Source organism: Dasypus novemcinctus, chromosome 2, assembly GCF_030445035.2.
Source record: "Dasypus novemcinctus isolate mDasNov1 chromosome 2, mDasNov1.1.hap2, whole genome shotgun sequence".
NCBI classification, from domain to species: Eukaryota; Metazoa; Chordata; class Mammalia; order Cingulata; family Dasypodidae; genus Dasypus; species Dasypus novemcinctus.
In genome coordinates this window covers 40,203,189-40,491,546 of record NC_080674.1, presented here as the reverse complement: position 1 = coordinate 40,491,546, position 288,358 = coordinate 40,203,189, and the positions used below count along the sequence as shown (strand labels likewise).

At 37.3% G+C, this 288,358-nt stretch overlaps 2 protein-coding genes, 1 non-coding gene and 2 pseudogenes across 4 annotated transcripts; 4 read left to right on the top strand and 1 right to left on the bottom strand.

Annotated features, from left to right (window-relative positions):
* Nucleotides 1–5,918: 5,918 nt before the first annotated feature.
* On the top strand, nt 5,919–80,477 carry NUP155 (nucleoporin 155). Its single transcript, XM_004447209.4, has 35 exons — nt 5,919–6,541; nt 8,772–8,909; nt 11,543–11,639; nt 15,765–15,835; nt 21,185–21,277; nt 22,023–22,189; nt 23,309–23,414; nt 24,921–24,994; nt 26,061–26,152; nt 28,205–28,302; nt 28,736–28,888; nt 31,245–31,345; nt 33,195–33,365; nt 35,429–35,539; nt 37,202–37,296; nt 38,103–38,188; nt 38,707–38,769; nt 39,277–39,424; nt 41,374–41,440; nt 42,494–42,609; nt 54,937–55,034; nt 56,632–56,762; nt 59,403–59,594; nt 60,281–60,419; nt 61,110–61,245; nt 61,922–62,075; nt 62,265–62,369; nt 63,066–63,220; nt 63,746–63,875; nt 64,999–65,112; nt 65,798–65,918; nt 66,381–66,491; nt 72,764–72,900; nt 74,313–74,419; nt 75,028–80,477. Exons 1-35 carry the CDS (start codon nt 6,220–6,222, stop codon nt 75,164–75,166), a joined length of 4,338 nt encoding a protein of 1,445 aa, XP_004447266.2. The 5' UTR covers nt 5,919–6,219; the 3' UTR covers nt 75,167–80,477.
* Nucleotides 53,555–53,659, bottom strand: LOC111763289 (U6 spliceosomal RNA). Its single transcript, XR_002796178.1, has one exon. It is a non-coding gene; the product is annotated as a U6 spliceosomal RNA (small nuclear RNA).
* A 1,522-nt stretch (nt 80,478–81,999) lies between the features above and the next one.
* On the top strand, nt 82,000–84,697 carry LOC101427896 (N(6)-adenosine-methyltransferase non-catalytic subunit METTL14 pseudogene; annotated as a pseudogene).
* A 3,018-nt stretch (nt 84,698–87,715) lies between these two features.
* On the top strand, nt 87,716–89,661 carry LOC101427463 (RNA polymerase II elongation factor ELL2 pseudogene; annotated as a pseudogene).
* A 12,766-nt stretch (nt 89,662–102,427) lies between these two features.
* On the top strand, nt 102,428–276,835 carry CPLANE1 (ciliogenesis and planar polarity effector complex subunit 1). 2 transcript variants are annotated; one of them, XM_058307927.2, is made up of 54 exons: nt 102,428–102,591; nt 116,951–117,079; nt 118,157–118,292; nt 118,407–118,526; nt 118,920–119,152; nt 119,917–120,023; nt 122,288–122,444; nt 122,882–122,985; nt 124,101–124,283; nt 126,782–127,034; nt 127,224–127,379; nt 127,988–128,769; nt 129,272–129,480; nt 129,671–129,751; nt 132,220–132,384; nt 135,894–136,067; nt 142,899–143,127; nt 144,401–144,540; nt 156,789–157,006; nt 165,224–165,385; nt 166,982–167,120; nt 171,544–171,653; nt 171,810–171,968; nt 172,071–172,179; nt 189,834–190,134; nt 191,437–192,385; nt 194,394–194,542; nt 195,188–195,354; nt 201,499–201,572; nt 202,325–202,404; nt 203,443–203,520; nt 205,094–205,286; nt 210,622–210,915; nt 211,105–211,866; nt 213,575–213,741; nt 214,880–215,012; nt 215,871–215,925; nt 218,451–218,555; nt 220,740–220,811; nt 222,508–222,629; nt 222,944–223,169; nt 239,388–239,620; nt 239,871–239,958; nt 243,194–243,358; nt 248,293–248,323; nt 248,849–248,980; nt 257,079–257,244; nt 259,125–259,183; nt 259,632–259,799; nt 261,901–262,025; nt 270,225–270,314; nt 272,170–272,253; nt 274,997–275,073; nt 275,636–276,835. In XM_058307927.2, exons 2-54 carry the CDS (start codon nt 116,999–117,001, stop codon nt 275,795–275,797), a joined length of 9,714 nt encoding a protein of 3,237 aa, XP_058163910.1. In that variant the 5' UTR covers nt 102,428–102,591; nt 116,951–116,998; the 3' UTR covers nt 275,798–276,835. The 2 variants fall into 2 exon arrangements, with proteins under 2 accessions (XP_058163910.1, XP_058163906.1); XM_058307923.2 differs by having other exon boundaries at nt 274,997–275,175.
* Nucleotides 276,836–288,358: the final 11,523 nt, after the last annotated feature.

The following is a 288,358-nucleotide window of genomic DNA, read 5'->3' as shown; positions in this document are numbered from 1 at the left end:
CCTTTTCCCTTCTCCTTCTGGAACTCCTGGGACACATATTTTGTTGTGTTTCATGCTGTCATTCAACTCTTCAAGCCCTTGCTCAATTGTTTCCATTCTTTTCTCTCTCTGTTTTTTTCTCTCAATTTTAGTTGTTTTGTCTGCAGTATCACTTGTTCTTTCTTCTGTCATTTCAAGTCTGCTGTTGTATGCTCTAATGTGTTTTTGATCTAACCTATTATGTCTATCATTCCCATGAGCTCCATTACTTTTCTGTTCAGGATTTCAAATTTTTCTTTGTTCTCACTCAATGTCTTCTTTTTATCCCCCATTCTAATCCATATTTTATTTCTCCATCCTGAAGATCCTGGGATGGCGATATCCACTCCACCTCTAAATCAAAAGGGGTCTTAGATCCCACATGGCTGATGGATGGAATTCTCCTGCTTGCAGCTGTACTCTCTCAGCTTCCTGATGTAGTGGTTGACCACCCTAACTTTCCTGTTAGCTGACCTGGGTAGGTCCAGCAAAAGGTCCAGAAAACCAGAGAGTAGATGTTGCAACTCTGCTGAGGTTCAGGGCCCTCAATGTCTTTTTTTTATATATAATGTAGAACTTTTTTTTAAAAAGATTTATTTATTTATTTATTTCTCTCCCCTTCCCCCCACCCCACCCCGGTTGTCTGTTCTCTGTGTCTATTTGCTGCATCTTCTTCATCCGCTTCTGTTGTTGTCAGCAGCATGGGAATCTGTGTTTCTTTTTGTTGCGTCATCTTGTTGTGTCAGCTCTCTGTGTGTGTGGCACCATTCCTGGGCAGGCTGCACTTTCTTTCATGCTGGGCGGCTCTCCTTACGGGGTGCACTCCTTGCACGTGGGGCTCTCCTACACGGGGACACCCCTGCGTGGCACGGCACTCCTTGTGCACATGAGCACTGTGGATGGGCCAACTCCACATGGGTCAAGGAGGCTCCGGGTTTGAACCGCTGACCTCCCATGTGGTAGATGGATACCCTAACCACTGGGCCAAGTCTGCCGCCTCAGTGTCTTCTTGATGTCATTTATCTCTTTGACTATATTGTCTTTTAACTCATTAATTTGATTTCAGACTTTTGGGCCCATCTCCCTGATTAGTTCTCTCAAATTCTGTCTCTTCTGGGGCTTTGATATATTCCTTTTCTTAGGCCATGTCTTCTATTTTCTTAGAATGGCTCATAATTTTTTTATTAGGCTGTAGTTTACTCAGATGCTCAATTTCTTTCTCTTTTGTAGGGATTTAGTGGCAGGAGTCTGTGTGTTACCACTGCTCTTTGGTTCTTGGCTCAACCTGGATTGTTAGGATTGTCCTGCTCATTGCTCAAAACTGGGCACTGGACCCAGTAATTGGTTGTAAACTTGCTTCCTAGGGCCTTGGGGAGGGGGGCTATAGAGGCCGAAAAAAGCCGCTCTTAATTATTTTTAATTTTCTCATGTGCACTCTCTTGGTCTGCCAGCAGATGGTGCTCTTTGTCAGCTCTCAGTTCAATGCCTGGTCTGAGTGTACCTATTCCAACAGAGTGGATCTACCTGTTAAAGCTTCCTGTCTGTAGGCTAGGAGCCTTGCAATTCAAACTTTCTCTGAGACAGTTTTCTAGCCTTCTCTGGCAGCACCCCTCCCTTTTCCTGCCTAGGAAAAACTTCCACTCCCCTCTGATTCCTCTAAAATCCGAGCAGATTAGTAGAAGAAATTGGGGAGGTCTTATATCTTTAGCCCCTTACAGGCTGCCAAGGCAAACAATAGTGTGGCCCCACCCGGCCTGGAAGGGCTCCTGGGACCCAGCAGACCAAATTTATGAATCAAAAGCTGAGTCAGCCTTAAGCTGTGTCCCTCTCTGTCCCTTTTCCTGGGGCATCCTCAACAGTCAGTCCCAGCTAGAAGAAAGGGAGATTGTGAGGGTCTGATTTTTCCAGTCCTGCACCAGGACAAACCACTGTGTGGTTCCACCCAGCCTGGAAAAGCTGATGGGACACAACAGACCAAATTTGTGGGTCAGAGGCTGAGTCAGCTTAGACTGTGTCCCTCTCTCTCACCTTTCCTGGGGTGGCAGCCCCCTTTGTCTATAGCCATAAGCCCAGAGGCCAGAGAATTCTAAAGTGTCTTTAGTGTGGGGGATGGTACTGGCAGCAGCAGCAGATTGGTTTCAACTCACAGTTGTGTCTTCAAGATTTCCCTCCTTTGTCTCTCCTCTGGGCGGTGTCCAGCCTTTGCCTGGTGTCTTAAACACTAGAAGATATTTTTCTAGACTGTTTCAGCCTGTCTTCTAGCTATTTTTCTAGAAGGTAAGAGAGTCCTGTGTCTTTCTAGTCCACCATCTTCCCAGAAGAAGGAAATATCTTAAAGACCTTGTGGTAGGTGGTGGTTTCTTGGACCTTACACCCAAAGAATGCACAACAAAAGAAAAAATAGGTAATGGGTCCGCCTCTAAATTGAACACTTTTGCACCTCACAGGACTTTGTCAAAAGGATGTCCGATAAGCATTTAATATCCAGGATACATAAAAAGATGTTGCAACTTAACAATAAAAAGACAAACAACACAATTTAAAAATGGCCAAGAGGGGGACGTGGCTATGGCTCAATCGATTGGGCTCCCGTCCACCATATGGGAGGCCCTGGTTTTGCGTCCCAGGGCCTCCTTCTGAAGACAAGCTAGCCTGCACCTGTGGAGAGCAGATGGCCCACCTGTAGAGAGCTGGCACAGCAAGATGACACAACAAAGGGAGACAAGCAGACACAGAAGAACGCACAGTGAATGAACACAGATAGCAGATAGCAAGCAGCAAGGGGGAGAAATAAATTAAATTAAATTAAATTAAATACAAATTTTAAAAAATGGCCAAAAGGGAGCCGATATGGCTCAAGCAGTTGAGCACCTCTTTCCCACATGGTAAGTCTTGGGTTCAGCTCACAGTGCCTCCTAAAAACAAAAACAAAAAAAAACAAACTACAAGCAATCAAAGTAACCAACTCACGGGAGTCAATATGGCTCAGTGGTTGAATGCCAGCTTTCCACATGCAAGGTCCTGGTGCTACTAGATTTTATCTAGGTTCTTGACTATGCCACAGAAATGAATTTCAAGAGCACACTAGGTGAGTTAGGTCAGTAATTTATTCAGGTAGGGAGGGAAGAGAAATGGGAGAAAATAACAGATCAGGGGTCCCAGGTAGAGAGGAAGAGGGTGAAAAGGGATAAAGAGGGCTGATTTACAGACTACAATTCCCCATTATAGGTGATAATGCCCAGGTTTACTTGGTGGCCACATGGCAGAGGAAAAATGGCGAAAGCGGCACGCAGAGGGCAGGAACGGGTCCAGAGGCAAGAGAGCAGGGGGAGAGCATGCTTAGGCCTGGAGGTTTGCTTTTTAAACTATTAATTATTCCACCTCTTTGCTAATGGCAGGGGAGGGGCTCCAGCTGTTTGTTGTTTTGATTGATCACCCCACCCATCAATCCCCCAGTGAGGACCCAATGATAAAGTCCCTAGGGAACATCCTGGGTTTTTCCTTGCATCCAGAAGAAGTCTTTGTCTTGGATAGCAGAATCTTGGGGGTTACTGACGTCCACGTGGACTCTCTGCCAGGTTCCAGATCAGTCCATTAATTCCCTATCTTACTAGTCTGCTTCACTGGGTTCAGTCTACAGTCAAAAAAAAAAACCCTAACAAAAAAAACAATTTTTTTTTTTTTTAAAAAGGGCAAATGACTTTAATAGCCTTTTGTCCAAAGAAGAAATATGAATGGCAAAAAAACACATGAAAAAATGTTCACCATCACTAATGATTAGGGAAATGCAAATCAAACCTACAATGAGATATCATTTCACACCTATCAGAAGGACCACTATTAAAAAAAGAGAGAACTACAAGTTTTGGAGAGGATGTGGAGAGATAGGAACACTTATTCCCTGTTGGTGGGAATGCAGAATTGTACAGCCACTCTGGAATACCGTTCAGTGGTTTCTAACGAAGTTGTATCTAGATTTACCATATGACCCTGCAATACCTCTACTGGGTATATACCCAGAAGACCTGAGAGCAGTGATACAAACAGACATTTACACACCTACGTTCTTAGTGGTGTTATTCACAACTGCCAAATTTGGAAACAACGCTGGCATCCATCAACCAATGAATAAACTGTGGTTTAGTCACATGATGGACTCCCCCCATAACAACAATCTCCTCCATCATCATGAGATATTCATTGCATTTGGTGAATACATCTCAGAGCACCACTGCACCTCATTGTCAATGGTCCACATCATAGTCCACACTCTATCACGTTCCACCCAGTGGGCCATGGGAGGACATACAATGTCCGGTAACCGTCCCTACGCCATCACCCAGGACAACTCCAAGTCCCAAAAATGCCTCCACATCTCATCACTTCCTCCCATTCCTTACCCCCAGCAGCCACCATGGCCACTTTCTCCACACCAATGCCATACTTTCTTTGATTACTAATCACAATAGTTCATGAATAGATTATCAGTAAGTCCACTCTAATCCATACTCCATTCCTCCATCCTGTGGACCTTGGAATGGTTGTGTCCACTCCACATCTGTAACAAGAGGGGGCTTAGATTCCACATGGATGCTGGATGTAATCTTCCTGCTTTCAGTTGTAGGCGCTCTTGGCTCCACGGTGTGGTGATTGACCTTCTTCACCTCCATGTTGAAGCCATTATACACTTTAGATATATTGCACGGTATATAAATGTCAATAAAACTGCTTAATAAATAAGTGTGCAAGAATAGCCAGAAATAGCTGCTATATATGTACAGCAGGGGAAACAGATTGAGGGGTGAACATTTTACTTGTCTGTTTTTAGTTTATTATCATTATTATTGAAATAATGAAAATGCTCTAATAATGATTGAAATGATGAATCACAACTATGTGATTATACCAAATACCATTGATTGTACACTTTGGATGAATTGTATGCTTTTATTAATATGTATCAATAAAATTCCTTTGTTAAAAAAAAAGTAAATTTACAGCTGGAGACCAATCTGCCTATTTATACACCAAAAATTGCTAACTTAATTTTTCCTGGTATATTTGCTACGAGGTCTTAAGTTATGAATATGAGTCTACAACCGTTCAATATTCAGAAATTTAGGCAACTCCTTATTTGAAGGAGTAAAAGTAACTGAAGTGGCAAAAGACCAATTTTGAGCCACAATAAATAAAACTGATGAAGCTTACTTAAGTGACTTTCTTCTAAAGAGAATGCAGTTGCCTTCCAGATGAAATGAAGCCTGTCTTGCATTCCTCATTGCTCCTTTCTACTATCCTTGTATACAGAACAATTAGGGAAATTATGATGAGGCACTCTAACGGTTTTAGTCTGTCTCTGCACAAAGCACCTTGAGGATGCGGGAATGTTTTCTCAATTTGGTAGCCCAAGTAACAGGCACAATGTCGGATACAAACTAAGTATTCAGTATCTGTTGAAGGATTCGATGATTTATTGGGTGCCTACTTTATACCTATCCCTGCACTGTATGCGTGGTTGGAAAAGATGAATTAGAAACCCTCTCTGCAATAATGGTAAATAAAGGACGGCAGCACTTCCCCTGCACACAGCGAATGCTTCCTCAGACAAAATTAATTCTTCACGTTAACGGACCCAAACCAAACGGTGGGGATACAGAAATAGAAAAGCCTGATGACTTTTAATTTATACCGAAACCTACGGAGGAGGAAATAGCGAAGTTTTGTTTCATGTGTAACCTATTTCTGACAATAGCTACCAACTCCTAAACCCTCGCAGAAAAGAAAGAAGTTAATTGGAGCAGCAAGGAGATTGAGGCGCGCGTTTTAAAACAGTTACGGGATTCCAACTTATGAAGCTCGAGGCCAAGATCCAGCGCGCGCTAAAACGGACCCAACCCCGGACAGCCTTCGCCGCCCGCCGCACCTACCCAGCTCCCACCTACCCCGTCCCTGCTCCCTCCCCACCCCACCCTTTCCTGTCCCGTCTCTCTCCCTCCCCAGTTCCTTCCCTTTTCCCTACACTTCCCCCTCCGTTTTCTCCTACCCTCACCCCGTAACATTCTGTCCCCACTCCCATACAGTCTGCCGTCTCCAAAGAGACCCCCACTCCCGCGCTCCGCCACTGATAACCAGCATCCTAAATTGCTTTCTCTGTCCAGCCCTAAAACGGCATCTTCAAATTTCCTACCAGATGAACCGGAAATGCGTCATTTAGAAGCGCCGGAGCGCTTGTTTAGCGCGCGGGTCCTAAACCGCGGGTCTGAGCTTAGGTCTTGGGTTTTCTCTTATTTCTCCTCTTTTTTTAACTTTTTCCGTAAACTGGTGTTTCGAGCGGTTTCTGCCGTGTCTCAGGGTTTCGAGATGCCGTCTTTTGTGCTGGGCCCGGCAACACCGGCCCCAACGCCGGCCGCCGCAGCAGCCCTGCAGGAAGCTCTGGAAAATGCCGGGCGGCTCATCGACCGTCAGTTACAAGAAGACCGCATGTATCCGGACCTTTCCGAGCTGCTCCTGGTGTCTGCTCCAAGTGAGTGATCGGTGCCCTTCTAGTGTCCCTTCTTTTTCAGCCGAAAGGACCCCTACCTGACTCCCTAACTTGCTCCTTATTTTCAGTGATGGTTCCGGCGAAAGACATCCTGAGATTTAGGGGTTGTTTGCTGCATTTTTGAAGAGCGGGAAAGAGCCGACTTTCAATTTTTCCTATCCTCACTTTCCTCAGGGCAGACACTTTAGGGGACAAAAGTGAAGAGCAAACCAATTGAAGCAGAAAGACCCTGAATCTCAACCCTAATAAGGGCCTCACTGCTCCCAAATGTTTTTCGCTAAGGCTAGAAAAGAGAGCGTTTGAAGTCTTAGCTTTTTCTGATCCGAGACCGACCCTTGTTCATTCCTCTTTTTAATGTTTGAAAATTAAGTTCGAAATTTACCATGTTCCCTCAAAAAAAGGCTTTATTGTGTGTAGAATTAGTGCAATTTCAAATGCTGGGAGAATAAAGGAAGAGGGCGGGAGAGTCCTAGTGCCGATGGGCAGAAAGGGTGAAATAGTAGGTGTAAGGAGAAAGAAGTGACTGGAAAGCAGTTCATTTAACGATTTTAAATTGTGACCGGGCTCCTCAAGGCTTACGGAGATAATTAAGTTAGTGGGGAAAAAAAATAACCCTTTTGTGAATGAGATGGAAATTGTTGAAAAGGAGAGAGCATACGTAAGACAGGGAAGATTTTTGGTATTAAAAACCAAGATAATCTGCATTGTAAACTCAAATGACATCTCTGGCCGTTTATAAAAATCAGTAATTGTGTAGATTTGTAATCAAAGAGAAGATAGAAACAAAGTGAAGATAGTGTTTGTTCTTAGTACCTACTTACCAGTGGGCTTGTACTGTAACAACTGAGTGGCCTGTTACCAACTATCATCTTTAACAGCATTACTCCCTTGGGCTTAGTTTTGAAAGCAAGGTTTTCCTCATATCTGACCTTATTCTCCCTACCCACCTTTAAACATACTGCCCTCTTTATTGTAATCTTCTCCCCATCTTCTCCTCCCCCTTGCTCCAGTCCCACTAAACTTCACATGTTTTCCATAAGAAGGCATAAATCATTTTATATGTTCCTTTTATTGTTGCTGGAATTTTCTTTCTTATGTCTTTGCCTGACAGACTTGTTATTCTAGACCCCCTTACATATCACTTACTTTGTGAAACCTTTCTTAACCATTACCATCCTCACCAAAATTAATTCCATCTTTTGTGCTTCCCACTTCCTTTAACCATGTGCAAATATTCTGTTAAAATTATGTTTCCAGATTAACTGAAATGTCTAGGATTTGCTTCACAATAACTCATGGGGAAGGAGTGGATAGCAATACTAATGAAATGTGATTGGGCATGTATTGGTGATTGATGATTGGTGTATTCAGTGCATAGAGATTGATTATATTTTTCTCCGTACTTACATACATATTTAAAATTTCATAACACATTATTAAGTTGTTTTATATCCAGTTCCCCCCAACTCTTTTGTACTCTGGAGATCCTGACGAATTGGCTGGGATAAATCGGTCATCAGTCACCTTTAACAATTGCATTAGTCAGGACCAGAGAGGACAGACAGAGCAGAACAGGACAGCCTTCTCCTGCCTGCCCTTAGTGATCTGTGTCTTAGAGCAAGAGAAAAAGAGTACCCAAATGGGAACACTTTATAGACCAGTCTGTGGTTTTGTTCCCCAATAAAATATTGCTTAGGCAGTATAATTTGATTAAAGAACATTGGTAAAATTAGAGTAACGACTTGAGCAAGAATTCTAATGAAGAAAAGGCATAGCTTATTTTACTCTATAACTGTTTAAATGGGGGTGGGGGTGGAAAGAAGTTAGTTTTTTTCTCTCCATTAAAGATTTTGTTCGCCTCTAGTTGTTTTATCTGAAAATCCCAAGCAGTTTTATTTTCCCATTTGAAATTAGTAAAATAGAAAAAAACTAAATTATTGAACTGAATATTTTCTTTGTTATGGAATAAGGTGAAAGTTAACCTACTATTTGGGACTGAAATCTGTATCTGTTTTACCCTAAATGTGGAATTTCTCAAGTCTTTGTTGTGTCAGGCCAGAATTACTTTATTTTCTCTATACCTTTAGAACTACACGACTCACAATGTTTGGCAGTGTGTAATGCTTCTAAGGTATTATATATCAACTAGATATTACTAGTTGATGAGTAATAACTTGTTTTATTTTAAATGCTTTATTTTTTTGTTTTGTAGATAATCCCACTGTTTCTGGCATGTCAGATATGGATTATCCTCTACAAGGACCTGGTTTGCTGTCAGTACCCAACCTTCCAGAGATCAGTTCTATCCGAAGAGTTCCTCTCCCACCTGAACTTGTTGAGCAGTTTGGACGTATCCTAATACTTTGTGTTTAACTGTTTAGAAAATGTTGAAATTACTATTTTCATTATTATAATTGTTTTGTATTTAATTGGTATATATACATTTAAGGGTTTTGTTTAAAATATATTTAACTCCATGGGTTATTTGGAGTGTACTTAGAAAATTTTGTATAAAATTGTATTTTGAAAATTGAATTACGTTTTAATTGTTTCAAGATGTCTGGGAGAGTGAATTGTTTAAAATGAACTCTGAATTTTTTTGTAAGGAGGTACTGGGAATTTTTTTTAAAAGATTTATTTATTTATTTATTTATTTCCCCCACTCCGCCCCAGTTGTCTGTTCTCTGTGTCTATTTGCTGTGTCGTCTTCTTCGTCCACTTCTGTTGTCAGCTGCACAGGAATCTGTGTTTCTTTTTATTGCGTCTTGTGTCAGCTCTCCATGTGGGAGGCATCATTCTTAGGCAGGCTGCACTTTCTTTCACACTGGGCAGCTCCCCTTATGGGGCACAGTCCTTGTGCGTGGGGCTCCCCTACGTGAGGGACACCCCTGCGTGGCAGGGCACTCCTTGCACGCATCAGCACTGTGTATGGCCCAGCTCCATGTGGATCATGGAGGCCCGGGGTTTGAACCGTGGACCTCCCATATGGTAGACGGACGCCCTGACTACTGGGCCAAGTCCGCTTCCCAGTACTGGGAATTGAATCTAGGGCTTCCTATATGCTAAGCAGGCACTCAACCACTGAGCTGTAACTACTGAAGTTTTTAATGAATTATTATAAAGTGCTACTTTCCAATTAAGTATTACATGAGGATTTTTTTTTTTTTTTTTTTTGGTAAAGATTTATTTATTCCACATCCCTACCCCCCATTCCCCCTGTTGTCTGCTCTCTGTGTCCATTTGCTGGGTGGTGGTCTGTGTCTGCTTGTACTCTCATTAGGCAGCTCCGGGAACTGATCCTAGGACCTTCCAGAGTTGGAGAGAGGCAATTACTCTATTGAGCCACCTCATCTCCTTACTTCTGCTATGTCTTCTTCTTTTCTCTCCTCTGTGTCTCTTGTTACGTCATCTTGCTGTACCAGCTCTCTGCGTCGGCTGGTACTCCTGCGCGAGGTGGCTTTCCCCCAAGAAGCAGCATTCCCATGCAGGTGGCTCTCCTGTGTGGGGCTGCATTCCCACATGGGCCGGCACTCCGCATGGGTCAGTTCGCTGCGTGGGCCAGTACCCTCACCAGGAGGCCCTGGGCACCGAACCCTGGACCTTCTATATGATAGATGGGAACCCAGTTGGTTGAGTCACATTCATTTCCCTGAGAATATTTTTGCTACCACAGTTTCTCAGATCAAAGACTCATGTTTTCATTTTTGTTTTTTCCCCTATTTTGTCATTTTAAAACTGGAATGCAACACTAAAAATGTTCCAAACAAACAAAAAACTGCCACATTTCTTTTTTTTCTCCCAAAAAAGGTTGGTAGCATGCATTTTACACTTTCTAGCAACTTGGAATTGATGAAGTTTATAAGTGATTTCATTCCTCAGGATAACAATAAGAATTTTTATCTAAAAGTATGAGAAACTAGAATAGTAATGGCATCTTCCTAGACTGAGCAGCTAAAAAGTGTGGCATGCCCTATGAAAGCACCAAACTTAACAATTATTTGCAGTAAAACATTTATATTAATCTATAGCTCTCATAAAGAGATCATGATATTAAGTGAAAACTTTAATCTACGACTTTAAAAATATATATAAATATTTAAAGAACAAAGGGGTATTGTATTTCAATAGAGTGATTTAGAAAAAGAAAACATGGAAAATTTAGAAAAGTGCATATGCAATAAGTTGGAAAACTAGCAAAATCTATAAATAATATTTTCTCTAAGACTGTGTTTTTCTGAGCCTTTATAAAATTGTATCATTAGCTATAGAGTACAAATGCACTTTATCCCATACTCTACTCTTCCTTATCTTAATATTTTTCTTTAATCCTCTGATGATACTATGGAAGAGATATTTCTTTCAACTAGGGAGTGATTTTATTTTCATGATTGTTTCATTGTCTTATAATTATATAAAACAATTCTTTGTGTATTGTTCAATTGCACTATTTATAGAGGCCTACAATTGTCACCTGGCTATAACTTTAGCATACCATGTGCTTTTTTGTTACTCTTGCTCTAGTACAATTACAAAAAATGGTCTGGTTAGAAATGTTTGTTGTTGTTTTTTATTTTTTAAGACAGTGGTTGTTTTGAAGTTGTTTTTTCTGGGTTTTTTTCTGGAACATGGGAGGCAGGAGCTCAACCACTGAGCTGCACCGGCTTCCGAAAATAGTGTTTTAATCCCAGGTTCAGGGATGTTATTAGTCATCTGTATTCTTTTTTAGGTTGATAGTGGTAAGAACATGAACATTACATTTGTCCTTCAGAATACTTCTTAAGTGATTGGCATTATTTAGAAATTATAAGTATTTCTGTCATATATTATGACTTTCATTAAACTCATTGGAAATTAAGATATTTCATTTATCTTAATAAGGGAATGAATTATGATTTATAAGTATGCATTTTAAATCAAGCTTTTGAAACAAATTCAAGAAAGATGAGATGGAAATCTTTCTACCTTACATCCACACTACCTCAGATATGCAGTGTAATTGCATGATGGGTGTGTTCCCTCCAATCAGCAGAGCTTGGCTCACAATTGACAGTGACATATTTATGTGGAACTATGAAGATGGGTATGTATTTAAGGCTGGTTTGTTTTAGCATGTATTGAATTTAGATGATTTTTTTTTTTTTTAAGATTTATTTATTTATTTAATTTTCCCCCCTCCCCTGGTTGTCTGTTCTCTGTGTCTATTTGCTGCGTCTTGTTTCTTTGTCCGCTTCTGTTGTCGTCAGCGGCACAGGAAGTGTGGGCGGCGCCATTCCTGGGCAGGCTGCACTTTCTTTTCACGCTGGGCAGCTTTCCTCACAGGCGCACTCCTTGCGCGTGGGGCTCCCCCACGCGGGGGACACCCTTGCGTGGCACGACACTCCTTGTGCGCATCAGCACTGTGCATGGCCAGCTCCACACGGGTCAAGGAGGCCCGGGGTTTGAACCGCGGACCTCCCATATGGTAGACGGACGCCCTAACCACTGGGCCAAAGTCCGTTTCCCTAGATGATCTTTATAACATCTAGTGTTGTACTCATTACAAGCTGCTTGGTTTATCTTTCATTCATCTAATATTTGGATCAGTGCTTCCAATAAATATCAGTCACCTGAAAGTCTTGATAAAATGTGGCTTCTGATTCAGTAGTTGTGCATGAGACTTAGAATTCTGCATTTTTAACTTTCCCAGGAAAGCTGCTTATTTGGGTACCACTCTGAGTAGCAAGGGTCTAGGTCCCAAGCTTTTATCCTATAGTTTAGATAGTATATTAGTAACTCTTTGAGAGATGTTTTAATATTTTTTAAGGCCTTTGTTTTTCTTGTATTTCTGTGGTGTGGCAGTCTAACCGATAATTGAAGTGACTTAACAGTTTTGTTGTCATTCTATAGGCTTGACCTTGTGTGTAAATTAAAGGTGTACAGGAGTCTCAGTGAAGGCCCAGAGCACTATTCCTTAAATCATATTGATTTGGTAATCAACTTTTTGTCTGTTAGGAGATAGATTTTGTTTACTTTCACTTCTCTATCGTACTATGCTTAGGTGAGGTATAGCCTAACAATAGGAAGACCCATATAGTTAAGATGCTACTCTTGTCCCTGAGTAACGGATTTTATTATTGAATCAATATTGGCACTAAATATGAACTTATACTTGTGGCTTATATGAAACTATTTTTGTATGCTGATTTTTTTTAACTAACCTTCCATACCCTTTTTTTATTGTTGAAATGTTACACTTATCTTAATAGTCAAAATAGCAGTGACGTGTTTGTGATTATTCTTCATGTACTCTGAAGTTTAATCACAGTGCTCCAGCTTGTTTTGCCATAACATACTCACTTTTAGACTAAGGAATGAAATGTCTTTGTTTAATCATGTATGTCTTCAGGAAAACCCAATATAAAGAAAAATTAAAGAATTGATAAATATGAGAATTTTTTAAGATTTTTTTACTTTTTTTTTTTTTTTACATTTCCATTAACATCTAGCTTAGTTATTCATTTAACAAAAATTTATTGAGCTTATTATGTGTCAGTTACTATTCCTTCTCCAGGAATAGTAGTAAATAAGAAACACGTGGTCTGTGTCCAACTTCACTGCATTCAAACCAGAACTCATACAAAGGAAAATTATTTGAAGAATATGTTTATTGAAAAAAAAATCAAGGCTCACATACAAGGTATAACTCCACAAATTCAATTCTGCAAAAACTAGCTAGTGTTATTCAGTTATTGAATTAACTTTCAATTTTAAGTATTCCATCTGGATGAGAGAAACATAACCTTGTTTAATTTATTGTTCTCTAACTTCTGTCTTTTAAGTATGAGTGTCTTTGATAGGTGGAAGAGCCATCCTGTCTACATAACTTATTTTTTGTAATACTGGTATAGGAGAATGGGGCAACTTGGCCCACATAAGTTGCTATTAGGCCTTTTCCTTCTGTTTGCATAATCCTTTCAGAACAATCAGAAGCATTCTTCAAAGTCTCGATCACATGATCACATTCCCTCCCCCTTGGTACTTATCATTTGGTGTTCTCTGAACTTCTTGAATCTCTGGTTTGATATCTTTCATTATTTTTGGAAATTTTTCCAACCATTTCCAAATATTTGGTCTGCCCCATTCTTCTGGGATTTCAATTACACCTTTTTTTTTTTTTTTTAACCACTTACTTACTTACTTATTTATCCCACCCCTGTCGTTTTGCACTCACTGTCTGCTTTCTGTGTCCATTCACTGTGTGATCTTCAGTGTCTGCTTGTCTTCTCTTTAGACGGCACCAGGAACCAATCCTCGGTCCTTCCAGAGTGGGAGAGAGGTGCTCTGTCTCTTGTGCCACCTCAGGAACCTGCTTAGCCGTGTCTCTTAAAGTCTCTCCTCTGTGCCTTTTTTTGTTGTGTCATCTTGCTGCACTAGCTTTCCACTAGCACCAGCACTCGATGCAGGTCAGCACTCATGCAGCAGCCAGCACTCCTATGTGGGCCAACACTCCTGCACAGGCTAGCACTCTGCATGGGCCAGCTTACCACACAGGCCTGCTCGCCTTCACCAGGAAGTCCTGGAAATCAAACACTGGACCTCCTGTATGGTAGACAGGAGCCCAATCTCTTGAGCCACATCTGGTTCCCTCAAGTACACTTTTTTTTTCTTTAAGATTTATTTTATTTATTCCTTTCCCCTTCCCCCCTGTTGTCTACTGTGTCCATTCACTATGTGTTCTTCTGCGTCCTCTTGCATTATCCTGTGGCACTGGGAAACTGTCTTTTTTGTTGCATCATCTTGCTGCATCAGCTCTCTATGTGTGTAGCACCACTCCTGGGCAGGCTGCACTTTTTTCACGTGAGGCAGCTCTCCTTGCAGGGCATACTCCTTACTTGTGGGGGATCCCTGTGTGGGGACACCCCTGCGTGGCACAGCACTCCTGGTGCACGGCAGCAGCACTATGCATGGGCTAGCTCACCACACAGGTCAGTAGGCCATGGGGATTGAACCCTGGACCCTCCATATGGTAGACGGACACTCTTATCAGTTGAGCCATGTAATCTTCCCTCAATTACACTTTTGATAAACTGTTTGTTACTGTCCAACAGAGTTTAGATGTTCTGTTTTGTTTAATTTCCACTATTTTTTCCTATGAATTTGAATTTGGACAATTTCTGTTTACCTAACTTTAGGTTTATTTATTATTTCTTCAGCTATGTCAAGTCTACTGATAAGTCCTTTCAGATACTTCTATTTCCATCTGTTTGCTGAAATTCCTTACCTGTTCATGCATATTTCTATGTTTTCCCATATAGTCTTTATTATATTAATCTTAGTTATTTTGTTTCTGTCTGATAGTTCCAACACATACAGCATAGCTGAATCTGGTTCTGTTGATTGCTTTGTTTCTTTTTTTTTGCCTTCCTACTTGACATTTTTTTTTTTCTTGCTTTTTTGTGTGTCATAGTTTTTGGCTGAAAGCCAGGCAACCTGTGTAGGGAAGTAGAGGTTACAGTAAATAGTGAATATTCTTGGAAATGGGGACATGCTTTTTCTGTTGCTAGAGCCCAGCAAGTAGACCTTTATTGGGGAGGAGGAGGGCTAACTTTTCCAAATCAGGGCTTGGGTTGGGTTTGGGTTTTGTTGTTGCTGTGATTACCCTCACTGCATCACGGGCTTCAAATTCCTTTAGAATGACCTTGCCCATAGGAGTATAGGTGGGGTTACTAGAAATTTTTTCTTTTTTTTTTAAATTTTTTTAAAAGATTTATTTATTTATTTAATTTCCCCCCCTCCCCCGGTTGTCTGTTCTCTGTGTCTATTTGTTGCGTCTTGTTTCTTTGTCCGCTTCTGTTGTCGTCAGCAGCACGGGAAGAGATTTTTTCTTAATGTTTCTGTTTTACCCACAGTCCTAGACTTTCCTTCTGAGCCTGTTCTTCATAGAGGGTCTTCTCCATACTCTTGTCCCACCTCGAGTGGTAAATTACTGTTACTTGATACTTGGTGCAGGCTGGTGAAAGGGTGTTTCAAATGGGGAGCAGCTTTTCCTGTTGGCTTGGTCCATGACAAGCTTTGTTTCCATGGATCTCAGGACTGAAACCGATTTTGTTTTCTCTTTTATTTTTCATTATTTTCTGTTGCCTAAATTTATGTAACTGGTAAAAGTATCAAAGATAAAACCTCATTTTAAAAAATATTTAACATGTTTTTCTTCAACTGTTGACAGTGGAGACCTCGCCTATTTTGATGGACTTAGTGAGACTATTCTGGCTGTGGGGCTTGTGAAACCAAAAGCTGGTAAGCAATAAGTATATAAAAATGAAATTATTTTTGTATATATAGAGACTCCAAATGTTTTAGGACCGAACAATAACATATTTTAAGTAGATGAATTTCCTACTGAAGTTTTGTTAATAGTAAAACTGTCATAGTTTAAAGATGTTAAGATGTTAAGATGTTATAATTCTTCTATTTTATTTGGCTTTTTGCTACTCTTTCTTGATTTATCTAAAGGTTTTTACAGTATAATTTTTTTCATCAATTACTGAATTTAATGTGGACAATTACTGCATTTTTAAGTCTCCATAAGTCTATGGAAACAGGGATAGAGTGCAAAATAAATCTTGGAGAAGTCAAAAAAATTGTTTCAGCTTCATTATGCCAGATCTTTTATTAGAGATACTGGCAAGCAAAATTGATTGATTTAAATTTAAAATATATCCGTTGAATGTGCCTTACTACAAGAGCAAATAATAGAAAATATTCTGTTTTTTTGCAAGGCTTAAATAAAAAAATTTAAGGTCATAGCCCTCTAACAATTCCCAAAAGTACAAACATGCAGTTTTATGCACTATTTATTTAAATGCACTAGAAATGCATTTTTCCCTTACATAGACTCTAAAAGCAGTCTTTACCATGATGTAAGTATCTGTCTTGCTCTTAATTTAAAAGTTTATTCATATAAGAGTAAGTGGCTATTCTTGTTCCCCTATTATAATAAATACAAATTATCCATTTAAAATAAGTAGTAAAATGTCATCCTACTCGAATATAAATTTTGATGCAAAATTATAATTTTATCATAGTCTTTGATATGGCAGTAAAGATGCCATCTTTGATAAACAGTTATGACTTTTGCTGCTAACAAGTCCTGAAAATTCTGACTCTTAAAAATGTTACAGCTAATAAATGTCTATATCTTTATCTTGTGCAAGGAAATATTATTCAAGTTAAATGTCTTTTTGTCTAAATCATTTAAGCTTTTTTGCAAGAGCTTGCTTTATTGATGCTTTCTATGTAAGCAGGAAGATTAAGAATCCATGTTTCAGAATTATGATTGGGCAAAATACAAGAATTCCTTTATATTTTCTAGCATTTGAAGGTTTTTGCCTGGAGAGGAACTGACAAGGCTTAATCATACTTTTCAGCTCAAAGAAGCATTTCTCATTTTCTGAAAGAATCACAGTTATCCATCTTTAATCTCATCTTAGCCAAGATTTTGTCATTTTTTTTAGCTATATCCTTTATAGTGATTTTATCTTCAAGCATCGAAAGATTTACCTTATCTCTGTGACCCAGTAGAGCTACCAACTAAGTCCAAACATGTATAAACTACTCTTAGAATGGTCTTTCCTTTTCTCTCCAAAAAAAGTAAACCTCCTATCTAAAGTTTAGTCGCTACTTTTAGAAAGCCTGTGAAATTCTCAGTTGAGGAGCACTTCATATTTTCTTATTTCTGAACAAAACCTCTTGAAAAGGCACCAATTCAATGATCTATCTTTGCAGTTGAAGATGTCATTGGCCAAGTTTTAGTGCCAAAGCATGCTTTCGTAAAAAGCAAGGAGTTGGTGTTCTGTTGAATTTCTTCATTGAAAGCAGCACAAATAGATGTGTTACAAAGCATCATACATGTTCATATTTGTACAGAAGTACTAAACTTTGTGAAATTTTATTCAGCAGTGAAACTTTACCATATCAAAGAGCTGTACAATTATAGTGGATTCCAAGATGATTATAAAATGTGCACTTTATTAATTAGGAGAGTTGAGTAAGTTAAGAATGTCTTTATGAAAGAAATGACTTCTGATTCTGCCAACTCCTTTTTTAAAATATTTGAATAAATCAGGAGAGATCTTGAAAAACATGATGTCATTTGACAGAGGCACTACTTATACTTACGTTTATTTGCTCTAAATTATAAACCAGCTCCACCATTAATAAAATTCTTAATTCACTAAAGTTTCTATAATCAAAGTTGACTTCTTTGGTGTGTAGTATTCTGACCAAGTGCTTCAAGAGAAGACTTTTATTAAGGAAAATCTTAAGTTTTCATAAAATTTAAGCTTTTAAAATCAACTTATGAAAAATCATATGTATTTTGTGGTCATTAAGATAGAATTTATGTGTTTGGCTGTGTACATCAAACTGTGACTTTTGTGCCTCTTGATAATCATCAGTGAAAATAAAACTAATGATAATAGAAGCTTTGTTGTGTTTTCTATGACATTGAATAGCCTTAAGTAGGCCAAGTGTATACACACAAAGAAATATCTATAATCATAATGCTAAGGTATATTTCCTTTTTTTTTCCCTATCACTGAGTCACTACATTGGGATGTCATAATGATAGTTGTACATACATCTTTATTTTTTTTAAAGATTTATTTTTTATTTACTTCTTTCCCCTTCCCCCCTTCCCCCCAGTTGTCTGCTCTCTGTGTCCATTCGCTTTGTGTTCTTCTCTGACTGCTCCTATCCTTATCTGCGGCACTGGGAATCTGTTTCTTTTTGTTGCGTCATCTTGTTGTGTCAGCTCTCTGTGTGTGCAGCGCCATTCTTGGGTAGGCTGCACTTTCTTTTGTGCTGGGTAGCTCTCCTTATGGGGCGCGCTCCTTGCGCATGGGGCTCCCCTACGCGGAGGACACCCCTGCGTGGCACGGCACTCCTTGTGCGCATCAGCACTGCCCGTGGGCCAGCTCCGCACAGGTCAAGGAGGCCCAGGGTTTGAACCGTGGACCTTACATGTGGTAGGCGGACGCCCTTTCCATTGGGCCAAGTCCACTTCCCTGTATATAGCATCTTATACCATTCCACACTTTTTAAAGTTAAACAATAACTTAGCATAAAGTAATGTAAGGAAGTTTTTAAAAAGAATATTCAAAATAAACAGGAAAAAATGTTTGTACTTGGTTTAATGTCCTGTCTGAAACTCTTTAAGTTATCTGGTTTTGATACATAAATTCATTTGGGAAAGAATGCATTCTTTTTAAATAGGTGAGCGTTAATGTTTAAATTCCCCTCTAGATACTATCAAAGTACTAACATTTCCCCAGAAGATAATTATAAGCCTAAATTTTGATTTCTGTCACCTCATTTCTACAGTGAAATCTTTATATTTTAAAACTTAAACTTTTATAATGTAAAACTGATATTAAATGGCATTAAATACTGAATTGTTTCCTAAGGTGATTCTTTTCTACTGATATTATTTATTTTTTTATTTTTTTATTTTTTTATTGACTTTGTAATAATATTACATTAAAAATATATATGTGAGGTCCCATTCAACCCCACCCCCCCACCCCCCCTCTCCCCCCCCCAACAACACTCGTTCCCATCATCATGACACATCCATTGGATTTGGTAAGTACATCTTTGGGCACCTCTGCACCTCATAGACAATGGTTCACATCATGGCCCATACTCTCCTCCATTCCATCCAGTGGGCCCTGTGAGGATTTACAATGTCCGGTGATTACCTCTGAAGCACCATCCAGGGCAGCTCAATGTCCCAAAGACGCCTCCACCTCTCATCTCTTCCTGCCTTTCCCCATACCCATCGTCCACCATGTCCACTTTTCCCAATCCAATGCCACCTCTTCTATGTGGACATTGGATTGGTTGTGTCCATTGCACCTCTATGTCAAGAGGAGGCTCAGATTCCACATGGATGCTGGATGCAATACTCCCATTTTCAGTTGTAATCACTCTAGGCTCCATGGTGTGGTGGTTGTCCTTCTTCAACTCCATCTTAGCTGAGTGTGGTGAGTCCAACAGATCAGATTGTAGGTGCTGGAGTCTGTTGAGGCTCAGGACCTGGCTATCACATTGTCAGTCCAGAGATTCAAATCCCCTAAATATATCTTAAACCCCAACATTAACTGCACCTCCAGCACATCAGCATGAAAGTCTTATGAAGGGTCTACTGATATTATTTAAATGGTCACAGGTAATAATTTATTTTTGTCTATGAGAAAATTATGTATTATTTATTTTGAGAAATTTTTTTGGTATATGTGTATTTTTTTTTTTTAAAGATACATAGATCACACAAAATGTTGCATTAAAAAATATGAGGTTCCCATATACCCCACATTCCACCCACCCCACCCCATTCCTCTCACATCAGCAACCTCTTTCATCAGTCTGTCATATTCATTGCATTTGATGAATACATTTTGGAACACTGCTACACAGCATGGATTATAGTTTACATTATAGTTTACACTCTCTCCCAGTCCATTCAGTGGGTTATGCCAAACCTATAATATCCTGCATCTGTCCCTGTGATATCATTGAAGACAACTCCAAGTCCTGAAAATGCCCCCATATCACATCTCTTCTTCCCTCTCCCTGCCCTCAGCAACTCTCGTGGCCACTATCTCTGCCTTAGTGATACAGTCTCTTCCATTGCTAGAGTCATAATAATTCTGTAGTAGAATACTAGTAAATCCACTCTAATCCATATTTTATTCCTCCATCTTGAGGACCCTGGGATGGCGATGTCCACTCCACCTCTAAATCGAGAGGGGTCTTAGATCCCACATGACTGGTGGATGCGATTCTCCTGCTTGCAGTTGTAGACTCTTGGTTTATTCTGAGAAATTTTGAGTTAAAACAATTATGGGTACCATACAGGATTCCCATACATCACCCCACCAACAACACCTTACATTGTTGTGGCATATTTGGTACAAATGATAAAAGAACATCTTCATAATATTACTGCTATCTATAATCCATAGCTTATATTTGGTATTTTCCCCACAAATGATCCTATTCACACTATGTATTAGTATTGTATATTTGTTTTAGTTCGTGAGAGAACATTCTCATATTTGTACTGTTAACCACAGTCCATCATTCACCACAGGTTTTGCTGTGTTACATGGTCCCCTGCCTTTTACAGTCTACTCAAAGTATATACTCAGTGACTCAGTTTCATCACAGAGTTGTGATCATCAGTTCAGTCTATTTCAGAATGTTTTCATTACTTCAAAAGGAAAATTCCATACCCCTAAACCCTCTATTATTGACCCTCAGCATTGATAGAGTACCTTCTTTGCCATTGCTATAAAAATATTACAATATTACTGTTAATTATAGTCTATATGATATATTAATTATATATTTTCTATGTCTCACCATATTCTTAACACCTTGTAGAAAGATGAACATTCTTATATTTGTACTATTAACCCACTATTGTATATTTTTAAATATTATCAAAATTAGCTACACTGGATTAGGACTTTGCATATACCATTTAAATGTAGCTCATTTAAATGGTGAAACCATATTCTAATAATGCTTAAATACTGGTTGTTTTTCTGATAATAGTTTCTATCCCACATTTACTTACTTTAGGCATTTTTCAACCCCATGTACGACACCTCCTTGTTTTGGCAACCCCTGTGGATATAGTGATTCTTGGACTCAGCTATACTAATTTACAAACAGGTATGGTAACCTTCATGTTGTTGTTTTTTTTTAAATAAAAATATTTGGCCAATTTAATATAATTCAAACCCAGTATATTTCACTAAGTTAACTTTTGAGGGCATTATAGTAGAGTAATATCTCCCTACAGATTTGGGATCTTTTAGGCAGTTGCTTTACCAAAAGAGTATTTTGGATCTATTTAGCATGTTACTTTGTAGTTCTTAAATGTCCAAAATAAAGGGAAAGTTGTAGAAGAGAAATAATTGAACACTGATAAATAACATCATCAGTTTCTTTGTTTCTAAATTTTTAATGACCATTTTAACACATGAAACACTGAAATATAATGCAGTCTCCATTCTTTCCCTTAAAGTAAGAAGCCCACAATTTATTACAAGCATACTCCTTGATTTCTTTTGTATTCTGACTGTCTGTTTTGGATAAAATAATGTTGAATTTCAGTGACTCGTTTTTATGATTATTCCACATCCCAGGCTATTTTTCAAAATTTAATAATTTGTGTTTCTTATTTGATGTTTTACTATACAATATATTTATATAGCTTTATAATATATATTCCATAGGTTCTATTTGACTACAATTCTCAAATTGATTATTTCGCACTCTTTATACCAATCGAGTATGTCAATAAGAATTCAATAAAAAACACAATTTCTATAGATAATGCCAGAACTGTTTTAAACTTTAAAAAGCTGTTAAACTGATTTCTGTGTTCTTTCTTTAAAAATAATATTAAAAATAGGTTCTGGAGTTCTTAATGACAGTACATCTGGTGGAATGCAGTTGCTTCCAGATCCTTTATATTCTCTTCCTACTGATAATACTTACCTTTTAACAATAACTTCCACTGATAATGGCAGAATTTTCTTGGCTGGAAAGGACGGCTGTTTATATGAAGTAGCATACCAAGTAAGTATGGCATTTATAAACATTCTGTCTTCTTTTTAATGGAGTAAGATTTGGGTTTTGTTTTCTAATTATTTAAGCACATTAGTATATCCTTGATGGAAAATATCCAAACAAATAGTTAAAGCTGTAGTCCTCCATGATCTCACCATTCCCACAATTCCCAAAGTTCTTCCCATAAGTAAAGCCTTTATCAGTTCTGTATATATGTTTCTTAGCACGATATATACATTGATGAATGTTTTTATACACAGTACACTTTTGTGTATGTTTTCACTTGAATTGTTGCTTATACTTTGTTTTACAACTTGGTTTTCACTTTACCAATTGCCTTGAAAGTCTTTCCTTGTTAGTATCTATTTGATATATGTTATGTTTTGTGATTGCTACATAGTAGACCATAATATGATGTACATGGAGATTTAACAGTTCCTCTCTTAGTCAAGTTCTGGGTTGTTTTCAGTTTCTACCTTTTACAGATAATGCTATAATGTATTTTTTGCAGGTCTCCTTGTGCACATGTGTAAATATTTTCTATATAGAGACTTAGAATTGTAATTGCTGCATTATGGAGTATAAGCATTTGAAATTATATTTAATTCATTCATTCATATTGCCCTCTAAGAGGTTTCAACTGTTGGCAGCCATCTATATATAAATCTACCCTTATCACCGCCTCACCCCATACACACACTCTCTCTCTCAATGGCATTAATGTTATCAGGCATTAGTTTGGCCAATCTGATAGAGGGAAATTGGTTTTTCTTTGATTGCTCAGCTTGCTGTGCGGGCACTAGGCTCACCACATAGGCACTGGCTTACCACGCAGGCACTGGCTCACCACATGGGCATTCAGCTCGCCACATGGGCACTCGGCTCACCACGTGGGCACAGGCATGCTTTCTCTTCTTTTTTACCAGGAGGCCCCAGGGATTGAACCCGGGTCCTCCCATATGGTAGACAGAGGCCCTATCCTTGAGCCACACCCATTTCCCAGTACTTAACTTTTGAATAAAATATCTTGCTCTATCATCATGAGCATATCATGAAGGTCTGGGGATTCTTATAAACATAGTATATGGTAGTTGCTAAGAGAGTTATGACTTTTTTTTTTCTTTTAAGGCAGAAGCAGGCTGGTTTAGCCAGAGATGCAGGAAGATAAACCACTCAAAGAGCTCACTTTCTTTCCTTGTTCCTTCCTTACTACAGTTCACATTCTCAGAAGATGGTAAGTAGAAAACAATAAATTTTGTAAACAAAACATTTTTTACCTATCCTTGGCTAAACATTTTCTACAGAAATTCTCACTGTTGAATAGTTTCTCATATTAAATAATATTTTTTATATTCATGAGTTGTCTTAAAGGAAGAGATTATGTAGCATAGAGACAGTTGTGTTTTATTCTCAGGGTACTTATTTCCAGTAAATATAGCATCTTAGAAATTATGTCCAAAATAGCTGTAAATACTTAAGACTAAATTTGTGTGTATGTGAGTAAGAGAGAGAGAGAGAGAGAAACATTCAGGCATCTGACTCATGTTTTATCTAGTCTTTCACTGATTCCTAGTATAAGAGGAATGCATCTGAGTTTTGAATGCATTGAGAGATTTAGGCAGGGGAAATAATTTTAAAAATGCTTTGGCAAATGAAGATACATATACGTAAATAAATCTTAATGTGACCAATTTTTATTATTTCCCATTACACAATGACTTAATAAACTAAACTGGAAGCTTCTTGAAGGAAAGGACTAGATATAATTCATCTATGTATTCCTAGCTTATAGCAAATGTTCAGTAAACGTTGAATGAGAAGTAAGCTAGAGCTTGTTTTTGGTTTAAAATTCATGTAAAGGACTGAATAGCTTTTTTAATTTTCTCTTTTTTTATATACTTTTTTATTTTTATTTTTTTAAAGATTCTTAGATTACATAAATGTTACATTAAAAATGTAGGGAATTCCCATATGTTCTCAACCCCTCCCACACTTTCTCACATTAACAACATCCTTCAGTAGAGTGGTACATTTGTTACAACTGATGAAGACATTGGAGCATTGCCACTAAGTGTGGCTTATAGTTCACATTATAGTTTAAACTCTCTCCTACACAATTTTGTAAGTTACAGCAAGACATATTATGGCCTATATCTATCATTGCAACGTCATTCAGTTCCAATGTCCTGAAAATGCCCATTTTATACCTATTTTTCCCTCTCACTCCCCTCAGAATCTCCAGTGGCCACTGCCTCCACATCAGTGATAAAAGTTCTTCCATTGCTAGAATCACAATAGGTCTATAGTAGAGTAACAGTAAGTCATTTCTAACCTATTGTTCATTCTCTAATCCTGAGGTTTCTGGGATGGTGAAGTCCATTCTGCCTCTAATTGAGAGGGGGCTTAGATCCCATGGGGCAAATGGATGGAACTATCTTGCTTGCAGCTGTAGACCTCTCTGTTCCACGGGATAGTTATTGTCACTCACCATCTTGTTAGTCATCCTGTGTGAGTGCAGTAAACTTGAGATTAGGAGTTGCAACTTTATTGAGATTCAGGGCCCAACTGGCACATGGAAGCCCAAAGATTTTGAATAACTTTTTTTGTGGTGCTGCTCTTAATCCATAGTATTTCAACATCTGTTTTTTTTAAATGTGTTTATAAGTATTTTCTGTGTTTGAGTTGTTAATCTTTGTTGTTGTGTGCTTGTTTTTTGTTTGTTTGTTTTGCCTACTTTTAGATCCTATTGTTCAAATTGCAATTGATAATTCCAGGAATATTTTATATACACGATCTGAGAAAGGTGTAGTACAGGTGAGTATGAATATTATATTACTATTTAAAGGGGATGACAACAAATTCCTGTTATTAAGGAAGAAGATTCAGTTATTCTCAGGCTTCTCTTGTGGGTTTTTTTGTTTTTGTTCTTTTTTTTTTTTTTTTTTTTTTAAGATTTATTTTTATTTAATTCCCCTCCCCTCCCCCGGTTGTCTGTTTTCTGTGTCTTTTTGCTGCGTCTTGTTTCTTTGTCCGCTTCTGTTGTCGTCAGCGGCACGGGAAGTGTGGGTGGCGCCATTCCTCGGCAGGCTGCTCCCTCCTTCGCGCTGGGCGGCTCTCCTTATGGGTGCACTCCTTGCGCGTGGGGCTTCCCTACGCGGGGGACACCCCTGTGTAGCACGGCACTCCTTGCACACATCAGCACTGCACATGGGCCAGCTCCACACGGGTCAAGGAGGCCCGGGGCTTGAACCGGGGGCCTCCCATGTGGTAGACGGACGCCCTAATCACTGGGCCAAAGTCCGTTTCCCTGTTCTTTTTTTATTTCAACCTCCCCTCCCCCAGTTGTCTGCTGTCTATGTCCACTCACTGCGTGTTCCTCCGTGACTGCTTCCATCCCCATCAGAGGCACCAGGAATCTGTGTTTCTTATTGTTATGTCAGCTCTCCATGTGTGCGGTGCCATTCTTGGGTAGGCTGCACTTTCTTTCGCGCTGGGCGGCTCTCCTTCCGGGGCGCACTCCTTGCACATGGGGTTCCCCTGCACGGGTGACACCCCTGCATGGCACGGCACTCCTTGCGTGCATCAGCACAGCGCATGGGCCAGCTCCACACGGGTCAAGGGGGCCCTGGGCTTTGAACTGCAGACCTCCCATGTGGTAGACGGACGCCCTATCCATTGGGCTAAATCCACTTCCCTCTTGTGGTTTTTAACAGCTTCCCCAAACCACTTCTTAGGGTCACTTTTTATGAGCTCTCCAGTCTCTGCGTGTTTCAATGCCTGTTTGAAATACCGAAATTAAAGAATCCCTAAAAAGTCAAAGCTATTTAATAAAGCAAATAACAGTATATAATTGTGTTTGAGTACAATTTTTTATTCACAGGTGTATGACTTGGGCCAAGATGGACAAGGAATGAGCAGAGTTGCCTCTGTTTCACAGAATTCTATTGTCTCTGCTGCTGGGAACATTGCTAGGTAATATATAATTTATTTTCAGACATTTCATTTGCAGTCATCATTATACTGCTTATATACAGTATACTAAAATTATTCCCTACTCAAAAATATTTTATCTCTAAAAGGTAAGGAATGTTGAAGGAGTCCACCTCATAGATAATAGGTTATGTTTGAAACAGCCACTAGAGACTTCATTTTATTTAGCCAATATTCGTATCTTTGATGGTTTGCAACATAAGACAGGCAGGTTATGCAGTCTAAAATACAGCATGACGTGTGTTTTTCCTTGAATCTTTTAAGTTTAGGTGGTCTATTATAGGCATTACATACAGGTGTTGTAACTAGGAAGCTACATTTCTCTTATAGTTCCTGCTCTTATAATCTCTTATAGTTCCTGCTCTTATAATCCCCCCTCCCTTTTAACAGACCTATAGTACAAGTTTAGCTGATTTATAATTGATGTGAGTGCCTCTTGGGAACACCAGATTTTATAGTTGTATTGTCCTCATGCGTGAGGAAAGTCAAAATAAGGAATATTAAGATTTGCCTGAAGTCTTTCTTAATAAATGCTGGAACCTAATGTAGAAACTACATTTTTTCAGTACTTTTCAATGCTGTTTGCTTATATCCCTACTGACTTAGCTCCAGAAATTCTCTTCACATAACAAAGGACTCAGAATTTCAGATTTTATTGTCTGTGTGCCTGGGTCACTGCTAAGAATCAGGTATTCTGTGGAAAAGTGACATAGTCGTTGATTTTCTAAGACAAAAGAAATCTCAAAGCAGACAATCTAAACATTTCCATTTTCCTCCCCAACTTTTTTTTCTTTTAGAAATTTTTTTGAAATCCATGGAAAAATTAAAAGAACATTATGGTAAAAACTGATGTACCCTTATCTAAATTCACCTATTATTAATGTTTTACCTTATTTTGCTCCCTCACTTTCCTATTAGTCATTTGAAAGTAATTTACAGGCTTGCTTGCATTGTAAATTCCTCATTGTCTTCTAAGTCTTTTTTTTTTAAGATTTATTTATTCCCCCCCCATTTATCTGTTCTCTGTGTCTATTTGCTACATCTTCTTTTGTCCACTTCTCTTGTTGTAAGCGGCAGCATGGGAATCTGTGTTTCTTTTGGTTGCGTCATCTTGTTGTGTCAGTTCTCTGTGTGTGTGGCACCATTCCTGGGCAGGCTGCACTTTCTTTTGTGTTGGGCAGCTCTCCTTACTGTGTGCACTCCTTGCGTGTAGGGCTCCCCTATGCAGGGGACACCCCTTCGTGGCAGCACTCCTTGCGCGTGCATCAGCACTGCCCATGAGCCAGCTCCACACGGGTCACGGAGGCTCGGGGTTTGAATCGCGGACCTCCCATGTGGTAGACAGATGCCCTAATCACTGGGCCAAGTCCGCCGCCTCCTAAGTCTCTTACATAACCACTATGCCATTGTCAAACCTAAGAAAACTAATGATAATTCTGTAATGTTATCTGATATTTGTACAATCCATATTAAAATTACCGAATAATCTCAAATTTGCGGCTCATTTTCTTTCCACTTTTCTCCAGGATTGCAGCGCTCTTCAATTTACATTGGTTGTTAGTCTTTTAATGTAGATCAGCCCTCTCACCTTTTCTTTATCATAGTGTTGACATTTGGGAGTGAGGGTGAGGCAGAAGTATTGTTTGTAGATTAATTTGTCTTTTTTCTGTATAATTAGATTTACAGTAACCTTTTTTTAGCCAGTATTACTTAAGTGATGAAAACGTCTTACTGCATTATATCTGGAGTTATATAAAACCAGTTTGTTCCACTGTTGATCATTTGGTTAAGTTGATGTTCATCAAATCTCTCCATTAGAAAGGTTCATTTTTTGCCTTTTTAGTTAGTGGTAATCTTTACGGTGATATTTCATGCTCTGAGAAATCTCATTCCCTATTAAACATTCACTCAGTAGTTTTAGCCTCCTTTGATCTTTTTTGTAAAAGGGGTTACTCTTAACAATATTAATGTAAACAACACATGTTTTTGCTATACATTTTAAAAATACACTTTAGTTTTTCTCCTTTCTCTTAGGACCATAGATCGGTCAGTTTTTAAGCCAATTGTGCAAATAGCAGTGATTGAAAATTCTGAATCACTGGACTGTCAGTTATTGGCTGTCACACATGCAGGTATGGTGTTTTATTGATATATCCGCCGTTTCTGTTACAAATTTCTTTATCCTTTGATTTGGAAATATATGATTAGAAATATGTTTTTACTTCTATATCAATTATCAAACCATGTTAACAATTTATAAATTTAAGAATTTTGGAAATCGGAAGGTTTCTCCGGTTCTGTCTTCTTATGTTATAGATGTAAAACTAGGCCTGAAAGGTAAAGTAGCTTACGTTCAATGAATTGGAACTTGGATTCCCTTGGCCTGTACTTGCAAGTTCTTTCTACTGAAACGTGTTGAGTCTACATGGTGATTTAAAACCAGTCAGGAAACTAGTGTATGGCTTTAATAGAGTTCTTCGTTTCTACATGGATTTGATTCAGTAACACATGTACTTTAGGTCCTTTGTTGCCTATGATTGATAAATAATTTTATTCCTTCCTCAGGTATAAGGTTGTATTTCAGCACTTGTCCATTCAGACAGCCATTAGCACGGCCTAATACATTGACACTGGTTCACGTCCGCTTACCTCCTGGATTTTCAGCATCTTCAACAGTGGAAAAACCTTCAAAAGTTCATAAAGCTCTTTATAGTAAAGGTAAGTGTCTAAAATACTGTCAGATATGAGATTTGTTTCTTAAAACTGTTAGAAGGTATTTTTAAGGCATTTTGAGGCATTTGAAAATAACAAGTGTTCTAATAAAGATTAAAATATTTTACATCCAGATACTCTGTTTTTTAAATATTTTAAAATATATTTTCAGTTGGCTTATATATAAAAATTATAGTATGGCTAAAATATCAAAGCACTGTTTTGTTTTGTTTTTTGTTTTTTGTTTTTAATTTTTAAAATTTATTTCTCTCACACACACACCCCGCCCCAGTCGTCTGCTTTCTGTGTCCTTTCGCTGTGTGTTCTTCTGTGTCTGTCTGTATTCTTGTCAGCGGCACCCGGAATCTGTGTCTCTTTCTGTTGCGTCATCTTGCTGCATCAGCTCTCCGTGTATATGGCACCACTCCTGGCCAGGATGAACTTTCTTTTACGCTGGGTGGCTCTCCTTATGGAGGGCACTCCTTCCGCGTGGGGTTCTCCTACGCAGGGGACAGCCCTGTGTGGCACAGCACCCTTTGCATGCATCAGCACTGCAGTGTGCCATCTCCACACAGATCAAGGAGTTCCTGGGTTTGAACCGTAGATCTCCCATGTGGTAAGCAGACGCTCTATCCATTGAGCCAAGTCTGCTTCCATACTGTTTTGTTTTAATTTCAGTATATTACCAGCCTTGTATATAAATTCACTTGGTAATATCAGTATAATATCCATTCCAGTAGAATCTGAACTCTTTTCCTTCAGAATAGTTAGGAAGACTTGAGTGACTGCTAACACTATGACTGCTGTGGCAGTATTTTTATGAATACAGAGAGTTTTGAGTCTAAAAATACAGTCTTGATGACAAGTCTTTTGGATTCATAGTTAAATTAAAACAACAAAAAAAGATTGAATTCAAATTAAACATCAAAACCTTAAAAATCAGTACCTGTATGTGCTTTTTCCCATTGTGGAAAACATTTCCAAATCATTTGTTTTGTCTTTTAAAACCACAATGAGGTACCCACTTTATACTCACTAGGGTGGATATATTCAGACATTTTTTTATTTTTTTAATTTCTTTCAGTGGTGTTTATAGTTTGAATGTACAAGTCTTGCTCTTGTTTTTTAAATTTATTCATTTGTTAACTTTATTTCTAAGTATTTTTATTCTTTTTGAATTAAGTTATAAAACTAGAAAGTCATTGAAGAAAAATTATCTATGTTTTTAATTATGTGTACAATTCAGTCAAATTGCCAGTTTCTAAACTTCCATAAGCTAGAAACTAAGAAACATTTTCTGTCACTTTGATGTATATATAATCTACTCTCTTATTCACAAGCCAGTTAAATGTTCTGTGAATTATCATCCCATCAGCTGCAGCCATTCAGTGGGTTCAAGACTGATGTCAGTAAAGACAGTAGAAAGGAGGCAAGTTAGATGGTGGGGCTGGAATTGCGTACTGGAGAGTATATTTAAAATTCAAAGAGTAATATCACCTAGTTTTCCTGGTATACCGCTTTTATAGTACATTTATCTCTGCCATTTCACTAGCAACCTCATCATTTTTATTCATGGTATGTTTGAAATAACCAGTATATAAAATCTATTTCATTGAATTTAGATGCCATTGATTATAAGTCACATCATCATTTTATGTACTAATAATTTTTAAGTTGTTAATTGAATTAACCTGTTAACTGCAAGATATATTTTAACTTCAGAAATGTTAAAATGTGAAAAAAGGGAAACGGACTTTGGCCCAGTGGTTAGGGCGTCCGTCTACCACATGGGAGGTCCGCGGTTCAAGTCCCGGGCCTCCTTGACCCATGTGGAGCTGGCCCAAGCGCAGTGCTGATGCGTGCAAGGAGTGCCGTGCTACACAGGGGTGTCCCCCGCGTAGGGGAGCCCCACGCGCAAGGAGTGCACCCGTAAGGAGAGCCACCCAGCGCGAAGGAGGGAGCAGCCTGCTGAGGAATGGCGCCGCCCACACTTCCCGTGCCGCTGACGACAACAGAAGCGGACAAAGAAACAAGATGCAGCAAAAAGACACACAAAAAAATAAAAAACAGACAACCGGGGGAGGGGAGGGGAATTAAATAAATAAAATTTAAAAAAAAAAATGTGAAAAAAATAATTATTTACCTGAAAGAAATACAGTATAAGATCTGGAACATTTAATGCTTCTACATAACCAATAATTAGTAATTATATGTTCCTTTAGGAGATTTATTTTTTAATTATTTGTAACTTGTTTGCTTTTTGTGAATATGTATCTGTGATTAATAATTAATATTATTAAAGTTATTGGGATTGCGTACTATTTAATAGCATATAATAAAATTTTGTGATTTAAACTTTCAGGTATTCTACTGATGACAGCCTCAGAAAATGAAGATAATGACATTTTGTGGTGTATCAACCATGATACATTTCCTTTCCAAAAGCCAATGATGGAAACACAGGTAAGTTATCCTGAGAATTGTGACGATTTCTCTGTGAATCTGTGAATAATTTTAAGTGAAGAATCATATATTAAGGAACTTCTAATTTATTACTGCTTTCTTCTAATGATCATTTTATGGTTAGAAAGCATGTGGAAAAGAAGTATATTCTCTTACTCCTTTTTTTTCCCTCTCTCTGGTTAGAAATCATTGTGACAATCACTAAAAACATCTTTTAAAGAAAATATTGGGGAAACGGACTTGGCCCAGTGGTTAGGGCTTCCGTCTACCACATGGGAGGTCTGCGGTTCAAACCCCGGGCCTCCTTGACCTGTGTGGAGCTGGCCCATGTGCAGTGCCGATGCGGATGCGTGCAAAGAGTGCCCTGCCACACAGGGGTGTCCCCCACGTAGGGGAGCCCCACGCGCAAGGAGTGCGCCCCTAAGGAGAGCCGCCCAGTGCAAAAGAAAGTGCAGCCTGCCCAGGAATGGTGCTGCCCACACTTCCCGTGCCGATGACGACAACAGAAGCGGACAAAGAAGCAAGATGCAGCAAATAGACACAGAGAACAGACAACCGGGGAGGGGGGGAATTAAATAAAGAAATAAAGAAAGAAAAAGAGAGAGAGAGAGAGAGAAAGAAAATATTGGAAACCTTTTAGGATGTTTTTGTAACATACCTGAAAATAAGTATATCTTTTCTGAAATGATCTTTGTCCTATTTAAATATATTGCATTTTTCATAGTTTAATTATCGGCCATCCAATACAGTTAAGTCTTAGAATTTTATTCTAAAGATAACTTTAATTTGTGGTTTTGCCTACATTTTTAAGTTTTAATTTTTAAAAAACATTGTCAAACATACATTAAAATACAGGAAATGGTAAATTGAACCCCCTATATAAGAATTAACATTAATTTTTCCTGTCTTATTTAATTTCTCTTCCCTACATAAATGTTCACAAACATACAAACACAGTTGTATTTTAAGCACATACCAGACATATCATTTCATTTGTGTAATAATTGAGTTGCACCTTAAAAGATAAAGACTTTTAAAAAAACATAACCACCACATATATTGCATGGACTTTTATCAGATCCTAGTCACCCCTCCACAAAAAAAAAAAACCAGCTGTAAAAGATAATAGAACAGTAAGGGGAAATGCAGAAATTATATATCGGCTAGACATGTTTTATTAAGGAAATATTGTTAATGTTTAAGTTAAAATAGTGAAGTGGTTATGTTAGAAAACTTCCTTATTTTTAGAAGATGTATACAGAAGTATTGAGAGGTGACATGATGTTTGTAACTTACTTTCCTAGAGTTTAGCAAAGAGAGATTATATAGAAAGAAAACACATATGGCAAAATGCTAACAATTATTGAATCTAGGTATAGTGTATGTGAATATTTACTGTATGCTTTTCAGCATTCCTTTATGTTTGAAATTTTTTTAATAAAATATTTTAAAATACTAAACACTTTTAAAAAAGAGTATCTTAGCTTTGAAAGCAAATCTAACCTCAAAAGATGAGTGAAAACCTATGTCAGCAAATTTTAAGCACTGAAAGTATAACCACTAAACCTACTCACATAGATTAATATACTTTGAGAAGATGGCCAGCTTAGAAAGTAGCCAGTTTAGTTATTGAGAAAATTATAATTGTAATAAATAGTAACTACAATTTATTTTGAGGAAATTTTGCCTTTGTCTTCTAGTGTGAAAAAACTATTAGTAAAGGAGTTGATTAAAATGATAAAAGAATAGAAAATTAAATGCTGACTTTTAACAGTATTTCAGATTTCTGGAACGTTTTGCTTTATCTATCTTCAAAAAGTTCTATACACACTTTATTTCTTTTACATAGATGACAACCCGTGTTGATGGTCACTCCTGGGCTCTTTCTGCAATAGATGATTTGAGAGTGGATAAGATAATTACACCGTTAAATAAGGATCATGTTCCAGTAACTGATTCACCAGTTGTTGTGCAGCAGCACATGTTACCTCCAAAGAAATTTGTTCTCCTCTCAGCACAGGTATGCACGGACTCTTACAACAGAAACAAAAAGAAGAGAAGCAATCATTAATTTTTTATCAAGTGCTCTGCAGTTGTCACTTCATAGAGTCATTTACTTAGGTATTTATAAATGTTTACCCTTATTACATTCTTAAGGAGTAGTTTATAAATACAGAAAGAACTGAAAAGTAATGCACTCACAAAATTCAAAAGGTATAGTAGACATTATAATATAATACATACTATAATATAAAGTAAAAATTCCCTTCCAGTTTAGATCCCCTCCCATGTAACCAGTATTTTGTGTATCTTTCCAGGAATGTGTTACAGATACACAAATAATACAAATATCTTTTTAAACTAATGGTAGCATACTATTTACGTTGTTCTATTCCTTACTTTTTTTATACATAAATAGTATATTTTGTAGATCTCTCTGTATCAGCATATTAAATGCTTTGTTTTTTGTTTTGTTTTGTTTTTTACTTTTGAGAGGTATTCCTCTATGAATTTACTGTTTTTAACTTATTAATGGACCATCTTCTGCTATTGAAAATAATGATACCACCTTGTGCATTTATCATTTTCCATGTGTGTGGTAAAGCTGTAGAAATGCTTCTTTTTTAAAAATATATTTTCTATATAAACAATTTTATTGATACATACTAATAAAGCAAGCACAATATGCTATTAAGTGTGAACTCAACTATCCAAAATGTTTTCAGTGAACTGTCTGCTCCTAATCTATACAAACTTTTTTTTTTTATCATTTGTCTTTTGGGATTAATGTCATAGTTAAGAACCTTCCTCATTCTCCGATTTATAAAAGAATCCACCTATATTTCTTTGAGTACTTTTATGGTCTTATTTTGTCCTTAAAACCTTTGCTGTGTTTGGAATTTATCCTGGAATAAGGTATGAATATGGATCTAGTTTTTTTTTTCCCTAAATGGCTATATGTTGTGGCACCATGATTAATGAATAATCTAGCTTTAACCCATTGGCATAAGGGGTGGCTTTTTTTATCATATACTGAATTCCAGTATTTATTTAAACATATATCAGACCTTTCTATTTTGTTCCACCTATCTAACTCTCTATTCATGTGCTATTACCACACATAATATAAAGATTTATAATATGCTTCATGTCTGATAATAGGCTTTTTTTAAAATGGTAATTGAATTTAATCTGTTTCATAAGTTTACATGGGAGGCACCCCCAACACAATGTTAAATTCCCAGAGAAATCTTCTTGCACTGGTAATATGATAGCTCATAAGCAGAAATACATCTTTCACACAATGGTATAGTGAATAATTTTATTTTACACTGAGAAAACTCTCTTTACAGTTTCACAAAATTTCTTCACAGGTCATACAGGACATTGCTGGGTCAGGAGAGTTCTAAAGTGAAATTCAATAAGTGTGTATTTCTATCATTAGTCCAAACTAGGTCATGGCATATCCCTGTATCATTTGTGGGAGGCTTGACTTGATGGTAAGGAAGAACTGGAGGATGGCTCCTGGAGAGCAAACAAATTATCTTTTAAAACTACCTACCATTTTTTACCAATAAATTCAAGAAAAATGGATGATGGTGGTAGTGGTGATAATAATAATTGTAGTAATAATAATTATGACAATGATAATACCTAACATACATAATACATTCTATGTTCATGACATTCTTCCATTTGCTTTAGATACATTAATTCCTTAATCATAATAACACTGTGAGGTAGGTAATATCCCCTTTTTGCATATAAAGACACTAAAGTACAGTTTCAATGACCTACCCAGTGGACAGGTCATCTGGCTAATATGCTTCTTTTTTATTTTTGTTTTACTTTTTTTTGGTGGGGGAAGGTCCCAGTGTTTTCTTATTAAATATACTTTGTGTATATAGCCCTAGTATAGGTTGGGAGTTGAAAGGTAGATGGCTTTTTTACCAGTTTAATTTTTATTTTTGAAGTTCATTTTTGTTTCTTAGATTTTATTAAATAAGATAGCATCATCAGTCGCCACCAATGAAACTTAGTCAATCTGTTATTCATGTCCTTTCTTTCTTTTTTATGTCTTAGGGGAGTCTGATGTTTCATAAACTTAGACCTGTAGATCAGTTGAGGCACCTACTTGTGAGTAATGTGGGTGGAGATGGAGAAGAGATCGAAAGATTCTTTAAATTACATCAGGTAATTATTTATACTTGTTTTTAATGGGATGATATTTTTAACAGGGAAACAATGTGGAAAATAGTTACATTTATGTAAATTAGGATCACAATACTATAATAAATAATATACTGTTAATCTTACCAATCTGCCTGTCTTTACTTCTATCACTATGGATGTGCTGATATTCAGAAGCAGAATTAATATGTAAATTATCAGGTTAATAATAAACTCAGGCTTTTATTTTTGTATTTTCTCTTTTTTGGGAGGGGAAATTCTGACAAACTCATTGATTCATATAAGCACATGTTATAGGGATCACATATAAACATAATTCATAAATAGCTTGGAAGATAAGTATTTTTTGTGAATTGTTCAAAGTAGGAGAGAATTATGATCCAATATCTAGGCACAAGTGTCCAGCTGACCCTGGGATACCACTGAGGGATGAAGGAAACACCATAGAAAGATTGTAGTTCAAGACTCTGCTCTCCGGGTAAGGCTTTCCAAAATAGTAGGTATAAAAAATCTGCCACAAAGCATCCTGAGTCTGAAAATATTTAAGAATACAGATTATGTTTACTATTTGGAGAGGTTAAATGAAGAGTCTCCTGTAGTCTAGAAGGGTGAAAGCCTAAATGAACTTTGATACAATTTTAGTGGAATCTAGAGAGTGGACTCACACTCAAACACCATATCTTTTCACAATTTAATTAGCACTCCTCCCTCTATTGTTGTTAAAAAGTATGTTAGCAAGAGTCTAATGTTCCCATTGTCAGATAAATGTAGTTTTATTTGAAGCAGAAGACATTTATGAAGAGGTCCTTTTTTTTTTCTTAATTACCTAAGGAAAAAACTTGAGGCAATGGTGATAAGGACTTCGGTATTTTAAAGCCATAACTAGAAACAATAAGGTAAAATGGGGATTACTTTTTTAAAAAAAAACAAGAATATCAGACCAAAGTTAAGGTAAAACTCTGGATTCAAAACCCACATATTAGAAATCCCAGCTCCACCACCAGGGCAAAATCACATGAACACTCTGAGCTTCAGTTTCCTCTTATGTAAAATATGCGTTACATTGTCATAGTATGTGCTGTGAGGATTAATAAATGTTAAACTCTTAAAATAGTGCCTGGTACATGATAGGTATTCATTAAATGTTAGCTATTATTTTCTAAAATAGCAAGATAGAAATTGGAGGGCTAAACTAGAACTAAATTAGCATCTAAGTATGAAAAGAAGAGAGAAACCATCCTTTAATAATAATGCGTGACAAAAATTTAAACTAGTAGAGTTTGCTTCTTTTTAATACCAGTTGATTGCGTTCAGTCGGCAAATCTTTATTGAGCAGCAACTCTACGCTAGGCACAGATCTGAACAGTAGATACAGCAGTAAACAAAACTTCTTTTAAAATGTTTGTATTTAGGGAGCGGATGTGGTTGAAGCAGTTGAGCACCCACCTCCCACTTAGGAGTTCCTGGGTTCAGTTTCTGGTGCCTCCTGAAAAAAACAAAAACAAACAAGCAAATGAAAAAACCAACTCAGGGAAGCCAATGTGGCTTAGTGGTTCAGCAACAGCTTCCCATATACGAGGTCTCAGGTTCAATTCTTGGCCCCTAGTACCTCAAAAAAAAATTTTGTATTTAATTTTAAGAGAAGATTGGTTTTTTTTTAAACAGGAAGACCAGGCTTGTGCAACCTGTCTTATCCTTGCTTGCTCCACTGCTGCCTGTGATAGAGAAGTATCTGCATGGGCTACTCGGGCTTTCTTCAGGTATATGTCAGTTTTCTTCTGTACTTGGCCACTCTTTTTTAAAAAATTTATTTTATTTATTCCCACCCTCTTGTGGATTGATTGCTGTCTGCTCTCTGTGTCCATTCACTGCGCGTTCTTCTGTGTCTGCTTGTCTCCCTTTTGTTGCGTCATCTTGCTGCACCAGCTCTCCACAGGCATGGGCTATTAGCTCTCCATGGGCACAGGCCAGCTTGTCTTCACAAGGAGGTCCTGGGACACAAACCTAGGACCTCCCATACCCAGGACTTCCCATACAGTAGACGAGAACCCACTTGATTGAGCCACAGCCACTTCCTTGGCTACTTTTTTAAATAGTTGCATTGGCTAATGTGGTAGTAAAGCCTTGACAAACAATTGAAAGAACTACCTAGGAAGTTCCTAAAATTTATTTGCTAACGGATGATATCTAGAAATGGGATGCTAATGAGAGTATCTAGATTAGTAAAAATCCTAGTAGTAACTCATGCCTTATCCTTTCTTGAGATTCTCTTCTCCATCTTCTCCTATCTTTCTACCTCAGTTACCATCTTGTCTGTCATTTTTACTTCCTCAAACCCTATATAAATTCTGGTTTTTGTGTTTCATTGATATTGAGGAATACTCAAGTACTTTAAGGAAACTTGATTTCAAAGACATATTTTCATTTGGAAAATATTTAGCTAAAAATAAGTATTTGAAATGTGATTTTGTTAAAAAAATACTTCTGTCTAACTGTAATCTAGTGTGAAACTATCATACACTAATCATTAAGTAAATTCTATGCATTTCTGTTGTCATAAAAATAGGTACGGTGGTGAAGCTCAGATGAGATTTCCAGCCACTCTTCCCCCGAGTAATGTTGGTCCCATTTTGGGGTCTCCTGTCTATCCTAGTGAGTATGAAAAATATTAAAAATAAAACTGTTTCTAATACAGCTTGATTTTTAGAATTTTAACATATTTTAATGGATAAAGCTTTTTATGTTTTATTTACTATTACTGTATGGTTGTTTTTTCTTTTCTTTTATTAGAAAAGTTGCTACTGTATTTTTGGTGAATAATTTTATAGATATCTGACTTTTGAAGGTGATGATCTGTTAATACTGAGTCCTTGTCATGTACTAGGAAGCAAAATAACACATAACCAGTAGTATTTACGGAGCTTATTTCTTTATTATTCAAAGGAATAGATAAATGATTTAATAATAAGTAACTCCCGCATCAAAATTTTCCAACATGCAGATTGTTAGAAAGTTACTGGGCAATTGACTTGAGTTCCTAATTCTTCAATATATTGTGGGTGATGCCACACTTCACTCTTATGCTTAGAAACAGCCTCAATGTCGAATTTTTATCTATTCTATAAAATGGAAGCTTATTTTATACATGTTTATATTCTTTCTTTTTTTAGGTTCTCCTGTTCCTAGTGGTAGTCCATATCCAAATCCAACCTTTTTGGGAACACCATCTCATGGTACCTCTTTTCTTTGTTTTAGATTGCTAGTGCTCTCCTTTTTGGGTGAAAAGATAACAATGTGAGTTACTAATTCTTAGTGCTTAGAGTGAAACATTAACTTGACCTAGACCCTTGAAAAGAATGTTATATAATAGAAATGACATCTGAATAAGTATTGGCATTTGGCCATGAATACCTTTATTAGGAACTCCTTCTTTGATGTGCCCCGAAAGCATCTTATTTGAATATGAAGCTTTAATTGGGCCTTGAAATCACTCATTAGTAGGAATATTGATTTTAAGTTTTCTTTCCTTTTCATTCTGCATTGCATACTTGAAAGTCCATCCATGTACCCCATCCAAGTCTAAGTCTCTCTTCTTTTCAAGAAACTACAAATTAAATATTCCAGTATTTTTGTAAATATTCTTAATTAAGGGTCCAGATACAATGAACTTGGGTTATTGAGAACTCTGAATTTTCAAGGTTATATATTTAAAGATTTTCTATTTCTTGTCTGTGTACAAGGTTTACAGCCTCCTACCATGTCCACACCAGTGTATGCTGCAGGAAACCTGGCACCTCAGGCCACAAGTATGAGTTGTATGGCTGGACCAGAGATTGTATACTCTGGAAAACATAATGGTATTTGCATTTACTTTTCTCGAATCATGGGGTAAGTTTTCCTTGGAACTATTAGCTAATCCTCAACTCCTCGTACTTTGAGCAGTTGATTATTTTTAATTTTAAATTTGTGTCATTGTTTATTCCTATAAATTTTGCATTGAGTTTTAACTCACTTTTCCATTGATAAGATTGTTTATTATCTCTCAACCTCTCTATTATCTAATTAGCTCTATAAGTTTTATTACATATATGTTGCTTGAAAATATATCTTTATACTTATTAATATATGGCAAAAAAAACGACCCTGTAACTCAGTGAAATGTGTCAACAAGTCAGGTAGGTAGTTGTTTGTACTCAATCTTGCGTGTTACTTAGCTGTAAGATGGGAGGTAGCTCTCCTCATTTTTGCTGGATTCATACATATTTAGGGTCATGTTGTAAGCAGGTCTAGAGTGGCCTCAACTGGACCACTGGGCTATTCTGCATGGTCTCTTATCCAGCAGGCTAGACAGGGCTTATTCACTTTGATGAAGGCAGGGTTCCATGAGCTAGAGGGAAAACGTGTAAAGCCTCTTGATAACTGCTCACCTATTCTCAGAACTGGCATACTGGGAAGCAAATTGGGCTCAACTGATAGAGCATCCACCTACCATATAGGAGGTCTAGGGTTCAAACCCAGGGCCTCCTGACCTATGTGGTGAGCTGGCCCATGCGCAGTGCTGCTGCACACAAGGACTGCTGTGACATGCAGGGATGTCCTCCCGTAGGGGAGCCCCATGCACAAGGAGTGCACCCCTCAAGGAAAGCCACCCCGCATGAAAAAAGTGCAGTGTGCCCAGGAGTGGCACTACACATGCAGAAAGCTGGCACAGGTGATGACGCAACAAAGAGAGACACAGATTCCTGGTGCCACTGACAAAAATGCAAGCAGACACAGAAAAACAAACAGGGAATGGACACAGAGAGCAGACAACAGGGGCAGGGGGGAGGGGGGAGGGGGAGAGAAATAAATAAAAAATTAAATCTTTTTTTTTTTTTTAAAGATTTATTTATTTATTTAATTCCCCCCCCCCCTCCCCTGGTTATCTGTTCTTGGTGTCTATTTGCTGCGTCTTGTTTCTTTGTCCGCTTCTGTTGTCGTCAGCGGCATGGGAAGTGTGGGCGGCGCCATTCCTGGGCAGGCTGCGCTTTCTTTCACGCTGGGCGGCTTTCCTCACGGGCGCACTCCTTGCGCGTGGGGCTCCCCCACGCGGGGGACACCCCTGCGTGGCACGGCACTCCTTGCGCGCATCAGCGCTGCGCATGGCCAGCCCCACACGGGTCAAGGAGGCCCGGGGTTTGAACCGCGGGCCTTGAACCGCGGGCCTCCCATGTGGTAGACGGACGCCCTAACCACTGGGCCAAAGTCCGTTTCCCAAAAATTAAATCTTAAAAAAAAAAAGAGAACTGGCATACTACCATTTTTGTCCCTTTCTCTTTGTCAGAGGAAATTCTCAAGGCCTGCCTAAATTCAAAAGGTGGAGAAATAGACTCCACCTCTTTAAGGGATTAAAGACATAAAAGCCACATGGCAAAGTAGATAAGTATAGAGAGGGGTAAAGGACTACACCTTTCAGCAACTCTCCCTTACTATCCAATTATACCTGGTGTGTCTTTTTCTTAGGTTTGAGGTATATATTTTCATTGAATCATTTGTTTCAAAATGTTAAAAAAGTTCAGTGACTCTTTATAATATATGTTTTTCTTTTATAAGCTCTTTTCATTACCCAGAGCCTTTTTTTTTAGTAACATTTCATTTCCAAAATAACAGTTATATCAGGTTTGGAAATTTTCCTGTTTTCCATTCTTCTAGTTAACATTCTAAAATGTTAAGTAAAACCATTGCTAAGTTTTGAAAACTAAATAAACACATTAACTTCCTGTAGAGAGGTATTTACTATGTATTACAATTGTTTTTATTAATTTACAGCAAAATCATTAAAACATTTTTTGTTTCAGAAACATTTGGGATGCTAGTTTAGTTGTAGAGAGAGTGTTCAAGAGTGGTAACAGAGAGATCACTGCAGTAAGTGTGTATATCATTTCATTTATTTGTTTATAACCAGTTTATGGTATTAATGAATAACTACATTGTTTCCCATTTCCTGATGTTACAAACAAGATGCAATGTTTATTCTGTGTCTGTGATTGTGTGCCTGTCTAATAAACTGTCTATTGTCTGGGTTAAATCTCACTTATTAACAGTCTGATCATCAATAAATTTCTTAACATTTTGGAGCCTGTTACTTACTTGACTGAAAAATGAGAAGAATAGTATCTCTTGCATAAGGTTGTTGTAGGGTTGAATAGAGTCAGTCCTAATACGTAATATACTTCAAAGTTACTATATAATACTTCACCTTTTATGCACCAACATTCTGTGGACCCCGTACTAATTTCTATGCATTAGCAAACTTTCCAGACTGCTTTAGAAAACTTATCTTGTAGAAATCTGTTTTGTATTACCACAAATTCAAATATAAGTTTTTTAAAAAATCTGAAATGTGAATAAAGTGTATTTTAAGCTTTTTATTTCTTAAAGTTAAAAAAAAATACCAAATATCTTTTTACCTGTACTCTTTTGAAGTTCACACTTATAAGAGTAAGAACATATTATTCATCTGACATAGTAAAGGATCCGGTTTATATGAAGTTCAAGAATAGGCAAAACTAATCTGTAGTGATAGAAGTAGGAAAAGTGGTTACTTCAGACGTTGGATGGCTAAATGCCTGAAAGGAACCTTAAGGAATATTTTCAGGTGTTGGAAATATAAAATGTTTTGACCTGGGTGTAGGCTGTATACGTATGTAAAAAGTTATCAAGGTGTTTGCTTAAAGTCTGTGTATTTTACTGTCAGTACCTTATACCTCAATCAGAGGGAGAGACGTGTAGATATTTAGCCCTTTTTTTAGTCACTAAGTGTAAATTGATATAATAAAGAAATAACTTTAATGTTTATGAAGTTAGGGTGCCTCCAAATAAATTATATATATTCATTTATAGATAGGCAGAGGATGTGTTTTTATTATATAAACTCTACAGTGTTTTTAAACTTTTCAAATTCTTCCTTTCTTTCAGATTGAAAGTAGTGTACCCTCTCAACTGCTGGAGTCAGTGCTACAAGAACTGAAAGGTTTGCAAGAATTTTTGGACAGAAACTCCCAGTTTGCAGGGGGACCATTGGGAAATCCAAAGTAAGAATACAGAGGGTTCATTTTCTAAAAGTTTTCTTTTCATTGTTTTTTTTCCAGATTAATTCACATGCAAGAAAACTCACCCTTTTAAAAAAAAATTTAATCAAGTTTAGTCATAAATCACATTGGAGGACAGTTAACTAGAGCTCATAAAATAACGTGTTGATGCATTATTGAACTCATAGCCAGGCACACTGTAACTCAGGCCTGAATGAAGCTTACAGATCACAAAGTAGGCACATCACCGTCTTTTTTGCGCTTAGGTGGACTAGACAGTATTCAGCATTATGCTTAGGGACCTTTTTATTTTATTTTGATTCAACAATTATTTTATTTTCTGTATTTTACGAATATGTTTTGGCAAATTAATGTTTTTTTATTTTATTCTGATTCAACAATTATTTTATTTTCTGTATTTTACGAATATGTTTTGGCAAATTAATGTTTTTTAAACTTTTTAAAATTAGAGAATATATAAAAATACAGAAAAATCATGTAAAGAATACAACATTCCCCTCTCCTACCACCCCATTATTAACACTTTGCATTAGTGTGGTACATTTGTTATAATTCATGAAAGAACATTTTTATAATTGTACTATTAACTATATGCCATTGTCTAGAATAAGGTTCCCTGTTTATCTTCTAACAGTCCTATTTATCTTCTAGTTTTTATGCAGGTAACATAGATGGCATAAAATTTCTTCTCTTAACCATATTCACGTATCTAGTTCAGTGTTCTTAATTACACTTCCAATGTTGTGCCTACGTTGCCACCATCCATTTCCAAAACTTTACAATCCAACCCAAACAAATTTTGTACAAATTAAGCATTAACTACCTATTCCTTACCACTAACCCAGCTCCTGGTAACCTATATTCTAGATTCTCTATGAATTTGCTTATTCAGTCATTTTATATCAGATCATATAATATTTGTCTGTTTACATCTGGCTTATTTCACTCAACACAATGTCTTCAAGGTTCATCCATTTGGTCACATGCACCAGAACTTCGTTCCTTCTTAATGCTGTATAACACACCATTTTGTGTATCTACTGCATTGTGTATCTACATGTATTTATCCGTTCTTTAGTTGATAGTTCAGTTGCTTCCATCATTTGGTAATTGTGAATAGTGTCACTAAGAACATCAGTGTGTAACTATCCATTTGAATCCCTGCTTTCAATTCTTTTGGGTATATACCCAGTAGTGGGATTGCAGATCATATGGTAATTATATACTTACCTTTTGAATGAACTGCCAAAATGTTTTCCATAGCAGCTGTACCTTTCTACATTCCCACCAGTGATAAATAATTGTTTTTATTTCTCTGCATCCTCTCTAACACTTGTAATTTTCTGTATTTTTAATAGCTGCCATTTGAATGGGTGTGATCTGGTATCTCACTGTGGTTTTGATTTGCATTTCACTAATAGCTAATGATGTTGAGTATCTTTTTATGTGCTTTTTTACCATTTATCTACCCTCTTAGGAGAAATGCCTTTTAAAGTTTCTTGCCCATATTTTAATTGGGTTATCTTTTATTATTGAGTTATAGGATTTCTTTTTTTATTCTGGATAGTAAGCCCTATCAGCTATGTGGTTTCCAAATATTTTCTCCCATTGAGTAGGCTGTTTTGAATTTCAGTTTCATGATAGAGTCCTTTGATGCACAAGAGCTATTTTAATGAGGTTCCATTTATCTGTTTTTTCTTCTGTTGCTTCTGCTTTGGATATAAATTCTGAGAAACCATTGCCTAACACAAGATACTGAAGATGCATTTTCTGGGAGTTTTTACTTCTGGTTTTTATATTTAGGAGTTTTTACTTCTGGTTCTTATATTTAGGTCTTTGATCAGTCTGGAATCAATTTTGGCATATGGTATGATAGGGGTCCTACTTCATACTTTTGCATATAGATAGGCAATTCTTACAGCACCATTTGTTGAAGAGACTATTCTTTCCCAGTTGAGTGGATGTGACAACTTTGTCAAATATCAGTTTGCCATAAATGTGAGGATCTATTTCTGAATACTGAATTTTTATTCCATTGGTCTATATGAATATATATACTTATTCCAATATCATGTTTTGGCCACTGTAGCTTTATAATCAGCATTAAAATGAAGAAGGGTGAGTCCTCCAGCTTTGTTCTTTTTCAAGATGGTTTTGGCTGTTCAGGGCCCTGTCCCCTTTCAAATAAATTTGGTAATTGGCTTCTCTATTTCTGTGATGTAGGCTGTTGGAATTTTGATTGGGATTGTATTGAATATGTAACTCATTGTGGGCAGACTTGATATTTTAATATCTTACAATATATTTTTCCAATCCATGGGCATGGAATGTCCTTTCATTTATTTAGGTCTTCCTTGATTTCTAATTTTCCATGTATAAGTCCTTAACATACTTGGTTAAATTTATTCCTAGATATTTGATTATTTTAATTACTATTGTAAATGGAATTTTTTTCTAATTTCTTCTGCATGTGACTCTTTACTAGTGTATAGAAGCACTGATTCTTATGCATTGATCTTGTAGACTTTTTGGGACTGTTTACATATACAATCATGTCATCTACAAATAGTGAAAGTTTTTCTTCTTTCCGGTTTGGATTCCTTTTATTTCTTTTTCGTGCCTAATTGCTGGGGCTAGAACTTCAAATATAATAAAATATAAAATGATATAAAATTTTAAAACTTTCACCATTGAATATGATGTTGGCTGTAGGTTTTTCATATATGCCCTTTATCATGTTTAAGGAAGTTTCTTTCTTCCTATTTTTCTAAGGGTGTTTGTCAAGAAATGATGGATTTTTCTCAATTTCTGCTTCAATTGAGATGATCATGTGGTTTTTTCCCCTTCATTTTGTTAATGTGGTGTGTTACATTAATTGATTTTCTTATGTTTAACCACCCTGAATACCTGGGATAAAACCCACTTGATCATGGTGTATCATTCTTTTAATGTGGTATTGCATTTGATTTGCAAATATTTTGTTATGGATTTTTGCATCTATATTCATAAGAGAATTGGTTTGCAATTTTTCTCTAGTATCTTTATCTGGCTTTGGTATTAGGGTGATGTTGTCCTCATAGAATGAGTTAGGTATTCCTTCCTCTTCAATTTTTTTGGAAGAATTTGAGCAGTATTGATATTAATTCTTCTTAAAATGTTTGGTAGAATTCACCTATCAAGCCTCCTCAGCTTTTCCTTGTTGGGAGCTTTTGATGACTATTTCAGTCTCTTTACTTGGTCCATTTAGATCTTATATTTCTTCTAGATGCACTGTAGGTTGCTATGTGTTTCTGGGAATTTGTCCATTTCAACTAGGTTGTCTAATTTGTTGGCATTCAGTTGTTCATAGTATCCTTTTATGATCCTTTCTATTTCTTTGGGGTCAGTAGTAATACCCCTCCTCTCATTACTGATTTTCTTTGTCTTTTCTCTTTTTCAATTTGTCAGTCTGGCTAATGGTTTATTTCATAGAACCAACTTTTGATTTTTATCAAATTTATTGATCTTTTCATAGAATCAACTTGTGGCTTTGTCAATCCTCTATTGATTTTATATTCTCAACTTCATTTATTTCTGTTCTAATCTTTATTTCCTTCTGTATGCCTTGGGTTTAGTTTGTTGTTTTTTCTAGATCCTCTAGGTATGCACTTAGGTCTTTGATTATAGCTCTAGCTGCTTTTTTTTTTTTTTTAAACAAAATCAATATTGATACATAGTGGTAAAGCATAGGATTCATCCAAAGTATACAGTCAGCAGTATTCAGTATAGTCATATAGTTGTGCATTCATCACTTCAATCATTATTAGAGTGTTTTCATTATTTCCATAATAATAATAAAGAAAAAACAGACAGACAAGAAAATTCTCAACCTCTCAATCTCTCTCTGTTTCCTCTGCTGTACATAGCTGCTATTTCTGGATATTTTGCACAATTATTTATTTAAGTCATTTTACTGAGATATATTCACATACTATACAATCTGTTTTTAATATAAGCTCTTAGGGCTGTAAATTTCCCTCTTAACACTGCCATTGTTGCATCCCTTAAGTTTTGATATGCTGTATTGTCATTTTCATTAGTCTCAAAGTATTTACTGATTTCCCTTTTAATTCCTACTTTGACATACCTATTGAGTGTGTTACTTAATTTTATTTACTTACTAATTTCTATATTTGTGGATTTCCCAGTAGTCTGCCTGTTAATGTTTTCCAAGTTTGTTCCACTGTGACCAGAAAATATGCTTTGTGTAAAATTTAATGAGACTTGTTTTGTGACCAAATATGAAATCTGCTCTGGAGAATGATCCATGTGTATTTGAGAAGAAGTATGTCCTACTGATTTGGGGTGCAATGTTCTGTAGATGTCTGTTAGGTCTAGTTCATTTATCTTATTGCTCAAGTTCTCTGTTTCTTTTTTGATCATCTATCTAAATGTTCTGTCTATTGATGAGAGTAGTGTATTGAAATCTCCAACTATTATTGTAAGGGTCGCTATTTTTCCTTTCAGTTTTGCCGTGTTTGCCTCATCATGTATTTTGGAGCACCAGGGTTAGATACATAAGTATTTATGATTGTTCTTAATTTTTGGTGGATTAACCCTTTTATTTAATATGTAGTGTTTTTATTTGTTTATTGTAACCACTTTTGCCTTAAAGTCTTTTTGTATGATATTAATATAGATTCCAGCTCTTTTTTGGTTAGTTGCATGGACTATTTTTTTCCATCGTTTGACTTTGAACCTATTTGTCTCTTTGTGTCTAAGGTAAGTCTCTTATAAACAACATGGATCATGCATGTATTCTGTGTCTTTTGATTGGGAAGTTTAATCCATTAGCATGCAGTGTTGTTACTGAGGCAATACTTCAGCCATTTTGTCCTTTGGTTTTATATATGATATCTTAGTGGCAGGGTGAGGTGGGTTCTTTTTTCCTTTATTGCAATCTCCTATTCTTTCCTATATAGATTATCTGATTGATTCCTTTCTCATTTCTGTTTCTGTATATTTTTTCAATACTTTCTTTGAGGTTACCCAGGGTTTATATTACCCAACCGGCTTCTTTTAACTTATTAATTTGAAAAGATACAAATTCAGCTTCAATAGCATACACATATTCTTATCCCAGATAGATCCCTCTGTTTCCCCTGTTATGTTGTTTCTGTCCAACATTATCTTTTTATTATTTTTTTTTTGAGGTACAGGGACCAGGGATTAAACCCGGGACCTCATATGTGGGAAGCCAACGCTTAACCACTGAGCTCTTCTGCATTGGCTTTTTCATTTGTTTTGCTTGTTTGTTTTTGTTTTTTTCTAGGAGGCACCAGAAGCCAAACCCAGGACCTCCCATGTGGGAAGCAGGCACTTAACTGCTTGAACCACATCCATTCCCAACATTACCTTTTTATATTTTGCTTGGTCATTATCAGGAATTAGACCTTTTTCTTGTTCAATTTTATTCTGACTTTTATAGGAAATAAAGAACAGAACTGTATATCAAGGATACAGTACTATAAGGTTTTGCATTTACCCTTTTAGTTATCTTTACTGAAGATATTCATTTCTTCATACTACTCTAAGCCACTCTTCTGTCTTGTCCTTTCAATCTGAAGAACTCCATTTCTTAATTTTTATAGGGCAGATCTTTTGTTAACGAACCTTCTCAGTTTCTGTTTATCTTTGAATATTTTAAACTCTCTCATTTTGAAGTACAGTTCTGCCAGTTAAAGAATTTTGGCTGGCAATTTTTCCCTTTCAGTACCTTAAATGTCATATCACCATCTCTTTGCCTCCATCATTTCTTTATTATTTCTTTCTTTATTTACATATCTCCCCCCTCATTGTTTACACTTGCTGTCTGCTTGTCTTCTTTTTAGGAGGCACCAGGAACCAAACTCGGGATCTCCCGTGTGGTAGGCGGGTGCCCAACTGCTTGAGCCACATCCACTTCCCTCCATGGTTCTTGTGAGAATTTTGCCCTTAGTCTTATCCTTGTATCTGATGAACTGCATTTCTCTTGCTGCTGTCAGAATTCCCTCTTTATGTTTGGCATTTGACATTCTGATTGTTATGTGTCTCGGCATAGGTCATTGTGTTTCTTGAAGACATATATTTATGTATTTCATAAACAATAGGAAATTTTTTTAGATTGTAAAATTTAGTGGTTTTAGTATATTCAGAATGTTTTGTAATCATCTGTACTGTCTAATCCCAGAACATTTTCATCATCTTGAGAAGAAATTTCATACCCATTCGTTTTCCCCCAATCTCTGGCAGCCACTAGTCTACTTTCTGTTTCTGTGGATTTGCCTTTTTCTGGACATTCTATATAAATGAAAATACACTATATATGGCATGGTTCTTTACTTAGCATAATGTTTTCAGGGTTCAATCATGTCGTAGCATATATTAGTACTTGGTTTCATTTATCCATTCATCAGTTGATGGAGATTTGGAGTTTCCACATTTTAGCTATTCTGAATAATGCTGCTATGAACATTCCTTTTTTTTTTTGTAGATACACATTTAGCATGAACTTTTTTTGTTTTTTGGTTAAAGATTTATTTATTTATTTCACACACACACACCTGTTGTCTGCTCTCTCTGTCCATGCTCTGTGTGTTCTTCTGTGTCTGCTTGTATTCTAATTAGGTGGCGGCTCCGAGAACCAATCCTGGGACATTCCAGAGTTGGGGGAGGGATACTCATTCTCTTGTGCCACCTCAGTTCCCTGGTCTGCTACGTCTCTTACTGTCTTACCTCTGTGGGTTTTTTTGTTGCATCATCTTGCTGTGCCAGCTCTCTGCATGGGCCACCACTCTCCGTGGGCCAGCTCTCCACTTGGGCCAGCTCAATGAGGGGGCCATCTTGTCTTAACCAGGAGGCCCTGGGTATCGACCCTTGGACCTTCTATATGGTAGGCAGGAGCACAATTGCTTGAACATTTTTTAATTAGAAAAGTAATATGAGGTTTTTATAAAAATTATATCCCTCCCAAGGAGTGTTATTAATGATTTGAAATATGACATATAAAATTTTTAAGTATATATAAATATTTCTTTAAATGCAACACATCCACCATTTTATTTGTGAGCTGTTCACCCAAACTAAACATGTTACTGAACACTGTAATGAGCCTGTCTACTTATGAGAAGTGACACAGTTTTTAAATTGTTCTGCTTATAATACTTTTATAATTTAAAAAAACTTTCCTACTTCAAATATCTGGCTTTCTCAAGATTGAGTTTGTTAAAGCCAGATAAATGCTTGCTCCTTTTCTCTCTTTTTACCAACAGTAAAAGTAATGAATTTGTTTCTAGAATCCTTCGGAGATGATAAATGTGGTTTTTGGATTTTTTTCCCTGAACACAAGGTTCTTAAGATGCTTCTCTACATTTTCTTCTAGGAATTTTGTAGTTCTGGATCTTATCTTAAGTTCTTTAATCCATTTTAGTTAATTTTTTTATATGGGAGGCTAGCTTGCCTTTACAGGAGGCCCTGGGAATTTAACCCTGGACCTCCTGCATGGTAGACGGGAGCCCAGTCTCTTGAGCCACATCCACTTCACTTGTAGTTAGTTTTAAGATTGGAAAGTCTGAGTACTCCAACTTTGTTCTGATTTTTCAAGATGATTTTTGCTATCCAAGGCCTCTTACCCTTTCAGATAAATTTGATGTTTGGCTTTTCCATTTCTGCAAAGAAGGTTGTTGGGATTTTGATCAGAATTGCATTGAATCTGTAAATCATTTTGGGTAGAAATGACATCTTGACAACATTTAATCTTCTAATCCATGAATATGGAATGTCCTTCCATTTATTTGTAGTCTTTGGTTTTTTTAAGCACTTTTTAAATTTTCCATGTATATGTCCTTTACATACTTGGTTAAGTTTATTTGTAGTTATTTTACTCTTTCAGTTGCTATTGTAACTGGAATTTTTTTTCTTGATTTTTTCTGATTGTTCATTGTATATATAAACACTACTTAGTTTTGGAAGTTAATCTTGTATACTGGCACTTTGCTGAATTCATTTATGAGCTCTATGAACTTTATTGTGTATTTTTCAGGATTTTCTGCATTTAAGATCAAGTCATCAGCAAATAATGAAAGTTTCTACTGCTTCCCTTCCTTTGATGCCTTTTATTTCTTTTTCTTGCCTAATTGCTCTGGCAAGAACTTCCAGTACAATGTTAAAGAACTGTGGTGATAAGTAGGCATCTTTGTCTTGTTCTTGATCTTAGAGGGAAAGCATTCAGTCTTTCACCATTGAGTATGATGTTAGCTGTGGATTTTTGAGATATGCCCTTTATCATGTTTAAGGAAATTTCCTTACATTGCTAGTTTTCCATGTGTTTTTATGAAGAAGTGGAGCTAGATTTTGTCAAATGCCATATCTCCGTCAGTTGACATACGATATAGTTTTTTCCTCTTTACATTAATTCCATTAATGTAGTGTATTATATTCATTGATTTCCTTATATTGAACCACCCTGCATACCTGGGATAAATCCCACCTGATCATGGTGTACAGTTCTTTTAATGTGCTGTTGCATTTGGTTTGCTAGTATTTTACTGAAGATTTTTGCATCTGTATTCATTAGAAATTGATTTGTAATTTTCTTTTCTTATGGTATCTTTATCCATCTTTGGTATGTGGATGGTGTTGGCCTCTTAAAATGAGTTGGTAATGTTGTCTCCTCTTCTCTGTTCTGGAAGAATTTGACCAGGATTGGTGCATTCATTCTTCTTGGAATATTTAGTAGAATTTACCTGTGTAGCTATCTGGTCCTGGGCTTTTCTTTGTTGGGAGATTTTTCGTAACTGATTCAGTCTCTGTAACACTTTTTGGTTTGTTGAGTTCTGTTTCTCCTAGAGCCAGTGTAGGTTGTTTGTTTCTAGAAACATGTCCATTTTATCTGTATTTTCGAATTTGTTGGCATTCAAATGTTCATAATATCCTCTAATGATCCTTTTTTTTTCCTGTAGAGTCAGTAATAATGTCCCCCCTTTCTAATTTTAAATTTTGTATCTTTTTAGTCATAAGGTTTGTCAGTTTTATTGATCTTTTAAAAGAACCAACTTTCAGTTTTATTATTTCTCTCTACTGTTTTTTTATTCTCAATTTCATATATTCCTGCTCTAATCTTTGTTATTTCTTTCTTTCTGCTTGCTTTGGGCTTAGTTTGCTGTTCTTTTTCTATTTCCTCCAGTTATACAGTTAGGTTTTTGATTATAGCTATAGCCTCTTTTTTGATTATAGCTATATAGCCACTCATATAGGCTAAAATTATTAAATTTCCCACTGAGCACTGCCTTCACTACATCCTGTAAGTTTTCATATGTTGTGTTTTCATTTTCATTTACCTAAAGAATTTTACTGATTTCCCTTGTGATTTCTTTTTTGACTCCTTAAATATTTGAGTGTTTTGTTTATTTTCCATATATTTATTGATTTTCTAGTACTCTGTTATTGATTTCCAGCTTTATTCCACTGTGGGCAAGAAGATGCTTTGTATATTTTCAATACTTTTTAATTTATTGTGGCCTATTTGGTTATCCAACATATGATGTACCCCGGAAAATTTGCATATGAGAAAAATATGTATCCTGTTGTTTTGGAGTACAGTCTTCTGTATATGTCTGTAAAGTCTAGTTCATTTATCATAGTTTTCATGTTCGCTGTTTCTTATTGATCTTTTATCTGAATGTTCTAGCTATTGGTGAGAGTAGTGTAATTAATTATCCAACTATTATTGTAGAGGTATTTGTTTCTTCCTTCCATTTTTTTTTTTAATATATTTTTTTTATTTCCTCCCCTACCCCCATTCCCCACACTCCACTCATTGTCTGCTCTTTGTGTCCATTCACCATGTGTTCTTCTGTGTCCGTTTGCATTCTCATTAGGTGGCTCTGGGAACCAATCCTAGGACCTTCCAGAGTGGGAAAAAGGCAATTACTCCCTTGTGCCACCTCAGGTCCCTGTTCTACTATGTCTTATTTTTTCTCTGTGTCTCTTATGTCATCTTGCTGCACCAGCTCTCTGCGTCAGCCAGCACTCCTTCCCACGCCAGGCAGCATTCCCACACAGGGGGACACTCCTGCGCAGAGCCCGCGTTCCCACATGGGCCAGCACTCCATGTGGGCCAGCTCACTGTGTGGCCCAGCGTGCCCTCATCATGAGACCCTGGACACCGAACCCTGGACTTCCCATATGGGAGACAGGAGAGCCCAGTTGGTGGAGCCACATCCATTTCCCCCTTCCTTCAGTTTTGCCAGTGCATGCCCCATTAATCTGGGACATAATGGTTTGGAGTATAAATCTTTATGATTGTTATTTCTTCTTGGTGTCCTTTGTCTCTTTTAACAGCTTTTGACTTAACATCCATTTTGTCTAAAATTGATGTAGTTACCCTAGCTCTGTTTTGGTTTCTATTTGCATGGATTCTCTTTCCCCATCCTTTCATTTTCAATTTATTTTTGTCTCTGTGTCAAAGGTGAGTCCCTTGTAAACCAATATAGTTGGAGCGTGCTTTTTTTCAATTCTGCCAATCTTTGTCATTTGGGGAATTTAATCCATTAGTATTCAGTGTTATTTCTGTAGTGGCAGGATTTACTTCAGCAATTTTGTCCTTTATTTTTACATGTCATATCTTTTTTGTCTCTTTTCCTTTATTGTAGCTTCCTTTTGTGTAAGTTCTTTTGTCATGTTATCTGATGATCTCTTTCTCGTTTCCATTATGTATGCTTTTTTTTTTTTTATGGAGTTCCTGGGATTGAACTCAGGACCTCATACATGGTGCTCAACCATGAGCTACACCCACTCCCCATTTCTTTATACTTTTTATATTCTTTATTTGTGGTTACCCTGGCATTTCTATTACAATATCTAAGACTACAACCTTCTAATTTGAAAAGATACCAACTTCACTTTAATAAAAAATATGGAACTCTTCACAAATTTACATGTCATCCTTTCACAGTAGCCATTCTAATCTTCTCTATCTAGTTAAAATTCTAGTATATAATCTGCCAAAGTGATTTCAATTGTCACATACTTTTGAAATTGTAATCATAAATCATATGTTTTACTAAATTTTAGTTACTACACAAAATTTTCTCATAGAAGTTTATCGTTTCTTTCGTAGCATTCCTGAAGTTGCATTAACCAGTGAAAGGATCAGACTTTCCACCATGTACTCTAATTTGCTTATTTCTCTCAGTGGCCAGTATTTTTTTACAGCAGAATCTTTACTTTTAATTTCTGTCCTGAAGTTTCCTCATATGAAAAATGGAATTATTAATAATACTTCTCTGATAGAAATCATTGTTTTACATGAGCTTAATATCTCAGTGGTACAGGCAAAAGGCAAATGCTAAGTGAGAGGAAGTTATTATCCATTTATCTCAACAAAACTTGACTCATCAAAAGATGAAAATGCTTCAGATTTTAACTTGTTATCATTGATTTGTCAGTAATCATTTCACTAGTCTAAAGAGAAAAAATTATTTATTACTTGTTCTGGTACATTTATATGATATATCCAGAACTGGCAAATTTATGAAGACATAAAGTTGATTGGTTGCTGAAGGTGGTAGGGGTATGGAAGGGGAGAGAATGGGGATTGACTGCTAATTGGTTTGGGAAATGAAAATATTCTAAAATAAGATTTTGGTTGTGGTTGCACAATCCTGTATATGTATTATTTCTTATTTATGTTTCTTTTCCTTATTAGAGAAATTGTAGGTTTACAGAAAAATCATGCACAAAATACAGAGTTCCCATATACCACCCTGTTCTGTGAATTTATTTATTTTTTTTAAAGATTTATTTATTTATTTCTCTCCCCTCACCTGCCTGCCCCAGTTGTCTCTTCTCTGTGTCTATTTGCTGCATGTTTTTCTTTGTCCGCTTCTGTTGTTGTCAGCGGCACAGGAATCTGTGTTTCTTTTTGTCACATCATCTTGCTACGTCAGCTCTCTGTGTGTGCAGTGCCATTCTCTTTCGCGCTGGGCGGCTCTCCTTACGGGGCAAACTTCTTGCGCATGGGGTCCTCCTACGCGAGGGATACCCCTGTGTGGTACGGCATTCCTTGCGCGCATCAGCACTGCGTGTGGGCCAGCCCCACATGGGTCAAGGAGGCCTGGGGTTTGAATCGTGGACCTCCCATGTGGTAAGCGGACGCCCTAACCACTGGGCCAAGTCCGCTTCCCTGTGAATTTATTTTAAAGCATTGAATTGTACACTTTCACTGGTTGAATTGTATGTGTGTGAATTATATCTCACTAAAGAAAAACTCTTTGTGAATTTCTGTTTCAGTACTACTGCCAAAGTGCAGCAGAGGCTAATAGGATTCATGCGTCCTGAAAATGGAAATACCCAACAAATGCAACAGGAACTTCAGAGGAAGTTTCATGGTAAATTATTGTTTCAGATCAGTTAAATGTACATGACTCCATTATAGAGTTTCTATTAGTTGACTAGAAACAGTGGGCTTCTCAGTGAGATCTAGTTCGTATAATTACACAAACATCTTTTATTAAAGTACCATCAGTTTGATCGTGAAACAGGACAATAGGGATATTTGGGAACCACATAAGATAATGATAATCTAACCTTGTACTTTTTCATGTATTTCTATAATTCTTTCAGCCCATATATTTTTGCTCCTTCCCACATCAGAAAACATAATACACATCTTTTCATAGAGCTAAAACTGTGAACCAAATAATTTGGTTGTGGTTTTTGTCTATTACAAATATTAATGACTAAGGAGAGAGGAAAAGAAAGCTGAAAACTTAACATAATCTTTAGTTATTCAGCGTATGAACTTGATTAATTATAAATTTGAGTAAATTTTGCCTGCTATTCAATTTTTTTAAAGTTCCTTTGTCTCACATTATTACAAGTGTGTTCTGGCTGATAAAACTAGTCTAATTAAGACTCAGTCATTTACTTTTTTTTGAGATACCAGGGCCAGGGATTCGCTTATACCTGGGAAGCCAGTACTCGACCAGTGAGCCACAATGACTTCGCTGAGTCGGTTTTTTGTTTTTCTGTTTCCTTGTTTATAGTCATTTTTAAGAGGCACTGGGAACCAAACACAGGATTTCCTGGTGAAAAGCAGACACTCGACCACTTGAGTCACATCCACTGACAAATGTCCCTCAGCCATTTACTTTTGTCCCAGTCATCTTTCTTCCTTTCCTGCTGGTCCTAGTTTTCTGTCTACTATATTGTTACTTCCTCTTTTTTCAAAAACTTCTAATACTTTACTAAAATCTTAACCCTGACAATACGAAGTACTGGTGATGATTTGTGTAAACATGAACATTCAAATTGCTGGTAGTGCATACTGGAACAGCATTTTTTTACATTACAACCCAGATGTATAGTCACATTTACATTCAACTGAAACAAAGTTTCATGAAATAACTCTACATGTTTCACACTTTCTTTCCTTTTCTATTTGATTTTCTAGTAAAAAAAAAAAAAGCAAGCTGTATTGGATCTTAATTCAGGGTTTAAGAAAGTGTCCTAGAGAAACTTAACTGTTTTCTAGGAGTCCTTACGTAAGGATAGTTATTAAACATTGTTTCTACAGTAGAACATTGGAAATAATCTGTCCTTCAGGTGGAAAATGAACAAATGAAATCCTGTTATATTTACATGATGGAACACTCAGCCATTAAAATAAATATAGCATGTTGATATGTATCAGTGTGAATAAACTACAAAACATAACCAAGTGGAAAAAGCCAGTTGCAGAATGGTATAAATTATTAGAAACATATAATAGTTGTTGCTTTTTTATGTGAACACACACAAACATAAATAAATAGCAAAAGGATAAAAACATGAATACAACTCCTGGTTATGACTACCTATGTTGGTAGGAGGGAGAAAGAGGAACAAGGGGGACATAACTTTATCTAAAATGTTTTGTTTTAATTGAAATAAAGAAGCCAACTAATGCCCTTTCATAAAACGTCATTGGTTGTGTTTCGTTTTCAGAGGCTCAATTGAGTGAAAAAGTTTCACTTCAGGCAATCCAGCAATTAGTTCGAAAATCATACCAGGCTCTGTCGTTATGGAAACTTCTTTGTGAACATCAATTTACTATCATTGTAGGAGAACTTCAGAAGGTAGGATTTTTTTTTTTCTCTTAAGACCGTACTGTTAATACTTTGCCTAGTGGCCATCTTTTGAATGAGCAGTAATCTTACACTTGAATTTGGGAGCAAATTATTTTGGGAGACACTTAGGTTGTGATGATAAAGTTAGTATAGTATAGGAAAATTGTACAGAAATGTAGCAGTAATTTCAAGGAACTATTTTGTCAAAGCCACAAGTTTCTATAATGTATGAGAACTTTATAGTGGCATGTGAGCAAAGTCTTAGTTTACCAAAATCTTTGTTTGGGCTAGAAATTTCTTTGGGAATTTGCTGAAAGCAATATATTTTCACACCCTCAACAAAATGCATACAGGAATATATACAAAAAGTTTTGCATGTAATTTCAAGAAGTCCAGCAGCCTAAAACATCACTGCTTTAAAGAAAGATGTTTACCGTTGTTGGAAATGAGTGGATCATATTTCTTCTCTGTACTATCCTCATTTGAATCCTTTCTAAGGATAATGATAACTGGTATTAATTTAAATGTAAGGCATAACATTTGCATGGAATGTTTTCCTACCTTCTATTTAGTTGTGAACATCTTCAAATATACACAAAAGTAGAGCAAATACTACTATTAACCATCCTATAAATTCTAATCATTTTCAGTATTTTTAAGGTTTTGCCAAATTTAGTCTCTTTTTTCTCTTTGCTGAATTATTTCAAAGTAGATTCCTGACATGTAATTTTACTTTTGCATACTTTAGTCAGTATTTCTGTGGAAAGGTGGACATTTTCTTGAGTAACAATATTATCACACTTAGCAAAATTAATAGTAATTCTTTGGTAGCATCTAAAATTTAATCAATAATGACATTTGTCAGATTTTTACTCAAAATGTCTTTTTATATTGCTTTGATCAAATCAAGATCTAAGTAGTTGGTTCACTCATTGAATTTGGTTGTTTCTCTTAATCTAGAGCATCCTCCTTTCCTCTTTTTTTCCCCCTTGCTATTGCCTTGTCGAAATTGGTCATCACTCCTCTCAGATGTTTCACATTCTGACATCTTTTACTTTATTTGTATTGTCATTGAGCTTGTTCCTTTTCTGTATTGCCTGTGAAATGGAAGTTATATCTTAGAGGCTTGATTAGGTTCATAATCATTTCTTTGAGGAAGAATAAAATACTTCATAGGTAGTGGTGTGTGTTTCAGACAATGTCATATCAGGAGGTACACGATGTTTAGTTGTCCTACTTTTAGTGATATTAAGATTGATCCTGGATTCAGGAGGAGTGTCCAATCATTCCTTATAAAATTCTCCATCAGACGCTTGTACAGTTTTTATCATCCATTGATAAAAATTGCCTGAATCAGTGATTTCATTTAGGATTATGAAATGGTTCTGTTTATTCTTGGCACATTTATTAGCCACAATTCTATATAGTAAAAATAAAATTTCCCCCTGTCATTTAGGGCCATTTGATTACCCCGAAATGCTTAATTCTTTACTTTTAATTAGCACTTTTCAAAGTTAGGAATTGATTGTAGTGTCCAATGTGTTGTTTTGTTTTGTTTAGTTTTGTTTTTGTTTGTGATTGTTTCTTTTAAGCTTTTTAAAAGAGTCAAGCTGGGAAACGGACTTTGGCCCAGTGGTTAGGGCATCCGTCTACCATATGGGAGGTCCGCAGTTCAAACCCCGGGCCTCCTTGACCCGTGTGGAGCTGGCCATGCGCAGTGCTGATGCGTGCAAGGAGTGCCCTGCCACGCAAGGGTGTCCCCGCGTAGGGGAGCCCCATGCGCAAGGAGTGCGCCCGTGAGGAAAGCCGCCCAGCGCAAAAGAAAGTGCAGCCTGCCCAGGAATGGCGTCGCCCACACTTCCCGTGCTGCTGACGACAACAGAAGCGGACAAAGAAATAAGACGCAGCAAATAGACACCAAGAACAGACAACCAGGGGAGGGGGGAAATTAAATAAATAAATAAATAAATCTTTAAAAAAAAAAAAGAGTCAAGCTAATTTGTTTAATTATGAAAACCTTTTAATGTGCCATGTAGAAAAATAATTTTTAGTTTTATTGAACAAGGTATGTTTTTAACCCAGACATTTTCTGTGATTCATCTTCCAAGCTTCCATCTCTATATCACTAATCATTGTGTTGTCCAAGACATGCAAATTAAATATTAACCCCAAATTTGAATACTATTTGGATACTTACTGAAACTTAGAAAAATGATATAGCAGTCATATCACTAAATCGAATATTTAACTCAAGTGTAAATCACCTCAGTACTTTGGAACTGCATTTTAACAAGCAGATTTGTTAAACATGCAGAACAAAGTCAAATGTTATGGCCTTAAACAACAAATGATTGTTATTCCCTGTTTATAACAAAATAAGTCATAAGACCTGGGTCTTCTTGGGTTTTACTTTCCTCATTTGTGAAGTGATAGATTTGGATTAGACCTTCTATTGGTTATTTTTCAAGTTTATATGATTCTGTGTGAGTTTGCAAAAATTTTTTAGTATGTATAGTTTTAGTCTATTTTCTCTTTTGAATTATAGAGTCTGCTGATACATAGATTGATTATTAAAGAAATTTCATAATTTGTGAAAATGTAATTTTGCTGTTTTTTTATGGAAAAAAGCATTTTCTCTCACACCTCCAGGAATTTCAAGAGCAATTGAAGATCACCACTTTTAAAGATCTGGTAATCAGAGACAAAGAACTGACTGGGGCATTAATTTCTTCTCTTATCAACTGCTACATCAGAGATAATGCTGCTGTTGATGGCATAAGTTTACACTTACAGGATATTTGCCCACTTCTGTATAGCACTGATGATGCAGTTTGTTCAAAGGTATGATGCTTTTTCCTAGTTCTTTGATTCTTACAGGAGGTATCATGATATGATGAAATGAACTCTAGAATGGGAAACAGGAACCTACTTCTTTTACTTAATGTACAGTCTTCACGAGATCCGTTAATGTCTCCTGACTTCAGATTCCTCATCTGTAAAAGAAAGGGTTTGAATTCATGCTCTCTTAAAATCCATATGTACTCAAGTTTTTTGTAATAGTAAATTAGGCTTATGAATCTTTGATAGTATTTCTAGGGTGTATTAAAAAAAGACAAGGGTTAAACATGCTCCTCTCCTTAGAAATTAAGGAAAATCACTAAAACTTTAAATAAGTCTATAATGAATTAGAGTTAATGGGGCAATTTTTATTGATCCTTTCCTACAGGTGAAAATAAATAAATAAATCAATGTCACATGGACTGTCTGCTGACCAATAATGTATTGACTAGGCAAGAGATTTACCAGACAAAATTATGTTGCTTAACATATTTGTGAAAGGAATTAAGAATAGCTAGGATTTTTTTGGTCAAAAGCTTTTCTGCCTAAAATTAAGAAGAAGTAAGTTTGTAGAGTTTTTTTTTTTTAATGGTAATAAATCAGATATAAACATAGACTATAAATTATACTGTACGAATCATCTATCTGCTTGATTTTATATCTTCTTAAGTTCTTGTCATCTCTGCTAGGCAAATGAGCTGCTTCAGCGTTCCCGACAAGTTCAAAATAAGACTGAAAAGGAAAGAATGTTAAGGGAATCATTAAAGGAGTATCAAAAAATCAGCAATCAAGTAGACCTTTCCAATGTTTGTGCCCAGTATAGACAAGGTGAGAACCAAAATGTTCTTCATATCTTCTTAACTCAGGAAACAAATGACAGTGTGTGAATAAAAGAAGGAAATGATGAAAAGCATCTTCTTGGAGCAGAGTGCCAAGTGATGCGACATAGAAACTTCATTCTTTGTGTCTCAGCATTTGATGACTACAATGACCTCTACAGAAGCTATAATTCTTGTTTTACTTCTTGAAATACTTCACTTTTTAACACGGGAGTTTTAGTTCTAGTGTAATTAAGCTACTATATGTATAAAATTGCTTTCTGAGTTACATTTATTTCAAAATGCATAATTTTTTTTTGACTGATTTTTTCTTTAAAAATTCCTTTAAGTCATATCTAACATAATATATAGGCAATAAATGTTAGGGCAGGTATTATTTTGAATCCAAGGGTTTTTTTTCCCAACAAGTAACTGAAGCCGTCTTTTTTATCTCTTTTTAAATATGAAAAAAATTGTTTCCCAATAAAGAAAACACATTTAATAGCTGCCTTTTATGGGTATTAGGACTTTATTCTTTGGTGGATTCATTAGAAATATTTCTTATGAAAATTTCATCAGGATGACTAATGTGTAGTAGAGGTACAATAATCTTGATCAGTGTTTATATATACCAGCTAAGGAAGAGAGTATTCAGCTTACTAATAAGCCTTAAGTATTTGTCATTTTTCTTTCCCATTAGTGCGGTTTTACGAGGGTGTGGTGGAGCTCTCTCTTGCCGCTGCAGAGAAAAAAGACCTTCAGGGTCTTGGACTTCATTTCTATAAACATGGAGAGCCAGAAGAGGACATAGTAGGACTTCAGGCTTTCCAAGAAAGGCAAGTTACATTACCTTAGCAGATTGTCAGCTTTATGGATACAGACTTTTCTTTGTGTAGTTTTGATTGGTAGCATTAGGGAAATATTTCATATACAACCCTTAAAAAATTTAATTATGCTTTCACTTAAGAATCACTTCTTGTGTTATCAGAGAACATTGGGGTTTTAAATGTAAACCTAAAAATAAAAATGTTAGTGGGGTGAGAAGTTCTTAAGAACTTAAAAATGTTTTTGAACCTGTCTCTGATTTCTCTGAAACTTTTTTTTTAACGTTGTTTTTAAATAGAATCACTTCTTTGAAAACCAAATTGACTTTTTTTTCCCCTTTTCTGGTTCTGGGTGATGGTTAGTATTTTATTCTAAGGGGTGGTTGTTAAATGTTCAAAGGAGTAGAGACTGTTAATGGGGGAGAAATGTATGTTCAGAAAGGAAATATATAACCTAAGACAATTTTTTTTTGTTAATTCATTTAGGCTTTACCCATTATGTTTAACAAAACTCTTCTCAAAACCTCTTGGTCTTAAAAATTATGTGATTTGAATTGTTTTTAATACCAAATATATACATGTATTCTTCAAATAGCCTGCAAGTTCTATTATGTATTTAAATAAAATAAGGTAAACTAATTGTAGTGTAATTAAATAATGTAATTATTCCTTTTTCATTCCTTTTCAGATTAAACAGTTACAAGTGCATAACAGACACACTTCAAGAACTGGTAAATCAAAGTAAGGCTGCACCTCAGTCTCCCAGTGTACCCAAAAAACCTGGTCCTCCAGTGTTATCATCTGATCCCAATATGTTGAGTAATGAAGAAGCAGGGCATCATGTAAGGAGGATACTTTTCATTCTTAAGTACATTGTGTTTAGTTCTGTGTGGTAGTGGTGGTATAATCATCTTGGGAAAGGTAGTATCTCATCAAAGCACAATTTCAGGATTCTTGTTTTCTTAAGGTGTCATGATGCCCAGGAACAGAGCTTTTAACCATGCTAATTTGTACTGTTTTCTTTATTTTAGTTTGAACAAATGCTTAAATTGGCTCAGCGATCCAAAGATGAGCTCTTTAGTATTGCCCTTTATAATTGGCTAATTCAAGCTGACCTTGCAGATAAACTGCTACAGGTAAAAAAGTGAAATTTTTAAATATATTCTATGCCGTATAAATCAATGAGTTAAGCACATATAGACTACGAAATTGTTCCTCATCCTGTGCCTATCATTAGATATTAGTGTAAAACTAAATAATTCATTATCTTCCTGGTAGGCTATTGCTCTGATTTTCTTATTATTTAGAAGATGATTGGGATAGCTGATACTGTGGAGTGAAACTCAATGGATTATGAATTAGGAGGCCTGAATTATATCTTAGCTCTGTTAATTAATTTGCTTTGTGACCTCAAACTTGCCTTTTCATTACCCTAAGTCTAAGTGTTCCTCAGTCTCTAAAGGCAATATGTGGCATTTAATAATTTTAAGGAACCCGTTTGTGCTCAAGAGTTGAGAAATCAGTAAACATGTTCTCAATTTTATTTTCTTTTTGTTTGCTTATTTTTTTAATTTTTTTTTATTTGTTGTTTCAATGTTTATTAAAAGTTTCAGTATTGGTATATAAAAATCATCTTTATCACCCTAATGAATAGAACAAAATCATATATAATGAGAAAAATTGGCTTCTCTTTTATCTACTATTGATAGATTATAATCTACGTGTTGTTTCATAAAGTAAGATACACCTGTATTTCTCTTTAAAATTTATTTACTACATAAAGAACAAGTAAATGGTCAGAAAATGTTTCTGAATAAGTGTACAATTTGCAGATCGCTTCACCATTTCTGGAGCCACATCTGTCCCGAATGGCCAAAGTTGATCAAAACAAAGTCCGTTACATGGATTTACTCTGGAGATATTATGAGAAGAACAGAAGTTTTAGTAATGCAGCTCGTGTACTATCCAAATTGGCTGACATGCATAGGTATGGAAAATAATGATATTTTTATTGTGACCAATGATTGATATCTGAACTAGTTGTATCCAGATTTCAGAGATTAAATAACATTTCCCTCAGATTATATATATGTGAAATTTGTTATGCATTTACTTGAATTTGCCTAACGTACAGTTTTATTTTTTAATAATGTATGAAGTTACTAAAATAATACTCCTTAAGTTCTTCCTATTCAAACTATCTTCTAAATCCCTCTTACAGGAATCTCCTCAGCAATGTCACCCTGAGAATAGCTTCCTAAATTATAAATAGTAAACTACTTACAAACCCCTGTGTAAGTGTCATATTTGAGATTGGGCCCATTTCTTAAACTGTGTCCTTCTCAGCATTCCAGAAGTGCAGCTGTAGATATAAAGTAGTATTTCAAATTTTAATTTTTTCAAGTTTCAAATGGCCTTTTATGTTCATATGGAATAAAATAGTGATTGACATATTTGTGTCTTGGATCCTTAAGAATTCATATAACTAAAAATTAGGTTTTTTCCCCATTAGCACAGAAATTTCACTTCAGCAGCGCCTAGAGTATATTGCCCGAGCCATTCTTAGTGCCAAAAGTTCCACTGCCATTTCATCAATAGCTGCAGATGGTGAATTCCTTCATGAATTAGAAGAAAAAATGGAAGTAAGTGCCCACATTGAATGTATCCACATATTATTCCATGTTCCCTTACTCCCCTGATAAATAATGGGTCTTTAGCAGTCACTATTATTAATTCTAGGCTTTATTTTCATGGGTAGATATAACTTATTTTTTAATTTTATGGATTCAAGTACTTGGGTCATAAAGACATAGCTGAAATTTAAAAGTTGCATGCATTTCTTCTTTGTTTTTTTTTCTTTTTTTTTTTTTTCACATTTATTCCTGACCTGTCCTCCTTGTTTTGTGCTTGTTTGTCTGCTTTCCATGCCTATGCGTCTCCCTTTGTTGCGTTGTCTTGTCGCACCAGCTCTTCATAGTGTAGGTTGTCAGTTCTGCGCTGTGAGGGCCAGCTTGCCTGCACTAGGAGGGCCCAGAAATCGAACCCAAGGCCTCCTGTATGGTAGATGGGACACCAATCATTTGAGCCACTTCCATTTCCCTCCTTGCATTTCTAAAGGCTTTTTCCAACTATTCCAACACTAAGCTGACTACCTTGCATTCAGGTATTAAGATAGACTATACTGCCTTAACTAGGAGACCACAAAATGGGTAAGAGTTCACTTGCAGAACTTTCTCATTTACATGAATCCAGAGTGGGTATCCTTGATGGCAAGTGGCTTTCCTCCACATAGATGAATTAGGTCTTAAGTTTTTCAACTTTCTGGCTCTATCATTTCCTAAGGGCCTTATCTTAATTTTCAGTTAAAGGGAGGAAGGGAAAAAGGAGCGTATAAAAAGTACATTTACTCTTTTAAAATCCCCAGCCCATAATTGCCATCCTTTACTTTCACTCACATTCATTTGGAGAGAACTTAATCATGTAGCTATTCCTTCCTGAAGGGACTGCTGAGAAATATGGCATAGCAATTTGTCTACATTCATGGAATGAATGGATATGGGTGGGCAGAAAGAACTGTCTGCCACAGTACGCTTCCTGTGAAATCTACTATGATATGATGAAAGGTTGCTAGTCGGTTATGATAGAGATCTTTATTTTGTACATTATTTTTATTTTAACAAGGTTAAAGTGAGATCTAGGAGTAATACTAGTAACCTGTTCATCCATCGTAAAGAAATTGACTTCATTTTTTTCTGTTGAAACTAGGTTGCTAGGATCCAACTTCAGATACAAGAGACACTACAAAGACAGTATTCCCATCACTCTTCTGTACAGGATGCAATATCGCAGTTGGATTCTGAGCTAATGGACATAACTAAGGTAATAAAAAGCAAGTGAAATTCCTATAGTGGTCACGTAATATGTGGAAATATCTGTCTCTTTTATATTTTGTTTATTGTTTCATAAAAAAGATTAATCTGTCTCTACAAAACAAGATATACCACCTTTGGTGACACGTCACCAGGTTGACAAATTGCCACAGCTACATCAGAACCTAGAAAGGATTAAGCTGCTCTATCCAGGCCAGCAGCCATAAGAAAGCTATAAACCTTACGTGGAGGTTATAGAAGAACCTCTGCCAAGTAATTTATGGGCCTGGCTTCTTACCTCAAAAAAAGCCACTTATTTTTTGTAAACTCCCCAAGCCTGTCTCACTCTTTACCCTTTCTGAGTGATTCATTAATCATTTTTTCTTGTACCTGACTCCAAGTACCCTAAAGCTCCCTGAGATTTGTCAGTATTTCCATGACTCTTCAAACACCAATTTAGACAACACTAATTATAAAAGAAATATCATGGCAGGAACTCTGTCCCACCGAAAAAAAAAAAAAGGGCTCACATACTGAAATATATTTATGTATTTGAATGTATTAACTATTTTTAATTGAGAGTTATGGCCAGTTACACCATCATCTCAAGTTTATATCATATTTTAGAAACTTTAGATTAAAACTTGATATTTTTAACTTTCAAGGAGTGTTTCAATTGGTATTTTCTTCCACAGCTTTATGGGGAATTTGCTGATCCATTTAAACTTGCAGAGTGTAAACTTGCAATAATTCATTGTGCTGGTTATTCAGACCCTATATTGGTACAGACACTTTGGCAAGATATCATAGAGAAAGGTAAGTATTTGATTATAGGTATATTAACATAAATTCTTTAATGACTTGGTGTAGGCATGCAAGCTGCTAGTGGCTAATGTATCTAGGTTCCCTGAAAATTATGTATACCTAAGTAGAGGATAAGTATAAGAAACTAGGCTGTGGTGGAGAGTGATACTGGGGAGTTTGAACCCAGGGAATATTATAAGGACTCTCTCAGTAAAAAGGATGTGCGCCATTTTTGTGGTTCATTCTGTTTAATAAAGGATATTGGGACATTTCCCTCAAAATCACATAACCACTGCATTGGTAAGATGTGAGACTATATCAGACCCTCACAGAAACTCAGAATCTGCTAGTTTTTACTAATGTGGATATCAACAGTATGATATTTTGAAACTTGAAACAGAATGAAAATTGTCGGTGTAAACATTTCCTTTTAAAAATAATGTAGGGTTCTAATGACATGTTTCTTTCTTACAGAATTGAATGATAGTGTAACGATGAGCTCCCCAGATAGAATGCATGCTCTTAGTCTGAAGATTGTGCTTCTTGGTAAAATTTATGCTGGCACACCTCGCTTCTTTCCTTTAGGTAAGTAGTAGCCTTAGGTGTTGCCATGTTTTATTTTTTCTGTTTTAGATGGTTTTCTTTTCTCCTTTTTTTTTGAATCATACAGTATGTTGTACAATATATTTGGTTCATACTAATGCAGTCATACATTATTTGTCCTTTTGTGTCTGGCTTGCTTCACTCAACATAATGTCCTCCAGGTTCATCCATGTTATCATATGTTCCAATGTTCCACAACTTCACTTCTTGTTAAAGCTGCATACTATTCCATTGTGTGAATATATCACAGTTTATCCATTCATCTGTTGAAGGACACCTGGGTTGTTTCCAACTTTTGCATTTGTGAATAATATCACTATAAACATCAGTGTGCAGATTTCTGTTCGTGTCACTGCTCTCAGTTCTTCTGGGTATATATCCATGGTGGTATTGCAGGGTCAGGTGGTAACTCTATATTCAACTTCTTTAGGAACTGCCAAACAGTCCTCCACAGTGGTTCTACCATTCTGCATTCCCACCAACAGTGAATAAGTGTTCCTATCTCTCAATATCCTCTCCAACACTTGTAGTTCTCTGTCTTTTAAATAGTGGTCATTCAGATAGGCGTGAAATGATATCTCATTGTAGTTTTGATTTGCATTTCCCTAATCAGTGATGTTTGAGCATTTCTTAATGTGTGTTTTTCTTCTTTGGACAAATGTCTATTCAAGTCTTTTGCCCATTTTTAAATTGGGTTAATTTTGTTGTTGTTGTTGAGTTGTAACATCTCTTTATATATCCTGGATATTAAACTCTTATCAGACATGTGATTTCCAAATATTGTTCTGATGTATCTTTTGTGTGTAAGGACCAAGAAACCACCCCTTACTATAAGGTCTTGATAGTAGTTTTATGGCACTGGCTTTTATATTTAGTTCTTTGATCCATTTTGAGTTGATTCTTTTATAGGGAGTGAGATAGGGGTCCTCTTTCATTCTTTTGATTATAGATATCCAGTTGTCCCAGCACCATTTGTTGAAGAGACATTAACTTGGTAGGTTTGTCAAAAAACAGTTGACAGTATAGGGGTGGGTTTATTTCTGGGTTCTCAATTCTGTTCCACTGATCGATGTGTCTTATCTTTGCAGTACCATGCTGTTTTGACCACTTTAGCTTTGTAATATGTTTCAAGGTTTGACAGTGAAATTCCTCCCACATCACTCTTCTTTTTAGGAATGCTTTTGGCTATTTGGGTGCACTTTCCCTTTCAAATGAATTTGGTAATTTCCTTTTCTAAAAAAAGTAAGCTCTTGGTATTGCATTGAATCTATAAATCAGTTTGGATAAGGTTGACTTCATGACGATATTTATTCTTCTAATCCATGAACACAGAATGTCATTCCATTTGTTTAGGTCTTTTAAAATTTCTTTTAGCATTGTTTTATAGTTTTCTGCATATAGGGCCTGTATTTCTTTAGTTAAATTAATTCCTAGGTGTTTTAGTCTTTTTGTTGCTATTGAAAATGCAGTTTTTTCCCTGATTTCCTCCTCAGATTGCTCAATACTAGTGTACAAAAACATTACTAGTTTGTGTTGATCTTGTATCCTGCCACTTTGCTAAACTCATTTATTAGCTCATGTAGATTTGACATGGATACTTGAGGATTTTCTAAGTAGAGGATCATGTCATCTGCAAACAGTGAGAGTTTTACTTCCTTTTTTCCTATTTGGATGCCTTTAATTCTTTTTCTTGTCTAATTGCCCTAGTTAGAACATCTAGTACAGTACTGAATAACAGTGGTGAGAGTGAGCATCCTTGTCTTGTTCCCAATCTTAGAGGGAAAGCCTTCAACCTTTCCCCATTAAGTGGGATGTTGACTGTGAGTTTTTCATATATGCCCTTTACCATATTGAGGAATTTCCCTTCTATTCCCATCTTTTGAAGTGTTTTTATCAAAAAAGGATGCTGGATTTTGCCGAATGCCTTTTCTGCATCGATTATCATGTGTGTGTTTTTTCCTTCAGTTTGTTAATGTGTATTTATGTTGAACCAGCCTTGCATACCAGTAATAAATCCTACTTGGTTGTGATGTGTAAGTCTTTTGATATGCTGTCAGATTCGATTTGCAGGTATTTTGTTGTGAATTTTTGCATCTATATTCATGAGAGGGTATGGTCTGAAATTTTCTTTTAGTATATTTATCTGGCTTTGGTGTTAGGGTGATGTTGGCTTCATGAAATGTGTTGGGTAATTTTTCCTCCTCTTCAATATTTTGGAAGAGTTTAAACAGGATTAGTGTTAATTATTTTCTAAATGCTTGATAGAATTCACCTGTGAAGCCATCTGGTCCTGGAATTTTCTTTGCTGGAAGATTTTTGATGACTGATTCAATGTGATTGGTTTATTAAGTTCTTATATTTCTTGTAGCTTCATTGTAGGTTGTTTGTGCATTTCTAGGAATTCGTCCATTTCATCTAGGTTGTCTGGTTTGTTGACATATAGTTTCTCATAATATCCTTTTATGATTCTTTTTATTTCTATGGGGTCAGTTGTAACTTCCCCCTTTCATTTCTGATTGTATTTATTTGCATCTTACCTCTTTTTTTCTTTGTTAGGCTAGCAAGGAATTAGTCTATTTTATTGATCTTTTCAAAGAACCAGCTTTTAGTTTTGTTGATTTTCTCTATTGTTTTTTAGTTCTCAATTTCATTTATTTCTGTTCTAATCTTTATTATTTCCTTCCTTCTGCTTGCTTTGGGATTGGTTGCTGTTCTTTTTCTAGTTTCTCCAGTTGTTCAGTTAAATCTTTGTGTTTAGCTCTTTCCTTTTTTTAATATAGGCATTTAGTGCTATAAATTTCCCTCTCAAGACTGCCTTCATTGTATCACATAGTTGTTTTTTTAAAATATTTATTTATTTATTTTCTTTCTCTCCCCTTCCCCCCCCACCCCAGTTGTCTGTTCTCTGTGTCTATTTGCCCGTGTTCTTCTTTGTCCACTCCTGTTGTCAGCGGCACGGGAATCTGTGTTTCTTTTTGTTGTGTCATCTTGTGTCAGCTCTCCGTGTGGGTGGCGCCATTCTTAGGCAGGCTGCACTTTCTTTCGTGCTGGACGGCTCTCCTTACGGGGTGCACTCCTTGTACATGGGGCTCCCCTATGCAGGGACACCCCCACGTGGCAGGGCACTCCTTGTGTGCATCAGCACTGCATGTGGGGCAGCTCCACACAGGTCAGGGAGGCACGGGGTTTGAACTGCGGACCTCCCATGTGGTAGACAGATGCCCTAACCACTGGGCCAAGTCCGCTTCCCTCACATAGTTTTGAAATGTTGTATTCTTGTTTTCATTTCTCTCAACATATTTTCTGATTCCACTTGCAATTTCTTTCTTGACCCACTGATTATTTAGGAGTGTGCTTAGCTTCCACACCTTTGTGAATTTACTTTTTTCATGTCTATTATTGATTTCCAGTTTCATTCCGTTATGATCTGAGAAGGTACTGTGTATAATTTCATTCTTTTTGCATGTATTGAGTGCTGCATTGTGCCCTAACATGTGGTCTCTCCTGGAGAAAGATCCATGGGCACTTGAGAAGAACGTATAACCTGCTGAGCTTGGATACAGTGTTCTGTATAAGTCTTTTAGTTCTAACTCATTACTATTCATGTGGAGTATCTTTTTCCAACCTTTCACATACAGCCGGTTTGTATTCTTGGGTCTAAAGTGAGTTTCTTGTAAGCAGTATATGGATGGCTCATGTTTTTTTGTCCATTCTATCAGCCTGTATCTTTTGATTGGGGAGTTTAATCCATTCACATTCAATGATATTACTATAAATGTTCTGTTTACTTCATTTTGTTCTTTGGTTTTCATGTCATATCTTATTTTTATCTGTCTTTTTACTCTTTCCATTATCCATTCTATTGTTCTTTCTTCTATACTCTCCTCCAAGCCTGTCTCCTGTCATTTTCTTTCATGTTCTAAGGCTTCCTTTAATATTTCCTGCAAAGATGGATTCTTTTTTGCAAACAAACTCTCTTAGTTATCTTTTGTGAATATTTTATACTTACCTTCATATTTGGAGGACACTTTTGCTGGATAAAGAATTCTCGGCTGGCAGTTTTTCTCTTTCAGTATCCTAATTGTATCATACCACTATCTTCTTGCCACCATGGTTTCTGAAGAGAAATCTGTGTTCTCTTACTGGACATTCCTCTTATGTGATGGTTTGCTTCTCCCTTGCTGATCTGAGAATTTTCTCTCTGTCTTTGATATTTGACATTCTGAGTAGCATATGTCTTGGAATAGGTCTGTTTGGATTTATTCTGATTGGGGTAAGGTGTGTTTCTTGGATGTGTAATTTCATTTCTTTCATGAGAGTTGGGAAATGTTCAGCTATGATTTCTTCAAATAGTCTTTTTTTTTTTTTTTAAGATTTATTTTATTATCTTCACCCCCCCACCCCCCTCGCCCAAGGTGTCTGCTCTCTGTGTCCATTCACTGTGTGTTCTTCTGCGCCCGTTTACATTATCCGGCAGCACTGGGAAACTGCCTCTTTTTTTTGTTGTTGCATCATCTTGCCACGTCAGCTCTCCGTGTGTGTGGCGCCACTCCTAGGCAGGCTGTGCTTTTCCACATGGGGTGGCTCTCCTTGTATGGTGCACACCTTGTGTGTAGGACACCCACACAGCAGCACTGCACGTGGGCCAACTTACCACACGGTTCAGGAAGCACTGGGGATCAAATCCTGGACCCTCCATATGGTAGACTGATAGAAACTGATTCTCTATCGGTTGAGCCACATGTGCTTCCTCTTCAAATAGTCTTTCTGCCCCTTTTCCCTTCTCTTCTCTATCTAGAACTCCTGTGACACAAATGGATAAATAAAATTTATATATACTATAGTGGAATATTATTCAGGTGTAAAAGGGAATGAAATTCTGATACATCCTACAACATGGATAAATCTTGAATGCATCATATTGATTCTATTAAGCCAGACACAAAAGAAGAAATAACATACAATCTCACTTATATGAAACAAATATGCATACTCAGGAGTCGAAATTAGAATGTTGGTAACCAGGGTTGGGGGTACTAGATTGAAGGGTTAATGATTAATTGGTACAATGTTTGTGTTTAGAGTCATGGAAGAGGTTTTGTATTGGATGGTATTAATGGTAGCCCAACATTGTGAGTGTAATTAATGCCATTGAATCATGTACTTTAAAGTGATTAAAAATGGAAAATTTTATGTTGTATATATGTTACCACAATAAAAAAAAGTTTTTTTAATTGGAAAACATCATACCCTTACATCTTTCAGATGCAATATTAAAATCTGCACCCTTTCCTCACCATTCTAACAACCAGAAAATTGAAAAAAGAGAAAATGAAAGATCCAATGTGCACTTTAAAAATAAATATTAAGTATGTTTAACTTGGCACTTTTAATAGTTTAAAAAAAAAAAGCCACACACAATTCCTTTTGGGAGTTTGTCTTTTGGCTTAGATTATTAATTTTTGAGCCTAGTAAATTTTAGTGTGAAAGAGGCATTTCATTCCCTACCAGTCTCTCCATAGCAACATGTTCCACGGAACTTGAAACTGGATCAAAGTTTAGAGTTTTTATAATATTTACTGCCTCCTTAGGCTTCGAATGGTAAAGAATAGGAGAGTGCTAGGTTCAGTGGCAGTTTTTTGATTGATTACTTTCGCCTCTGATACTCACATTGGTCATTCTCAGTTATCAGATATCATAAATACAAATTTGATTGTTACAATTACAGTCTTATTTATGATAAGAAAGGTGAGAATGGGGGCCACACTTAGAACTATCAAAATCGCTATATAATTCTGGGTTTGGGTTCACTTAAAAAAAGACAATTTCTAAAATCAAAATGCAGTCATCTTTCTTTTATGAAAAGGATACTATATATCAAAATATTAAAATAACTTTATCAAAATATAACTCATATGCCATACAATTCACCCATTTAAAGTAGACAATTTAGTGGTTTTCACATATTCACAGTTTCGCAACCAACATCAAAATCTAATTTTAGAACATTTTTATCACCCCCAAAAAGAAACGCCATTTCCATTAGCAGTCTCCCCATTCTTTCCCACCCTCCAGCTCTAAGCAACTAGTAATCTACTTTTTGTCCCTATAGATTTGCCTACTATGATAAGAAAAAGAAAAAGAAAAAGTGGTCTTCAAAGGTTTCTCCCTGCAAACAACTCAGTTATGAATAAGGCCTACCTTTTAGTATAAAGAGTAAAAAATCCTAATTTCCTATGTTTTTCTCTCCCCAGATTTTATTGTGCAGTTTTTAGAGCAGCAAGTTTGTACTTTGAACTGGGATGTGGGCTTTGTAATACAGACAATGAATGAAATTGGAGTGCCATTACCTAGGCTACTAGAAGTATATGATCAGTTGTTCAAATCACGGGTAAGGAAAATATTAAGTAAAATTAAATTAATTTCTTCTGGGTCTAGGAGTGGAGTATTTCAATTGCTTGCTTATAAGTATCTCATTACTTATTCTAGTACAGTTGCAGCATAGATCTGCTTTATGTGTTGAGTGTTTTTTTTAAGAAATGATCATATATCAGAATTTAAAACTGATGAGAGTTCCTTTCCTATGTTAACATAAAAATGAAATGGTATCCTTTTTGAATATTAATTAATATAATTATGTATGTTTTACTTGAAATTCACCAAACCAAAATGAGGGCTAACCACATTACATTAAGAATCGTCATTTACTTTAAAAGAACAAAATAATAGTATATCTGTTTAGTTTAACATCATCTAAATTATCAGTGCTTAAAGATCATTCTTACCATATTGAAACTTAGAATATATTTTGTAATTTTGTAGTTTTTCTCCTTGGGAGAAAAAAGATCCAAATAAAATCTTGTTGAACTAATTGTGTCTTTTACAGTAGCATGATCAAAACATTCATATAATGCTTTACAAAGTACTTTTATGTGTTTATTTCATTTAAGCCTCACAATAAACCTTTTACAGTAATGATCAAGTTGTAGTATTCCATCTCATATTAGAACAAGAGCAGAGATACTAAATTGCTCAAGTCACACCGCTAATAACTGGTGATTCTTTGACTGCTAGTTTAGTCTCTTTATTTTATTAGATTAACTCTATATAGGGTCAAAGTAAAAGTAGTGTCACAGCACATAAGAGATGGAATTTTCTCTTTTCTCTTGTGTAACATCCAGATTCTTAAGCCCAGTAATTTATATGTTATAGAAGGTCAAGTCATATATCAAGTAGTCTTCCTGAATAATATCTAATGCAATTTCCACTGTCATTCAAATATTTACCATAACCAGGTATATAATTTAGTGGCAGTATGATATGTAATATTTTTATGTTTTTTGTTCTTTTTTTTGGAGGTACTTGGGATTGAACCTGGGACCTCATACATGTGAATCAGGCAGTCAACCGCTGAACTATGTAGACCCACTCCCTGTAATGCTTTTTTTTTTTCTTTTTTGAAGTACTGGGACAGAGCATTGAACCCAGGACCTCGTATGCAGGAAGCCGATGCTCAACCACTTAGCCACATCGGCTCCCCAGAGTTGTTGTTTTCTAGTTTGTTTGCTTGTTTGTTTTTTGTTTTCTTTTTAGGCACCAGGGATCAAAACTCGGACCTCCCGTGTGGGAAGTAGGTGCTCAACCCTTTGAGCCACATCCACTCCCCATGTAATGCTTTTAATAGCAGTAAATTTCACCTTGGACTCTGATAATTGCTTTCAAGCTAACATAAAATATTGAAAAAAATTAACTGATACAGCTTGCTTTACAACCTATGGTGTATATATGTTTATTTCTTTATAGGATCCATTCTGGAACAGAATGAAGAAGCCACTACATCTTCTGGATTGTATACATGTGTTATTGACAAGATATGTTGAGAATCCTAGCCAAGTTTTAAATTGTGAGAGGTAACTATAAATGAGAATTATAGCAAAAGTTTTTAATTGTTTCTAGGTAACAAATTTGGAGAAAATAGGGAGAATACAGGGATTATAAAGAAGTATAGGATATTTAAGCTCTTATGTATTTTAGCAATAACTATCTGAATGATGGTATCTGTCGGCATTATAAAATGTCAGGCTTTTTGTCCATTTGCAATGTTTGTCCTAAATCCTTTCTACTAGTAAGAGGATATACTTTATGAATTAGTTCTAAACTCTTGCTTTGTATTAGTGACCATGAACCAAGTCAGTTCTAATTAAGCCTTTTGATACTGTTGGCCATTTTAAGGGATATTTTTGTGAAAAAGTTAAAATTATTTAAATAACTTAATATTACTAGGAATAATCTCTCACCGCCTCCTCATTATAATAATCTTCAAATGGAGAATGGTGGTTTTGTGGTAATACACCTATCCACTAAGTTTCCTTTTTTGTTTTCCTTTATTTGCTATTAATCATGGGATCCCCTTGATTTTCTGTAGGGTTATAAGTAAGGATAACAGGAGTTGGTGGGAACCATAGGCTTAATGTTTCTAAATGTATATATAGTTAATCAGTTGCCTTTTCCTTTACAGAAGAAGATTTACAAATCTCTGCTTGGATGCTGTTTGTGGGTATCTCGTTGAGCTCCAGTCAATGAGCTCTTCAGTAGCAGTACAAGCCATCACAGGGAATTTTAAATGTCTTCAAGCTAAATTAGAACGGCTTCATTAGTTGTAATATATTTTCATTCATGTATTTTGGTCTGTAAAATAAAAGCTCAGCTGGGTCCACATATCAGGTGCTCTCAATCTTAAGAATTTTAATAGAAATGTGTTTTTAATAAGTGACTAGTATTTTCAAATAGTACATTTGCCAAATGAATTATTTTATATTAGTGCTACTTTGTTTTTTAATAATCAGGTTAGAAATAAGATTATTCTCTTAACCACGAGGATACAAATATTTGAAAACTCTTATTTTGAATATTTTACTCCTGGCAGAAATGAAAATCTTTTACTGTTTCAGCCATTTTTAAGTCTATATCATTCATTTTCAAGTTAGTCCAAGGTTATTGGTATCAAAAACTTACATAGGTAGGCTGAGCAGGTCCTTTTTCATAATTCTACCAGGGTCCTTAAATAGGCCAAAAAACACTATTTAATAGCAGTAAATTTCACCTTGGACTCTGATAATTGCTTTCAAGCTAACATAAAATGTTGAAAGATTTTTTTTTTAAAAAGGGGGAGTTTCATCCTCCAGTTATTGTCAAAGTTACAGGTCTTGATGATTTATACCTACCTTGTTGTTTTGATCAGGTGATAATCTTATAACTAATGTTCTGTGTCCTAAAAATATGCACAGGGAGGTAGGAGATATTATTTCCCCTTAATGTTGACTGTTCTGTGGCCTTGTGACTACTGATTGTGTTAAACTCAATGTGTAGTTTTCAAAATGTGTGCGCCAAGTAGCATATAGCCAAAGTAGCTACGTAGCGTGTGTGCAGTTTCCAAAGCATGTGCACCAAGTACCAGCCTCAGCAGCACCTGAGAATTTGTTAGAAATGCAACTTCTTGGTCTCCACACAAGATGTACTAAATCAAAAACTTGGTGAGTGAAGCCCAGCAATCTGTTTTGGTTTTGTTTTTTCTTTCACTTGTAAAAACTCACTTTTTATTGTCAAGATATTGCCATGTAAAATTGAACTGAGAAAATATTCTTTTGGTGCAAGACTAGGAAAGGAAAGAGAAAGGAAGGGAAGGGAAAACAGCTTTGTACTTTTGGCGTTTTTCTGATCTTCATTAATTCTTCCACATTTTTCTCTGAACATAAAATTTCATTGCTCCTTCAATAGCTCCAAATCTTCTGTCCTTGTTAGAAAATACCTGAAAATCTATGAATTTTCAAGCTGATTTTTCTCTGGGTTTGAAATTTGGACTATCTCTGACGACTGATAATAAAGATTTATGAACTGGTTAGTGAGATACTAAGAAAAGCAACAGACCTTGTGTATGAACCCTTGTCCTGTCATTTGAATACATTGTATTTGATCACATAGATCTTGGATAAAATGTCTAAATTTTCTTAATCTCAGTTTACTCATCTAAATAATGAAGATAATCATATCTTCCTTTCCTTATAAAGAGTTCCTGTGAACTTCCAACAACTTGTGTGCTTTTTTGTTTTGTTTGTTTTTGTTTGAGATGCCAGGGCCTGGGTATTGAACCCAGGGCCTTGTACATGGGAAGCTGGCACCCAACCATTGAGCCACCTTGGCTTCTCTGAGCTGTGTTTTTTGGTGTGTTGTGTTTTGGTGTGTTTTTTTTGGTCTTTTTTTGTATTTTGTTTTTGCTTATTTTTTGTATTTTTTTTTTAAGATTTATATTATTTATTTATCCTTCCCTCATTGTTTGCGCTCTCTGTCTGCTCGTCTTCTCTTTAAGAAACACTGGGAACCAAACCTGGTACCTCCCATGTGGGAGAGGTGCTTAATCACTTGAGCCACTTCAGCTCCCTGCTTTGTTTGTCTCTGTCTCTCCTCCTTGTTTCTCTTTGTCGCATCATCTTATTCCACCAGCTCACCATGGCTGCCCGTCATGCCAGCTTGCCTTCTCCAGGAGGCTCCAGGAACCAAACCAGGGACCTCCCATGTGGTAGGCAGAATTTCAATCACTTGAGCCACATCCGCTTCCCTGTTTGTTTTTGCTTCTTCAGGAGGCACCAGGAAACAAACATGGGACCTCCCATGTGGGAGGCTAACGCTTAACCGATTGAGCCACATCCACTCCCCAGTAATCTGTGTTTTGTGTGTGTATGTGTGTGTGTTTTTTGTTGTTTTTTTTTAATGTACCAGGGTTAGGATCAAACCTGGGACTTCACATGTGGGAAGCCAGTTCTCAACCACTGAGCCACTTTGCTCCCCTGAGTTGGGTTTTTAAGATTTTTTTATTTATTTATTCTCTCCTCCCCCCCCCCCCCCCATTGTCTGCTCTCTTTGTCCATTCACTGTGTGTTCTTCTGTGTCCACTTACATTCTTGTCAGGCAGCACTGAGCATCTATGTCTCTTTTTGTTGCATCATTTTGCTGCGTTAGCGCTCCGTGTGTATGTTGCTACTCCTCGGTAGGCTGTGCTTTTTTTTTGCACGGGGCAGCTCTCCTTGTGGGGCGCACTCCTTGCACGTGGGGCACCCCTACCTGGGGGACACCTTTGCATGGCTCAGCACTCCTTAGTGTGGCAGCACTGCACGTGGGCCAGCTCACCACATGGGTCAGGAGGCCCTGGGTTTGAACCCTGGACCTCATATATGGAAGGCAGATGCTCTATCAGTTGAGCCACATTCACTTCCCTGCTGTAGTTTTTTGTTTTGTTTTTCTTAAGGAGGCATCAGGAACTGAACCCGGGACCTCCCATGTGAAAAGGAGGTGCTCAACCATTTGAGCCACATCTACTCCCCAATTTGTTCTAACAAGCCCTCCAGGGAGATTCTGAGGCATGTCAAGTTTGAGAACTATTGTATTTAATTAGTCTTTAACAAAATTGGAGAAACTAAAGTAAATGCCACTAAGTTATGGCAACAATGAGGGAGGACAAAAGTTTGGAAATGCACTAACAAAAAACAGAAACATGGACTCTTTCCCTCTCTCTCTTTATGCTACCAAGAGTAATTTCTTTCTACCTTTTTTCAGTTATACATGTCTTGCAATTTTTAAAATAGATTTTGAAAATAGTTTTCCTCCCACTTTCATCTTTTTCCAAGATGCTTCTTCACATTTATTCTCTTAGAACTTAGCTACCTTTCTCCTATAATCTTCCAATGCATAATAAATATTTAGTAGAAAATAAAAACATCACAGGGTATCTCCACCACTCCTATTTTTCTGTTTTCATTTCTCAAAATTAGCTGTTTTGGATATAAAATGAATGTATGCCACATATTGTCAACTCTGTAAGTTTAAAATTCTGTGATCTCTACTTAAAGGGTTTGCTTAAATGTTATAATTTAGGTATATATCCTAGACATACATATTATTTAATTTTTGTTTTAAGCACATTTATATACAAGCACATTAATATGTTAAATATACTTTTACCTCACAATACTAAAATTATATGTTTAAAAGGACTGTAGACTAGCACTATTAAATGGTCTTTAAGAACCAGAAATCTGAACACTGTCCTTTTATTCCCATAGCATCTTTTGAGAAGGTTTCATTCCGCCAAACACAAAGCAGATATTTTCAGTATGCTTTGGAGGGTAAGATTCCTAAGAGTCAGTTGATTGAACCTTGAGTAGTATTGCTGTAGCACATTTATTCGCTGCATTATTGCATTTTTACTTGATGTTCATTCAACACATTATTTATTTATAATGACCATTAAACATATAGAGGCAATGAATAATAGAACATAGTCTATGAAATGGCACTTCATTGTAGGCAATGGGAAGTCACTGAATGTCTTGGTTGTGACATATTTGCTTTTTAGGTAGATCACTTTGATAATGGCAAATAGGGAAGAAGAGAAAAATCTATTTTAAGTAACTGCAGAACAAACTTGACTGAGATGCTTATGGGGTATGTCCAACATTCTTTGAGTTATATAACACAGCTAACTTGGTAATGATGTGTTCATTTGAACACCTGAGATATCCTTCCTCCACTTTGTATGTTTTATATTTAATTTCCATCTCAGATACTCTTTTCACAGATGTATACTCATTCTCTTCCTCGTGATAACTCTCCCATCTCTGTTTTTCTTCCTGTTCATGAGTTCAAATAACAATAGTGATAACAGTCATGTCAAGGAAGTGAAGAACTAGAATATTTAATCTCAAGATCTTGAAAGGGTTCATAGTTACCTTTCAGTCTCTCTCAATGTTCTCATTTAAATTCCCTTAATAATAAAACTAATTTTTTTAAGCACTGGTATCTTTTTAAGTTCTTTAATAAATCATTTAAACTTTTATTCTTTCATATAAATTAAAAGAAGCTAAATAAAAATTTTCAAATCTAAAATATGGTAAGAACTTAATATTTTTCAGTTTTGTAGTTTGTTTCAAATATACTAGAGTAGTTACAATACCATTATTTTTACTTTTTAATTTCAAGTAAAGTTTTTCACACACACAGCATTTTTTAAGTTAGAAGTTTTAGTCATGCTTTTTGCATTTTAATGATGAAATAGTCATCTGTAAGAAGTGAAGTGCTGCCTATGACAACATGGGTGAACCTTGAGTATATTATGTTGAGTGAAGCAAGCTAGACACAAAAGGACAAATATTGTATTTCACTAATGTGAACTAAAAATAATGAGCAAACTCATCAAGTTACTAGCTAGAATATTGGTCACCAGAAGATAGAATGAGGATAGAGAATGGGGAGCTGAGGCTCAATTTGTACATAATTTGTAATAAGATTGGTTGGAAATGTTTGGAAATGATATTTTATGGTGATTATAATTAGTAGCACTAATATATGGATATGATAGTGGTTGAGAGGGAAAGTTTAAGGTTGTGTATGTCACTATAAGGAAAGCTAGAGGATGTAACATGGGACCACAGCATAGTGAACCGTCTTGAGGACAATTATTGTGGTTAATAGAACAAATATAAGAATATTTTTCCTTGAAACGGAACAAATGCATTTTAATACTACAAAATAATAGTGTACAAAAGTAACCTAAAGCAAACGATGAACTCTAGGGAATAGTTATATATTAATTTTTCCCATCAATGGCTTAAAAAAAAAATGTGGAGTGATAGAAACCAGACATGAAGTACTACATATTGTTTGACTCCATCTTACCAGATGTAAATATAAATATAAAGATGGAATTAGATTAGCAGCTATGTACAGCAGGGGAAAGATAGAAGAATTAAGAAGTGACCTAAGGTAGGGTTTTGTGTTTTTTTAAGTAATGAAAATGCTCTAATTTTTATTGCAGGGATGACTGCACAATTCTGTGATTATACCAAAAGCCATTGTACACTTCAGATGGATTGTATGCTTTGTGAATGTTTCAATAAAATTGTGTTTTTAAAAAAATGGATGTAAACCTAAAAAAAAATGCATAAGATAAAATACAAAGGATTATCATGGAAACTATACTGAAATATAGCTATCAACATTTTTAATTTTTGTGGTATATGTGCTGCATTATTAGTACATCAAATAACAAGATCTAGCAGTGAAAAATATATGCACCCACCAGCAGAGCCCCAAAATATATGAAGCATATGCAGACAGGTTTGAAGGCAGAAGATGGTTCTACATTAATAGTAGGAGATTTAAATACACCACTTTCAGAAATGTACTGAACATCTAGACAGAATATCCATAAGGTAATAAAAGTCTTGAATAATACTGTAAACCAGATAGACCTAACGGACATATAGAACAGTTCACCTAACAGCTGCAGGACGCACATTCTTTTCTAATGCACATGGATCATTCTCCAGGGTAGACTGTATGTTAGACCACAAAACAAACCTCAATAAATTGAAAAAGACTACAGTGTACTTTCTCAGACTACAGTGGAATGAAGCTAGAGGCCAAAAACAGAAAATTCACAAATATGTAGAGATTAAACAACCACGGGTCAATGAAGAAATCACAAGGGAAATTAGGAAATACTTTGAGGCAAATTAAAAAAATATACCAAAATTATGAGATGTAGCCAAAGTAGTGAAAATTTATACCTCTAAATGTTTACATTTTTTTAAAAGTCATGATTTTTGACAAGTCAGTCCAGCCTTCCCAGCCAGGTCAAAACAGTATTCAACAAACGGAGAACTGGATATCCATGTCCAGAAGAAAGAAAGAAGAGCCCTATCTCCCACCTTATATAGAAATAAACTCAAAATGTTTCAAGGACCTACATATAAAAATGACAACAAACTAGAGGAAAATGTAGGAAAATATCTCAAAGATCTTGTGATAGGTGGCACTTGTACCTCACAGGACTTTGTCAAAAGCATGAAAATGTAGCTGACTCAATGGGAAAAAATATTTGGTAATCACATATCTGATAAGGGTTTAAATCCATCATACACAAAGAGATCATACAACTCAACAACAAAAAGACAAGCTACCTCATTTTAAAATGGGCAATAGGCATGAAAAGGCAATTATCCAAAGAAGAAATACAAATGACAAAACACATGAAAAAATGTTCACTAGCGATTAGGGAAATGCAAATCAAAACTACAATGAAATATTTCACACCTATTAGACTGGCCAGTATTAAAAACTCGGAAAATTGTAAATGTTGGAGAAGATGTGGAGAGAAAGGAATGCTTATTTTCACTATTGGTGGGCATGTAGAATGGTACAGCCATTGTGGAGGACTTTTTGGCAGTTCCTAAGGAAGTTGATTATAGATTTGCCACGTGACCCAGCAATACCATTGCTAGGTATATACTCAGAACTGAGAGCAGTGACACGAACAAACCCTGCACACCAATGTTCATAGCTGCATTATTCACAATTGCCAAAAGCTGGAAACAACCCAGGTATCCATCAACTGATTAATGGATGAACAAATTGTGGTGCATACACACCATGAAATATGCAGCGGTAAGAAGTGAAGTGAAGCTATGACAACATGGATGAACCTGTAATATGTTATTTTGAGTGAAGCAAGCCAGGCACAAAAGGACAAGTACTGTGTGACCGCGCTATTATGAACTAAATATATTGTGTATACTCATTCAGTTAATAATTAGAATATAGGTCATCAGAAAATCGAAGGAGGGCAGAGAATGGAAAGCTGAGGGTTAATCTGTGAAGAAGTGGTGAAAAGGTTGTAATCTTCAGAAGTGAATAGAAATTATTAAAGCATATGCTGTTTGTAACTGACAGACATGGATATGACAATGGTTGAAAGGGAAAGTCTAAGGTCATGTATATTACTAGAGTAGGAAAGATAAAAAGTGTAACATGGGACTGTATAAGATAGTAAAACCTCATGTAAAACACGAATAGGGGTGGTATTGCATACATGTCTTTTTACAAAATATAAATACAAATATACTATAGAAATGGAAAAAGAATAGCACCTGTGTACGGCAAAGGAAGCATAGAGAGATTGGGAGGTGATGAGTGTTGTTTATTATTTCTGTAATAATGAAAGTGCTCTAAGAATAAAGTGATGAATGCAGAAATATGTGATCACACGAAATACCAATGATTTTACACTGTGGATGGATTTATGTTTTATTTAGTATGTATCGATAAAACTGATTTGTTTAAAAAAAAAAAGTGAGGGATGAAGGGATAAAGGGATAACCACTCGCCAGAAACTCTTGGCAAATCTAGCGTTTCACCAGCTGGGAAGACTGAGCCCGTCTCACCCACACATTGCCAAGTTTTCGGTGTAGTGGAAAACAAGTGCTGGGACTTGGACAGCCCTTAAAGGAGAACCAGGAGCAGCAGTAACTATGGCGATAGCTCCTTGCGCATCATTTGGGAGCTTAAATTGCAGACAGCATTGGTGCTGTGTTAAATAGCAAAGATGAGCAGAGAGAAATTGCTGAAATGAGAAACCTGCAGGGCCTCCTATGATACCACTGCTCCAAATGTAAAATCTAAGTATCTGGATGAGAGATAGATGAAGACAAAATGGGAAAATATAAGGATGACGGGAAATGCAACAGGAGAAAAAGAATTTGCCATACAAAGAAGAGATTTACAAAGAGTCTAACTTTTTTTTTTTAAGAAACAGCTCAATGTATTATTTTTTTTTTTAAGGAGGTACCCAAGACCTCTTACATGGGAAGCGGGTGCTCAACCACTCAAGCTACATCCACTCCCTCTAGTACTTTTCTTTTTTTAAAGGTTTATTTATTTATTTCTCTCCCCTCCCCCATCCCCACCCCAGTTGTCTGTTCTCTGTGTCTATTTGTTGCGTCTTCTTTGTCTGCTTCTGTTGTTGTCAGGGACACGGGTATCTGTGTCTCTTTGTTGCATTATCTTCTTGTGTCAGCTCTCCATGTGTGTGGCACCATTCCTGGGCAGGCTGCACTTTCTTTCGCACCGGGCGGCTCTCCTTACGGGGCGCACTCCTTGCGCGTGGGGCTCCCCTGCGCGGGGGACACCCCTGCGTGGCAGGGCACTCCTTGCGCACATCAGCACTGCGCATGGGCCAGCTCCACATGGGTCAAGGAGGCTCGGGATTTGAACCGCGGACCTCCCATGTGGTAGGCGGACGCCCTAACCACTGGGCCAAGTCCGCCACCTCTAGTACTTTTCTTGAGGGGACACAGAGCTTAGATCCCCATAATGATTATTGTTAACATTTTGTAGACACATAGCCCTTAGAATTTTATCAGAGATGTAGGTTTAGCTGACAGATTTGAAGAATACCCTAAACTTAGGGAGCTCATCAGACTTAAGGATGTTAATAGCTAAGTCTAACACCCGTCCTGTGTACTTACAAGCAGATATAGAAGCGTTTGACCTCAGAGAATTAACACTCAAATTTGATGTGATTCTTCTGGAAATCCCTTTAGAAGAATATTACCAAGAGATTGGTATCCCTGCTAATGAAAAATGCTGGACTTGGGGTGATTATGAAGTTAGAAATTGATGAGATTGCAATACCTCAATCATTTCTTTTCCTCCAGTGTGGTTCCAGAGAAGGACTGGACCTTGAAAAAGTGTGTTTATGCAGTGGGGCTACACAAGATGTGAAATATTTGTTGGATTAAAACCAATAAAAACAATTCTGGGAAGACTAAGACTTTAGATTCAAAGACTGTCTTTCAAAGAACAAAGGAATACTGCCTTATGAGGCTCAAAGGAACTGTTAAACATAGCACAGACAGGGACTTCATTCATGCTAATGTTGATATTGACTTAATTATCAGAGAAGAACCAGAAATTGGCAATATAGAAAAACCTGTAGGAATATTTCATATAATTAAATATTTTTGCCTTGCTAGAAGACACCTTCATTTTTTGGAAGAGATAGTACAATTTGGCCAGGCTGGCTTACTGTTGGACCTTAGAAATAGCAACTACAATGCAGAAATGTATGCATCCTGTTTCAGCACCCCTAATTCCTATTTGACTGGATGTACAGAAGAAACTGAGAGACTTTGACTGAAGTCACCTCCTCCCAAATCTAAATCTGATTGAGAAGGTGGAGCTCCCTGGGGTGGAGAGAGAGGTAGAAGTTCTGCTGGTAATGGAGAAGAAATCAAGCTAACTTTCGAGGTGAAGGAGGTGGCTTTAAGGGTGGCCATGGAGGAGCACCCAGGGGGTGACTTTCCACCTCAATAATTTCTGAAAACACTGATCCTGTTACCACCCTTCTACTTTCTTAATTTCAGTTTGAATTTCAAATGGGAGACATATTTTAGAACTTAATTCCTTTTCCAGCTTGTACTTTGCTTTCGTTTCTCTAAACTGCAGGGGTATCTTAGCCAGCCTCCCTTGCAATTGTCACATATGCTGTCTAGTTTTGTCCCGGATAAATGAGCTCTTGTACCCTTTGTCATGTGCATGCAATTGAACAGAATGGAACAACACAAATACCTTCACCTTCTGAGACAGACTTGAGTTTATTCTGATATATTCCAACTAATCACAAAGGTTTTGCAAAAGACCCACTCTGTAGTGTCAATAGGAGGTGAGATGATGTATCCTGCCACTGCTGTCACAGCAAATGGGAAGCTGGTTGGGAGCCTTGATAGAATGGAGTTCTATCAAGATGGTAAACTTCTGTCTGAATTTTAACATTTTATTGAGGAAAAAACAAAGATAGATAACTTTTTTTTTTAATCTTAAACTCAGTGTATTAGTCAGCCAAAGGATTGCTGATGTAAAGTACCAGAAATTGGTTGTCATTTATAAAGGGTATGTATTTGGGGTAGAAGATTACAGTCACAAGGCCATAAACCATAAGGTACTTCCCTCACCAAAGTCTATTGCCATGTGTTGGAGCCAGATGGCTGCCAACATCTGCAAGTGTTCAGGCTTCCTCTTCCTCCTAAGGCTCCATGGTCCCAGCTCCTTCCTTTTTCAGCTGTAGGTTAGCATTAGGCTTGTCTCTCTCCCCAGAGCTCATTTCTTTCTGGGCTCAGCTGCTCTGCTCTCTTCACAAGGCCAGTTGTAAACTATTAGACAAATGGCTTTGTCTCTCTCCCTGGGAATCAATTCTTTCTGGGCTGCAGCTGTTCTTTCTACAAGGTCAACTGTAGACTATCAGACTCTCTCTCTTCCTGGAGCCTCTGCCATGTCAATGGAGCCATCTCTATTCCTTTGTGTTCTCCTGTGTGTTATTTCCCAGGCTTCAGCATCAAAACTCTCTCCTCTACTGTGTAGTTTTCTACGTCCTACTGATGTGGTCAAATCAAAACCCCAATCTTAATTTAATCAAGTAAAAATGAAACCTTTGAATCTAATACAATCTAAATACCCAGAGAACAGACCAGTTTACAAACACAATTCAGTATCTATTTTTGGAATTCATAAATACTCAGATATAATTTGAGTATTCTGGCAGACAAAACAAACAACAAGCAAACAAACAAAATCCCCAAAAACCTCATCATTATATTCTTAATTTTGTAGCTACAGATGACTATTGATCATGCTTTCTTAGAAGCAAATGCAAGGGCAAATAGCCAAGTGCTAGAATGATGGTGTGGACGCAAACTAAAAGTAACAGAAACAACAGCAAAGACACCTGGCTATCAGGTGCTTGGTTTAAACATTTTGAGGAATAAAGTACTCGCTGATGAGGAATTGACATATATCTTTCAACTTGTTATGGAGAAAGCTTAATGTGCTAACCAATTACAGAAATCTCTCAAGAATACAGCTTGGAAAATGGAACTGTAGTTGCCTTTTATTAAAACCATTTTGTGTGGTGTTTTTTTTAAGGCACTGGTTTTGCACATCAGTTTGTTGTGTAAGACTTTATGCTGTCATTTCTCTTTCTATTCTGTTACTCATATTTTAAATAAATTTGCTGAATTTTATGAATGAAGTGACATTCTTGATTTAAAAAAAGAAAGAGATCGTACCCTATTTGTCCCTTTGTGTCTTGCTTATTTCACTTAACATATTGTTAATGTTTATCCATGTTGTATCATGTATCAGAACCTTTCCTTTTTATACATGCATACTATTTCATTGTACGTAAATACCAAATTTTGCTTATCCATTAATCTGTTGATGGATGCTTGACTTGCTTCCATCTTTTGGCTATTGTGAATAATGCTGTTATGAATATCCATGTGCAAATAATGGTTTGAGTCCCTGATTTCAATTCTTTTTAGTAAATACTGAGAAGTGGGACGTATGGTCTACTGATTTTTGACAAGGGTGCCAAGCCCACTCAGTTGGGAATGGTGTTGAAAAACTGGATGTACATATGTAAAGGAATGAAGGTGGATCCCTACCTCACCATATGAAAAATCAACTCAAAATGGATCAAAGATGTAAACTCAAGAACCAGAACTATAAAACTCCTAGAAGAAAACATACACAGGGATCTTCAGGATGCTCTCAACAAGTGCTGGACTAATAGGATATCCACGTGGAAAAATATTAACCTTAACTCTTATCCCACAACATATACAAAAATTAACTTGACATACATCATAGACCTAAACATAAGATCTAAAACTATAAAACTTCCAGAAGAAAACTTTGGAGAAAAAAATCTTTAGTCAGATTTCTCAGGACACAAAAAACCCTAATTTAAAAAAGTTGATAAATAAGAGGGCATCAAAATTAAAAACATCTATTAAAAAAACCCACATTAACAAATTTTTTTTAAAAATCAAAGAAAATATTTGTAAAACATGGATATGATGAAAGACTATCTAGAATATATAAAACGTTATTATGACTCAATGAGATCGACAACCCCCACAAAAAATGTGGGGGGAATATTTGGATACCTTCCCAAAGACGATGTATGAATAGGGAAAAGCACATGAAAAGACACGCAACAGCATAGGGATATGCAAGTAAAAACTGTTATGAGATTCTATTACACACCCACAAGAGTGATTCAAAAAGTTGGCCATACATATCGGCAAGGATGTGAAACAACTGCAACTCATACATTATTAATCTGAACGCAAAATAGTACAGCCACTTTGGAAAACAGTTTTGCAGGCTCTTTACAGGTTAAACACAGACTCATCATGTTACCAAGCTATCCTTAGATATTTTCTCCCTGGTGTTTTACTCAAATGAAATAATAGCCCCGGGCTGGGCGCGGGGGGTGCGGATGGGGAGGCAACCGGAAGTCTGGCTGCGCGCAGTGTATGACGGTACGTCAGCAGCCAGATGGCTGTAGCGTGGGGGTTGCAGAAGCGGGGACAGCCGCGGGGTCGCGGAGCTCAGAGCCCTCGGAGCGGCGGCGAGGGCTCCCCGGGGAGCTTAAGGTGGCGGCGGGCCTGCTAGGGCAGGACAAGGTCACCGTGCTGTATGTGAAGCTCAACGAGACGGCGATCCGGCCCCTTGAGATCTACCAGAACCGCAAGAAACTTTTCGACCTTCACTTCAATTCCACGGGGTCCAAGGGCTTGTCAGAATTCCCAAAAATGATCCCCCAATAAAGTGCACAACTTTAACTTCTATTTGTCAAATGTGGGTAAACACAACCCTTAAGGCAGCCTTGACTACATCCCGCAAGCATTCTCCAGCTCAGGAGCCTCCCATCTCAATTGCCTGGGATTTATACCGGATTACAGTTTGTGTAACGACTCGTATCAGATGACACGCGAAAGAATGACCCAGGCTGAGGAGGAATCCCGCAACCCTAGCACAGAAGTTAAATCTGGTGGACCATATGTAGGGAAAAGAGTGCAAATTTGGAAAGCACCTCAAGCTGTTTCAGATGCCTTACCTGAGAGTAAAAGGTCAACTCCCATGAGCCCTGCAAATACAATTCGAAAGACACAGCAGCTGCAGTGTTACTCAGCGGCTATATAGGGACGGACTGATTTCACTCACTGGCACTGAAGGCCTACAAGAAACCTGAGCTGGTTGCTCGATTGCAGAAAGAAGGTGTAAATGAAAAATATAAGAACTGCCTCGGAGCAATTCTGCAACACGTAGCCAATCTGAATCCTAAGGACCTGTCATATACCTTAAAGGATTTGTTTTTAAAGATCTTCAGAGAGACTGGTCTGGATACAGACAGACGGTCATTGGAGTTGGTGCTCTCTAGAAAACTAAATCCATCTTGGAATACTGCTGGCACCAGCCATTTGGAATCTCCCAAATGTTCTAGTAGAGAGGCTGCATCTTCTCAGAAACTGCATTTGTATTAAGATTTCATTTATCCTTTAATAAATTTTAAAAGCCCAAATATCTCACCTGACAGGACAGCAACACTAAATGGTCACTTGATTCCCACCAGTGAAAAGTCTGCTGAAAGTCTCCCACTGCCCTGCGCATCCGCTGCCACCCCTGCCTCTCTACTGCTGTCTTCAACCCACCTCCCCCATTGCAAATCCTCCTCAGACTGTAAATTCTAACTCCAATTCCCCTAGCACTCCAGAAGGCGGGGACACTCAAGACCTACCTGTTGTTAGTTTTAGTCAAAATAGTATTATCTATTAGGACCAGCAAGATAAGTACACCTCTAGGACTTGTGTGGAATCCTTACCCCCTGATTCAGTTCTATTAAAGTGTCCAAAGCCTATGGAAGAAAACCATTCAATATCTCACAAAAAGTCCAAGAAGAAATCTAAAAATTACAGGGAAAAGGACCAAATAAAAAAGCATGACGTTGAGACCATGGAAGAAAAGAAGGAGGACCTGAAAAGAGAAGAGGAAATTGCCAAGCTAAATAACTCTGGTCCGAATTCCAATTCCAAGAGAGTTGCGGTACCTCCACAAAGGCTTCTTCAACAATTGAACTCTCACATTATTTGAAAAAATATATTGCTCTTGTCTCCTATGAGCAATGCCAGAATTACAAGGAGGACTTCAATGCTAAGTATGAGTACAGGGCCTTACTTACCAGAATGGAGTCTGTAGCTAGATTTATCAAACTGGATGCACAACTAAAATGCCTTTCTCTGAGCTCAAAGAATATCAGAATGTTTATGAAGAAGTTTTACAAGAATATCAGAAGATCAAGCAATCTAGTCCCAATTACCATGATGAAAAATATAGATGTGGATATCTTCTTAACAAGCTGGCTCACATCAAAAGACTCATAGGTGAATTTGACCAATAGCAAGCAGAGTCATGGCACTAGAACTCTGCTGGGACCTGAAGATGTGAATAAACTTAAGCTTATTTATTTAAAATTCCAAATGAGTTGCTCTAAGATTCTAAAAAGATAAAACTTTACTTGTTGGAAGTTTCAGTATTAGTAAACTTTAGTTCCTTTTTTTTTCCAATTTACTTTGCTGCCTTGCATTTTTAAAAAATATTTATTTTTATTTATTCCCCCCTCCTTGCCACCTGTGCTTGTTGTCCGCTCTCTGTGTCCATTCGCTGTGCGTTCTTCTGTGTCTGCTTGTCTTCTTTTCAGGAGGCACCGTGACCTGATCCTGGAACCTCCAATGTGGGAGAGAAGCATTCAATCACTTAAGCCACCTCAGCTCCCCAGTCTGCTGTGTCTCTGTCTCTCCTCTGCATCTTCCTTTGTTGCATCATCTTGCTGCATCAGCTCTGCGTGCATGGGCCACGTTGCCTTTACCAGGAGGCCCCGGGAATTGAACCATATGATAGATGGGAGCGCAATTGATTGAGCCACATTCCCTTCCTTGCATTTTTGAAGCTGCTTATTGTAGTCCTTTTTCTCCCCTTAAGATTCATGTTCGTCAATAAGAAATTTTTCAGGTAGATATTGGAGGTCTAGTATCTATAATTCGTATCATTGTTTTCCTCAAAAACTTGTGTTTTTTTATTAAAAATGATTTTCTTTTAGATATTGGGGACCCAGTTCCACATTTCAAAGTTGTGTGCATAAAAAAACAAAAACCAAAAAACAGTAATGTGCAAAGTGAAAAGCCTATATTCTGACCTTTCTTAATGCAAACTCTTTGCCTTAAATGGTAGAATATGTAGAAATTTGCACAAAATAAAAAAATTAAAGCATTGTTTTGGAGGGTTAAAACATAGAAAAGTGTTTGTGTATGTATATAGATAAATATACACATATGTATAGACAGGCTGACTTGATCTAGAACAATAAATCTGCCCTGCAAGTTAACCTCCCTATGGCAATGGTTGTCTTAAGGTGTTTGCTAGTTGTGTGCATATGTGGATAATCATTAGCTATACTGCTTCCCACTTTATGTAAGTAATGGGAAGCAGCACACTGTAGCCTATCAGCACCTGAAGCATGTGCTTGAGCTGTATATGTGTAGAGGTTGTGTGGATGTGAGCATGCATGGAGGGAAAGAAAGCTGCTACTCTTAGTGGCCAAATGCTTAGGTTATACAACTGATGAATGTTACTGTAGATTTGTTTTTTTTCCCCTGTCAAATTGTTACTTCTATTGTGAAAAACAAAAGTATTTCCATTTCAACAGTTTGTCAGCTTTATTAATGTTGGGCAAAATTGGGGCAAAATTATAAAATTAAATGTGTAGGTAACCTATTTATATACTGCTATAAAGTATTTTTTGAAGAGAAATATGCAAAGAAGTTATAATTTACATGAAATGTGTATTTAAGGATTTTTTTTTTCATCCTGGGTACCAGGAATATAAGAAAGAGCAGGTATATTTAACCATACCATACTGTGATTCATCAAACAGCACAAACTTTCATTTCATGGTGTGTATCTGTTGACTTTGATTTCAACTATCACTTATTTTATCAAGTGGGAACATAAGTTATATGGTCAAAAATGTAAGGATTTTGAACTACTGTTAATTCATTAGTTCATTTGTGTTGTCTTATTGTATTGTCTTTTCAAAGTGCTGCCAGTTGAGAAGGGAAGCATTATGTTTACAAATCTACTTTGAAACATTTGCCGAAATTTTGGTAGCATCTTTAATAAAGATGTTTGTCTCCAGCTTCCAAAAGGAAATTAATAACTTTTGGGTATCACTGTAAAATGAAATGTTGATATCTAAAAATCCTGAGAAGGGTGTAGATTATTTTCTTTTTGGAACACTAATTGGAAAAATTACATCATATAGTAGAAGTATGGAAAGTATACAAAAACTGAAACAAGATCCTTTGCACTACAACTCTGTAACATTACTTAACTGCAGGTGAAATTTAATATCTATGTAGCTTGGATCTCCTAGGGAATTCTGTTATTCGGAATTAAGATCCCTGGTGCTCTTCCTTTTACCTCAGAATTGGTACAATCATTATTAAATGTTAATTAATTTCAAAGTTTCAGTTGAAAAAGAAAAGGAAATTTAATCAGGGATAAATTTGCTCTTTACATTGCTATGGTGAAGTCTCCTGAGGGGTTTGTGTGTAGGTAATGAAATTATTGGTGTAATTTCTTGGACATCTTGGCTTCTTAATCAAAGATTGTTGCTATTTACTATGAGCAATGTTTCTCAAAAGCGGATGCTTGGACCACTTGCATCACCTGAATTAGAATCTCTGGGTACAAGGCCCAGATGTCTGCATTTTCACAAGTGTCCTCTAGGTGTCTTTTGCAAGCTCAAGTGTGAAAACCACTGACTTTGATGCAGCTCTAAACTTTAAAGTCTCTAAATCTTGAACTGAAGTTCAGTTATTTTTGCTTTTGTAAAAGCCCGTCCCTTTGAGGAGGTGCAAACCACATTTCCTCTCTGCATGATGTGGGGCATCCCCTCAGTTGTTTCACTGGCAACTCTTACTTTAGAACCTGTTTATTTACAAGCATACCTTCTGGTTGTTTCATTGTTAGCCCTTGAAGCTCCTACCCACCTACGTCAGCACATCTTCTGGTTTACAAGTTGGGTAACAATGGAATCTAGAAATGCTTTGTGGAAATACAGCATTGCCCACCCATAGACTTGACCATCTACCTGTAAAAGCCTTAATTTAGATGTTTGTCATATACATTGGGCAGATCCTTGCGAAATTGTGTCTTATCAGTTGCAAATTTTTGAGAGTTGAAAATCTCTGAATCTATTATTACTCAAGGCTACATCCCTTTTGAAGATGGGCATAAACCTATTAAAATGCTTACAATCATTATTCATCTCCTACTGCAAGATTTTTAGATTCTCTCAGATGGTTGCTGCAAGAATGGGTGGCCACTTAGTCTCAGTTATTCTGCAGTATTTAGGTTTTTTTTTTAAAGAGAAACTGTAAAACAGTAGTGTCAAGTTTAGAAAATGAATTGTGTTGTTTTATCGCCACCTTTCATTTAAGTAATTTGAAGCACTCTTGAAGAGTTTCACCAATATCCATAAATTTTCTCCAGATTGAATGAGCAGTTGATTTTAAACAAACTGGAAGAACATTAACTGGATGTGGTCTTGGTTTTTAAGTGGGGATTTTGTTTCATATGTTGTTAATTATGTATTTCCCTTGGAATAACTTAGATGGGTTAACATTCAACTTCTTAAGTAATGATGGATATTCAGTACTTGTTCTTTTAAAATTGTTGTGGTCGGTTTATATCATTGCCACATGCATTCATTATACAAGTTCATTATTTTCTTTCACCTCTGATTGATCTTGTAACCTTTACAGGAATTTTCTTTTCCCTTAAAGTGTTTCATCTTATCGTATAAAACAATTACCTAGGGAAGCAAATGTGGCTCAACTGATAGAGCATCCACCTACCAAATAGGAGGACCAGGGTTCAAACCCAGGGCATCCTGATCTGTGTGGTGAGCTGGGCCACATGCAAGGAGTGCCATGCCACACAGGAGAGCCCCATGTGAAGGAGTGCACCCTGCAAGGAGAGCTGCCCTGTGTGGGGAAAAAAAAATCACAGACTGCCCAGGAGTGGTGCCACATACACAAAGAGCCAACACAACAAGATGACACAACAAAAAGAGACACAGATTCCTGGAATGCAAGCAGACACAGAGAACACACAGCTAATGGACATGAAAGCAGGCAAGAGGGAGGTGTGTGGGGGTGGGGAGGTGGGAGAGGGAAGGGGAAAGAAATAAATAAAAAATAAATCTTTAATAAAAACACACACACAAACCCCCCCACAAATACCTACTTGCATATTGGAAGCAAGATTTTAAAATGAGATTAAGACACAGTAATTCATCAGTTCATACTCTCTACTTGATTGCCTTTCCCTTCCCATCAGAACATTCTTTGCTTGTAGAACTTGATGGAAACTCTTTAGCGAGTTCATTGTCTCTCTGGCAGTGCAAGTGTAGAGTCAGGTATGCTTGGCATATGCCTGTACTACTTTTAAAGTTCTTACAGTTTATTACTTTCCTAAGTGTTACTAAATCCTTTTCTTATGTGTACCAGATGGGAACATTTCGAAGAAGGATATTAACTGACACCATTAAAGGAAGGCAATAGAAGATATTATCAATGTTCTTTGTAACCTGAAAATTGAACAAGTCTGTGAGGCTTATTTCTAAATATTCTGAAGTGTTAAAGGGAAAAAAAACTATGCTGTTTTCTCAGTTGTTCCACCCAAACCATGTTAGGACTCTTGAAGGTAGTATGTCCCAGGTATTAATCAGTTGCTGCTATGTTCAGCAGCCATGGTAGCCCCTGTTGCTCTACACCAATTTCAGTTCAATAAAAATGTTAACTTTGAAAACAAAAGCAAAACCCCCACAAACCTATACTCAAAGAAAAACCTGAACAATACTCATAACAGCCAAAAACTGGAAACAACCAGAATCTCCATCAACATTTTAATAGATAATTAACTTCAGTATATTCATGCAAGGGAATAGGAGTACCATGTCACTATAAGCAACAATACAATGTTAAGTGAAAAAAATTAAGTAACAAAAGAATATATACAGTATGATTCATTTTTACGAAGTTTAAAAGCAGGTAAAAAAAAACCCTACCCTATATTGTTTAGATATGCATACATAGATGGCAAAATCATAAAGAACCCAAGGATATCATAAAAAGTTGCCTAATGGTTACCTCTAGGGTGGAGGGAGAGGGATAACCTTGGGAGAGTAGGAATGGGAGGAATGAGAGAATACAGTATATGTGTGCCTCCTGGGAAGTTAGTGATTTTCTCTTTTCTGTGCAGTATTTGCCTTAGTCGTTTTCTCCATATTTAAAAAACCCTACAGTTTTCATTTTCTGGGCTGCTCAAGCAAATACGATAAAATGGGTTGGGTTAAACAATAGGGATTTATTAGTTCATGATTTTGAGGTCAGCAAAATGTCCAAATCAGGGCATCATCAAGGCCATGCTTTCTCTCCAAAGACTGTGGTGTTGTGGGGTCAGCTGCCAGGGATACTTTGTTCTTAGTTTGTCCCATGGCAATAATGCACGTGGCGGCCTCTTCTGATCTCTCCATTCTCTTCAGGTTCCGTTGGATTTCAGCTCCTAAGGGCTCCCTCTGTGGCTTTCTCTCTGAATTTCACTCTGCTGAAAAAGGACTCATTGTAGGATTAAGATCCATTCTGACTGAGGTGGGGCACACCTTCTTAACCGCAGTAACCTTATCAAAATGTCCTACTTATATTGGGTCAAGACCCACAGGAATGGGTTAAATTTAAGGACAAGTTTTTCTGGTGTACATACAGCTTCAAACCACCACATTTACATATAAATGTTATTCTTACTTCTATGTTGTATACTACATTTCACAATAAAAAGTAGAAATAAAAAATTAGACATTCAGTGAGTGAATTATTATGAGTCATTATAAATAAAGCATTTAAACTTATAAGCTTTTTGAGGATGACTATGTCTTATTTCCCTTTGTATCTGTTTCCTAGCCTAACAAATGGTCTACAAGTAATAGGAGCATCATAAAATATTGCTGAATTGATTAAAACATATATTTGTCATGGAAAATAATTTGATAAGATATTTTTAAAGTATTAATGAATATTCTGTAAATAGAGACAAAAAGATATAACCATGTGAATTATTTCGCTTCTGAGTAGCAACTTAAATGCATATTAATGCATAAATTTCATGTGTTTAAAAACATAAAGACAATGTCCAGACTATAGCAACAACAATCTTTTAAAAGTAATAAAAATTTTGCAATTAAAATTAAAGTATCCATTGTTTTAACACATCACAATATTTTTGCCAGTGCATTCATCATACAAACAAATGCTGAAAAGAAATGACTACAGTCCATCCTGACACTATTTCCATTGATCATGTTAATGCAGTTGCTAGCAATTGTAATAACATATACAAAAAAGAATGTTGTAAATGTCACAGTGTGAAAGAATAAATAGAAATATAATTATCAAAATATTTCCTTATGAGACTTGATTACATATCTTGAAAAATCAAGCAAATCAGCAAAATAATTAGATAAAATGAGAAAATAACAGGGCTAGCAAAATTGTAGGCTTAACTTACTAAATAGTATTTCCATACTTAAAATTGAAATTACAGTGAAAATAATTATATACTTTGAGTCCTGTGTCAATTTCTGATCCAGTTAGCTGGGGTGAGGTGGCATGAGAGGACAGGGTTTGTACTATTAAAATGGCTGCTAAGGTCCATCTCTGCATGTGAGAGACACTCTGAGAGAGTGTCTGCTAAGCAAGCACCCAAAAGATGCCTTGTACTTACATTCTGCTACAATAAGGTTACTTTACATTTCCTGAATATGTCCAGAGGGAATCACTTATTCCATATGATGTGACAACTCAAAACGTTTTTCCACTTCTCTATCAAAATCCTACTCTTCCTTTAAAGTTGAATCTGTTTGGGAGTGGATAGAGGATCCTCTTTTTTGTAGTCAGCAGAGTTTTATTTTTGTTTAAATGGTAGCTTTTGATATACGACTTTTAATTTTTTTTGACTTTTTAAAAACAAAATTTTAATTGAAATATAATATCCAGAAAAATGTGCAAATTATAGATAGTAAATGATCTCAAAGTGAGCATACTTGCTCAATAACCACTCCAATGAAAACATAGAACGTTATCTTAAAGCATGTCTATTCTTTTCTATTTCCTGCCCTGCCAGGCAAGGGAGTGGGTCGGTCCTCGTCTTACTATTTGACCTATTCTTATTTTTCCTAAGTGGGTTGTCTTTTTCTTTCTGATAGGTTCTCCTGAATGTAAAAGTAATAATTCCAATTGCCATTTAAACAAGACGACAATTTAAGACCTTAAATTATAACATTACTGTTATGAAACAGTACCATTATACTCATCTAAAGATAAGGACCAAACAATGGCTTGACAGACTATCAGGGAATCCCTATACAATCTCTTGTCTATCAGGTTGCACAGTTGCTGTGGGTTCACATTCAAAAGTAGAGACCAGGAAGAAAAATCAGAGGAAAGTGCTCTACTATTGAGATTATTTACGGATCCATAGTGTTTGCCATGAGAAATAAAATCCTATATCTCTGATGACTCTGGCAATGCCAACTTATCATATAATTCAGTTTAATAGTTTGTATTAAATTGGAAGTCTGTTAATCAAAATATCTTCTGGTCATTGACTCATCGTCTGCCCAAGTATGTGACAAATTGTCCAACTGACAAGCAATGGTTGGCATATTGAAAATATATAATGACTGCATTCCAGGCATTAGCTAAAGTCTGGCATTAGCTATTATCATTGCAATCTTGCCTGATTTCTTAACAGACACTGTAAATTGCATAGTCAACATCTATCCCTCTTCTCTCCACCTACCAGAATCTTGATTTTATTTAGTTTTCCAACATATTTCAGATGGCCAAGTGATTGGAGAAGGGGGTAAAAGACTGATCCAATAGCCCCCTGCAGAGAGTGAATCCTGATTGGCCTAACTCGTTATGGTAGTTCCATTCCTGTTGCCTGTAATAGCTTTAGGCAGGGTAATGTGAGGGGAAAATCAACTGGGGGGTTTCAGGGAAAGTATTTACTGTTCTTAAGGTAGACACATACGAATAGGGATCTCTTCTCTTAGACGTTATTGAATTTGGAATTGCTACCAGCTGCAGTATGAAGCGATGAAAGCAGAGCCAAGAGAATTGCAGAGTAACAAATCAGGATCCCTGTTGTACTGGAGATACCAGGTTGAACCTGGAGCTAACCTACTGATAACCCCTTGAAATAATAAATACATAAAATAAATAAAATGAAATAATAAATCTCTTCATTGCTTAATTAGAATAAATAAGGTGAGCACAAGAAGATAAGGTTTAAAATATCACCATCCCAGGGACCATAAGATGGAGGAATAAAATATGGATTAAAGTGGACTTACTGGTATTCTACCATAGAACTATTGTTACTAGTAATGGAAGAAATTGTAGCCTTGATGTGGAGAAAGTGGCCATAGGTGTTGCTAAGGGCAGAGAGAAGGAAGAAGAGATGTGATATGGGGGGCATCTTCTGGACTTGGAGTTGTCCTAAATGATATTGCAGGGACACATGCTGGACTTTATGTATCCTGCCATAACCCACTGAATGTACTGGGGAGAGTGTAAGTAAACTACAATGTAAACTATCATCCATGTGGTGCAGCAGTGCCTCAAAATGTATTCACCAAATGCAATGAATGTGCCACAATGATGAAAGAGGTTGCTGATGTGGGAGGAGTGGAGGGTGGGGGTGGGATGTGGGGTATATGGGAACCTCATATTTTTTTAATGTAACTTTTTTTGTGATCTATGTATCTTCAAAAAATACAATAAAAATTATCATTGAATAAACAAGGAGATTCAATAAGACAATGCATCCTTCTTTTCTTTATTTCTTTTCTTCATTTTTGGGACAACTTCTCACTATCTTTTTGGTTGGAATTCAGGATGTTTCCTGGTTATAAAGGCCCACTTGCCAAGGCAAAGAATGGCATCCATATTCCAAAATAAGCATTCAAGATGTCTATGGCTAAGATATGCTGATTATGTGTATATGCAGTAACATTATTGGTTGTCCTCCTCATGTTAATTTACCCCTTAATAATTATAGTTGCTTGAAGAGGACTTCCCCCATCCCTACTTGCTTCAGGAATGGACTTTAATTGGCCTAAACCAATGAGCACAACTCCACTCAGCTTGTCACAGTGATTAGTTAAAAAATTTCTTTAAAACATCAATCTGTGTGAGCCAGTGTAGTTCAGCTTCCCACATACGGTCCTGGTTTCAAACCCTGACCCCGGAACCTTGAAAAAAAATTCAATCCTTGCATGGTTTTTCTTAGGTCACAGTAATTGACTGAAGGTGGATATGTGACATAAGTCAGTCCAATCCGAATGAAGCTAAGTTGGGAGAATTAGAAGAGCTTTCTTTTCTGGATGGTGGGGTTTGATAAGTATAAGATCTGGAACATTTGTTACCCTTTAGTTACCATTACAGAGATAATATTTTTCAAGAATATTGTGCAAAGTAATTTCATATCCTTGAAATATTGTTGCCTTGCAAGTTATATATATCAGTCAGGGTGCAATCAAAAGTGAAAAAAAGTATGTGTATTTTTACAGAGTTTTGACCTTATGCAAGCTGGCTTAAGCAGGATCTTTAGGGCCGTTGTCTTTCTGTCTCATGCTGCAGCTTGAAATTTATAGGACAGTCAGGCAGTAAGAGCACATGGTAGCAAAGTAGAGGAGAGCAAGGACAAACTGGAGGTGGTGAAAATGGACCAAAACCCATGTCAGTTCTTGTTGCTTCTGACCTTGGTGAAATTGGTGTCCTGCAGAAGCTGGAGCCCCTCCTCAGAGAGCAGAATACTTACACATAGGCAAGGAGTTAGAGACTTGGAAGGAGGAGCCCAGGGAAGGAAGAACAGCTGCAAGCCCTGCCACTGCCTCACAAAAACGAGGTTAATGAGTAAATAAATGACCATATGTGTAAGTTACAAAATGGCTGCTGCTTCACTTCTGCCCTTCAAAGCTTCCATAAGACTCTCTCTCCAGGCCCACGCTAATAGAAACATACAGGGAAGGGAATTCTGGAAAATGTAGTTCGACTTAACTAAGTTGACACATGACAAAGCCATTGCACTACACATTATCCACCTGTTGAATCAATGACATTCACCCCTTTATAGACTAGATGCCATCTAGAACAAAGGTCTGAAACATAATAGATGTTCAATAATTTTTATTTTAGCAAATTGTAGTCACTCCCTGTATTAGTCAGCCAAAGAGGTGCTGATGCAAAGTACCAGAAATCTGTTGGCTTTTATAATGGGTATTTATTTAGGGTAAAAGCTTACAGTTACAAGGCCCTAAAGAGTCCAATTCAAGGTGCTATAAGATGTACTTTCTCACCCAAAGTCTGTTGCAATGTTTTGAAGCAAGATGGAGGGCGATGTTACTGAGGGTTCAGCCTTCTTCTTTCCTCTTTTTAAAATTTTATTTTTATTCATTTATTTTAAAGATTTATTTTTATTTCTCTTCCCCCTCCCCCCTGTGTCTGCTCTCTGTGTCCATTTGCTGTGTGTTCTTCTGTGTCTGCTTGCATTATCATGTGGCACTGGGAAACTGTGTCTCTTTTTTGTTGTTGCATCATCTTGCTGTGTCAGCTCTCCATGAGTGCGGCGCCACTCCTGGGCGGGCTGCACTTTTTTCATGCAGGGTGGCTCTCCTTCAGAGGCACACTCCTTGCACATGGGGCTCCCCTACACGGGGCACCCCTGTATGGCACGGCACTCCTTGCGTGCAGCAGCACTGTGCGTGGGCCAGCTTACCACATGGGTCAGGAGACCCTGGGGATCGAACCCTGGACCCTCCATATGGTATGGCAGACACTCTTATCAGTTGAGCCACATCCGCTTCCCTTCTTCTTTCCTTTTAAGGCTCTGTGGTCCCAGCTTCTTCCAATCTCAGCCCTTAGGCTGGCATAGGGCTCATCTCTCTTCCTCTGGAGCTTGTTTCTTTTTGGGTTCAGCTACTCTGTCCTCTTCACAAGGTCAGCTATAAACTATTAGGCTTGGGAAGTGGATTGCATGCAAGGAGTGCCATGCAACGCTGAGGTGTCCCCCGCATAGGGGAGTCCCACACGCAAGGAGTGCGCCCCGTAAGGAGAGCCGCCCAGTGCGAAAAAGTGCAGCTTACACAGGAATGGCGCCACACACACGGAGACCTGACGCAGCAAGATGATGCAACAAAAAGAGACAGATTCCCGTGCCACTGACAAGAACACAAGCGGACAACACACAGCAAATGGACACAGAGAGCAGACACCTGGGGGGGGGAGTGGGGACCGGGAATGGGAGAGAGATAAAAAATAAATCTTGGGAAACGGACTTTGGCCCAGTGGTTAGGGCGTCCGTCTACCACATGGGAAGCCCGCGGTTCAAGCCCCGGGCCTCCTTGACCCGTGTGGAGCTGGCCCATGCGCAGTGCTGATGCACGCAAGGAGTGCCGCGCCATGCAGGGTGTACCCCGCGTAGGGGAGCCCCACGCGCAAGGAGTGCACCCATAAGGAGAGCTGCCCAGCGCGAAGGAGGGAGCAGCCTGCCGAGGAATGGCGCCGCCCACACTTCCCGTGCCGCTGACGACAACAGAAGCGGACAAAGAAACAAGAAACAAGACGCAGCAAAAAGACACAGAAAACAGACAACCGGGGGAGGGGAGGGGAATTAAATAAATAAAAATAAATCTTAAAAAAAAAAAATCTTAAAAAAAAAAACCCAAACTATTAGGTTCATCTCTCTTCCTGGGGTTGTAAGATCCTCTACCTACTTCTGTATTCTTGACTGAGCATTCATTGATATATCCCATCAAGGGGGCAGGGACTTAACCCTGTACACTCCAAAGAAGTGATCAAATCAAGGTCCTAATCTTGATTTTAAAAAGTAAAAGTGAAACCTCTGGATTTAATGCAATCAAAGAGGTATGAAATCCAGAGGAACAGACCAGTTTGCAAACATAATCAATATTTCTTTTTGGAATTCATAATATCAAACTGCCACACTCCCATTTAAAAAAAAAAAGAATAAAAAATGGTGGAACAGTCAACCCCGGAATTACAGCAATACCTCCAGGTCTGATGGCCACAAAGCAAAACCAGCCAGTTTTCCAGTGAGCACATTTTAAGACCTAGAAATGGAAACACTAAGAAGTGAGGAAATAGGTAAGGATATCTTCCTGAATTTTTCTATTTGAGATTTTTTTTGTGCTAACTCTACAAGATTCTTGATTTTAGGAGGACTTAAGCCACCTCAGTTCTATAACTTTTGGCATAATGGTGTTGCGCTGGCACCTCAGAATCAGGTACATGGAGACACAGATAATGTGGTTATGATACCGTGTGGGAAATCCTCTTTGCCTTGTATCCTTTGTTTACTAAAATAAGCTAATCTAATAGTTCTCTGAGAGGGCTGCGGTGATTTACTCAGCAGAACGTATCTAACCAAGGCTAACATGCAAAAAAGACTCCCCAAATCAGGCTACTAACAGACGTGTGAAGAGGTGGGCACGTAAGGAAACCGAGAGCACGCCACCTTCTACGGCATTCAAATTTAAGCTTCAGAAAAATGCTTTTCCAGGCCAAACATGGTCTTGGTCTGTCCTTTCGAGACCTCCTTACCAAGTCAGTCAGTTGGACTGGGACAAGGCGAAAGAGGCGAAAACCAAGATATAAACACGTTAATAGGATAGCAAGTACAGAAAACTGTGTTGTAAGATGCTTGCCTCGTCTGTGGAGGCAGAGTACCACCCTTTCGTTTTCGGGTTTGCGAAAGCCTCCACTAGGGAGACTTCGCCTGTCGTCAATTACGTGTAAGTCAGCTACTAAACGGTTCCCCTGAAAAGCCCTGCGAAGGAGACTCAAGACTCCCTGTGACTGAGGGTCGCAATGGCGGAGCCCGTGAACACAGAAGGACGGGCCAAACCTGAGGAGAGGGCGAGCGGGGCGGATGGGGCCCGCAGCCCCGAGGGCAGGCGGCCAGGGGGCTGGACCAGGAGAGACTAGGTGGAAGAGGAGGAGACTGGCTCGGCCCGGCCCGGGAGCCTCCCGCGCGCACCCCGCGCCGCTCGGAGCAGGCGCCTTGGCGCGGGCTGGCTCCCTCCCCTCCCCGCGCGGTCGCCAGGGCGCAGGCTCGCGTCGGGGCGGGCCGCGAGGCCGCCGCCGCCGCGCTGCTGTGTCGCCGCCGCGCTCGCGCTCTGCCCTCGACGGGCCTGGCCCTAGCGAAGGTAAAAGCCCCCAGATTCTTCCCGCTCCCAGCCCCAGGCCTCCGGTTCCCCCCGCCTTCAGGCACTTCCCTCCCCCTCCCCCCCACAGCCCCGAGCTTCCTCGCCGAGACGCCCCGCCGCCGTCGCCCTCCTCCTGGCGCCTCCGCCGTTGCCGATGCCCCCTCCTTGGCGCGTCCTTCTCGCGTCTGGGCCCTCCCCAGCCTCCCAGGGGTTCCGGACCCGCCGCGGCATCTTCAGGACTCGGGGCGTGGGGGAGGACGGGTGGGGGGGCCAGATCCCGGGCAGGGCCTCGGCTCCTGAGTCCCGAAAGCCGCGGTAGGCATCTTGGAGCGTCGGGACAGCCCACCCTGCCAGGCGTGCCCGCGGGACCCGGTCGACAACCTCAGGGGGGTCCTCCAGCGGGACTTGTCCCAAGTGGTCATGGAGAAACTCTTGTGTTTGACTTCGGTTGGTGATAAGTTCAGCACTGAGGAATCGACGCGATTTCTTTGATTTATTGGTGGGGGAAGCCGCAGAAGGACTTGGATAATTCTTTTGGAATTGCAGTCATCAATTCGTTTTAATAAAAGGGACTTTCTAGTTTTATAAACTTAACTTTTCCTTTCTTTTTTTAGCTTATTTGGGTTTAAGTTTATTTCCCTTTCTTCCACTAATGAATTGCACTTATTTAGTGATGTTTATTATCCATTGTCACTATTAGTGTTTTTAAGGCCAGTTAATATGTGACAGAAATAACATTTTGCTACATTACAGGAATTTTTTTTTTTAAGTTCTACAAGAGGGAAGACCATCAGATATTCTTGTAGGGCTTTCAAGTCTTGCGAGTTTAAAAACAACTCTTTACATTTTAATGGCAAAAGTTACAGATAATTATACATTTGGAATATTTTAAAGCAAATACCTGGCATCCTATCATTTCATCTGTAAATACTTAGGTATTTCTCATGTCTTGGAATGGTAAAGACTCTTCTTTTTTTAAACATAACATGATTAAAATTACCACATGACACCAAAATTAATGTTAATTCCTTAATATAACCTGACGGCCATGTTAATTTTTTCTTGACTATCTTTTTAAAATTTTTAAATAATTTCAAATTTACAGAAAAGTTGCAAGAATAACATGAAGAATTCTCATACCCTTTATCCAGATAGACTGGTTGTTTATATTTTGTCCAGTTTGCTTTATCCTTCTGACACACACACACATTTTCCTGAACTGTTTGAGGGTAGGTTGTGTACATCATGTCCCTTTACTTCTTCTTTTTTAAAATATATTTATTTATTTTTAAAAGATGCATAGATCACACAAAATGTTAAAAAATATAGGCGATTCCCATATGCTACACTCCCAACACCACCACTTTTCCAACATCAACAACTTCTTTCATTAGTGTGGTATATTTACTGCAATTGAATACATTTTGGAGCACTGCTGCACAGCATGGATTATCGTTTACATTGTAGTTTACACTCTCTCCCAGTCCATTCAGTGGGTTATGGCAGGATATATAATGGCCTGTACCTGTCCTTGCAATATCATTCAGGACAACTCTAATCTTGAAAATGCCCTCATGTTACACCTCTTTTTCCCTCTCCCTGCTTTCAGCAACTCCAGTGGCCACTGTCTCCACATCAATGATATAATATCTTCCGTTGCTAGAATCACAATAAATCTGTAGTAGAATACCAGTAAGTCCACTCTAGTCCATATTTTATTCCCCAATCCTGAGGACTCTGGGGTGGTGATAACCACTCCACCTCTTAATTGAGAGGAGACTTTGATCTCACATGGCTGAAGGATGGGACTCTCCTGCTTACATTTGTAGACTCTTTCAGTTCCTTGGTGTGGTGGTTGTCCATCCTAACCCCTTTACTTCTTTCTTAAAAATTTTTATTTATTCCTTTCCCCTCCCCTCCCACCCTGTTGTCTGCTCACTGTGTCCATTTGCTGTGTTCTCCTCTCTGTCCGCTTGCATTCTTGTCAGCGGCATCGGGAATCTGTGTCTCTTGGTTGTGTCATCTTGCTTTGTCAGCTCTCTGTGTCAGGGGTGCCACTCCTGGCAGGCTACGCTTTTTTTTTTTTTGCACGGGGCGGCTCTCCTTGATGGGCACACTCCTTGTGTGTGGGGCTCCCCTACATGGGGGACTCCCCTGCGTGGCATGGTACTCCTTGTGGGCATCAGCACTGTGCGTGGGCCAACTCACCACACAGGTCAGAAGGCCCTGAGTTTGAACCCTGGACCTCCTGTGTGGTAGGCGGGCACTCTATCAGTTGAGCCAAATCTGCTTCCCTTTTTTTTTTTTTTTAATTAATTTATTGAAGTGTATCACATCACACATAAATAAACATACATAAACAATAAGTATATAATAGTAGTTGTGAACTTATAAAACAAACATATAACATCATACGGACTCATAACTCACCCTACCACCAATAACTTGCATTGTTGTTAAACCTTTTTAACTAATAAAGAGCGTCGTGAAAATATTACTACTAACCAAAGTATTTTTTCCTCAACCCACCCTATTGTTATTACCTTTATATCATTTATGTATGAACATACATAAACAAGTGTATAGTAAAAGTTGTGAACTTACAAAGTAAACATGCATAACATCATACAGGGGTCCCACACAACTCTCCACGCACACCTTGCATTGTTGTGAGATGTTTGTTACAAATTATGAAAGAATATTGTCAAAATCATGCTACTAATCATTGTCCTTATCTTACATTTGGTGTGTTTTTCCCCCAAATCACCCTATTATTATTTTGTAAATATATTTTTTATGACAGAAGTCGTAAACTATAAAACAGTCAGCACATGTGCAGAATTCCCAAATATCACCTCCATCAACACACCACACTGTGGTGGAACATTTGCTACAGATAAGATAATATCATCTGATTGTTACCATGTCCATAGTATACATTTGGTTCATATTTTCCATACTGCCTCATTATCAACATAGGTCACTCCAGGGCATTTTTCCCGTGCTACTTCACATTCCCAATACCCTGCAATTGTGATATACATTTGCTGTAGCTCACAAAGGACACTGTTGCATCTGTACCATCAAACCACAGTTCTTATCCACCCCTTGCTTGACTGTGCTATTCAGCTCCTAGATTATTCTCTAGCATTCTGTCAACTGGCATTGACGTACCTAGACCTCCATTTTCAGTCACATCCCCATTTATAAACAGCTGTTACTCACTATGCATTACCATCCACTCTATACATTTGTACACTTTTACAGTAAAGCTAATTAAAACTTCTCCATACGTTAAACATCAGTTGTCCATCTCAGTCCTCCTCTTATCTCCTTTAAGAATCCACCACCTACCACCACCTTGAAGATATTTTCCAACAAATTCTTCTAGAAGTTTTATGGTTCTTGCTTTTATTTTTAGGTTTTTGATCCATTTTGAATTAATTTTTGGATAAGATGTAAGATAGGGGTCCTCTTTCCTTCTTTCAGCCATGGATATCTAATTCTTGAATGGACTTTTCTGCCTGAGCTGTGTGGGTTTGACAGGCTTGTCAAAAATCATTTGACCATACATGTGAGGGTCTGTTTCTGAACCATCAGTTTGGTTCCATTGGTCCATTGGTCTTTATGCCAGTACCATGCTGTTTTTACCACTATAGCTAGGTAATATGATTTAAAGTCTGGATATTAGGTTTGCTTTTCCTTTTTATGATGTTTCTGGCTATTCAGGACCCCTTCCCTTCCAAATAAATTTGATGATTATGTTTTAAATTTTTTTTTTTAATCTGGTGGAATTTTTATTGGGATTGCATTTGAGTAGAATTGACATCTTAATGATATTTAGTCTTCCAATCCACAAGCATGGAATGTTCTTCCAGTTATTTAGGCCTTTTTTGATTTCTTTTAACATCAAGTTGCAGTTTCCTGAATACGAATATTTTACATCATTGGTTAAGTTTATTCTTATTTGAGTTTTATCTGTCGTATTTTATTTTCACCACTCTTTTGACCCTTTTAGTTACTTTTATTGATCTAATCTTCATTTCTAGACTCTCTTCCAGGCTACTCTCTCCTGTCTTTTTCAGGCTCTAGCACACCCTTTAGTATTTCCTGAAAATCTGGTATTGTGCTTAGAAATTCTCTCAGTTTCTGTTTATCTGTAAATATTCTAATCTCGCCCTCATTTTTGAAAGACAGTCTTGCTGGATATAAAATTCTTGGCTGGAAAATTTTCTCTTGTAGTATCTTAAATATATCAGACCATTGTCTTCTTGCCCCCATGGTTTCTGGTGAGAAATCAGCACTTAATCTTATTGGGTATCCCTTATATGTTATGCATTGCTTTTCTCTTGCTGTTCTCAGAATTCTCTCTTTGTCTTTGGCATTTGACATTCTGATGAGTCAGTGTCTCGGAGCTGATCATTTGGATTTTTTGTATGGGTGTACCTTGTACTTCTTGGACTCAGATATCTATGTCCTTCAATAGGGTTGGGAAATTTTCTACCATTAATTCTTCAAATATTCCTTCTGCCCCTTTTCCCTTCTCTTCGCCTTCTGGGACACCCATGACACATATGTTTGCATGCCTTTTACTGTCATTTAGTTCCCTGAGACCTTGTTCAATTTTTTCCATTCTTTCTTCATCTGTTCTTTTTTTTTTTTTTTTAAGATTTATTTATTTTTAATTCCCCCCCCCTCCCCCGGTTGTCTGTTCTCTCTGTCTATTTGCTGTGTCTTGTTTCTTTGTCTGCCTCTGTTGTCGTCAGCAGCACGGGAAGTGTGGGTGGCGCCATTCCTGGGCAGGCTGCATTTTCTTTCACGCTGGGCGGCTCTCCTTATGGGGCGCACTTCTTGCGCGTGGGGCTCCCCTACGCGGGGGACACCCCTGCGTGGCATGGCACTCCTTGCGCGCATCAGTGCTGCACGTGAGCCAGCTCCACACGGGTCAAGGAGGCCCGGGGTTTGAACCACGGACCTCCCTGTGGTAGACAGACGCCCTAACCACTGGGCCAAGTCCGTTTCCCTGTTCTTTTTTATGTTCACTTTCAGAGGCCATTTCTTCAAGCTCACCGGTCCTTTCTTCTGCCTTCTCAAATCTGTTATTATAAGATTCCAGTTTTAAAAAATTTCATGTATTACACCTTTCATTCCCATAAGATCTGTTATTTTTCTGTGTATGCTTTGAAATTCTTCTTTGTGCTCATCCAGTGTCTTCTTAATATCCTTAATCTCTCTTTAGGCTTCTCATTGAATTTGTTAACGAAATTTGTTTGAACATCTATGATTAGTTGTCTTAACTCCTTTATGTCATCTGGGGGCATATCTTGTTCCTTTAACTGGGCCATACATAGCTTCCTGTTTCTTGGTGTGGATTATAATTTTTTGTTGGTGTCTTGGCATCTGGATTACTAGAGTATTTATTCTGGGTGCAGTTTTTCCTCTTTATTTTAGGGCTTTCTGCCCTTACTCCCTTGGTGGTTGTGCAGTAGGAGCCAAGGTTGTAATTGGTGCTATAAGCTGTGGAGGTTCAAGCTGCCCTCATTGCGCCAGGGACCAATGAAGCTTCTCCCAACTTTCTCCTTTGCCAGGGGTAGGGACAGAGTCACAGCTGTGTGAAATAATCCAAGTTGTCCAAGACTAGACTGTAGTAGGCCAGAGAGACTGATGAAGCTTCACCCCCCCTTTCTCCCCTGTCCGGGGTGGGGATGGAGCTGCAGGTATGGGCAGCAATCTATGCAGTGCGGGTTCAAGATGACCGCACTTGCCCCAGTAGACTTCCGGTTTTCAATCTGTGCCAATGAAAGGTACCCGCAGTTACCTGGATAGACTGGTGCACGGCCTGCCAGCCTTCTCCGTGCCAGAGGTGGGGCTGAAGCCTAGTTTAGGGCTGCAGGCTGATCTGAGTGAAAGAAACTGGTTCCTACTGTCACTGTGATCTTCGGTCAGCCCGGCTTCCCCTCATGCTGGGGGTGGAGCCAAAATGGCGGCCACTGGCCTCTTTCGGAATAGGGCAGATTCACACCCCAGCTGTTCCCAGGGTTATATCTTAGCCAGCCGAGTCTACCAGTCATTAGCTGAAATTGGCAGCCAACCATCTCCTCCCCTGTTTTTGGCAAATGGAGCTTCCAATTTCCAGCCACAGAATAGCTCCTGAGGTGGCTTGTACGGCCAGAGTAGAATGATCACTGGCCTTTGGGGCTTGGCTGGCAATTACCCAGAGAGGCTGGCGCAGGTCCCCACAGCTTTCTCCCTGCCAGAGGTGGCACTGGGGCCTTGGTTAGAGCTGCAATCTGATCTGGAAGTAAAGAAACTGGTCCCCCCCAGCACTGTGATTTTCAGTCCTTCCCTTCGTGCCTGGCACAGAGTTAACATGGCGGCTTCTGGCCTCTTTCTGACTTGGACAAGCTTAAACTTTAGCTGTTCTCAGGTTTATACTTTAGCCTGCTGAAATTACTCATCAGTAGCTGAAGTTGATGCCCAACTGTCTCTTCCTTTCCCGTTTTTGGGAAGCGGAGCTTTCAATTCCAGCCGCGGAACAGCTCCCGAGTAGGCTTGTGCCTCTGGTGGAGGATGAGCACTGGCCTCCGGGGTGTGGAGTGCTCTACTTACGAGTCTCCTCTGCAGATGGGCAGCCTCCTTCTTCCATTCCTTCAAGGGTGTTGCAGGATGCTCTTCTGGCCTCCTGGAGCCCCCAAACAGGTGCTTCAGCTAGCTCCAGAGAGCTCTGGGTGTTTGTTAGCTGCCTTGTAGCGGGAGCTGACTCTAGGAGTGCCTTACTCTGTTGCCATCCTGCTGGGAGTCTCTAACCCCCTTACTTCTTAATTCTCAATATGGTATTGCCAGTTGTCCCAGTGGTACCCTTTTATAGCAAATTTTCCTTGCTGGTACCTTATAAAGTTCAAGATACTGGTTTGCATTTGGTTGTTATGTCTTATTAATCTTTAATCTGAAACAACCCCTGAGCATTTGTTTGTCATGACGTTAACATTTTTAAGGAGTAGTGGTCCATTATTTTGTAGAAGTTCCCTCAATTTGTATTTGTCTCTTTGTGAATAGAGTCAGGATGCACATTTTGGCTGGAATACTATATAGGCATACCTTGGAGATATTGTGAATTCAGTTCTAGAACACAAGAAAGAATATCACAATAAAGTCATATGAATTTTGTGGTTTCCGAGTGCATATGAAAGTTATGTTTATACTATACTGTAGATAGAAGTATGTAATAGCATTATGTCTAAAAAAACCCAATGTACACACCTTAATTAAAAATACTTCATTGCTGAAAAATGCTCATATCTGAGCCTTCAGTGAGTCAGAATCTTTTTGCTGGTGGAGGGCCTTGCCTTGATGTTGATGGCTGCTGACAGCTCAGGGTGGTGGTTATTGAAGGTTGAGATGGATGTGGCAATTTCTTAAAATGACAACAATGAAGTTTCCCACATCAATTGACTCTTTATTTCACAAAAGATTTCTCTGTAGCATGTGATGCTGTTTGATAGCATTTTACCCACAGTAGAACTTCTTTCAAAATTGGAGTCAATTCTGTCAAGCCCTGCTGCTGCTTTATCAATTAAGTTTATGTAATATTCTAAATACTTCATTTTCATTTCAACAGTGTTCACAGCTTCTTCACCAGGTGTATTAGTCAGGCAAAGGGGTGCTAATGCAAAGTACCAGAAATTGTTGACTTTTATAAAGGGTATTTATTTTGGGTAAAAGCTTAGAGTTCCAAGGCCCTAGCAAACTCTGTTGCGTGTTAAAACAAGATGGTGAGCAATGTCTGCGAGGGTTCAGCTTTCCTCCTCCTTTTAAGATCCCATGTGTCCAGTTTCTTTTGATCTCAGCTATAGGCTGGAGGGCTTTTTTTCTTCCGGGCTCATCTGCTCTGGTCTCTTCAGGTCAGCTGAAACCATCAGGTTCATCCCTCTTTCCCGGGCCTCTGCTGTGTCTGTGGAGCTGTCTCTCTTCTAATGTGTTCTTCCTCTTGTATCTCCTTCTGTCTCCTTGACTGAGTGTCTGTTTATATAGCCCACCAAGGGGCCAGGGACTCAACTCCGAGTTGCCCTAATGATGTTGTCAAATCAAAGCCCTAATCTTGATTTAATAAAGTAAAAGTGAAACCTCTGATTTTAATACAATCAAAGGGGTATCACGCCCAGAGGAACAGACCAGTTTACAAAAATAATCAATATCTCATGTTGGAATTCATAAATAATGTCAAACTGCTACACTCCACGTTCTGAATTCCAAAAAGATATTGAAATATTTAAAATAAAAAAACCTTAAATCAGTAAAACGCTAAGTACAAAATCATGTTACGATCAGTGTATAGAAATACCGTTTGTCTTGGGGCAAAGTCCCATCTGGTTATAGACCTCTGAAACTTACAAAACAATTTATCTGCTTCCAGTATACAAAGGGACGGACAAAGATAAACATTTGCATTAGCATAAGGAGAATTTTGGAGGGAGACATGAGTCACTGGCCCCTGACATTTCCAAAAACCTGTGGAACATACTTTATATTAGGTTTCAAAGTCTGAGAGTCATTCTCATGATGATAGTTTCTTCTCCCTGGGGTCTAATGGAGACCCACCCTTTCCACTGTCTTGCCCAACAGCCATTTTCTTGGTTCCACCCTCATCAAGTATCTGGGTGGCGACCGAGCTCCAGATCTCTCCCTCCAAGAACATTGGGGTGATGGCCACATTTACCCAGTCTCTGGGATAGAGTCCCTTTGGTACAGTGAGGTGGAGGCAACATTCTTCCTAATCTCTGGCATACAGGCCCAACCCTCTCAGAACAATGAATTGGAGTCTGGGCCTTCCCTAATCTATGGGGGACAAGCCCACCCCTCTCAGACCTATGGGGTGTTGACCTCACTCTCTCCACCCCTTGGGGAGTGTGCTCCACCCTTTCTGTAGCCTGGTGCAGTGAAACTGTCCATGGACAGCGGGCTGGAACATCCACCCTCTTAAAATGCTGGGGCAAACTCACACTCTCTGTATACATGGGTGGGGTTCCTCTTTTGGCCCATGGAGATGTCTTAATTCCAGACCTCATCTTCCATTAGTTTTCCTCTTAAAGCAGTTTTCCCTTTCATCTCTCCCCTCCTTGTCCCTTTTAGTCCAGGTTGAAAGTGTTTTGTTCATACAGCTTTCTCAGAGAGCTTGTTGGTTTAGCTTGTAGGAAACAGGGGTCCAAGCCATCAAACAGTAAACCTTTCCACAAGTCTTTCTTAAATAACTGCATTTTCAACCCTGATTTGCAAGTTCTAAGTTTAGTTAATTTCTCAAATGAGGCACTAGAGTCTGGAGGCTTGATTTCCAGAGACTTGGAATTCCCCTATTTAGTTTCTGTTTTCTTTGAGCCCAACAATTCAGTTATCAGCTTATCTTTTACCTCTAACATTTTGCTATAAAATGCTAGGCTGCATTTTCCACATTTAGTTTGGAAATCTCCTTGGCTGAAGTGTCCAAGCTCATGGTTTTCAAATTCTGCCTTCCATACAAGATCAGGAGTCAATCTTGCTGAGTTCTCTGTGACTTTATTTTTTTTATTTTTTAGAATTTTTTTTTTAAAAGATGTATTTTTTATTTATTTCTCTCCTCTTCCCCCCTCCCCCCAGTTCACATCCAGAGAAGCGTGATGTTTGCCCCCCGTTGGTTAAAATGTTTTCCCTTTTCTCCACTGTATTAGTATTTTTTCTTGCTTAATAGGGAGATTGGTTATGTAAATACCTTGTTCTTCATCAGAAACCTCTCTCTTCTTGCCAAATTTAGCATCTTTTGATGATTTTTGTCTGAATCAGTTTTTACTATGATGATTGCAAAATGTTTTTTTTTTAATGAATGTACCAGGATTGAACCCAGGACCTTGTACATGGGAAGCAAGAACTCAACCACTGAGCTACATCCACTCCCCAATGAGAGTTGTTTTTTTCATTTGTTTGTTTTTGGGAGGTACTGGAGATCAAACCCAGGACCTTGTACATGGGAAGCAGGTGCCTAATCACTTGAGCTACATCTGCTCCCCTTAAGATGTTTTTTTTCTTAAAGATTTATTTTTTCTCTCCCCTCCCCCCATCCGCTCTCTGTGTCCATTCGCTGTTTGTGTTCTTCTGTGTCTGCTTGTCAGTGACACTGGAAATCTGTGTCTCTTTTTTGTTGCATCATCTTGCTGCGTAGGCTCTCCGTGTATGTGGCTCCACACCTGGGCAGGCTGTGCTTTTTTTATCACATGGGGTGGCTCTCCTTACGGGCACGTTCCTTGCACGTGGGGCTCCCCTATGCAGGGGACACCCGTGCATGGCACGGCACTCCTTGCATGCATCAGCACTGTGTGTGGGCCCGCTCACCACACAGGTCAGGAGGCCCTGGGTTTGAACCCTGGACCTCCCATGTGGTAGGTGGACACTATCAGTTGAGCCAAATCTGCTTCCCTCAAAATGTTTTTTAACTCTACTGCCATATCAGTTTGTGCTCATTTATTCTTTCTTTAGTAGGTTGTAACTCATTACTCATTTTATTCGTTCTGTGGGTACACTTTTATGCTGATTCCTGTTACTATTAGACATGCCTCCCTCATTTATTTACTTGTTTGGAACAAGATGTTCCAGGCCTGTCTGGTTCCTTCCCTATCCCAGCCCCGAAATCAGCTGTTTTTCCTAGGAATCCTGGTTCCTCTTGGTGAGGAATGGTATTAGAAATGAAGATTTGCACACTAAGCCTTATTGCTACTGAAGTATCATTGCTTCTAGGCCCTTTTTAGTGAACAAAACTAGAATCATGAGTTTTTATACTGATACCTCTAAATCTACTACATCCACTCAGGGTTCTTCCTGACTTTTCCCCACTTCATAATTGTATCCACTTTCTTTTACAGTGAGAATGCTGATTCCCATTTACTTTGGTATATACGCTCATTTGCACAATCACACGATACATACAAAATGGCTTCAGAATTTCTATACCCATCAGAGACCAAGAAAGGTCTTCATATATTACGTTTGGTTGTTATTTCTCTTAACTCTTAATATATAACAGTTTCCCATGGAAAGTGGTTGTGGCTTCACTGATAGAGCATCCGCCTACCATATGGAGGGTCCAGGGTTCGTAACCCAGGGCCTCCTGACCCATGTGGTGAGCTGGCCCACGTGCAGTGCTGCCGCATGCAAGGAGTGCTGTGCCATGCAGGGGTGTTCCCTGCATAGGGGTGCCCCACGCACAAGGAGTGCCCCCTGCAAGGAGAGCTGCCCTGCATGAAGAAAGTGCAGCCCTCCCAGGAGTGGCGCCACACACACGGAGAGGTGATGCAGCAATATCACGCAACAAAAAAAGCGACACAGTTTCCTGATGCTGCATGACAAGAATGCAAGCAGATACAGAAGAACACACAGTGAGTGGACACAGAGAGCAGACAATGAGGGGGAAAGGGGAGAGAAATAAATAAAAATAAATCTTTTAAAAACAAAAACAAAAACAAAGCTTCCCTTCTATTTATTTATTTACTTATTTGGAGGTACTGGGGATTGAGCCCAGGGCCTCATATGTGAGAGGCAGGTGGTCAACCACTGAGCCACATCCGTTCCCCTTTATTTATTTATTTATTAATTTTTAAAAAAGATTTATTTTTTATTTATTTCTCGCCCCTCTCCCCCTGCCCCTCCCCTCCAGTTGTCTACTCTCTGTGTCTATTTGCTGTGTGTTCTTCCATGACTGCTTCTATCCTTATCAGCGGCACCGGGAATCTGTGTTTCTTTTTGTTGTGTCATCTTGTGTCAGCTCTCCGTGTGTGCGGTGCCATTCTTGGGCAGGCTGCACTTTCTTTCGTGCTGGGTGGCTTTCCTTATGGGGCGCACTCCTTGCGTGTGGGGTTCCCCTACGTGGGGGACACTCCTGCATGGCAGGGCGCTCCTTGTGCGCATCAGCACTACGCATGGCCCAGCTCCACATGGGTCAAGGAGGCCTGGGGTTTAAACCACTGTGGTAGGCGGACATTCTATCCATTGGACCAAGTTTGCTTCCCTCTTTATTTTTTAATACCATTTATTTGTTGAAGAAACTGTGAAACTGTGGAATTCCTCACATTATAGATTTGGTTGATACTGGTGTATTTAAAATGCTCCTTCATTCTCTTTATTTCCTGTAAACTAATGGTTAGATTTAGAGATAGATTCAGATTCAGTTTTTAATTTTTTATGTTTGTAAGAATATTTCATATGTGGCTCTGTTTACTTTCTAGTAAAATACAATGTCTTATCAGGAAGAATATAATTTGTATTTTCTCATTGTTAGTAATGTTACTATTGATTAGTGGGTTCGGGGCATGTCAGTCCATCTACTTATAAAGTTCTCCATCTACTTTCACCTGATAGGTTTAGCAAACCACTGATACTGTTTATTAGATCAGTTATTTTATTAGGGGCTGCAAAATGATGCGTTTCTAGTTATATTATTTCTATTGCATTTGTTTAGCTTTTAAAATTTTTTGTTTTTAAAATTTTAATATATAATATTTCTATTGAATTTTAAAATTTTATAGTTATAAAAATAGTTTCAAAGGAAATTGTCATCCAGAATACCAGAATTCTGAGCAATTGGGAAGCATAAAATATCAGAATAGGTAGCATCTTAATAGGTCGTTGTGTGCTGCACTTGAGTAGTCTTTCTTTTAAAGGTTATTCTTAATATATTTTAAAAAGTCAGCTTTTTTTGTTAGAGATGGTATTAATCATACCAAACAAATTCAAAGTTTTTGTATTTCATAGACTAAATGTCATTAGTAAGATAGAACCTTTTTTTTTTTTCCGAAGGATGAGAAAATAAGGCTATGATTAAATATAGTCCAGGCCAATGACCACATCAATACTTCACAATTTTTAAAAGCTTTAAAAAGAAAATTAATTTGAAACAATCACAAATATACAGGGAAGTTGCAAGTATAGTACAAAGAACTCATGAACCATTTTAAAGTAAATTGAGAAATTGATGTCCCTTTACCCCTGAAATTATTTTAGAGTTCATATTCTATAAACAAGGGCATTCTCCTTCATAACTGCAGGACAGCTATTAAAATTGTAAAATAAACATTAGTACCTTGCAACTATCTAATCTTTAGTTTCTCTTCCTACTCATGTTTTGCCGGTTGTCCGATATTTTCCTTTATGCCAAAAAGATAAAGTTCGCAACTAGTCATTTGTTCAGTTGTCAGTTCTTCAGTTTGGGACCAGTCCTTCCTTGATTCTCATGACCTTGACATTTTGAAGGTTGCAGATCAGTGATTTGGTAGAATGTTCCTCAGTCTGGGTTTGTCTGGTATTTCCTTATGATTCAGTTCAGGTTATATATCTATAGCATATGTATCACAGAAGTGGTGCTATGTTCTCATTTCACCTAACAGGTGGCACATGGGTTCCATTTGTCACATTTCTGATGATGTTTACCATAACCACTTGATTAAAACGGAGTTTGCTCAGATTCTTCACTGTAAAGTTATTCTTTTTCCCTCTGTAATTTATAATTGGTATTTTATTGAAACCAATTCTCATAAAACATTCAATTTATTTATGTATCATTGTACAGATTCACAGTTTTCTATTATATTCCTTGGATTATTATATATTACTATAATTAATTTTGATGTTCAAAATATCCTCAGGTTGGACAATGAGATGCCATTCAGTATGGCTTCTGCATCTTCACCCTGCTTGGGCTCCAATAAACGCTAATACTGCTTAAACATCCTCTTTACCTTCCTTGAGCTCTGGGATCCTACATGGGACCATACTTCCATGATTATACTCTCCTTATCCTGCTCCAGATCTGACTCCCCATGCTGGACTACAGCCACCCATGTAACATCCTTTTCATCGTCCTTGGGCTCTGATACACTGTTCTTGGCCTCTGCTACAGCCTGCATGGGGGCTTGCCGGGCATCTCTCACTATCTGTTGTCTCAGGACTTTATTTTTTTTTTTTCTAACTTTTTATTGTAGTAAACATATAAACAATTTTAAATTTTCACATTTTAATCATTTTCTTTTTCTATTGGGCACTTAAAATTTGTTTAGTGCTTCTAAAGCAGTGCATTTTTTGTGTTATTTATTAATCATTTTCAAGTGCACAATTCAGTGGTATTAATTACCATTGTGCTACCATTACCAACATTCATTACTCAAACTTTCTCATCACCTCAAATAGAAACTCTGTACCCATTAAGCAATAATTCTTCCCCCTCCCCCACCTAGCTGTAGGTAACCAGTAATATACTTTCTATCTTTATGAATTTGCTTATTCTAGGAATTTCATATAAATGAGATCATATAATATTTGTCCTTGTTGTTGTTATAATTTACAGTTTCTCGTGACTTTTTTATAAATTGGTCAAGTGGTTATCTTGATAACCATGGAGATAAGATTAGAAGTTTTGACATCAACAAGCATCAGGCAGAAAAAACCCTGGCCACGAGTCTCCTGGTTGGGACAGGTAGGTTTTTATTTATTATATAATCCTGTTTGAATACATATTAATATGTATTTTGCCTCCAAGATCTAAAAATGTTAAATGGCTTTAAAGAAGGGTTGAGGTGGCATATATCAAAAGGGAACATTTAATCTCCAGAACTCCTCCCTATCAGCTGTCTGTGAAATATTTCCTCCCACTGTGGTTTCTATGAGTATGTTTTAAAGTGTCCCTTAGAGCTAGAATAGAAGAGATGCACCACAATACAATAACAATACAGAATGCCATTTAAAAGATATAGGAAAGATATCCTCACCTTAGGGAAATTGGGCAAACCTGTAAAATCCTTTTACAATTTATAATGACTATTAAAATAAAAAAATAAAACACTCATATTTCCTGGAGGAATTATACCATTAATTCACTTCTAGAACAGTTGCTGGGACTCACTTCCAAAATTTCTGATTTAGTAGACCTGGAGGGAAGTTGGAGAATTTGCATTTCTAATAGGTTCAAAGATGTTGCTGATGCTACTGGTTCAGGTGGCTGACCTTTGAAAACCACTGTCCTAGACTACATGAAAACAGGTTAATTCAAAACAACATTTTTCTAGATAATAAAAAATGATCAGAGTCAGAGGTTTATTAATTTTAGAATCCATTGTTTTTAATCTAATTAAATAATTTAAGAAGTTTCCTATACTGCTGTTAAAATTGATGAAATGAAACAGACAACTTTGACTAACAGAAATGGAAGGCACCTCCGTAATTTTATTTTATTTAAATTTTAAATTCTAAATTTTAAATTTTTAAAAAAAGCTATTTAGATTACATAAATGTTATATAATTTTATATTTCAAAGAAATTTAAATGCAACCATTAGATAATCTTACCTAGTAATTCTAAGAAGAGGTATTTTAAAATAGAATGGAAAATCTTTAGGTCTCTTTAGGGTAAAAGCCTTAATTAATGTTCACTTTATGATTTGTGGTATAAATGCATAATCTTTTAAAATGTCACTTTGTTTTCCTTTCTGAAATAATTTACTTAGACAGAAGATTGAGTTGACTTTTGGCACCTTCTGCCATATTTCTTCCCTTAGGAAAATGAAGCTGTTTTTCTTCTGGATGATAAATTCATAAATGAAATTAATTTGCTATCAGGAAGGACAAAGAAGAAAATTCCTAGTCTGCAGCCTTTGTTGAAGGATGTTATTACCTTAACAACATCCAATAATGGTAAAATAGTACTGATATTTTCAAATGAATATTTAACTGTACTTTTTAATAATTTGGGAAATAGATTATGGGAAGTAGTAGATTATAAGTATTGCATTTCTTTTTTGGAAACAGATGCCTGGTTGGCTGGAATACTCTCTACAGGGGAGATTTTTCTTTGGAACAAAGATCAGGATTGTTTGAAAACCATACAAGCACCTGAAGAAGCTAAGGAAATTATTAAACTTGCAGTAGGTGGGAATTTTTTTAATTTTAAAAATTGGTTTTACTTGATAAATAGGAAAAAAGGATGAAACATTTTGTTACTATTTTTGAAATGTATCTGTATATATTAATTTATATGTAACTATACTTATATACATATATGTACACGTATTTTTTTGGTGGTATTTGTAATATCTAGATTCAGCTTGTAGAAGAAAAGTCTGGGATCACTAACCTATCTGTTTAATGATGGGTTCCTAATAGTCTAATAATAAGTGCTTTATACATGTTACTAATATTTGCACTTTTAATTTATTGCCAGTGCCTTAGTTTTAACAACCTGATTGTTTCTTAGGTGCATTATGTGCTTTCTGGGGAGAATTCAGACATCAGAGGTTTTAATTACTTTTGTTTTTATTTTAGCAAACTCTTTGAGACTATACTTATATATGTCTGGAAATGGGAAAAGAGTTCTACTTACAACTTCTTCTGGATGCATATTTCTTTGGGAGTATTTGGAATGCAAGAATATCGTATCTTCTAAAAGCCCTTCACTTGGGGGCCAGTGGTCCCACATCATACCTGAAGAAGCAGTACTTTTGCCTTCCACTGAAGATAAAGAAGCTGTAGTGGATGCTATTTTTGTAAAAAATGAGGTAAATTCTAAATCGACAGGATGTTATAAAAGTTGCTGTTCTAATAACTCTTAGAACAGCATTAGCTGTGAAGTTATTTCACTGAATGTGTAAGATACAGCTATATCTTTCTAGTCATCATTAATTGTCAGTAATTGTGAATTATATGGAAAATATATTTTTATGTTTCTTGGTTATATTTTTTAGATGTTTTTCAAAAGTGTTTTGAATTTAGAGCTTCTTTTCTCTTTACCTGGCTTTAAAATATAACTTGTTTTTTAATTTAACAAGCTAGAAATAATGGTAGGAAGTAAGGTATTTAATTACCAAGAAATAAGTCATTCAGTAGTTAGAAAACATTTAAATGGCTTTATGTACTCTGGATGGACTGAGATTTTATTACCCAATCCACTTGTTAGAAACTGTATTTTGAAATTTTATTGTTCTACTCGTCCTCTCCATAAGAGTGGTGCTCTAAATAATATATAACTATAAAAGAAAAGAAAAATAAATATGTAAGAATATTTCCAATTATATCCACAGTGAATAGCAGTATTTTCTTATGGAAGTGAAATACAACCTGATTTCCCATTTGGGACATACTTCTGGCTCAGAATAAAAGTACTTAATCTTTAACTTAATGTTAAGAATAAAAACAAAACCAGAATTGCAATATTTTTTATTCATTTTATTTATGATGATAAAGATATTTATGTTATATATATCTTGACTTATTTTCTAATTAATTATATTAGTATGCTAAAGTATTTTAAATTTATCTACAGTTATTTGGAGACTGCTGCTTGTGTTCATTTACTTTTTATTCTGGGGAATGCCTGAAGTTAACATTTCTGGCAATTCGGTGGCATGAGAATGCATATACACCTGTAAGGTGAGGTAGATGTTCCTTCCTTCCTTAATTCCTATCCCTTTGAAAGTGCTATTAATGTTTGGCCCATATATACATAATAAGTTGATAAATGTTACTGTGAATTTCAGTTTTTGAGGTTTTACAAATCCTTTCTTCCCATAATTATTGCTCTATTTCTTCAGCTTTTATTTCTGATTGTTTAATCTAGAAGGTATTCTTTTTGTTTTGATTCTCTTCTTGGAAATGAGAACACGCAAAATATCAGGCAGTATGAAGCCATTCTGGTCTTAAGACTATAAAAATATATATTATGAAAAATCCAGTTGAAATTTAAAAGGAGTATAATTTATTTGAACTTAATCACTCTTGTACCTTTTATATGCATGAGTGCTTTTTAATTAAAAATAGCTTTATTGAAGAGTGGGTGTAGCTCAGTGGTTGAGCACCTGTTTTGCATGTACAAGGTCCCAGGTTCAATCCCTGATACCTCTTAAAAAAAAAGCTTTATTTTAAGAAGATCAATAAAATAGGGGAAAAAAAAGCATTAAATACATATAATGCTTTAGGGTAATTTAATAAAATATTGTCATTTTGGGTTGTTTTTGTGCTTATTTTCTTTATTTTTTTATCCTAAAAATATTTTATTGAGGTACAATTTACATAAAGTAAAATGAACAAATCTTAAAAGTACAACTAGATGGTTTTGATATGTACACCTCTGTAACCATCACTTAGAACAAATATAAAACATTGTGACCACCCCAAAAAGTTTCCTTTTCTGTATCTTTTTAATTCCTGTAAAAATGTTTGCTATTTTTGTGGAAATATGTGTATCTAAACCTTTAGTAGAAACAGGTGTACCTGGGAATGGCTAGGAAACATGGCACTAACTTTTTATTTTGACATACTTTCAAACTTACAAGACAAATACAAAAATAATACAGACTCCATACAGAGCACTGCAACATGTCCCTATCCCTCAGATATCCAGATTCACCAATTTTAACATTTTGCCACATTTTATCTATCTGTCCGTCTATCTGTCTGTTGGTCAGTCCATTTTCTGAATACTTGAGTATAGGTTGTATGCATCATGCTCCTTGAACAATTAATGCCTTCAGCTTTTATCTGTGAATGTCTTAATCTCTCCCTCATTTTTTTAAAGCAGTTTTTTTTAAGACGTATATTCACATGCCATACAATCCATCTAAAGTATACAATCAGTGGCTTTTAGTATGATCACAGAGTTGTGCATTCATCACCACAATTAATTTTAGAACATTTTCATTACTCCAAATAGAAAAATTCCAATCACTTTGAATCCCGCTATCCTTCCCCATCTGTACATGACCACTAATCTAATTCTGCCTCTATAAGTTTATTTATAATTTTATTTTATATATATGGAGTCAAACAATACATAGTACTTTGTGTCTGGCTTCTTTTACATAGCATAATTTTTAAAATTATTGTAATTTTTTTAAATTACAGAAGTTGTAAATTTATAGAAATCTCCTTTATTTTTTTCCTCTCCCTCTTTTTTTTAATCCTCCTCCCCTCCCCCCCGTGCCTTCTTTTGCATGCTGTCTGCTTTTTGTGTCCATTCGCTGTGCATTCTTTTGTGTCTATTTATTTATTTGATTTTCCCTCCCCCCTTGTGGCTTGCTTGCTGTCTTCTCTCTGTGTCCATTTGCTGTGCGCTCTTCTGTGTTTTTGCTTATCTCCCTTTTTTGTTGTGTCACCTTGCTGAGTCGACTCTCTGTGGAGCTTGCAGGCCGGGCAGCGCTCTGCGGCATCTGTGGGTGAGCCTGCCTTCACAAGCAGGTCCTTGGACATGAACCCAGGGCCTCCCATGTGGTAGACAGAAGCCCAAGTGATTGAGCCACAGCCACTTCCCTCTCCCTCATTTTTGAAAGGTGGTTTTGCTGAATATTCTTCGTTAGTAGTATACAGTTCTTCTTTTTTCACCAGGAGGCCTCAGGGATCGAACCCAGGTCCTCCCATATGGTAAGCAGAAGCTCTATCACTTGAGCCACATCCGCTTCCCAATAGACTTTTCTTGATTAGATGCTTACTCTAGTATTGCAGTCCTTTAACTCTTTTCTGGAGCTTTGAGAAAGATGTTTCTGTCAGTTTTTACTGATTATTTAAAGCTTCTGTTGGGGTATGGAGCCTAAAATTACCTCACTCCACCATCTTGTGATCCCTTTAATTTGTTATTAATGAGCTATTTATTGTAAAAGTTGCTGTGCTTCCTATTTTCACTTATGTCATTACTTTCTCAGCTCATTGCCATACCGTGTTCATTGGGCACAGCGAGACTGTTTTCTGTGCAGTCTAATTCCTAAATGTGAATCAGTTAAATCAAGAGGAGCTCTAATTTCTGCTTTTTCAAGAGATGGCCTTACCCTGGCAGTAGCTCTTAATCAGAGAGACCCAAAGGTCAGTAAATGTAGTCTATCTTGGAAAGTGGTATTATGAAAAAGAGTTTAGTTCGGTTTTGAGATGTTTTCCCCTGACGATCCTTTTTGTTTTTGAATACCATTTTATGTTCTCTAATTGGTATTTACTAATCTTACTTAACATTATGAATTGGTAAAGTTATCTAAATTATCTGGTGTAATTTTCGAAACTTGGTGTCAGTGTGAAGGGAAGAGATGAGGAAATGAGGAAAGAAGAGCAAGATGGTAACTAATGTTCTTAAGGAACAGGGTAAACAGGGGGAGGCTACTAAGTTGTCAGTTTTACCTTGCCATTTGCGAAAGAGCCCCTAGGTAATTTATTGCTATAATAGTAGGTGTCGGGGTGCCCAGAATTATAAGTAATGATAAAAGTAGGATCCTTTTAATAGTTTTGCTGTCTTTTCCCTCTCTTTCTAGGCAACTCAGGTATTATTTGTAAACACAATGAATTTTGTTACCCTCTGTGGTAGCCTTAAAGGATGTAGTAACAAGAATCCTGTGGTTCCAGCTACACTTATCAGGTAAGAACTCTCGTATTTCTCAATAGCGTTTTGTTTTTTCTTTTCCAATAGTTTAATACGTTTAAGCCTTAGATATTTCAATTACTATAATTTATATAGATAATACAACTTACCTTCAGCATTTGTGCTGGATAGGTTCTAAATATTGCTTTATATAAGGAAAACCTTAAATACTTTTAAAGGAGGTTCTGGTGGATGGAAGATACATGAACAAATTTTCTTTTCTCTTTAAATTTTTTCTGTGTTTTCTTAGGAGTAGTGAATTCATGATTGTGTAGAGAAATATTGCATTTATTTAGAGAGGCTGAAATGAAAAAGCCTGAATTGGGAAGACCACTATTTTTTCAGGGACGCTGGGTGTTTTAAACAAAGTTGGTATCCTCCGCTTTTGAGTCAGATACAACATAGGAGATGATTTTTGATGTCATATTAGCTACTTTCAGGATCTAGGTGGGATTGTAGAGTGGGAGAATTCCTCTTGAGGCCTTCTTCTTCTTTTTCTGAATGCTTCTCCATGCTGCTCTGTTAATTTACAAATTTTGAAGTCTATCCATCCCTGCTTCTTCGTTTTTCTTTCTTTCCCCAAAAGTTCCTTTCTAAAAGTTTTACTCTTTTCAGTTCATTGATCTTTTTGATGCAGGGTATCTTTCATTTTCATGAGGAGCAATATTTTTTCTCATAAAGTGTTATAATTACCAGATAGATAGTTTAGGAGTAGTAACAATGATGGCTTTGGAAATGGGAACATCTGCTGCTTAGTAGAACTCTACCAAGCTGCAGAGAGGGCAAGTATGGCATTACCCTTGAAATCTTTCAGTAGATGTTGAATGTAGACTCCAATAGGATTAAAATTCATTTCAATTAAAACATGAGTGACTAAATAAATAGTTCAACTCTTTTAGGTAGTTTTTTCATTTTTTGAGTTGCTTATTAATTCAAATAAATTTCCAGTATATTGTATAGAGTAGATGTTTAGAAAGTAAAATGTGTGACATGTATAAAATAATTGCCTACTATCCTACTCTTTTGCCCTGATTCCCGCTAGGTACAGCCCATTATAATTGTAAAAGATATTGTAGAGAGACCTTCTAAAATGTTGCCTCTTGCTTTTCTAGGTCCTACTGGGTGGGTGATATCAGTTGGACACATGATAGCCTTCTTCTGGGTTGCATGTTAAAACGTGGCTCCCTGATTTTATTGACCTGCCAGGGTGAATTGCTAACGTTAATTACATTTGGTTGCTCGATAGAATTTGGACCAGCAGAATTTATTCCTCTTCATCCACTGATAACATATAGGTGAGACATTTGAATTGTTTTAATTTGTTTATAGAACTTTCTTTCTTTTGGTATTACTTTTTTTTTTTTTATAATTTCATTTTCTGATTGTCTTATTCTTTCTTTGAGTCTGTCATCTCATGATCTGTTTTTATTTATATAATAATTTCTTCTATTTCTTTCTGTGGCTTAATCCTGCTGAAAACTTGACATTGAGACTATGTAAGTATAAGTTACTTAAATACTCAATAGCAGTAGAAAATTGATATTGTTTCATATAAAAATTTAAAGGATATGGCATTTTTTTATTAGAATAGCACTCAGGTAAATTAATAATTCAAAATTTGAGAAATGGATGTGGCTCAAGCAGTTGGGGCTCCTGTTTACCATATAGGAGGTCCAGGGTTTGATGCCTAGGGCCTCCATGTGAAGGCAGGCTGGCCCGTGTGGTGAACTGGCTTATGTGGAGTGCCAGCCCACGTGGGAGTGCCGGCCACCATGGTGCAGCAAGATGATGCAACAAGAGACACTGAGGAGAGACAATAAGAAACTTAGAAGAACAGGGAGCTGAAGTGGTGCAAGAGAACAATTGCCTCTCTGCCACTCTGGAAGGTCCCAGGATTGGTTCCCAGAGCCAACTAATGAGAATACAAGCAGACACAGAAGAACACACAGCAAATGGACACAGAGAACAGACAGTGGGGGCGGGGTGGGGGGAAAGAAAAAAAAAATCTTAAGAAAAATTCAAAATTAACATGGCACATGGATATATCCACTGGCCAGAGCCGAGATTCAAAGCATGTACTGCTGGCCAAATTCACTTAAGAGAACCCACTCTCTACCCCCACCCCCACAGTACCCTCCCACTTTCAAGGGAGGAAGATGTCTATTTTTCTTTCAGTTGACTGCAGTGAGCCATAGGTTTTATCCAGGCTGTCCATCTTGTAGGTGTGAGGTGGGTGCCGTTCCCATCTGCTGTGTAGGTTTATAACTCGTTGTCATTTAGGGTTCTTTGTCTCTCTGTCTCTTGCCCTTCTCTGAGTTGCCCATCACTGTTCTGGTCTGCTAACCCCCAAAGCCGGTCCCTCAGACAGCTTTTTCCCCTTTCTCCATTGTTTCTGTGAGAGAGTTGAGCCGTGCCTCTTGCTTTGATGCCATCTTCCTAGAAGTCAGTCATTATTTTTTAATGGTTCTATAGATTTCTTTAGTGTGGACATTCTATAAGTAACCAATTTTCTCTTGGCCATTTTACTAGTAAAATCTGTATTTGAATTATTTCTTAACCAAACAAAAATAACTGATTTTGATGATTTGTCTATCTTAATTATAAGCTCCCAGTTAATAAGTAGTAATATTGAGAAATCAGAAGCAAGTATACCATAATAACAATAAATAAGTACATTATTAAAAGCTCATCACATTTAGTTCCTTGTATCTTGCTGAATGGTAGCAAGGCCATTATTTTCCACATTTATGTCTCTGGTTCTCTAAGTATATTAAGTTATGCCATCTGTTAAGCCTTCTGTTATGCCTTCACTCATGCATGTCATGAGAGGAGTTGATGATTTGAATAGAAACCACAACATATACTTTCATAGTTTAAAAATATGCTAGTACTTCTACCATTGTAATTAACAGAGGGCATGATTGAAGGAGAGCAATCTTAAGAGAGGAGAAAAAGCCATACATCCTGGCTTATGCCTCTTGTCTCAGTGTAATCATTGGCAGTGTCCCTTTTCACTTTCAAAAGTGCTCTGGTTTGGATAATAAATTATGTAGTTACCCTACTTATGTTGTTCTATCTATTGCCCTCTGCTTTTCTTTTTGTTCACAGAAGCCAGTATATGCTATGCTTATGTCTTTTTCAATTCTAACTTTAAGGAATATGCTAAGTACTGACTAACATTTAGGAATTCCGATAGAAAAACATCTAATGCCAGTGATTATGGTCTTACTCCAGAAATCTGGGATTAAAAACAACTATTTGGGGATGATTAGAAGATTTGTAAGAACAAATAATGCTCCTCAATAAAAGATTAATTGCTCAAACAAATTCAATCTTATACTGAAAATTTTACTAAGTGCCATCCTCTCTAAATGCTCTTCTCAGTTTCATTTCTTTCTTTTCCTTATTAACAAGTATATTCATATAGCTCATACCTGTATTACTATTAGAATATTTAAATATATAGTAAGAAGGAAAGGTAACCATTTAACTCTAGCCATTTAATAGTAAAAATGAACTCTTCAGTTCTTTTCTGAAATAGTTTGTATATAAATTAAAAATAAAATAGAGTACTACAATTTAGGGGAAAAATTAAAAACGTATAAACCTCTGTATTATCTAGTCTGTTTTATTATGTTTTCCTGACAGATATATACACATTTAATTTTTTCCGTTGTTTCATTTGCTTACTTTATCATCACTGTCACATTTAGTTATTTTTCTTTGAAATAATGATTGTTTCCTTTGATTTTTTTCTTTTACTGATTATTGAATTTTGATGTTTATTTGCTAGACCACAGCAGTTTCCATTTCAAGATTCAAATAATTCTGTAGATTCATCAGCTTCTGATAATGACCTTATGAGACAGAGGTTTTCTATAAAAGCACACTCACGGTTACCCTATCTCATTATTTCTGATGGATACATGGTCACAACCCTTCGATTTCTTGATAAACTGTCTCCATCAATGTTCATGAGATCACTTCTACTTGATTCAACCCAGAGGCTTGAAAAAACATACCAAAATGTGATATTATCATCTAAGGTATAGTGTTTTTTGTTATCATTGGTAAATAACTTTTTAAACTTGGCTTCTTACTCTTTTTACATTTAAAACTTTAGTGACAATAATTCCTTTGGATTGTTTACAGTTGTCTATAGAATTTTTAATTGCTTGTAATACAATTACTGATACAGTTTTGTTCTTGGAAATCTTTTATCTTCCCTTTTTTAGCCCAGAGGCAAAGAGCTAACTTTGCGATCACTGGATTCCCTAAGGTCTAGTTTGTTAAAACACCAAGGAAATGAAAGTTCAGCTGAGTCTACTCTCCCCAAATTCTTGCAGGCAGAAGAAACAATGGAGCTAAATGAAAAAAGAGCAGATTTGCAGGTACTTAGAAGCAGTGCTTTATTTACTTTGAATAACAGTTATTTATTTGGAAGTGGACGTGGCTCAACTGATAGAGCATCCGTCTACCATATGGAGGGTCCAGGGTTCGATCCCCAGGGCCTCCTGACCTGTGTGGTAAGCTGGCTTGTGCGCAGTGCTGCTGCTGCACGCAAGGAGTACTGCCCCATGCAGGGGCGTCCCGGCATAAGGGTGCCCTATGTGCAAGGAGTGTGCCCTGCAAGGAGAGCTGCACCATGTGAAAAAAGTGCAGCCTGCCGAGAAGTGGCACTGCACACACGGAGAGCTGACGCAGCAAGATTATGCAACAAAAAAAAGATACAGTTTCCCAGTGCTTCTAAATAATGCAAGTGGATATAGAAAAACACACAGCGAATGGACACAGAGAGCAGGGGGGAAGGAGAGAGAAATAAATGAAATAAATCTTTAAAAAGCACAAACAAAAAAACCCCACAATTATTTAATGACTTTATTCTGAGAAACAAATTTTGTTTTTCTATTGTTAAAGAGAGGAGAAATTTGAGAATACCAGTGATTCTCCTTAACAGGTATTGTGTTTTTTAAGTATAATTTTTTTCCCTCATTTTTAGGATTTTGAAGCAGAAGACACAGATGAAGGCAGACACATTCCAAACAACTCATTTCCCTTTTGGAACCAAAAAGTTGATCCATTATTTAGTAGTCTCAAGGAGGGAAGATTGGAATTTGCATCTATGTTTGATACGATACATGCAAAGGATGAGACTGAGAAGATAGGTGATGATACAGATAAAACCATTTTAGAACTGCATTCCATCCAAAAAAATCTCCTTGCAGCATGGAATATAGGAATTTCAAAAAATGTGACAGAAAAAAATTTAATGTTAAATTACACCATAGTTTGTATCACTCATTTTTTCTACATTCTTCAATTTGTAAAATGTCCTTTCCTCAAACTTGATCTTATTTTAAGCAGGAATCCAAGACATAATGCATGGCTGCTTTGTATCTTTAACCTTTTTCATCAGTGTTTATCAATCCAGTATTGGGACATGAGATACAAACAAGATGTGGGACATTTGGTAAAGCTGACCTCATATACTATAAAGCTTTTGCTAACTCAGCTCCATCAGGGTCAGTTATTCTCAGATAAGCTTTTAGCCTGTTTTTATTTACTCAGAATGGTAGCTGACAGTTTAAATGGTATATATAATCTTCAACCAGAAGTTATTTCAACATCAACTGATGGAAGTAGAACAGCAGCTCAAGACTCACTGGTGGCACCCATATTTCAAATGTTTCAATTCAGTGGTTCTCCGGACACGTGGTCTTGGAATTCCTCCTTTAGGACACATCCTCAAGTATTAAATCTTGTTCAACAGCCAGGCCACAGGTATGATTAATTACTGAAATATTACACCATCAGTAGAGTAGATTTTTCTCCTTTCCTTAAAAATTGAAATGTAACTCATATACCATAAAGGTAACCATTTAAAAGTATACATGCAATTTAGTGGTTAATTCCTGGATATTTTCATTAGCCCAGAAAGAAATCCTATAGCCATTAGCCCTCATCATTATAGATTTTATACTATTTAAAGATATTTTAGGATTTATGCCAAATATTTTACAAATGTTTATTAGTCTTGGGCAACCATGATATTATCAAAATAGTTTATGTAAGCACTATAGAAAAATGACCACAAATGCATTTATGGAGAATTTTTTAATATAGTATACATTTTTTGGTCATTGGACATTGCACTATATTTAAAACTGATCAGTTTGCTTATGTTATTACATCAGTGAAGAATATACTAAAAAAAATCAGGAAGGGGCTATACTCATCCTTAGTCTGAAATTTGGTTTTGATGGTTATCTAATTTTATGTGCAGATTGATTGTTCTCTGGAGAGTATTGTACAAAAAAACTTTATGGTATCAGACACAACTAAGGCGAAGAGTTCCTAAGGGTGACAGACAATTAGCTGAAAAGATGACACAAGAAGCATCCATTGTCACAGACCTGTTATGCCATGTACAAGCTAACTTACAGACTGCTGGAGATCATTTGAATCAATCCTTAGATCTTAAATCTATAAATGGTCAGTACCTTATAAACTATTTCTAACTTAATGAATAAGCAATATAGTTAATTGGGCTTTGATTTTAATAATTGGTTACAGTTGTTTTTCAAATTAATTTCTGGCAAAGGTGTATCTGCTAATATTAAAGTAAATTTTTTATCAAGGAATATAATTAACTATGACTAATAATTGATTAAAAACTTTTTAGGTGAAGAATGTTTTCTATTAGGATCATATGAAAAGTCTGTTCAGCTGTGGAAGAAAGCTCTACAAGAAACCCAAGAGAATGGTAAGGTAGTGGTAACAAATAATACTTGCAGTAATATTGATAGGAACATATTTTAGCTTCCTGCAGAACTTAAAAATAGTTCTAGATTTCAGAGTACTCACATTTTCCATATATTCAGAATTCATATCATAGGCTCCTTGAATATCAGAAATAGTGATTTAAAATTATTCTTAGTCATGGAAGCTTAAGCACCAAGAATATTTTCAGTTATCTATAGATGAGGTTCTTTCTTTCCTTTTTTGGTTAGTTATGGAACCTGTAGTTGATTGTTGATAGAGGAAAAAATCAGGAAATTTATATCAGAAATAAAATAATGTATTTTTTTCTTCGGAGGGACTGCAAATCTCTATATGAGAAACTTGATATCAAATATTTTACTACTTTCTAGAGACTTAGAGAAACACAGAGTTAAGATTCTCTGTCCTTTAGTAGTTCAACTTTAAAGATTTCCTGTGAGTTAGACTTGTTGGACTAAGTGTGGGCTACCTGGACTTTTCTGATAAGTAATTAGAGGTGTGGCTTTTACAAACTGGTGATAGCTTTGATGATTTAGGACTGAGGGTGGGGCTGGTAAAATAGAAATTCTCAGGTCGGAGCTAGCCCTGGTTGTAACTGGTATCGGGTCCGATTTGGCCAATTACTAAAATTTGTTTTCTGACTGCAGTGATTTAGTATGTTTCATTCATTTGTTTATTTAACCAGTATTTATTGAGTGTGTGCAGTACAGTATTAGCATTCGGGATACCTGAAATAAAACAATTTTACCCTCAAATTGCCTGCAGTCTGGGAGAGAGTGAGATTATGTAAACACTAGAACTTTTCTCTTTATGTTGTGTGGTAGGGTACTAGGAGAGAACAGAAGAGCGTGTTGCACAATCTGAGTCTGGAAGAAAACCACCTAGAGCAATTGGCATTTAAAATTAAATAGAGACTGTTCATTTAATATAGTGGGACTGTGTCACGTAATGTCTATATGTAATATTGGAGATGGACAGGGAGAGCTAAGGCTGGAGAGATAGGGAATAGATGAGGAAGGAAGATCTTATATGCATTGCTTAGGAATTAAGTTTTTATTTTGAATGTAGTGGGTTCAGTTAAGATACTTTATGTAGCAAAGGGATCTCTTTAATTATTTAGAAAAATCACTGACCCAGTATGGCAAGTCATTTGCAGGAGTAGGGATGTGGAAATGTGGGTTTTACCTAGAAGCAAGGAAAGTAGTCAGATGAGAAGGCCCTGAACCAAAGTAATTTCAAGGGTAATGGACAACAGAGGTCACAGTTGATGGATGTTTAGTGGGTTTGATCAATTGGACTTGTGACTGAGTAGATGTAGGGAATGAAGTCTAATGTAGTTCTTAGTTTTGGGGATTGTCCAACTGGATGAAGAAGAGTGACATAGTGGCATAGGAAGTTATAGAAAAGGAAGTGTTTTTATAATGAGCTCCATTATGGATATTTCATTTAATTTCATTTCCAGCTGTTTCTATAAGGAATGGCTTCTAGTCATGGAGAATGAATGTTATAGTGACTTCAACAAGAAAGAAGTTTATTTCTTTTTCTTTCTTTTAAAAGGAAGCCAGAGACTGACAGTCCCTGGCTAATTTGGTATTTTCCTTTATTTCATCAAGACCCAGGCTCTTTTACTTTTTCTGCTGTCATCCTTAACGCATCACTTCCCATCTTAAGGCCATTACTTGGGCTAAAATGGCTGCTGAAGTGCCAGCTGTCACATTCTTATTCTAGGTAGCAGAAAGGAGGAAGAAGGGAAAGGTAGGAAGGGTTGCATCTCCCAGCTGAGTTAGCTCTCTTTAAGCAGTTTTTCTGGAAGTTTTACACAATATTAGCGCTTAGTTCAGAACTTAGCTACGTTTTCATATGGTCATATCTAGTGAGAAATTGTGATCTTTGTGATCTGGGTGCACTGTAAACCCCAAATAGAATCAGAGCTCTCTAACTCAGGAAGAATGGATAAGGGGCAGACACTCAGACTAAATAGTCTCTGTCCTAAATACCTTTCAGATATTTGAAGTTAGCTGTCATTGGATAGTTATTTCTTCTCCCTCATGAAGTCTCTTTGAGTACTTTTACTATATGTCTGGTTCCTTGAGGATTTTGTGGCATGCTCCCTTCTGTTTCATACTCTCTGCACTTCATTAGTGGACCTTAGTGCTGAGATGATGAGGATTTATAGTCCTCTTTGGATTAAACTTTAGTCATCCTAGGGCCTAATGAAAAGAAAGAAAATTGTTCAGAACGTAAAATGAAAAGAAGCAAAGTATTGCTGACCTGTTTTTTTTTCTTCACACTTTTACTGACGTATAAAAGTTACAGAAAAGTTCACGTATCATGAGTATACAGCTTGATGAATTTCCATGTATTGAACACGTCCATCTACTCGTACCCAGATCAAGAACCTAACCTTAATAACATGCTTTTAAATGGAAGCCTCATTATTTCCTGTTTTAGGAGGAAGAAGGACATGTTTTCTTCAGATGCGCTATTATCTTTCTCTCTTGTACTGCCACCTTTATAGCTATAATTTGAATGATGCTCAAGGATTGTGTGATTATCTAGTAAGAGAAATACTGAGATGGTCCCACTTACCTGTAAAACAAAATGGAGATTGTTCAGGTATGCTTTTTAAATATCAGTATGTTTAATCTTGCCAATTTGTATTTATAGGATTAGATATGAAATTGCTTATACATAAAGCTGATGGCCCTGCCTCTATGGTGACTAAGTTATATTATGTTGAATTTCAGACTCTCAGCTTCTCATAGCAGGGACCATGTCATTTTTATCTCTGGATCCCCATAGCTTAGCAACAATTTCCTGCTAAACTGATTTAGTTACTTCTCATAGTCACATTTGTTAAACAAAATATGATTGAGTGCCAGCTTTTCACATACGAGGTCCTGGGTTCAATCCCTGTACCTGGTACCTCAAATTAAAAATAAAAACAAAATATAAAGTAAAAAAGAAAAGAGCTGAAATCAAAGATCTAACTTGAAGAACTGGAGAAACTAGAAAAAGAACAGCAAACCGGTCCCAGAGCAAGCAGAAGGAAAGAAATAAAGATTAGAGGCGAAATAAGTGAAATTGAGAACAAAAAAACAATAGAGAAAATCTGTCTATCTGTCTGTCTATCTACCTACCTACCTATCTATCTATCTATAGGAAGTACAGGGGATTGAACCCGAGACCACCTACAACTGAAGTAGGCACTCAACCCCTGAGCTACACCTGTTTTAAATAATGCTGCAATGTACATAAATTTTTATGAGCATCATTAATAATTTCTTTATGATACATTCCTACAAATGAGGTTCCTAAGTCAAGGAGCATCCATAGTTTTAAGACTTGATTTCTCTTGTCATATTGTGTTGCCAAATTTCTGTGCATGAGTGAAGAATTACATATGACTCTTTAATTGACAGGTTATCCTTCATTTTTTTCCTGCAGTATTATTATTGCAGTATCTTTCCAGAGAAGTTGAATTTTTAGTAACATATTTGTTTTAACTTTTAATGAAAATTGATTAAAATATGTTAAGCTATCTCTCCTGTGTTAGGGATCCCTAAGACTACCCCCAGTTTCGATGATTCAAGGACTCTTAAGACTCACTCTATAGTTGTGATTTATTATGTCTGTGATTTATTATTATGAGAGAATGTAGTGCAAAACCAGCCACAAGGAAAGGGCACATGGGGACTTTTCTTTGTGGAGAGATATTTGGACTGATTCAATCTTTTTACATGTGATTGGTTTTTTCAGTTCTTATATTTCTTGTACAGTTAATGTAGGTTGTTTGTGCATTTCTAGGAATTTTTCCATTTCACCTAGGTTGTCTAGTTAGTTGGTATACAGTTTCTCATAATATCCTCTTATGATCCTTTTTTGGATCATATTTCTGTGAGGTCAGTTGTAACTCCCTCCTTTCATTTCTGATTGTATTTATATGCAGCTTCTTTTCTTTTTTTCTTTGTTAGTCTAGCTAGGAGGTTGTCAATTTCATTGATCTTCTCAAAGAACCAGCTTTTGGTTTTATTGATTTTCTCTATTTTTTTTCTCAATTGCACTTATTTTTGCTCTAATCTTGATTTCTTTCTTTCTGCTTGCTTTGGCATTGGTTTACTGTTCATTTTCTAGTTTCTCCAGTTGTTCAGTTAGATCTTTGATTTTAACCATCTCATCTCAAATCTCATCTCACCTCACCTCACCTCACCTCACCTCACCCTCACCCTCACCCTCACCCTCACCCTCTCTATCCTCCCATCCCCAAACCCTTGGATTGAACCTGGGACCTTGACTGTGGAAAGCTGGTACCCAACCACTGTATTAGTAGCCAAAAGGGGTGCTGATGCAAAGTACCAGAAATGTGTTGGCTTTTATAAAGCGTATTTATTTGGGGGTAAAAGCTTACAGTTACAAGGCCCTAGAGAGTTCAACTCAAGGTTACTTTCTCTCTTGCCATGTGGTGAAGCAAGATGGAGGGCGATGTCTGTGAGGGTTCAACCTTCCTCTTCCCCCTGAAGGCTCTGTGGGTCCAGCTGCTTCCTATTTCAGCTGTAGGCTGGCATGGGGCTCATCTCTCTTCCAGGGGCTTGTTTCTTCTAGGCTCAACTGCTCTCCTCTCTTTATCAAGGTCAGCTGTAAACTGTCAGGCGAACAGCTCATCTCTCTTCTCTGGTCCTCTGCCGTGTCTATGGAGCTGTCTCTCTTCCTCTCTGTATCTTCTCTGTTTATCTACTTCTGTGTTCTTGATTGAGCATTCATTTATATAGCCCACCATGGGAGCAGGGACTCAATCCTGCATGCACTAATGCCGTGGTTGAATCAAAACCCTAATCTTGATTTAATAAAGTAAAAGTGAAACCTCTGAATTTAATACAGTCAAAGGGGTATCATGCCCAGAGGAACAGACCAGCTTACAAACATAATCGATTTTTCTTTCTGGAATTCATAAATAATATCAAACTGCCACAACCACTGAGCCACATCGGTTACCCTCTTCTTTTTTAATATAGGCATTTAGGACTTTAAATTTTCCTCTCAAGACTGCCTTTGCTATATTCCGTAAGTTTTGATAAGTTTGTTGTTGTTTTCATTCGTCTCTGTATTTACTCACTTCACTTACAATTTCTTCTTTGATGCATTGATTGTTTAGGGGTGTGTTGTTCAGCCTTCACACATTTGAGAATTTTCCCTCTTTAACTAACAGTTTTGCTGTCGAGATTCTTTTCCTTTGCCCTTCTCTCTTCTGGGTGGTGTCCAGCCTTCCCCTAGTGTCCTAAACCTTAGAGCATTTCTTTTTTCCAGGCCATTTCTGCCTGTCCTCTAGCAATTTTTCTGGAAGAGGAAAGAGTCCCATGTCTTTTTAGTCTGCCATCTTCTATTATAGTTTTGATTCTCCAACAGGGATAATCTATATCCTCTGTTCCTGTGAGGGCATATTGGAATCACTCCAGAAATTCTGTTGTAAATCCTCCCACCTGGCTTTTTCCTTCCATCCTGTACATTCCCTTGCATAGAGTACCTTCAAAAAGAATTTTATGGTAGTGAACCATCTGTTTGTTTGTATTGTCTTATATATTTTTAGGAGCTACTGGGAGCTTGTACATGGGAAGCAGGGGCTCAGCCACTGAGCTACACCTGTTCCCATAGCCACCTGTTATTAATGGGAGTATATTTCTCAGATATAATCGTACAGAAAAAGGCATTAAGAATCACTGTTCTGGTGCTTTTCAGATTATCTTTGTAGTCAACCTCCTACCCCCTCCTTTGTAAAAAAACAAAACAAAACAGAAAGGGAAAATAAAAGTGAAATGTTAAGCTTGCAAGTCCATCATGGCTTTATTGTTTTGTATAGTTCCCTCCATATTTTTAAGTAAAACTGTTAAAGTCATGAATAGTTCCTATGTGTATATGCTCCTAATTATGAACTAATTATTTTTGTTCTTATTTTCTTCAAAAAGTATAGACACTCCAGTTATAAATTGGCTTATATAGGCCAAGGGTGTTCATCTCTGAAAAAAATTAATTATAATATTCTTTGTGTATAATGTTATGAACTTAAGTATTATTACATTTTAATGGTTTGATCAGACGCTCCTTTAGTCATTTGCTTTTATGTCCCTTAGTTCCTGAGAAGTCTTATTTTGAGTTTGGAATGCCTGGAAATGCTCACCCAGAGGCGGCAGTGAAGGTTATCCAGTCCATGGCACGTTTCATGGCTGCCTATTTCACCAATCAGCCGCTTTGCGTTCTGCCACCTCACAATGTGAATGTTCTTCCTCCACTTCATATTAAAACAGGTAACATACTAAACAAATACTTTTTTCATCTTTGTTTTTACACATAATATTTAAAATCATATTATATAGTGATTTATTATTTTGTGCAAATAAAACTGTTCTAGTTTAATACCTGACATGTAAGAGGTGCTCAGTGATTATTTCTGAATGAAGAGGATCTGAGAAAGTTAATTGCTTGGATTTGTTTTAATGAATATGGATTTTTCGTCACCAGTATTACGCAGATTGATATTTATAAAATTTCTATTTCTAAAGGTAAAAGGTTTAGAAGCAGATGTGTCTCAAGCTTTTGGGCTCACGTCTACCATATGGGCGGTCCAGGGTTTGATTCCCAGGGCTTTCTGGTGAAGGCAAGCTGGCCCATATGGCAAACTGGCCTGAGTGGAGAGCTAGCCCACACAGAGTGCTGGCCTGCCTTGAGTGCTGGCCCATGCAGAGAACTGGCGCAGCGAGATAATGCAAAAAAAAAAGAGAGACCCAGAGGAGAGTCAATAAGAGACACAGCAGACTGGGTTGCTGAGGTGGTGCAAAAAAAATTGAGTGCCTCTCTCCCAGGATCAGTTCCCCGTGCTGCCTAAAAAGAGAGGATAGGGAAGCAGATGTGGCTCAATGGGTAGAGCATCCGTCTACCACATGGGAGGTCCAAGGCTCAAACCCAGGGCCTCCTGACCCATGTGGTGAAGCTGGCCCATGCGTAGTGCTGATGTGCACAAGGAGTGCCGTGCTATACTGGGGTGTCCCCTGCATAGGGGAACCCCACATGCAAGGAGTATGCCCCGTAAGGAGAGCCACCCCATGCGAAAAAAAGTGCAGCCTGCCTAGGAGCGGGGCTGCACACGTGGAGAGCCAATGCAGCAAGATAAAGCAACAATAAGAGACACAGATTCCCAGTGCCACTGACAAGAATACAAGCGGATACAGAAGAACACACAGTGAATGGACACAGAGAGCAGACAACTAGGGGCGGGGGGAGAAGGGGAGAGAAAAAAAAACTTAAAAAAAAAAAAGGCAGGCATAGAAGAATACACAGTGAATGGACACAGAAAGCAGACAGCACAAAAAACAAGGCGGGGGGGATAAAAAATAAATCTTAAAAATAAAAGGGTTGCCCCCTTATATACAGAAATAAGAAAATTTAATACATTTTCTATATCTGCTAAATTTAGAGTTCAATTTTATTTGGGCCACTTAATTTTATAATTTTATTTGGACCATTTACTTTGCTTTAGGATTTCTTAGGTAGGGTCAATATAGCACCTCATCTGTGCTAAATAACTGCTCTGTCCTCAAGAAGATAAACATGCATTCAAATTTCTATGATACTCATTCTCACTTTTAATTTTTTTGCTTTCTTTTAATTTTTATTGAGTGCTTGCTATGTGCCAAGTAGTGTTCTAGGTTCTGGGACCATATTATGTTGTGCCATAAGAAATTAACAGCATGAAAATATTTGTAGTTTTTTTTTAAACATATGAAACAAATTTATCCAAACCGCAGTGAACAGAACAAAGTACCTATTCTCTCTGTTCTTTTGTGGAGTTTACATTCCAATAGATCAAAACAGAAAATTTAATAAATGAATATACAAACAAGAAAATATCAGATGGCAATAATTGTTACACATGGAATGATCTTAGGGTACTGTAATAAGTGACTGAGTGACTGTTTTGGATTGCTAATTTAGAGCTCTCTGAGGAGGTGACTTTTAAGTTGGACTTTTTTTCTTCCTTTTTTATGAGTATATACTTTATTTATTTTAGTGTGGTACATTCATTGCATTTGATGAATACATTTTGGAGCATTGCTCCACTGCATGGATTACACTGTCTCTAAACTGGACTTTTAATGACGGTAAAGAGCCAACCATGGACACATCAGGGCTTAGGGTAGTATAACATACGACATAGTCAGAAATATAATAGAGGTAGTAACAAGTGGTTAGCAAATTTCATCAACCATGGAACCTTGGATTTTGAACTATGTGTTAAAACTCTTATGATTGTCTCAGAATGTGGGTAGGGATGAAGGATTTTCCTCCGTGCGTTGGACCACTTCAATAGTGTTCTCTAGGGGTTCTTCAGGAGGTTCTGGGTTGCCAGAAAGCCATGTGTCGGAGGTAGGATCAAAAGGGAAATTCTCTTGTGATTCCTTTTTTAGTAGTTCCCTGCTTCCCTGGGGAAGAGAGTTGGTTCTGACTTGATAATTGGCTTCTTTTGGGGAGGTTGTGAAAGCAGAGAAACAGTTGTTTCAATTTCTTCCAGGATCTGGAACAATCCAATCTTACTCCACCATATCCTGTTCCCCCTGACTAGACCTCAGATTCTTTTTCTCCCTGAGAACAGCATGTGCTCTTTTCTCTGACCCTTATGCTTTCCTATGACTAAGACTCTCAAATGTATCCTGGTACTTGAAAATTTGTCTCTTTTTCTTGTCTTTGCTATCATACAATATTTACAGGATTTTTGCTGTTTGCTTATTATCTTTTTTTTTTTTAAAGATTTATTTTTATTTATTTAATTCCCCTCCCCTCCCCCGGTTGTCTGTTTTCTGTGTCTTTTTGCTGCGTCTTGTTTCTTTGTCCGCTTCTGTTGTCGTCAGCGGCACGGGAAGTGTGGGCGGCGCCATTCCTGGGCAGGCTGCTCCCTCCTTCGCGCTGGGCGGCTCTCCTTACAGGTGCACTCCTTGCGTGTGGGGCTCCCCTACGCGGGGGACACCCCTGTGTAGCACGGCACTCTTTGCGCGCATCAGCGCTGCACACGGGCTAGCCCCACACGGGTCAAGGAGGCCCGGGGCTTGAACCGCGGACCTCCCATGTGGTAGACGGACGCCCTAACCACTGGGCCAAAGTCCGTTTCCCTGCTTATTATCTTTATCTTTGAAGATTTCTTTACATACTTATGGAAAACTATTACATTCTAGAAAGAAAGGTGTTAGAATTATTCACTTGTTTCTGGACAGAAGCATAAACTTTCATAAAATCACAGAGATACTCTTTTTTAGTCCCCATACAAATATCTTCCTAGTGAGAGAAGAGGGTAGGGTAAAGCATTTTTATACTTTCTCTTCCTATGACCAAGACTGATTACTGAAAATTTAAGTATCTGAAACTTTGTGTATATCTGTTCTTTAGTCTCCCATTATCTTGAAAAATGTTAAAATCCACAGGTTTTGTGGTTAAATAGTACAAATATGAGAGTGTTTTTTCATGAACTATAATAAATATATAATACTAATACATGTTGTTAATAATGGAATGATTTGTGGGAAAAATACTCCAACTGTAAGCTATGGACTGTAAATAGTAATATTGTGACAGTGTTCTTTTATCATTTGTAACATATGTATCACAACAGTGTTAGGTGTTGGTGGTAGGGTGATGTATGGGAATGCTGTATGATATGTATACATATATTGTTCTTTAAAAATTTGAAATAATAAAAGAATAGTGATGGTTAAGAAAATTTTTAAAAATCATGGGAGGGGGAGGGAGTGGGGCATATGGGAATCCCTTATATTTTTTATGTAACATTCAGTAATCTACAGCTTCTTTAAAAAAAAAAAAACAAAACCCCAGTACATTCTGCCATTAGCTATGATAAAAATGATTCACATGCACATAGAATAATGTATTCTAAGTCAAACCTATTGACTTTTTAAATAATTTTTAATTATTAAATTAATTTAATTATTTTTCACTCATTAACAACATTCCTCATTAGTGTGGTATATTTGTTACAGTTGCTGAACATATGTTGAAGGAGTGCTATTAACTGTGGATTATAGTTTACATTATAGTTTACACTCTGTCCTGCACAATTTTGTAGGTTATGACAAAATACACAATGGCCTGTATCTGTCACTGCAGTGTCATGCAGGACAACTCCAGTGTCCCCAAAATGCTCCCATATTACACCTATTCTTCCCTCTCCCATCCCTCAGGTGGCCACTGCCTTTATACCAATGATAAGAGTTCTTCCATTGCTGGAATAATAGTAAGTATATAGTGGAACAATAATGTCTACTTCAGTTCATTCTGCAATCTTGAGGATTTTGGGATAGTGATGCCCACTCTGCTTCTAATTGAGTGGGTGCTTAGATCCCATGGAGCTGTATGGGACTTTCTTGCTTGGAGTTGCAGACACTCTCTGTTCCTTGGGATGGGCATTGTCCATCATCATCTTGTTGGTTGTCCTGTGTGAGTCCAGTGACCTGGGGAGTAGGCGAGAGTAGGTTGCAACTCTGCTGAAATTCAGGGCTCAACTGTCACATGGACAGATCAAAGGTTTAAATCTCTGGGAATATATTTATCAAGTATAGTGCTAATTATAGGTTCAAGAAAAAGGGACAGAAGAAACAGGCATAGAGAAACCTATAAATGAGTCTAACTCTTTACACTGGGGAGCATAAATTCCAAAGTAAGACCTGCTGACAAGGTGTTGAATTCCTGAGCTGTCTGCCCTACTTATAGTTTCTAGATATCTCTAGAGCCCTCAGGATCCCCACTATTTGAGGCACTGTTTGCTGGTGGCAGTCAATGAGATCCTGCTGAGACGTGCATAAGCATGATCTCTGGAATGACCTCCTAACTCACTCTGAAGTCTCTTAGCCATAAAAACTTATTTATATTTACCATTTCCCCCTTTTGGTGAAGGTCTTTCTCAAGATGCTTTGCTAGTTGGTGCTTGATAATAATCTCTTGGTGCCAGGGAAGCTCATCCCCAGGAGTCATGTGCCATGCTAGGGGTGGGGAGATGTGGGAAGTTAGTGCATTTATATGCTGAGTTTGGCTCAGAGATAGACCACGTTTGAACAACAAGGAAGCTTTCAGGAGGTAACTCTTAGGCAGTATATAATACTAGGCTGTGTTTCAATTTCACAAGAAAAGGTTCATAAAGTACAGTCATCAGTATCAAGGGTCTGGTGTAATGGTCCCTCTTCCTTCACTAGGTACTGTCCTTGCACTCGGGATACTTGCTGTCCTAACAGAGCATATAGCAGATTGTGTTGCTTGTTTGACATGATGTTTGCTGTATTAAAATAGTAAAATTTTCAAAAAATTAGATCTTTGATGATTTTTATTAGTACCTTGCTCATTTTAGTAAATAAAAAATAGGAAAATTTAGTCAGGTTCCTGGCTTTTTTGCTTATGCAGAATGAAACATCGAAAAGTATGACTAAGTTTTTTGTTTTTATCCAGACATGTTTGTCAGACCTAAACTGTTACTGTGTACTCTGGGTACATCCAGTGTAGGTCAGATGAGGATCTTACTATTTTATTTCAAGGAGCAGAAACCCACTTACCACTTATATTTAATTTTAAAGGAGTAAGTAAAAATCCTAGCAATCTATATTCTTTTATAATACTTCCATTATATTTTCAAATTACTTTTTTTTCCCTTTGAGGTACTGGGAACTATGGATTGAACCTGGGACCTAGTATGTGGGAAGCTGGCACTCAATCACTGAGCCACATTGGCTCACCTGCATTTCTTTTTTCACTTGATTTTGCATGTTTTTTTTTTTTTTCCAGGAGGCTATGGGAACCGAACCCAGGACCTCCCAAGTGGGAGGCAGGCACTCAACTGCTCCCTCAAATTGCTTTTCTGGGGAGTACTTTATTTATTAAAAAAAAATTATTTATCCCTCCCCCATTGGCTCTCTATGTCCATTTGCTGTGTGTTCTTCTGGGTCTGCTTTTATTCTCTTTAGGTGGCACTGGAAACTGATCCTGGGACCTCCTAGAGTAGGAGAGAAGTGCTCAATCTCTCGTGCCACCTCAGCTCCCTGGTCCACTGTGTCTCTTATTGTCTCTCCTCTGTGTCTCTTTGTTGCGCCATCTTTCTGCGCCAGCTCTGTGCAGGCCAGCACTCTGTGAGGGCCAGCTCTCTGCTCAGGCCAGTTTGCCACGTGGGCCAGCTTGCCTTCACCAGGAGGCCCTGGAAATGGAACCCTGGACTTTCCATATGGTAGATGGGAGCCCAATCACTTGAGCCACATCCTTTCCCTCAAGGGAGTACTTTAATAGGGAATGGTACAGAAGTTTGAGAGAAAGATGTTACTCCTTTGTATTAAATTCCTGACTAGAAACTTGTCATTGGGTCAGGATTATTATTATTATTATTATTTAAAGATTTATTTATTTAATTTATTTCTCTCCCCTTCCTACCCCCCGCCTCAGTTGTCTTTCTCTGCGTCTATTTGCTGTGTGTTCTTCTTTGTCTTGTTCTGTTGTTGTCAGTGGCATGGGAATCTGTGTTTCTTTTTGTTGCGTCATCTTGTCGTGTCAGCTCTCCGTGTGTGTGGTGCCATTCCTGGGCAGGCTGCACTTTCTTTCGCGCTGGGCGGCTCTCCTTACAGGGCGCACTCCTTGCGCGTGGGGCTCCCCTATGCAGGGGGCACCCCTGTGTGGCAGGGCACTCCTTATGCGCATCAGCACTGTGTATGGGCCAGCTCCACACGGGTCAAGGAGGCCCCGGTTTGAACCGCGGACCTCCCATGTGGTAGGCGGACGCCCTAACCACTGGGGCAAGTCCGCTTCCCTGGTCAGGATTATTGAAACTCACATTTTTCTACTTCCAATGAGCACTACTATATTGAGCACTTAATATGCTTGAGTATTATCTCAAATTAGTGTATCTCAAATTAGTGTTCTAGAATATATTAACAATTATTTTAAAAGCTCATTTCTTTACTGTTATGGTTTTGTATAGAAAATACTAAGTAATAACTTGAAATGATAACATTCTGTTTAATGAAGCATTCTAATAACTCCAAATTCTGAGATTTTGATATAGCTATATGTAATATTGACTTTCTCTAATTTACTCACAGAGCCGTCCCTTCGACTTATTCCTCTGGAACATTCTAAGGTGGCCACTGTTGTTAGAAGTCAGAATCTCTCTAACATTTGGACAGTTGAATATGCACTTGAAGTATTATTTATTGGTGGCCTGATTCCAGAAGCTGTATGGTTGGCGCATAAACTTGGAGACTGGAAGACATCTGTTTCAATTGGTTTGGGCTTCCAGCTGTTCTATAAACATGATAGTAATTTCATAAGGTGTGTGTTTTTAGGCCAATTTAAGTTAAATAGCTTAATTATAATATCTGAAAGGCAAATATATTCAGCATTTGTTTTGTTGCTGGTATTTACATAATATGTAGAATCCTTATTTCAGCACTGTCTGATATAACTTTCTTCAATAATGAAAATTTCTATATCTGTGCTGTCCAGTATGGTAGCCACTAGCTACACGTGACTATTGAGTACATGAAATGTGACTAGTACAATCAAGGAACTGAATTTTTTATTTAATTTTAATTAAATTTAAGTAACCACATACAGCTGGTAGTACTGTGTTGGACAGCTCCACAGCTTGCTTATTCATGTTAAGATATTCATTTAGAATGATTATGCTTCTAGTAATGCCTTTAAAGGACATAGAGCTTAAATGGGAGAGTTTGTTTATCTCATAGTGTTTTTTTTTAATAAAGATTTATTCCCCCCCTGACCCACCATGTGGGCCAGCTCTCTGCTTGGGCCAGCTCACTGGGCAGGCCAGCTTGCCTTCACCTTCTTCCATATGGTAGATGGGAGTCCAATCGCTTGAGCCACATTTGCTTCCCTATCTCATAGTTTTTGAGTTTTAGACTGATCTAACTAATCTCTGTATTGTAACTTTCTATATACTATGGGATTGCTACATTTGGTTTATTTTACAGTTAATATTTCAATATGTATTTATTGAGGAACTATATTTTTTGAGTACTAAGCCCTATGCCAGATATTTAGTAGGTATTAACTTAAATGGCACATAGTTTTTATGTTTAAGACACTTATAGTTTAATAGAGAAAATAGGGCAAACATCATTATGATTTACATAGTGTGGTAAGATAAGTGCCTGTGATACAATGGGGGAGTGATAATTATCAAGTGATAATACCAAGAGGGAAAGAGGAAATACTTTACACAGGAGCTGTCCTTTGAGATGGATATGAAGGGTAGATAACATCTTATAACTACTTCATCTCCACAAACTGAATACTAATAAGGAGAAGGAACATTTCTTTTTGAGCAAGGGCATGGGGTGGGAAAAAACAAGTTTTGGTTCATTTTGGATAGAGTAAGTATACAGAGCAGCAGTGGTTTTCGATAGAGTAAGTAAATAGGGCAATATTGGGGTCTTAATACCAAAATTTCATTGAACTTTTTCTTTTAAATGTAGGGTGAATTAAGTGAATTCCATTGTTTCTTAAAAGTTTGTATTGAGTTCTTGATGTGTTCTTTTAAAAAAGTTTTTTTTTAATTTTCCTTAATTTGATGTAATTTCAGGTCCAAGAAAATGGATCTGACTCTACCATTAAATATGACTCCAGCACAGATTTTCCAGGAAAAACTGCGGTGTTTTTTAGGCCATCCAACCTCTTTGGAAACAAACAATGAAACTGGCTCAAAGTACAAACAATTTACAGGTATGTTACCTATGTATGTATTGATTGACACATGTATTAGATTAATATAAATTATTTAGTTTACTAATATAAATTGATATTAGTTTATATAACTTTTATTGTATTTTAGATGCTTATAAATATCCAAAAATATATTAATACTTTGAATAAACTCAGCAAAATAAAAAATTTATTTTTTCTTAATCATGGAATTGTGTAATACTGATGCTGGCTCAAAACACAAGGGACAATAACTGTGAATTATTTTCCATACATATCTTTATTTTTTTTACTTTTTTTTTTATTCCCCTCGTGCAGCTTGCTTGCTGTCTGTTCTCTGTATCCATTTGCTGTGCATTATTCTGTGTGTCTGTATTTATTTATTTTATTTTATTTTTTAATTTATTTACCCCCCCCTTGCGGCTTGCTTGTTGTCTGTTCTTTGTGTCCATTTGCTGTGAGCTCTTCAGTGTTTTTTTTTTAAACTTGTCTCTCTTTTTGTTGCATCACCTTGCTGAGTCAGCTCTCCATGGCGGGCAGGCAGCACTCTGCAGTTAACTGCAGGCTGGCAGCTCTCTGTGGCGTGTGGGCGAGCCTGCTTTTACAAGGAGGCCCTGGGACACGAACCCAGGGCCTCCCATATAGTAGATGGGAGCCCAACTGATTGAGCCACAGCCGTTTTCCCATACATATCTTTGACATGTATATTTTTCTGCAGTAATAGAATCATTTACTTTTCAAAAAATTTTAAAAAATTAAAAAAAAAAATTTCTTCCCCACCCCCCCAGGACTGTTCTCTGTGTCTGTTTGCTGTGTGTTCTTCTTTGTCTGCTTCTGTTGTTGACAGTGGCATGGGAATCTGTGTTTCTTTTTGTTGCGTCATCTTGTGTCAGCTCTCCGTGTGTGCGGCGCCATTCCTGGGCAGGCTGAAGTTTCTTTCGCTCTGGGTGACTGTCCTTATGGGGCACACTCCTTGCACGTGGGGCTCCCCTACGCGGGGACACTCCTGCGTGGCAGGGCACTCCTTGAGCGCATAAGCGCTGCACGTGGGCCAGCTCCACATGGGTCAAGGATGCCCAGGGTTTGAACTGCGGACCTCCCATGTGGTAGACGGATGCCCTAACCACTGGGCCAAGAATCATTTACTTTTGCAGCAACAGAATCATAGAATATCAGAAACGGAAGGGTAGTTAGCAGTAATTTAGTCTAACTCTCACCTAGTGTATAAATCATAGAATTTTTTTTTAATTTGAAAAGTTCAGGATGGTATTAAAAATTTTATAAATAAATTAATATTATATGTATTATATAGATCTTCCCCAGAGCTCTGTAAAATTTATCTGTTTTACAGATAGAAAATTTGAGAAAAAAGTAATGAAGTAAGTTATTTAAAGTCATGTATTTAATAATAAGATCAGGACTACTGTGAGGCCACTTGTAGATGTTTTAGTGCTTTCACAGTAAAGAATGAGTCTTTAATTCAGGATCCCTAGAATTTAGTAATCCTATTGCTTTTTCTGGAAAGAATGTAGAATACTTGGAAATCTGACTATAAACTTTTCTACTTTAATTTTCTTTGCAACTCTTTTTAAAAATATATTCATTAATGAAAAGTTGGTTTTGAAAAAAGGAATAAAAAATCCCCATCCTGAACTTCCAGTTCTGGCAACATGGTGTTTTTGATGGCTTGAACCTTTTCACAGTAAATACATAGATAGGGATGGATTGTGGGAAGATGGCAGAGTAGCAAGCTTCAGGAATCAACCCCTTCACCAAAACAATTGTTAAATTGGCAGGAACTATCTAAATCAATTATTTTGGAACTCTGAAGTCTAGTGGAAAACTTGCAGCATCCAGGGAAGAGCTGGGTTAAGAGGCTGGTAAATTTCTAGCCTCTAAGGATGTCAGCTACCATCTGACATCCCTTAACCGAGTAGCAGGCATATGTGGGGACTGCAGCCCACATTGCAGCTATGTCTTGCTAATGCCAGGGTGGGCAATAAGCATCTTGTCCTCAGAAAATCAGGATATGTGGTCTTACTGCTCACTGCTTTTTTTTTTTTTTTTTAAGGTAGTACCAGGGATTGAACCCAGGATCTCATACATGGGAGGCAGGCATGCAACCACTGAGCTACATTCACTCCCCAATGAGAATTGTTTTTTTCTGTTTGTTTGTTGTTATTGTTTGTTTTTGGGAGGTACTGGGGATCAAACCTGGGACCTCGTACATGGGAAGCAGGTGCTCAACACTTGAGCTACATCCACGCTTTTAATCACTGCTTGTGATCTGTGCTTTTGATCACTGGGGGCCAGCATAGTAGGCAGCCATTATTTCAATCCCCACAAGCAAAATGTCTTAAAGAGGCTTTACTTTTTTTTCTTTCTTTTCCTTCTATGTTTGAGAGGTAAGCAGTTTGGAAAAGACATAAGCTAATAGCTTTACCCCTCAACAACAATAAAATAATCCCAGTAAACACAGAAGAATGGGAGAATTAGATTTCCAGAGTTACAACAATTTATTTTTCAGAATGTCTAGTTCTCAAAAAAATTACAGAATACACAGTCAGGTGAATGTGACCCATTCTCAGGAAAAAAAGGAATGTGACAGAAACTATCCCTGAGGAAGTTCATACGTTGGAATTCTTAGTCAAAGATGTTAAATCAATTGTCTTAAATATGTTCAGTGAGCTAAAGAGAACCATGGACAAAGACATAAAATGGGGAAGTGGATGTCGCTCAACTGATAGAGCGTCTGCCTGCCATATAGGAGGTCCACAGTTCAAACCCAGGGTTTCCTGACCCGTGTGGTGAGCCGGCCCATGCGCAGTGCTATCGCGCGCAAGGAGTGCCATGCCACACAGGGGTGTCTCCTGTGTAGGAGAGCCCCACGTGCAAGGAGCATGCCCTGCGAGGAAAGCTGCCCCATGTGAAAAAAGTGCAGCCCACCCAGGAGTGGCACCGCACACACAGAGAGCTGATGCAGCAAGATGATACAAGAAAAAGAGACAGATTCTCGGTGCCACCAAGAATGCAAGTGGACACAGAAGAATACATAGCGAATGGACACAAGAGAGCAGACAGCGGGGGATGGGGGGCAGAGGGGAGGAAAGGGAGAGAACTAAATAGAATTTTTTTTAAAAAAAGAAATAATATGAATTGTCAAAATGTTGTACGACCAAAACAAAGAATAGAAATTATAAAAAAGAACTGAACAAATTCTGCAGCTGTAAAGTACAGTAATTGAAATGACAGATTCACTAGAGTATTTCATCAGTGGATTTGAACAGGCAGAAGAAAGGAGTAAGCAAACTCAGAGTCAAGACAATTGAAATTATCTTGTATGAGGAGCAGGAAAAAAAGAGAACATTGAACAGAGACTGAGGGACATGTGGGACACTATCAAGTGACCAACATATGCATCATGGGATTTACAGAAGCACAACTGAGAAAGAAAGATACGGAAAAGGAAGACATAATGGCTGCAGACTTCCCAAATCTGATGAAAGACATGAATATACACATCTAAAAATCATGGAGGCTAGAAGACTGTGGGTGATATATTTAAAGTTCTTAAAGAAAAAGAACTGGCAACCAGTATTGTATATCTGGCAAAATTATCCTTCGAGAATAAAGAAGAAATCAGGACATTTACAGATAACAAAAGCTAAATGAGACCATTTCTATAAGGCCCACACTAGAAGAAAGGCTAAAGGGAGTCCTACAACCTGAAATAAAAGAATGCTTGACAGTAATTCAAAGGAATAAGAAGAAATAAAGCACACTAGTAAAGGTAACAACATAGGTAAGTATTAAATCCCATATTGTGCTTTTGCTTAGTAACTGCTTTTTCTACCCCCTTAAGACTTTAAAGTCAAATGTGTAAAAACAATAATTAAAATCTATGCTAATGGGCATACAATGTATAAAGATGTAATCTGAGACAATAACATTATAAAGGGAAGGGATGGAGATACACACATAGAAGTATAACTTTTGTATAACTGCTGAAACTTGTAAGTTGGTCTTACGCAAATTATGTGTCCTTATTTTAATTTTTTTTTAAGATTTATTTTTTATTTATTTTTCTTCCCTTCCCCGTCCTCCCCCCTGACCCCCACAGTTGTCTGCTCTCTGTGTCCATTTGCTGTGTGTTCTTCTGTGTCTGCTTATATTCTTGTCAGCGGAACCAGGAATCTGTGTCTCTTTGTTGCATCATCTTGCTGCGTCAGCTCTCCGTGTGTGTGGTGCCCCTCCCGGGCAGCCTGCACTTTTTTCACATTGGGCGGCTCTCCTTATGGAGTGCGTTCCTCACATGTGGGGCTCCTCTATGCAGGGGACTCCACTGCATGGCACGACACTCCTTGCACGCATCAGCACTGCGCATGGGCCAGTTCATCACACGGGTCAGGAGGCCTGGGTTTGAACCCTGGACCTCCCATGTGGTAGGTGGACACTCTATCCATTGAGCCAAATCTGCTTCCCTATTTTAAGATGTTAGTTGTAATCAGAAAGGTGGCCACTAAGAAAATAATTACAAAATATGGAAAAAAGGAAAGAGGGGCATCAAAATGGTACACTACAAGAAAATCAACCAAAATTTTAAAAAGGCAATAATGTAATTGAGGACCCAAACCGAACAAAAAAGCAAATAGTTAAATGCAGAAGTAAATTCTTCCTTATCAGTTATTAGTTTAAATATAAATGGATTAGGCAGTCCTATTAAAAGGCAGAGAAGGAAACGGACTTGGCCCAGTGGTTAAGGCGTCCGTCTACCACATGGGAAGTCCACGGTTCAAACCCCGGGCCTCCTTGACCCGTGTGGAGCTGGCCCATGAGCAGTGCTGATTTGTGCAAGGAGTGCCCTGCCACGCAGGGGTGTCCCCCGCGTAGGGGAGCCCCACGCTCAAGGAGTGCGCCCTGTAAGGAGAGCTGCCCAGCGTGAAAGGAAGTGCAGCCTACCCAGGAATGGCGCCGCCAACACTTTCCGTGCTGCTGACGACAACAGAAGCGGACAAAGAAACAAGATGCAGCAAAATAGACACAGAGAACAGACAACTGGGGGAGAGGGGGAATTAAATAAATTAATCTTTAAAAAAAAAAAAGGCAGAGAAAGGCAGAGTGAGTGGAAAAATATGATCTATCTATATGCCATCTCTTAGAAACTCTCTTTAGATGCAAAGACACAATGTAAACAGTAACCAGAAGAGAACAGGAATGGCTCTATTATTGTCAGACTAAATGGACTTTATCTCAAAAAAGTTTACAGGGGAGAAGGAAGGACATTATATATTCATAAAAGTTAAGTAATGCAAGAAAATATAACAGCTATAAACTTATACACACTTGACATCTATAAACATATATACTTAAAATAATTACATTTTAAAAATTGACAAATTGAAGGGAGAAATATACAGTTCTACAGTAATAGTTGGAGATTTCAGCACAACACTTTCAATAATGGATAAAATAACTAGACAGAAGATGAATAAGGAAATAGAGGACTTGAATGCTATAAACCAGTTACACCTAATGGACATTATATATAGATTTCTCTACCCAACAACAGCAGAATATGCATTCGTCTCACATTTTCATGGATCATTCTATAGTATAGACAATACTTTAGGCCACAAATCTTTTTTTAAAAAAAGATTTATTTTTAATTTATTTTCTCCCCTTCCCCCCAGTCCCAGTTGTCTGCGGTCTGTGTCCATTCACTGTGTGTTCTTCTGTGTCTGCTGCTATTCTTGTCAGTGGCACCAGGAATCTGTGTCTCTCCTTTTTGTTGCGTCATCTTTCTGCGTCAGCTCTCCATGTGTACAGCGCCACTCCTGGGTAGGCTGAACTTTCTTTCCCGCTGGGTGGCTCTCCTTAGGGGGCGCACTCCTTGCGCGTGGGGTTCCCCTACGCAGGGGACACCCCTGCGTGGCATGGCACTCCTTGTGCGCATCAGTGCTATGCATGGGCCAGATCCACACGGGTCAAGGAGGCCCTAGGTTTGAACTATGACCTCCCATGTGGTAGGCGGACTCTCTATCCATTGAGCCAAGTCTGTTTCCCCAAATCAAATCTTTATAAATGTAGAAAGATTGGATTCATACAACTTATTTTCTCTGACAAAATTGAAATGAAGCTAGAAATCAATAACAGAAGGGAAACTGGAAAATTTACAGATATGTAGAAATTAAATAATACGCTCTTAACCACTGTGTCAAAGAAGAAATCATGAGGGAAATTAGAAAATATTTAGAGATGAATGAAAACAATAACACAATATACCAAAACCTATATGATGCTGTGAAGACATTTCTCAGAAGGAAATTTATAACTGGAAATGCCTACTTTAGGAAAGAAGAAAGATCACAAAGCAATAGTCTAACTTTACACCTAGAAGAACTAAAAAAAGAGGAGCAAACAAACCCAAAGTTAGCAGAGGGAAGGAAATAGTAAATATTAGAACAGATAAATGAAATATGGAATAGGAAAACAATAAGGAGAATCAATGAAGCTAAAAGTTGGTTCTTTGAAAATATTAATAAAATCTAGAAACATTTTGCTAGACTTAAAAAGAAAAAAAGAGTACAACTAAAGTCAGGAAAGTAAATGGGGACATTACTACCAACCTTACAAAAATAAAAGAATTAGAAGAGAATACTTGGAGTAATTGTGTGCCACAAAATTAGAGAATCTAGATGAAATGGACAAATTCCTAAAAACATAAAAATTACCTAAACTGACTAAAGAAGAAATAGAAAATCTAAACAGACCAATAAGAAGTAGAGATTGAATCAGTAATAAAAAATCAATAAAGAAAAGTCCAGGACCAAATGGCTTCACTGATGAATTTATCAAGCATTCAAAGAGAAATTAGCACCAATTCTTCTCGAACTCTTCCAAAAAATAGAAGAGAGACCCTTCCTAACTCATTTGTAAGCCAGCATTACCCTGATACTAAAGCCATATAAAGGCAATAAAACAAAATAAAATTACAGACCAATCTTTTATTAATATAAATACAAAAAATATGTTTTATATATGAAATACAGATACCATCTCTTATTAATATAGATACTATATATATTGTATCTATATAAAATATAGATAACAAGACCATCTCTTATTATTATAGATAAAAAAATCTTCATTGTTGCAAAATACTGGCAAGCCAAATCTAACAGTATATTAAAAGGATTGGGAAGCGGACTTGGCCCAGTGGTTAGGGCGTCCGTCTACCACATGGGAAGTCCGCGGTTCAAACCCTGGGCCTCCTTGACCCGTGTGGAGCTGGCCCATGCGCAGTGCTGATGGGTGCAAGGAGTGCTGTGCAATGCAGGGGAGTCCCCCGCTTAGGGGAGCCCCAAGTGCGAGGAGTGCACCCTGTAAGGAGAGCCGCCCAGCGCTAAAGAAAGTGCAGCCTGCCCAAGAATGGTGCCGCACACACAGAGAGCTGACACAACAAGATGATGCAACAAAAAGAAACACAGATTCCTGGTGCTGCTGATAAGGATGGAAGCGGTCACAGAGAACATACAGCGAATGGACAGAGAGAGCAGACAACGCGGGGGGGGGGGGGGGAGAGGGAAGGAGGGATGGGGAGAGAAATAAAAAATAAATCTTAAAAAAAAAGGATTGTACACCATGACCAAGTGGGGTTCATTCCAGGAATGCAAGGGTGGTTGAACATAAGAAAATCAACCAGTGTAATATACCATAATAATAGAAAGAAGGAAAAAATCCACATCATTTCAATTGATTTAGAAAAGACATTCGACAAAATCCAAAATGTTTTCATGTTGGAAATAGAGAAGATCTTTCTCAACATAATAAAGGGAATTTAAGAAAAGCCCATAGTAAAGACACTCAGTGGCGAAAGCCTAAATGTTTCTCACTTAAGATCAGGAGCAAGAGAAAGATGACCACTGTTATTCAACCTTGTACTGGAAGTGTTAGCCAGTGCAATCAGACAAGAAAAAAAAAAAAGGCATCTAAACTGGCAAGGGAGACCAAAAAACTAACCCTACATAGAGAAAATCCCAAAGAATCTATTAGAAAGCTATTAGAACTGATTGATGAATTCGGCATAGTTGCAGGGTACAAGATCAACAGAAAAAATCAATTGTGTTTCTATACAACAGTGATAAGCAATTTGAAAATGAAATTTAAAAAAAACAATTCCATGTGCAAAAGTATCTAAAAGATTAAAATATCTAGGAATAAATTTAAGGAGGTAAAAGACTTATATACTGAAAATAACAAAATGTTACTGAAAGAAATTATGAAAACCTAAATAAATGACAAGACATCTGTGTTCACAGATTGAAAGATTTAATATTGTTAAGATGCCAATACTACCTAAAGCTATCTACATATTCATTGGAATCCCTGTCAAAATTCTAGCAACTTTTTTTACAGAAATGGAAAAGCCACTCATCCAATTCATATGGAATTGTAAAGAACCCTAAGTAGTCAAAATAGTTTTGAAAAAGAACAAAGTTGTCTGACTCACACTTCCCAATTTCAAAACTTACCACAAAGCTAAAGTAGTCAAATAGTGTGGTACTAGCATAAGGATAGACCTATGAACCAATGGAGTAGCATTGGGAGTCCAGAAATAACCCACTCATCTATGACTGGTTAATTTTTGACAAGGGTGTCAATTCCATTGAATGGGAAAAGACTGGTATCTTCAACAAATGGTGCAGTGACAATTGGAAATCGGCATGTAAAGGAATGAAATTGGGCCTGTCTCACACCATATACAAAAATTAATTCAAACTAAATCAAGGACCTAATTGTAAGAGCTGTTATAAAACTTTTAGAGGAAAACATGAGGATATATCTTTTTTTTTAATTCATTTTTAAAAAAATATTACATTAAAAAAATATGAGGTCCCCATTCACCCCCACCGCCCCCACCCCCACCACTCCCCCCACAGCAACACTCTCCCCCATCATCATGACACATCCATTGCACCTGGTGAGTATATCTCTGGGCATCGCTGCAGCTCATGGTGAATGGTCCACATCATAGCCCATACTCTGCCACGTTCCATCCAGTGGGCCATGGGAGGATCTACAATGTCTGGCAATTGTCCGTGCAGCACTACCCAGGACAACACCAAGTCCCGAAAATGCCCCCACATCTCATCTCCTTCTCCCATTCCCCGCACCTAGCAGCCACGATGGCCACTCTCTCCACACCAATGCACATTCTTTCGACTACTAACCACAATAGTTCATGAATAGAATATCATTAAGTCCACTCTAATCCTTACTGTATTCCTCCTTCCTGTGGACCTTGGGTTGGTTGAGGATATATCTTGAGGATCTTGAATTAGGAAGTGGATTCTTAGGTTTTACACCAAAAGTATGAACAAAAAGAGGAAAAATAAATTATTTCATCAATATTAAAAACTTTTGTGCATCAAAGGATATTTAGAAAGTAAAAAGGCAACAGAATGGGAGAAAATATTTGGAAATCATACATCTGAAAAAGTGTTTAGTATCCAGAATATATAAAGAACTCCTAATACTCAACAACAACAAAAAAACCCAATTTAAAAATAGGTGAAGGGTTTGAACAGACATTTCTATAAGAAAGATTTAAAATGTCCAATAAGTACATGAATAGATGCTCAACATCATTAGCCATTAGGGAAAGGCAAATCAAAACAATAATGAAATACCACTTCATACCCTTTAGGATAGCTCTTATTAAAAATGGAAAATAATAACATTGGCAAGGATGCAGAGCATTAGCAACCCTTGTAATTATTGGTGGGAGTGTAAAATGGTGCAGCTGCTGTGGAAACCATTTTGATGGTTCCTAAAAAAATTAAACATTACCATGTGACCCAGCAATTGCACTTCTAAGTACCTGTGCTTGAAAGAATTGAAAGCAGAGACTTGAAAAAATATTTGTTCAGATAGCATTATTCGAAGAGCCAAAAGGTGGAAGCAGCCCAAGTGTCCATCAACAGATGAATGTATAAAGAAAATGTGATGGATACATGCAATGGGATATAATTAAACCTTAAAAAGGAATGAAGTTCAAATACATGCTATAACATGGATGAACCTTGAGGATATCATGTTGAGTGAAATAAGCCAGACACAGAAGGGCAAGACTTGTATGCTTTCTCTTATATGAAATACTTAGAATAAGTGAGTTTATAAAGATGGAAAGTAGAGTAGTGCCTACCAGAGGCTAGGCACAAGGGGGAATGAGGAGTTATTGCTTAAAGGGTACATGTTTCTGTTTGGGATGATGAAAATATTCTGGAAATAGTAGTGAAAGTTATACAACATTGTCAGTGTATTTAATGACACAGAATTGTACACTTAAAAATGGTTAAAATGACTTTTATGTATATTTTACCACAGTAAAAAAATGAAAAAATCACTTAGATAATGTGTTTCTGGAAAAAATATTTTAAAACTCCTTTAAAGGCCGAGCTTTAAAAAACTAAGGGGAATTGCTAGAGGTCAGAAATGATGAAGAAATAAAAACTCAATGGATTCACTCTTCTTTATTTATTCAAGGGAAATGAAAACATATGTCCACACAATGATCTTTACATGAATGGTATGGCAACTTTTTCATGGCTAGCATAAAACTGGAAACTAGCCAAATGTCCATCAATTGTTGAATGCAAATTACAATGTATTTGTAGTAATAAATAATAAAGAGCAGCAAACTTATGATATGCATCGACATAGATAATTCACAGAACCATTGTACTAAATGTTAGAAGCCAGAAACAATGACTGGATACTGTATGATGTCATTTTGTCCCATATTATAAAAAGCAGAACTATAAGGACAGGAAACAGTTCAGTGGTTGCCTGGGTGGTAGTGGTAGGGGGGAAAGTTGGGGAATTGACCACAAAGGAACGTGAGTATTTTAGGGTGATGGAAATGCTCTTCGAGGGTGGTATAGATTTGTCAAAACTCATTGAATTATACATTTAAAAAGGATAAATTTTATTGTATTTAAGTTATGCCTCAGTAAATCTGACTTAAAAACAAAATCTCAGCAAATGGTTAAAGCATTACACTGGTTTAAGAAAGAATTAACACCATTGTGATTATACTAAAAGCCATTGATTATACACTTGGATAGACTAGCCAGAAAAAGCAGCTACATACAGTGGGGGAAGCATAGAGAGATTGAGAGGTGAGGAATTTTCTTGTTTGTTTGTTTATTATTATTATTGAAATAATGAAAATGGTCTAATAATGATGTGATGAATGCACAACTGTGTGATTATAGAAAATACCACTGATTGTACACTTTGGATGAATTGTATGCTTTATTAATGTGTATCAATAAAATTGGTTTTAAAAAAACAAAAAGAAAGTATTAGTTAAGTGGAAGATGGCTGAAGTAAATAAAAATATTTGTAGAGATAAAGAGTTGGAAGACACAAAAGAGAAAAATTTCATAGAAGAAAGAAAGACACAACATATGTTTAATAGGAATTCCAGTATATCTACACCAAATTCTGGATAGTGGCTACCTCTGGGTAGAGAGGAAGTAGAATATGCTTGGTACACCAGGGATTTCCGCTATTTCTGAAATATTTTATTTTAAAAATCTAAATTCCATATAGCAAGATGTTAATATTTGACAAGGCTGGAAAGTGAGTTCGTTATGTTATAGTCTATAGTTAAATATTCTGCTTAAAATATTTCGTAACTGGAAAAAGAAACCCTTTCTCTCTGCAGTTTGCCATCTAGCATATGTCTATATTTATATAGATATTCATATAGCTGTAGTTATACTAAAGTACTATTTTTTCATTTTTCTGTTTCCTTAGCTTCAGTAATAATTTGTATTAACTTTAATTATTATTATGGTATTGTCATGCACTATTAAGAAAAAGAAAAGGATTATTCTTCCCACTGCTTTGACATAATTTTGTGAGTTACTTTGGTGTTTTGTTATTCTTTTTTTCCCATTAATATTTTAAAAGTTTTTATTTTCAGAACTGCATTCCAAGAATATTTTTATTACAGAGTTGTTATAATATTTTGTATAATTTTGGAAAAAGTCTCATGTTCTGATAATCAGTAATTTACAATCTAATCTTAAGGTAACAGAATAGTTTATAAATTTCTGTCTATAAGTTTGGGTGTTTGGCATGTCAACAAGTATGTTCATTCTTGTTGATCAACTTTTTCTGCTTTGAAATTTTATCCTGTTATATAGAATGTGAAGTATAATGTACATTTTAACGATTTTACCTAATTTTGTATTTGATAGATCCCATTGAGGAGGAAGATGCAAATCTGCTCTTTGGTTCAGTGCAAGAAGTACTGAAAGCAGCAGTTATGGCTGATGCAGATATTCTTTCAGAGACATTTCAGCTTCTGATAGACTCTGCCAAGGACTTCAGTAAGAGACTATGGGGCTTAGTGCCCGTAAGCTTCTATCTTCCAGCTCCTCCATTATATTGTCCTCAGCCAGCTATTCTTAGTGAGGTAAATTTAGCATATTAAAGTTTTAATTAACTTAACGTTGATTTCATTACAAATGTTTAAATAATCAACTTGATAATAACCATCAAGGTAGACATGCAAGCCCTAAAGACAAATTGTGGATCCTAGCCAGCTCTGCTCTTTATTAAGTGTAGTCTTTGTAATATACTGAACTCTCAGCTCGTTTCTTTTTTTTTTTTTCTAACCTTTATTTTATTTATTTATTTCTCCCCCCATATCGTTGTTTGCGCTTGCATTCTTTATTTGTTTTGTGCTCTCTGTGTCTCCTTGTCTTCTTTTTAGGAGTCGCTAGGAACTGAACCTGGGACCTCCATGTGGAAGGGATTTTTTAAAAAAAGAATTTGTTTATGGTTAGAGATAAAATAACATAAGTCAGAATTTAGACCATCTATTATTTCAGTCTTTTATTCACCTCATTCCTTTTGCCTCTTTTGAAAGACTTCTTTTGATTTTCTTTTCTTCTTCACTGTTCAATTGCTAGTTCTGTCTTAGAAATTGTAGTACTGTTTTCCTCTTAGGAATTTCTCCTCTGCTCTTCCTGGAAATCAAAATGATAAATTTAAATGATTAAATGATTTAGTGTGTTATTTTAAATTATTTACATATGGATTATTCAGTATTTGATTAATATTCTTAAGTGGTTCTGGTATCATTTTGTTACATTCTACTTTTTAAATATTTGCAACTTCTGTCTGTATCTAGTTTTTTCTTTACTCTCATTTGTTATATTTAGAATTTTTTTTAAGTTTTTTTAAAAATTATTTATTTATTTTTAAAAATTACATTAAAAAAATATGAGGTCCCATTCAACCCCACCGCCCCCACCCCCCGCTCCCCCCACAGCAACACTCTCTCCCATCATCGTGACACATCTATTGCACCTGGTTTTTTAAGTTTTTATTTATTTCTCTCTCCTTCCCCCCTCCCATTGTCTGCTCTCTATGTCCATTCACTGTGTGTTCTTCTGTGTCTGCTTGCATTCTTGTTAGTGGCACCAGGAATTTGTGTCTCTTTTTGTTGCATCATCTTGCTGCATCAGCTCTCCATGTGTGCGGCACCATTCCTGGGCACGCTGCGCTTTTTTCGCGCAGGGTGGCTCTCCTTGCAGGAGCACACTCCTTGTGTGTGGGGCTCCCTTATGCGGGGAAACCCATGTTTGGCATGGCACTCCTTGCATACATCAGCACTGCGCATGGGCCCACTCACCACATGGGTCAGGACACCCTGGGTTTGAACCCTGGGCCTCCCATATGGCAGGTGGATGCTCTTTCAGTTGAGCCAAATCTGCTTCCCAAGAACTGTTTTGATAGGCAAACATATTTCACGTTTTTAAAAAAATATATATTTGCTTCTTTTTCTTAGTCTTTTTTTTAAAAGATTTTATTTATTCCCCCCCCCCACAGTTGTCTGCTCTCTGTGTCCATTCACTGTGTGTTCTTCTGTGACTGCTTCTAGCCTTATCAGCGGCACTGGGAATCTGTGTTTCTTTTTGTTGCGTCATCTTGTTGTGTCAGCTCTCCGTGTGTGGCGCCATTCTTGGGCAGGCTGCACTTTCTTTTCCGCTGGGTGGCGCTCCTTATGGGGTGCACTCCCTGAGCATGGGGCTCCCCTACGTGGGGGATACCCCTGCATGGCATGGCACTCCTTGCGTGCATCAGCACAGCGCATGGGCCAGCTCCACACGGGTCAAGGAGGCCCAGAGTTTGAACTGTGGACCTCCTATGTGGTAGGCGGACACCCTATCCATTGGGCCAAGTCCGCTTCACTCACATATTGATATTACAAGTAGAATGTATTATAAACAGACGAATGAATAATTCATTCATGTCTCAATAATTCATCTTTCCTCTAACATCTGAGTCTTCAAAATACTGGTTTGGAAAGTATAAATAGCATTTAAGGTATTTTAGAATATCTAATTCTGATGTTAGTTTGAGTATTTACTGTCCTTAACAGTGCTTCATTTTATTATTTATATTCTATAGCTTCCTTCAGTAGTAGGATTTCTTCCAAGTGCCATTCTATATTAATTAGAACTCCTTGTGTTGCAAGTAATAGAAAGCTGGATCAAAATGGCTTAAACAGAAACAGCATTTATTGGCTCATCTAATTGAGAAGCCCATCGGTAGACAGGTTTCTGACTCAATTATGTCACCTGATTTCCGTTCTTTCTTTCTTTCTTTCTAGGTTGTTTCCTAGGGTGTCAACTTCCACTTAAGGCTGCTCCCCATGTTGGAGCAGGATGGCCCCCAGTAGCTTCTAGGGATACCTTGTCCATGTCCAGAGGCAGAAGGAAAAATACCAAAAGTATTTCTGTCCCAGCATCCAACTAAGAGTACTGAGATGGTTACATGCCTGCCCCTGAATCTGACATTTTGACTAGGGCTAATGCAAGTTACTGATTGACAATTGTTTAGGAACTTCCCTGGAAATTGAGGATGTCGGATCAGGCTTCCCTAAATCATAAGGATTATTAGGGGAGGGGCTGATATCCAAATAAAAATTGTGTGCCGTTAATAAATGGGATGGGGAGAAGGATGTTGGGGAAGAAATTATTTACAACATTTGCATTATTTCATTTTATAGGAAAGTAATCTTTAGCTTCTGGTTTGAATAGCATTTATTCAACAAATGTAATACTTACAGGGGTCCTACTACATGCCGGAGTATTTTATGCACGACAGTAATATGAAGATGAAGGATAAGGCCCTTGCTCTTGAGAATTTTTCAGTACAGAAGGAAACAGATAAATTCATTCATATAGAATAAACAGTAAAAGTTATAATGGAACAAATTGTTATAGTAGCAGAGAGGGGGAGGGATTCTCAAAGAGGTGGCATTGAAGTAAAATAGTATTTTCAAGGCAGAGGAAGGGAAAGAGCATTCTCCATTGAAGGAATTATCTCTGTAACATTCCACCAGTTGAGTCAGGAGTGATGGGCTTGAGCTGTTCTAGGAGGAAGATTTGGGATCAGGGTCAATTTAGCCCTCTACATTAGTTTGCAGAAAGAGAAATGTGTTTCCTTGTCTCTTCAGCAGCTTTAGTTGACATCTCACAGGCCATGCCTCAAAATTTCCCTTATAATTCTCTAGGAAACTTCTAGTTTGAGAAGCACCGAATATCATTAGCCTATCTTTATTTTCTTTTTTTTAAAAAGATTTATTTATTTATTTAATTCCCCCCCTCCCCGGTTGTGTGTTCTCTGTGTCTATTTGCTGCGTCTTGTTTCTTTGTCCGCTTCTGTTGTCCTCAGCAGCTAGGGAAGTGTGGGCGGCACCATTCCTGGGCAGGCTGCACTTTCTTTCGCGCTGGGCGGCTCTTCTTACGGGGCACACTCCTTTCGCGTGGGACTCCCCTACGGGGGGACACCCCTGAGTGGCAGGGCACTCCTTGTGCACATCAGCACTGCGCATGGGCCAGCTCCACGTGGGTCAAGGAGGCCCGGGGTTTGAACCGTGGACCTCCCATGTGGTAGACGGACGCCCTAACCACTGGGCCAAGTCCGTTTCCCAGCTGCTCTTTTTCTAATTCTTCCAAGTGTGCAGTTAGATCTTTGATTTTAGCTCATTCTTTTCTAATAAAGCAGTGAGGGCTCTAAATTTTCCTCTCAGAACTGCCTTTGCTGTATCCCATAAGTTTTGATATCTTGTGATCACATTTTCACTTGTCTTGAGGTATTTACTAATTTTTCTTGCAATTTCTTCTTTGACCCACTGGTTATTTAAGAGTGTATTGTTTAATCTCCATATATTTCTGAACGTTCCCTTTTTCCACCTGTTATTAATTTCTAACTTTATTCCATTATGATCAGAGAGTGTGTTTTGTATAATTTTAATGTATTTTAATTTTTCAAATATGGACATTTAAAATGTTAAAGTGAAAATAAAGATAGGGAAACGGACTTGGCCCAGTGGTTAGGGCGTCCGTCTACCACATGGGAGGTCCACGGTTCAAACCCCGGGCCTCCTTGACCCATGTGGAGCTGGCCCATGCGCAGTGCTGATGTGCACAAGGAGTGCCCTGCCACGCAGGGGTGTCCCCCGCATAGGGGAGCCCCACGTGCAAAGAGTGCACCCCGTAAGGAGAGCCGCCCAGCGCGAAAGAAAGTGCAGCCTGCCCAGGAATGGCACCGCCCACACTTCCCGTGCTGCTGACGACAATAGAAACGGACAAAGAAACAAGGCGCAGCAAATAGACACAGAGAACAGACAACTGGGGGAGGGGGAGGGAATTAAATAAATAAATAAATCTTTAAAAAAAAAATCTACTTAAAAAAAAAAAAAAGAGCAGCTAACCAATCCCAAAGGAAATATTTAGAAAGAAATAACAAAAGACTAGAGCAGGCGAAAAAACAACAAAGTAGTGGGGAACAAAAAATAGCATCAACAAAACCCAAAGTGATTCTTTAAGAAGATAAAAAAAAAATGGATACATCTTTAGACTGATAAAGAAAAAGAGAAAAGATGCAAATAAAAAAGTAAGAAATGTGAAGGGTGTCATCACTACAGGCCTAGCAGAAATAAAAGAGATAAAGGGGATACTATGAACACGTACATGCCAACAAACTAGACAGTGTTGTTGAAAGGGACACATTTCTGGAAATACATCAACAAACCAAACTCATCCTACAAGAAATAGAAGACCTTAACAAACCAATCCCAATTAAAGAAATTGGAAGTCACCAAAAACCTCCCCAAAATGAAAAGACCAGGACCAGGTGGCTTCACAGGTGTATTTTATCAGATATTTAAAGAAGCTCTAATACCAATCTTGTGCAAATACTTCCCAAAAAATTGAACATGAATGAAAGCTACCATCTCATTCAATGACACTAATATCACCCTAATACCAATGCTAAAAAAAGACATTACGAAAAAAGAAAGTTACAGACCAATTTCTTTAATGAATATAGATGCAAAAATCCTCAGCAAAATGCTTGTTAACCGAATAAAAAAAAAAACATTAAAAAATTATACATTACAATCAAGTCAGTTTTATAACAGATTTGCAAGTGTGGTTCAACATAAGAAAATCAATCAGTGTAATATACCACATTAATAAATAGATGCATAAAAGGCATTTGATGAAATACAGCATACTTTCTTGATAAAAACACTTAGAAAGATGGAAATAGAAGAAAACTTTCTCAATATGATAAAATACTTATATGAAAGACCCATAGCAAACATTGTACTCAATGGAGAAAGACTGAAAGCTTTCACACTAAGAATGGAAATAAGACAGGTATGTCCACTGTCACAGCTGATATTCAATATTGTGATATTAGTTCTAGCTAGAGCAATTAGGCAAGAGAAAAATAAAATGCACCCAATTAGGAAAAGAAATATTAAAACTTGCACTGTTTGCTGATGATATGATCCATACTTATAGACAGTTTTAGCAAAGTGGTGGCATACAAGATTAAAACACAAAAATCAATAGTGTTTCTATACACTGTTGATGAGCAACCTGAGAAGGAATTCAGAAAAAATTCTGTTTACAATAGTGACTAAAAGAATCAAATATTTAGGAATAAGTTTAACCAAGGACATAAAGGATCTATATTCAGAAAACTATAAAACATTGCTAAAAGAAACCAATGATAATCTAAATAAATGGAAGCATAGTCTATGTTCTTGGGTTGGAAGAGTAAATATCATTAAGATGTCAATTCTACCCAAACTGATCTACAGATTTAATGTAATCCTAATAAAAATCCCAATATCCTTCTTTGTAGAATTGGAAAAGTCAATTATCAAATTTATTAATATTTGGCATGGTAAGGGCCCCCAAATTGCCAAAAATGTCTTTAAAAAGAAGAATGAAAGGACTCTCATGGACTTTAAAGCATATTATCTAACTACAGTGGTAAAAACAGCATGGTACTGGCATAAAAGTAGGCATATTGACCAATAGAATCAAATCGAGAGCTTGGAAATAGATCCTCACATCTATGTTCAAGTGATTTTGGACAAGTCTGTCAAACCCACTACACTGGGTCATAAAAGCCTATTTAACAAATGGTGCTTAGAAAACTGGATATCCATATCTAAAAGAAAGAAAGAGGACCCCTATCTTATACCTTATACAAAAAATTAATTCAGAATGGATCAAGGATCTAAATATAAAAGCTAGAACCATAAAACTCCCAGAAGAAAATGTAGGAAAACATCTTCAAGATCTTGTGGTTTGTGGTGGTTTCTTGGCCCTTACATCCAGAACATGAACAACAAAAGAAAAAAATAGTTAAGTCAGATTGCCTCAAAAATAAACACTTTTTATTTCAAACTATTTTGTTAAGGTGAAAAGACAGCCAACCCAATGGGAAAAAAAATCTTTGGAAACCATATATCTGATAAGAGATTGATCCCATATTGTATGAAGAGTTCACACAACTTAATGACAAATGGCAAGCAACCCAATTTAAAAATGGGTAAAAGAATAGAATAGACATTTTTCTCAAGTGGAAATACAAATGGCCAAAATGCACATGAAAAGATGTTTAAGGGAAGCAGATGTGGCTCAAGCAATTGGGCTTCTGTCTACCATATAGGAGGTCCCGGGTTCAATGCCCATGGCTTCCTGGTGAAGGGATGCTGGCCCGTGTGGCGAGGTGGCCCATGCCAAGAGCTGGCCTGAGCGGAGTACTGCCCTGTGCAGGAGAGCTGCCCTGCGCAGAGTGCTGGCCCATGCGGAGAGCTGGTGCAGCAAGATGACACAATGAAAAGAAACACAGCGGAGAGACAATTAGGGACGCAGTACACCAGGGAGCTGAGGTGCCACAAGAGAATGATTGCCTCTCTCCCACTCTGGAAGGTCCCAGGATTGGTTTCCAGAGCCCCCTAATGAGAATACAAGCAGACACAGAAGAATACACAGAGAATGGATACAGAGAGCAGACAGTGGAGGGAGGGGGGAGAAAAAAAATCTTAAAAAAAAAAAATTTAACATCATTAGTTATTAGGGAAATGCAGATCAAAACTACAATGAGATATAATCTCATGTCATTCAGAATGGCCATTATTAAAGAAACAGAAAACTACCAGTGCTGGAGAGGATGTGGAAAAATAGGAATGCTAATTCACTCTTGGTGGGAGTGTAAAATGGTGCAGCCTCTATGGAAGATGATTTGACAGTTCCTCAGAAACTAAATATAGAACTTCCATATGATCTGGCAATCCCACTACTAGGAATTTATTCAGAAGAATAAAAACAAGGATGCGAACAGATATTTGCACACCAATTTTCATAGTGGCATTATTTACAACCTAAGTGTCTTGTCAACTAATGAATGGATAAACAAGATGTGGTATATTCATATTCAGCTGTAAGAAGAAATCAGTTGGGAAAGCACATGACAACATGGAGAACCCTGAGGCTATTATGTTGTGTGAAATAAGCCAGACAAAAAAGGATGACTATTGTATGGTCTCACTGATAAGAAGTAAATACAACGAGTAGACTTACAGAGTTGGACTATGAAGTGTAGGTTGGGGGGAGATGGAATGTGGGACGAGAAGGGGAAAGATTATCCTGGATGTATGTAGAATGTTTAATAAGGTCTAATGTAAATATGTGGTAACACATTAAAATGTAACAAATTTTGACGTATGAATGTGATTGTGGCTGAAAGTAGTCTAGGGAGTCTAGGGAGATAGTTGGAGTACAGCTGGAGGATAATATAGGGAATGTATAACAATGTTTTTGGCAGTAGATGAGGATTGTGGTTAATAATATAAATACAGGAAGGTTCTACAAGGTGTTAAGAATGTGGTGATAAATGGGAAAAATATGACTAATGTAATTTATAGACTATAGTTAACAACAACATTGGTTGTGTAGCAAAAGCAAAGTTGGTACTTTATTAATGCTAAAGGTAAAAAAAGAATATTGTGTGTGGTTTTGTGAGATATGAATAAGAGTAAGCATTTTTTTCTCATTTTTTTTCCACTAATAAGTAGACCCTGACTATGTCATTTAGTCTGTGTATCTTACTGAACACTAAAGGAACAACTGAATTAGCAGTTGGAATTAGATAAGATAAAAGTGCCTGAACTGAACTTTTAGGAGTAATGCTTCCATAATTTGTTGAGCTTCCTTTTTCTGTTATTTTATTCATTTGAATTTGAAATAAAATTATTTAAAATAAATTTCCATACTACTAACTACTAAAACCTACTGTTTTATTTTTTCCTCAGGAAGATGGCGGTGATCTTTTAAAAGCTGAAAAAGAATATCGCCAAAAGGTGTCGGGAATCATCCAGCGTATTCTCTTGCTTTTCCGGGCAGCTCGGTGTTCTTTTCCTGCAGCACAATGGTACATCTTGCAGTTGAGGTGGGCAAGAAAGGTCATGCAGAAGGTATGGATGTGTCTTAATCACTTAACGTGCTGTATTAAACAATTTAAATATACTAATATTTTTAAACACAATAATTATAATTGCGACATTTTCCAAGGAGTCCTACCATATAAAATCCATAAATTTCAAGTTTATTTGCAATAAACAACCTAGAGAAACCAGGTAATTCTTGCTAAAAGATAAGGACTCTGTTAGTTCAAGTGTCTGGCAATGTAGTCAGTGAATTCCAGGTGACTTCCTTTACTTCCCCCATTCCACCCACACAGTCATTGAACATTTAAACATTTTAGACTCAGTTGTTCAAGGCTCTCCCCTTCTCCCTATTCTCCCTGAGGTATGTACGTTTTGTGAGGGCTTATGTTGGTGAAAGCATGGATGGTTAGTGTTAGTTCTTGGCTATGTGTTTCAGTATTTCCACTAGTCAGTATCTTCCACTAACTGTCTTCTGAGATGTGTAATTCTGTTTGATTCTGGGGCTGTAAGCTTGTTTTATACTGTCTTCAGCCGAGCTGAAACTGCATGCTTATACATCTTACCCAGCTGCAAATCCTTTGCAGGCCTGCTTTCTGACTCTGTGAAATGGCGATATAAATGCCATTAGTCCCAAATATCTTCCATGTGGCTATGATTAAAATTAAGGTTACAACCAGAATCCACAGTGTCATTTTTTTTTTAAAGATTTATTTTATTTATTTCTCTCCCCCCACCCCCACCCCAGCTGTCTGTTCTCTGTGTCCATTTGCTGCATGTTCTTCTTTTTGTCTGCTTTCTGCTATTGTCAGCGGCACGGGAATCTGTGTCTTTTTGTTGCATCATCTTGCTGCGTCAGCTCTCTGTGTGTGCGGCACCACTCCTGGCAGCCTGCACTTTTTTTGCACTGGGCGGCTCTCCTTACGGGGTACACTCCTTGCGCATGGGGCTCCCCTACGCAGGGGACACCCCTGCGTGGCATGGCACTCCTTGCATGCATTGGCACTGTGCATGGGCCAGCTGCACAGGGGTCAAAGAGGCCCGGGGTTTAAACCGCGGACCTCCCATGGGGTAGATGGAAGCCCTAACCACTGGGCCAAGTCCGCTTCCCTAATTTAGCATTTATTGATGATCCTTGTTTAGAGCCATTATTTTATTAAGGTTTCCCAAATGATGACTTTCTAGTTCTTCCATTTATAGCTTAATTTAAAAAATATATATGTATGTAGATAAATGTGTTTTTGTATTTGTTTTTAGGTACGGTACATAGTTTTATTTTAGATGAGAGGGTTTTTTAATGCTTGTGGGGGAAGTCAGAGGCAAATAGCTTTAATTTATTTATATATAGGCAAAATTGAATGCTAAGAGAGGGTAAATAATTCTCTCAGAAACTTTCTTTCCTTTTTTGAGATACAACCTAGTGAATTTCTTGAAATAAATTTGTGAGCTAAGTTTCTGAAAGTACAAGTGATTTCATAGGTATTTTACTTGCATGTTATGTGAACAATGCTGTATTGTCCATCTATCTTGTTTATCTTCTAGGCCTTGTTTCTTGCTCTATAGTTTTCTTAAAAAATGATTTAGGCTATTAATAATTAAATATATTTTATCATTCTTTACTTTCAGATTCGAATAAAAGGTTTCCTTCCTTCATTGAGTCCTTTCCCTCAATCGTTACTTAATTATTGTAAAGGAGGTATGGGATTCTTTAGACCTGGAGCAACTGGAGATCACAAGCTCGATGAAGTTTCCAGTAAAGCAATAGGTTTGTGCCAAAATGAACCGAATGCTAATTAGGCCTAAATTTGAGTAATTGTACACTTTAATTTAATAGGGGAAAGTTTGTAAACATTGTTACTCTTCAAAGCATAGCATATTCTATGATCTTTTATTTTGTGCTTATAAGCAAATACTATATTTTTAACAGCCAGGTATATACATATATATTTATATTATGTGTGAAATTGAAGTAGTAATTTATTATTTAAAACAAATCTTGACAACTATGACATTGTCTTTCCTTTTAAATTTAAATTTAAAATTTTAGCTCTCAAGAAAGCCTTTCCCTGGTAATTTTCCTGCTGTTAGGATATGCTGTCAACTACTTTAAGGGGTCAGGAGTAAACCTGATGTTTTGCCTCCTGTGTTTCTAACAACATGCTCCACCTAAGCTTTTTCATTTTATAAACCTTAATATCAATTTTTAAAAAAGATTTGTTTTTTCTCTCTCTCTCCCGGCCCCCCCCCCCCCCCCCGGTTATTTTCACTTGCTATGTCTGTTCATCTTCCTTGTTTCTTTAGTAGGCTTCAGGAACTGAACCCAAGACCTCTGATATGGAAGGGAGTTGACTAATCACTTGAGCCACCTCCTCTCCCTGCTTTGTTGTGTTTCTTGTTATGTTTTCTTTTTTTCTTCTTGTGTCTCTTGCTGGGTCAGCTTGCTGCGCCTGCCTGTTGTACCAGCTCTCTGTCTTCTTTAGGAGGCACAGGTAACTGAACCAGGAGCCTCCAGTGTGGTAGGCGGGAGCTCAATTGCTTGAGCCACATCTGCTTCCCAATGTCAGTTATTTTAATGGCCTTTATTAGAGTACATATTATAATTTAATTTTATTTATACATTTAAGTTGTTTCTGGCATCACTGTTTCTTTTTTAAACTTTGAAGTATTTCCTTAGGATAGATTGTCAGAAATGGAATTCCTGGGTCAATGGGTATGCCTATTTTATATCTTTTGAAATAATAAACCAAATTTTATAGTTCTTTCAGATTAATGGGTAAAAAATGGTAACTTTTACTTTAATGTGTCTTTCTTTTGGCTTCCGGTTACAATGAACATTTTTAGTTTGCTGTTCATGTTTTATGTCTAGTTATCTACATACCAAGATTAAAAAGAAGTAAAACTTATAGGTATCATTCCACTCTTAGCTCCTTAATCCTTAATTTTAATCAGTCATATTTATATTAAGCCCTGATCTTATCTCTAGACTTTGATGAAAAAAAATCTAACACACTCAACCTTTGCTAATGTAAAATAATGAGTCCTTGGACCTTGTCAAACAGGCCATTTTCAAACTATCTTGGCACTAAAATACTTTTTTTAATCCCCCCCCTTGTGACTTGCTTGCTGTCTGCTCTCTATGTCCATTCGCCTTGCGTTCTTCTGTGTCTGTATTTATCTCTATTTACCTTCCCCACCCCCTCCCCGTGGCTTGCTTGTTGTCTGCTCTCTGTGTCCATTTGCTATGTGCTCTTCTGTGTTTTTACTTGTCTCCTTTTTGTTGCTTCACCTTGCTGAGTCGGCTCTCCGGTGGCACTCTGTGATGCCCAGGCTGGCAGCTCTCTGCAGTGTGCAGGCGAGCCTACCTTCACAAGGAGGCCTCAAGGTGCAAACTCAGGGCCTCCCATATGGTAGATGGGAGCCCAACTGATTGAGCCATAGCTGTCCTAAAATACTTTTTTTTTTTCTCAAGATTTATTTTTTATTTCTCTCCCCTTCCCTACCCCCCCAGTTGTCTGCTCTCTGTGTCTATTCACTGTGTGTTCTTCTGTGACCGCTTCTATCCTTATCAGTGGCACCAGGAATCTCTGTTTCTTTTTGTTGCATCATCTTGTTGTGTCAACTCTCCATGTGTGCAGTGCCATTCTTGGGCAGGCTGCACTTTCTTTCACGCTGGGCAGCTCTATGAGTTTAGTTTCATAAATTTTCTGTTCACTCTAACAAAAGGCATAGTCAGCAGGTGTCACCTGGAAATGGCAGATGCATTCTTGATAATCTAGATCTGTTAAATTTATAATCCCAGTTTAAAGGTCTTTGCTCATAAAAAGCACATAGTCCTTTGAAATGATTTTTAAAAAGAATTTTAACGTATATTTTCAGTATTTTCATTTTGATCCTGAGGTTAGGATCTCTGTTTTACTCAGTTTTGTGTTTTGATTGTTGAAAAGTGATTTGACTAAATTAAAAAAAAAAGTTTCCAGGGAGTGGATGTAGTTCAAGTGGTTGAGCACTGTCTTCCCACATATGAAGTCCTGGGTTCAGTCCCTGACCCTGGTATCTCAAAAAAAAAGTTTCCTTCCTTGGATTGTTATTTAAAATCATGGCTTTCAAAATTTTTGAAGCTTTTTATTATAGAACATTTAAGTAGAGAGAATATAATGAATTCTCAAGTGCCTACCACCTAGCTGCAATAATTGTCAGCATTTTGAAAGCAAATCTGGAACATTCTATCATTTCACCCATGAAAAGTTCAAAATATATAGTTAACAAATAAAGAATTTTTAATAACTACAATTCTATTAACATGCCTATTAAAAGTTCCTATATCATATGTTACATACCATTCTGTTTAAATATCCTTGATTATCTCAAAATATCTTTTTACAGTTATTTTTTGAAATTTGGATCCAAAGTCCTATAGACATTGCAGTTTGGCCAAATTGTCTCACTTAATCTGTAAATGTTTCCTTCCCCCATTTTTTTTTTCATGGCTATTTTTAAATTGAGGAAACCAGATCATTTGTCCAGTAGAACTACTTATATTCTGGTTTCAGTTGCTTATGTCTTTTTGATGTTTGATCTTTTTCATCATGACTTCCTGTAAGATGCAATTTTACATCAAGACTCAGTATATACACAAACCCTTATAAAACAGGAAAGTAAGTTTAACATACTATCCTTACCCTTATTATGTATGGTATACTCATGATATTTTCCATTGTCATTTTCCTTTTAAAAATGCTTGGAAAAAATACATATTAGGAATGCTTTTAGAAGATAAATAGCTGCCTACTATGTTGTCTACTATTTAACTGTTTCTTAGTTCTCTTCCATCATGTCTATGACATATGAAACAATGAAACAAATCCGTGAGGAATGGTACCTTTCTCAAAAGACTGGGCCATAGGTTCATTAGAACTTACCAGAATCTGGTGTATGGGGATGGAGTATAGTTTGAAAATGTCCATAATGGTCCTGAAATCCTCCTGGGTGCATGTACTCACCGCCCTGCATCCCCCTCCTGGGGTGGCTAGGATTTGTAGAAGACTTGTTTTCTGCTTAGTTTATATAATGTCAAACCATGTTTCCTGTTTCCCAGCTTTGTGATAGTTGTTTAAAAAATAGATCAAGTAGCTTTATGAGTAAAATGAAAATACTACTTGTATAAAAGTCAATTTACTGTAAAAATAGTGTCACTAAAAAAATTACTGAGCAGAACCTGGTTATTTATTTTCATATAGACACAATAGCTCACTGGAAGATAAATTAAGCTGATTATTGTTAGTTTACAGTTAGGGTACTCTCACTGCAGAAATTTAAGGTATGGACCGGATATGCTGTATTACAAAGCCTTATGACTGAAAAAAGTGTTTATATATGTTGTTTATTTTTTTAATAAACTTTTTTATAGCCTGAAAAACAAATTAAGTCTTAATAACTGTTAAGTTTTAGGGTATTAACTTTCTCCCTCCACAGAAAACATTAATCTCAAAACAAGTGAGTAGGGAGGATGGGTCTTACTTGGTTGTTCCACTTTGGTCATACTAAGAGAAATAAAATTAAGATTAGAAGAACAATGAAAACATGTTTTCCAGCTGGATTATGAAGCCTTTGCATTGTACATAGTTAAATGATGATAATCCATACAACAGAATACTTACTATATTGGCAATAAAAAAACTTAGTATGTTTATACTACCACCTTGGAAAGACAGTCAACTTATATGACATTAAAAAAAACTAAAAACTGGTAAAACAGCATACATGTCATGATTTTATATGTATTTGTGTATTTGTATTGCTTTTAGTATGAAAATAAATATTTCAAATAATTGTTTTTAATATTAAACAGTTTAAAACATAAGTGCCTATCAATGTGCGTTACCAAATAAGTTAACTATATAATAGAACAATATAAAGTAGAGCTCTATGTATTGGCTTTGAAAAATATCCACATAATATGCTGTGAAGTTATGAAGTAAGTAAACTCATTGTACACAGAGCAAGTTAACAATATATATAAAACTTCAGGAAGGGATCTACATGACTTTTTAATAAGGTATTTACAATAAGCATGTGGTTTCTTTTATAATCAACAACATAATATTTTGAAGAAGTAATCAATTGAGCTGAAGATGTTGTTAACATACACAGTCATACAATTTTATTTTGTATTTGTGTTCTTGATTTAGGTTGCTTCAGAGAACTTTGTGCTTTGTGTTGGATGCTGCATATCCGTGATAAGTTATCCTATAGTTGCAGGCAATATCAAAAAGCAAGAGAAAATGTGGGTGAAAAAAAGGTATTTACTGGCACAAGAATAAGAAAATTGAACTTACTTGGGAAATTATTGCTTAATCAGAGATTTTTACTCTTTTTAGCAGAGTTTTCTCTTAGAACTCATTCTAGTCTATCAACCTAAACTGAGAAGGAAATAAAATTTTCAATGTCCATTTAGGACCTTGAAGTGGCGTTTGATTCTTCTGTGATTGAGCACTGCTTCAGTGCACTGGAATGGGCTTATAGAATGCTTCCTTTCTCTCGATTTTTAAATATTGAAGAACTTATTCAAGATGTAATTTTGAGCCTTATTGGAGAGTTGCCAGCAATCAGCAAGGTAATATGATTATATATGAAAGTAAACTACATTAGAATAAGAGATTTTAAAGGATTTTTATTTTATGTTATCCATAAAACTCATTTTTAAATTTTTCTTAAGGTAGCAGAAATTTTCATTAAAGCATTTCCAAATCCAGAGGACATAAGGGTTTCTTTAAGAGGAAAATACCACTCTCTTCAGCAGAGACTCAGACACTGTGTTGTGAAAGGTATTTGTCTTTTTCAGACATCTAATAGATAAATTGCTGAAGATTCCATTTTTTTCTAGTTGCTGTTTGCATGATATATATTTTTCTATCCTTTTATTTTACATCTGTTTGTATCTTTGATTCTAAAGTATGTCTCTGTAAACAGCTAATAGTTGGATTTTGTTTTTTAATCCAGTCTGGCAGTCTCTGCCTTTTCATTGAATTGTTTAATCCATTCATATTTAGTGTTATTATGGATATAGTTGGATTTATGTCCTCCATTTTATATTGTCTCATGTTTCATGTCTTTTTGTTCCTCCTTTACTGCTTTTTTTTGTATTAAGTGAGTGTTTTCTAATGTAACATTTTAATTTCTTGAATGATGTTTTCACTAATTTTTTTTGTTGTTATTTCCTTAGTGATTGCTCCAGGACCTACCATATACATCTTAACTTATTGGAAGCAGCTTCAAATTTATACTAGCTTAAATCCTCTGAAATACAGAAATGTTACTCCTGTATAGTTCTATTTCCTTTTGGCCTTTTATGGTATTTTTAAAAAATATTACATCTATAAATGTTATAAAGTTAATACATTGTTATAAATCTTTATATAAATTTTATGTCTTTTAAAGAAACTGAGGGAAGAAAGGAGAGCATGTATATATTTATAGCTTTTATAATATTTATCATTTCTGGTTCTTTTTGTTTGTTCTTGTGGATTTGAGTTACCATCTGGAGTCATTTCCTTAGCCCAGTACAGCTTTGGTCCCATCCACCTTCTTTGTGCTATTAGCAAATATATTATATTTCTGTATGTTACAGGCCCCTAAACAGTATAAACATATTGTTCTATATAGTCGTTTTTAAAATCAGTTAGGAGAAGAAAGAAAAATGTGCATTTATATTGTCTTATAATTACATACTACCTTCATTGATGCTCTTGTTTTTTCATGTGGATTCAAATTACCATTGGGGTCATTTGCTTTCAGTCTAAAGAACTTCCTTTCATATTTCTTGTATGGTAAGTATACTAGCAACAAATTACCGGTTTTTGTTTATCTGGCAATATCTTTGTTTCACTTCATTTTTGAAAGACAGCATTTGCTGGATATTGGATTCTTAGTTGATAGTATTTTCTTTGAGCATTTTGAATATATTTTCCTACTGCCTCTTGTCTCCATTTTTTCTGCTGAGAAATTAACTGTTAATATTACTGGTTTCCTTCCTAAGTGTTGAGTCATTTTTTTCTTGCTGCTTTCAAGCTTTTCTTGTCTTTGGCTTTCAGCATTTTTCCTATGATATATGTGTTTGTGAATCTCTTTCTGTTTATCTTATTGGAGTTAGTTGATGAGTAGATTATTGTTTTATGAATAAGTTTGAGACTTTTCAGGCATCATTGTTGGATGTGTAGATTATTGTTTTATGAATAAATTTGAGACTTTTCAGTCATCATTTCTTCCAATGTTTTTCTCTTTGTTTTTCTCTCTTCTCCTCTGATACTTCCATTATGCATGTGTTGATGTGCTTCATAGTGCCTCATATTCCTCTGAGGCTCTGTTCATTTTTCCTCTGTTCTTCAAATTGCTTCATTTCTATCAATCTCTCTTCAAGTTTCCTGATTCTTCTGCCAGTTAAAATCTACTCTTAAGTCTCTCTACTGAAGTCTCCATTTCAGTTATTTCAGCTCTATAATTTCCATTTGGTTCTTTCTTATAATTTCTATCTCTGTATTGATATTCTTTATTTGATACAGCATTATTATCACACCTTCCTTTTTTTCTTTAACCATGTTTTTCTTTAGTTCTTTGAAGGTATTTGTAACCACTACTTTGAAGGTTTTGTCTGTTAAGTCTGATAACTGGCTGCTCTCACAAGCGATTTCTGTTGTCTACATTTTTTTCCTATGTATGGATCATGCTGCTCTGTTTCTTCATATGCCTTCTAATTTCTCTTGGAAACTGGACATTTTAGATAACATAGCAATTCTAGATATTGGTTCCTACCCTCCCTCCAGGGCTTATTACTGCCATTTGCTTGTTTATTTGTTTAATACTGGTTAGGTTATTTTAGTGGAGTCTGTTCCCTCTTTCCTCCTTCATTGTTAAGTGTCTGAAATTTTCTCCTCAATGGGTGATTGAGTATGCCCAGAGTCACAGGACTCTTTTCCCTGACCATACCCAGTTATTTATTTATTTATTTATTTATGTTATTTATTTTTCTCCCCTCCCCCCCCCCCACCCCAGTTGTCTGTTCTCTGTGTCCATTTGCTGCATGTTCTTGTTTATGTCCGCTTCTGTTGTTGTCAGCTGCACGGAAATCTGTGTTTCTTTTTGTTGCATCATCTTGCTGTGTCAGTTCTCCGTGTGTGGCGCCATTCCTGGGCAGGCTGCACTTTCCTTAGCGCTGGGCGGCTCTCCTTACGGGGTGCACTCCTTGCGTGTGGGGCTCCCCTACGTGGGAGGCATCCCTGTGTGGCAGGGCACTCCTTACGTACATCAGCACTGCGCATGGGCCAGCTCCACATGGGTCAGGGAGACCCCGGGGTTTGAACCGTGGACCTCCCATATGGTAGACGGGCACCCTATCCACTGGGCCAAGTCTGCTTCCTCATACCCAGTTATTAAACTCCAGTAACTGTTGGCTGGACTTCTCCACACTCATCTGCAAGTGACGTCAGTTCTTTGGGAATATTTAAGGTATCTGTTTTATGGTCTGCTTCTCTCCCGGTCAAAATCTCTGAGTCAGGGCTCTGGAGCTGAACGTAGGGACAATGGCACAGTTTTCTCTAAGTGGCACCCTCTGTTAGGAGCTGAGCACTCTGTAGAGTAGGGCAGTAGTCTCAGGTCTTCTTGGCTTGTCTCTCCTAGAGCCAGAGAAGGTGGTTGCTTCCTCTTAACTGTACTTACTTGGGACTTAGCCTCAGCAGAAGGTAGGTGGGGCAGGATGAGAAACGCTGAAATTTTGTCTCTCCTGGGAAAATAGCATTCTCATTGGTAGCTGAGGAGAAAGCAAGCCCTGTGTTATTGGCTGCACCAGTCTGGAATGGAATGTTCATCTCCTTGTGTTGGGAGAGAGTAGTAAGCAAGGAAGGGGTTTTGGGTCAAATATCACAGACTCGCTTTTCATACCGAATTTAATAGATTTCTTTGAATAAATGTTTATTCATTTACTGTATGTCCTTAAAACCATTTTCAGAGACTTTAAATGGTTATTTTAGAATAATTTCCACCATTTTTACTGGAAAGTGTGTTTATGGAGGTTTTCATGCTGTCATGCAAGAAGTCCTCCTCTTGTTTTGTTATGAAAGCATTTATTTTCCACTGTTTTTGTTTTCATGCATTTCTGCCTTTTCTTAGAGATAGGAGTGTGAAAAAGTAGAAATACTTACCATTTAAAAATAGCTAATTCTATTGCTTTGGAGTCAGATAGAACTGGTTTCATATTTATGGCTCTGTCAGTTAGTAACTTTGTGACTTTAAACAAGTTGCTCAATTTCTGTCAGCCTCATTTCCTTCTTTAAAAAATGAGTATGTTAATACTTGTTTCATGAATTTGTATTGAGGAAGCTTATTAAATAAGATGAAATATAAGAAATGAGTGCTTTGCATATTATAGGTATTTATTGAAAATTAGTATCCTTCCTTTTCCTTTATGATTATTTCTGTTCTGATTTTGTCTTTAAAATTTTTTTATTGATGTATATCATTCATATATATGAACATATATAAACAATAGTGTATGGTAACATTTTTGAATTTACAAAGCAAACATACATATCATCATACAGGGCTCCCATAACATCACCCCACCACCAACACCTTGCAATGTTGTGAAGTATTTGTTATGAACTATGAAAGAATATCATCAAAATATTACTACTATTACCCATCTCTTATATTTTGTGTATCCCCCCAACCTACTGATTAGTAACACCTGTTACTAGTATTATATATTTGTTTTAGTTCATGAGAGAACATTCTCCTTTTTGTTCTATTAATCACGGTCCATCTTCCATCATAAGATTCACTGTGTTATACAGTCCCATGCTTGTACAGTTCACTCAAGGTGTGCACTCAGTGGTTCTCATTTTCTCCAGAGTTGTGCTGTCATCACCTCAGTCAATTTTAGAATATTTTCATTACTGCTAAAGGAAAAACCCCATACCTCCTTATACCCCCTAGTGTTGTCCCTTAGCATTGATAGAATATCTTTAGCTTTGCTGCAAAAAAATTACAGTATTACTAACGTCCATAAGTTATAGTAGTTGTAAATTTCTATTCTATCACCATATTTTTAACACTTTGCAAAAGAACATTCTTATATTTATACTAACTATAATATTCATCCACCACCAAAATCACTATTACACATTCCGTAGATTATTCTTTAGCTTCCTTTAAATTGACATTTACATCCACAGACTATCTCTTTCAGCCAAAATTACATTTATAAATGAGCAATGTTAGTTTGCTCACTATAATATATTACCATCAACTCTATTCATTTCCATTTACTTTTACAGTAAACCTTATTAGACATTCTACATACATTGAGTGTCAGCTCCCATTCTCAACCCTCGTTATATCTCCTAGTAATCTACACTCTAGAGTTTACCTATATGAGTTTACTCATCTTATTTAGTTGATATTAGTGAGACCGTAAAATATTTGACCTTTTGTGTCTGGCTTATTTCATTCAACATAATGTCCTTAAGGTTCATCCATGTTGTTATATGCATTGTGATGCCATTTTTTCTTATAGCTGAATAGTATTCTATTGTATGTATACACCATATTTTGTTTATCTATTCATCTGTTGATGGACACTTGGACTGTTTCCATATTTTAGCACTTGTAAACAGTGATGCTATGAATATCAGTGTGCAAATGTCAGCTCATGTACTTGCTTTCAGTTCTTCTGAATATATTCTAGTAATGGGATTGCCAGATAATAAAGAGTTCTTTATTCAGTGAGGTACCACTAAACTTTCTTCCACAGACACTGTACTGTTTGACATTCCCACCAACAGTGAAGGAACATTCCTGTTTTTTCACATCCTTTACAGCATTGGTAGTTTTCTCTTTAGTAGTTGCCATTCTGTAAGCTGTGAAATGGTATCTCATTGTAGTTTTGATATGCATTTCCATAATGGCTAGTGATGTTGAACATCTGTCCTTGTGTCTTTTGGCCATTTGTATTTCCATTTCAGAAAAACGTCTTATTCTTTTGCCCATATCTAAATTGGATTGCTTGTCATTTTGTTGTTGTGAGAACTCTGTATATATAACATAGAGATTTATCAGATATATGGTTTCCAAAGATTTTTTCCCATTGAGTAGGCTGCCTTTTTACTTTTTTGACAGTCTTTTGAAGAATAAAAGTTTAATTTTGAGGAGGCCCCATTTTTCTATTTTTTGTTTTGTCACTCATGCTTTTGGTGTAAGGTTTAAAACACTACTGCCTTCCACAAGATTCTGAAGATGTTTCCCAACATTTTCCTCTAAGAATTTTATGGTTGTAGCTTTTATATTTAGGTTGTTAATCCATTTTGTTAATTTTTGTATAAGGTGTTTTCTTTATTTTGGGTATGGATATCCAGTTCTTCCAGCAACATTTGTTGAATAGACTGTTCTGGTCTTGCTCGGTGAGCTTGAGAACCTTGTCAAAAATACTTGGCCATATATGGAAAATGTGTGCCAGATGTACACTATGGACCATGGTTGGTAGTAATAGTCTGATGATAATATCTCATAATCTGTAACAAATTTTCCACCATGGTGTGGTGTGCTGGTCAAGGGATGTTGTATGGGAATTCTACACATGTGCATGATTGTTTTGTAAGTCCACAACTTCTCTAATAAAAATATATTTAAAAAATAATAGGGTGGGTTGGAGGAAAAATACACCAAATGTAAGACTGTAATTAGGAGAAATATTTTGATGATCCTTTTTCATAATTTGTAACATGTATTTCACAACAATGCAGGGTGTTTGTGGGAGCCCTGTATAAAGTTATGTTTATTGTTTTACAAGTTCACACAGCTTTTAGTATATACTTATTGTTTATATTGTTTATGTATGAATGATATACTTCAGTAAAATTGAAAAAAATACTTGACCATAGATGAGAGGGTCTTTAACTGAGGTCTTAACTTAGTTCTATTGGTCAGTATGTCTACTTTTATGCCAGTACCATGCTATTGTTAACTCTGTTGTTAAGTAATACGATTTAAAGTCAGGAAGTGAGAGTACTCCAACTTCATTCTTTTTTTTCAGGACACTTTTGGTTATTTTGGGCCCATTACCCTTCTAAATAAATTTAATAATTGGCTTTTCAATTTTTGCAAAGAAGGCTGTTGGGATTGCATTGAATTTGTTAATCAGTTTGGGTAGAATTGTCCTTTTAACAATATTTAGTCTTCCAATACATGAACACAGAATGTCCTTCCATTTATTTAGTTCTTCTTTGTTTTAAAATGTTTTGTAGTTTTCTGAATATAGGTCCTCTATGTCCTTGGCTAAGTTTATTCCTAAATATTTGATTTATTTGCTAGTAAATGGAATTTTTTAAACGTTCTCCTCAGATTGCTCATTACTAGTGTATAAAAATGCTTCTGAGTTTTGCATACTAATCTTGTATCCTGGCACTTCGCTGAACTAGTCTGTTAGGTCAAGTAGCTTTGTTGTGGACTTATTGGGATTTTCTGTATGGAGGATCATGTCATCAGTGAATAGTGAAAGTTTTACTTCTTCCTTTCCTATTTGGGTGCCTTTTATTTCTTTTTCTTGCCTAATTGCTCTAGCTAGAAGTTCTAGCACAATATTGAGTAACATTGGTGACAGTGGGCATCCTTGTCTCTCTCACAATCTCAGTGGGAAAGGTTTCAGTCTTTTTATTGAGTACTGTGTTAGCTTTATGGTTGTCAAATATGCACTTTGCCATGTTGAGAAAGCTTCCTTCTATTTCTATCTTTTAGAGTGTTTTTATCAAGAAAGGATACTGTATTTTGTTACATGCCCTTTTTTTTTTATGTCTATAGAGAGCTTTATGTGATTTTTCTTCTTCAATTTATTAATGCGGCTTATTACAATAATTGATTTTCTTGTATTGAACCATCTTTGTATACCTGGTAAAAAGCCCACTTGTTACTGGTATGTAATTCTTTTAATGTGCTTTTGGATTTGTTTAGTAAGTATTTTATTGTGAATTTTTCCATCATATTCTTTGGAGAAATTGATCTCTAAGTTTCTGTTTTCATAGTATCTGTATATGTTTTTGGTAGGGTGATGTTGGCTTCATAGAATTAGTTTGGTAGTATTTCTTCCTGTTCATTTTTTGGAAGAGCTTGAGCAAGATTGGTATAATATTAGATCATCTTTGAATGATTGATGTAATTCATCTGTGAAGCCATCTGGTTCTGAGCTTTTCATTTTGGGAGGTTTTTGATGACTATTTCAATCTCTTCTTGTGATTGGTTTGTTGAAGTCTTCTTTTTCTTCTAGGGTCAGTATAGGTTGTTTCTGTGTTTCTAGGAATTTGTGCATCTTATCTACATTGTCTAGTTTTTTGGTGTACATTTTTTCATAGTATCCTTTGAGGATCTCTCTTATTTCTGTGGGGTCATGTTAATATTCCCCCTCTCATTTCTGATTTTATTTATTTGTGTCTTCTCTCTTTTTTTTCTTTGCCAGTCTAGCTAAGGGCTTGTTGATTTTGTTGATCTTCTCCAAGAACCAACTTTTGGTTTTGTTGATTCTCTCTGTGGTTTCTTTCTTTTTGTTTGTTTGTTTGTTTTCTTTCACAATGTCATTTCTGCTCTGTGATCTTTACTGTTTCTTTCCTTCAGCTTGATTTGGGCTTAGTTTGATCTTCATTTTTCTAGTTCCTCTATGTATGTAGTTAGGTCTTCGATTTTAGCCATCTCCTCTTTTTTTAAATGTAAGCATTGAGGGCTATAAATTTTCCTCTCAGCACTGCTTTTTGCAATGTCCCATAGGTTTTGATAAGTTGTGTTCTCATTTTCATTTGTCTCAAGATATTTACTGAATTCTCTTGCAATTTCTTCTTCAACCCTCTGATTATTTAAGAGTATGTTGTTTAATCTCCATTTGTTTATGAATTTCCCATTTTTCCATCCATTATTTATTTCCAGCTTCATTCTGTTATGACCGGAGAAAGTGTTTTGTGTAATTTCAATCTTTTACAATTTATTTAGACCTGTCTTTAGACCCAACCTATGGCCTCTCCTGGAGAAAGATCCATGAGTGCTTGAAAAGAATGAATATACTGCTGTTTCGGGGGTGTAATGGTCTATAAATATCTTTTACGTTTAATTCATTTATCGTATTATTCAAGCTCTCTGTTCCTTTATTTATTCTGTCCAGATGTTCTGTCCAATTCTTAGAATGGTGTATTGAATTCTCCAGCTATTATTGTAGAGACATATCTATTTCTCTCTTCAGTTTGTGCCTCATGTATCTTGGAACTCTTAGGTTAGGTACATAAATATTTATTATAGTTATTTCAACTTGGTGAATTGCCCCTTTTATTAATACATAATGACTGTCTTCATCCCTTATAACAGTATTGCATTTAAAATCTATTTTGTCTGATATTAGTATCACTACTTCAGCTCTTTTTTGGTTACTGTTTTCATGGAATATCTTTTTCTGACCTTTCACTTTCAACTTGATTGTATCCTTACATCTGAGGTGAGTCTCTTGTAGAAAGCTTATAGATTCCTTGTATATTTTTATCCATTCTCTTAGTCTGTGTCTTTTGATTGGGAAATTCAGTCCATTAATGTTCAGTGTTATTACTATAAAGACATTACTTCATCCATTTTATCCTTTGGCTTTCCATTTTCATCTTACTGTTGTCTGTCTTTTTACCCTTTAAACTACCCTTACTAATCATCTTCATTTCTGTACTCTTCTGCAAGTCTCTCGTGGTTTGTGTTTTCCTTTTGGGCTATAGCACTCCCTTTCTTATCTCTTGTAATTCTGGTCTTTTGGTAATATACTTTCTCTGTTTTTGTTTGTCTTGAAGACTTTGAACTCACTGTCATTTTCGAAGGACAGTTTTGCCTGATACAGAATTCTTGACTGGCAATTTTTCTCTTTCAGTACTTTAAATAAATCATACCACCTTCTTCTCACCATCATGGTTTCTAATGAGAGGGCAACACTTAGTCTTATTGAGGTTCCCTTGTATGTGATGCTTTGCTTTTTTCTTACTGCTTTCACAATTCTCTCTCATCTCTGATATTTGTCATTCTGAATAGTAGGTGTCTCAGAGTAGGTCTACTTGGATTTACTCTCTTTGGCATGCATTGTTCTTCTTGGCTATTGATATTTATGTCTTTCATAAGGGTTGGGATGTTTTTGGTCATTTTTTCCTCAAATATTCTCTCTGCCCCTTTTCCATTCTTTTCTCCTTCTGGTGCACAGATAAAATGCATGTATTTGTGTATTTTGCTTTGTCATTTAATACCCTGAGACCCTGTTCCATTTTTTCCATTCTGTTCTCTTTCTATTCTTCCTTTTTCAGTTCCAGATATTGTCCTCAACATCACTGTCTTCAATCATTTCAAATCTGCTTTATGTGCATTTAATGTATTTTTAATCTCATCCATTATCTTTTATTCCCATAAGGACTGTTACTTTTCTTTGCAGTCTTTCAGATTGTACTCTATGCTCACCTACACTCTTTTTGATATCCTTTATCTCTTGGCATATTTTCTTTCAACTCGAATTTAGGAAATTTTTGTGATTATCATGGCATAAATGTCTTAAATCCTGTTTCTTCTTAGGACTTGGTTTGTTCCTTTGTATGGGCCATCTCTTCCTGTTTCTTAGTATGGCTTGCAATTTTTTGCTGATGTCTAGGCATCTGAATATGTTGATGAATTTACTGTGATGGTCAATTTTTCTCTTTTGCCTAATGGTTTTGTTTCATAGCTTTTCTTTGGTTTTTGGGTCAACTTATTCTACATCTTTGAACCACTGTTATATAATAGCTCTGCTAGTTACAAACACATGATGTGCTGTCACTATTTCTATTTATTTTCAAAGATTTACAAACAACCTTTTAACCAACTTTGCACAGATTAACCCTCATCTTTCCATTCTCTACCCTCACTCTGTGTTCTGGTGACCTATATTCTAATTATTAATTCCATGACTTTATACAATATCTTTGGATCATAATAACTCAATCATAAAGTAATACTGTCCCTTTGTATCTGGCTTGCTTCACTCAACATAATGTTCTCCATGTTCATCCATGTTGTCATAGCTTCCTGACTTCATTTCTTCTTACTGCTGCTTAATATTCCATTGTGGATATACCACAATTTGTTTATCCATTCTTCCGTTGATGGACAACTGGGTTGTTTCCAATAATTGTGAATAATGCCACTATGAACATCAGTGTCTATGTGTCTAATGTCTCTGCTCTCAGTTCTGGGTATATGCCTAGTAATGGTATTGCTGGGTTACATGACAAGGCTATATTCAACTTCCTTAGGAACAACCAAACAGTCTTCCATAGCATAGTGACTCTACCATTCTACATTCACCAACAGTGAATAAGTGTTCCTATCTCCTCACATCCTCTCTAACATTTATAGTCACATATAAAATACAGGAGACTCCCATATACCCAACATCAAACCTTTCCCTCCTTCCCCAGCAATGCTCTTTTTACATGTGGATGTTACATTTGCTGCTACTGATGTACAGATATTGAAACATAGCCATTGGAACCAAACATGCTTCCATTAGGGTTTACATTATGATTTACATTTTAGACTGTACCCTTTTATAAATTTTTGGTTACATTATGGTTTACATTATGGCTTACATTTTAGACTATATACTTTTATAAATTTTTGGTGAAGTTTAATATGGCTTGTATCCATCATTGCAGGATCTTGTAGAACACCTCCATTTCCCCCCAGTTACCCTTCTTCCAACTGTTCTATTCTTCTCACCCCCTCCCCTCAGGGACCACAATGACAACCATGCTTCACTGCTTGAAGGACAAGATTGCTAGATACTTGCAACAATGCTGGGGGCTTAACACACTAGTCTGTCCTCCCTGATTGGGAGCCACCCATGCTCTCTAGAGACACCCTCCCCTCTGTTTGAGAATATCAGGCCCCCCTAGGATGGACGTATAACACCTTCATGCTCATTGTATGGGTCTCTACTCACTGATATAATACACTATGACATGATGAGCACTTAGAAATCTGCCCCATGTGCACCCTGTGCTGGATGCTCTCCATCAAACACCTTAAACCAGTAACCCTTCCTTGTTATATTTTCCAAAGAGTTTTCTCAACATTATAGTTTCAACCACATACCCAACAATCTCCTGTGTTCACCTGCTCTCCCCCAACCTTCCCCCCAATTCCATGGACCATCTGATGCATCCTCCCAACCCTAGCCCCCCTCAAGCCTGCAAAGCCCAACCCAATAGTATCCCTATGCCCCCATCTTCTCCCTTCACTGCACAACTACTTACCTCCACTTTATCATAGATTTTACCTGTGTGGGCATTGGTTCACTTCCTTCCTCTCCCCCCCCACCCCCCCATTTCTTATAAGCCTGTGTTCCAGTCTCTGGCTCTCTGAGACACCTTGATTTGCTTAATTCATATCAGAGAGGTCATGTAGTATTTGTCTTTCAATGCCTGGCTTGCTTCGCTCAATATAAGGTTCTGAAGATTCATCCATGTTATCCCATGTGATAGTACTGTATTCGTTCTTACAGTTGAATAGTATTCCACTGTATGTATGTACCACATTTTGTTTATCCATTCATCTGTTGATGGGCATTTGGGTTGATTCCAACTTTTGGCAATAGTGAATAATGCTACTATGAACAGTGGTGTGCATATATCAAAAAAGAATGTTTTTTTCTATTCCTAGTTTTTTCCCCCGTACAATATATATTTTTAAATATTTATTTATTTATTTCTTCCCTCCCCCTCATTGTCTGCTCTCTGTGTCCATTCACTGTGTGTTCTTCTGTATCTGCTTGTATTCTCACTAGGCGGCTCCAGGAACTGATCCTGGGACCTTTCGGAGTGGGAGAGAGGTGCTCATTCTCTGGCACCACCTCAGCTTCCTGGTCTGCTACATCTCTTATTATCTCTCCTTTGTGTCTCTTTCTGTTGTGTCATTTTGCTGCGCCAGCTTTTGGCATGGACTAGCACTCCTGTGTGGGGCAACACTTCACGTGGACCAGCTTGCCTTACCAGGAGGCCCTGGGTATCGAACCCTGAACCTCCTATATGGTGTACAGGAGCCCGATTGCTTGAGCCACATCCACTTTCCCATGCTGTGTTTTTATTTTAAAAACAATTTATTGAAGTACATCATTCATGTGTGAACATATATAAACAATAAGTGTATAGTAAAACTTGTGATCTTACAAAACAAACATGCATAACATTATACAGGGCTCCTGTACATCAAGCCACAGCCAATACCTTACATTGTTGTGAAACATTTGTTACAAATTATGGAAGAACATTGTCAAAGTATTACTAATAACTGCATTCTATATCTTACATTTGGTATATTTTCCTCCCAACTCACACTATTATTTTATTTGTTCATAAAACATATAATTTATCTAAAATGTATTAATACAATCAGTGGCATTTGGTATAATCAACGAATTGTGCATGTATCATTTTAGTCGGTATTAGAACATTCTCAACTCCACCCCCAAAAAGAAAAACAACAAAAAACAAACCACTATTATATGCATATGTTAGCACTATAGTTACAAATCCTAAGCTATGCTTTCACCATTTCTATTCATTTCTGAAGATTTACAAACAACTTTTTACCAATTCTGCACAGTTTAAACCTCAGCTTTCCATTCTCTAACCACATTCTTTTCCCTGGTGACTTCCATAGTCTAACTATTAGCTCCCTGAGTTTGTTCACTATATTTAGTTCATAATAGCAAAATCAAACAATATTTGTCCTTTTGTGCCTGGCTTGTTTCATTCAATATAATATCCTCCAGGTTCATCCACATTGTCATATGCTTCATGACTACATTGTTTCTTACAGCTTTGTATATTCCATTGTGTGTATATCCCACAATTTGTTTAGCCATTCATCAGTTGATGGACACCTAGGTTATTTCCACCTTTTGGTTATTGTTATAATGTCGCTATGAACATTGGTGTGCAGATGTCTGTTTGTGTCACAGCTCTTACCTCTTCTGACTATATACCTAGCAACAGTATTGCCAGGTCACATGATAGATCTATATCTAACTTCCTTAGGAACCACCAAGCAGACTTGCACTGTGGCTGTACCACTCTATATTTCCACTAACAGTGAGTAAGCCTTCCTATCTCAACACATCCTCTCCAGCACTTGTAGTTTTCTGTTTTATTAATAAAGGCCATTCTAGTAGGTGTGAAATGATATCTCATTGTAGCTTTGATTTGCATTTACCTAATAGCCAGTGGTGTTGAACATTTTTTCATGTGTTCCTTTGCCATTTGTATTTCTTCTTTAGAAAAATGAATATTCAGGTCCTTTGCCCATTTTTGAATTGGGTCATTTGTCTTTTATTGTTGAGTTGTAGGATCTCTTTATATACCATGGATAATAGATCCTTGTTGGATGTGTGATTTCCAAATATTTTCTCCTATTGTGTAGGCTGCCTTTTTACCCTCTTCACAAAGTCTTTTGAGTTGTAGAAGTGTTTAATGTTGATGAGGTCCCATATATCTATTTTTTGCTTTGTTGCTTGTGATTTAGGTTTAAGGTTTAAGAGACCCCATCTACTACAAGGTCTTGAAGATGTTTCCCTACAATATTTTCCAGGAGTTTTTTGTCCTGGGATTTTATGTTTAAGTCTTTGATCTATTTTGAGTTGATTCTTTCTTTTGGTTATGGATATCCAATTCACTCAGTACTATATGTTGAAGAGACTGTTCTGTCTCAGAAAAGTGGACATGGTAGGCTCATCAAAAATCAGTTCAGCATAGAAGTGAGGGTCCATTTCTGAACTCTCAATTTGATTCCATTGATCAGTGTATCTATATTTACACCATACCATGCTGTTTTGACAACTGTAGCTTTATAATACACTTCAAGGTCAGGAAGCATGAGTCTCCTCTAACTTAGCTCTTTTTTTAGGATGTTTTTGGCTATTTGGGACCCCTTTCCCTTCCAAATAAATCTGGTAATTGACTTTTCTCCTTCTTTAAAGTATGCTGTTGGAATTTTGTTATTGCATTGAATCTACAAATCAGTTTGGATAGTGTATTAGTCATCCAAAAGGGGTGCTGATGCAAAGTATCAGAAATCTGTTGGCTTTTATAAAGGGTGTTTATTTCGGGTAGAAGCCTATAGTCACAAGGCCCTAAAGAGTCCAGCTCAAGGTACCATAAAGGTACTTTCTCACTCAAAGCCATATGTTTTTGTGAGGACTTGGCCTTCATCTTTCCTCTTAAGGCTCTGTGGGTCCAGCTTCTTCTTATCTCAGCTGTAGGCTGGCATAGGGCTCATCTATCTTTCAGAGTTCAGCTGCTCTGTTCTCTTCATAAGATCAATTGTAAACTATCAGGCTCATCTCTCTTCCCGGACTGCAAGATTCTCTGTGTGTCTTATTCTGTGTATTTGCTTTGTGTGTCTACTTCTGTGTGACACTCTGTTTTATCATCCCACCAAGGGGGTGGGGACTCAGCCCTGCATGTCCTAATGATGTTGTCTAATCAAAGCCCTAATCTTAACACAATTTAATCAAAGACTTATCAGCTGAATCTAATACAATCAAAGGGTATCATGCCCAATGGAACATACTGGTTTACAAACAACATCTCTTTTGGAATTCATAAATAATATCAAACTGCTGCCACAGGTAGGATTGATATAATCACAATTCATGGACATGAATGTCCTTCCATTTGTTTAGAACTTCTTTGATTTCTTTTAGCATTGTTTTGTAGTTTTCTGAATACAGATCCTTTACATTCTTGGTTATATTAATTCCTAGATATTTGAGTCTTTTTGTTTCTTTTGTAAATGGATTTTTTCCCCTTGATTTCCTCCTCAGCTTGTTCATTACTAGTGGATAGAAACTACTGATTTTTATAAGTTGATCTTGTATCCTGCCACTTTGCTGAACTCAATTATTAACTCTACTATCTTCGTTGTAGATATTTTGGGATTTTCTAAATATAAGATCATGTCATCTACGAATAGAGTTTTACTTCCTCTTTCCCAATTTGGGTGCCTTTTATTTATTTTTTCTTTTCTAATTGCTCTGTATAAAACTTCTAACAATATTGAATAACAGTGATTTAAGTAGGCTTCCTTGTCTTTTTTCTGATCATAGAGAGAAAGCTTTCAACACTACCCCCATTGAATATAAAACTGGTTATAGGATTTTCATATAGGCCCTTTATTATGTTGAGGAACTTTCCTTCTATACCTATCTTTTAAAGTGTTTTTATCAAGAAAGGTTACTGGACAAATGTCTTTTTTACATCAATCGAGATAAACATGTTTTTTTTTTCCCTTCAGTTTGTTAATGTGGTTTATTACATTGATTGATTTTCTTATGTTGAACCACCCTTGCATACTAGGAACAAAACACAACACCCTTGATCATGATTTATAATTGTTTTTACATGCTCTTGATTTGCAGCTATTTTGTTGAGAATTTTTGCATCTGTATTCTTTAGAGAGATTGGTCTGTAATTTTCTTTTCTTGCAGTGTTTTTATCTGGCTTTGGTATTAGGGTGATGTTGGCTTCATAAAATATGTTGGGTAATTTTCTCTCCTCTTTAATTTTTTGGAAGAGTTTAAACAAAATTAGTATTAATTCTTCTCTAAATGTTTGGTAGAAATCACCTGTGAAGCCATCTGGTCCTGGACTTTTCTTTGTTGGGAGATTTTTGATTACCTGATTCAGTCTCTTTACTTATGATTGGTTTGTTATGTTCCTGTATTTCTTGTAGAGTCAATGTAGGTTATTTGTGCTGTTTTAGGAATTTGTCCATTCCATCTAGGTGTCTTTTGGCATACATTTTCTCCTAATATCCTCTTATTATCATTTTTGTTTCTTTGGGGTCAGTTGTAATAGTTTCCTGACTCTTTCTTCCACATTTTTAAATCTATTTTTAAATGCCTGTAGTCTATTTTTAATCTCCATTGTTATGTTTTTCATAACCATAAGTTCTATGTTCCTTTTCAAACTTTGTTTATCTTTGTTCATATGTTGTCTTCTTTATATCCTTTAGGTGGTTATCCATATTTGATTTATTTCTATCCATATTTTCCTTTAACTCCTTGAATTGATTTAGGAGATTTGACTGACATCTTTGGTTATTTGTTCCTCTGATGTTTTAATTTGTTCCCTTGATTGAGCTATGTCTTCTTGTTTCTTTGTATGGCTTGTGATCTTTTGTTGATGTCTGGACATTTAATTGTTTTGATGTTCTAAGTCTGAAGTCTGTTTCTCCCTCTTGACTACAGTTTTGGTGTAGATTGGCTGTGTATTAAAGGCTCTTCAACACTTTATTTACTTATACTGAATCTTTAGAGCAGCCTCTGTTCAACAGTTGATATTTTTCTCAGGTCTTTCTGCCTGTGCTTCTCTACTATATGTGACTGTTTCCCCTCCAGGAGGGGATTTCTTTTCTTGAATCTCTCCTCCAGGGGTCCTTAGTAAGTCTCTTGGTTTTTACACAAATTTCCCTCCCAAGTGGCTATGATTTGATCACCTCCTTTCCTGTGCTCTGGATACCTTTTCACTCCCAGCTTTCAGCTCTGGATCTATACTGCCTCACAGCAATTTAGTTCCCTTTTTGTAAGGATTTTCTGCTTCTGATAACTTCTGCATTAGAGGATCTTGACACATGGAATCAGGTAAGGTTAATGTTTAAAAATACCCAATTTTTATTTAGCTGTACCTGCAGTTAGGAACAAGGCTTAGAGTGTGCACAGATTGCAATATTCTGCCACAGGTCACTCTTTTCTGGGGAACCACTTTGTATGTACATGCACACCAACCTTAGGGCACCACGTTGGTTCTCGGTGAGCTAGGGTCTCTGTGTCTGAGTGTATGTGGAACTATGAGTTGTTGCTGAGGTTGGCTCTGTGGTCAGCAATCACGGTATGAGGTGCCCAAACTGGAGCACTGCTGCTGTGTGTCTCTTAAACTGTGTGGAATCGAGTGTGGGGGAATGGGACTGGTAAGTTTGTGCTGCTTTTGTATCTCTTTTTTGCATGTGCTTTTTTTTTTCCGTTCAATTCAGTATTTATGGAGTCTTTCTTCAGCCTCTGTTGTCATCCAGAGTTCCAAATAAGTTGAATCTGCTCTTTTATTTAAGGGGAAACATTCCTGGTGGTGTCTTGCACCACCATATTGATGATGTCACCTGCCTATTATTCTTCATTAATGGATCCTCTCTAGATTTTGTAGTTCTCCCTTAAAATATAGGCAATAGCCTTCTAATGAAAACTAAAGAAACTATGCTCTGTAAGAATGCTGAAATCAGCCTCAGCTGCAGCCTCAGTCATCAGTTAAGTTTCATGTCACCAGAATGGACAAGATTTGGATTCCCATTTGTCTCAGGTTGAAACAATTTAGTGAACTTTAAGACTTTTCATTCTTTTCTTTTTTAGGCACCCAAAATGAAGAAATGATGTCTGTTATCATGCATTCTATTCATAAAGTAAGGGTGAAAGCTCTGAAGCGTGTGTGTAGAAATATAGGTCCTTTTGAGATGAATGTATGGGAACCAGCTGAAGAAGATAAATCAGATGGTGCTCCTGGTTTTGACAAGTTTTCCCTGGAGAATAGTTTGAGCAGGAGTACACTCCCCAAACTGGAGAATTCTCTGGTTCACAGTGATGCAGATACAGTTGATACTTTCTCTGAAGCTTTGTCAGTGGAAGAAAAAAGTAGGATACATTACTATCAAAGGTATAGTTGAGATCTCTTAATAGCTAGCATTCCCTTCCTTGGAAAACAGTTTTAAAAATTTCTGTGCAGTTGATAAGCTAATTTCTACTACCAGCAATGTGCATTGACTATACAATTAATAACATGAATAAGTGCCACCCTCCTATTGACAAGAATATTCAGAGTGTAAAATGAGACTGTATATTTGAAAATCTTTTAAAAATATTTTTGAGATGAGAAATAATTTGCCATCTGAAATTATAAAATGAAAAGAGTAGATAAAATTCTGGAGGCCACTGGAGGACTTTTAGTCCCTAGACTTAAATAGTTGGGGATTATTTGGTTGGCCATGTTATTTTTAAGGATGTCCAAGGAAGGAAATTGCACCTTAATCTTTGAAACTTGTCCGTAAATTGTTGGAAAGTTCTTGCTTATTATCTAAACCTAAGTTACTGAGATTTGAAGCATATGTTTTTCCTTCATAATTCCATTATCTCCAATGCAATTTATTCTTCTCTTGACTGAAAGATTATATAATCAACCACAATCTTTTTTATATGAAATAATACCAACTACTCCAAGCATCTAATTAAACCATATGTAGTAGTATTCTCAATATGCTTGTTTCACAAAACAAGTGTGCTTAAAATGTTAGTATAGGAGTTCCCTGAAAATTGCTTTTTTGTGGGTATGCACATTCTTAATAAGAAGAGATACTGTAACTTTAACCCAGGCGCTTAACATGAAATTTCAGTTTTCTTCTTGAGGGAGCTAGGATCTATGTTCTGCCCAAGTAGCATGTTGAAAGGAAACACTTAAAAGTAATTATGGTCAGCAGTAAAGGCACCTGTCCAACAGATTTAATAGTACCTGAAGGTGTTTAGAAACAATTTCTGGCTTTTATATAGCAAAGAATCCTGTGGCCATCCTGCCTGTGGTAAATGGTCCAAGGGGAGCTGAAAGGGACAGAACAAGTAACCCCAACTAAGCATTTTTCATTGATTTTTATTTCTCAGTTTGAATCTATTAAAGGAACCCCCCCCTTTTTTTTTCTATAAACACATTTTAATCTTTTAACACAGATATTCCTGTTGATATTAATGTGTTATAGTTTTGGATTCCTAGAATGTTCAGCTCTAGAAAACACTTAAAGATTATTTAGTCCATCCTTCTCATTTAAAAGATAGATCATCAAGGCACAAAAGTTACCTGACTTAATCATTGGTGATAATTTTTACTGTCAATTCTAAAAATAATTTGTGATTAAATGGTTTTTAATTTTTTTGTCTTTTTCAATTTTTTTTTTTTTTTTTTTTGCTATAGAAATGCTCCAAATCCTATGGAATTGACATTGACTGGCAAACCCAATGAAAAACTGAAAATATATAATCAGAAAGAAAACCCTAAAAGCAAGAAAAATCATGAAAAGTTATCACAGAATGCACTTCCTATAATAGGTGTTTGGGAATTTGAACGTGATGATGATGAATATATTAACTTCCTTGATCTCTTTTTGAGTTATGTTCTTGAAAGAGACCGCCTTAGTTCTAGTGATCCTGGTATTCCATTTCTAACCAGTTTTTCTGCACATCTTAGAGAACATGAACTTAATTCTTTACTTTTTGATGTGCATACAACATTAAAACGACGTCAAGGCAAAACCAAAAGCCAGAATGTGTTCAGAGCTGGCTCTTGCTTTGTTGTTGTTCCTGAGTCATGTGAATCTGAAAATTCGTCCTCTTTAAACAATGAATGTGCCATAAGTTTAGAAAATGAGGCACTTTCAGCTGCAGTAATAATTAATCAAGGCATCAGACCTTTTGTAGAGAATTCTTTGAATGAAGTCAATAAAAATGAAGTAAAGAGTGGATTATTCGGTTTGAAACAAAAATCAATTTACAGAATGCAAGATAACAATCGAGAGAAACCACTAATCCACAGATTGCCAAACCACATTTTTTGGACTCCCAAACCCATTAAAACAAGAAGATGTGTTTTCCAATTCAAAGCAATTCAAAGCAATGATATTAACCCCCAAGAAGATCTTCCTCTAGTACTAAGTAACACATTTGGCAGTGTAGGAAGACTGCTGGAATGGATGATAAGATGGTCTGATAGAAGACTGCTCTGTGATTCTAGTATCACGGAGTCATCCTATGAGTACAGTCCAGTAATTCGTGTGAAGACTTCTACAGCAGCCATTCTTACATCCTTATGGCTTTTGGAACAACCCTATTTTGCTGCACATAAAGCTAAAAATGCCGTTATTAATGTAAGTACCTGAATAATTTTTTACATTCAAGTGAGACTTATCATTTTAGATTAAAACTTTATTTCTATTTCTTTGTTTCTTAAAGGTTTTCTAAGTAACTGTAAATTTATTACAGTGTTAATTATATTTTGTATTACCTGTTTTTTTCTTTTTCTTTAAGTGTTTCCTTTAATTCTTAAAAATTAATCTCTGAGAGTAAAAGTGCTTTCAGAAAGGCTGTAAGGTTTTGGGGTTTTGTTTGTATTTAAGAAAGACAAAGGGAAGAAGATAATTTTAAGTGTTTTTTAAAGTGATATTTATATTACTTTTAAGTTTCAGGTTTTGGTTCAGATGAAGGACTAGGCAGCTATCCAGTTTTGTTTTTTTTTTTTTTTTTTTAAAGATTTATTTATTTATTTAATTTACCCCCCCTCCCCTGGTTGTCTGTTCTTGGTGTCTATTCGCTGCGTCTTGTTTCTTTGTCCGCTTCTGTTGTCGTAAGCGACACGGAAAGTGTGGGCGGCGCCATTCCTGGGCAGGCTGCTCTTTCTTTTCACGCTGGGCGGCTTTCCTCACGGGCGCACTCCTTGCGCGTGGGGGCTCCCCCACGCGGGGGACACCCTTGCGTGGCACGGCACTCCTTGCGCGCATCAGCACTGCGCATGGCGCGCTCCACACGGGTCGAGGAGGCCCGGGGTTTGAACCGCGGACCTCCCATATGGTAGACGGACGCCCTAACCACTGGGCCAAAGTCCGTTTCCCACTATCCAGTTTTTTCTTTCCTTTTTTTGGTACTGGTGTTGGAGATTGAACCCGGGACCTCGTATGTGGGAAGCCGGTGCTCAACCCCTGAGCCACATTGGCTCCAAGGTTTTTTTGTTTTTATTTTGTTGTTATTTGTTTGCTTGCTGGTTTTTGTTTTGTTTTTTTGGTTATGTTTTGTTTTTAGGAGGCACCAGGAACTGAACCTGGGACCCCCTGTGTGGAAAGCAGGTATTCAGCTCCCCTACACTGTGGAGCCACATCCACTCCCCTATCCAGTTTTTTTAATGATATCTCCTCAACTGCATTAGAGAACCATCTTTCTCATGCTCTCCATCCACAGGACACTGGGGAACCAAACCTGTAAAGGCAGAAGTGTGTCAATAGAGAAATTAGTGCTTATGAGTTATTTCTTTTCTCTTATCATTGACAAGTAGCAGGCTGTTCTTTTAATTCAGCTGTTTGCAAAAGAAAGTACTTGTTGCATAAAATGTTTCTGGTTATGTGATTTGTTACAATTCAAAAATAAAACAAAACAGAAGATAGAGCTCAATTTCTTGGAAAAATGTCTATTTTCTTCTTACTGTAAAATAGTTGGGGCAGGGACTTCTTTCATATTTGGAGAATTTCAGTAATATCTAATATTTTTCTACTTTAGAATGTCTTTCTATAGAACTTTCTATAGTTGTTTATTCTAGGTCAAAGGATGTGTGTGTGTGTGTGTTTTATTTTTTGTTTTTCTGTGGGTTCTTTTTTAGTCCAGTTTCTGCTTTCTGAGGTAGGTTATTAAATTGATAATTTTATCATTAAAATTTCAAAGTATTTCTAGCTAATTCTTACTTAACTTTCTAAGTAAGAAACAAAAGGGATATACCCCTTATATTTTTAGCAGGAAGTATTTTTTGCCCACTATACCATTTTGAAATAATTACTAAATGTCTTCAAAATAACAAAAAAAAAAAGAAATGAAAGTAACTTTACATTTTTTATTACCACTATTTTGTGACCTGAAAACAATGACAATATACCTTAAGAATCAGTCCAGCTTATTTCTTTTGAGTGTTATTTAGGGAGTCAGAGTTGATATTTCCAGGTGGAATAAAGATTTGCTTATTGCTTCATCCAACAATATTGGTTGTTGGAATCAGTAAATACTTGATGGATGAATGAATAAGAGAATGAATGAGGAGGTTTGGTATTCTTCTAAAATACGAAAAAATAAGAGGTTCAGTAATGTATATTAAGTACTATAAATGGTTCTTTTTAGGTCCTAGAGAAGCATTACACTGGGTCTCAGAGTGGACCCATTATTGAGAATAAGAGCAAAATTGATGCTGGCTCTGTGGTTGCAGTATCATCTCAAGGTGAAACTGAGGAAAGAAATAATCAAAATGAATCTTGTCAAACTATCTTCAAGTAAGTTGTTGATTATGTTCTTCCTTTCAATAGTAGATACATGGTTTGGTGATGTTTGGGCTTAAAGAGAAGAATCGAACCCTTGAATGTTAAAGGAATGAGCATTTCTCTGAACTAGGGAAACAGAAAATGAGCGCTTTCTGAAGTGCTTTAACAATTCGTTGTAAATTATGGTTCTTTCCTGTTGGTCTGGCTTGTTTCTTCTCAGAGAAGAAATAGTTTACCCTGATAGCTTGTTTTATTTATTTATATTAATCTATTATTCCAATGTCAGAGGAAGTTGAACAAATCATTTTATCCATTTAATATATGAAGCAATAGTATTGAGTTTTTAAATACCAAGGGCAAAGCCCTTATAGCAGGAAGATTCCTTTGTGAAACTGGTAAACAATTCAGATAAATTGGAATTATTCTCAACTTTTGATAAATAAAAGCTGAAATATTTGGTCTTTCATTGAGCAACTTTTCATTGAGCTTCTACTATGGTTATAAAAAATAACCAGATATGGTTAAAAAAAACTTTGTTTTTATAAATATGAAAACTTAAGATTACTCTTTGTTTTTGAAAAACTTAATCAAATATAAACAAACTCTTTGTTTCCAAGAATGAGTTATAATTTTAGTGTCTCCATTTTTTATCAATAGAATGCCAAATGAGACAAAAAATCCTGAAATGAAAGAAATCAATAATGAGATTACTTCTGTCACTCATGATATTGAAAAAGAATTTGTTGATATTGATGAGGATCTTTTAGAAGTAGTAGAAACATTCGTTCAGGAAGAAATGGATTTGCACATATCAGATTATGAAGGTTAGTTCATTTAGATTATTTATTTTGGCTTTATTAATTTCATATTGGAATAATCATTACCTAGCATAATTTATTTAGTCTTATATTCTAGGTTAGTGTGTTTACAACAGCCTAAAACAAAAAATTAAGAGAAGATATAATATTTATGAAATGTTGACTGTATTAATTTGAAAACTGAATGTTTTCAATAAAACCAAGGGGAAGCGGACTTGGCCTAATGGATAGGGCGCTCGCCTACCACATGGGAGGTCCACAGTTCAAACCCCAGGCCTCCTTGACCCGTGTGGAGCTGGCCCATGTGCAGTGCTGATGCATGCAGGGAGTGCCATGCTACAAGGGGCTGTCCCCTGCATAGGGGAGCCCCACGCACAGGGAGTGTGCCCCATGGGGAGAGCCGTCCAGCACAAAGGAAAGTGCATCAGGAAAGTGCAGCCTGCCCAGGAATGGTGCTGCACACACGGAGAACTGATGCAACAAGATGACACAACAAAAAGGAACACAGATTCCTTGGTGCCACTGATAAGGATAGAAGCGGTCATAGAAGAATATACAGCAAATGAACACAGAGCAGACAGCTGGGGGGGGGGGGAGGAAGGGGAGAGAAATAAATAAATAAACAAATCTTTTTAAAAAAAACAAAAACCAAGAACATTGTAGGTAATTTTATACTTGTGGCTCTATTAAAATTATTGGGCCCCTTACCTTATGTAATTATCTCTTCCTTTCTATGAAGTAGTTCCAAGGACCGCTCCCTGGCAGTTTTTTTTAAACACAGAAACACTTAGGGCTTTATATAGAATTATTCACACTGATATGAGGCCTCCCAAGGCTCATCAGGGATTTACCTGATGTGAAGAGGGCATAATCTCCAAGTGTTTTTTAACAAATCAATTTTACCAATACATATTAATAAAGTATAAATCCATCCAAAGTGTACCATCAGTGGTATTCAGTCTAACCACATAGTTGTACTACATTCATCACTTCAGTGATTTTTAGAGCATTTTCATTATTGCAGTAATAATAAAAAACAAACTCTTCACCTCTCAATCTCTCTCTCTATACACTTCCCCTGATGTACATAGATGCTATTCTGTTACCTTCTTTCTAATGTATTTGTATTTATATTTTGTAAAACAACAGTATTACATATGCAATATCACCTATATTCATGTTTTACATGAGATTTCACTGTTATGTAGTCCCTTGTTACATTTTTTGGTTTTCCTTCTTGTAATACACATGTCCCTAGATTTTCCCTTTCAACCACTGTCATACCCATATAATAGCTCTGCTATTTACAAACAGTATGATGTGCTGTCACCGTTTCTATTCATTTCCAAAGATTTACAAACAACCTTTTACCAATTCTGCAAAGATTAACCTTCAGCTTACCATGCTCTATCCTCATTCTATTTTCTGGTGACCTATATTATTAATTCTAAGAGTTTACGCAATAAGTGTATTTAGTCCATAACAGCACAATCATACAGTATTTGGCCTTTTTTGTCTGGCTTGCATCACTCAATATAATGTCCTCCAGGTTCATCCATGTTGTCATGAGTTTCACGACTTTATTATATTATTCCATCATCTGTATATACCACAATTTGTTTATCCATTCATTAGTTGATGGACACTTGGGTTGTTTCCAACATTTGGTAATTGTGAATAACGCCACTCTGAACATTGGTGTGCAGATGTCTGTCTGTGTCACTGCTCTCAGTTCTTCTGAGTATATACCTCATAATTATTGCCGGGTTACATGGCAAGTCTATAGTGAACTTCCTTAGGAATTGCCAAACAGTACTCCACAGTGGCTATACATTTCTGCATTTCCACCAACAGTGAATAAGTCTTCCTGTTTCTCTACTTCCTCTCCAACACTTGTAGTTTTCTGACTTTTAAATAGTGGCCACTCAGATAGGTGTGAAATGATATCTCATTGTAGTTTTGATTTGCACTTCCTTAATCGCTAGTTAAGTTGAACATATATTCATGTGTTTCTTTGCCATTTATATTTCTTCTTCAGACAATTGTCTTTTCAAGTCTTTTGCCCATTTTAAAATCAGGTAGTTTGTCTTTTTATTGTTGAGTAATATGATCTCTTTATAGATCATGGTTATTAACCCTTATATGTGATTTCCAAACACTTCCCCCCATTGAGTAGGCTGCTTTTTCACCTTTTTGACAGTCTTTTGAGGTGTAGAAGTGTTCAAATTTGAGGAGGACTCATTTTTAAATTTTGTCTTTTGTTACACGTACTTTGGGTATAAGGTTTAAGAAACTACTGCCTATTATAAGATCTTGAAGATGTTTTCCTACATTTTCTTTTAGGAGTTTTATGGTTGTTACTTTTATATTTAGGTCCTTGATCCATTTTGAGTTAATTTTTATATAAAGTGTGAGGTAGGAGTCCTCTTTCTTTCTTTTGAATATGGCTATTCAGTTCTCCCAGCACCAATTGTTGAATAGACTGTTCTGACCCAGCAGAAAGGGCTTAACAACCTTGTCAAAAATCACTTGACTGTAGATGTGTGGGTCTGGTTCTGAGTTCTCAATTTGATTTCATTGGTCTGTCTGTCTTTATGTTAGTACCATGCTGTTTTTAACCACTGTCACTAACTAGTGTGCTTTTTTTTTTCTTAATTTATTTTCCTTTACCCTCCCAATCCCCTCACCCCACTCCTCCCATAAACAACCTCCTCCATCATCATGGGGCATTCATTGCACTTGGTGACTACATCTCTGAGCACTGCTGTACCACATGGTCAATGGTTCACATTATAGTTTACACTCTCCCCCAGTGTATGTTTTAAAGTCAGGAACTGAGAGTCCTTCAACCTTGTTCTTCTTTTTTAAGACATTTTTGGCAATTCTGGGCCCCTTACCCTTGCAAATAAATTTGATAATTGGCTTTTCCATTTCTGCCAATAAAAAAAGGCTTTGGGAATTTTTATTGGAATTGCAATTGAATCTGTAAATCAGTTTGTGTAGGATTGATATCTTAACATCTTCCAGTCCATGAACATGGAATGTCCTTGCATTTATTTAGGTCTTCTTTGTTGTTGTTTTTTTTAGCAATGTTTTGTCTTATTCTAAATACAGGTCTTTTATGTCCTTGGTTAAGGTTATTCCTAAATATTTTATTCTTTTAGTCATTATTATAAATGGAATGTTTTTCTGATTTCCTCCTCAAATTGCACCTTGGTTGTGTATAGAAATGCTATTGATTTTTATGAATTAATCTTCAATCCTGGCACTTTGCTGAACTCATCTATTAGTTCTAGTATCTTTGTTGTGAATTTCTAGGATAGGATCACATAATCAGTGAACAGTGCAAGTTTCACTTCTTCCTTTCCTATTTGGATGCCTTTTATTTCTTTATCTAGCCTAATTGATCCAGCTAGAACTTCTATCACAATATTGAATAACTGTAACAGTGGGCATCCTTTTTCCTGTTATCAGCAGGAAAACTTTCAGACTTCCACCACTGAGTACAATGCTAGCTGGAGGTTTTTCACATATGCACTTTACCATATTTAGAAAGCTTCCTTCTATTCCTATCTTTTGGAGAGTTTTTAGTCAAGAAACGGTGCTGTATTTTGTCAAATGCCTTTTCTCTATCAATCAAAGAAGATCGTGCGATTTTTCTTCTTCCATTTATCAATGTGGTTTATTACACTAATTGATTTTCTTCTGTCGAACCACCCTTGCATACCTGGGAAAAACCCACTTGATCATATTGTGTAATTCTTTTAATGTGCTTTTGAACTGGGTTTGCAAGTATTTTGTTGAGAATTTTTGCGCCTATATTCATTAGCGATATTGGTCTTTAATTTTCTTTTTTGTAGTACCTTTTTCTGGTTTTGGTATTACTGTTATGTTGACTTCATAGAATTAGTTTTGTAGTGTTCTTGCCTGGTCAGTTTTTTCGAAGAGCTTGAGCAAGATTGATATTAAAACGTCTTTGAATGATTAGTTGAATTCACCTGTTAAGACATCTGGTCCTGGGCTTTTCATCTTTGGGAGGTTTTTGATGACTGTTTCATTCTCTTCACTTGTGATTGTTTTGTTGTGGTCTTCTATTTCTTCTAGGGTCAGTAGGTGGTTTGTGTGTTTCTAGGAATTTGTCCATCTTGTCCACATGTCTAGTTTTTTGGCATACAGTTTTTCATAGTATGCTCTTATGATCTCTCCTATTTCTGTTTGGTCAGTGGTAATGTTACTACCATAAAGGCATTACTTCATCCATTTTGTCCTTTGGCTTTCTGTTGTTATATCTTACTATCATCTCTCTTTTTTACCATTTAATTTACTCTTCTTAATAATTTTCATTTCTACACTCTTCTCCAAGTCTCTCCCACTTGTTTTTTTCAGGTTCCAGCACTCCCCTTAGTATCTCTTGTATTTTGTTCATTTGGTAACATATTCTTTCAGTTTTGTTTGTCTGTGAAGACTTTGAATTCACACTCATTTGTGAAGGACAGTTTTGTCTGACTCAGAATTATTGGCTGGCAGTTTTTCTCTTTCAGTACCTTAAATACATCATACCACTTTTGTCTTACCTCCATGGTTTCTGATGAGAGGTCGGCACTTAATCTTATCAATGTTCTCTTGGATATGGTGTTTTTCTTTTCTCTTGCTGCTTTCTGATTTCATTTTTACCTCTGATATTTGTCATTCTGAATAGTAGGTTTCTCAGAGTAGATCTGTTTGGATTTATTCTCTGGTGTGCATTGTCCTTCTTGGATATTGATATTTATGTCATTCATAAGGGTTGGGAAGGTTTTGATTATTATTTCCCCCAATATTCTTTCTGCCCCTTTTCCATTCTCCTTCTGGAACACTTTGATAATAAATATGTTTTCGTGTTTCACGCTGTTATTCAATTCCCTTTGATCCTATTCTATTTTTTCCATTTTCTTCTCTTTCTGTTCTTTCTTTTCCAGTTCAGATATTCTGTTTCAAAATCACTAATTTTGTCTTCAAACAATTCAAATCTAGTTTTATGTATCTCCACAGTATTGTTAATCTAATCCAGCATATCTTTCATTCCCATAAACTCTGTTCCTTTTTTTTTCAGGCTTTCAAATTCTTCTTTATGCTCACTGGTGTCTTCTTAATATCCTTTATCTCTTTAGTTATATTTTCCTTCAACTCCTTGAACAGATTTAGGAGAGTTGTGTGATCATCATTGACTAATTGTCTTAAATCCTGTATCTCTTCAGGATATTTCGTTTGTTCCTTTGGCTGGGTCATCTCTTCCTGTTTCCTCTTTTGGCTTGTAATTTTTTGCTGATGTCTAGGCATCTGAATATGTTGGTGAATTTACTCTGATGGCCAATTTCTCTTTTTTGCCTATTTTTTTCCAAAGCTCTTCTTTGATTTTTGGCTCAACTTCTTCTGAATCTTTAAAATTGCTCAACTTAAGTCATCAAACTCGGGACAGGGACTAACTAATGGGGTGCAGGTTTTCTCCCAGGAGTTTGGGTTAAGAGAGACCTAAGAGCAGTTTTTCTCCATGCATTGTCCCACCTGGCCAGCAGATAGTGCTTGTTGGTGCACCTTTCCATGGAGGTGTTTCTTTCAATCTTTGCTCTCCTGTGTTTTAGTCGTGACAGAATCAATATTCAGAGTGGACTCTGCCGGCTGAATTCACTGAAGAGAAGCCCCTGACACCCCCTCCCTTTTCCTGTGTAACAGCTGACAGGGAGAAAGCCTTCTGTTCTCCCTTTGGTTGGCGGCAGTGAGCCAGGAGTTTCATCGTGGCTTAAAATCTTAGGAATAGGAGGGGATCTCTTCCTGGCCACCATGGGGGTTTGGTAACTCATGTTTGTTGTTTGCGGATCTTTGTCTCTCTGTCCTTCACCCTCCTGGGAGTTGTGTAGCACTGTCCTGGTCTGCTGACCCCCAAAGTAGGTCCCTTTTTGGCCCTTTTTCTGTTGTTTTTCTGAGAGTTGAACCCTGCCTGCCTACTCCAATGCCATTTTCCCAGAACTCTCCAGATGTTTTTAAAAAGTATTTTTGTTAGAAGAATAGAAAATATTTTATCATTAAATTTATCCATTATTTCCCCTGAATCTTCTAAAAAGTCAACAAATTGTTTTTTAAATTGTAAGTTTTCTTTTTTTTTCACTATAGAAAATGTCAAGGAACCTAGCGAAGGTCCCGAAACTCCCATTTGCAAGCAGATTTTACCACAGCCTTCAGGAGAAGTAAGTCAGTTAATAATGGCTAAAATTGTTCAACTTTTATTTTGTGTAGTATTTAAACTATACTTATGCTTTTTTATTCATTGTTACTCAATACATCATACTAAGGCTGTCATCTCTTAAAAGTGCAATGTGGATTGTAGAATATAGCTATGCTATACAGCATTTTCCTATCACTAAAATTCTATTAGATGTCTAATAATTTAATAATAATTTAGGGCAGTGAAATTTTATTTCCTAGACTGCTTTGCAAGTTAATTTAATCAAGACCGATAAAGTATCTTTTATTTAAAATGTAAGATCTAGTTGGTAGAATGTCATTTTTGTGCATATATGCACTTTTATGTATTATTTGTTTTCTCAAAGTTTTAACTATGCCCTGAATTTCCAGGTGGAATGTAGACAATTCTAATTATTGAAATAATTCTTTAAAAAAAAAGGTTAGTTTTTTCCTAATTTTAGTTATTTTCACAGAGTAATTAATCACATGGTGATGAGTGTATGTTTAAGTCTACTGACATCTTGTTGTCTTTGTACTTTTATATGCTCATTGGCTCAGGGTGATGGACCATAGCCAAGTCATACAGTCTAAGGATATTGTCAGAGCAGGACAAGAAATGCATTTTAATGTTTGTTTACTTGCTTTTAGAATGTTGTTATTTTAAGCTAGTGGCTAATATGCAACTCAAAATATCCAAGGCAATAATACCTATTTATTTCACTTCTTTTCTTTTTGGGTCCTATTAATTTAACAGCATTCCACAGGAAAAGTTCAGTGTCCAAGGGAAGAACCACCAGAGACATATATGGAGAAAAAATCAACTGGACAGAAAGTGTAAGGGGAAAAATATGGAAATGATTATAATTGGCTTGATTATTTCAGTGAAGCTTTTAGATTTTGTTATAATTTACAATACATATTTTATGGTGCTCTTGTGTTTAACTGGAATTTTAACTTCATATTGTACCATTGGTTACAATGAGTTTTGGCAAATGTTACACTCCTAAAGTCTTGACATCGTGAGATAATGACCCTAAAATGCCTTTTGTTCTCCCATCACAATCAGCCTTATCAAAATAAAATATAGCTGTAAAGAGATGAAAGTTTATTTAGCTGCTAATTTGGGAACCACCTTTCCATACCTGTTCCTTTTTTCTTAAATAAAGTATAATTTTGAATCATAAATGGAAGTCTTTTACTTATACCACTGTGGTCTGATTACTGCACACAGTCTGTTAGAGATATGATGGAAATGTACTCTCCCAGCTACCTTATTATTGCTTCTAGGAGAGCTGTAGGCAATTTTCATATACTGCAATTTGAACATGATTTCTTAATTTTTAGAATTTTAGAGTTTTGGATTTACTGTCGATAAAAGAAGCAACAGAATCTGATTCTTTCTCTTCTCTGTACAAAAGTATTGTTCATTTCTTCTGTGAATAGTTAACAAAAAGAATATATTTAATGTCATTTGCCCGACATGTAATTTAAATATTTCTTTTAGTGAAAATTTATCTACAATTTCAAATGTGGCAATGACTCTTTACCTGAGCAAAGCATCTGCCTCTTCCATAGGTGAAACTGGAGGTCCCTGCTAACCCCACATTCCCTCATTTTAGAGTGTTCTTTTTTGCTGCTGAGCAGTCAACAGTGTTCAATAGTGTGTTATGTTATCCAGACATATTCTTTGTTTTTGTTTGAATCTGTTACTAATTGCTATGGAGACAAATGTAAACAGATTATAATTATGAGCTAAGCATTACAGAGAATTAGAGGATGTTTAGATTCTTAGATGGCTCAGAATTAGATCACTTCTACCTTAAATAATGTGAAGAATATCTTGCTTCCTAATTACTTATTATTTATTTGTAGTATGATTGAAACCTTTTCAAGTCCTGAACACACCATTCCGCATTCATTCTGCGTAGATACAAGTTCAGAAATTTCTAGGTAAGAATTTTTGCTTACTGTACCATTTGAAATAATTATGTTTTTATAGAGAATGAAATGATGCCTACTATAACATTTTATAATAATTACTGTTTTTACTAAAAACTAAGAGAATAAAGTAAAAGCAAATAAAGCACTGATAAAACAATGTAGGTACACATTTCTGACACCTTTAAGCTAAATTGGAAGATTTTCCTCTAACAGTTGTGTTTTAAAGACACACAGGAACTATTTTGGAATAGCCTTATCTGAAAAAAAATTAATGTATTATTATTGTAAATTGTAGTTATATATTTTCAACCTCTAACAGATTTCTAATAGTGTTTGAAATGCTTTTATTTATTTTTTTTAAAGATTTATTTATTTCTCTCCCCCCCCGACCCCGGTTGTCTGTTCTCTGTGTCTGTTTGCTGCATCTTCTTTGTCCGCTTCTGTTGTTGTCAGTGGCATGGGAATCTGTATTTCTTTTTGTTGCGTCAACTCTCCATATGGGCGGCACCATTCCTGGGCAGACTGCACTTTCTTTTGCGCCGGGCAGCTCTCCTTACAGGAGGCACTCCTTGTGCGTGGGGCTCCCCTACACTGGGGACACCTCTGCGTGGTATGGCACTCCTTGGCGCGCATCAGCACTGCGTGTGGGCCAGCTCCACACGGGTCAAGGAGGCCCGGGGTTTGAACTGCAGACCTCCCATGTGGTAGACGGACGCCCTAACCACTGGGCCAAGTCCGCCACCTGAAATGCTTTTAATTCTTTCATAGAACAGGTTCATCCGGTTCAGTCTTGAGTTTCTTTTACCAAGGTTGAACAGAGTAACACAGTCTGAATGTTTAATATTTAAAAGTCTTGCTGATATAGGATAATATAGCAAAACTTAAATTTAGAAACATTCCACAAAAAATTAAAATTGATATCCTTACAATTTATTGAAAGCAAAGTCCAATAAAGTTATCTTAAAATAGGTAGATCACTTGTAATGCTTGTTTCTTGTGTATTTGCAAATAAAGTTCATTATTGAGTTTGGTAGGGTTTGTTATAAATGTAAACTCTGGTTTATTCGGAAATGAAATGTTCACAATTTTGTTGTTTCATATTTAATGATAATCGGTAGTTTTCCCAATCCTAGAATTAAATATTTTTTTAACCCATTCTTTCTCCAGTTTTCCTACCTCCTTTCTGGATCAAGATTTTTAATAATAAAAAGTTATTCCCAAGCCAAACTACATAGTCTGTACAGTTATTCTGAATAATTGCTTGGCTTTCAAACTTAGATGCCTCCAGGGACCTGACAAGTGAAATAAATGTGTGACCTGTTCTGAAGGTTACACCATAGAGAGGGGACAATGACTGATAAGCATTCAGATGAAAAACTATGTTGACTTATAAATGTGTCTGGTGACTGATGAGGCCCACCTACTAGTGAAGTCAGTTCTAAGGTTTAAATCTCTTGAAAACTACCAGAGTGACTTTTAAGTTAAAAGAAAAAAGTGGAACCAAAATACTTATATACATTTGATTTGTTTGTTGTTGTTGTTGTTGTTGATGTGTGTTATTTATTTATGTACTTACATGCAGCACACAGACTTCTGCATTTAAAGATATATCTTCCTCAGTTCCACCTTTGGTAGCCAATGGAGTCAGTGTTGCTTCACAAACTTCAGTTTCAACACCTCGGAAGACCCAGAAAAATGAATCTAGGCCTCAATTACCAGACTCTTCAGATTCTGTTAGGCAGATGCTCCAAGATGAAATGTTTAAATTAGTTCAGGTGAGTACATTGTTGTATAAGTAAGTAAATATATACATGATATATGCAGGGTTTTAAAATAAGAACAGACTTCCAGAAATGAGTAAATTAAAATTGAATTGCAGGTATTTGTTTTCTTTGGGCAGTCTTCACTTATTCAAAAGCTCCTGACTCCAGGGCCTGGAGTCTAGGCTGAGCTACCTACTTCTCACAATGGCTTCATTTTACTGAGCCCTTTGGGATCCAGAGCTGCTTACAAAGGGGGTGGAGAGCGGTAATCAAACCAAACCTGTGGACTCCTGCTCAAAAGTATGAGGCTATCATGCAATATTTCATATCCTCAAATCATATTTTGAATTTGGTTTGAAACTGTCATCTGCATTTCAAAATACTCTTTACTTTGATTTCTACCATATTCTTGCTTGCTTACCCTTTTCTCTGTCAACTGTCAATTCTTATTTCCCTTTCTTTTTTTATCCTTTATTAATTTTCCTCAAGTCTAATCCTCCAGTTTGCTCCATGTTCACTTCCATATCCTTTTTTTTGGAGGGTGTACAATGTATTTTATTGATGGTACATGACAAGATAGGGCCCTCTGAGCCCCTCCTCTTCTTCAAGTTGTCTGGGATGGAAGCTGTGGAAGATGGGTGATGCTTTGCCTGCCTTCTCTTACTCTCATGCTGTTGCTGGGGCTGGTGGTCTGGGGGCTCTTATTCCTTAGAAACCATGTGGACTCTATGGTCCACCCCTCTGCTGCTGTAACCAAATTCATTGTTGTCCCAGGAAATGAGCTTGACATAGACAGTGGTTGTTGAGGGCAGTGCCAGTCCCAACATAAAAAGTAGAGGAGTGGGTGTCAGTGTTAAAGTCATAGGAGAAAACCTGGTCCTCAGGGGTCTTTCTGATGCCTGTTTTATCACCTTCTGGATGGTATCATATTTGGCCACTTTCTCCAGATGGCTGGTCAAATCCCTGATGGAACATTGGGGGTGGGGATATGAAAGGCCATGCCAGTGAGCTTTACATTCAGCTCTGGGATGACCTTTTCCACTGCCTTGGCAGTGCTGGCTGATGCAAGGATGATGTTTTAGGTAGCCACACGGTGTCACAACACATTTTCCTAGAGGGGCCATCCACAGTCTACTGGGTTGTAGTGATGGCATAGACAGTGGTCATAAGTCCCTCTACAATGCTGAAGTTGCCATGGTTGACCTTGGCCAGGGAGGCCAGATACTTAGTGTATAGGAAGCATTGCTGACATTCTTCAGGGAGTTGTCATACTTATCATGATTCCCTCCTATCACAAACATGGGGGCCTCAGCTGAAGGGGCAGAAGTGATGACTCTTTTGGCGCCACCCTTTAAGTGTACCACAACCTTCTGCAGTGTCGTGAAGACATCAGTGGACTCCATAGCATATTCAGCACTAGCATCACTCCACTGGATGTTGGTGGGATCTTGCTCCTAGAAGATAGTGATGGGATTCCCACTGATGACAATTTTCATTCTCAGTCATGTTGTCTCACTCTTGACGTGTCTTTGAACTCCCCATGGGTGGAATCTTACTGGAACATGTAGACCATGCAGTTGAGGTCAATGAAGGTGTCACTGATAGCAACAACTTGCACTTTGCTGGAGTTCAGAGCAGCCCTGGTGACCAGGTGCCCAATATGACTGTATTAGTAAGCCAAAAGGGTGCTGATGCAAAATACCAGAAGTCTATTGCCTTTTATAAAGGGTATTTATTTGGGGTAGGAGCGTATAGATACCAGGCCATAAAGCGTAAGTTACTTCCCTCACCAAAGTCTTTTTTCATGTGTTTGAACATGGCTGCCAACATCTACCAGGGTTCAGGTTTCCTGGGTTCCTCTCTTCCTGGGGCTTGCTTATCTTCAGGCTCATGGTTCCTCTCTTCCCAGGGCTTGCTTCTCTCTGGGCTCAGGGTTCCTCTCTTCCCAGGGTTTGCATCTCTTTCCTCTGTGTGTTTATTTCCCAGGGCTCCAGCTTAAGACTTCAACATCAAACTCCAACATCAAAACTCCAAATCAAAAACCTCTAACTCTGACCTTTGCCATGTCTTTTATCTGTCCTTGGTGGGAGGGGACTGGATATCCTACTGACATGGCTCAATCAAAACCCCGATAATAATTTAATCATGTCCAGGTTACAGACCAGTTTACAAACATAATCCAGTATATTTTTGGAATTTGTAACTATATCAAAACTACCACAATGGCCAAATCCATTTATTCTGACCTTCACCATCATGTGTCATGGATGAGGCTGGCACTGCACAAAAAGCTTCGGCTGTTTGTCGAATGGGGAGAAGCAGAGAGCCTCTGTATCCTTTTATGTTATGACTCTTAGTACTAATTTTCTCACTGAACTTCTGGACCCTGATGAGAATACTTCCTTAACATGTCCCATTTTCACATGAAATTTATTAAAATTGATTTTAAATCTAAATCTCCTTAGTCTCTTCTTTGATTTTCTTTTTTTTAAAAGATTTTTTAAAAAAATTGATTTCTCTCCCCTATTGTCTGTCCATTTGCTGTGTGTTCTTCTGTGTCCGCTTGCATTTTTTATCAGCAGCACCAGGAATCTGTGTCTCTTTTTGTTGTATCATCTTGCTGCGTCAGCTCTATGTGTGTGCGGTGCCACTCCTGGCAGGCTCTGCTTTTTTTGCGTGGGGTGGCTCTCCTTACAGGATGTACTCCTTGTGCATGGGGCTCCCCTATGTGAGGGACACCCCTGCGTGGCACAGCACTCCTTGTGTGCATCAGCACTGCACGTGGGCCAGCTCACCACATGGGTCAGGGAGCCCTGGGTTTGAACCCTGGACTTCCCATATGTTAGGTGGATGCTCTATCAGTTGAGCCACATCCACTTCCCACTTCTTGCATTTTCTTGTTCAACACCACCACCAGTTCTACAAACTTAAAGTCATTTTTTTAGGAGGTACCAGGAATTGAACCCAGGACCTCATACATGGGTAGGAGGTGCTCAACCACTGAGCTACACCCACTCCCCAGCAGCTTAAACTTTTAAATGCATTTCCCAAAGTATAATCTTTGGATTACCTGGGGACTTGTTAAAATACAGCTTCCTGTATATTTGAAAGTTCTCCAGGTATTTCTAATGCACACAAAAGATTAAGAATCACTGACTTTGAGAGTCATCTTTGCCTTCTTTCACTAACCATATTCAGTGACTTACTATGTGTTACTGATTTTTGTCCACACTGTATCAGTAGACTTGTTATTTCTAAAGGTAAAGCCAACCTAAGATTCTTAGCTCTTCATACTTCCATTGTCTTTTTCTCCAAAATTTGTTATATATACGTTTTCTAGAACATTCTTCTTCAGATGTTGCTTTAGTACTATTGATTGTATGAGGGACGAAACGGGGTCCCTGTTGCGGGACGAGCGGGGTCCCTGTTGCGGGACGAGTGGGGTCCCGTTGTGGGACGAGCGGGGTCCCTGTTGCGGGACGAGTGGGGTCCCGTTGTGGGACGAGCGGGGTCCCTGTTAAGGGACAAGTGGGGTCCCGTTGTGGGACGAGAGGGGTCCCTGGCGTGGGGAAGAAAGCCTCGTACGGCCGCTGAGGCTTCCCTCGGGGGCTCCGAAGGCATGGAGGGCACACGACCCAGGAAGAAGTCGCGGAGACAGGCTGATGGCACAAGTCTGGTTTATTGCGGAGGGGGATGCAGATTTATAGGATTGGGGAGTGGTGTGGCGGGTTCTGATTGGCTGGGGCAAATGCTGTTTCCATATAAGGCAATGTTCTGGCATTGGGCTAGTGATTGGCCAGTAGAGTATGTGCTAACTCTTGATAGGCTGACACTGTTACTAAGCTGATAGGTGGTTGTAAGCTGTTGCTGGGCAAACAGCGTACTAAGAGATTAGGTTTAAGGGAGGGGGGAGGGGAAGTGAGAGCTGGGCTAGGCGGGAGATAGGAAGGGGGAGGGCAGTGCCGGCTAGCCGTTAGCAGCAAAGGCCTAGTCAGGCGTGGTCACCTTGTCTAGGCCCAGTGGGCAGAGGCGGTGTCACCTCTTGCCGCACTGTTTGCCACTGAGGCAAGCCAGGTGCCCCTCCTCCCACAATTGTACACTTGGGATGAATTGTATGCTTTATTAATATGTGTCAATAGAATTGATTTGTTTAAAAAAACTTCAGTAAATTTTTAGTACATATTTATATACTAAATGGTGTCAAACTTGTTCTAAAAATACAGAGCGTGAAAGGAAATAAAACAAAATGTCAGTACTAGTTATATCTGGTGATAGGATTATGGATTATTTTTCTTTTCTTTTCCCATGCTTCTCTTTTTCTGTAATAAGCATATAATTATTTTATAATTGAAAGAAACTTCTTTTTTTTTTTAAACCTGCAGCATTTCCCTATTGGTTTATTGTATCAAGTTCAGTTTCTGCTCTTGGCCTTGAATGCCCCGTAGTCTGCCTATACTTTTCCTCCTTTCCTCCCATACTCTCACAAGTCCACTGGTTCTTGAAGTGTGGTTCCTAGACCAGTAGCATCAGCATCTCTTAGATGTAAGATATACAAGTTCTCAGGCACAATCTCAGAGCTACTGAATCAGAAACTCTGGTAATGGGGCTCAGCAAACAGTGGTTTAACAAATCCTCCAGGTGATTGTGATGCATGCTTAAGTTTGAGAATTACTACACTAAGCTGTCTTCTTATTTTTACTATAAGTTTCTTCTTCCATCTAAGCCAGTATGCTAGTGGTTCCCAAGGTTTTCTGCACACTGAAATAACCTGGACATCTTTTTAAAATTACTGATCTTGGCTCCCATTCCCAGCTATTCTGATTTTATTGGTATGGGGTGTGAGCCAACCATTAAAAGCTCCTCAGGTGTCTGTAATTGGAGCAAAGTTTGAGAACCACTGGTGCATGTCTTTACCTGTCATCCAGTCAGTACTTGCGAGGAAATTCTTGACTCTACCTGTTTGCTACTTTCTTGTTCTATTCTTTCCTGAAAACCTGTCCAAAGATGCCCATTCTAAGAATCCTTCTTTGAGTATCTTCACCCTACTCCATCAGATCACTCCTTTGTGATCTCTGAAATTTATGTAAACTGCTTTATAAAAAGTCCCAAGTCTTATTCAAGAGTAGGGTTCATATTCCCAGTTGACAGCTCCTTTGAAAACAGGAAGCAAATGCTTTTTTCTTTTACATCTCTCCTGGCTATGCTTACTGCCCAGCATTCATGAGTCTGACAGATGTAGAAAAAAAGGTATGACTATTTTGGAATACTCAGTTGATTGTTGTTGTTTCCTTAGATTCTTTTCATTATATTTTAAGATATATTTTTTTGAATTTTTGTTTTATTCTAGCTGCAACAGATCAACTTCATGAGCCTAATGCAGATAGTAGGGTCATCCTTTGCTAACCTCCCAAATATACATCAACTTGTACAGCAGTCTCAATCTGTGCATTTGGTTGGAAGCCAAGTATCAAACCCCATAAGAGGAAGAGGTGATGTTGAAGACACAGGTGGAAATCTTAAGGACAGATTTTTCATTAAACCACAATCCATGGGAGAGTACACCAAAGAAAATGGCAAGAACAGCCCACACTGCCATAAAGGAATTGTCCAATCTGATCAAAACAGTAATGGAAATATACAGGTAATGCATTTAAAAATACCATTAAAGTTGTTCTACTAGTTCAACTTGTTAGATTTTTGTTACTTGAGTAAATAACTTTTTTAGCAGTTAAAACTTTCCACCTTCAAAAACACAGCACTGAACAGCATTTACAAAATAAGGAATTTGTAATATATACTAAACTTACGTAATATCTTTTTCCTGTTACAGAATGTTCCACATGGGAGTACTCCTTTATGTCAATTAGAAGGTCAACCCCAGAATAGAGGCCTAACTCCAACATCTCAAAGATTATCACCCACTTCATTGTCTCCAGCCCCTCCTGCAAATACTCACCTTAACCTTTTATTCACATCTTCTGCCATTCAGAAGACACCTAAACTTATCCCAGCTGCAAAAACTTGCAGTCTGGGTGATGGTTTTCCTTTGCTTCAATTTCAACCTAAGCATGAGTTCAAACCTCTTTCTTTGCCTACAGAAAGAGACCCACAAGTTCCCTTCAGGCCTCTGCCACCTAGAGTGGCTTGGGGATTATCTGATTCCTTCCAACTTCCTTTGCCACAGAGACCAGTGCACACTACTTCAATATCCCATTTGAATTTGAGCCAGTATAATACTGAGGCTACAAAAAAAGGAGTTGAACAGAAAAAATGGGCAGAAACTGTAGTTACAGAAATCCCTAAGCATCTGAACTTGGATCAATATGTTGGACAAGAAAACTTGATGCTTCAACAGGACTCTTCAATATTTATAAAACCAGAAAAACTCTTTGATGTTAAACCAGGGCACCTTGAGATGGCTCCTCAGAATTCCTTTGGACTTCCATTATTGCACCTTCAATTTAAACCTTCTTACATATTTTCACCTGCCTCAGGAGCCTCAATAGCCTCAGTACCTATCTGCACTGTAAGAGAAGAAAGAAAATATCCAAGACTATCATTACTCCATTCTTGGCTATCCCCAGAAAACATGGTAATGAATTTTTGCAGAGTGATGCAAAAGCTGAATCCTACATTCTTCATACTGTAAATATTGTATGTTGGGGGAAAAGCTCCTGCTCGTTTCCTTTTTAAAATAATGCTTCTGTTATAGGAAATAACATGTAAAATTAGTTGTAAAATGATTCTTAGATATTTAAAAGTATTATGTCTTTCTTGTACGTAACTACCAAAATTTACTGTACTCTTTCTTAGACATCCCACTTCCCCCCCTGCCCTGCTTTTTTGCTGTCTGTGTCCATTTGCTGTGTGATCTTCTGTATCTGTTTCTCTTTATGTCTTTCTCTTCTAGTCTTTCTCCTTTAGGAGTCAGTGGGATTCGATCCTGGGGACCTGCAATATGGAGAGAGTTTCCCTGTCAATTGTGCCACCTCAGTTCCAAGTTTGCTGCGCTTCACCTTGACTCTCCCCTTTGTTTCTTTTTGTTGCATCATCATCTTGGCTTGCCGCGTGAGCCCTGGTTCACCACACAGGCACTCACACAGCACTTGGCTTGCGATGTGGGCACTTGGCTCACTGTACGGGTACTTGGCTCACCACACAGGCACTCATGTGGGCACTCGGCTTGCTGCGCGTGCACCCTGTGGGCACTCAGTTCGCCATGCTGGCCCTTGGCTCACCACTTGGGCACTTGGCTCACCACGTGGGCACTCAACTCGCCATGTGGGCCCTGGCTCACTGTTTAGGGATGCTTTCTCTTCTTCTTTTTTTTTTTTTTTAAACCAGGAGTCTCCAGGGATCAAACCTGGGTCCTCCCATATGGTAGGCGGAGACCTTATCACTTGAGCCACATCCATTTCCCAAAATGGTAGCTTTTTAAAACACAAAGATTGACTCTTTATAAAGCCACCAAGTCTTTTTTTTTCCCTAATATATACTTAAAAATTTTTTTTCTATTATCCTTTTTTTTAAAGATGCATAGATCACACAAAATGTTATGTTAAAAAATATTAGAGGTTCCCATATACCCCACTCCCCACACCCCTCACTCACATTGACTTTAAAGGTGTAGCCTAAGATTAATAAAATGCAAATCGTTTAGGTTCTAATTTCATAGGTAAATTTAGGCTGTTTTAAGGAAGTAGTTGAGTAATTCTTTTCTCTGATATTGGGAAAAGAAATGGTCATTTATTAAAAGATGTTTACCCTGCTTTCTTTTTTCAGATATATTGTAAGTGGAAGAAGAAAGGATTAAAGGAGTAGAAAAGTAGACAGTTTGAGAAAGATTTTAAAATTTTTTATTAGAGAGAATAGTATAATGGACTCCCAAATTTCCATCACCCAGCTTCAGCAATTATCAGCATTTTGCTAATCTGTTCCATCCCTAGTCTTCACCATTCTGTATTTCTCTATCTCAGATAGTTTTAAATCAAATGCCAGACATCATTTCTTTTATAATTATAAGAAGGAAGATGTTTAATATGGTCAAGAAATTAAAAAGGTGAGGACTTCTGGCTTAATTTCTGAAATAGGATGACACAGCTCAAACTTGTAGCATTCTAAAATCATTTATTCTTTAAGATCTAGAGGCCCATATTATTAGTCCAAATTAACTTATCTTTGATATGTTCTCTCACACATTTTAGTTTAATTGGAATAAATATTTTTCTCAATTTTTTTGTTAACATTGCATAATTTATGTTTGCAATTTTTAATTACTATGCTTTTTTCCTTTCTTACAGTACAAAAACCCACAACTTATTCCACTTGAGAACCTCGTTGCATTTAAACAAAGACAACAGGGACTAACACACAATTTATTTGAACAAGGCAATCCTGGACAAATTCAGCTTTTGAAGGTTAAAATAGAACCATCTGAAGTAAGACAAGGAATTGACAGTAAAAAAAGGCAAGTGTTAATGAAATTTTATTTGAGAATATCACATACCAGCAAGTACTTTATTAATCATAAAATCATAAAGATGAAAGTCATTTGATTCAAACTCTCAGCCCATACACAATTGCATACCCAACTTCCTTGTCAAGTGTCATGCATCCAAACACATTTTATGAGGGAAATTCCTATATTTTGAAGCACATGCTATTATTTTTTCCCTTCTTTTAAGGAATTCTTTCCCACCATTCATAGGCTAAATCATTCTTTTACATTTTTCTCTAACAGAATGACCATCCATCTTTTGCAACATAAATATTTGGTATCTCATGTAATATTCCATGTACTAATCAATGCATTGAAATAGTAATTATTATTCATTTTACCATATCCTCCAGATTCTTATAATAAGCAGAAAGTAGGTGATGTAAATTGTCTTAGGGCACTAAGAAATGTATTTGTAATAAAAGCAAGTCTCTAATGTTTGATGAAGAACTCTGATTATGACGTTTTACTCATAATGGATGTTCAAAGACATGTGTTGACTAGATTATTACTAAATCTATTAAAAAATTTCACATTTACCATGTGCATGATTATTTTGTAAGTATACAACTTCTGTAATAAAAATATATTTAAAAAAATTTTTTTTACCTTTTTCAAACCCTGAAATCTACTATCAGTCCTCTTTCCAGAAATGGTTCCTTCCTTCCATCTTTCCCAGATATTTCCTCCTCAAAGTAAGTCTTCTCCTAGCTCTCCACATTTCTCTTGGATTTGGCTGAGGTGACTAAGTGTGCTTAAATTCTTCAGCTAGGTAAATGGAAGTGTCTGATATCATTTCTGGGACTAGCTCAGGATCTGCAGAAGAGAGTTTGAAAACTACCTAAAGATATAGCCCTGATCTGAGATTCCAGTGACTAACACAGAATAGTCATTTCAGTAGGCGAGAAACTAGAAATAAATTTTATGTTTCCTTGACTTTTGGCTTCTGTCTGCTTGTATTATAAAGGAATATCATGCTTATTTAGTTAAGTTCTATTGAAAATAATTTATTCACATAATTTTGATAACTGTCTTCCTAATAGGGTGATATAGATGAAAACATATTACTGCAACAGTAAAAACTTGTTTTATACTATTGTTTTTATAGACAAAGAAGACGAGCTGAGAAAGAATTGCAAGAAAGAAGTTTAGAGAAACTGAGGAGAAAACCAAGAGTGTCTTTCCAATCTCAGGGCTCCATCATTAATGATAATGATTCAGAAATACTTATAAAACCCAAGGTATAGAAAAACTACTATAGATTCTTCCCTGATTCGCATGTTCAGAGAGTTTGGTAGGTAGTTGGGAATCATATAGTCTTCTGATTGCTAGAAACTTTTGAATGTGATCAGGAGAATCTTGTATGTTATTAAATAGTTTCGGCCCTGCTACTTCCCTCCATGGAACAATAGACAAGTAGTTGTGAATGTGAAGCAGCTTTGATGGCCAGTCAACAAATACAGTTTATAGAGTGTCTGCCTTTGTGACTTTTTTGTACTTGAAATTATTCTATATTCTTTCTGTCTATAACATCTTAAAGCATATGGTGTGCTATTTGGGCTTCTCCAGTTACAGTTTCTCTATCTGTTTGAGGTGCTTCTAGAATTTCCCAAAGTGAATTTTGTTTGTGATATAACCTATTTTATTTTTAGGGTGTTTTTGCAACAACAGATTCAACAGAGTTTAGTTTTATTTAGATGGACTTTTATAATGCTCAATTTTTTACTAATTCCTCAAGACCATGTCTGTACTTAGTAAAAATGTTTGTTGAGCCATTGAAAGATTTTGATATAATGGGGGTACTAACTGAATATCAAAGTTATTCTCTATGAGAGAATTGCATAGTAACTTAGTAACAGCATTAAATTGGTTATGCTCCTTTTTATTTGACTTGTGAATTTAGTGAACTCTTGTCAAGTTACTTGGATAGAGTAAATAAAAAGGTTTTATTCCTCTTATTTATAGAATTATAGGGATTGAGTCTATGCTTATGAATTTAAAAAAACCTTCGTGTTTATTGAATATTTTAATTTTACATTGAATATTTTTTTCCACAATAATAAGTTAATCATAAATTGATCATTTGGGGATTCATTTAGGAACAACCAGAACATCATGATTCCCAGTCTTTGGATGGCTTTCATATTCCTTTTGGTATGTACATGCATGATTAATGTAATGCCTAAGTTCAGCATTATGATACTTTCTAGAAATGTGTACAATATAAAAATGAGACTGAACTATTTTCATATTGTCTTTGGCAAAATGGTGTATGTATGTGTTTTGATATATTACCCAATAGAGCAGTGGTTGGCAAACTTTGACACACTGGCCAGATTGCATGCACACCTGTTTTTGTAAACCAAGTTTTACTGAAATATAGCCATGCCATTTGTTTATTTATAGTCCATGGATGCTTTCACTTGCAACAGTGCTGAGTAGTTGCTATAGAGACCATATGGCCCACAAAACCAAAAATATTTATTGCTCTCTGGTCCTTTACAGAAAAAGTTTGCCAACCCTTGCAGTAGAACACTGCAATCAATTATAATCTCAAATAAGATAATTGACACATAGACTAAAGGGAAATTATGGAAGAACATGCCCAAGGTCAAATTCATCTTAGAAATTACATGCACATTAAAAAGAGAAGTATCAGTTCAAAAAATAGAACTTATTTATAGCTAGAAAATTGTTTTCTTTCCTGAATGGAACAGTTTATTTCTTATACTCTGAATATATGCATTCCTCAAGGCTTTCGTACATCACAGACACATACATTCTTACACTCTCTTGTGCTTGTAGAGCTGTTCATTATCTGACATCGATTCTTGATGACACCCAAAATATGTACTGTCTGGTGTTCTCTCATCTTTCTATTTTACTTTCACTTTAAATTCAACATGTCTAAATTTTAAATTGGAATCTTCCTATTACTGATATCGCTATTCTCCTAATTGGCCAATTTTTTACTTTAAAATTCATCCTTTATTCACCTCTGTCTTCCATTCTCCCATTCATTCACTTAGTCCTTGACCTGGTCCTTCTTTCCTTTCTCACTGCCATTGCCCTGCATCAGGCCTCTGTAGGCCTAAACCAAGTAGTTACCTCTGTCTGGCTTCAATTGCTCAGCTTCCTAACCCATCTGGCATTTTTCTTTGCCATTTTTTGGTCTTAAAACCATTTTTTCATTTTTTTTTTTTTTTTTTTTAAAGATTTATTTTTATTTTATTTAATTCCCCTCCCCTCCCCCGGTTGTCTGTTTTTCTGTGTCTTTTTGCTGCGTCTTGTTTCTCTGTCCGCTTCTGTTGTCGTCAGCGGCACGGGAAGTGTGGGCGGCGCCATTCCTCGGCAGGCTGCTCCCTTCTTCACGCTGGGCGGCTCTCCTTATGGGTGCACTCCTTGTGCGTGGGGCTCCCCTACGCGAGGGACACCCCTGTGTAGCACAGCACTCCTTGCGCGCATCAGCACTGCGCATGGGCCAGCTCCACACGGGTCAAGGAGGCCCGGGGCTTGAACCGCGGACCTCCCATGTGGTAGACGGACGCCCTAACCACTGGGCAAAAGTCCGTTTCCCGCATTTTTTCATTTTTAATAACATTTCTTCCCTTTGTTAAGGTAATGCACATGCACATTTATTGGAGAAAATTTAGAAAATACAAATAGGGAAAAAGAAGAAAACTAAAATTTCCCATACTGCTTCTGTCTAGAGATAACTAGTATTAATATTCCTGCAGGTTTTTTTTTTTAATGAATATCACACACACACACATAGATACACCCACAAATACATATGTATGTATATATATTTCTGCAAATACATATATGATAAAAATGTGTAAGGATTTCATAAAATAAAGATAGCACCTATACTCATCAGGAGCATGAGGCTAAACCAAGCTGGTGGGGAGTCAAAGAAGAGCATGTGGACCTGGGGACTATGCCTTTTATAGCATTTTAGGGGTGGGACTTTAGCAGTTGGTCAGTCAGTCTATATGATTGTGGAGTGTTTATTTTAATTTGACAGCCCGTGAAACTGAAAGGGTCTCTGGGCTAGTAGGGAGGAGAGTCTTGGGGTAGATTATCTAACGGGGACAGCTTGGAGGTTCACTATTGAAAAAGGACATTAAAAGCCCGTGGAAGTATATCCAAGAGACCTGGGATCGGTAGGGCATCATTGACTAAGTGTGGGCTTTTTAGTTTTATTTCTCATATTACACACTTCTTGTCTGTTTTGCCTCCTTTGTAATTCTTAAATTTAACCTCTCATCTATCCTTCACCATTACTAGGTCCTTATTTAAACTGCTGTAGCAATCCTTTATGACTGATTGTCTTATTTCAATTTTATACACACAAATCTATTGTCCATACACTGACAGGGGTGGTTTTTTAGAACATTGATCTGACCCTGTGTTTACCTGCTTAATAGTTTCCAGTTTCTAATTGGCCAGAACAACATCTAGGTTTCTAGGCATATGGTCCTCCACAATTTTGGTTTTGATTCTACTGAACTACCTTTGAGATTCAATGTGTCTACCACCTCCTTCAAAAAGTTCTCACTGAGAACACCTTAACACCCCATACTGCATTTCCCTGGAGTTAGATATTCTGCTTTTGGGTTGCAGTATTATGTTGGCTTCTCAATAATCACTTCCAATGTTTCATTGTTATGTTTAAGAAATGCTACAAGATGACATTACTACTTCAGCTGGATTGCATTTCATGGCCTCTGTAAGAAAGAAAGCTGTAGAAAGTCAAGATGCAAGTACAAATACAGACCCAGGTAAAAAATGTTTTTCTTTAAAAACAATATTTAAGGTATTTAGACTTTTTTCTTTAAGGCAGTGATTTAAAAGGAATTTTAAGTTTTCTGATATTAGTTACTCATCCCAGGTTCTTGTCTTCAACCCTGGTGTACACTTTAGAAATTTTACTATAAAATTAAATCATAAGGGAGCAGGTGTAGCTCTGTGGTTGAGCACTTGCTTCCCATGTATGAGTTCCTGGGTTCAATCCCCAGAGTCTCCTAAAAAAAAAAAATTAAATCATCATGGACTTTAATTAATAGTGCATTTATAAAATATACTATCATTAGTTTTAACAAATGTTCCACACCAATGCAAGGTGTTGGTAGTGGGGTGGTATATGGGAATCCTGCATGTTATGCAAGGTTGTTCTGTAAACCCACTTCTCTAATTAAAAAAAAAAAAAGATTTTAAATTAAATTTTATGATAACTTAAGTGAAATGTAATAGATGATTTTGTTCAGAAATACTGTAGAATATATCCTAAGCCAAAATAAATAATGTTTTCAATTTGGATTCCCTCTTCCATTAATTGTCTTCACTAGAAGTCACAGACTGATTGAGAGGCCTGGGGCTGTAGCTACTGCAGTAGAGTTAGGAAGAGAACTAGATCAGGTTTAGTGTGGAAAGAGTGCATATAAATGTGTCCATGAGTAGAGGAAATAAGTCTTGGAGAATTTATTATTTGGAATTTTGCCTGATAAACCTTCTCATTAATGTAATTCCTCATTATGAACATCGAGCAGCTTCTTGAATAGTGCTTTGCCCACCATGTCTTAGTAATGTTTTTTTATGGTACTTAATTGTGTACAAACCTTAATAAGTGCTTTTTAAAATCTAATTTTAGCTTATTCTAAATTGGGTTTATTGGTATGATTTTTTAAAAACTATAGAATCATTATAGAACATATGGATAATATGCAAACTATGAAGAGATAAAAATTAACCATCATCATACCACTTAGAAATAACACGTTGATTTCTTTTCTTTGTCTTCTTTTTGAATTTTACATAGTTATGATAAATAGCACAGGTTGCCCCTCACTATCCAAACTCTCAGCATCCAGATATTATTGCTAACTTCCCTAGCTTTTTTTTCTTTTTATTTATTTATTTATTTAGTGTTACATTTAAAAAATATGAGTTCCCCAGCTTTTTTTTCTAATAGTTTAACCCTTCATGGGTGCCATCTTTGTTTTTTCTGGGTACCATGGAACACTCTGAAATTAAATAGTATCATTAACATTATTTCATTATTTCATTGTGAACTTACATTATAGTACAAGTTTGCTGCAGTGTTGAAGGTATTTCCAATGTGATATGTTCAGTATTGTTGCAAAGCTCAACTTATGAGTTAAATGAATGTTAATTAAAAAGATGGGTTTAAAATGCTCTATATTATGTAGTAATTCTTAGTGCATAGATACCTTTTATTTCCATTTAAAATAATACAAGAAAGTCTCCTGGTATCTGAAAATTTACTATCTAACATATTTTCAGGATGGGATTAGATTTTGAAAACAAGGGATACCTGCAGTTTGTATCCTTTGATTTTCACTTTGACATATACTTATGCCAGACATTTGCCTGTGTCAACAAAAAGTACTTTGAAACATTCCTTCTTCCATCTGTGCCATAAAATATTTAACTAATTCCTTACTTCCTTATTGTTGAACACAGTAGGTAGGGTTCCATTTTTCTCCTGTAAATAAAGCTTCAATGAGTATTTTCCTGCATAAGTGACTAAAGGCATTTTGCTGTTGTTTTCCTTTGCATTCCTTTTTCAGTGAGATGTATAAGGTTTTTTTGATATAATTGTTAAGTATGCATTTGAGAAATATTATTAAATGTTATTGATTTAAGCAAGGCTTTGAGAAAGCCTTTGGTGGTCCTTTGCTTATACTGCTTTGTTTCTAAAGAAGGCAGCCTATTTACTGGGAGATTGTTATTCATCCAGGTAATCAGACCCAGAATAAAGTAATAATAAAATATGAAATAATCATATTATTTAAAAATTAAATTGTTAAGCTGTCATTCTACTTTTCTTTCACCTTTTATGCACAATATCTAATTACCTACATTTATTTTTTTCTTGTGTTTGTGAAATTCCTTTTATCTTTCTGTTTGCTCTTTTTGCCTCAATTCTCCTAATTTACTTCAAGATAAGGAAGTTCCTTCTCAAGAAGTTCTTTCTGACTGTGATGAAAAACAAGAAATTGTTTCGTCCATATCAGGTGTGGTTTTTTTTTTTTTCTTTTCTGAGAATAACATGATTTATTAAAGATTATGTCTGCATATGCCAAAACAGAAATCATTGCCCCCCCCATAAAAGAAAACAGCAACAGTTAAGCCAATTAGTTGGTTTAATGGAGATGAATATTAATCTAAGTATTTTTACTTTCCTTTTCTCTTCCAGCTTTTTTATTAACATATGGTTTAAATTCAAACCTTGTTACCAAATTTCTAGTACTCAACATGACAATGAGTTATATTTTACATGTGAAATTTAAAAGTATTATAAACAACATACTATGAAGGACGAAAGACCACTGGGAGGCTGTCTGCTGACCTCCTATATCTGGTCTTTTTATTTTCCTTTTGAATAAGAACCAAATGGGAAATGGACTTGGCCCAGTGGTTAGGGCGTCCGTCTACCACATGGGAGGTCCATGGTTCAAACCCTGGGCCTCCTTGACCTGTGTGGAGCTGGCCCACCCGCAGTGCTGATGCGTGCAAGGAATGCCGTGCCATGCAGAGGTGTCCCCCCACGTAGGGGAGCCCCACGTGCAAGGAGTGCACCCGTAGGGAGAGCTGCCCAGCGTGTAAGAGAGTGCAGCCTGCCCAGGAATGGTGCCACCCACACTTCCCGTGCTGCTGACGACAACAGAAGCAGACAAAGAAACAAGACGCAACAAATAGACAAAGAGAACAGACAACCGGGGGGGGGGGGGATTAAATAAATAAATAAAATAAATCTTTAAAAAAAAAAAAGAACCAAATGACTTCTGTAAAATTTAGATTTCAAAACATTTGAGGGAAGCGGTATCAAGTGATAGGGCTTCCGCCTACCGTATGGGAATACCTGGGTTTGATCACTGGGGCCTCCTGATGAAAGGAGAAGAGAAAGCATGCCTGCGTGGCAAGCCAGTGCCCACATGGTGAGCCAGTGCTGGTGCTGCAAGCTAAGAGTCTTTTTGGTGAGCTAGTGCCCGCACAAGTGAGTCAGGCAGCAAGATGATGATGCAGCAAAAGAGAGACGAAGGGGAGAGTCAAGGTGAAGTGCAGCAGAAACCAGGAACTGAGGTGGCACAGCTGACAGGGAAACTCTTTCCACATCAGAAGCCCCAGGATTGAATCCTGGTTAATCCTAGAGGAGAAAAATGAGAAGATCAAAAAGAGAAATAGATACAGAAGATCACTCAGTAAATACAAAAACCACTGATTTGGACCTTTTTAAGGGGTGTGGATTAAATCTCAATAAAATTGTTAATAAAAAATAAATTTTAAAAAGTGTTGAAAAAATTAGAAAGTTCACCCATAACTAAATTGTTACGGGTTAACTTCCTAAAATTAGGTAATAAGATTCTTCCAAATAAAGTAATAAGCAAACATGAATTAATATGTTTTAAATGGAAATAGGATTTTATAGCATTTTCTTGGTATAATTTAGATACTTTACTGTTCTTGTGACTCATTCATATGGGAAAATCAATAGTCTTATTCATTATGCTTTCAGTTTTTAATTACTCTAGAATAAAGTGCCCTTAGAATTTAAGAGTTTCCTTTAGTTTATTTATACCTAAAAAAATTTGCTTAGATTTTCAACAAATACATTTTATTTGTTGATAATTTGTCCTCATAAAGTTCATGACTTAGAGCAATTTACAGACAATTTTTAATATTCCTGATTTTTCTTTTCTCAATTTTCAGCACATGAACCTTTGAATGTTCCTCAGATTTTGGCTCCAGATGTGTATCTAAATCTCGATTTTTCCACTGAAATATCAGAGAAACTTCTGTCATCTTCTACATCTGATATTTTACCAAATTTGGTTTGTATTTTATTTAGAAGTTTTAGTAATACATTTTTGATAATTTTTTATAGCTATCCAGACTTTGTACAATTGTATACATGAAATGAGGCTAAAAATCTAATCTATGTAGCTTTGTTAGAAAGGTAAAAAAAATTTAAGTATTATGCCCCCAAATATTGTAAACTAAGACTATATAACATGTACTTTCTGTAGTTTTCCTTAAGTTAGGCACATAGAAGCTCTTGTTGCCTTGTTATTGATAAGAACTAAACCTTCAGTATTTGGTATAGTAAAAAGAATGTCACCCTCTTTGATTTTATGTTTTGACTGAGGTTGGACACACTTACATAAATGTGACTGACATCGAAGCTGATGATCTTCTACAGCAATTACCTCTCAAAACAGAGCCTTCAGATAATATTACCAAAGAGCAGAATGATCAAAATAATATTACCAAACAGCAGCGTGATCATCTGAAAGTCCCATCTTCTGCAGAATTACATTATATGGCAGCTTCTGTTACAAATGCTGTTTCCCCATATAATTTTATGAAACAAGGTAGTAATTTCTTCCTGCTTCTTACATAAACTAAATATTCTTTAAAAATTTCGTTAATATAGCATTTTTATCCCTATTCAATATATCTCTTAGCTGTCCTCCTACAAACCCTCTGTGCTTTTAGATGTTTATATTCACATTTTAAAATGATCTATTAATCTCCTGATTACTTTGTTTAGAAGTTTAGGATCAATCTCTGTACTCCTTATTGTTGATAGAATCTTCCAATTCTGCTATGGATTTATTTTTTAAACCTGCAAAAGTGTCTCCATCCTGTAAGGGTGGAAGAAGTTGGACAGCAGGTATTACAGAAGTGAAGGATTTGGGTAGCACCTTACTTACATCATTAGAAGTACAGCAGGACAAAGGTAAATGCTAAGATGTATAGAAACCGTGCTCCCTTGAATTACTGTTATATTCGAAATAAGCATTAATGCTGGATAATTGCAAAAGAAACCAGAAGAAGACTTTTTCCTTGTGAAGGAGAGTGGCAGCAGATAGGTAAATGAGACAGAGTGTGATTCCAAAGCTGGGATCAATTGGATATTTTGTAAGAGATTACAGATCCATTTGTGCAAATGTCTTTTCTCAATTAATGGAGGCAAAAAATAAATATTCTGCTGGGAGTTCATGAGTGCTTTGATTTTCAAAACAAATTCTCATAAAGGTGGAAAATTCCAGGATAGCATATAAAAAATACAGACCTAATAACCAAGAGTACTTTTTAAATAAAATATTCCATTTTATAGTCATAAATCAGGTTCTTTTATTATATAATATTTGCAACATTTATAGGATTATTTATTTAAAGCCTAGTTATTACATCCTGTGGATAATTAGATTAATCCAATATGCAATTAAACTTCCTGCTGTAGAGACCTAATGTTTCTTCTGGCTTCCATAATTGTTGGGAAAAGTGGACCCAGCCTTGTGATTGTCAGATACTTGGGTACCGAGTACATTAATACCTGTTCATTGTGTGTCAGTGGCAGACACTCAGGAGATAGGAGGAGCAAGGAGGGGATGGGTGACAGGGAAGATCCACCATAGGGTACCTGAGGACATGTGTATTGCAACTGTTACCAAAGTTAAGTGCTAGCATTTCAGAATTTGAAACCTTTGCCCAATTTCTCAGTCCTGTCATGAGATGCAAAGGTGGCTGTATGAACCTTACAATTTTTCAGCTGGGGAAGTATAAAGAGGCTTTCAGATTCAAATAGAATTGACCTGGGTTTAAATCCCAGCTTTGTCACATAACAGCTTTGAGATTTTTTGCACGTAAGTTAAATTTATCTGATCCTCACTTGTATATCTGTGGTTCGTCCTCTCAAGGTTATGGTGACAGTTGCATATAACCAACTGTCTTTGATTACTTAGGTACCTGGTTAGTTTCCCTTCATTTTCCTATCAAGTGTCTTTGATTACTTAGGTACCTGGTTAGTTTCCTTTCATTTTCCTATCAAGTGTCTTTGATTTACCTGGTTAGTTTCCCTTCATTTTCCTTTCAGTCTATTTTTGAAATACTGGAAAACTGGAACCAGATTATTTCCCTGTGACATCTGAGTATTTTAGGTCAGCATTTCAAATGAACATAAGCTACAGATTAATTTCCTCAATCAATGAGATCAGATCTATAATCAGCATTATGGGGGATCCCTCTCTGGGGAGACTGCCAGGTCAAGAAGGTTTGTCAGTGAACTCTTCTACTCTTATTAAAGAGAAGAACTTAAAAGTGCCAATTTTAAAGGAAAAGTTATATAAATATATGTAACATATAAATATGTTATATATAGTTATAACTTTGTATGTATAAGTTATATATATTTTCCCTTTTAGAGAAATTGTGGGTTTACAAAATAATCATGCATAAAATACAGGATTCCCCCCCACTACCAATGCCTTGCATTAGTGTGGAACTTTTGTTACAATTGATAAGCGCATGTTTTTATAATTGTGCTATTAAAGTTCATGGCTTAACTTAGGGTTCACTGTGTAGTGCAGTTCCATGGATTTTTAAAAAGTTTTTATTCTGTTACCTTGTATACAATCTAACATTTTCCCCTTTTAATCATACTGAGATATATATTTCAATGCTGTTAGTTGCGTTCACAAAGTTGTGCTACCATCACCACCATCCATTACCAAAACATTTCTATCATTCCAAATAGGAACACTGTATTCTAGATTCTTACTCTGTAAGTTTGCTTATTCTAATTGTTTCAAATCAGTGAGATCATACAATATTTGTCCTTTTGTGTCTGACTTATTTCAATTAACAATTATTTCAAGGCTCATCTGTGTTGTCACATATATCAGGACTTCATTCCTTTTTACAGCTGGAAAATATTCCATTGTACATTGTCTTAGTTTGCCACAGGACTGCTGATGCAAAGTACCAGAAATGGGTTGGCTTTTCTAATGTGCATTTTTTGGGGGGGTAAAAGTTTACAGTTCTGAGGCTGTGAAATGTCCAAATCAAAGCACCATCAAAGATGCTTTCTCACTAAAGTCAGCCACTAGTAATCCTGGCATCTTGCCATGTAGTGAAGCTAACGAGTGATCTTTGCTGAAGTCTCTGCCTTCCCCTCTGGGTTCATGAGCTCCCAGAGCCCAGAGCTTGTCTCTTCAGACTCTAGCTGCTCTGTGGGCCACCTCTTGGAAGCTTTGTGTTTAAACCTCAGCTGCTAGCAGTCCTTGAGTCCTCTCTTACATTGCAGGATCAAAAATGACAGCGCTCCCTTTTCTTTCTTTTTTTTTTTTAAAGATTTATTTATTTATTTTTCTCCCCTTCCCCCCCCCACCCCGGTTGTGTGTTCTCTGTGTCTATTTGCTGCGTCTTTTTTGTCCACTTCTGTTGTTGTCAGCGGCACAGGAATCTGTGTTTCATCTTGTTGTGTCAGCTCTCCATGTGTGCCGCGCCATTCCTGGGCAGGCTGTACTTTCTTAAGCGCTGGGTGGCTCTCCTTATGGGGCACAGTGCGTGTGGGGCTCCCCTATGCGGGGGACACCCCTGCGTGGCACGGCACTCCTTGTGTGCATCAGCACTACGCATGGGCCAGCTCCACATGGGGCAGGAGGCCCAGGGTTTGAACCGCAGACCTCCCATGTGGTAGACGGACGCCCTAACCACTGGGCCAAGTCCGCCGCCACGCTCCCTTTTCTTGTACCTCTCTTTCTCTCTCTCACTCTCTCTCTCTCATTATATCAGGCCCAGCAAGAGGGTGGAGACCCAAGCTGGTTCACACCTCACTGACATCGTCCAATCAAAAGCAACTAATAAAAGTGATCTAAAGTGAATCTAATGCAATCAAAGGGTACCATACCCACAGGAGTAGATTAGTTTAAGAACATAATCTTTTTGTCACCGAATTCAAACTGCCACATATGTATATACCATATTGATAGACACTTGGTTTGCTTCTATCTCTTGGCAATTGTGAATATTGCCACCATGAACATCAGTGTGCAAATATCTGTTGACACCCCTGGGACATATGATAGTTCTATAGTTGGCTTCCTGAAGAACTGCCAAACTGTTTTCCACAGTGGCTGTTCCATTATACATTCCTACCAGCAATGAATGATTGTTCCTAATTCTCCACATCTTCTCCAACACTGGTAGTTTTCTGTCCTTTTTAATAGTGGCCCATCTAGTATGTGTGAAATGGTATCTCATGGCTTTGATTTGCATTTTCCTACTCATTAGTGATATTGAGCATCTTTTCATATGTTTTTTAGTCATTTGCATATTCTCTTTGGAGAAATGTCTGTTCAAGTCTTTTCCCCATTTTTAATTGGGTTGTTTTCTTTCATTGCTGAGTTGTAGAATTTCTTTTTATTCTATATAGTAACCCTTATTGGATATGTGGTTTGCAAATATTTTCTTCTATTGAGTAGGTTGTCTAATTTGTGGACATACAGTTGTTCATACTATCCTCTAATGTCCCTCCTCACATTTATGATTTTATTTATTTGCATTTTCTCTCCTTTTTCTCTTTGTCAGTCTAGCTAAGGGTTTGTTGCTTTTATTGATCTTCTCGAAGGAGCACTTTTAGTTTAGTTTTGTTTTTGTTTTTTTTAAAGATTCACTTTTTTATTTCTCTCCCCTTCCCCACCTCCCCCCCTGCCCCCCACCCCAGCCCCAGTTGTCTGTTCTCTGTGTTCATTTGCTGCATGTTCTTTTGTCTACTTCTGTTAATTGTCAGCGGCATGGAATCTTTGTCTCTTTTTGTTGCGTCATCTTGCTGCATCAGCTCTCTGTGTATGTGGCACCATTCTTGGGCAGGCTGAACTTTCTTTTGCACTGGGTCGCTCTCCTTATGGGGTGCACTCCTTGTGTGTGGGGCTCCCCTATGTGGGGGACACCCCTGCGTGGCATGGCATTCCTTGCACACATCAGCACTGTGCATGCGCCAGCTCCACACGGCCCAAGGAGGCCTGGGGTTTGAACTGCGGACCTCTCATGTGGTAGACGGACGCCCTATCCATGGGGCCAAGTCTGCTTCCCTTAGTTTTGTTAATTCTTTTGTTTTTTACTCTCTTTCAGTAGTAGTGTAGAGAAAATTACTGTTTTTTGCATGTTTATCTTATATCCTGCCACTTTGCTGAACTTGTTTATTGGCTCAAATAGGTTTGCCATAGACATTTCAGAATTTTCTGAATATAAGGTCATTCATATGCAAATAGTGAGAATTTTACTTCTTTTCCTATTTGGATGCCTTTTTCGTTTTCTTGTCTCATTGCTCTGGCTAAAACTTCTAACACAATGTTAAATAACAGTGGTGACAGTGGACATCCTTGTCTTATTCCCAATCTTAGAGGGAAAGCTTTCATCCTTTTCCTATTGAGTAGGACATTGGCTGTGGGGCTTTCATCTTTGCCCTTTATTATCTTGAGGAACTTTCCTTCTATGCCTATCTTTTTAAATGTTTTTATCAAGAAAAGATGCTGGATTTTGTGGAATGCCTTTTCTGCGTTGATTGAGATGATCATGTGTTCTTTTTTCCTTCAGTTTGTTAATGTGGTATATTACATTAATTGATTTTCTTATGTTGAACTACCCTTGCATACCAGGAATAAATCCCACTTGGTCATGATATGTACGTCTTTTGATATGCTGTTGGATTCAATTTGCAAGTATTTTGTTCATTAGAGAGATTGGTCTGTAATTTTCTCTTTTTGTCATATCTTTATCTGGCTTTGGTATTAGGGTGATGTTGGCTTTAAATAATGTGTTGGGTAATTTTCCCTTCTCTTCAATTTTTTGGAAGAGTTTAAACAGGGTTGGTGTTATTTCTACTTGAAATGCTTGGTAGAATTTACCTGTGAAGCCATCTGGTCCTAGACTTTTCTTTGTTGGGAGGTTTTAGATGACTGAATCTCTTTAAAGGTGATTAGTTTGTTAAGTTCTTTTGTTTCTTCTAGTATTAGTGTAGGTGGTTTGTGCATTTTTAGGAATTTGTCCATTTCATCCAGGTTGTCTATTTTGTTGGTATACAGTTTCTCATAATATCCTCTTATATCCTTTTTATTCCTTTGGGGTGAGTTATAACTTCACCCCTTTCATTTCTGATTTGCACCTTCTCTGTTTTTTTCTTTGTTAATCTTGCTAGGGGTTTGTCAATTTTATTTGTCTTCACAAAAAACAGTTTTTGGTTTTGTTTATTTCCTCTATTGTTGTTTTTTGTTGTTATTGTTGTTCTCAATTTCATTTATTTCTGCTCTAATCTTTATTATTTCTTTCCTTTTGCATACTTTGGGAATTTTTCTAGTTATTTTTCTGTTATTTTTCTAGTTTCTCCAGCTGTTCAGTTAGAGTTTTGATTTTAGCTTTTTCTTCTTTTTTAATAATAACATTTAGGGATATAAATTTCCTTCTCAGGATGGCCTTCACTGTATCCCATAATATTTGATATGTTTTGTTCTCATTTTCATTCGTCTCAATATATTTACTAATTTCACTTACAACTTCTTTGACTCACTGATTATTTAGGAATTTGTTGTTCAGCCTCCACACCTTCACCAATTTACCTCTTTCCTGACTATTATTGATTTCCAGTTTCATTCCATTATGATATGAGAAGGCACTTTGTATAATTTAATTCTTTTTATATTTACTGAGATCTGCATTGTGACCTAACATGTGGTCTATCCTGGAGAAAGACCCATGAGCAGTTGAGAAGAATGTGTAACCCGCTGAGTTTGGGTACAATGTTCTGTATATATCTGTTAGGTTTAGCTCATTTATCATATGTTCAAGTTCTCTGTTTCCTTGTTGATCTACCTAATTGTTCCATCTAATGATGTGAGTGGTTTGTTTAAGTATCCAGCTATTATTGTAGAGATGTCTGTTTCTCTCTTCAGTTTTGCCAGAGTTTGCCTCATGTATTTTTGGGCCCCCTGGTTAGGTGCATAGATATTTTTTATTGTCCTTTTTTCCTGATGGATTGTCCCTTTTATTAATATATAATGTTCCTTTGTATCTCTGATCACTTCTTTTGCATTTAAAGTTTGTTTTGTCCTATGTTAGCATCCTAACCCTACTCTTTTTGATTTCTGTTTGTATCGAGTATTTTTTTCCAGCCTTTCATGTTCTCTAGTTTATTTCTCTGGGCCTAATGTGAGTCTCTTGTAGGCAGTATATGGATGGCTCATGTTTTTTTATCCATTCTGTCAGCCTATATCTTTTGTTTGTTTGTTTGTTTAATTTTTTTCTCTCCTTATTTTATTTTAAATGTTACATTAAAATACTATAAGAGGTCCCCAAATACCCTCCACCCCCTAGCCTGTATCTTTTGATTGGGGTGTTTAATCCATTCATATTCAATGATGTTACTGTAAATGCTTTATTTACTTCCATCATTTTATTCTTTGGTTTTCATATGTCATATCTTATTTTCATCTGTCTTTTTACTCTTTTAGTAATCCTTTCTGCTGTTCCTTCTTCTATACTGCCCTCCATTGTGTCTCTCCTGTCTTTTTGTTTCAGGTTGTAAGTCTTTAGTATTTCCTGTAAAGGTGGATTCTTTTTTTAAGTAGTTTCTGTTTCTTTGCAAATATTTTAAATTCACCTTCATATTTGAAGGACAGTTTTGCTGGATAAATAATTCTCAGCTAGCAGTTTTTGTCTTTCAGGATCCCAATTGTTTCATACCACTGTCTTCTCACCTCCATGGTTTCTGATGAGAAATCTGCACTCAGTCTTACTGGACATCCCTTGTATGTGATGGTTTGCTTCTCCTTGCTGCTCTCAATTTTTTCTTTTTCTTTGACGTTTGATATTCTCTGTAGTATGTGTCTTGGAGAAGGTCTGTTTGCATTCATTCTAATTGGGGTACATTGCACTTCTTGGACATGTAAATTCATTTTTTTCATGAAAGTTGGTACGTTTTCAGCCATTATTTTCTCAAATACTCTTTCTGCCCCTTTTTTCTTCTCCTTCTGGAACTCCCATAACACTTGTGTTGTTGCATATCGTGTTATCATTGAACTCTCTGAGACCCTGCTCAACTTTTCCATTCTTTCCTCCCTTCAAATGCAGCTGTTCTGTCTTCTGTCTTATTCGTTCTTTCTTCTATCATTTGAGTCCCCTATTGCATGCCTTTATTATGTTTTTTATCTCTCCTTTCATGTCTTTCATTCCCATGAGCTCTGTTACTTTTCTATTCAGGTCTTTCAAATTCTTCTTTGTGCTTGCTCAGTGTCTTCTTGATGTGCTTTATCTCTTTAGCCATATTTCCTTTCAACTTATTCATGTGATTTTGGAAATTTGTGTGAATCTTGTTGATTAGGGGTCTCAATTCCTGTGTTTCTTCTGGGACTTGATATATTCTTTTTCTTGGGCCATTTTCTTAGTATATCTTGTTATTTTTTGCTGATGTCTAGGCATTTGGTTAGTGTAGTAAGATTACTCACATGCTCAATTTCTCTCTCTTTCATAGAGATTTAGTGGCAGAAGTCTGTTACTGTTGCTCTTTCATTCTTGGTTCAACCTATTCTGGGTCTTTAGAATTGTCCCTTTTGGTTGCTCAAATCTGGGCCCTGGATACAGTAATGCATTGCAGACTTGTTCCTAAGCCTTGGGGAAGGAGGCTGTAAAGGCTAGAAAAAGCCCCTCTTACTTATTTACTTTTAATTTCCTGACATGCACTTCATTGGTCTGCAGCAGATGGCACTCTGGCAGCCCTGTCAGTTCAGTGCCTGGTCCAAGTGTGTTTGCTGCAACACTGACTGATCAGTGTGATAGAGAATCCTGCCTGGAGGCTAAGAGCCCCATTATTCAAACTTTCTCAGAGGTTGATCTCTAACCTTTGCTCGCAGGCCCTCCCTTTTCCTGGGTAGGAAATAATTCCACTCCCCTCTGCTTTGGCAGCAACCAGTCCCAGTCAGTAGAAAGGAAGATTGAGAGGGTCATATCTCTTTAGTCCCTTGGTGGCTCCCAAGGAAAACAGTGATACATCCTACCCCTGACCCTGAAGGGTTTGTGGGACACGGCAGACCAAATCTGAGTCAAAAGCAGAGTCAGCCTTAGGCTGTATCCCTCTCTCTCTCCTTTCCTGGGGAGGTGGTTCCCTGGGGCCTCCTTTGTCTGCACCCACCAGCCCCAAGGCTTGAGAATTCAAAAGTATCTGTAGGTTCAGGGAGGATGCCAGCAGTTGCAGCTGTGGTTTTTAACTCAGTTTTGCCATTGCAATTCTTTTCCTTTGCCCCTTTCTCTTCTGGATGGTGTTCAGCCTCCCCCTGGTGTCCTAGACCTTAGATTTTTTTCCAGGCCATTTCTACCTATCTTCTAGCTGTCCTCCAGAGTCTTTAATATATTTTTAATGTCATCCATTGTATCTTTCATTCCCAAAAGCTCTGTTACTTTTCTTTGTTGGCTTTCAAATTGTTCTTTAGCTCACCCAGTGCCTTCTAATATCCTTTATCTCTTTAGTCATATTTTCCTTCAATTCTTTGATTGATTTAGGAGATGTGTGTGATTATCAATGAAGAATTTATTGAATTCTGTATCTTATGAGGATATTTGGTATGTTCCTTTGGCTGGGCTATCTCTTCCTGTTTCCTGATATGGCTTGCAATTTGCTGATATCTAGGCATCTGAATTTATTGGTGAATTTACTGTGATCTTCAATTTCCCTCTTTTGTCTAGTTTTTATTTTATATATATATATATATAGCTCTTCTTTGATTTTTGGTTCAACTTATTCTCTTTAAAATTGCCCAGCTTAAGCTATCAAAATTGGCCAGGAATTCATTAATGAGACTCAGAGTTCTCCCAGGGATTGGGCTGAAGAGAGACCTAAAAGCAATTTTTCTCCTTAAAATTTCCAGGCAGGCCAGCAGATGGCAGTCATTGGTGAATCTTTCCAAGGAGATTTTTCGTTCAATCTCCACTTTCCCATGTTTTTGGTTTGGCCAGAGCAGAGATTTAGTGCAGGCTCTGCTGGTCTAATTCACTGAAGAGTTGCCCTTTCTTTTCCCTTGTAACAGATGATAGGGAGAAAGACATCTCTTCCCCTCAGCCAGCTACAGAGACCCAGGGGTTTTATCCAGAGTTAATGTCTGGAGGGTGTGGAATGGGAATCCTTCTTGGCTGCTACAGGGGTTTAGTAACCCACGTTTGTTTTTTTGGGTTCTTTATCTCTCTGTCCTTTACCCTCCTGGGAGTTTCTCAGCACTATCCTGGTCTGCTGGCCCCCAAAACAAGTCCCAAAATAACTCACTGTTCTTTTTTGTAACTCATCAGTCTCTTCTTCCTGATCTTCCCTGAACACTATACTATGTTCTGGCCTCTGGAGTTTCAGAATAGTCATTTCATACAGGTCATCCCTGTTTAATAGTTACATTGGTAGACGGACTGAGTCCTCGAGCTTCCTATTCTACAGTCTTTCCACAATCTGCTATTGGCAAGACTTTTAAATATGTATTTATTTGAAGAGAAATCTGCCTTTAGAACTAGGGCAATTTGTTATCTCAGTGACTTGGCCTGCCTCCACTGCCCACCTCCTTGTCTCTTTCTTCTTTTTTTTAATGTAAGGGTTCAGAGCTATACATTTCCCTCTCAACACTGCTTTATATGCATCCTATAAATATTGGTATGTTATGTTTTCACTTTGATTTGCCTCAAGATATTTCCTTCTGATTTCCTCTTTAACCTGTTGGTTACTTGAGCATATGTTTAATTTCTACATATTTATGAATTTTCCTTTTCTCCCTCTGTTATTGATTCCTAGTTTCATTCTCTTGTGGACAGAGAATATATGTTATATGATTTCAATATTTTTAAATTTATTAAGACTTGTTTTGTGACCCAATATATGGTCTGTTCTGGAGAATGATCCATGAGCCCTTGAGAATATTATGATTTCTGTTTTAATAGGGAGCGGTTTCAATATATGTCTGTTTTGTTTAGCTAGTTTAGTGTATCATTCAATTCCTGTACTTCCTTATTGATCTTCTGCCCAGATGTTCTATCCATTATTGAGAATGCTTTGTTAAAGTCTCCTAAAATTAATGTAGAACTATTACTTTCTCCCTTAAAATCTGTCAATATTTTTTCATATATTTGGGGGCTCTGCCTTTAAGTGCATATATATTTAAAATTGTTACATCTTGCTGTTGATTTGCCCCCTTTATCAGTATGTAATGACCATCTTTGTCTCTTGTAACTGTTTTTCATTTAAAGTCTGTTTTACCCAATACTTAGTTCTCTTTTGGTTAATACTTGCATGGTATATTTTTTTCCATCCTTCACCCTCAGCCTACTTGTATCTTCTATTGTGAGTCTCTTACAGAGAGCATATACTTGGGTTGTGGTTTTTCATGTATTTTGTCAATCTCTGCCTTTGACTGGAGAGTTTAATCCATTTACATTTAAAGTCAACTGATACTACAGGTCTTTCTTCTTCCATTTTGTTATTTAGACTTTGTAAGTTTTATACCTTTTTTGGTTCCTCACTTCTGTTAATGCCTACTTTTATATTTATTTGCTTTCTTGTGTTGTACCATATTAAGTGCCTTTTCATTTCTGTGTGGATATATTTTTCATCTGTTTTCCTTGTGGTTATCGTGGTGTTAAAATTTAACACTCTAAATATGTCACAGTTATATTTGGTTTAGTACGAATTTAACTTCAATAGCATGCACATGTACTTTTCCTGTATTCCTCTATTTGCCCACTATTTTTTCTAATTGTTCTCATTTATAGTGTATTTTATGTTCAAAAACCTAGAATTATCATTACTTTTTATACATTTGCCTTTTAACACCTTTAAGAAGTGAGAAGTGGAGTTACATTAAAAAAAAAAACCATAATACAATAGTACTGGCATTTCTAATTATCCAATTACCTAATTACTATAGGTCTTTATTTCATTATGCTCCTTTGAACCACTGTCTAGTGCCTTTCATTTCAGCCTGAAGAACACCCTTTTGCATTGCTTGTAGGACAAGCTAGCAGTGATGAACTCCCTCAGCTTTTGTTTATCTGAGAATGTCTTAATCTTGCTCTCATTTTTGCAAGAGAGTCTTGCTGGATATAAAATTCTTGGCTGATGGTTGTTTTCCTTCAGCACTTTATGTATTTCAACCTACTACCTTCTTGCGTCCATAGTTTCTGATGAGAAATTGGCACTCAGTCTAATTGGGGCTTACTTGCTCATAACATGTTGCTTTTCTCTTGCAGCTTTAAGAACTCTCTTCATGTCCTTTTCATTGGATAGTGTAAGCAATATTTGACAGGGTTTATTTTTTTTTTCATGTTTATCCTTTTTAGTGTCTCTGAGCATCTTAGATGTGCATATTCACATCTTTTACTAAGTTTGGGAAGTTCTCTGTGATTATTTCTTTGACTATTCCTTCTGCCCCTTTCTCTCTTTCTTCTCCTTTTAGAACCTCCATATTGATTTGCTTGATGGTGTCCCATAGATGCCTTAGGCTATTTTTGCTTTTAATATTTCTTTTTTCTTTCTGCTTCTCAGCCTGACTCATTTCTAATGTCTTGTCTTCAAGTTCACTGATTCTCTCTTCTACCAACTCCAATTCTGCTCTTTAAAGCCCTCTGGCCATTTTTCCATTTCAGTTATTGTGGTCTTCAATACCGGTAGTTCTGTTTGGTTTCTTTTTAAAATTTCTATCTCTTTACTTAAGACTTTCATATTCTTCATTCATTGTTTTTCTGATATCCTTTAGATCTTTCTCTGTACTTTCCTTCGTCTCCTTTCGCATTTTGAAGATCACTTTTTAAAAGTTTTGTTCTTATGTCAACATTCTCATCTTCATTGATATTTCTGTATTTGCATCCCCTTCCTTTGGATGGTCCACTATTTCCTGTTTATTTGTTTATCTTGTATTCTTTTTATTTACCATACATTTTAATGTTTTAAAATGTTAGCTCTGGGTTTACTCCCTGGAATGGCTCTTTCCTGTTAATACAACAGATTTTCTTGAGCTTAAGCCGTCCTCTCAGGGGAATGCAGGGATCAGGGTTTTCCTTTCTTTCTAGACCTCTGTCTTGTCCTGGGCTTTTGCTTGTTAGTTGTTTTGGAGTTCTCTTTACAGAAGTTTGGTTGTCCCCTCTGTTTTCCAGGGGATGAACCTCCCATGTATTTGAAGCTGGCAGGCCCTTGTCCCATACTGTTGCCTCTTTACTTTCTTATACTCCTTTCATTGCCTCACACTGCTTTTGCCTAGAGGGCAAATTCTGGGAGGAGAATCATCCCTGGGAAGACTTTCCCAGTTGGGTCTTTCCCTGCCAACACAGGGTGAGGGATTCATGAAAGGGGTGCCTTGTAGAGGTGGTCAGGAAGGGATTCAAAAAGTTCTCTGATGGCTCCAAAAAGCTGAACTTTCCTGTCCTGCCCAGCAAATGCAGCCCTTCAGCTCTTTCCTGTAGTTCTGAGAAAGCACTGTGTCTTTAAAGCTCCACTGCCTCTATCTCTGTCCCTGGAGATTTGAAACAATGGCTGCCTCCACCTATGTCTGGGGCAGATTGAAACAATAGCTGGCCTCAAAGCCTGGATCCAGGTATCAAAATTTGCTGATCACAGGCTGTGAGCAGTGATCAGCATGCCCATCCCTGTTCTTGGGGAAGAGGATATTTACTTCCCTTTCTGTCACAGCAGCTAGCCAGTAACTAGATCCCATGGTGGCCTGCTAAATGTGGGGGATGGGCACCACTGGCTGCTGTGTGGAGAGAGCAGCTTACAGTTCTTTATCATAATTTACCAGCCTCTTCCTTGGATGCTGTGCAGTGTTTTGGTCTCTGAAGTTTAAAAATAGTTGTTCCAGACAGTTCCTGTCTGTTTAATAGTTGTTTTGGTGGAAGGACTGAGTTTCGGAGACCACTACTCTGCTGTCTTCCCTGAAAGTCCCCTGGAACTTCTATATTTTGAAATGAAATTCTGTTCTGATTCTTACATAATATATATTAAAGACTCAAAATATAGTTAGATATTAGAGTTAAGTGGAATCTAAATGTAGGAGAAGACTAGGAGAAGGACGGGACAGATTCTTAGATATTTAAAACAAAAACAAAAAATTCTTTTTTTATTGAGATCTGCTCACTATTTTGAATGAAATTAGCTTCCTATTTTAGAAACCATCTCCCAATAGGAGGAGCATCCTCGTAGGAGTAATACCAAGCACACCTTCCCTGGGCCCACAGAAAGCACTGCAGGGTTAATGTAATTCAGTACTTAACCTTCCTAGGTGGTTTTCTCTGTTAATTAGTAGGAGTGGGGTAGTTTCTCTGAGAAAGGGGAGCTAGTTTTATTATGTATCTAAGCTGTTCTAGAGTTTGAACTTGTCCATCTCATTTACTGTATTTTCTACTTGAAATTTTAAAAAAAGATGTATTATTTTTTATTTATTTCTCCCCCCTTGTGGCTTGCTTGCTGTCTGCTCTCTGTGACTATTCACTGCACGCTCTTCTGTGTCAGCTTGTCTCCCATTTGTTGCGTCATCTTGCTGTGCCAGCTCTCCGCAGTTGTGAGCTGTCAGCTCTCCCCATGGCGCAGGCCATCAGCTCTCCCCAGGGCGCAGGCCATCAGCTCTCCCCAGGGCATAGGCCATCAACTCTCCGTGGGTGCGGGCTAGCTTGCCTTCACAAGGAGGCTGTGGGATGTGAACCCAGTGCCTCCCATATGGTAGATGGGAGTCCAATCGATTGAGCCACAGCTGCTTCCCTCTACTTGAAATTTGTGTGTACCAAATTCTACTTCTTTCCTGAGAATAATCAAAGGACTATTTAGGTTCCTAAGAAACAGGAAGAATAGATGGTAAAGTACTGTGAAATTCAAGCTAAAAAATATGGCCAGATACAGATAGGGAAAGATTAACTGCCATTTCTAACCTTGTCTTCTCATGGGAAGGTTCACCTTACCTCAGACTTGGACTGAAATATAATAAGCACTACTTATATTTAACAATTCACATTTTTTATAGCACTTTGTCAGATAATCTGATCATCACAAAACCTCTATTAGCTCTGTAGGGCTTGTATTATAATCCTCATTTCACTGGCTATTCAATCAGTAAACACTAAGTTAGGGACCACATACTGGGCTAAAGAAAAGCATAATACCAGGCTCTACCTATGGGCATGTCTCTTGGGGGAGAGGAGAACAAAGAAATTATTATACAGTAAGTACTGTAATGGTGGATGCATAGGAATATCAGGTTATACAGGAAGACTATCTTGGGCAGGACTGGGGCCATTTAGGGGAGGAACACCTAAACAGAATCTCAAAGGAACATAATATTTAGCCAGAGGAAGGCATTCAGAATGAGAGAATATACATGCAAAAAATTCAAAGCTTTGATGGAACCTGCTAAGTTTGAGAAAATTAAAACTCATTATGCTTGGAGCAAATGGAGTGTTTTGTTTTTTTAAAGAAGAGATGAAACTGTAGAGGTAGACGGGGAACAGATTATGTATGCTATTGTCTGTCATACTGAGGAATTTGGATTTTTAAGGTGAAGGCACTGAGAAACCCTGTAAGATGTGAGGTGCAAAAGGAACAAGATCAGATTTGTGTCTTTAAAAGCTCTCTCTAAGGTCTGTGTGTAAAATGGACTAGATAGAAGGGAAAGAAATTTGACATAGGGATACCATTTGAACTCCATCTATTGTGAAGACTTTAACTAAGCAGTTGTAATAGAAATGAAGGAGATATTTAGGAGGTAGCACCACCACCAATATTGGTTATCAGTTTGGATATGAAGAAAAGAGAGGAACCTTGGGAGAATGGGTGAGTGATAATGCTCTTCACTCAGATGAGAAATAAGGAAGAGTGAGCAAGTTGCAGGAGACAGAAATGATGGGTTCAGTTTGATAGGCTTGTATCAGACTGAATAGGGTGTTAAACTAAACAGGGTGTCGAGGACACACCAGTGGATAGAAGGCACTGGAGCTCAAAAAGAATGCTGTATGGATAGGGAGTCATCTGTGCATCAGTGCCAAAACTCAGGGGAGATGAGTCAGTCAAGAAGTCAGCCGAGGCTGGCACCTTAGGAAATGCTGGTGGATAAGAGGAGTGGATGGAGGAAAAAGAGGCCAAGACGACTATAAGGAAGAGCCGTACAGGGAAGAGGCAACCCAGAAGCCAAAAGCGGAGCACATTTAATTAAAAAGGGTATTTTAAAGGCAGGATAAGAATCAACTGAGTGATGGAAAAGTTTTGTAATGGATGGTGATGATGGTAGCACAGCATTGTAAATATAATTAGCCCAACTGAATTGTATTCTTGAAAGTGGTTAAAATGGAAAGCTGAAATTAAGAGTAGGGATAGTCATTGGCTTTGATATTAGGTGACAAAATTTGTCTGGGGATATTTAATGTTTGCCTGGGATCCCATGTAAAAGCAGTAATAATCACCTTTCACTAGCTTTTACTGTGGACATTGTTATTAGTTTTCAAGTAGAGTTTTAGAATGTCCTAAAAATATTAAGGTTGCTCTCTGATGAAATATGTTTTTGTAGTATGTGGAAAATTGCCTTATATGTGGAGCTATGTGGGAATAATAACATTGGTATGTAGTCTTATCTCACAACAAAGATAAATCACAGAAGTCAAGAAACTGAAATATGTTAAATAAAAACTGAAGTGGAAGGGATGCTACATTGCCTTAAAATGAAATCATCTAAAAAATGAGTTCTTCAGCCTCTGCCTCTGCCTTAATTATAATCACTTCCAGTTTTGCTTTTATTAATAATATTTAGATCTGCCAAAGCCAGTGTTCCGAACCACAGAACAGAACACAAAATCAGGGCCTACAGAAGATTATCTGTTACGGAAACTACTGCAGGATGTCTCTACCACTTCTCCTGCACCAAGCCCTGCAGCTCGCCGACTAGAGCATCTTACCTCTAAGCTTCAGAAAATTGATGAACAGCTATTAGCAATACAGAACATTGCTGAAAACATAGAGCAGGATTTCCCCAGGCGTGAAATGGTAGGTCTGAATTTTGCTCACTTTCCTGAGCCTTTTAAAAGGTTAATTTAGTTTAGCTATAAACAAATAAGTAAACATTTCTTCCTTCTTTATAGATCCTAAGGTTTAGCTCATGTTTGATTTAATCCTTTTCTTTCTTTCACTTGTTTAGTTAATACAAATGTTTAAACTTACATAAAATTGTTCACAATATTTTGAAAATATCTAGGTATAAAATCTATCATGGTTAATTTATGTGATTTTTCAACAGGTTAAACCAGTGGATCACATTGAATTGTCTTCTGGCCCTGAATTTGATAAAGCATTGCCTTCAAAAACCATTAGCATTTCTGAAGAAGGTTTGTGGGGGTCAGTAAGGGGGTAGATTAAGCCTTGCTTTGGTTGACCTGAAAGATAAGCAAGGCCATTTTTTTTTTCCCCTGAGAAGTCAATGCCATGTATAACCTCTGGCTTTTATACTAGAATGGGGCATTGTGGGTTATATCATAACTTCTGTGGTCCTAAGCTACTGGCCACATACTACTAGAATTGCACAAAGTTTTGTGCTGAGCTTGCTGAGCAGATGCATGGTTACCAGCTGAGCCAGAATTTGCAGTTCTAACTAAATGGTCAGGCAGTGGTGAAATATTACATTGTCCATTTCCTATTGAAAAAATGAAAATAAGGTAGTTGTGTTTTTAATTTCTATTGTACCTACAATTTTTAAAAATTATTTCTCTCCCCTTTCCCGCCTCAGTTGTCTGTTCTCTGTGTCCATTCGCTATGTGTTATTCTGTGTTCGCTTTTATTCTTGTTGGCGGCACCAGGAATCTGTGTCTCTTTTTGTTGCATCATCTTGCTATGTCAGCTCTCCATGTGTGCGGCACCATTCCTGGGCAGGCTGCACTTGTTTCGCGCAGGGTGGCTCTCCTTACAGGGCGTACTCCTTGCACTTGGGGCTCCCCTATGCAGGGGACACCCCTGTGTGGCAGGGCACTCCTTGCTTGCATCAGCACTGTGCGTGGGCCAGCTTACCACATGGGTCAGGAGGCCCTGGGTTTGAACCCTGGACCTCTCATGTGGTAGGCAAATGCTCTATCCACTGAGCCAAATTTGCTTCCCTGTACCTACACTTTATATCTATGTTCTCTTACTCATTCAGTCTTGCCCACAATTTAATTATTCTTTTTTTTTAAAAAAAAAACATGCTTTACAAATGGGTGTTGGGTTTCTGTTTCGGGGAGATGGGAAAGTTTTAGTAATGGAATGTGGTGAGGGTACTGCAACGTAGTTAATGTGATTAATCCCATTGAATGGTATACTTTGGAGTGGTTGAAATATATGTTCCCACAATTTAAAAAAAAACAGAAGAAGGAGAAAGAACTATTAAATACCATATATGATCCTTGGTGGGATCTAGTAAGAGGAGAAGAGTCTCAAAAAGATATTTTGGGGAAACGGACTTTGGCCCAGTGGTTAGGGCGTCCGTCTACCATATGGGAGGTCCGCGGTTCAAACCCCGGACCTCCTTGACCCGTGTGGAGCTGGCCATGCGCAGTGCTGATGCGCGCAAGGAGTGCCGTGCCACGCAAGGGTGTCCCCCGCGTGGGGGAGCCCCACGCACAAGGAGTGCGCCCGTGAGGAAAGCCGCCTAGCGTGAAAAGAAAGAGCAGCCTGCCCAGGAATGGCGCCGCACACACTTCCCGTGCCGCTGACGACAACAGAAGCGGACAAAGAAACAAGACGCAGCAAATAGACACCAAGAACAGACAACCAGGGGAGGGGGGGAAATTAAATAAATAAATAAATCTTTAAAAAAAAAAAAAAAAGATATTTTGGAACATATGAAAAAAATTGGAATGTAGACTCTAAGCTTTATAGAACTGGTTAAATGCACTTAAGGTATTTACAAAATTGAATATTTTTGTTCTTAGGAAGTATACATGACAGTATTATGTATTCAAGGAGCATGATGTATGCAGCCTATACTCAAGTGATCAGAAAATGAATAGATAAAATGATATGGCAAATATGGTAAAATGTTAAAATTGGTAAATCTCGGTATCTGGGGATGTGGGTTGGGGTATTCTGGAGTTCTCCATATGAGGTTTGTATTATTTTTGTAACTGTCCTGTAAGTTTAAAAGTATTTACAAGTAAAAAAGTTTTATTTTCAAATGTAGTAGTAGTAATAATAGTAGTAGTCATATTACTACTACTAAAAGGGATACATGGAAAATACTGAGCACTACCTCCTGCAGCAAATGAATCAAGAAAGAAAGAAGACAGAATGACATGACTCACAAACACTCTGGGTCATAGACCTAGAAGGATGAGACTTCAAGTGGGGACCAGTGGAGTCATTGCATAGTAGAAGGGAAAGGCAGCCACCAGGCATGGATTGAGGGAGGAGAATCTATGGGATGTGGTCCCAGGGTCCTGTCCCCTATTTCTTTTAACCACTCCTTCATAATTTCCAACTTTCTTTTTCTCTCAATGATGTACGCAGAATGATTTCCTTAGATCTGTCTTTCAGTTTACTAATTATCTCTTCAGCTTTGTCTTCTTTGCTGTTTTGCCTATTCATTAGGATTTTAGTTTTGGTAATGACATTTTTAATTTCTAGAAGTTCTGTTTATTTTCTTTTTAAACCTATATGTCGTTCGTACTGTTCTATTCTTTTATTATGGCTTCTCTTCCTTCTTTTATTTATTTATTAATTTCAGTCACATTTTATACCCTTTCAGATTGTTTTATTTCCTTATGCTCATAATTTTCATTTGTTGAATCTTCACTGACTTTCTTTCATGGTGGTTGTTTCCGGTGTTTGTAATTTTTTAATCATGGTATTATCTTTAGTAGAATTTCTGCTGGTTTGCATATGTTTGTCTTTGAAGTAGTTTTGCATTTATTTCTTGCAGAAAATAAAAGGTTTGGACAGGTTTTTATATAAATGTCTTGACTTAGAGTTGCTGTACTATAGATAGAATAAATTCAGTGCCCACACCTACTCATGGCAAAACTGGGGTTTTAATTTCTTGGGGTTGATTTATGAACTTACCACCCTATCCAGGCAGATAGAAAATTTCTTTGCTCCTTCTCCAAAGAATAATTTTTCTTGTACCCATTTTATGGAGAGAGCTCTCCTTCAAAGCTGTAGGCCATATGCAATTAGCTTAGTTCTCCTCATTGCAGTCTGAAAAAATCATATCTCTTATTCCTCTGTGGGCTATCCTAACATCATTTGTCCAATTTTTGCTCCAGCTTTAGTTTCTTTTTCTTTTCTAGCACCATAGTATTCTCTATTTAGAGGGCTTGGTTATGTATTAAACTCTTTAATTTAGCATTTTTCTGTTTTTATAGCAGTGTGTAAGCCTAACCTCTTTAACTTGGTGAATTTTAATTGTTTTTTAAATTATTGGAGAGATTTAATTTTAAATTTCTTAGTAAATTAATTCACTGTATGGTAGAAAGCTATCAGAATAGGTTGCAAACTTCTAACATTGTGTTGCCATGTGGAACAGTTAGCTAATTGACATTTTTCCACATAATTTTTTCTCTCTACTATTTTCTTGCAATATAATCTCTGGATTAGTGCATTTCTTGACTCATATGGATAAGGAAGAGCAAAGTGACAAAGAGGAGACTTCAGAAGCTGAATTTTCTGTAACAGACAGTCATTCTCATCGAAAAGCGTGTGTGTTTCCTTCTGCTGATTCAATCGTCAGCTTTTCCAGTGACCAGAATATTATTTCTCCTGGTATTGTTCTTCACTTATATCATTTATATTTGTATTTTATATTATAATGTTACTAAGGATATTTACTGGAAATATATTTATGAATGGTTTATGAAGGCTTTTTGTAATATTTATTAATTTCAAGGGAAGGGAATTTAGAAATTGTACCATTCACACAAAGAACAGTATCATCTGTTATCTTCCTAAGAAACACTGCAACCATGCATTGCATTTCTCTATAACATTAAATGTTAAATATAAGCAACTGGAATTACTCTGGTAGTAGATTTTTACTAAAATTGAAAAATCCAGTTTTTCAAAACTTGAGCCTTGATTTGAAAATATAACAATGTCTATCATTTATTGAGCCTCTCCCATGTGTCAGGCATTGCTATGTTCTACGTATATCCACGATTGCTTAAGGCCATCCTGGGAGATGTCTACCATTATTATCTTCATTTTACATTTGAGGCAGTTTAGACTTAAGTTTGATGCCACTTTTAGATTCCATTTCATTTACAGCTGGCAGCTGAGAATGTAATTCTTTAGGCCCAATGAATACTTTGTGTCATATGAATAATAGGGTATAATAAAACATTTGAACCACTGACAGTGGCTTGGTAGTGTTTTTTTTGTCCTTAGCTATTGAGAGCAATGATGATTTTACTTAGGTTTAATTATTACTACTAAAGAAAGGTAAGCAGTAAAATATGCTATTTTTTAAATGGCTTTACTCTTACTTAAATTAAGCTATTAAGAAGCTGGCTTTAAAACTTTTAAATTTTTTCTGTGTTCTTCCTAGATTCTGTTTGAATTTAAGTCATTAACATATAAAGATAACAATTTCTACTCCACAGAGTTATTGTAAAATTTAAATATCATATATAAAGCATCTGAAAACCTGTTTGATTGCTGCGTGTTCATGATCACTTGGAGTTTCCTTCTCTCCAATGGGGAGAAATTGGCAAATGAGATTAAACAGGAAGCTTCTAATTGCATCTGAGAAGTTTATACCCTATTTTATACCTGGGAATCACTGGAGAATTCTGAGCAGAGAATAAAATGAAGAGGTTTTGAGGAAGGCTAGAATGAAGGCATGGAACCATTAGTTAAGCTATCAAATTAATTTGACCCGTGAAATAATGAGGTCCTGGGCATTGTTGTGGGGAAGAAAAAGTAACAGATGGATACTTGAGACATTATGAATAAGTAACTGACAGTACTCAGTGACTAAGTAGATAAAAGAGGGAGAAAATGAATGATTTTTTAGCATTGCCAGACTCTGGGAGCTAGGCGTATGACTAGGTCCAATGTCAAACTCTTGAGCACTATGAGACCAAATTTAACAGATTAAAATTATGCTAGCATATATTAATGGCCATATCCAGCACAGATTTTTAGAAATTGAAATTGTGGAAATTGAAAAACAGATATAAGAGCTTTTCACTAAATTGTATAGTTAAGTTTGTTGTCTGCAAGAAAAAGTGAAGAAGGGAAAAAGGCCAAGGATCGATTTTGTGAAATGTCGTGGTCCAGAATTAGCAAACTGCAAAGGTTGAAGGCATGGTTTTCCACAGAAGACCATCCTCCCTTCTTTTTTTTTTTTAATTTTTATTGTGGTAACGTAGTATACCACCACCCTCACTTGTGACACCACCTTCAAGTTTGGGGAGTTTCCAAAACCACCGTCAGTTTCAATGGTTTGCTAGAAGAACTCACAGAACTCACAGCTACAGTTTATTAGAGAGGATACAGATTAAAATAGGCCAAAGAAAAAGTCACATAGGCAGAGTCTGGGAGGATTCCACATGTAGAGCTTCTGTTGCCCTTTCCTGTGGATAGGACACATTGTCCTCCCGGCATCAATGTGTGACAATACACACAGAGTGTTGGAGACCGGGAAAGCATGTCTAAACTTTGGTGTCCAGAATCTTTAATGGGGCTTCATTATGTAGGCATTATTGAGTGAGTGATTGCTCATGTGGTTGAACTCATAACCTAAAGCCCCCAACCTAAATCACATGGTTGATTGAGTGGCCAGTCCCGTACTCCATGACTATCATTGCAAGGCCCCATCCTATGATCCCATGTGGCTGGCCCCCACCCTAAAAAATATACTGCTATCAGGTATGACATAGATGAGTCCCAGAGGCTGAGGGCAAATGACCTCTCTACGGGCAGGGCCAAATTCTTTATTACACAGTCACCCATTAGAGAGTGAGGAATGTCCTATTAGGAAAACAAGTGAGCAGAATCTCGAGAAGATATTTGCAAGAAGTGCCTAACAGTTCCATATGCCACCAGAAAGTCAACAATGAAGATTGAATTCCAAGAGTTTTTGGGGACTTTCACTGTAGCAACAAGAGTAAAGAAGGCAGGCTGGGGATAAAGACATGCTCAAGAAGCTCTAAGTATAGGCTACTTAATCAGGATTTCTGAAGTAAAAAGAAGAGAAATGAGATAACAGAAGAGAAATAAAGGCAAAGATTATTTAATGATGGGGAGACATACAAACTCTCCAATGTTTAAAGACAAGATAGTGGAAAAAGAACTTGAAGGTACCAGGTTAATGTGGTTCATTCAGAATTGTAATAGCTTCTCAAATTAGGTTGCAAGAGAATAGAATGAAAAGCATTAATAAATGGCATAACACATATAAAGATGGAAAAATTTAAATATTTTTCACTACATAATTGATGTATGATTGTAGGTTAAAAATAAGAAAACTGAATTGTTATGTTTTAGCAAAGCACAGAGTTTAGATGCCCTAACAGATTTTTTTCTTCTCCTAACTTGGCATTTTGGGAAGCTCAGTGTTCATTCTCTTCCTTCTAATGCTCAAAATTAGTTTACATTTTCTCTTTTGAAATTGACTACCATTTCTTAGCACATTTTTCTGAGTATTCTTAAAAGTGACAAATATTTATCCAAGAGGATGAATTTAATTTTTATAACAGCCAAAATTTAGAGACATTTCTGTCAAATGAAGTAGATGATCAGACTGAGAATCACAGTTACAATTAAAAATAAGGAATTGTGGTTATCCAGTAAAGAAATGATCTCTTGTGTTCAGTAATTGACTATGAAGGAAGTCCCAAAGGAGAAGTTCCAAAAATGGCTTTAAAATGGAGTAGGGATAGAATTTCCCTAATTAACTACTTTTAAAAGATATTTATTTGGATATAACATTTTCCTGCTCTTTGAAATAAATCAGTTTCATTTCTTAGTAGTAACACCTTTTTTATTTGATTAATCTTTACTTACAGTAGTTGGGGCTTTTCTTAACAATAACTAAACCGAGGATGGTCTTCATCAGGGACCAGAGGCATAAATTCTACCATGTGAGACAATTTATCTCTAAACATGAAGCTGTTTAGGAAGGAAGTTAATAAATTCATTTGTTATCAAAGTGCTCTGGAGTTCTGCAAATGAGTAGTCTCTGTAGCCATAGTTAATGAGAAGTGCTATAGTTGCCCAGGTTTATAGGTATCGTTGTCATGGTCAGATTGTACCAACAGCAGAAGGAAGGACAACTTGCTCATCCATGTGGGATGACTTGTCACTTCTAACTTTAACCTAAGAGGTCACTATTTTTGACAAATCTCACCTACTTACTATTATGCAGTTTGAATAAGTCTTGCTGCTCAGTCAGTACGGAGGGGATTCTTTACACTTTTTCAAAATAAGCCAGTAGGGGCCGCTCAAGCACTGATAGGAAGTGAATCTTTAATGTACCCTGTCTTTTCCAAGTAGTTTCCTTTACCTCATGAGCAAAAGGATATAAGAGGTAGAATTATTACTATTGCTGTAATTTTAGATTTCTATAAAGTATTTTCCGCTTAAATTTAGTTAATTGCTATTAAGAATTCACAAATGTCAGACTGAGAAAAAAGACAAATGTAAAATACTAGATTTGGGGATTAATAAATTAAAAGAAAAACATGCTTAAGAGAGCATATTTATTTAATATTAAACAAATGTGAATATATCAGTCTTAGAAGCAGGTTGGTTTTATCTTAGTTGAAAAATGTTAACAAGGAAAAATTTTTTTTCGGTTTTTATTCATTTTTTTAATATTAGGAAAATTTTTTTTGATAAGAGATGTCAGAGTACTTTTCCTGTATTAACTCAATTTTCTTGAGAGTTAAACATATAGAAAATTGAATACAGTATTTTGCTTTTAAAATATGTATTTAAAATTGGACAAAGCTTAATAATTATTGTTTGTCAACTTCTTCCAAGTAAATGCTTCTTAGATTTAAATGAGATATTTTCCCAAATGTATTACTTTCAGATCATTACAGCTTTTTTTTCTGTTTTTGTTTTTCATTTGTTTTTCTTGTTGTAATAAATTGCATTCCAGTTCTCTAAACTATGAACTAAACAAAGAAAGGTTGTACCTCCTGAAGTATATTAATCCAGAGTACTTTGGAGTAATGTTAAAATGTGTATAATATTCACTACCAAATAGCATATTCAAGAGGAAAATAAATATTCTATACATATACATTTTAAAACCAATTTGCATTTTCAGGACTTGGGAATCATCCTGAATGCCATTGCAATGACAGATATAGGCCTTTATGTAGCTCCCTATAACTTACAGAATTGTGTGGGAGAGAGTGTAAACTATAATGTAAACTATAATCCATGCTCAGTGGCAATGCCCCAAATGTGTTCATCAATTGCAATGAATTTACCACACTAATGAAGGACGTTGTTTATGTGAGAAAATGTGGGCGGTATGGGGAGCAGGGCATATGGGAATCCCCTATATTTTTTATGTAACATTTATGTAATCTAAGTATCTTTTTAAAAAATTTTTAACAAAAAAAACAATTTAGAGGTTTAAAAATACTTGAATTTCTGGTTATACAATTCCTAAATTCAGTTAATAATTGAAAATACTAAAAACTGCCGTGAAATTTTTATTAATATTGTTTCTTTTTTTTAAGGTATGAATAACAGTGATGGATTATTTGAGAGGTAAATATCCTAAAAGTTAATTCATAATTTTACTTAAAGTTGAATATAAATGATGTATTCTAGAAATTTTCTTGTTTATATGTATGTGAAATTCTACACTACACACCTTTTATTGTTTTAAAGGAATATAATAAATCCCATTGGTAATGGGGTATTGTACAAAACTGAGAATTGTTGTGTGTCTTACTGTTTTGCTGTAGGCGATTAGAATACAATGACCTACATTTGTTACCTTTGTTTTCAGTAAATATATATTAAAATTTCTGTAGGCAAGACCTGTAGAGGTTTTTCCTTGGGCCCTATGTTTGCTTTTTTTAGAGTACCTACCAAGTCATCAGTTACTGATGGTTAGTCTTTTCCACTGGGAGATGCTGGAATTACAGAAATCAAAAGAACAATAGATAGGTTTATCTCTTTGTGTTCGTTTATGCTTTTAGAGGGCATAGTTTTATACATGCATTTTTCCTTATGTAATTAAGTTGTAGATGCTAACTAGTTTTTCTCAAATTGCATTTGCAAATGAAGTGTTTCAGTAGATCCACTCCAGATGACTGGATTGACTGATATTGCAGATATTATTGATGATCTAATAACAAAAGGTGGAGTTTCCAGTGAAGAGCTTGGCCTAACCAGACAACAAGCTAAGACTGTCTCCAGGTAATCATTGAATACTTGGCTTGTAATCCATTTAAAATGTTTATGGTTTGAGGATGTTCAAAATTGGCCATATTTTAATGTGATTTTTATGAAACAGATTCAAAGCTCAGAAGAGATTTTTTCTTCATAAATACATTTTATGATGTTTATGTGTCATTCTTTCCTCTCCCCCAATGGTTTATAGATGGTTTATTTGACTAATACAGTATTTTTACAAGTTTTCCCAAGATCTTATCACTCTAAGTACAATAGAATTTAATTCTATTTCTTCTCAGAAGTAATTAATGCTTTAAAGTCGTAGTATTCTACCCTAAATAATAATCTTTGGAAGACATTTAAAATGGCTTTTTCTTGGAACATTAGGTTAAAATGTGTTGAAGGAAATTAAATGTATTTTACAAGGGAATTAGATTCTTATATATATATATTTTAATTGATTTTGTAAAAATATTACATTAAAAAAAATATATGAGGACCCCTTCAACCCCACCACCCCCATCCCACTACTCCCCCCCCCAGCAACACTCATTCCCATCATCATGACACATCCATTGCATTTGGTAAGTACATCATGGCCCATACTCTCCCCCATTCCATCCAGTGGGCCCTGTGAGGATTTACAATGTCCGGTGATTGCCCCTGAAGCACCATCCAGGGCAGCCCCAAGTCCCTAAGACGCCTCCACATCTCGTCTCTTCCTGCCAGGGAATTAGATTCTTATATGGTCTTGATATTAGGTCATAATACAGCAGTTAATTCCACAAATTAAATAGAAATTGTCTTTTATTCTTTTGTATACTATTTCCATGCAGCAGCCTTGTAAATTCATTTAAAATACACCACATTTTCCTTGAGGTATTAAGAAGACTTGAACTAGTAAATAAAGAAGCATAGCTGCTATTATAGGTTTGACTTTTTAATATACGCTAAGAGGTATGTGTGTATATATATATGTATGTGAATATATATACATTTAATAGAATCACATATTGGAATTGTTACTTTTCTTAAGTGTATGATCATTTTATGAATAATTCATCAATATTCTATTAAATGTCAAGAATTAGAATAAAAATAAAACATGATTTATACTCTTGAATGCAGCTGGAATTATAAATTTATGGTATGACTTAAGACTAAGTTGTATCAGTGTACCGCAGAAGCTTAGGGGAAGAGAGCCAGGCAAGGAAGGCACCTTCATTAACTAAGGTATTTGAGCTGTATCTCAAGGATCCACAGAAATTCATGTGACTGGTAATTGGAAGAATGGATATTCTAGACAGAGAAAATATAATATGCAAATGTGTGATAGGCTATGAAGAGCAAGGAATTAAATGTGACTGGTGTTTGAGGGTTGCAAGGGAAGAGTGGGGCTAGCTGGAACTCTTGGCTGGGGATTGGGGACCAGAGGCACTCACTGAGTTCACCTTATTGGGCAGCAGAGGAGGAGTCAGCAAAGGGCTCAAAGACCCGAAACGGGAGCTAGTTAGAGGTAGAGATGAAGTGTATTGGAATGTAGAGTGTAGGGTAACAGGAGTAAACACAGGAGACTCTCTGGAGGAATTGAGAATGCTAGCTTTTCAACTTGGAAGACTGAATTGATGGTAATTTCTTTACCAAGATAGAGAGTGCAGTTTTAGATATGTTGTAAAGTGCCAGGAGAACATTCACCTGGTAATGTTAATTGGTAGGTTGGTTTTAGGGCCTTCATGAAGAAGATGCCAAGAGAGGATTTAGATGCATAAGAGATTTATTTGGAGAAATGCCAGTGAGGGAAAAAGGGGAGAGAGCAAGAGGAGGTGGAGACAGCTACCAGACTGCTTTGACAGTATGGATCTGATGCAGTGTTGAAGGGCCCCAAGACTCAGCATAGAGCAATACTCAGGGCTATAATTTATAACGGCAAAATTGTTCAAAGCAAAATCTGCAAAGGGAAAGGGGGCCTGGTGTGAAATCTAAGGAAAATCAGGCATAAGCTTCCAAGAATCCTCTTGCAGTGGAGCCATACAGGACACACTTTAGTCTTCCAGCAATGAGTTGTGACAACATGTATGAAATGTTGTCTACCAGGGAAGGTCATTAGACTACTCATTGCCCAGGGATTGGTCAAGTAGGGCCTGGTTGAGTAGGCATCCTCTACCTAACATGCACCAAGATGCCAGATTCCCAGAAGGAAAGCAGGTGTTCAGCATAAACTACATTATTTGTACAGATACTTTAAGCCCAATGAGTCACTCTTAAAAGTTTTGGAACTGGCGGGAACTCTCCTGAAATCCAAGTTCCAGTGTTGGACAAGGGCCAGTCTTTCTCAGGATCGTAGTCTCAGGCCTGCAATTTTTATTTTTTTCTCCATACACGCCTATGAGAGAGAGGAGGAAGTAGGGGTGGGTAGAAAGAATCTAAGACTACAGTACGGTTTTAAGAAAGTTTTGGCTTTGATGATGGGAGAGTCCTCAAACTAAAGTTGCCAAACAGAGGAGTCCTGCCTCTCACATGAATGTTTACCTGCATTATATCCCTGCTATGTTCAGCCATTGGCTGGGAGCAGCCCTTTGGCTGCCTGGCCTCAGTATAGACGCAGGGATGAATCCAGAAAGGCAGCAGCTAGAGCCTTTGGTGAATTATGCTTCCTGCAGCAGGAGATCTGAGTGGCATATTTTCATGGCTGCCACAGTCCAACCCTTACACGTACAGACGAGCAGCTCCTCCATGGTTCCCATGACCTCTTTTTCTGGAATGAAATTTAGAAGAGGTTGGTTAGTGAGAGGAACTATAGCTGTCACTATAGTTGATCTCAGGGCTGCAAGTGGTACTTATATTCTCCTTACTCCACTATCCATTCTAAATTCCCTTTACCGTCACCTTGGCAGATATTGCTAACATACTGGTATGACCTAAACCTTCCTTCCTTGGGGACTGAACCCTTGATAATCATACCCTTCTCATTCTCTGCTACAAATGGCATGTCCTTTCTTTAGAATCCCATGAGGTCTTGCCATAAACTCCATAATGCATTTTTTCTTAACACTGGCATATCTGATACCAGAGTCTTCCAACACATATGGCCCAAGTGGCACCACAGCCTCGACCTGCTGCAGAACACGTTCTTGCTCTGGACCCCACTCAGAGTGGTAGTCTTCTGTGTCGTCCAGTATATGGCCTGTAGCAGTATTTCTAAGTATGGAATGTTTGGCTTCCAGAACCCAAAGAGGCCTACCAGGTGCTGTGCTTCCTTCCTTTAGCTCTGAGGCAAAACTGTAAATGGATAGTGTTGACTATCCCACATCAACACAAACTATTTTTTATCTTCTTTTTAATTCAGAATGGAAAAGGACACATTCCCAAGTCAGTGGCCACATACCAAATACCTGAGGCTTTATGAATCTGACCTAGGAAAAATACCACATCCAGCTCAGCAGCTGCAGTCAAGGCTACTGCTTAGTTAAGGCTACAGTAGTCTGCAATCATCTGGTTGGTTTCTTCTTCAGGGATCAAACTGGAAACTGAAATGGGGATAATGATAGGGACTAATATCAGTCAGGCCCTGTGTCCCAAAGTCCTCAAAATTTCTAGTAGCCGCATTTTTATAGTCTACAGTTATCTGAGTACTGTAGGCCCCATGCAAGAAGTATGAGGGAATCGTAACAGTATCTACTTGTCACAATATTTCAGAGTCTTTTTTCCTAGGGACCTGGCCACTTCTATGGTCAATGGAACTGTAGCAGTTTTAGATAATTGATGAATTCCAAAAAGAAATATTGGATTATGCTTGTAATCTGATCTGTACCTGGGCATGATTGAGTTATGATTAGGGTTTTGATTGGGCCACATCATTAAGGCGTTGAGTCCCCAACCCTTGGTGGGTGGGGACTCGCAGATAAAAGGCATGGCAAAGGACAGAGTTGGAGCTTTTAATGAGAGGGTTTCTGATATTGGAGTTTTTATGTTGGAGTTTGATGTTGAAGACTTAAGCTGGAGCCCCAGAAAGTAAGCCTGCAGAGGAACGAAGCCAGCACCAGGAAGAAAGGAACCTTGAACCCAGAGTAAAGCAAGCCCCAGGAACGTAGGAACCCCGGAAGCCTGAACCCTTGATGTTGGCAGCCATCTTGCTCCAAATAGACTTTGGTGAGGGAAGTAACTTATGCTTTATGGCCTGGTATCTGTAAGCTCCTACCCCAGATAAATGCCCTTTATAACACCCAGCAGATTTCTGGTATTTTGCATCAGTACTCCTTTGGCTGACTAATACAGGAACCAAGGTCTAAAAATTGGCTCAGGTATGGAAATAGAACAAGAGATTGTGACTTTTTATTGGGACAATCACTTTCAGCCTCCTGCACTTTCATTCTTCCTTATTTTTGGTTGTAGATGTTAAGCAGAATCCTTGTTGGCTGCCCATCTATTCTGTCACTAGGGATGCTGTTCTCTCTTAGCCATCAACACTCCTCTGACCATGCAGGTAATTTCAGTAATTATAGGCTCCATTATCCTCACGAGTATGAATGACTCAGCTTTTAGACTGCCTATCCTACCATCAGCCCTGGCCTGCAGAGGAGGCCACCACTGAGCTTCTTGGTGATGCTGAAGCCCTCTCACCAGCACATTTTTAATGGCGTTGGAGAATGGTATGATCTCTGCACCTTCCATGGAACCTAATCCTTTTTTGGGTCTTCTGGCCTTACATAACATATCCAATTCAGTCTGCCTACTTACACCAGCTACCTCATTTCTATCTTTTAACATTGGACAAGACAACTCAGGATTTCCACTTTGCTCACTGTTGGCCATTTCTTTTCCCAGGCTTCTAAGAGCTATCCTAGCTGGTTGTTTGCCCCATTCCTGGGGTCCTACCTTGCCCAGGGTGCTTAATCCTGTGTCCTGAGAAAGTGCCTCTAAGTCAATGAATTGTTTATCTGGTCTTATATTTCAGTCCCCTTGATCAGTCCATTCTTACAGTACCTCGCTGGTTCCTAGTGGTACATGCTAGCTAATTCTTGCAACACCTTTGGTGTATAGTCTCTTTTCTCTCTTATCAAGCCCAGCACATCCCCAGTTGGGTAATGCTTGGATTTATCCTTAGTTATTGGACTTGAAGCCAGGAGACAGTTTGGGATAGCTCCTGACAGATATGTCTGTTGCCACATGTAGGAAAAGCCTCTGAAGCTAGTTTTTACTAAGGAAATGTAGGACATTTCTGAGAGCCCTGAAGGCTCAGGGGGATTTGCAGACCCAACATGCACAGGGCCTTCCCTGTGATGTCACCTTTCTTTGTAGGATCTCAGGTTTTCCTGCCAGGGCTCTGCCTGTAGCATAAGACCTCTTTGGCTAGCATTCAGGCTTTTCTAGAGAACTCTGAAGAACTCTATCAGATCTTCACTGCTGCTTTTCCACTGCAGAGGAGAAGGGTCTTTTTGTAACTTCCAAAGAGGTCTTCTGACTCTCACACTTACCCTTTACGTGCTTGTTAATGGCTCACAGTTTTTATTCCTCTGTTGGTATTAATAAAACTTAGCAGTACCTAGCCACTCCCACATTTTTTTTAGGATTGCAAGCCCAGACTCCCAATATCTTTCAAATACTAGAAACATCACATATACTGTGGTGTTTTCTTCCATCTCGATGTTTTCTGACACCACCACCAGTGAGATCTTTTGTAATTGGGTTGCCACCTTGTGCCAGGGACTCTCCATGGCTCATCTACCATTTAGGATGTTGTCCTCTTGGTACACTGGGTGATGAGTGAGTCTGGCTCAAATCTCTAATACTGCCTGTTTTCTCAGACCATGATCAGTACAACTTACATTAGTTTGGATCTCCTGAGAAACAGAAGCTGAGGTGGAATTAGATGTACAAGAGATTTACTGAGGTTTTGAAATACATGTGAGGGAAAAAGGAGGAAAAAAATCTGAGGAATTAAGGAGAGGTGGCAGATTATAATGCAGGTCTGACTCTTCCCTGTGAAGGAGAGAGGGTGTATTAGTTTGCCAAAGATTGCCGGTACAAAAATACCAGAAATGAGTTAGCTTTTATAATGGGAAATTTACTAGGGGTAAAAGCTTAAAGTTGCAAGTCTGCAAAAATGTCCTAATCAATGCACTTATCAGAGATGCTTTCTCACCAAAGTCAGCTACTGGGGATCCTGACATCCTGCCACATGGTGAGAGAAGGTGACAGCCCTCTCTGCTGAGGTCCCTCCCTTCCCATCAAGAGTCACTATCTCCAGTAGCTGAGCTGTGGGTGATTAGGCATATGGCTTGTCTCTCCTGCCTTGAGCTGCGCCATGGACCCAGCCCCATGGGGGCTTTGTGCCTCAGCTTCAGCTGCTAGTGATCCTTGGATCCTCTCTCACACGTAGTCTGATCAAAATGGCCGAACTCTCATTCTGTGTGTCTTCTATCTCTCTGGGTCTTCATTTATATTAGGCTTCAGTAAGAGGGCAGAGACCCAGACTGAGTCATGCCTCAAAAACAATGTAATCAAGATCCCTTAACCTAATCTAATGTAATCAAATGGTCTCACACCCACAAGAATGGATTAGGTAAAAAAAAAAATCATTTTGGGGGATTCGCTAAATTCAAATGTCAAAGACAGAAGCAGGGTTGGATAGGTAGAATCTAAGAGTGCAGTATAGTTCAAAGGACATTTCAGACAGTTCGGCGAGAACTTCAGCCAAAGTCATCCATCAGAGGAGTCCTGTTTCTTGCAGAAATGGGCCTGCCATGCTGCCATTGTCGGTCATTGCTAGAGTTAGCCATAGGAAGTATAGTGTGGGAGTAAATTCAAAAGGGCAATGCTTGGAAGTCATCTCTGTACTCCAGGCTTTGGAAGTGATTGTGATAGTCCAGAGAATAGATGATAGAGAAATGAGACCAAAACAGGTCTTTGAAAGACATCAAGATTGAAATGGTGAGCAGGGAAGAAAGGAGCCAGTGTTTCAAGAGTTAGGAAAAGATATAGGTAAAAGAGTTTAAAGGTGAAGGGGAAAGCTGATGTGTCAAATGTTAGAAGTCCAGTGGGATGAAGACTGAAGAGACCATTTGGGCGTCTTTCTTTTTCTTTTTTTTTTTTTTTTTTTTTGTAGTAACTTGGATTTTTAAAAAAATTTTTTATTCATTTTTTAAAAATATTACATTCAAAAAATATGAGGTCCCATTCAACCCCACTGCCCCCACCCCACCACTCCCCCCACAGCAACACTCTCTCCCATCATCATGACACATCCATTGCATTTGGTAAGTACATCTCTGGGCATCGCTGCACCTCATGGTCAGTGGTCCACATCATAGCCCATACTCTCCCACGTTCCATCCAGTGGGCCCTGGGAGGATCTACAATGTCCGGTAATTGTCCCTGAAGCACCCCCCAGGACAACTCCAAGTCCCAAAAACGCCTCCGCATCTCATCTCTTCCTCCCATTCCCCGCACCCAGCAGCCACCATGGCCACTTTTCCCACACCAATGCCACATTTTCTCTGTGGACCTTGGATTGGTTGTGTCCATTGCACATCTATGTCAAGAGGAGGCTTAGATTCCACATGGATACTGGATGCAATCCTCCTGCTTTCAGTTGTAGGCACTCTAGGCTCCATGGTGTGGTGGTTGACATTCTTCAACTCCATGTTAGTTGAGTGGGGTAAGTCCAATAAATCAGAGTGTAGGAGTTGAAGTCTGTTGAGGCTCAGGGCCTGGCCATCATATTGTCAGTCCAGACATTAAAATCCCCTAGATATATCTTAAACCCCAGCACCAACTACAATTCTAGTAAAGTAGCATGAAAGTCTTGTGAAAAGAGATCCCTTCTGTGTCCAGCTCCATCATGCAGAAACACCAGCTCCAAAGAAGGGCCAACTGACATGGCAGTGAACCCCATCTGCCATGACCATAGAACCTGTGGGTCTCCTTAGTTGGGCGTCTTTCTGAAATTGTTTTCAGTGGATTTCAGGGGGACAAGTTGGAGTGAGTTGACTAGAGATCATAATTGTATACTACTTTTCAGGAAGGAGCAAATCTTTCTAAATAAACAATGTTTAGTTGTAATATTTCTTATCTGTATAACAAATTTAAAAACAAATGATGCCTTGACTGTGAAATTTCCTAGGATTCAGCATATGTCTGGCAGACGTCCACAGAGACCAGACAAGGAGAGAAGAGAGATTCAAGTCTGGATGAAAAAAAAACGAAAAGAAAGAATGGCAGAGTACCTAAGTCAGCTGGCAGAAAAGAGAGGGCAAGAACATGATCCTTTCTGCCCCAGAAGCAATCCAGTAAGTCTGCAGTGCAAAGGGTAATGGAATTTTAGAATTATATACAGCTTTTTCCTGCTAATACTCAGAAAAAGGAGTAATATAATTGGGTTGTATTTTTAATTTGGCATAGAGAAAAGTCAACATTTTACTTAAGTCAGGTTAAGAAGTGACCTTAATAGAATGTAGCAGGGTGTTCTGCAAACTATGTTCTATTGAACTATCTTAAATATTTTTTTTCTCACCCAGGCTAATTATGGCTCTAGCATTAGCCAAATGAGGAGGTTGACCAATTAGAGTTATTCCTTTAACTTTCAATGAGCTAGAAGGGCAGATGAACAACTGACCATGTGTGTATAAAAGTCATTTCCTGCCATTTTAAGAAATCGCTTTTTTTTCTGTAAGTTATCTACAAAGAATACAAAAAACTTTATGGCCCAGTCATCTGCCAACAGAACAATGACACTTCTGTATATATGATTTTTGGTGTTTTCTTTTTTTTCAACTGCTTTTAAACTATCAGTATCAATTTGTGAGCCCTGGCTATAGACATCACTCTGGCTATGCCAAACGTTTTTTTTTTCAAAAATTGAAACAAAGCAGTTTTACTTTGATAATCACATTAATATGAACATCACATTATATTACACTTAGATTATAGTTTACCTTTTATTTTGTCATCTGAAATAAAATATAACACTTCATTTTTTCAACAAGTTCTATAAGAAAGTGAATTTTCCAGATAAGGTTGTCCCATGTAAGCACCAAATAGTACAAAAGTGTATAATTTACTGACCTGTCTCTGGGGAGAGCATATTGGTGGTTGCATATAACCTTCTCTTAATAGCTCTGAAGACATGATTGAGACCTTCAGCGCAACTGAAGTACATAACCAGAATCTTAAAGTTTGGTGTGTGTGTGTGTGTGTGTGTGTCTGTATGTCTGTATGTCTCTGTGTGTTCTCCCATCCAGTGAAGGGGAGGGTGATTCTGATATTACCCTCCTGGTGAGTGAAGCAAAAGCCCAACCAAGATGATGAGAATTTTGTGCCCAAATTTAGAATAAGTTAATTCTGAGATCATTGGGACTGTTTCATAGACTTTGTGACATCTGCCTCAAGATCAAAAGACACTTGTTTACTTTCAATTTCTGTTTGAGTGAATGTATGTGGTTGGTGAGGGTTTATTGTAATTAAAATTTTCATTATAATTTCTATTAGAAGTCAATAAGACCATTAGTTTATCACTGACTACTTCTCTATAGGATCTTGAGAACGTGAAGTCACTTCTGTATGCCTGCTTTTTTATATGTGATAGTGTCTGAAAAGACTTAACCTCATTAGTAACTTATAACAGTCATACAAGATATACTTATCTGACATTTGTCAGTCTGCCTTATGGTACCTAAATTTTGCAGTTTACAATTCATTTGCTGTAGTAAATTCTGTTAAATTTTTAAAAACATCAAAATTATGATTTTAAATTGACGCATTTCTGCTTTATCAACTAAGCTCTTGATGAGATTAATCACAAAACTGAGTCCTGAGAGTAGATTTGTCCATCCCTAAAATGTTCCTACTTTCCACTTTAAATGCAGCTAATAAGTTTCTCCTCTTTTGAGAAAATACATTACCTTAACTAGTAAAACAGATTTTATATTCCATTTATTAAATTGGATTTTACTTTAATTACATGATGCTTCAACTTAACATTTGCATGTTTTGTGCTGAGGTAGGAAGCTTCAGCAAACATGACAGTGTTTCGCACTCATTCCTAAAGAGCAAAATTATGTTTTAACCTTCTATTAAAATTGATTAGTACAATTTCATGTTTTCCATGGACCATAATGGCTTAATTATTTAAACTGAACAATAATGAATTAACTGGATATTTCTTGTATAGTTCTGCATGACTTCAAGGGAAATTAGGCTGAGACAGAAGATGAAGCATGAAAAAGACAGGTGAGTTTGGTAGCTCTGCCCTGAGCACTTCTCTAGCTTGCTCATCCTAGGCATAGACACTGACTTAGGAATTCCATTTTTCATACCTGTCCCCTTTTTTTGATAAGCTTACATTGGGAGAAGTCACTGCAAAGGAAAAAAAATAGACTCATTAGCCTTTTTAGGTATTTGTTTTCAAATAATTATGTGTTCCATTCAGTTTTTATGACTCTTATTTCTCCTGTTTCCCTCCTCTTCCAGCCTAGACATGTGCATGCATTTGGGAAATCCCACATGGGCTAAAAGCAAATACCTTTTAATAATCGTCCTACCTAATGATTTTCAGAATTCTGATGAACAGGAACATTTAAAAAGCATTGAAAAAAGCAAATACCAGATAATCTTCAAACACTATGCTTCCTCTAGAAATATAACTCTTAGTAAATGATATTTAACTCTTTGTCTTAAGATTGGTACTCTCTGACCACTACAGTCGTCGACTCTCACAAGCATATAATCTCATGAATGAGCTGTTATCTGACTCAGTGCATCCAGCAGCAACTGCACAGAACCGTTTGCCTAACAAGCCCAAAACTGCTCAAGTTTCCAGATGGCAACGCTCCCCTTCTCCAAGAGGGTAAGACCAAGGTTTGGAATGTCATTTGGCAAGATATCTTTGGGCCTGATTAGAAGGAATGAAATGCTTTTGAGACCCAAGTGCATTGTATGTGTCTACCCTGCTCAAACTTATGATGATAAAGTGAAAGAGTCCCATAATAATGAGGTTTTTTTTTTTAAAGATTTATTTATTTCTCTCCTCTTCTCCCCACCACCCCGGTTGTCTGTTCTCTGTGTCTGTTTGCTGCATCGTCTTCTTTGTCCTCTTCTGTTGTTGTCAGCGGCATGGGAATCTGTGTCTCTTTTTGTTGTGTCATCTTGTTGTGTCAGCTCTCTGTGTGGGCGGTGCCATTCTTAGGCAGGCTGCACTTTCTTTTTGCGCTGGGCATCTCTCCTTATGGGGCGCACTCCTTGCACGTGGGGCTCCCCTAAGCGGGGGGGCACCCCTGCGTGGTACGGCACTCCATGTGTGCATCACTACTGCATGTGGGCCAGTTCCACACGGGTCAATGGGGCCCGGGACTTGAACCGTGGGCCTCCCATATGGTAGATGGACACCCTAACCACTGGGCCAAGTCCGCTTCCCAATAATGAGGTTTTTATAAATTTGTAGAATCACCAAGAAAAATGGCAAAATGGTGTTAAACCTCAACCTAAGTTATAACAAAGTACTTCAATATGCCTAATATGATTTCGATATCTGTTCAATACTGTCTCTTCTTTCCTGCAGTTTTTGTTATTATATGCATCTGTAATTTGCCTCTTAACTGATCTCCCTATTTCCCCACTTGTCTCCACTCCTGTAGAAACAGACATTCCCCATCAGCTCATAGCTTTTCCCTCTGTTATCCTCTCTACCCAACCCAGTAATGCAGTTTAGATTGTAGACCAGTTATATATTTTAATTTTAAGTCCAAACTACTTTTACCTTCATGGGAATGAACTGCAGTGGGTTTGGACAAGAGTCCATTAGGCAGGAAATAATTAAACATAAAATTTTAAAAAAGAGTACCCAAGTGTACAGTTTCTTGTATATGGCAAACAAACACACAGAGTTACAGCCATTGGTTATCCATAAGGTGAGCATGAATTGGCACTACACTTTTGATAAAAATTACCACTTTACACAAAATAAAGCATTAAGGCTATAAACATAATCACATAATCTAAGAACCTAGAGGAAATGCTACCAACAAACCCAAATATAATCATATCACTTGTGTGCATAATTTGGGGTTTACTCAAAATACCAGAGACTCTACTTGAATCCTTTTTAAAATACAGCAGAGTATAAATGTATAAATAAAAGACTATATAAATCAGGAAGCAGATGTGGCTCAGATAACTGGGCTGCCTACCACGTAGATCACTGGCTTGGATCCTGGTGCCTCCTAAAGAAGACAGTGGGCTGTCACGACGGGCAGGTGCAGCAAGCTGACACAAGAGACAGAACAAGAGGGAACATAATGAGACACGCAGCAAAAGCAGGGAGCAGAGATTCCTGGTCCCTCCTAAAGAAGACAGTGAGCTGATGGGACAGGCAGGCATGGCGAGCTGATGCAACAGGCGGGTGCGGCAAGCTGATCCAACAAGATGATGCAGCAAGAGATGCGAGGAGGAAAAACAATGAGAAACACAAAGCAGGGAGTGGAGGTGGCTGAAGCGGTCAGGCACCTCCTTCCCACATTGGAGGTCCCGGGTTTGGCTCCCAGTGCCTCCTAAAAAGAAACAAGGAAATAAATGCTTATAAAAAAATAAAAATAACAAGGAAGAGGAACAGACACAGCAAGTGCAAACAACAAGGGGAGTGGGGAAAAAAATAAATATTTTTTAAAAACCTATATACATAAAAATACATAAATAAAAGACTGCTATCAATGGCATGGGGTACTTGAACTGGGTAGAGAGATAACCAGAACAACTTTTAAAGAAATGAAGTTCATGGTACTAGAAATGAATACTTTTTTGAGGATTATTCTACATTAATTGTATCACTAAAGTACAGAATCTAAGCAGTTTCAAATGAATGCCTTAATCTCAGCTGTAATTTGAGCCTTTGTAATATAAAGTTTATCATTGATAAGAGATTCTAGGAAAGTAATATGTAATTTCTGCTTTAGAGAGAATCAACATGGACACAATTTTTCAATAAATCGACCTGGAAAAGACAGACATATTTGCAAATCAAGTTATACCCAAATGGGGAAACCTTTTGGGCAACCTCCAGGTTCACCTTGGACAGCTGGTAAGACTTCAAGCTTTTTTGTTATGTGATTTGGATCTATTCCTTCTTGTCCACGTTTTTCTGTTTTTTCTTTTGCTGCTCAAACTTTTTGGTATAAGGCAGTCTAAGAATCCATTGCCTAATACAAGATCCAAAGATATTCCATTATGTTTTCTTCCAGATATTTTATAGTTTTAGTTCTTATATTTAGATCTTTAACCCATTTTGAGTTAATTTTTATATATTGTGTGAGGTAGGGGTCCACTTTCATTCTTTTGCATGTGAATAACCTGTTTTCCCAGCACCATTTGTTGAAGAGACCATTCTTTCTCCTTTGAGTGGGTTTGACACCTTTGTCAAAAATCAAGTCATCATAGATCTGAAGGTTTGTTTTTTTTTTAATTTTATCACCCCCCCCCCCCCATTGTTTGTGCTTGCTATCTGTTCTCTGTGTCCATTTGCTGTGTGCTATCTGTATATGCTTGGCTTCTCTTTAGGATGTACCAAGAACTGAACCTGGGACCTCCCATATGGGAGAGTGGTGCGTAATTACTTGAGCCTCCCTGCTTTGTTGTCTCTCTCATTATGTTTCCTCTTTGTGTCTCTTGTTGCATCAGTTCACTGCACCAGCCCATTGTGCCAGTTCACTCTCTTGCTCATCTTCTCCAGGAGGCACTGGGACCCGAACCCAGGACCTCCCATGTGGTAGGCGGGAGCTCAATTGCTTGAGCCACAGCTGCTTTCCTGAAGGTTTATTTCTGAATTCTCAGTTCAACTCCATTGGTCTATATGTCTATCCTTATGTCAGTACCACACTAGTTTGATAAATGTAACTTTGTTTTAAAATCAGGAAGTTATGAGTCCTCCAGCTTTGTTCTTCTTTTACGAGGTATTTTTTTGCTATTTAGGGCCTCTTACTTTTCCGTATGAAGTTGATAATTGGCTTTTCCATTTCTGCAAAGAAGTCTGTTAGAATTATCACTGGTATTGCATTGAATATGTAAATCACTTTGGGTAGAATTGACAACAATATTTAGTCTTCCAATCCATGAACATAGAATGTCTTTCCATTTATTTAGATCTTCTTTAATTTCTTTCAGCAATATTTTATAGTATTCTGAATACAAGTTCTTTATATCCTTGGTTAAGTTTATTCCTAGATAGACGATTCTCTTAGTTGCTATTATAAATGGATTTTTTTTCTTGATTTCCTTTTCAGATTGTTTATTACTAGTGTATTTAAAGACCACTGATATTTTTGGCTTGATCTTGTACCCCATCACTTTCCTGATTCATTTCTTAGAACTAGTAGCTTTGTTTTAGATTTTTTGGGATTTTTCTCAGTATAGGACCATGTCATCTTTAAAAAGGTAAAGCTTTACTTCTTCTTTTCCCAACACAGATAACTTTTTATTTCTTTTCCTAACATAATTTCTCTGGCAAGAACTTTTAGAACAGTGTTGAATAGTTGTGGTAAAAGTGTGCATCCTTGCCTTCTTCCTAATTTTAGGGGGAAAGATTTCAGTCTTTCATCATTGAGTATGATGGTACCTTTGGGTTTTTCATGTATGCCCTTTATAGTGTTATGTTGAGAAAGTTTCCTACTTTTCTGAGTATTTTTATCAAGAACTGGTGCTAAATTTTCCACATCAACTGAGATGATCATCTGGACTTTTTAAAAAAGTGATTCTGCAAACTTGTTTTTGTTTTTCAATTTAACATTGCATCATTTTTTCCATGCAATGGATGAAGATCCCCTGCTAGAACACAGAGCACTGCAGTTGGTCAAAAGGCTACTTTAGTGGGAGAGGCACCTGAAGCATAGCACGGCATATGGCAAATGCTTGCCCGGAAAATGCAAGGAAAGAATCTTAGTTGATTTATATTGATTTCTTAGTTGATTTATATTGATTTTCTTCATCCTGAGCTGGGTGCTTTCCTGCAGCCCTTGTTTTGGTCTCGGAGTTCATGCTTCTTTTAGCTTTCCTGTGCTCTCTGACTTTCCCTCCTTCTCTGGCTTTTCCATATCCTTTAGGATGTCTTTATCTTCTGTCTTTCCTCTGTTTTCTGTCATTCCCTCATTTTCTAACTTTTCCTTGTCTTGCAGAGTAAAAATCTACTTCTAGCTTTCCTTCATCTGGTGGCTGTCTTTGTTTTCAGTCTTTACTTCGTTTTCAGGCTTTCTTTCCCTTTCATTGAAGAGGTTTTTCATGTTGAGTTTTTCCCTCCTTTTCCTATCCTTCAAGGATTCTGCAGGATAGAATAATGCCTCCTCTTCTCATTGCATAGAGTGCTGGGAACAACAGATAGATGCACACACCTGATAGAACCTGGAGTACCAACAAGGATCCCAGAGACATAAGAAGATGATGCCACAACACAATTACAGGGAGGGCAGGCGAGTCGGGGGACAAATATGTGTTTTCATTTAGTTATTTATTTTATTAGTAGTATTTTTTAAAAATACTTAGATTACATAAATGTTACATAAAAGTCTAGGGGATTCCCATATGCCCCACTCCCTCCCCCTCCCACACTTTCCCACATTAACAACATCCTTCATTAGTGTGGTACATTTGTTACAATTGATGAACACATATTGGAGTATTGCCACTAAGTATGGATTATAGTTTACATTATAGTTTAAACTCTCTCTCACACAGTTTTGTAAGTTATGACAAGATGTGTAATGAACTGTATCTGCCCGTGCAACATCACTCAGGACAATTCCAATTACCCAAAAATGCCACCATATTACACCTTTTTTTTTTAGGATACTTAGGTTACATAAATGTTACATCAAAAATATAGGGGATTCCCATATTCCCAACTTCCCACACCTCTCACATCTTCCCACGTTAACAACATCCTTCATTAGTGTAGTACATTCATTGCAATTGATGAACACATTTTGGAGCATTGCCGGTAATCTTGGATTAAGTTTACATTGTGGTTTACACTCTCTCCCACCCAATTCTGTAAGTTATGGCAAGATATATAATGACCCGTATCTGTCATTGCAGTGTCATTCAGGACAATTCCCAAGTCCTGAAAATGCTCCGTTATTACACTCTCCCTGCCCTCAGACCCTCCAGTGGCCACTGCCTCCACATCATTTATATTTAATTTTCTCATTAATTGTATTTGGCTATTTTATTGGCTTCATTTTTGAAGAAGTTTTGGATCACAAGTTTTGGATTACAAGTATTTTTTTTTTATTTCATTCTATTAATGTGGTATATTATATTGTTATTTTGTGTTGCACCACCTTTGCATTACTGGGATAAATCTCACTTGATTGTGATATATAATCTTTTAAATGTGCTATTGGATTCAGTTTGCTTGTATTTAGTTGACTATTTTTACATCTATATTCATAAGGGATATTGCTTTGTAACTTTATTTTCTTTTGATATCTTTGTCTATCTTTTGTATTAGGGTGATGACCTCAAAGAATGAGTTAGCAAATGTTTGGTCTTCAGTTTTTTGGAGGAGCTTGAGTATGATTGGTGTTAATTCTTTGATAAAATTCATTTAGTAAAGCCATCTGATTCAGTTTCTTTAATTTTTATCGGTCTGTTGAGGTCTTCTATTTCTTCTTGAGTTAGTTTAGGTAATTTGTAGGAATTTTTCCATTTCATCTAGGTAGTCTAATTTGTTGACATAGTTGTTCAGAGTATCCTCTTATCCTTTTTATTTCTGTGGGGCCAGTAGTAATGCCCCCTTTGATTTCTGGTTTTAGTTATTTGCATTTTTTTTTCCTTTATTAGTCTTGCTAAATGTTTGCTAGTTTTATTGATTTTTTTGGTTTCTTTTGGTTTCGATCAACTTTTGCTTTCATTGATTCTATTTATTTTTTTCTCTGTTTTCATTTATCTCTGCTGTAATCTGTGTTATTCCCTTCCTTCTGCTCACTTTGGGTTTAGTTTGCTTTTCTTTTTCTAGTTCCTATAGGTGTGCGGTTAGGTTACTGATTTGAGATCTTCTTTTTTAATGGAAGACTTAGAGGTATAAATTACCCTGTCAGGGAAAGTGGACTTGGGCCAATGGATAGGGCGTTCACATACCACATGGGAGGTCCACGGTTCAAACCCTGGGCCTCCTTGACCCGTGTGGAGCTGGCCCATGTACAAGGAGTGCCGCAAGGAGTGCCGTACCACGCAGGGATGTCCCCTGTGTAGTAGAGCCCCACGCGCAAGGAGTGTGCCCCGTAAGGAGAGCCACCCAGCGTGAAAGAAAGTGCAGCCTGCCCATGAATGGCACCCCACACTCAGAGAGCTGACACAACAAGATGCTGCAACAAAAAGAAACACAGATTCCTGGTGCCACTGATAAGGATAGAAGCGGTCACAGACAAACACACAGTAAATGGACACAGAGAGCAGACAACTCAGGTGGGGGGAGAGAAATAAAAAAAAAATAAAGCTGGACAGATTCACACCCCAGCTATTCCCAGGGTTATATCTTAGCCAGCTGAGTCTACCAATCATTACTCAAAATTGGCAGCCAACCGTCTCCTCCTTCCATTTTTGGGAAATGGAGCTTCCAATTCCAGCCACAGAATAGCTCCTGGGGCCGTTTGTGCCACCAGAGTTGGATAATCACCAGCCTCCACAGCTTGTCTGATAATTTCCCAGAGAGGGTGGTGCAGGTCCCTGCAGCTTCCTCCCTGCTGGAGGTGGTGCTGGGGCCTAGGCTAAAGCTGCCATCTGATCTGGATGATCAGCCAGTTCCCACAAGCACTGTGATTTTCAGTCTGCCCCACTCCCCCTAGTGCCAGGCACAGAGTTAAGATGGCGGCCACCGGCCTCTTTCTGACCTGGACAGGCTCAAACTTTAGCTTTTCTCAGGATTATACTTTAGTCTGCTGAAATTACTCATCCATAGCTGAAGTTGATGCCCAACTGTCTCTTCCTCCCCTGTTTTTGGGAAGTGGAACTTTCAATTCCAGCCATGGAACAGCTCCCGAGGTGGCTTGTGTCTCCAGTGGAGGATGGGCACCAGCCTCCGTGGCATGGAGTGCTCTACTTACAAGTCTTCTCTGTAGATGGGCAAGCTCACCAATCCTTTCTTCTGCCTCCTCAGATTTGCTATTATATGCTATTATATGATTCCAATGTTTTTAAATTTCATTTATTGCACTTTTCATTCCCATATGATCTGTTTCTTGGTGTGGATTGTAATTTTTTCGTTGGTGTCTTAGCATCTGGATTACTAAAGTATTTATTCTGGGTGCAGTTTTTCTCTTTATTTTAGGGCTTCCTGCCCTTTCTCACTTGATGGTTGTGTGCTAGGTGCCAAGGTTGTAATCGGTGCTATAAGCTGTGGAGGCTCAAGCTGCCCTCATTGTGCCAGGGACCAATGAAGCGTCTGCCAACTTTCTCCTTTGCCAGGGGTAGGGACAGAGTTACAGTTGTGTGGAATAATCCAAGTCATGCAGGCCTACACTGTATTTGCCCAGATGATGAAGTTGCACACGCCTTTCTCCCCTGTCTGGCACGGGGATGGAGGTACAGGTGTGGGCAGCAATCTATGCAGTATGGTGAGCTTGAAGAAATGGCTTCTGAAAGTGAACATACAAAAGAACAGATGAAGAAAAGAATGGAAAAAATTGAACAAGGTCTTAGGGAACTAAATGATAGCAAAAGCATGCAAACATATGTGTCATGGGTGTTCCAGAAGAAAAGAAGGGAAAAGGGGCAGAAGAAATATTTGAAGAAATAATGGTAGAAAATTTCCCAACCTTATTGAATGACATAGGTATCCGATTCCAAGAAGCAGAACGTATACCCATCCAAAAAAATCCGAATAGACCAACCCCGAGACACATACTAATCAGAATGTCAAATGCCAAGGACAAAGAGAGAATTCTGAGAACAGCAAGAGAAAAGCAATGCATAACATATAAGGGATACCCAATAAGATTAAGTGCTGATTTCTCACCAGAAACCATGGAGGCAAGAAGACAGTGGTCTGATATATTTAAGATACTACAAGAGAAAAACTTCCAACCAAGAATCTTATATCCAGCAAGACTGTCTTTCAAAAATGAAGGCGAGATTAGAATATTTACAGATAAACAGAAACTGAGAGAATTTCTAAGCGTGATACCAGATTTTTAGGAAATACTAAAGGATGTGCTAGAGCCTGAAAAGAAGAGACAGGAGAGAGAGGCCTCAAAAAGAGCCTAGAAATGACGGTTATATTAATAAAAGTAACAGTGTCAAAAGAGTGGTGAAAATAAAATATGACAGATAAAACTCAAATAAGAATAAACTTAACTAATGATGTAAAGCACTTTTATTCAGGAAACTGCAACTCAGTGTTAAAAGAAATAACTGGAAGAACATTCCATGCTTATGGATTGGAAGACTAAATATCATTAAGATGTCAATTCTACTCAAATTGATATACAGATTCAATGCAATCTTGATAAAATTCCACCAGCATTAAAAAAATTGTAAGAGTTTTGCTTAATTTCTATTTTATCAGATATTAGTATAGCCATCCCAGCTCTGTTTTGCTTACTATTTGCATGGAATATTTCTTTTATTCACTGTTAACCTACTTGTGTCTTTGAATTTAAGGTGAGTCTTTTGTAAACAGCATAAAGTAGGGTCATGGTTTTTTTATCCATTCTGCCATTCTCTACCCTTTGAATGGAGAATTTAATCCTTTTACATTTAAAATATCTATTGAAAACATGATCATCAAATTTATTTGGAAGGGAAGGGGTCCTGAATAGCCAGAAACATCAAAAAAAGGAAAAGCAAACCCTCATCTCCAGCCTTTAAATCATAGTGCCTACCTATAGTGGTAAAAATAGCATGATACTGGCATAAAGACAGATAGATAGACCAATGGAACCAAATTTATGGTTCAGAAACCGACACTCACATGTATGGTCAACTCATTTTTGAGTAGCCTGTCATGTGGAAATGGATAGAGTAGATGGTAACACATAGTAAGTAACAGCTAGTTTATAAATGGTGATGTGACTGAAAATGGTAGTCTAGGGATGTAAATGTCAATTGACAGAATACAAAAGAATAATCTAGGAACTGAATAGCACAGTAAACCAAGAGGTAGGTGAGAATTGTGGTTGATGGTACAGATGCAAGAGTGTCCTTTGTGAGCTTGAGCAAATGTACATCACTACTGCAGGGTGTTGGGAATGTGGAGAAGCTTGGGAAAAATACAGTTGGAGTGACCTATGGACTGTGGTTAACAGTAATAATATTCTTGCATCTATGAGAAAGATGTACTATGTTGATAATGACGCAGTATGGAAAATGTGAGCTAAATGTACACTATGGACATGGTTCCAATCAGATGATATTATCTTATCTGTAGCAAATGTTCCACCACAGTGTGATGTGTTGATGGAGGGGTGTTGTTTGGGAATTCTGCATATGTGCATGATTGTTTTGTAAGTTTAAAACTTCTGTCATAAAAAATATATTTAAAAAATAGCAATAGGGTGGGTTGGGGGAAAAACACCAAATGAAAGATAAGGACTGTGATTAGTAGTAAGATTTTGACAATATTCTTTCATAATTTGTAACAAACATCTCACAGCAATGCAAGGTGTTGGTGGAGGTTTGATGTGTGGGACCCCTGTATGATGTTATGCATATTTGCTTTGTAAGTTCACAACTTTTACTATACACTTAATTGTTTACATATGCTCATATATAAATGATATAAAGATAATAATAATAGAGTGGGTTGGGGGAAAATACTTTGGTTATTAGTAATATTTTGACAATGCTCTTTAATCATTCGTTTAAAATGTTCTAACAACAATGCAAGGTGTTGGTGGTAGGGTGAGTTATGAGAGTCCTGTATGATGCTATATATGTTTGTTTTGTAAGTTCACAACTATTACTATACACTTACTGTTTATGTATGTTTATGTGTGAGTGATATACTTCAATAAATTTTTTTAAAAAAATGAATTTAAAGAAAGGACCACTGGTGTGCTATAATGAGAGGACACCAAGTGTCAAAGTAGAGTTTTCCGTTCCTTCATTTGCAATTTTGTTGTGCTTTCTTAGTTCAAATAAACCACTATTTGTAGGGCCCCTACTATGAGCAGGGCTTGGTGAGTGGATTCAAAGTTGATTAGGAGAACATTTCTACCCTCAAAGAACTTAGAGCATGGTATGTGAAAATTCATGCATGCATACTGAAAAGTAAATACGTTTTCTGTGTTTGTAGGAACTGCCACTTTTACCATACCAAAAAAACCTGGTAGAGCCAAAGCATCAATAAAAAAGGCTGTGCAGTCTTCAGTTACCTTTCAAAAAGGTAAGTTATAAAGAATGGAAAGTTCTTGGACTTAATATTAAATTTTAAAAAAATCATAAATCACTCTTAGAAATTTCAAACATAGAAGTCAGAATGAAGGGTATACTTATGTGGTGCAGCTTTTTGCTTTGGAACCAGCTTGTTTGGAATCCTAGTTCACCACTTAATCTGTAGCCAAGGGCAAATTTCTAAACTGTTTATGTAAACCTCGGTTTTCTCACCTACAAAACGCAGATTTTAGTAGGGGCTGAGCATAAAAGCAAGTACTCAGTAAGCTGCTGTGATCACATAGTCATGGAACACAGAGACTATAAGTTTGAGGATTTTAGGTCTGATTTTGACCCATTTTTTAATACTTTCCTGAACTAGCTGTGTTCACCAGAGAGAGGGAAATTATACCTAAAACATTAATTCTTGATGTCACCCTTCATCCCACTCCCCATCCCGTGTTCCTCTTCACAGTGTAAAAGTACTGTCACGACCATTCCCCTATTAGTTCTCTGTAACAACTATAGTAAATTGGGAGGGCAACTGTTAACCCTACATTTTATACCTGAGGAAACTAAGGATTAGAGAATTTAAGTGACCTGCCTTAGTCTCCTTAGAATAATGCAAATAAGAACTAACAGTTACAGAATATATTATACCAAACATTGTATTAACACCTTTTGTGCATTATCTCACTTAATCCTCATATTAATTCAATGAGATTTGTACAGTTATCCTCATTTACAGAAAAGAACTAAGTTTAGTGGGGTGATGAAGAAGGGAAAACAATGACTTATATGTACCGTATAAATGATGAGAAATATGAAGTAGTGTAGTTTACTATAATGCCTGTCTTCACTGCTACCTCCATTATTTGCAGATTCATCTTCCAGTTCACCACATCTCTCTTCACATATATCTAGTCTGCTATTCAACTTGACTATCAAGTTTTTAATATCCAGGGCTGTGTTTTCCAGCAGTTCTATTTGGTTCTTTTTCCCTTCTTTTCTTTCCCCATATGTGCATTAAAACCCAAGCCCCTGAAAAACAAACAAGCAAACAAAAAACAAGCCCCTAACTATGAGGATCAATTTCTGAGTTTAGCAGCATCAGTTCCTGTACCTCAAATTTTGTAAGTCTCTCATTTTAATCTTTTTGTGAAATGATTTTAAGTTTACAGAATACCCAATAGTTTTTATTTTCCTCTAAGCAAATATATAGTAATATCTAGTTCAACAGATAAAATGCCCCAACACAATGTTGCCCTCTAAAAACAACTGAATATATGTATGTGCAATTTACATAATATTGTTTATGAAAGCTCCAGAGACCCAGTGTTTAATGTTACTCAAGTGAGTTATGATCTAGTATGAGACCTTGACCATAGAAAGTTCTAAGTATGTGTTTCGTTGTCCAGGGAATAAAATGCCTATGAGAGGGAAAAATTGAGTATGACTCTAGTTTTAGACTGTGGGTCACCAAATAACACAGGTAGGGCAAGAGGAAGAGCAGAGCTTTCTTTTGGGGGTGACAGAGGTAATGGGTTCAGTTTTGTAGTTGTTTCAGATTATTTTGGCTAGACTCCATAAACGCTGTTTGGCAATATGTTGTAAAGGAACTCAGTGTCAGAAAGCTTTCTCTGGTCTGACTAGAGAAAAACTGCTTCCTCTATGCAGGAAGCCTGTGAACTTGTCAAGCTGGTTTCCACTGTGCAGTTTCTTCTTGATACATCACTTACCATTTTCCATAGAAAGCTTTCACTACTCTCTCCTGGGGAATCTTTGTAGACAGCTAGGAACATCCTAATTTAAAGATTTGCACATTTTCAGTTTCATAGAAATTTTTCGTTCTGTGTTTTAATCTCAAGATTGGATATCACAAATAAATCCTAAAGAAGTGCACTCTGACCTGAAGAGAAGGAAATTGCAAAGCCATCTCTGGTCAAAGCAAGGTGAGAGAAAGCCAATGATAAGTCTCTGAAGGTGTGTAGATACCTGATAAGAGACTTATCCCCAAATGTGGTACTGTTAACCATGTGTGATTTCAACAGACTTGATGATGGTTTGATTTTATCTTTCATTTTGATTGCCAATAATTACGTTTACTTGACAAAACAAGAGGCTTGAAGTCTAGATATGAAATTAATTGTAGCAGATATGGGGGTGCAGTTAGTTGGTGTTTACAACCTTTGTTAACCCCTTGTCATATCCAGAATTCTAGAAGGGACAACTTCAGCCTCCATTTGTTTGCATCTACTTTGGAGAGAGTGCCTACTCTTGTGGTTACAATGTTGATTTAACACCTGCTGGTTTCTCTTTTTTATCTTTCAGTCTCACTTTTTCTGTGTTTTAACGGTTGTTTTCTTTTTTACCACAGTTTGTTCACATGTGTATTTCCCTTTTCTGCTTATAGATTTTTTCTTCCATAATATTTTTCAAAATTTGTTCCTTGGTAAAATTTATTGAAATTATTATTATTTTACCATGAAATTTTTCAGTGATACCCATCCTACTCAATGGTTCCTTTAAACAGCAGAAAACAGTCAATCCTTTTTCAATTAAAGCCCAGCTCTCAAGTGGAATGCTTAAGTGGCAACCACAGGGGCTACTACAACATTAATCTGGTTTCTCTTTCAGATCCTTGGGGCTAGTCAATAGAAATCCAAAGACTTCTTGTCCCATCTCCTCCCCTCTCCTCTTTGGCACTAACTCAGGAAGTAAGGTTTTGGAAAGCTTGTGTTTAGGGGACTCAAATCAATAGATCTATTTCTCACTTACAGATAGATTATGCTAGGGGCCCCCTCTGAGTAGTTATCCTATCACCCCAAAGAATAGAAAGTCAATATGCTTGCTCAGGTTTTAGGGGTAGACCATCTACATCATATTGGACAAACCTTTAAGCCTCACTTTCCTCATTTGCAAAATGAATATACTAACACTTTCCCCATAGGATTGTCATGAAGAGTAGTCACTCAACAACCATCCATTGAGTTGCTTCTACATACCAGGCCCTGTTAGCAATGAACAATGCAGACAATGGCATGTAAAGAAGAGAGAGAGAGTGGCTGGGTTAGTGGGAACTTCTTTAACTGGGGTGGTTAAAGTCTCTTTGAGAAGTGAAGATCCTGAATGATGAAAAGGATTATCATGTAAACAGAAGCAGGAAAGTTCCAGGCAGAGGGAACAGTAAGTTCAAAGCCTTAATACAAAAACTTGGTGAGACAGAAAACATGGGAATAAATATGGGAAAGTGATCAGAGATATAGTTGGAGAGAGAGGTTAGGTACTGTAGGCTGAGGTAAGGAGTTTGGATTTTATTCTGGATCCAGTGGACTCAATTAGGGGGAATTAAGCAGGGAGATAATATAATTTGTTTATGTTATAATTTATGTTTTAGAACATGTGAGAGGGAAAGGAGAGAGAGATTGCTTGGATTAGGGTTATAACAGTGGAAATGAGGAGAAGTGTTTAGCTTCAGGGTATATTTAAAATATAGACCAAATAGAACTTGCTGATAGATTGGATGTGGGATATGTAAAAAACAGGAGGGTGAAGGATGTACTCTTTTGGGATGGGGAAGACTATTGGAGTTTAGAGATAGAAATTATCTGGTTTTGGACATGTTAAGTTTCAGGTGTTTATTATACATCCAAGTGAAGATATCAAGAAGGCAGTTAGCTCTATGAAGGTAGGGGTACAAGTTTGAGAATTGGCAGCATATTTATAGCCATGGAACTAGATGAAGTCAACTAGGGAGGGCGTGGAAGTGTAGGAGAACCTAGGATCCTGGGCACTCTGGTAGGTTCAAGGAACTGAATGATGTAGGTAAAGTTTTTAGCACACTGCTTCATTAGCCCATATTAAATGCCAAAATGGTTGCTATTATTATGGGTTTTGGGTGCTTGTTTCTTGGAGGTATCTTCAGCTTGAAGCATATGAGGTTGGTAAAGCCATAAAAGGTCAGATGGGCCCCCACCTCACAATTCTGCTACCTCTCCCTCTCTTCAGGGAGCCAGATGTCTCCCTGTCAGGGATCTGTGTTTACTTCCCACATTATCCCATGTCTTAGGTGTTTCTTCAGGAGGCCACCTTGGGAATGGTAGAATGTGTTATAACATTGCCTTTGGAAACATAAATTATATTAGGTAGTACAGGCTTCTCTAGGGCCTTGTGCATTTAAGCACTGTTGGTTGATGTTTGCTAAAGCTGTCTCTGAACACTAGCCGGGGTGAAAATGTCTTTTCAACCAATACTAATATGTGGCAAAGAGGAAGAAGTCCCTAACATGTTGTCAGATTGCAGGAATGAAGCCTGGATGAAGGTGCCTAAAACATTGTTCCTAAGAAGCTTCCACAAGACTTTCCATAAGAGGCAAGAAAGTCCCAGCTCTTTGAACTCCCCCAACTTTGAAGTCAGGATTTTACATAGTTCCCTTTTATCTGTGACCTCTTCTCCCTCAACTCTTTTGTTCTAGAGGTTACTATTACTTTTCAAATCAAAAGAAGTGGTCAGAATTTTTCTTTCTCTCTCACACACTGACATAAATTGTTAGAACTCTAAAGTGAACCACACCCAGACCTTGTGATTCAAATATTAGGTAAAATATGACTGCCTTGACTTTGATAATAAAAGTCACAATAAACGAACAAACAAATGAATCAACCTCATGGATGCTTTGTTCTTTTCTCTTGAAAGGCTCTGATGCTCCATGTTGTAGTCCACACCATACAAGAAAACATGCAAATGCTGGGCTTGTACCTCAAACCAAGCAGGTGTGTATAGAGTATGAGAGAGAGGAGACTCTGGTGAGTCCCTGGATGTTACCTTCAGAGATCCATAAAATTCTTCATGAGAGGCATAATTCCCTTCTACAAGTAAGCATTGTTCTAGACTTCAGTTTTCCTAGTGATTCCTCTGTGTTCTTCAGTTTTATGTGTGTTTGCTGGGAGGAGATGTAAGATTGTTAGGTCAGTTTGAAATAGTGATTCGAGACATCTCTACTTCTGGCTTATTACTCCACAGTTTTATGAATTATTGACTTTGTATTTTCTTTGTAACTAAAAATCAACCAGGGCATAAGAACAGTTAATTGTTATACAGGTATCCATTCTGTCCTCTCTTCAGATCTAGATGCCAAGCATCTAGTTGAGTCAAACATGTTTAGCCCATTGCCAATCCAGATGTGATGGGAATCACATCCCTGGGTCCTCTCGTGTTTCCTTCAGCCCTTTGATGAATAAGCACCTCTAGAACCTTTGGAAAGCTTAGTTCAGATTCCAAGTGTTTTTTCTCATGGGATACAACCACAACTTACTGTCTTTCTTAATTTGATAGAGCTCGTCATCAACTGAAAAGGAAGAGTCAGAGCCTCCCTTTGGAATGGTTAGTATGGACAGCATGTCTGAGAGCACTGGCAGCATCCTCAGCAAGCTTGATTGGAATGCTGTTGAGAACATGGTGGCGAGTGTGGAGGACAAGAGTTTGTCTGTCCTCTAGGCCTTGGGCCTGAAAGACCCGGATATTGTATTTTGAAGAAAAGGCCAGCACCTAGTGATATGATTATGAAAGATTTTTGGCTTTGAGAGGAACAATGAAGGAAGCAATGTGAATTTGCCACCTGTAGCCATGTTATTACCTGGATTAACCTTTTCAAGAGGGAAAATAAACATTTCTCAATAATTTTGCCTTTATGGGAAAAGGTTGTTTAAATATATATGTATTATATGTTTTTGTATTTGACTCATTTTTGGCATAATAAAAAAGAAATTATACTTTTCAAAACAAGTTTCATAATATTTAACGATTTTCAATTAAAAAATCATATTTCTTGACTTCTCCTTTACTACCCTTCAGTTTTGAGGAACAACTTCATATTGGTGAACCTGATGGCAAAAATCTCTTTTCACAATCTCACCTGAGAGACTTACTAATGAATCCTATTTTAAAACATAGTTCTAAAATCCACCTTAATAGGGAATAGGAACCAGCCACCTTCAACCAATCCTGAACTTTTAAATACAACAAATTTCAGATAGACAGGAGATCTTTTACCCTCTGTGCTATAGCCTGACATCCCTGGAGAAAGAAACAGGGATGGGTGCTTTGGGTGGGAAAGAAAGAGAGGGTGCCTCCTAATTCCCAAAGGCTTATCTTAACTTTGTAAAAACATGGTGGAGAAATCTGTGTAGTTTCTGATATTGTACCCAAAAAATATTATAATTCAGGAAATAATTTTTATGAGGAGAGACTAAAGACTAAGACCCTTCAACCACTCACGTTTTTGTGTGTAACTTATACTATTACCTGAAAAGGCTTTGACCTAAACAACATATTTTAAACAGTTGAATGCCAAAGAAGGTATAAGAATTCATTTGTCTTCTATTATGTCAGACATTATTAGATTTGCAAAAATGTTAAAATAATGCAACTCTTCTTTACTAAATTTTGCTTTGGAAAATAGTTACTTTTTATAAAAATGTGTTTATATGTTAACTTCAAATGGGTTTATTATTTAAAATAAATGTTTTAAAATTGTCTCAGCTTTAATTTCTAACATGATAAATTTTGATAGCTCTTTGTGCTTCCTCGATAATTTTATAAGTATAAAGAGAACAAGAAGTTTGAGAGTTGCTGGCTAACAATAAGGCTAAGTATGGATCCCTAATGTATCAGTCTGTTTAGAGTCAATATTATACAACTTTATACTTGACATTTCACATTTTACACTCACCTTTTCACAGATACACTAGTTTTACAACAGTGAATAATTATTTTTACATGTCCACTCCTGCTTTAAACATGCACTTTTAAGAATATTATTTATCACTATCAATTATTTTTCATTTCTCCCTATAGATCCAAATTTCTGTCTATTTCTTTTAAACCTGAAGAACATTTCACGTATTTCTTGTAGTGCAGATATTCTGGCACTTAATTCTCTTAGTTTTTATTTATTCAACCATAGACTTTATTTCACCCTTGTGTTTTCTGTTTTTTTTTTTTTAATCCCCCTGCGCCTTGTGGCTTTTTGTGTGCTGTCTGCTCTCTCTGTCCATTTGCTGCAGGCTCCTCTGTGTTCTCACTTGTCTCCCTTCTTTTTGTTGTGTCACCTTGCTGAGTTGGCTCTCCGTGGCGTCTGTGAGCCGGGCAGCGCTCTTCAGTATGCAGGAGAGTTTGCCTTCACAAGGAGGCCCTGGGATGCAAACCGAGGGCCTCCCATATAGTAGATGGGAGCTCATCTGATTGAGCCACAGCCGCTTCCCTCACCCTTGTTTTTGAAGGATACTTTTACTAGATGTAGAATTTGTCATTGGCTGGGTCTTCCCACCCCCACCCTGGCATAAAAGATCTATTTTTTCCCCTGCCTCCACCCACACCACTGCCCTGCTGTTTTTGCTGTCCTTATCCATTTACTGTGTGAGCTTCTGTATCTGTTTCTCTTTTTTGTCTTCTCATCTTTCTCCTCTAGGATTCACCAGGATTAGATCCTGGGGATCTCTGATGTGGAGAAAGGTTCCCTGTCAATTGTGCCACCTCAGTTCCTGGTCTGCTGCACTTCACTTTGACTCTCCCCTTCATCTCTCTTTTGTTGCATCATCATCTTGCTGCGTGACTCACTTGTGCAGGCCTGGCTCACTGCCTGGGCACTAGCTACCCATGCAGGCATGCTTTCTCTTTTTCACTGGCAGGTCCTAGGGATTGAACCTGGGTCCTCCCATTTGGTAGGCAGAGGCCTTATCACTTGAGCCACATATGCTTCCCAAAAGATCTAATGAGAAGTCAGCCTTCATTTCTATCACTTCTCTATGTATTATGTCATTTCTTTTGGAAACTTTCAATGTTTTCTTTGTCTTTGATTTTCAGCAATTTGACTATGAAATGCCTCGGTTAGGTTTTCTGTGAATGCATTCTTTTGGGGGGTTGCTGAGCTTCTTACATCTGGAGGTCAATATTTTTTCACAAAATATGGGAAATTTTTAGGCAATTTTTCTCTAATTTTTTTCTGCCCCATTATCACTCTCCTGAATCTCCATATGGTGTACAACTTGATATTGTCTCTCAAGTCCCTGAAGCTCTGCTCATTTTACTTTCTTTTTCTGTTATTTAGCTTGTATGATTTTCATTATTCTGCCTCAAGCCTGACTTTTTCTTTATTTTCAGTCTACTAAGCCCATTGAGTAAATTTTTAAGTTTCAGTTTTTATACTTTTCAGTTCTAGAATTTCCATTTGAATATATATCTCCAGTTCTTTGCTTGCAGTCTATATGTTTACCCATTAAAACCAATTTTCCTTTCTTTTTTCCTCATTTATTTTCTGAGCCTCTTGAATATAGTAACTTTTTTTTTTTCTTAAGACATTGGTATGCTATTGTAGGAGCTTAAGTGTTACATTGATTCTTCTTCATAAATAACCATGTTCAGGACTTAAGTGATTGTTCTAATTACTGTTTAAAAGCATTCTGCAGAGTCTGACCAGCCATCTCCCAATACTGAATTCCATACTGGATGTCAAGTTGGTTATTTGCCACCTCCTCTAGTTGTTAACCTCATAAACGTGGGTTGCTGAGAGGCATGGTAGTAGTCTGGCATGACATGGAGCTGGCTCAAGGACATCATGGCTAGGCCTTTCCCATCCTTGTCTCATTTCACAATCTGGGTGCCCAAAGATACATGAACCATACACTGGCAAAACTGGAGGGGAAAACAGACATCTCTACAATAATAGTTGGAGACCTTAAAACACCACTGTCAGCACTGGATAGAACAAAGTTTAAGGGTCATGAAATGTCCAAATTGAGGCATCAGCAGAAGATGCTTTCTTACCAAAGTCAGCTTCTGTTGATCCTGGTGGTATTGCCACATGATGAATCAAGATTGCCGCTGACCTCTGCAGAGGTCTTTGCTTTCCCTCCGAAGCTGTCATCTCTGGGGGCTCAGCTGTGGTCAATCAGACATAGGGTTTGTTACTTACCAGGCCTTCTCCCTCTCTGAGTCTCAGTTCCTTGAGCCTTCAGGGGCTTCCTTCCTTTCAGCTCAGATGTGGGCAAAACCTCTTTCATATGACAGCATAACATGGTGGCTCCTTTTTTTTTTTTTTTTCTGTCTGAGTCTCTGTGTCTTCTTTTACATCAGACCCAGAAAGAAGACAGAGAATATTGCCCCACTGATGAAATTAAGTCACATCCACAGAAATGAATTAGTTTGAAACCTCTTTTTGGGATTCATAAAATAATTCCAAACTGCCACAACCCATCCTCTGAAACCCAAAAAGACATTACAATATTCCAAAAAACCTTAAATCATTTTAGTAGCAAAGCTCAGTACAAATTTATATCAAGATCAGTTGTAGGAATACAATTTTTCTTGAGTCAAAAATTCCTTCTTGAGACCTTCTGCCTTGATGGTTAGGGGTTCCTAAAAGCAACAATTCATGAGAGAAGCCAGTTTCCCTGAGGCTTCAATAGGCTCAGTGAGTATACACAGAATTAGTCATGCTAAATCAAGGTCTGCTAAAGTCGAAGTGGGAAATAAGCACTGAAGCAAAGGAATATTATGTTAAGGCATTGGGGACATTTGGGTTAGAAGCCAGTAATTAAGGAATGAAACTCTTGTGCAAAACTGCCTGGTCACAATGTAAATTAGAGGAAAAAAAGCCTTCAAAGAAATCTTTCAAATATTATTTTATAGTTAAACTTATTTTGTAAAAGAAAGTTTTAAGTAACTTTAGTAAGTTATGCTTCTGTGTCAAACTCTATTTGTTTCTGCCTATTTACTCAGTATATATATATCTTCATACATTGGGGTGATAATATAAAATTAACAAATACTAATTCTTAGAAGAGCTCTATTCAAATTGTTACAAATTAAATATGCAGTTATATATGTGATGAATATTCCCTAGAGCCTGAATTAGGCTAAGCAGGATGGAAAGGTCATATAGAAATCTAAATATAGGAACTGTTGAGAAAGGGAAAAAGATTTTCCTGAGCTCTTTGACCTACCCAGACCCCAGGACCTTCTCTCTGCTCTGAGGGAGGGGCTAGGTGTAACAGATTAAAACTCTTCTGGGCAGGGGGATTTAAGAATCATAGTTTGTCCTGTAATTTCTGAAATAAAACCTTTTAATAATCTTAAGTATAGTTAATAATTCTATTATTAACAAATTTCAGTAAGTAAAGGAAAAGTTCTTGAGTCATGAAAAGATCTTTTCAAAATTATAATTAAAACAGATAAAACTATTGTAATATATTCAAGAACCTAGCAGTCAGTATGCTTTTAAGATTATTCAGTTTTAGATTAAAAAAAAGTTTAGCCTCCTATAAAGGAAGGAAAAAGAACATTCCTTGCATAAACTATAATGGTTTTAATTTATTTAGCTTAGGTGTTATCTCTTTGGTTTATAGACTACCAAGTAATTAAATTAGCATTATATGTATTAAATCTTTAAAATGATGAAAGCTCTAAGTACATGTTTAATGAAATTAAATTAAAGAAGAAAATGTAGACCTGCCCTACCTTAAATGGATAAAGTAAATTTCACTGGGTGCTAACTCTAATTTAATAAGTTTATCTTAAAAAGAAAGAAGATATAAGAAAAATAAAATAAAAAAATAAAAAGAAAAAAAAAAGAAAAAACAAAAACAAACAAAAAAAAAATAACAAAACAACAAAAAAAATAAGTTTATCTTAATGTAACCAGTCTACGTGGTTATGGTTAATTATAAGGAGTTTTCTTCAAAACTGAAGCATTTAAATGACTAATTCCAAGCAGCCATTATTAATTAGCAACATAAACTGATATTAATAGCAAAAAAATAACTTCATAACAGGAAAACCTGTCAGAGGCCACTTCAATCTGCGTGTTAAAGTGATGGTGAGGAAAGATGATTCCATTGGGAATCTTCAGTTTTCATAAAACAACTGAGAAAGTAAGTTTTTCTTCCTGTGCTGCTAAAATAAAATACCTATATAATTAATGTCATCATTGTAAAAGTATAGAAGTACTTAAAAGCAAAGTACTAACAGGTTAAGTTCATTTGCTATGTTATACATAGCATTGAAAGTGTTTAGAAAATGTACAAGAATTGAAAGGAAAAACTTCAGCGTTGTTAAACTCTTGTACATTCAAACTAGGCCTTCAATACTCTGCAGGTTGCCTCTCCATTGGAGTTATTGGCTAGTTTGGTCACTGACCCCTAAAACAATAAAGGTACCTACTACATCTCTGAACATGCTTGCAAAGTGGATGGCGAGTACATTGCAGTTTCTAAGTGCTGCAGCAGCCAGCAATGGCTCAATATGGCCAGATGCACAATGGACATTGCCTCCAAGCTGGCACTGTTTCATAGGGCTGAAGGGTGTTATGCACCAGGCCCATGGAATACTGGAGCCTACATTTCTAGCTTCTTTCTAGGGTTAATGGTGATGCAGCATGCTGGCTGTATGAAGGACATACCAATTGGAGCAATGATTACTAGAGTTACTTATGTAGAACTTAAGCAAAATTGGCATTATGGCTACTCCCATGGAGAGATAATATTTGGGGTATTGCAAACCTGGAGCTTAGATTATTAACTGCAGCTCAAAGAGAAACTTATGCATTGGATAATGCATTAATTAGTACTAAGTACTAGATATATACCTGATTATTATGGTGATATCTTTCCTATTCTAGATCATATGCAGAAGGATATTGAACATGTTAGAAGTCCTGGTAAACTTCATTTTTTAAGTAGTTAATAAACATACCTGTAAGATAAAGGAATAGCCACCTTGCCTGAGAGCAGTGGAGGCAAGAGCCCTTTTAATTAAAAAAAAAAGGCCATCAAATTAACTTGGGGTGACTTCTCACAGTCTCCACCCATGTCAAGTGAAAGATGTGTTTAACCCAGGTTTCCCTCCTAGCCCTTATTCCAAAACTTGTCCCATTCATACCCTGGAGAGGACTGGCAAATCCACATGCCATTCTGCCAGGGCTAAGCATTTCCCACCAGAAGGGAAACAGCAAATGAGGTATCTAGGACCCACTCTGCTTAGCCCTGTCAAGAGGGTCTATGGATAATCTCTCCTCACCTAGGACCTGAAAACCAGGTTCTTATCAAAACCTGGCAGAACAGGCCTCACTCTCAATTAGAGTCAAAATGGAAGGGACCTTACTCTGTGGTTCTGATCACTCCCACAGGTGTTAAAATTAAAGGAGTTGCCAGCTGGGTGCATTTAGCCTTAGTGAAGTCAGCTGCCCAAGGAAATGCCAGGTCACCAAAAGCACCTGATGGGATGTACGAGTGCCAGTCTTTGGGCAGCCTGAAACACCTCTTCAAGAGACAAAGAGCTAAGTAGTGTCTGTGTCAAAGCCAGCTGTTCCTTCTAACTCTAGCCCAAATGACTATTGCTAGGGGGAGGGTAAGCCAAACACTCCTTAAGAAATCTTGCCTGTTTTCATTTCCTGTAGTTTCTGTCTATGCAATAGCTAAAAGGGTAATGTCTCTTCTCATCCCCCTCTTAGCTAGCTGACTTAAGCATAACCACCACCATAGAAAACTGGGATTGTCAATTTATACCAAACCCCATTATCTATTACAATCTCTCCCTAAAGCTAACTAACAGCATAGAAGAAATTAGCGGTGCCTTAGAAGTCCTAAAAGAGCAAACAAACCCTCTTGCTGCTGTAGTACTGCAAAATTGCTGAGCCCTTACATGCTAACAGCAGCATGGGGTGTGAGGGGTGGGGGGTAAGGGACATACCTATTTCTCAAGAAAATGCTCTTTCTATATAAATCATTCTGGAATAGTCCTAAACAGCATTCGAAACCTGCAAGATGAGGCTCACCAACTTCAGGAGGATGCAGCCTCTGAAGACACCTGGTCTTTCTCTCATGGTCCAGTATGTCAAAGCAGACCCACCTTTTTGGACCCACTTACCACCATCTTCTTTATGCTTTTAGTAGGACCATATTCAAAATTCTAACTTAGTTTTTCTTCCAGTATCAGTGCTTTCCAAAACAAGATATTAGTCACATGGAGATTTCAGGCAGTTCCAATCAGTGTTGGACCCATCTTCACTCAACCTCAATAGAATAGCCAGAAAGGTTTGCACCCTGTAAGGCAGGAACTACTGCCCTAACCAGCAGGATGTAACTACAGAAGAATGATCATCACCCCTCAGCACCCCCCTTAAGAATAAGGGCATGAACTCTCTGAGGGGAAGTTGAGGCAGGTTAGTACAGGGTAATGTAGGAGATGATGACCCACAACATGACTGACAGACAACATGGCCTGAAGACTGCAGGGCCAGCAGACAACATAGCTGCAAGACCTTGCTGGGACCGTGAGTTTAAACTTAAGGTCCCAGTTTCTCTTCCTGGGACCTCTTCTTGGCCCCAGATATTCCAAAAAGGCCTCATTATTGGCCCCCCACCATAGGTGGAGTAACCAATAACCACTGGGGCTCACCCCCTTATCATTAGCAAGGGGGTGGAATAATTAACAGTTTAAAAGGTAATCACATGAGGCAGAGCCCACTTTTTCTGGTGAGAGGGGCCTGTACCAAATCTTGGTGTGTATTTCTGTCTTTCCCATTTCTCAGCAAGCTCTGTTCTTTCCCCCATTTCCCAAATAAATTTTACTGACCTAAAAAAATAAAAAGTTCCCTCTAGCTGTAGACCTGTGAAACCTACAAAACATGTTATGTGCATCCAATATACAAAGGAATGACAGATGTAGGATAAACATTTGCTTTAACATAAGGAGAAGTCAAGAGGGAAACAGTCATGGGTCCCCAAGAGTTACAAAAACCTGCAGGGCATACTCCATTGGATTTCAAATTCTGAGAATCATCCTTAGAATGATGGTTTCTTCTTCTCCTAGGGGCCTCATGAAGGTGCACTCTTTCCACAGGCTTGCCCAATGGCCATTTTCTCAGTTCCACCCTCATCAAGCTTCTGGGTGGTGACCAAGCTCTAGACCTCACCCTCCAAGAATATGTGGGGTGATGGCCACACTTTCCCCAATCTCTGGGGACAGTCTCAACGTCCTTAGTAGAGTGAGGTGGCAGCAACATTCTCCCTAATCTCTGGCACACAGACCCAGCCTCCTCCAAGCAGTGGGGTGGTGACCTGACTTTAATGTATGGAGACAAGTTCTAACCCCTTAGAGCAGTGGGATGGTGACTTAACTCTCCCCAACAACCAGGGAATGTGCTCCAACCTCTCGGTAGCCTTGGGAGGCTAAACTTGACCTGAACAACGGGCTGGAACATCCACCCTCTCAAATGCTGGGGCAAACTCACCCTCTCTGTACAAATGAATGGGGTCCCTCTTTTGGCCTTAGGAGAGATGTCTTGATTCCAGACCTCAGCCTCCATGGTTTTCCTCTTATAGCCATTGTCCCTTCAATCTCTCCAGTCCCTGTCTCTTTTAGTCCAGGCTGACAGTTGTTTCATTCATACAGATCTCACAAAAAGCTTTTTGGTTTAGCATGTAGGAAACAGGGGTCCAAGTCTTCAGAGAGTAAGACATTCCACAAGTCCTTCCTGGATAACTGCATTTCCAATCCTGACTTATAAGTTCCAAGTTTAGTTATGTCTTCACATGGGCCAATATCCTCTTGGGGTTTGTTTACTGAATGTTGGAATTTCCAAAATAGTCTCTGGTTTCTTTGTGCCCAACAATTCAGTTCTCAATTTATCTTTTTCCTCTCCCATTTTGCTATAAGCTGTAAGGAGAAGTCAGGTTGCATTTTCCACATTTATTTTGGAAATCCCCTCAGCTAAACATCCAAGCTTGTCATTTTCAATTTCTGCCCTTCACTTAACATCAAGAGCCAATTTTACTATGTTTCTTGAGACTTTAAAACATGGTTCGCCTTTCCTCATTTCCAATAATAATTTCATTATTTCCATCTAAGCCCTTATCAAAAGTCTTGTTACCATCCATATTTCCACCAAAAATCTCTTCAAAGCAATCTAGGCCTTTTCTATCAAACATCTCACAATTCCTAAAATAATAATAATAATAAACACACTCTACCTATTTATGAAACCAACCAACATTTTCAGTACTTGCCAGCAGCAGGACCCCACCTTTTTGGTACCACATTGTTTTAGTTTGGTTGGTGATGAAAAGTACCAAAAATATGTTGGCTTTTATAATGGGGATTTACTTGGGGTAAAAGTTTATTGTTCCAAATCCATGAAATGTCCAAATCGAGGCACTAGCAGAGTTGCTTTCTCACCAGTCAGCTACTGTTGATACTGGCATTGTTGTCACGTGGTAAAGCAAGATTGCTACCATCTCTGTGGAGGGCTCTGCCTTCTCCTCCAGAATCTACTATGCCCTGGGGTCAGCTGTGAGGAACCAGCCATAGAGCTTGTCTATTACTGGGCCTTCTTTCTCTCTCTGGGCCTCAGAGGGCTTCCTTCTTTGCAGCTCAAATGTGGGCAAAACCTCTCTCACATGACAGCATAACATGGTGGCTCCTTTTTTTTTCTCCCTTCCTTTAATTCTTTCAACATATTTATAATAGCTGCTTTAAAGTGTATCCAGGCCATCTTGCGGTTGGTTTCAATTGACTGCCCCCTCCCCCTCAACTTGCATTACATTTTCCTTTGCATGTCTGGTAGTTTTTTTATTGTATTCTGGAATGATAGGTGATATGTAAATATATTCTTGATTCTGTTTTCCTCCTCTGAAGATGTGATTAGGCTAAATATTTTAGCTTTGTAGGCCTTACTCTAGAGCATGGTCCTAACTTCTAAGGTGGGCCTTGATGTCTCAGCTGGATGCCTACGGTGTTAATGAAGTGTTAGCAAGATTTCTCCACTCTAACTGGGCTGGACCACCAGTATCTGCCAGAGACTGCTCAACCTTTACAATCTGTTCTCTCTCAACTTTGTAGCAGCTGTTTTCTGACAAGCCTCATATATTCTTGAGCTGAGCATGTGCAGACTAGCCCTTGGCCAAGGACTTAGAAGGAAACTACACACAGATTTTCAGATTTCCCTCTGCACAGCCTCTTCTCTGTGGCCCTACCCTGTAGATTTCAGCTTCTGTGGCTGCTTCAAACCTTGATCTCATCCTTAGCTCAGTTCGGTCACTGTTTCTGCTTGGACTATAGTTCATTGTGCTACAGTCAGTATAATACCCTCAGATAATACCCTCAACTGGAGAGCTATGTATTCATGGGACTGAGCTCATGAACCTCTTTTGATTACTGTCTTGTGTTGCCTGGTTTCCAATACTTAAAAACAGTTGACTCATGTATATTTTGTCCAATTATATGGTTAAGGCAGGAAGGCTAGTAAAGTACTAATTTTCTGTTATAACTGGAAGGAGAAGTCTTGTCTTAGTCTCAATGATTTTTAAACTGATACAACAAACCTGAAAATGAAGCAAGATAGAAGGCAGAGAATATCAGCAGGTGTCTAACAAAACTAGAAGTGTCTAGCCTCTAGCTTGAATATGCTCTCAGTTTAAAAACTGATATATAACAACCTTATTCAATGTGTCTGAACACAGAGGAAACATTCAAATTAGTGTGTTCCAGACTCTTCTGCTTATAAGGAGGTCTAGATGTCATGCTCTCCATTCAATAAATTTAAAAAGCAGTTTCCACGTTTAGATTTTAAGCATTTACCATACTCAAGGATATTTCCAATTATCAAGATGATTCCTCAAAATATGAAAACTGAATTTTATGGTCCTCACATTTTTTATTAGAAAAACATGTTACACAGCATTTAGTATAGGGTGTCCCTGAGTTTAAACCAAACCCTCATCTGTCTTATTGTATTCTGACTGAGTTTGGAATCTGTCAGCAAAGAAAGCTCAAACACAAAGCTTCTGCCAAGAAGTTAAGTCCATGGACTTGACTTAAAAATCACTGACTTAAGCCTTTCTTAATCACTTTAGCACCCATTGTTTCTAGGCTACATTTTCCACTCAATCAATGTTTGATAAACTAATGACAAGCCATTATAGTTTATAGCATTTTTCATTTCTCAACAATTCAAATAACTATTGAGTACCATACTTTATGTCCTGCTTAGCTTTTCTGTAATAAATAAAACTTTGGTCCCTTCTTTTGAGGAGACATGAGAAAAAGTAAGAAAAATGCACTTAAAAGATAATTGGACAGTAGAAGTCACTTTGGTGACTCTCCAGGACTTCACTTCCTTCAGAGTATTGCTACACACTTACCAATCATGTGTGTCTGGACTGTGACCTTATATCTTGAGGAAACCCTGATGGAAGTTAATACTTGCATTCTAATGAAAATATTGTATCTAAGAAACATCTCAGTGGGAAAAAACCTTGTTAGGTAAGGTTTGTTTGTAAGTTGGGGATAAATGGCCCAGCTTATTCCTGTATGTGTGGGTCTGGAGCCAATTTCTGGGGCAGGAGTTGCCTAGCTAAAGGGGAAATTAAAAAGCAATGATGCTTTTAAAAAGACTAATTTAAAAACAAGTATTTTAAATATGTTTAAAACCAGTAAATGTAAAAACAAATTAATTAAATTAACCTCAATATTAAGAATTTTAAAATGGTTTCTAGATAAATATAGTAGATGGATAAATATTTTTTTATTCCTTCTTTCTCCTTAGATGCAAGTGAAATGATAATAAAAGAATTTAAAAAATATAAAAGCCAACACAAAAAGAATTGTAGCAGAAATATCACTGGATGAGAGATCACCAAATTTTGGAAGGTAAGAAATTAAATGGAGGAGTAGCAACAGGTATATCAGGGTGGAGAAAGCCATTATATAATTTGTGAAAAGAAGAGGATAGTCATGAACAATGAACAAGGAACTTGGAGGAGCTAACACAAAAAGGGGAAATGGTGAGACATTCAGTCAAAATCAGAGGTATTGGTTGTTAAGTTTATACTTAGAACGTTTGCAACTCCTCATTTCTGCAACCCTTGTACAAAGAACTCCCAGCAGCTTATGCCAATGGCAGGAGTCTGACTTCCCATCTGATCACCCTAGAGCAGAGATCAGCAAACTAGGGTGGTTAGGTACATTTCACTTTCTTGACAAACTTCTTTGAAGCACAGAAGT

Coding starts and splice junctions, on each gene's coding strand:
- NUP155 (XM_004447209.4), top strand. CDS start 6,220: ATGCGTCATTTAGAAGCGCCGGAGCGCTTGTTTAGCGCGCGGGTCCTA. Junction 56,763..59,402: donor TTGTAGGAGAACTTCAGAAG/GTAGGATTTTTT, acceptor TCACACCTCCAG/GAATTTCAAGAGCAATTGAA. Junction 65,113..65,797: donor AGCTAATGGACATAACTAAG/GTAATAAAAAGC, acceptor TTTCTTCCACAG/CTTTATGGGGAATTTGCTGA.
- CPLANE1 (XM_058307923.2), top strand. CDS start 116,999: ATGGAGATAAGATTAGAAGTTTTGACATCAACAAGCATCAGGCAGAAA. Junction 127,380..127,987: donor AAAAAAGAGCAGATTTGCAG/GTACTTAGAAGC, acceptor CCTCATTTTTAG/GATTTTGAAGCAGAAGACAC. Junction 129,752..132,219: donor ACAAGAAACCCAAGAGAATG/GTAAGGTAGTGG, acceptor TTCCTGTTTTAG/GAGGAAGAAGGACATGTTTT.